General features: G+C 33.8%; 1 protein-coding gene across 2 annotated transcripts; it reads left to right on the top strand.

Moving 5' to 3' along the window:
* Positions 1-58,668: 58,668 nt before the first annotated feature.
* Positions 58,669-227,522, top strand: LOC149420011 (D-beta-hydroxybutyrate dehydrogenase, mitochondrial). 2 transcript variants are annotated; one of them, XM_089637128.1, is made up of 6 exons: positions 58,669-58,796; positions 64,410-64,742; positions 111,877-112,080; positions 160,532-160,685; positions 223,811-224,169; positions 227,219-227,522. In XM_089637128.1, exons 2-6 carry the CDS (start codon positions 64,467-64,469, stop codon positions 227,375-227,377), a joined length of 1,152 nt encoding a protein of 383 aa, XP_089493254.1. In that variant the 5' UTR covers positions 58,669-58,796; positions 64,410-64,466; the 3' UTR covers positions 227,378-227,522. The 2 variants fall into 2 exon arrangements, with proteins under 2 accessions (XP_089493254.1, XP_089493255.1); XM_089637129.1 differs by having other exon boundaries at positions 58,790-58,928.
* The last annotated feature ends 3,503 nt before the right edge of the window (positions 227,523-231,025 follow it).

The following is a 231,025-nucleotide window of genomic DNA, read 5'->3' as shown; positions in this document are numbered from 1 at the left end:
CTATTCATTTTCAGAAATCTTTATATTTTCTAGTTTTTTTTTTAAATATGTGATGAGTGATTTATTTTGTCGAAGGCTTTTGATAGGTCGAGGAATACGCCGATGAGTTAAAATTAAATACGTCGTTATGGCAGATTTTATTCCCCTACAATGCAAACTCCGTGAATTAGAAGTGTACATGAATTTATTCCAAAAACCAACTTCATGAAATGGAGCATGAAGTATTGTTTTGTTTAATTAGGTACGAGGTAATTAATCACACTCATTAGGTCAGGGCTATTTAAATACCCTTGATAATTTTACAGGATCATACATTTTTTTCTTCGCTGTGACTATTCGGGTAGGTAATTGTATTATCCCTGAAATTTATAGTATCAAATGGAAGTTGAATTTTATAATTTTTGTAACTTTAAAATGTTTATTTTATGTAATCTTTAAATTGAGTGTATTTTGGTTTTGTTTTATTAAATAAGATAAAATTAGAAACAAATTTCTTTGGACGCCAGGTTTACCGTTCACTGAACTATCAGTATAATATTTTGGACGCCATGTTTACTGTTCACAGAACTAATAGTGTAATATTTCGTACATTTTACTTGATTTATTCTCTTTGTAAAGTTCCCTTTTCCTTCTTTGTTACTTTCAGTTACAGTCCATGTCTATTTATAAATTATAATTACTAAGGTAACAACGTGTAAATGGTAAATATTTTCCATAGTAAATTTTTAATTTAAGGCTTACGAAATCGAAATAGGCTTCTAATTAAAGCAAAAATTTGATACATAAATACATATTTAATTAAAATATTTAATTAGGAGAATTAACGAAGACGTCAACTAATTATATTTCGTTATAAACTGAAACAGATTTTTTTTCTTCGAATCAAGGAAATTGATATAATTGTGACGAAATTATGCCATATAACCGATTGCTCATCATGTTGGGAAGAATACTGACTTATACTTAGTTATTATTTATTGACTGAGTTCATAAACAATGAGTTTAATGACTCTAGCATACTTGCAAAACTAGATTTTCTATTGGAACTTTACGTGGAATTATTTTTACAGCGTTGTGAAAAGAATCTTAAAACTATACTGCGACTTGGAGAACGATGTTTTTTATTTTTAAGTATTTATTTTCCTACTCCTCGAGAAGGATTAATTCAGGTCTTTTGTGTTTAGTAATTTCATTTTTTATTTTTTGATGGTTGAATTTTCAATTCTGACTAGACCGGCGTAGAATTTTTGCAAGAGTGAGAAATCTAAATATTATTCGAACAACTTTTTTAACCGGTCTCTTCCAAACTAGTAGCCAGAGTTCCTATTCTTCTTTCGTGTGGTGGAGGGATCAAAGGGGGGCATCTAGGTCTGCGAGCCAGTCTTGGGGACCTCATCAAATCCGCCGGGGGTATGAATGGGAGCGCACATTCGTTGACCATATGTTCGGTTGTCTGCACCGCACCGCATTCACACATCGCCAACTCTTTAAGGCTCCATCTATGCATTATGTGGGAGATACAACAGATGTGAGAGCACCTTACCACATTGATGGAGGACCAGAGTTTCAGGTAGAAAAGTCGTAGTATTTTTAGGTAGTAAGAACGCAAGCGGTGGGGTCTCAAGGGGGGTCGTGTGCCAGATGGGCATATACCATGTATTTCCTTCCATCCAAGAGGGTTTTCGTGATCTCAGGAGGCACTCAGGAAAAGACACGATATCATTTATTTATTTATTTTATTTATTGGATAATTTGTATAGCGCCGCTTTTGTGAGATATCACCTCAGGGGCGCTTTACAGTTGATGCATGTATTACAAAATATAAATATCACAAAAATAAGTGAAATTAAGTTAAATAAAATGAAGTACACGAACAGATGATGAAGTACAGGAACAGGTGATACGAAGATAGAAGATGGAGACTCTGCAGCAAGAATCCTAGGTGGCGAGGAAACTGGACCAGCTGCTGCAGCGAGAGAGTGCACCACGTCGACCAACAGTGCCAGCACGTCATTGTGTAAAGGTATTGCGCCATTTTGCAGCGCCTTTTTGTATTACCTCATTGTTGCAACCTCTCACTTGATATTTGGCGGGGTTATATTTTTAAACAAGCTAAAGAAAAGGAGTAAATATTCGAGTCCTGTTGATGGTTTGCATGGTGGCATTAAGCTTAACCCTAGCCAGAATACGCCCGTCATAAAGAATTCGTATAATAAACGTCACAGGAGGTACCGTAAAAAAGGTTGCACTGTCCCCGTGGGAAAATATGGGTTCTAATTGCGGCATAATAAAGTTTGCAGTTCCCCGAGAAAGGTTGTGTTCAGACCATAATCATTGCGGCGTCATAAAAAATTCCACGGCAGCGTGTTTCAACCACATATTTTGGTGTCAAGTCGCGCACTTCTGAGGCAAAATAAAGTCTGTTATAATTATTAATGCGGTTAAATAAAGGTTGCACTTCCACGAGCAAGGTTGTGTTTGTCCTGACCGTAGCCACTTGTTGGCTGTCTGGGCTCGGGGAGGTAGGGGGGATTAAGGAGGGAGGAAATAAGGGGCGCATGCGTCTCCCCCACCCATCTTTCCATCCCTCCAACCTCCATCTGCTCCCCACCCTTATCACCCCATAGCAACCTGGAACGACAGGCAGGTGAGTCCATACAAGCCAGATATTGATCCTGTGCACTAGCAACAATGGAGACAGTATTTATGTATTATTTCTGACACAAAAACATGCTCGTAAAAAGAAAGTTTTTTATATAACCCATACAATTTTTGAGGGTTCGTGGGGTATCTTTATTACGAGACTGGAAGCTACGCGTGGATATATTTTTTTTAATGTTTAGCCAATTCATTATCTCTATCTATTATATAGTTATTGATTCTTTAAGACGCCGTTACTACAGTCAACAGAAGTTTCGAAAAGGTCGTTACGGCAATATTGAGATATTTTGTAACATAAAAAGATTTTTTTTATTACAATAAAAGATATAAATTTGTTTTAGGCCACTTAAATTTTAATTGTACTCTACCCGTTTCGGAAGCACCCTTCCTTCGTCAGGAGAATATTAAAACTTTTTAATATTCTCCTGACGAAGGAAGGGTTCTTCCGAAACAGGTAGAGGGCAATTAAAATTAAAGAGGTCTAAAACAAATTTATATCTTTTATTGCAAATTATAATGAGCCACAAAGTAAATGCTTATTACGAATATGATTTTTTATTAATTTAGTAAGTGATCGAAAATCCAAATTTTATTACTGATCAGAAGAGACTTAGTAGATTGTGAAACACTTTTTTAGTAAGCCTGATGTTAAATTTTTATACATGTTCACGTAGCTAGCTAGATGTTATTTTGTCCTGCAGAAATCATGTTTGTGTTCCAGATAGTACCAACCTATCATTTTTTTGACATTTTCAAATTACATACGTAAATGTTAATTTTTTGCGTTAATTTGTAGTTAAAAAAAACTTTGAAATAAATAAACATTTCCAAATTATATTCACTTCATTGATATATTATATTTAGATGAGATTATCATGAAGCGAAAAAACAGGTTCCGCTTTTTGACCTTCAACTGACCTCCAACTGACCTACAATTCTCCCAACGCTCTAACTGGCTCCAACTAACACTACCAATGCCGGTATATGCGCACCGCTTATCGCGTTCTAATAGTGGATCAAGTTTCGTCCAGATATTATAGCTCCATAATAAGTACGCAGTAGCGCCTCTAATTATAGCTCCATAATTCACCCATATGTTTTCAATTATTTATATACCTTTCTATGTTATTTCCAAATAGAACTGTGATGTTATGTGTAAAAAATATTTAATGTTGTTACTTCCATAATAATGTGTTTTTTTTAAGTAACATTACAGAGATACAATAATATATCACCATTACTATGTGTTTAGTATTGAAACAGTTTTGTGATTATTATCATATACAAATTTTCATTTCTTTTGTTTCTTTAATGACTGGTTTAACGCCAGTGTTACTCATTTTTTACCAACACACACATGTCATTTGTTTTTTATTCGAATTAATTAAGATTGCATGTAATTTCGCTGCTCGTATGGTTAATCTCGTTAAACTACATTAAATAGTGCAAATTTTATCTTCACGTTCATTATCGTCGTGTGGTAAATGTAAACCGAGTTGTGTTGTGAAAATAGATTAATGTTGATTGTATAAGGTGTACACCAATAAACTATACAACAACAAACCAACAAGTCTCCAAAAGAAACCAACGTGATCAACAGGCAAAGGCTTCCTTTCCTCTCTTATCATATTTCTTGTGATAATAAATAACACGATCGATTGATCTTTTGTTTTCAATGACACACAGTCCATTTTAAATGTCAATCAAGTATCAAACACCATGTTTGTTTTTCAATATTTTTTTTCTTACGACACGTGCCGAACCACTTTTTAAAGTTAAGTTACTTAAGTTTCTTAGAACTTTTTTCTCTTTAAAATCATATCTAAAATATGTTCAACTTCTAAGTAAGTTCATAGAGTAATAATACAACTTTTTTTTTACAAAATACGTGTTTTTTTAATAATAAGGTTTCATTTGCAATTTGCAGCTTAGTTCCATTAAAAAAAGTTACATTTGCAATGGGTTCGATCTTATTTGCCTGGGACAATAAGGTTCTACCTGCTAATTGCGTGAAACTGAGTAAATAAGTGAAAATTACATTTGTGGAAAAGTTAATCTTATGCAGAACGTATTGTTATTCTACTGTCTCGTGTTTAAGAACATCATACTCTGCAAAAAAAAACACGGCATTTAGATGAAAACAAACTAATAAAAATAATCCGGTAGAACCCAGTTCAGCTGATTTTCAAAGCAACAAGGTTTTTTTCTTAGTTATTTTGTTTAACGCCTCGTTTTTTTTTACTTTAAATGTAAAACATAAAGATAATTCAAATACAATAAGTTCCGTATGTTTACTTTTTCATTCATTTCAAATGTTATGACGGGTTGTTTCATAGAATTGTGTGAAGGTTCTATCCGAATTCTGTTATTATTTTAGTTTAGTGAAGCAACTGGCCAGTAATATAACATGAATAGAACCTTCACAGAATTCGAAAATCAACTTTAACATTTGATAAATGGTTCAAATGCTGTGAAACAACCAGTTCATATGATGGATTGTTTCAGAGAATTCGAATGATTTTTCAATTTTTTTAAGTTAATTATCAAGTTCTGTGAAAGTTCTTTTCAAGTTCTGTTATCATTTTAATTCTTTCAATTAACTGGCTAAAATGATATGATAATAACACTTGAATAGGACTTACACGAAACCCAAAAATGAACGTTGAAATTTGATGAATTTTTCAAATTCTGTGAAACAGTATTTTATTGAGGATTCAAACTTTGAACCGAGAAAGAAAAGAATGAAAGAATTTCAGTCGCTAAATACGAAAAAGGGTAAAAAAGGATGTTTTTCGTACGTTTCTGACCTTTTTCTTTTTAACTTATATATAGTGATAAGAAGGAAAGTGTATGTTGGACTCTATTTTATTTTGACTTTATTTGACTTGACATTAAGCATGTTTGTTCTCTCTAAGACCCAATTCTGAGAAATTAAGTAACTTCTACTTACTTGCGATCAAAAAGGTGACATTTGAATTTGACCTAATAATCTTGTAGTGGTTCTCAGGTTTCTTGTAAAATATGTGTTTTAATAAATTACGAGTGGTTTGAATACAGGGACTAAATAAATATGATTAGGTGTAGAACTTAGATAAGGCATGCTTATAAGTACGGGAGTTAAATTAAAATAACTTAACTATCGTGATTAATTTTTCAGTTGCTATGCCTTGTTGCGCTTCCTCTTTATTTAGCTAAAGTTTCAAACAGTAGAGGGCACCCACCACTTTCCCGAAGATAGATCCTTCTATTGGTTATCACGTAAATACTTTTGTTTAAATTAAGTTACTATTAAGTGACTTGAAAAGCCCCTGACTGTCCCTATAAGTCACAACATACATTTATGCATACCAAAAACGTTTAAGTGTTCTCACCCAAGGCAGTTTGTTCCTGTTCTTGAAGCTAGTGGAGATACAACATTTATAAAGAAGAACATACAGAAGAAAAGCAAATTTAAACACATTTCCATGGCAGCAAACAAAACAAGAACAGCCTTAGCTTCTGGCGCATCATATGCAGTCCCGACGAAAGACATTGAGCAGTGGGATGGGAAGGTGGCCGTAGGAACCAGTGGCCAGACGTGACGCCTATTAAGACGGTGGAATAGTGGAAAAGAGACTTCTGAAGAATTCTGGGGACTAAGTAACTCATTCCAGCCGACAGGACCACAAGAGAACTGGAGATCAAGGTCGAAAGGAACCTTCCTTTTCACTGCTACCGCTACTTAAGGGGTGCTCTGTTTCGATTGACTTAAAAGCTGTTTTATTTTATTTATTTATGTACTTATTGCCCTGATAATATAAACTAAGTTATAACATTATGAACTTATTTGCTTTCGTTTATTTTTGTCTAATATTTTATTTTATCTTACTATTAGCTAAAATTATACTGCTTCTTTGTATGTATTGTTACTCCCTATAAAGGGGTGGAATAGCTTATCGTCCCTGCCTAGCACAGGTGAGGTCTTTATTTTCAGTCTCGTGTCGCTTAGTTTCATGCACTGTTAACGTTTGGGGCAGCGTTACATTGTCCATCATCAGGGCAGATGAGTAACTTTTTGCGGAGTGTGTGTTCATTTATATAGAAGTGATACCGTGTGGCAAGCGTTAATCCTCGTAATGTGAAATTCTGCTTTTAGTGTTGGTGTAATCGTCTAATAACGCAGGTCAAGAACTATTATGTTTTATCCGTCGTCCCTTCAGAAACAGGAAGTTTTACAATAAGAAAAAATTGCATTTATACGTCATTAAAACAGGTATTCATACTATCGCATCTTTATCTATACATATAATATGAGTAATAATATATGCATATAAGTACATGTCAGATTAGAGATTTATTGGTTAATTTTACAATCAACGAAGCGTTACGAACTTCCGATTGTGTTTCGTGTTTTTATTGGTCTGTGAAAATGGTGCGAAATTATTATTTACGTAAATAATATTATTTGTAAAAAAAATCGTTATTTATTGAAATAAGTGTATTAAGGCAAGTTTTTAAAAATATTTTTGTATGTAAAAAAAACCCAACTTAACCTTTCATAACCCATCCTAACTTAACCCAACCACATCTTTCCTAACCTAACCTTTCCTAATCTAACCTATAATAACCCAACCTAACCTATAATAACCTAACCAACCTATCCTTGAATAACCAAACCTAACCTAACCTATCCTAACCTAACCTATCCTAACCTAACCTTTAATAACCCAACCTAACCTAACCTAACCTATCATAACCCAACCTAACCTAACCTATCCTAACCTAACCTAAGCCAACCTAACCTATAATAAACTATCACAACCCAACCGAACCTATAATAACCCAACCTTACCTAACTTTACCTTTCCTAATCTAACCTTTAATAACCCAACCTAACCTAACCTATCCTAACCCAACCTAACCTATAACAACCCAACATAACTTAACCTATCCTAACCTAACCTATCCTAGCCTAACCTATCATAACCTAACCTATCCTAACCTATCCTAACCTATCCTAACCTATCCTAACCTATCCTAACCTATCCTAACCTAACCTATAATAACCCACTCTAAACTAACCTAAAATCAAAACGCTTTATTTAAAAGCGTGGCCAGATCCCAAATAATTTCCTAAGTGGGTAGAGATAAATTAATATATATTATATAAATATATATACCTGGCAAAATGATTTTTTTATTATGCATATAAGTACATGTCAGATTACAGATTTGTTGGCTAATTTTACAATCAACGAAGCGTTTTCTAGCTTCCGGTTTTGTTTCATGTTTTTTTATTGGGTTGGCAGTTCCTTCACTTTCTACAAAGATATGCGTATTAAGCGCGAACTTCATATCCGTGTCATGTAAAATGGCGCGATATTATTTACGTAAATAATATTAAATATCAATATTTTTTTAATTTGAAAATGCAAATAGTAGTTGTTTATTGTCATCAAGTTGAATCAAATGTATGTTTTCTTTTTAAAAATTCTACGTATTTGTTATGGATTATTTCAAATGAAATTATTCGCTATTATGCCTCCAGAGGTGTGCTCTGTCGGCCAATAAGGAAACTACTCCAGCGACCGGTAAAGCAGATATTGACTTTTTCAAGAAACCCTAGAATGCGTAATATTTTCCTATGCGGAATTTAACCGAAACACACGATTTGAATTAGACCAATCAGAGGGCCTAAACCGTTCAGACGATGGCATAATAATATTATTAGATGCTACTAGAACAGATCCGTGAATAATCACGGGTTATTATAATTTTAGGTTTTATGTAACTGAAAGTTTTTACGATAGATCAGAAACGTGCCTTTCGAATGAACACCGATAGAATACTTAAAAAATTACGACGTCTATCAAAAAAAAAAAATGCACGTTAATTACAAATTATTTAAATTCAATGATATTGGTACCAATTATATACAAAAAAATGAATACACTCCTCATTAATAAACGATTTAAATAATAAATCCTTATAATATACAACTAATTATTTTTTGCTGGTGCGTAAGTTTTACCGGCAACAAATTTCAATGTTAGTAGTTTATTCGCAAAAAATGTCATTATTTAAACGCATTTTCCACAGTTATTACATAACATTGGGGGTGTACCAAGTATTTTACTAGTGGAAAAGTGTTATAACTAATGATAATGAACCAACAAAAGGTTATTTTTGGCCGTGACAGTTCGTGCGCTGGTCAAAGTTTAGATAACAAGGTGGTCCGTCACCTGTTTGCGGGATAAATTAAACCTAATTTTATTCCTCCTACATGATAGCTAAACGTACGTTAACGTGTTTTAACCAGTTTTATGTTAGTCTGCAGTAATTTATGAGAATGTCTAAAAACCACCCTTTCAGTTTAGATTTATAGAACAGGCGTTTCCACCATATAACGTAGCAAAACAAGCACGTATAGAGGTACATATTATGAATCATAAAACCCAGCCAACAAAATCATTTAACTGACTTTATACATAATTTTGGTACCATTTTTATGAAATAACACCTCAACAGGTGATATCACCACAAAAGAGGAGAAAAACAAAGCATTACAAAAAAACGTATTTTTGTTTTCTAAAATTCATTTCTTACAAAGTTTTAATATTCAAATTTAATTCATCATATTTTTATTTAGTATTCGACACAAACAGGTTTCACTCCAAACATACTTCAAGTATTCTGTTCCCATTTTCATTAGATTTTTTAACCCCAAACATACCTAAGACCGAATCAAATCCGTCAATCTATTTATTGTTATTAAGTTTAATTTGTAGAACTCCCTTTTAATTTTTAATTTTTTATATATTCAATAATATTGTTATTGGGTTTATAAAAACAGTTTATTTTTAAACAAGTTCTGCTGTGTAATTATTATTACGCGTGGCAACTGTTTCGCCCTCTGAAGGTATTATCAAACTGTGGGTAGCCCACTTACAGACGATACATTTATATTATTTGTAGATAGGTATTTTAATTTCAATTACTGATTTCCTAATTGAATTCTGAGTAAAAATGTTAGAAATTATTAATGGTTATTACCCCAGCAAAGTTTTCCCAATTACTGTAATGTTTAAATTTGACTGAATGTCTTTATGTTAGTTATCGCTAAACGATGACTCAAAGGGTTATTTTAATAGCATAATCATCGTAATAATAATTACACCGTCAGATCTAATTCCTATTCACCCAATTTAATCGCCCGCCTTTAAAATCCTTTTATTCATATTTTTGAGACTCATAAGGGTACGTGTACATTTGCGAACCGAAACGCGAACCGTACCTCGAATTACGGGAAATAAACGAATCCACTGTCGCGGCGTTTCGCGCCATTTGCAGTTGCTTCGTTTTTTTTCCCATAAGTTGAGGTTCAGCTCGGCAGTTCGGCTCGCGGATGTTTACGTAGCATTACATTGTTCACACCAGTCCAAAAATCATTTTTCACATTCGGAATTAACAGGGGCATAGCAAATAACAAATTTTCAAACCGATTTCAAATCGAATCCACATTATTCTCGGACTTACACATTCACACTGCGATACACATTCAACAATTCTGAGAGTCATTAGCAAACCCTCTCTATATCTGCTTTCGAAGATCAGATGAAGAGCCTATCATTATGCTGCATTATATCGCTCCCTTTTTTATACTCTTATATACAAAGTGAGTCCAAACATTTGATTACAATTATATCATTCTTTCCATTCCTCTTCTGATACGACATTATTCACGTTCCGTCTTCTTCTTTGCTCCACAAAGGTTTAGCATTATGATGGATAGAAAACCTCATCGACACCTTTGGTGGCAATTGTCTTCCACGGACTACTTTTCTAGCATAACATCAGTAGCGGTCCGTGACTTAAGTGAGTAAAAAATAATACACCATTGACGATGTTGTAGCTTAAAATGAATTTATTTGAGACCAATTAAATTTCGCCCACTTAACCTTCAAAACCAGAGAATGGTCACTATCTTCATTATATTTTGTAAACTTCAAAAAAATCACGAGATAACTGTTTTGAATTCCGTTATATACACTTTAATAAATAATAAAAAAAAACGAGTTACAACTTTTAATTAACGAATTCACTTATCGTGGCGATTCAAACCGAATTTATTCACCGGTATGAATGAATCTGCTCATATCTAGTGTTAGGTGTTCTCGACACCGTCGTTGTATTATTTATGCTAACTTTATTCCACAGTAAACGACATTATTTCGAGACGTAGGAGTATCTAATGCGGATCATCTTGCCGCAGTGAATATTGAATTGAAATTCCTAAGAACTCGTAAATTACATTAAAAGAATTCGATTGGGCTCTTTGTTCCAGGAAAATCTTTGTGAAATTCTTCCCGAAATCCCCTTTTTCGCGGATTACATTTTGTCGAATTCATTAATGATTATACCGCTGTAGCTAGCGGCAGACAGTATACAGTTATAATTTACATTGCAATATAATTATGCAGCAGAAGTAGTAAGAAAATAGAAGGCTTTTAAGCTCCGGGGGTTGCTTCGTGTCATGTTACTTAAAGAATTAATGAAAGAATTTAATAACAGTCATGTGCTTGAATATTTTGACTGTGGCAGTTTTTTTAAAAAGTTTTATCGTGGTTCCACGATTTGGCTTGCTTTAAATGGTTTTTACCGTGATTAGTTATCAATATTGGCTTGATTCTAATACCAATAGAACGTAACTTCGACTACCAACTCACAGTATAAACAGATTGGATAGAAACAAGAAAACCAGTTATAAATCAACAAGTGGTGATGTTGTATTAGAAATCTCAAAGAAATTAGTCTCAAGGAAGAACACAAACAAACAAAATCATAATCATATTGTGTCTACATTCTTCCTTTGCCTGATCTAATTATCTACGAAAACAATATTGATGAGATTTAACCATTATGAACCCTGAAACTATGTATGTATAATCTACCTAACGTTAATTGGTTTCTTATCCTAATAATTATTTGGATTCACTTTTATGTTCCTACCATTAAGTCAAGGTTCCCTAGTGTGTATTATTGTATCAATCATACTATGGTTTCAGGCTACAATTCTGTTATAGATTATTTTTTCTTTAAACTTATATAATCTTATAATTTTTAATTTCTTTCCATAACTATGAAAAGATAATTATAATTTTAAAACTAAAATCAGAGATCAAGAACTCTGTTTACAAAATAATTACTATTCCGAGTTTGCTAAACAAAGAAAAAACTAAATTTAAACACTTAACCGTTAATACATATTTCAATTTGTGCGCTTTAGGAACTTTTAATTCAACAAATTAATTTAAAAATTAATGTAAGTTACCTTTATTGACAATGTTTCCCTATTATGTTGACTCCTCCCACCTTCCCCACACCCTCAAATCACCGCACCCACTACCCCCCATCTAATAAAATGTAATCTTTCTGTACTTGTATATTTTTAAAGTTAGTTTTAAGATTGCTAGTCAATAACACAATTCTGTCGAAACCGGTAGCAAAGAAAACAAAATTTAAGTAACAAATGTACATTGGAAAATAAAACTCAAAAAACAAAAATGTTTAGAAGTTTTTACATAGTTAATGCCTGAGAAATACATAAAAATGTTTTTTTAATAGGCTACGTCGAGTCAGTATACCAGAAATATATGTGTGAGAAGATGTATGACTTTGGATGAAACAAGATGCGTGTGTTAAGACCGAGTTGGCTGGCAATCCACCTTCTCAAATCTGAATAGCCAGGTACTTCCTATCCATCATCTTTCCATTGTTATTCCTCTCTCCTATTTCTAACTCGGGTAATTTCTATGTTGCGAGTAACATGAGCCCACTTACTCCTGGTTGTAACTCTCCTGTGGTATCTATATGCTTAAATGGACATATTATGGAAGAGACATCTCAGACTATGCATGTAGCATTAGGTATATATTATTTGAAATAGCATGCGATATACCTAATAGAAATATCCGCTTACCCATCCACGTGAAAGCAAACAGGCTGTGTTGTTATTACATCTATTTCCCCGGGGTCATTTAATAAGCAGCAATATTGTGAACAAGGTTTAGAATCATATATAGCAATAAATTCATGAGAGTAAAATGAGAACTGTGTTCTGAAAACATCGGGACCCGATTACGTTTGCTGAAGAGAGCAAAATTTCATTGAAAACATTTTGACGAAAAATCGTATTTGCAGTATCCGTGGAAATAATATAGGTTAGATAAGTCCTTACGATAAAGATTTGACCCCCGCAATGCATAGTGTGTTTATATGTCCATTATTAAAAAATATATATATATATATATATAAATATTGTGAGTGGCGGGTTATCTACGTCACATTACAAGTATGAGGTTTGATCGTTGACCGCACCGCATTCACACATCGCCGAAAGCCGAACAGGCCCCATCTGTGCATCGTGAGGGCACAGCGAATATGGGAGCACCTTATCATATTGCTGGTGGGCCAGAGTTTACGAGGCATCGAGAATCCAGGGTGTCTCTCAGTGGAGTCAGGCACGAGATGGGCTTTTCTTACGTCGGCCGATTGCCACTTGAGTTTCCACCTATCTTAAACCTCTCTTTTCTCTAAACCTCTCTTTTTTCTAAACCTCAGAAAGGTTTTCGGGACTTCAATCGGCTTTCAGGCTGAAAGATGACACCATCGTGCAAATTTATTGCGCCATCTTGTATTCCCTCAGTGTTGCGATCTCTCGCCTGATATTTGGCGGGAATATATTTGCAGGTACGGGGAGCCAAACGAAGGGTTTTGATAGTTCGCATTGTGGAATTTAGTTGAACATCGACCATGAAAGTGTGGGCGCTTCTAGCCCATATTAGAAAACCAGGGCAATGGATGCCGTTCTAAGAGTTTTGGTATCGCATCCCCAGCTAGTCCCAGCCAGCTTTTTGACTAATTTATAGTTATACTAAGCTTACTGTATACAGTGTATACTGTCCACAATCTCCTCAATCGCACGGTCTTGTTTTCAATGAAGTCATGAATTCAGTCTGGGAATACCTAACTGAGTGAGTGTACACACTGAATACTGTCCATGTTCTCCCCAATTGCACCGTGTTGTTTTAAATTACGTCATGAATTTGGTCTAGGAATACCTAAATTAGTGAGTGTACAGTGAACGCACTGAATACTATCCACGATTTCCTTAATAGCACAGTATTTTTAAAGTAAATTAACTATTTATTGTTTTTGTGTTTAATTCGTAGAACTCCATTTAATTTTTTATAAATTTAATTTAGATTAAATTTGATAATATTATTATTAAGTTCTGCAAGTGTTTTAGTTTTTTTATTATTGTGACAGCTGTTTCGGCTTACAAGGCCATTTTCAAACTGTGGTTAGTCCACATTGAGACGACGTTTTTATACTATTTCAAATGTAAATTTTGAAGGTGCATACATTGATTTATTACTGGTTACACCGATGACATGATCTATTGTTGGTTAAACCAATTTATGTTTTTCCCTCAGTAAATGGTAATGGGTTCTTAATTATTTACTAATGACTTTATTGCTATGAATTATTTGGGTGCATTATACTGCTTGGGTTTTGCTTGGGTTTTGGTTTTGTTTTGCTCTGTATGGCCAACCTAAGCTCCATAAAGCGAATAATCCAATAAGGCCCGTAGTATCTTTTATAAACGCCCCTACATCAAACATGGCTAAAAGACTTAACTTCATCTTCAAAAAATTAACAAATTTTTCACCACGTTACAGTGTCAAAAACTCGATAGAACTAGTTAATAAAATAAAAAATTTTAATCTCCCGCATAACTGTAAATTCATTTCTCTAGACGTAAAATCCCTATTTACCAACATCCCCATTAAAGAATGCCTAATAATAATTGAAAATATCTTGGAAAAATGTAATATCAATCCGGTAATAAGAAAAGAGTTATTCCAGCTCATAAAAATCTGCGTAGATACAAATTATTTCCTTTTCAATGATATATATTACCAACAACATGATGGTCTCCCCATGGGGTCACCATTAAGTCCACTTCTAGCGGAGATATTTATGGATTATATTGAAAATATAATTCTTAAATCCCCCTTAGCTAAACATATAGTATATTATGTCCGATACGTAGACGACATCCTTATATGTTGGAATGGTACCAACCGACAGTTAGATATCTTTACTAATTGGGCCAACACCGTTAATAATAAAATCTGCTTCACAGTTGAACATGAGATTGAAGGTAAAATAAACTTTTTAGATCTGACAATTGGTAAAAGTAATAATAAACATACCTTTGAAATATTTAGAAAACCAACTTTTACAGATACAACAATAAATTCAAATTCAAATCATCCTTGGTCTCATAAATTATCAGCGTACCATTCAATGGTACATAGACTCATTAACATTCCCTTAGACAATAAAGCTTATGTAAAAGAAAAGGAAACGATAAAAACGATCGCGATTAATAACGGCTATGAGGCAAATAACATTGAAAAAATAATAAAAAATAAGAAATATAAAAATAAAATCAATTTAATATATCCGGTAAATAACAAAAATATAGAAAAATTTGCATGTCTCGAATTCCTCGGCCCAATATCTGAAAAAATTGCAAACGAAATTAAAAAATGTGAATAAAATAAAATACTTTTTTGTTTTAAAACAAAAAAGTATTTTATTTTATTAAATATGTCAAACCACAAAGTGATTGCTTTCTACAATAATATTAAAAAATGTGGTTTAAATATAGCTTTTCGAACTAACAATAATTTAGGAACAAGCCTTAAAAACTCTAAAAGTAAAATCCCTATACTCAATAACAGTGGCATATATGAATTAAAATGTGACCACGCCGATTGTAACGCCACTTACATCGGACAAACGGGGAGGGCATTCTCAACTAGATTCAAAGAGCATATACGATGTTATAATAATAAAAACACATCCTCAAAATTCGCAGAACATCTCTTGGTGAATAATCATACCCCACTTAACAACAAGGGTCCTAAGCCATTGCATGTAGAAAAAAAGGGCATTAGATTAAATTTACTTGAACAATTAGAAATCAATAAACGAACGAATGACCCAAATTTAACACTAATTAATAAAGTACGGAAAATAATTTACTCACCACTTCTCAATATTTTCACAAAACCCAAGCAGTATAATGCACCCAAATAATTCATAGCAATAAAGTCATTAGTAAATAATTAAGAACCCATTACCATTTACTGAGGGAAAAACATAAATTGGTTTAACCAACAATAGATCATGTCATCGGTGTAACCAGTAATAAATCAATGTATGCACCTTCAAAATTTACATTTGAAATAGTATAAAAACGTCGTCTCAATGTGGACTAACCACAGTTTGAAAATGGCCTTGTAAGCCGAAACAGCTGTCACAATAATAAAAAACTAAAACACTTGCAGAACTTAATAATAATATTATCAAATTTAATCTAAATTAAATTTATAATAAATTAACTATTCCTATATAATGTATTATTAGAATGGAAAGAAAAAACATTCTCAAACTTCTATTTCCAGTATTTGATTATACTAAATTAAGAATGTAATGATGTTACCACCTCGTGTATTTTGTATCTATGGCTGCATCCCACTTCCGTTCTCTCTCATCATAATAATTTCGTTCTGTGAACTTTATTTCCAACTGGGTTCATAATGAAAATATCGTATTATTTTCATAGAAGTTGTTAAGTCTTTGCTCTCGTGTATGTTTGCTGTACGCACTACATATTGATAAAGAATTGTTTTAATGTGTAAGAAATCGAATTAGTTGTCTCTAAGGCGTCGCTGGTTGTAAAACCGCGTGGTGAAAAATCCGTATTCTGAAAATGTTTAATATTATTTTTATCAATTTAGTGTATACATAATCTCATTTCCAAATGGTTCTATAAATTAATTCAGGAGATCCCAGAAAACATCATTATGATTAATTTCGCACTCAACATTTAATGGCAATTCATGATAATTACTTTTTTATGAGTACGTCACCTGTGCTAAATATATTTGTTAATGTATTTATGCCTTAGTATTTTAGATACTTATTCTTCTATCTATATTTTCTATGTTGTGTTTTCTCGTTATAATTTATTTTTTAGTGTTATAATATTGTAACATTGACCTGCTCACAAACGGCTTTGACAGTTTAGCTGGTATTTGTAATGACGAATAAAAAAAATAAAAAAAATCGATTTGTCGATTAAATTGTCGGCTTATCGTAAGAATCAGAAGAGAAATTGATAAAAAATGCGAAAAAATAGCGCACAAATTAATCACAACTTACTAAAAATTGACCGGTAAAATAAAACATTTTTTTCACAGAAATAGAAATATTCATCGAAATTCAAAGTAAAAATTCAAGTTCTGTGTAAGTTCTATTCAAGTTCTGATATTATATCATCGGTTATTTCACATTACTTGGAATTATCCGTAACTTGAATAGGACTTTGACAGAATTTGAATGTTAACTTTGAAACTTGAAAAATTGTTGCAATTCTGTGAAAAAATCCGTACTTGGAAAGTAAATTATGCATGCATCTACTAAAAAAAACTACTTTTCTTTGTGTTATTTCTATTTTTATTATCTTTGTTTGCTAAAATATAGTTTAAAAACTATCTTAAAAATACAGTAGTAATAATATGATCGTGAATACTCTATATTAACAAGAATGGTAGACTCTCTCGATAGAGTCCTGGTGAAAGACCACTATTCAGAATCGAAACGTTGCTTGAAATATCTTTAACCATGTTTGGTGATCAGATCTGAATAGTCAAGAACCCATTCAAGGTAGATTGTTCTTGAAGGTAGTGGAGAGACAACATTTACAAAGAGGAAATAGAAATAAAAAACAGTATAAAACACGTTCCTAATAAAACTAAGACCAGTAGCTTCTGGCACCACAGGCAGTCCTGACGAGAGACAGTGAGCAAAGGGACGGGAAGGTATGCCTTCAAACCCAGCACACCATTCCCAGTGGCACAGTGGCCAGACATGAGACTTGACCCTTATATTAGGAAAGTGGATAAGACACTTCTGTACAACTCTGGGGACTGAGTAACCCAAGCCAGTTGACCACAAAAGTTCGAGAAATCAGAGTCGAAGGGAACATTCACTTACACCGCTACCGCTACATCGGGTGTGGCACAGTGGACAGTGCAAGAATCTAAGGGCTTACAAAATATGGACAATAAAGCCACCACATTTCAAGCAGATACAGGTGCTTATATGGAGAATATATCATATCAGAAAAAGAAGCAGTATAATTGTAGCCAGTAAGAGAAATCAGGGAAATCTTCTTAGTACCTATTTAAAAATTCAGCCTCCATACGCATGTGCTCGCAAAACTCAAAAAGTAGTCGAACAACAGTCTAAAATTTCAAAGATGGTTTTTATTAGTACCAGGAGTATGTTATAATAATTCTAAATAAATCACGGTGGGCGTCAAAATTTTATACTAAGTATAAGCATAGCACATTAGGAGCTAAAATATTATACATAGTATGGAATGCTGGGTAAATTAGAGCATGAGAATCAAGGACACAGATTAAATCTCAGGTTGTAGACCTTAGGCAGGCGGCTGTATACTTATGTGAGTAGGGTGAATGAAATTAAACAAGGTGTCTTTTACACTAGAAGTAAAATCTATTTAAGTAACAAAATACAAAAATTATAAATTAAGACGCTACAGAAGAACTTGGTGTGGTGGAACGAAGCATCCCTCTATGCTGCTGACGAAGTTGAAACGGCGGGATGTAGCAGTTAACAAGGCTCCAGCCTCACGGTTCCAGCCAACGACTGACCGGTGTTTGCCAAAGGCATCAGGTCCCGTGCAGCGTCCTCTGCAGACCAATGTCGGGAGATGAAATATCACGCGAATAAATAGGCGTGCGACTCCAACTTCTTCAAAAGATGTCATCGATTGTCTTCCATTTCTTCATCGTAGACATCTTGATCGATGACGTCCAGTGTTCATGCTGTGATAACTCGGATGAACGTGGATTATAATCTCCAACGGTCGAATAGTAGAATATAATTATAATGACGATAATAATGATGTTACTGGCTTCGACCAGCCATGGGTAGGTTGGCCTTGGTCACCTGTGGCTGGTTAAGGAATGAATTCTAGGCTTATCTTGCTTTCCAGAGTCCTCTACAACTGCGCAGGGACAAATATCAATGATATCACTATAATAATTGAGATGACTGGTACCTAAAGGTAATTCACATGTAACTTGATAGTGTCCTTTACAAAAAAGAAACGTACACCGAACAACCATGTTACTGTTTTTATGTATGTACCAACTACACAAGTGTTTAGAGAGTGGTTTCAATGGTATAAGAAGTTGGGGACGACCGAGGAATACTTAAGGCAATATCTATGCACTGGAATTAGATACGGAGTCGAATTAAATCCGATGTAATGAAGTTTTTCAACAGTAACAGTGTGGTATACACTAGTGAATGGTGGAAGAAGTCGGAGACGCCCTAAAAGATATTAGTAATAGCAAAGCATTGCGGGGTCTACTAGAATAATGTTTTTTTTCTTCATATTTTATGTTTATCATTTTTCCCGACCAGGGTTTGTGCCCTAGTTGGCGCACCCTTACTCCTTAATCCAATATTTTATGATATGGTGTTATTTTATAGAAGCCTTAATCAACCTTGCTCATTATTTATTACCGGTACAAAAATGGACATAAACACAAAACCAACATTAAGCCCGTATAGTGTTTTATCCTCCTTCCAAAACTCAGTATAATACAATTTGGAAAATAATTGTAATTTATGCTTTCAAGATAGCAAGATATAATTAAACAAAGGTGGGAGGATTGAAAGAGTTATTGTTATTATTATTGATGGGCTTAAAAAACCATCGTTTAAGTTTACCAAGGCTACTTTGAAAAAGAGTTATTTGTGTAAAAATGGTTTCGGTTACGGAAAAGCTGAAAAAACGATTTGATTTTCAGATCCAGATATTAAATTGTATATTATGTTTAATCTATTTTCCCTTTGCTTTATCCAGATTACTGAATGATTCCGGTCTTCACATGTCGGTCGTTGCGACCTTATTTTGGTTTAAATTGGTTCGATGCAAAGAGAATTAATGCAAATCGTATGTTTTTATTTGGAAAATTTGATCGCTTAGGAATATTATAATTGCTTTTATCAAATACTGCAAGTAGGCATCTTGTCTTTTTATAAACTTTATAAGACCAAACACAAATAAAGCATAAGACCTTTAAAAATACAAATAATAATAAATAATAAAAGTTCAAAATCTCCTTACAAATCTCTTTTTGAATGTAATTGTATAATGTATATTGTGGCAAATTATTTTTTTTATAAAAGAATCGGATAATCTTATAATATAAGTGCCTGAATTTCATAAAATAAAATAAAACGAGCATTTAAGCGATGTTTTTTTTAACTGGCGGCACAGGAGTTTATAAAAGATAATTTTAACCTTATGCCATCTACCGAAGAACTTAGATCGTATCGGTTTAACAATATTAACACTAGGCTATCGATAACACGTCTCAATCATTCTTCCATGGTCTCAACATTGCGACCATGCAATTTTAAATATTGCACACTTTCGAACAACAACATCGATGCACAGTGGTCAAATTTATAAAAATCGTAATCTTTTGCAATATTTATTAATTTTCTATATAAATTTAATTTAAAAAAAACTTATTTAGCATTTCTGTTAGAACTACCACATCCATTGAATAATAATAATAATAATTTGGTTAGGTAAGTTTTTAGATTTTCACGGCCTTGATTGTCACATCTTCGGATCTCTCACATCTTCGGATCTACCGGATCTGCCCTGATGATGGACACTGCAACGCTGTCCGAAACGTCGGCTAAAGAAGGAGTGAGCGCAACACGGCATAACACCCCAAAAACAAACAACAAAAATAATTTGGTTATTTGTATAGCGCCGTTTTAGCGAAAACTAACCTCAAGGGCGCTGTACAATTTATCACCAATTCCTAGGCTTGTTACGAAAATAATTTACAATGAATTATTTTCCTAATTAAAATATATTATAATTTAACATTTATTTACAAGTAGCCCCATTATTTGTATTTGGAAGTATAATGTACCCGGTAGGTAAACTATATTTTTGAATCACTCAAAGTGTAGTGGACAATACTGTACGTAGTTTCGTAAAGCCATTTTTACTGGGTCATCGGGTATCCAGTCAAAGAGTTACAATTTTAGTACGTGTAATTAAACACAACATATAGTAAAATCATAATGGAAATTAATCCCAACTAATCATCCGTCATGCATTTACCGTTACAGTTTATAGGATTTAAAAATTATCAAAATTATAATGGCAGCTCAGCCCAATTATTAAGTGATCGGTTATCATCCGGAATCCAATTACTGATAATGGTGATAGAATTTATGAAGTGTATTGAATCTACTGACATCAGACATCGGGACTGGTTTGAATGTTTTTATCACATTAACATATTACTGCCTGGCATGTGGCTACGCGCGTAACTACCCACCAGGCCGTGGCAAAAGTATTTGACATTATAACCCAGATCGACACCAGGGTGGAGTTGGAGTAAAAAACAGAGTTCTTGTGGACGACGGCGTCCTGATCGCCTTCTTGTTCGTCGCCCTGGGTATCGATTCTCCAATCCAGGCCGCTCGCAATCGACATTAATTACATTAATCGACGTACGTTCTTATTCTTGAGTCTCGTCGAAGGTACATACCAATCGTCAAAAGTCATTCCACTCCTACAGAGTGGGTCAAACCCCTCGTTATTAAAATGGAATGACTTCGTCGAGAATCGAAGTTGTAACCTTAGTACCTAAATATGTAAATAGTAGCTAGGGCATAATTACGGTCCATGGGTGAGTCGCATTAAATTTATTGTGTAATAATCACTCATGAGGTTTCTTTCGAAACTCCCAAATCAAAACTAAAATATCATGGAAGCAGTGCCCATCTCTGATGACGAGCTCTCAGTCTGCCAAGAGCTATATCTTACTATATTTCACGCTCTATTTAATTTATGTACTTACATAGTGTTAACAGGTTTGGCGCTCGCTACTTTTTTATTGGTTGTTAAGTCTCGTCACATATTTTTAAATCCCTCTTAAATGCCAGGCCTCTCCCGATTTCGAAATAATTTTTAACTAGTGAATCGCCTTTAGCCGCAATCATTTTTCTTACCCGGATTTCGGATTTGTAATAGTTAAGTATTTTTTCCCACCTGATAAAAACAATATGTTTGTTCAGTAGAACAAAGAAATGCACGAATATGATAAGAAATATAGTAAATTATTGCCGAATAGATTTTCTTGCTATGACGGGAAGCGGTATGAAAAAAATGTATTTACATTAAAACTATGGTGTCCTCCGTGGCCTTAAGTAAATTTTATTTAATTGATTTGTTTTGGTTCAAAATATATTTTTTTAATTATTTATGGTGTAATAATGACTTATTTATTATTTACGACACGTTCCACAGTGTAAAATACTATCAGAAACGCTTTCATAAAAGACTACCGTTTAGAGTTGTAATGTTGCTTTAGCCGTCAATGTCTTTAGCCGTCTTTGGTGACCAGATCTGACTATCCAAGTACTTGTTCACCATCCTCTTCCTTGCTTTCTTCCCTCCCCACTACCTTCAGTCTTAAAACCTACCCCAATTGGAGATGCCGTAGTCTAACTGGCTTCAGACGGTTCGGAGAAAAAAAGACAATAAACATTTATTGCCACCGACGATATTAAATGCTACGCGTACTTGGAATATTTCGCAGCACTTAAGCTATTTTTACCACTTTTAAAAACGTTTACTTTTAAAACTGTCTGGTATAAGCCTGAATTTGGTGGTAGGTTCTTTTTAATCCGACCAAATCCACCTTCATCCTAAAGTTCCCTTTTCCCTCCCCGTCACCATCCCCTGTCCATCATTATTAGATTATCCGGCGCTTTTAAAATAAGATAACGTAATTATAAATCTCATTAAACTTCTCGGTGAAGGTATTTGCCGCTCCTTTATTCATTTACCAGGACTTTTCCGTGGGTATGAAAACGTGACGAAAAGGCGCAAAACGCTGGCAATAAAAAATAAATGGATAAATAAACGTTTTCTTTTATTATGCTAAAGAAAAAACTATTTACTCTTCAAGAGAGCCCTTTTTACGAATACTTTTACTTATTTTCTTCTTCTTTCGTAAGGTGGAGGGTTCAGAAGGTGTCATCTAGATCTGAGAGCCAGTGTAGGGCCTCCGGCGTCACCCTCTAGACCTCGTAATTCCCGCCGGGGAATGAATGGAGCGGGCAGTTAACCACATATTCGCTGACCTGCACCGCACCATATTTACATATCGCCTACTCTTTAAGCCCCCATATATGTATTATGTGGGCGCAACGGCTGAGGGAGCACCTTATCCTATTGATGGTGGACCAGAGTTTATGAGGCTGTGAGAACCCAGGCTATCTCTCAGTCGGGTCATGTACGAGATGGGCATTTTCTACGTCAGCCTATTGCCACTTAAGTTTCAACCAATCTTTTGGAGTGAGGGGTAATCGGAGAAATCTCTCGACGACATTATCTCATTAACTGCTACTTGGTTGATTGAAAAGATTAACATTTAAATATTTTTGCTGGATTTATTAAAATGATATATTATGTTCGGCTAGTTACCAAATCGCGCCGGTTGTACGATGGCAGTTAGAATTTCTAAAGCAATAATGCTTTGGTAAAAAAAAATTCATGTTACATTATTTGTCGGGTAAAACATATGGTGAAGTATGCATGAAATTCAACACTTTTTTCAAAAAAATTATAAATCTGCTTTTATAATAACGCGGTACTTCAAAAAATACTGCACAAAATTTCTTCACATATGTTGGGAGTAAACGTATATAATAATTGTTATGTATCTGTTTATCGTAAAGCTCTAATTTGATTTGTAATTAATATATCAAACCACCATGACTAAACCAAAATAATTGCCACATAAAAATAAATGAGGTTGAACAATAATTTTAAAGAGGGTATTTTAAGATTACTTACTCACAAACTAATCCTATCCAAAGATTTAAGTAATTCTTATATTAGTTATCTACTTCTAATATATCCTCACACGTCTCAAACAAAGAAATTATTTTCATCTAGCAGGTTCTACGTCATAATATATTATCCTGTCCTGAAAAGATTTCAAAACAGCGACACGTAGAAAAATTTCTTATTTTGCCAATTTCAATTAACAAGGTTGGTTGTTATTTAAGCAACTTGTGTGTGTTTTCAATTAATAACGAATGTGTCAACTATTATTTACGGTTGTTTTCATGACGTGTGTACTAGTTTTTTTTGACATCTGAAGTAAATAAGATAATTTATTTATTTAAAATGTTAACTCTATTTAAAATGTTTATTTATTTTAAATTAAGTGGGAATTATGTCGAAGTACTGCTTGATGTGTTTATTATTTCGTGCGACAGCTGTTTAGCTTTTAAAAGCTTTATTGTGACTGCCTGAAAATTAAAACAGTTTTGTTAATGGTTTCTGAACCGAACTTTAGTTCTTTCAACCTTTCAAAAACTGATAGCGTCGCTGATCAAAGAGTTGATCTTCGTTAGCCCTAATTGTCAGGGATGCGCAAGTAAGTGCGGCAAAGACATTCCGTTTATTATATTTAATTTTATTCCCTTCGGCTAAGCTTTGATCGCATTTTTACAAAAGCAGATGAATTAAATCAATTATTAAGAAACGCTTAGTATAAAAAAATTCTTAGTTTAAGTGAACAAAAAACTTAATTTTAATTATAAAAAAAAGAGTTCCCTGCGGCGACTGTGTGATAAAAAAACACATACTCACGACTGAAATGCGTATAAAGAGTTTCAAAATGCAAGGCTGTAAAAATGAGTTTTTCTCTTTTACGTGTTTTTCGTCGACATATTTTCTCACTACAAAATGTGTAGAAAGTCCTACATTTGTTGACATAAAAACAAGGTGTTCAAAATTGCGATTTGTGATATTTAAACAGCCTTTTCTCTGCATTAATTATACGAATACAAATCCTTTAGGAGAAAGGGAGAATAAAAAAATTGGAAATTAAATTAAATTTTGCACTTTTCTTTAAAACAACCATCCAACTTCAGAGTAAATCCAGGAAGTCTTACAGATATTATAATATTTAACATTAGTTTACCAAAATAGATGTAATAAAATTATGTAATATACAAAATAATTTTATGTCTACTTTATTCTAAGTGTAATAAGTTTTTTTGACAAACTACGAAAAAATAGATAGTGGAAGTTTTCTCTTTTGAAACCTTATTTTTTTTATTGATAAATATATTTTTTAAATTAAATAAATAAAAAAAATATCACATCACCAAAAGACGGGAAAATCTGTCTTTATTTCCACAGTTTTATTTACTATTTATTTGACACTATTTTATTATATGTATTGCTGGTTTAAATAGAAAAATCGAATATAAAAATGTAATTTACAAAGGACTGACTTAAATACTAGGCTTCCTAATTAAATAAGCGAGGTGCTACGCCGCTTGTTAAAATAAAAATCCGGTTTCCTTCGGGTCGCGTAACTGCTACCTACGCTCTCTGTGGGATGCCCGTATTGCAAATTAAATTGTGGATCTTACGTACAAATAGTGCAACGTAATAAACACTAGAACCACGTACGAATTATGAATTAAATTTTTAGAAAAGAACTGATTTAATTCTACTCATTAATATCACTGGTCAACACATTTTTTGTCCCTTTAACGAAAGTAGCCAAATCTGACAGGAAATTTTACGCTGATTTCAGATATGTGATTATTTTTTTTCTATCACGTCAGGTTTATGTGGGTTTTAAGTTTTACTAAAATGTGTATTAATTCATTTTTATTCGTGAGTTATCATTGATTTTTTGATTTTTGACCATCCATTCCATTTGGTCATGCTGCAAACATGAAAGAGAACTATGACAACATGAAGCTGCTGTTAACAAAAAATAAATTTGTAAAATACGAATGGAAAATATGTGGTGATCTAAAAGTAATAGGGCTCCTACTAGGACTGCAAGCGAATACACAAAGTATTGTTGTTTTCTGTGTAAGTGGGACAGCAGAGACAGGAAAAACCATTATGCCAAGAAGGACTGGCCTACTAGAAAGCACCTTAAACCTGGCACGAAGAATGTTCAACATGCTCCCTTAGTAAAATCTAATGATATCTTACTTACACCCTTACACTTTAAATTGGGTTTGATGAAATTTTTTCAAAAGGCTTCTCTAAGGATGGAAATGGCATGATTTAATCAAAGCAAAAGTTTCCTAAGGTCAGCGACGCAAAAATTAAAGAAGGAATATTTGTGGGACCACAAATAAGGGAGGTCTTGACTGATCCGAATTTTATAACAGTGTTGAGAACAGTCGAGCTAGCCGCTTGGTCAGCCTTCAAGAATGTTGTCGAGAACTTTCTTGGAAGTCATAAAAGTGAAGACTATATCAGCATTGTGTCTGAAATGCTCATAGTCTATAAAAATATGGGATGTAACATGTCACTAAAAATACACTTCCTTCACTCTCACTTGAACTTTTTCCCCGAAAATATGGGAGATGTCAGTAACGAGCACGGTGAACGATTTCACCAGGACATTGCGAATATGGAAAAGTGATACCAAGGAAAGTGGAGTCCATCTATGCTAGCAGACTATTGCTGGACCCTGCAGAGAGACTCTCAAAATAATCACAAGCGCAAATCAGGAGCAAAAAAAATTAAATTGAATTAGTTTTGAAATTTTGTTAAGTAAGTACCCGTCATACTATGGAAGAATTATGTAAAAAAACTTTGTTAAATAATAAAAAAACCTGACCTATTATATATTTTTTTGTTTCATTTCGTGTTAATGGATACTAAATACATATAAAAAAATTAGCTATGCTTAAGGGACAGCACTTAAAAAATAAATGTCGACCAGTGTATTTAAAATCAATTCCAAGCTAATCACGAGAAAATGTTAAAGCGATTGGCAAAAAAATACTATCGTATTTATATTAAGCAGTTGTATAATAGATAACTCTTCAAACATTTGTAACGATTTCCATGTCTTATTTGCTTCCACTAGTCGAGCTTAGTTAAATAAAGCTTAGCATAAAAATTTTTATGAACACAAATAGATATCCAGTTTCTTCGAACCTTTGACACATTCAATGGATTCTCTTTGAATATGTCAAAGTATACATACTTAATTTCATTGGTTCTTCTGTATATTACATTACATATTTCGCGATAAAATTTAAAAATGGAGCAATATATAAATAACTTTTTTTAAATGTTAAAATAATTTCACTAAAATATCATTATTTGCCGTGTCCAGAAACTCTCAATCTACATCACATTTGAAGTCGACTTTGTGGAATAACTTTTATATTTGAGCTTCCGTTTTTGGGTAAATCAAATTTGATGTTGGAATTTTTAAAGCCCGGGGGTTTGTGTGTGTCTCGATGTCTTAAAATGCGTCGAAGCGTGGACTCAATTGTAGTATATGTGACTGAGTTTGGTGAAGTGTGACAGACGCACGTATGCACGAATAAAAGTGCAAATATATGGGTGCCGCTTTTAATATACATACGTGCATTGCGAATTTGGGGTGACGAATGACAAGTCGTGAATTTGATGGATGTGATGATGAATCGTGATCTGATTAATATATTCTAATGTGAAGCTTGACTTATTTTTAATTCACCCTGATAAATCAAGGATATTTAGGAATTCACTGTGTGATGTAGATTCAGCGGATTGCAGCTTGTACCAAGAGTTTCCGGACACCGTGTATAATATGAGCGGTTATGTTTCTAGATCTGTCTCGTCACAAAATGCTTTAGATGGGCTATTTATAAAAATGCAAAAAAAATTTCCTTGACTATTCCGATCACTAGTTCTTACGAACATATTTGTTTCTGCGTTCTCGAGATTTGTTCACTTAGGATAAACCGCTTGCTCTCGGATTTCTGTCAGGAATAGACAATATGTCTGGATACAAATTAGCTGGTAGTACTGCTTGTCGGAAGCAAAAGACACATAAAGAAGATTGTGACATGGAATACGGTGCACGGAGTGCAGCTTCAAAGGAAGATTGCAACGAGTTGAGTACAAGTGGAATGCAAATTGAGTTGTAGGAAAGAGAATGTAAATGTACGAAGAAGTAAGATTCTGGGTGACATTGCCAGAATGAAGTGGTGTAGAATTGGAAGGTACGTAATTAAGGAAATGTTATGGTTGATGCTTGTTTTTCTACGAGATTTACATCTCACGTAAATTATCATTCGCAACAAGTTGCTTATTTCACATAGGAAATAACTATTTACAAGATTCAATAGCTTAATATAAGTTGTAAACTATTGCATGAATTTCTAATAAATGATTTTTTTTTTTAATTTTGGTTCCATAGTGATTTATTTTTGTGGTATTATTTCGTGTTGCGCTACCTCCTTCTTTAGCCAACGTTTTGAACAGCATTACAGAGTCCATCATCAGCGCAGATAAGTAAAGATTGTGGTGAAGTATGTGCTTATGTATTACAGTATAATTTAAAATCGTTTTCTGCGTTTAGTTTTGGTGTAGCCGTCATTTTCCGCATACCTAGCTATTGAGCTTGATAGCTGTAAGCTCAATAACTCTTGTTATCCGGTAATTGACGTTACTTTAGTAACTATTGAGCTTAAAGCTATTACGTTCCATAGTTCTTGCTATCCGGTAATTGACGCAACTATAGTAACTATTGAGCATAGAGCTATTAAGTTCCATAGTTCTTGGTATAAGTTGATTAACGTAACTATAGTAACTATTGAGCTTAAAGCTATTAAGTTCCATAGTTCTTGGTATATGGTAACCAACAAAACTATAGTAACTATTGAGCTAAAAGTTATTAAGTTCCATAGTTCTTGGTATCCGGTAATTGGCGGCGACTTAATATCTGTACGCTCAATAGTTACGTAATGCTGTCCGAAACGTTTGTTAAAGAAGAAGGTAGCGGAACACGGCATAATACCCAAAAAATAAATCACTATAATACTTTTGGCCATGAAAATCTCAAATCATATCCAAATTTGAGTTCACTGAACTAGATTTCACGCAATACAAACTAATGCCCAGCCTGTGCTGATACAATCAAAATTAGAATGTTTAGAAGATTATTGCAGGTTTTAACGTGCTTTTGGTTGACACGCTATATCGGTACTTATTATATTACATCTACTTATACATATGAGTAAATCCTACACATAGAATTAAGAATAACCAAGTGCAATCCATAATAAATTTTAATAACAAATGTATCATTTAACCCAATAATCCATTTATACTCGCCTGACATCATCGATCTCAATTCCGTTTAAATTAGTAAAAACCAATTTATATTGGAAATTTAAGCCTCGTTTAGGCAAATATTATATCACGAAACAAGCCCACCACAAGGCACTTTTTGCGTTGTTTTTTTATTCTATGTATGGTTCTACTTAATTAAGATTAGGAGTGAAATATTTTCCATTCTTTGAGATTTATATAATGGGGTACGTTTTAACGTGATTAACGTAATTTATTTCATTTATTTTCTTAGAGTTAGAGAGACAACGTGGTGAAAATATAAATTAATGAAAAATAAATAAATACAGGTTGAAAATGTTATGTTTTTGGTAACGCGTTTTACTAAATAGGGGCACCTTTACTCTGACTTGCTCTTGCTTGACTTGCAAAAACACAACTGTATCAAACATAAAGAATTATTTTATTGCATTTAATTTTGATTGCGGCTAAAGTTGAACACCTGCAAGTTTGATGACCCCTTTTTCCAAATCATAATATTTACAAGTTGAAAAATATATCAATCTGTTACCAGGCGGCAAAAAGACTGAATCTAACATGAAACAGTTCTAACTAACTAACTAACTAACCATCACGCCGTTTCCTCGCAGGGGTAAGCAGAGAGGACGGACCGCCAAACAACTCGATAGACAGTTCGATAACCCTATTTTCTAAAACGAAATTAAAATATTGACAAAGCCAGTCGCTGGGCGAAATATTATTGGCACTAAAAATACCTGCTTTTTGAAAACGAAAACATATTTTTGCAAGCTGACGTCACACAAACGCTTGAAGAGGACATTATAAATAGGCCATTTAAATAAAATATTGGGCATTCAAGTTTCAAAAATTTCCACGAGTGGACGGAACACCTCCAGTTAAAACGCGATATGTTGATTATAATTTAAAATTATAAATTCCTGTGTGTCAACTGAAATCTGTAGTCGCTTCTGTTCCTCCATCACGGCACAATCATTTTAAAGATTACAACTATGTGCAACGAACTGTTTACGGCCGAACTGCCCACTGCCACTGATCACCTAGAGGCTAGCCAATCTCTGCTGCATTGATGCTGACAACCTAGAGGCTGATGAATTCCTGCTGGCTACCGACTGAACTGCCCACTGCCTCTGATCACCTAAAGGCTGGCCGATCCCTGCTGCGTTGATAATGACAACCTAGAGGCCGGCTAATTCTTCCTGGCTACCAACTGAATTAGCCATTGATGCTGAAAACCTAGAGGATGGCAAATTCGTCCTGGCTACCAACTGAATTAGCCATTGATGCTGAAAACCTAGAGGCTGGCCAATTCTTCCTGGCTACCGACTGAATTAGCCATTGATTCTGACAAGCTAGAGGCCGGCCAATTCTTCCTGGCTACCGACTGAATTAGCCATTGATTCTGACAAGCTACAGGCCGGCCAATTCTTCCTGGCTACCGACTTAATTAGCCATTGATGCTGACAACCTAGAGGCTGGCCGATTCCTGCTGGCTACCAATTGAACTGACCACTGCTGCAGCAGTCGCCTACGCCATTTGCTGTATCATATGGCGCGATGATGCACAATATGCTCCAATCTGAAATTATCGCTGAAAGGATTCCGATTGTTTCAGTTTTCTATCTGTGTATTAAAACCCAGTTGTATTGAAATACATATATAACTATTTCTTGTGAATTGGGTTGGCTGTAAAAAATAGGAAGTACCTATAAGCTACATCCCTTTGTACGTTCTGTATACCAGTACAATACTTGTAATTAAAATGTGAATTTTGATTTAAATCGTCTATTTTTTATGATGGTTTGGATAGAACACCTCACGGTGTTTTACTTAAATCATTACCCAGGTTGAAGGCTGATGTGTGCCGGTGCTTATTATTTAGAGTATTTTCTTGTGCAGGTAAACACGTCACGTACAACAACGTTTTCACGCACAAACGTAATATTACATACATAATTCAATTACGCTTATCTTTTAAGCAATGTTTGTACACTAAAAAGGAGATTGAAAACATGAATATGTTTACTTACCTATAAAATTACTCCGAAAAGTTAAATGAAAACATTATGTGGATATGTTTACATGATATGTTGAAATATAAAAATTAAAAACGTAATAGGTTCAATGATAATTTTAAGTTCAAAGAAGTTGTTATAAAATAATATGCTAGTACTCTCTGGCGCTGAAAATTTATCAAACATAATACTAACCTAGGTGTAGGTATATAGTACAATTTCATAGGAGTAAAATAATATATGTGTGTTGTGTGTGTGTGTTGTTTTTAGTTATTTTTATTGTAGAATTTTTTAAACTTATTTTCAAGTTATGATTTGAGAGTTTCACCGACAAAAAAATTATATTATTTAAGATTTTCACGGCCAAAAGTATTTTTGTTATTTGTTTTTGGGGTATTATGCCGTGTTGCGCTAACTCCTTCTTTAGCCAACGTTTCGGACAGCATTGCAGTGTCCATCATCAGGGCAGATGTGTTATATAATCTATAAAACAAATAACGAGAAAATTATAGTTTATTTTTGGGGTACTATGCCGTGTTGTGCTACCTCCTTCTTTAGCCAACGTCTCGCACTGAATTACTAGAAAATCAAGATGACACATCTGCCTTGATGATAGATACTGTAAAGCTTTCCGAAACGTTGACTAGAGAAGAAGGCAGTTCAACACAATATAATGCCCGACAAATAAATCCCTAAAATCTTTTAAAAGGTTTTTTTTTAATAATGGTGTTTAATATTGAACCAGTTTTATGATTAACCTACATTCCAGTTCCTACCTAAATTGCCTTTTCCCTTGTTTTCGTTCCATTTCTAAGGGTCTCTTACCTTGGAAGAAAGCAAAAAAGAAATTTGAAAAAAAAACGATCAACGCAAATGTTATTTTATTTTATGTTCGTATATTCGTTGTCGTTGAAAGTTACTTATTATTACGCACTTTGTGAGAATTAGGACAGGTTATTTCGGAGAATTTGAACAATTCTTCAAATTTCAGACAATTCTCAAATTGCATTTGAGAATTCTCTAGTAGCTTTTGTTTTTGTAAATTTTTCAGAATGTTGGGCAATTTTATTATTTTGTGTGTGATGGAATTTTGTTTTTTGTAATAATAAAATAACATAATGTAATAACATAAAAGTATGCATCACTTATCTCAGCTGTTTAATCTCAGGGTATAATCATTTTATCACCCGCAATTTAAAATGCGACGCTGAAAAATTCAGCGATAATTCGCCCTCCCTGCGCCTCTCAGTGCTCCTTTTAAAGCTCTCTCCGCCGCGCGAGGTGGGAATACTAAGCAGCCTCCATTCAAGCCGCGAAGACTTCCGATTTAATATTCCACACAAAATCCTGTAAATGGCAATGCCTGATATTTCCCAATGTCGATGCATTCTTTAACGAGGGCGGCAGATACTCAAGCGTAATGATAGCGAGGATTCACCGTCGAATTCCAATATAACCAATTTTGCAAATATGTATGTTTTCATTATTGTTCCTTTTTTTAAATTAACAATATACCTAATTTTTATTATTCCCAGATTTACATAACACAGTTGATCTTTAACATGAGACATAGTAAGTTAATTACGAGAAAAGAACAAATAACAAAATAGCATTACAATAGATATAGTTTATTAAAAAAAGTAATAATAAAAAACTTTTTTACAATATTAAGGGTCGTATGTTTCAACGGAAAGCTAAATCGTGTGTGAAATTTAAATTTTCACTGTGACTTAGAGAAACAAGGATGCTAAATATGACCACGCGCTGTATCAAATATTTTTGCTAGAGTAATTGTTATTAGTGTAGCAAGTGTTAAGAGCAAAGTATTCCTCAAAAATGTAAAAAAAAACACGCCGTATTATTTTTTGGTACTGCCACACCGACGATTTCATATCTGATCTATGGTGACAGACAACAACTTTACCGTCAAAAATTCGTGCAATATTTACATTCATATCGTATCAAAATACAGGGATCTAAAAATATCCTCAAATATATCAAAAAGCAGAAATATGTGGCTCTGCTTGTTTATTGACATAGCCATATTAAACTTTATGATAATATTATTACATTTTATTATTACGGGAACAAAACTAGTAAATTTTCTTCGAATGAAATTACGATCTCGAACGTACTGGTGGCAAAGTAGGTACTCGATAGGTAGTGCTCAGTGATATTCATTCCATTCAACAAGAAGTCGGATTCAATGGATTCGGGTACCAACAAGCAAAAGCTTGAGGTTTGGGACTTCATCGAACCTGAGTTCAACTGCAACATGCTCGAACCCATTTTTTGATTGCTTCGTGAGTATTATAAAGATTATCGTAAAAATATGGCTCATAGTTTAAAAAAAACATATTTCTACCTCGCCACCGTCACCAATTGACGAGAGATCTTTCGACATGTGAAATCGCGCCTGGGTTCCAAATCATCCAAAATAGCATATTATTTAAGCGTTAACAGTCAAAATGTTTTCATTTTTTGCTTTAACGGTATTGGATAAAGAATTCATCGTCACAAACATCATTTTCTGTAATATTAATCATGATTAATAATCGTAAGCAATATTAAAGCGTTCTTTTCCGCCAAAAGAATTGTCAAATGTGTCAAAATGGCGGAGCAACTGTCGGTTTTCAGAAAATATAAGCTAAAGTTAATAGTGACGTAAAACAAGCAGTTAAATTAGTTAAAGAACGCGTTTTGGTGAGATTTAACAATAGATGATTATTTGACTTTTATTTTCACTCTAGCAAGCTTTGAAATAGACGGCCCTTAATGTAGTAGATACCAACCTGCTCAAGAAAAAGTATATAACAAATAATAGTCAAATGTAAAAAAAAACGAAGATAAAGCAGTTAAATTACGAATAAGTTATAGTGTAAGAAGAGTAAGGCTCTCGACTAGTAATCTAGAGTGCGCAGGTTCAAATCCGGAGCGCTCAAGTAAATTTTATTTTATTGGTTTGAGTTTTTCACAAATCAATCACAATAATATAAGGTACATTTGCAGCAAGTTTCAGAGTGGAAGATACTATCAGTATAGCCCTAGTACAGGGTTTTCCAATAATAGGTGTTATTTTTATATTCAAAGAGCTATCGAGAGATGATTAATGATTGTTTATGGCCGGATTTGGATGGTATTGATCTGGACAATGTTTACTTTCAACAAGACGGCGCTACGTTCCACACAAGCAACGAAACCATTGATCTTTTACGGGAAAAGTTTCCGGACCGTGTTATCTCTCTAAGAGGTGATCACAATTGGCCACCAAGATCTTGTGATTTTACACCTTGCGACTTCTTTCTTTGGGGCCACGTGAAAGAGAAGGTCTACGCCAATAGCCCAGCGTCGATTCAAGACCTCAAAGATGGAATTCATGAGGCTATCGAGGACATAAGGCAGCCACTTTGCGATTTGGTTATGGAAAATTTCATGAAAAGGATATGGTCCTGTAGGCGTGGTCGTGGTGGTCATTTGACTGATGTTATTTTTCACTATTAACGGCATACCTTCTTCTTTATAATGAAATTAACATTCGATCAAATCAAAAATGGCATTTTTTAATATCAAAATAATACCTCTTATTGGAAAACCCTGTATTAGATCGCAAAGGAGTAGTGAAACTGTATTTGATGACAAGATCTCGATAGCATTGTACTTCAACACTTTTCTTTCTCCCATCTCACTTCCCCCCTACTACCTTCATCCTCACAACATACCCCAATTGGGAATGCCATAGTCTCAATGGCTCCAAGCATTTGGAAGCAGTTGGGAGTTGGGACTCTTGTGCGGTATTCACATTTAATAAGTTTAAATATTGGCAAGATATCAGAATAACATTAACATTGCAAAATACTCATTTATACATTATTGTTCAAAATACTATCTTTCTAAAAATATTTATTATCATGATGGAGCGTAGAAACCTTGAAAGCTGAGGTCGGTGGTTCAAAACACGGCCCGCCGACGTACGGGAGGAGCAAATAAAAAACTGTAGATAATTTGCATTCTGAAGCAAAACTATTGAAACGGTGAGATTTAATATTTGTCATGAAATTTGATTTGCTTTTCATGTCTGATTTCTTCGACAGTGATTTTTCCACGAGCAACAACGGAATTTTGGAATATCCATTCAAACGAAAAAAAGGAGCCGAAACGTCATACTGTCGGTATTTATTATTTTCAATATTGAAACCTTTAATTCATGATAAAATTCCAGTAATAACTTAAAATTTTATTTAAAAAAAAAAATTCAAATTTTTTAATTTGCATTCTACAAATTTGTGTTCCTGCGTAAAACTGTCATTTTTAACCTAAATTTAAGCCCATAAAACTGCTTTTTTATTTTTTTATTTTTCATTATACATTTACAAATAATTTTGATTATATTTAAATTTATTTTCAATAATATTATTATTTAATTTACAAAAAAAAGTTTATTTATAAAGAGCTCTACTGTGTAATAAATATTACGCGTTACAGATGTTTCGCTCTCTGAAGGCATTATCAACTGCCACTATCAGACAATTTGATAATGCCTCCAGAGCGAAATGGCTAGTGATAGGCCTAATAATAATTACGCAGGAGAGTTTGTTTATAAACTGTTATTTGTAAATTTAATAATATATAATATTTCATTATACCTAGCTCTCTTATTAAAAATTTAGGCGTATTAGAACTATCAAAAAATTTAAATATAAAAATGCAAAAATCAGTCATTTTAAATATATGTTGAGGGATCAGTAGGATTTATAGGCCATGTTAGGAGTTCTACCGAGCCGAACCCTCTGATATGAAAATATCTGGAGTCGGTGAATTATTTTCCCATTTGATCTCTGGTGAGTTGACGTGTTGTTCTTGTATTGTTTAAATGTGTGTGGAAGGGTTTAGTTTTTTCTATGGGGAAGATTTAACCCGGACATAAAATCGGAAGAAAAAAAAATGGTATCGAAATATAAAAGAAAAATCTTCATAATTGACAACAGTAAATATTTTCATATTTTAGCATATTAAAGGGATTTTTCTGCTTTTTGTATTATGAGATGTATTGATTCAATAAAAGATATTATAATGTTTGGATTCAATGCATACGTTACTCAAGGCGTGCCGAACGTATTCTTGTATCAAAACACTATGAATCACACTTACAATAATAATTTTATTTTAAGCATCGATTAAATCATCCCAGAACAGTTTTACGCAATTCTATCCATTCATTAAGATTGAACTTTTGATAGGAAAGAACGAACACGATAATTCAATGGAGATTCTTTGAATTCTTGCCAAGTCGAATTACGTAAAGATGATGAAAAGATTTTATTTCTAAAGTACATTATCAGATCCGAGGTAGCTATGTAACGTGAAAATAACATTTTCTAAAACACGTACTTATGTGTTTTTAAGATTTTTATATGATTGCATATATTTTCATTGGTTCCTAAACCATTTTTTTGTGAAATGTTAATATTCCCGTTACAATTTTTTTTATATATTACCATGAACGCAGCCCTGACAAAACATGCTTTCATATTTTTTTGTAGGATTTGTGAAGCTAAAATAATATATTAAAAAATAAATTTACCTCAGACTCAATGATTTTCAAAAGACGATCAGACCTTTCGAATAAACATCGTTAGTAAACATGAAAAATACGGACGTGTGTCAAAAGTTTTGACCCAAAATTCAATAATTTAATAATTTTGGTATCTATTTTAAAGCTTGTCTGAATCGTTCTTACAATCAATACCTTTTTTTCTTAAATCAATGCAAATTTCAGTTCTAAACATCATTTAACCCAAGTTACACATAGACAGAGACACAGATCCTAAATATATTATTTACTGCTAAATATATTTAAAAAGCAAAGTTAAGTTTTTGTAAAGTTGTTTGCCTACATTATGATATTTTATCTTTTTCTATCTAATATGTAAAACAGAATTCCTGTTTGTGGTGGCGGGTAGAAGGGCGGGTAGACGGGCAGGCGGCACGTATTTGATATATGTACAAATCTACAGTTTTATTTCGAGGTTGATGAAATTTTGCACACTTGACCTTCAAAATGAGAGGAAGGTCACTGTCTACATGAGACTTCGAAAAACTTACTCCTTTCTACTATTCCCACCCATAAAGGCAGTATTTTAAGACTTTTGAAATTCTAAAAAACAATTAAAAAACGTTGAGTTACTTTTTATTCGAGAAAATTTGTAACGGAAACTTTAAATAATATTTTTGTAGCTATGAGAGTGGTTTTTATGTTTTAAACAAGGGCACGCCGAGCATCTTTGAAATGTGTGAATTACATCTGTCAAATTTTATTAGTACCGAATATTTTATATATATACCGAATTCATTTTCATTTATATGTATAAAAAATAGAATAGTATAATTACACAGATAGAAATAAAGGTACTGAGTAAAAGTAAAAAACTTTACACTAACAAATTTAGACAAAATTAGTCATGTTTTTAACCATTATTTTCATAGTTTTCCTCTTCTAGTGTACTATTTTGTCGAATATTGATTATCATTAACCCTAAAGACGATTAATCATCGAACTACGGTAGTGGATAGTCGTGCTCTGTGTTTGACGAATTGCCTACCTGCTGTCGCGGACTTCGTACAGATAAGAAATTATTGTTACATTTTTGTTTTCTATTATTTGTTTGTTATATTTAGGTTTTGAAATTCGTGTGTACAGTCAATCAAATAGACTGTATTATTGTTTTTTTTTGTTAATTAATTTATAAATATGGAGGAAGATGAAGATCGACCTCCTGACCCCGAGTCCATATTTAATATTGGAGATGAGTATGAATCGGATGTTTCTATAATACTCCCTTCCAGAAAACGAAGACCATCGCTCTGTCTTAATGTACCTCCCAAAATTAAACCTTCGCAATCCGATGAAACCTCAAACCCTAAGGAAATTCGTAAGGAAGAACATATTATCAGAATCTAAAAATACTGACCTAAGTTATTCCCCATCCTCCTCGGCTCCATTCATTGTCAATGTCCAAAGTACTGAACAAGGAAAAATTATTCATCCTCTGGATTTCGGGAAATTCATTTTTAGTTCAAAAAACAATAACCTTGGCATAGTTAACGGATCTATTAAGCCGGAAGGCCGCTATAAGTTATCCCTAGAATTTAAATCCGCAAACTTTGCAAATGAATTTGTCCAAAAAATTGATACGCTTTCACACCACAAATTTAAAGCTTATATTCCAACTTACAACCTTACTAGAATGGGCCGAGTGAGAGGTATACCAACCGATCTCTCAGAATCTGAAATTGTTGATGCACTTAATGATTTTCAAGTGACCCCTAAGGTTTTAAAAGCACGTAGATTAAATTACAAAGATACATCTAATGGAACCACTACATGGAAACCCTCACAATCGGTTGTTATTACTTTTGAAGGCCAAACTTTGCCATCTCGGGTATTTATTTATTACAACGCACTCCCTGTGGAAGTATATAAATTCCCGACGATACAGTGTTTTAACTGCTGCCGTTTCGGACACTCTAAACCCATATGTCGTTCCCCTCCACGTTGTTTTCATTGCGGAGAGGACCACCCCTTTGATCTTTGCCAAAAATCATCGAATGATCCACGTTGCATTAACTGCAAGGGAAATCATACAGCGGTTAGTGTGGCCTGTCCAGAATTGACCAGACAAAGGAATATTAAACAATCAATGGCTTCAGACAACATTTCCTATTTCCAGGCATCAAAATTATTCCCACCTGCAATAAAATCGTTTGCAGAGGTAACATCTACCTCAATTCCTTGCAATCTATCTTACTCTAAATCTCCTCCATCATCTTCTCACAGGGAAACAATTTTTATACCACTAAAACCAAAACCAAAATTTATTGCTTCTATTGATAAAAATCAACATAATGATATTTTGTTTAACCCAAATGGGAATTATAAATCTCAGACACTCAATGGGAGTGCTTTAAATAGTTCCCAATCTTCCCCTAATTTAGGGAAAGTGGTGAATGAAAATTCTGCTTTCATTCAGACTTTAATTACCCTCTTAATTTCTATTCTTTCGAACAACAATAATATACCGTCCAACGCTGCCGATTGCATTAAATCTTTACTACCCTGTCTTCCTAATGTCTCCGAAGCTGAACAGAATTCTTCAGTGGAATATCAGAAGTCTAATCTGTAATAAATTTGAACTTGTAAAATTACTCGATGAACATGAAATTTCAGTTGCCGCTATTTCTGAAACGTGGTTTAAACCCTCGTATCTATTTACGATTTCGGGATATAATTGTCTTAGACATGATAGACTGGATGGTAAAGGTGGCGCTGCCTTAATCATCCATGACTCTATCCCTTTCAAACCAATCATGTTTCATACTCTCTCTAACAATTTTCAGATAGTAGCAGCTGTTGTATGTGATATTACAATACTATCAATATATGTCCCTCCCTCCACTATTTTTGATGAAAACGAATGGTCATCATTTATGTCTCAGATCCGTCCCCCGTATATGTTACTGGGCGACTTTAACGCTCATTCTACCTCTTGGGGTAGTGAATTAACGAATCGTTCTGGCCGTAATCTTTTAGATTTTATTGATTCCCATAATTTATGTATTTTAAACGACGGATCTCCAACCCGATTCACCCCCCCTCAACAAAGGAAAAGTGTTGTTGATTTATCTCTCTGTTCATCTTCGGTGATACGTAAATGTTCTTGGAACATACTTAAAGACCCCCTTTCCAGTGATCATTTCCCTATTATAATCCTCTTTCACTATCTAACCACCTCGCATTCCTTTACAATTAACAATAATTTTAAATTTAAAACGAAAGATGCAAACTGGAGATTTTTTTCTTCTGTATTAGACTCTCTTGTTCACTCTGTAAAATCTTCTCTTGGGAACATCAGAACTCAATGTGAATTATTTCCTAGTATAGTTATAAAAGCAGCAGTAAAATCCATTCCAAAGCGTAAAGTTAACATTAAAACTAAACATTCGACTCCGTGGTGGGACGAAGAATGCACTCGTGCTGTTAACTCTAGAAAAGAAGCAGTTTCCATTTACCGCAAATGCATGTCTTTTGAAAATTTCTTATCAGTAAAACGCGTCCAATCAGAAACTAAACGTATTTTGAAAAATAAAAAGCGGTCTGGATGGCGAAAATTTTGTGAAAACTTGTCTCCTGAAACTCCCCAGTCATCTGTTTGGACTAATTTAAAAAAATTCGGTTCGTCATATGCTCCGGAGCGTACCAAACATATTCCGGAGGAAATTATTATAGGTTTTGCTGATAAGATTGCCCCTCCTTCAGTTGCCAGATGTGAAGAAATGCCCTCTTTTATTTCATATCCATCTCACTCTAACTGGCTAGACTCTCCTTTCTTAGTTAGTGAACTAAAACGAGTAATTAAATCTCTTTCTGACTCTTCTCCGGGTCCTGATGGAATATTATATAGCTTCTTTAAAGCATTCTCCGACATGTCGGTTGAATATTTCTTATCCTTAATTAATAACATGTTTGAAACAGGATTTATTCCGGATGTCTGGAAAGTTCAAAAAATCCTCCCGGTTTTAAAACCAGGGAAAAATCCGTCCGAAGTCTCATCCTATCGTCCTATTGCTCTTTCGTCGTGTTTAATTAAAGTAGTGGAACATTTGATAAAGAACAGATTAGAATGGTTTGTTGAAAATCACAGTATTATCCCTCCTAATCAATACGGCTTTCGGAAAAAGAAATATCCGTATTTCTCAATCCCTTAACTCTTGTACATTGGCCACATTTCTAGATCTTTCTTCAGCTTACGACGATGTATTAATTGATGTTTTGAAGGAAAAATTAATTAAAATAAAAATCCCTATAAAATTAGTTCAATTTATTATCAACTTGCTAACAGACAGATCCATTATTATCCACTCTTCCTCAAACATATTGAAGCGCAAACTTTGGAAAGGGCTACCCCAGGGGTCTGTAATCAGTCCTTTATTATTTAATATTTATATTAGTGATTTAGACATTGTAATCCCTTCGTCTATTAAGCGACTTTATTTTGCGGACGATTTTCTCATATATTTATCTCACAAAAATTTATCACATGCTGCGAAGGAATTAAATTTGGCCTTACATAATATTAAAGTTTGGATGTTGACAAATGGAATGAATTTAGCTACCTCTAAAACCAAGGTAGTGGCTTTTACTCGCAAAAGAAAACTGCCTCACTTTACAGTCTCTTTTGATAATTTCCCCCTTCAAATCGTTAAGCAAATAAAATTTCTTGGCCTGCTTTTGGACCATAAGCTTTCCTGGCTCCCCCATATTCAGAACGTTTCTGCTAAGTGTGAAAAGGGGCTTAATATGATGCGAGCTGTTTCCAGAGTATGGTGGGGATCCCATCCTACTACTCTTAAACTAATGTATAATTCCCTCGTTCGAAGTCACTTGGATTATGGCACATTTCTTTTCGACCCACTTCCTAAATATCTGGATAAGAAACTTGAAAGAATCCAATCAAAAGGGCTCAGAATGATTATTGGGGCAATGCAATCTTCTCCAATTAATGCTCTTCAGATAGAATGTGTAGATCCTCCCTTATTTTTGAGAAGACAATACCTCGCGGATAGATATATCTTCAAAGCGTTATCTTTATCGCGTCACTCATTGGATCAGAGTCTCGATCGTTTGTTCAGTATTTTGAATAACAGAAGGAGGGTAATAGATAGAGATCGGTTCCCTCTCTTATTAAAAAGTTTTCTATCATTTAGATATCTGTCTTCTAACCTTAAAAATCTACAAGATGATCCAATCCTTCCTATTTACAGTACCCCGTTTAATGCTATTAATTTTATCCCAAACGTAATAATTTCTGACTTCCGGACGAACATTTTATCATCAGCTAATAACTTTCAAAATGTTGAAGAACATTTTAAAAACTTTATATTGTCAAAGTTTCCTGGATTTTCCCTCATATACACAGATGGTTCCAAATCCGACCACAAAGAATGTGGCGCATCGGTATATATTCCTGAATTCAATGTTAATCTGTCTTATAAATTGCCTAAAGAAATTTCCATATTCACTGCAGAATGCTTCGCAATTGAACAAGCTTTAATTCAAATCCGACTCCTCAATATTCGTCGAGCCTTACTGTGTACTGACTCTCTAAGTGCAGTATTAAAAATTTCCTCTAATATCGTTCGAAGTCCAGAAGACTATGTTATTTGTAATATTAAAAACATCCTCGATTCTTTAAACGAATCTATGTTTGAGACAATACTGGTTTGGGTGCCTGGCCATCTAGGAATTGAGGGTAACGAGCAAGCTGATTCTCTCGCTAAACTTGGAACTGTATCTGGTTCTATTCCTTTAGATTTTAAAATTCCTGTCTCTGACGTCTTCTCTATTCTTAAATCCAACATGTCTCGTTCCTGGGAAGAAAATTGGACAATCACGAAAACTCAAACTGGATCTTTCTATGCTGGAATACAAAATCATATTCCAAGTAAACCCTGGTTCCACGGAATAAAAAAGTCCAAAAGATTTATTTCCTGTATCTCGAGAATGAGAATTGGCCACTGCTCTATAGCAACTCATTTGTTTAAAATTCGGGTACTCGAAAGTTCATTATGCCAGTGTGGTGTGGAGGATGAGACTCTTGACCATGTCTTCTTCAATTGTAAAAACCATTCTTCTTTCAAGGGCATGTATCGATTGCTTATTAAAATCACCCACCAGTCTCCCCTTAGTATTCCATATTTGCTGTCTCTCAACAACTCTCGCGTATATTCTATTCTTTATAAGTTTATAGATTTGAATGACTTTAATATATGATATGTCCAGTCCCCTTATAGATAATTCACATCAGTTTAACCATATATCTTAACCCAATCGGCACAAAGCACTCTCTTTAGGGTGAATTGCCTAATACAAAAAAAAAAAAAAAACCCTAAAGACCAGTCAAATATGTTTTATAACCTCTGCTATCTAAATCTGTCTCATCTTCAATCAATCTTCTACGGGATTATTCCATGAGTTAGTTGAGTATGAACTCGATTTTCTTACCATATGTCACTCCAATCCAAGGTTGGAAAACAACATGCTCACCTAAACCATTGGCACTGAAGCCCATCGAAATTATTAATAATTAAGTGTGCTTTTTAGAAAACCGATTACAAATCTTTTGAGACAGGTGACTTTAATTTTGCTTGAATTTCGAAAACAAACATATTTACTAGTTTTTATTTTTGGTATCACCCACACCTAAAGCTATCTTTATCTTGTTATTTTTATATATAAATATATGATATATCAAGAATGTGTATAATTTTAGACCAAATAAACGAAATTTTTTACATTTTCGTGAATGTGACTCAATATTTTTAGAAGTTGGCAGTGTCTGAAATCGAGACAATAAACAACATTCCCAGATTCTTGTGTGTTATCAAACACAATTCATTTACACGTTAATACGTTCTCTGTAATAAAAGTTGACTTTGAAGCAATTTGATACAAATTCAATATTTTACTACGGACACATCCGCTAAACTACACAGTGCAAATCCCTTACAATAGTACTATTAAATGTATTTCTTAATGTAAATTAAAACAATGTTGTAGCAATTTCTAATGAACTAGACTGTAGAAAATTGATTATCGATAGTGAATCTCTATAATATTTCTACATAATATACATTTTTTTATTTTATTTTAAAAAAGAAAGACAAACATTCCCGGGTTACGAATAACCTGACAATATTTGAAAATCTCTTACTACCACCACAGAAAGCCGAAAATGTTGCTTGTGTTGTGATGGAGGACTTAGCCAGCCGATGAATTGAACACACTACGCCTGGGTGGGACCCAAACGCGATGTCAACTCGGCCACCGACCGGTATATAAATCTAAAAGATTAAAAGTTGAAGTTGGACGGAAGCAAACAGAATTATATAATAAGTCGTCTCAACGTGGCAAAACCACAATTTGAAAATGGCCTTGAACGCCGAAACAGCTGTCACAGTTATAAAATACTTGCAGAACTTAATAAAAACATCATTGAATTTGATTCACATGAAATTTAAAATAAAATAAATGGAGTTGTACGAATTAAACACAAAACCAATTAGTAAAATAATTACAGCATTTCCATTTGGATCTTAGGAGATTTTGGTAGTCAGCGAACCACGGTTTGATCTTCAATCAGCAGTGGAGAATGGGTATAATTTTTAAAAGATATTTATTTAATAAAAAGTTAATTTTTTTTTTTTTACTTTATTTATTTTCATTTCTTTACATATATTATACATATTAATAGACAGTAAATAATAACATAATATATATTACAAGTAGGTATGCAGTATAATATTAAATGATGAGTTATTATGAAAATACATAAGCACACTGCAATTTACAGGTCAATGCCTTCAATAAATCAATCTTTTGTCAATCCGAAAATATTATTTAAATATATGCACCCCAAACATAAATTTTTCAGGATACCTTGGAGATGAGTGTGGCGAGGTGCTGTTTTCCTTCGAACTTTTTGCAGTCCGTCTGTCTGTAACATTGTTTATACGTTCCACTTCCGGTTCAAGATGGTGGCGGTTTTAGTGACCCAGTAAAGATTATTTTGAAATCGTGGTGTTTATTTGGACTTTTTCAATATTAGTCACTTACCTGCCTGAAGAAAGTTTGAAAAAGAATTGTTATTGAAATTTTGACTATTTGGACAAATTGTATAATTGATTTATTTGAAATCAACAAAAAATGTTTTGTAAAATCATGGTTCATAAATGAGTAAGTATGTGTTCTATGTAATTCTACTTATAGAGCTGATGCACTCATAACGTACTGTACGAACAATACCAAGCTTTTCAGATCACAGTTACCCGACAAGTCTAAAATCAGAACAAAGGATGATAGTACCAAAAAAGAAAACCTTGTTTGAACAACGTTTCCATGTATTCCTGGCTCTTAAGTTGTTTAATAGGTTCAAGCAGCAATGCAGTAAGGTTAAAACAGACCCTTTTCAAAAGCAAATTACCATATGACTGATAGAAAGTGGCAAAATGAAATCGGAAAGCTTCCCGAATGAAATTATTATCCGACCGAAGAAAGACCCTTACGTGAAATCATTCCAAGTTTATCCCTATTATCGTATATAGATTAATTATTTTTGTTTTTGTATAACCATTTTTTTTACGATGTATGTACAACATTGTATTATTGTTTTTATATTTTTTTATTTATGTCACCGCCATAATACGGGTATTAAATATCATGTTAATATTAACAATAAATTGATATTATTGTTTACCAGTATTGTTTACCTGAAATGATCTCAGAGGAAGATTTATTAAATAAGAGAAAATTAGAAATTCCCATTTTTGGACAAATTTGTTTCACACTTTTAAAACATTAAAAGTTTCCCAGCAGAAAAATATTTTAACCAATCAATTTCAGCAAATCCAACGAATCACAAGAGGAGTAGCTATATGATTCTTTTATTTGCGTTGGCAGAAAACCTTTGAAAAACATAACACCGTCAAATATTGAATAATACTATAGAATAAAGAATAATACAATAAAGGCTTTGTGAGCGTGTTTAGTTATCCAAATATCAACCCAATTTAGGCATTTATTTATTTATTTTATTTTAATATTACATAAAGTGACGTATTGCCCATCTCACTAGGTGTGTAACGCCTGTGTTGAGATGGCAATTTACATAGTGGTTGTTAACTAGGTTTTAGCTAATACAATATTGTGAAAATGCCAGATAAAATAAAATCAGTAATTTTTTTTTCAATTATACAATTCAAGAATGAATGTAGAAGGTGAAGGCGAAGCGATAATAATTTTAACTAATTAATTAATAAAGTTTCAGTTTGACCAAAAGGCATATTATACATATATATACACAGTAGGCACAATTTTTAGTATGTTATGAAATAGTTCTAATGTATATTTTTATTGGAGGTAATCAATGATTTTATTTTTAAATAATGTTTTGTTTTGTGTGTTTTTAATGTCAATAGGTAGAGAATTGAATAGCTTAATAGCATTGTATATAAAGCTTTTTAATTTTTTTTATTTTTACATTGCATACAAAAATGAGCTTCACCGTATTAAGAAATTCAAATGGGCTGGCGATATACAGTTTCAGACAAGTATGAGAGAGACAAACCAAGTGGTCTAGAACCAAAGGTGCTAAGTGGCTTAGTACCTTTGGTTCTAGGCCAATTAGCAAGGGGTCTGTCTCTCTCGTACTTGTCTGAAACTGTATATCGCCAGCCAAATATCAACCCAATTTGGGCACTGTATACAAAACTGTGCTTCACCGTATTACGAAATTCAAATTGGCTAAGTGGCCTAGAACCAAAGATAGTCAGTGGTAAATTTGTTTCCTTTCGATTTTATGTGTAAGGCACATCTAGTTTTCTTCTTTATTCAATGAAGAACATCATTTATATCTGCAACAAAATACGGAAAATTCAGGGTACGAAACCAAGCAAATATTAATGTTGGATATAGCAGGGGCAGAATTTATTCCGTAAGAAAGTCTTAGATATTTATACCTACCAAAAGGTGTTTGGAAAGTACACAAAACCGAACTTTTGTCATCTAAAGGTATCATCCAAAATCCTGAGAATGCATCTAAATTTGAAAAATACTTTGCCCCTGTAATTTAAAATCTAACATCGTCCATTGAAGGCGTTGGATAATGTGTTCTACAAATAGCTCGATTCAAATTTCGGGGGTCTAGACAAATTCGTAACTGGGAAATTTTTTTCGAGCTCATTCACGGTGTTGGTTTTGTAACCTTGGCAATAACTTTCATTTCATCCATTACATCTAATTCCTCTTTATGTTTATCGTGAAGCTTGAATGGATTTTTTCTTGGTGCATCGACTTTGGACTGAACATCAGCTCGAACTGTAAGATGACATTCATGAGGCAAGTATCCGAGACCCTGAAAATATCATTAAATTCTTTCACTATGTTGTTCATATTATAAATTGACATTCCATTAATGAAAACACTTTCAGTATTTTCACAATTATTAGTATTAATGTACACACTTTTATAATTCACATCTCATGACAAGTAGTTAACCCTAATATGGTTTGACATGATATTAATTCAGTTATGACTAACGAAATAGGCATATTTTTATCATTATTATAAAAACAATTTAACTTATACATTCCTTTTATGGGAATATTCGTATAACCGATAGAATTTATCTTGAATGCCGTTTCTGTAATATTTTTTCGTACAAACCACGTTTTAAAAAATTTGCATAAAACTTAACATTTATATTTGCACCAGTACCCAAAAGACATGAAATTATAACATTATTTATTCTAAGATTAATATGCATGAATTCGATGTTGTTTTTATAATGTTGCAATTTAATATTTCAATTGTTTAGTGGTCAGGTATATTATTTTGTGACATATTTTGTAATATTAGTAAATGATAATGGACAACCATTTCAATCGACCATTTTTTGAATTTTTTGTTTTGAGTGGGATAAAAAACATATACCAGTAAAAATTGTCAAGAATATTTTAAGAAAATGTCTTGAATCCAAAACGGATCCATATCACGCAATGTTACATTACAGAAATAGTCCGAAAAATGATTTTCCATCTCCTGCAAGTCTTTTAATGTCACGTCAACTGAAATGTAATTTTCCAGTAATAGCCAGTCAACTCAGACCTAAAGTAGTACAATTTAAAGATTATGAGATTAAATTTCAAGATCGTCAGAACAAAATGAAAATTACAAAAAGGTTCGGAACATGGCTGAATTAAAAGTAGGAGGTAGTATTTTTTTAAAAATGCGTCATGTTCGTGGTTACCTGCCACTGTAGTAGAGGTTGTAAAAAGTTGCCCTAGGTCATACTTTATAAAAACTCCTGGTGGTTCTAGGTACCGCAGGAATATAAAGCACTTAAATTTAGACAGATCACTTCAGGAATCATCATCGCTGCATTCTGAAAATAGTTCATCCAAGGAAGGTGAATTTTTTGGCAATGATTTCCATTCTGTCCCATTCTATCCAGGTCCTACTATTCCTTAAGAAACAACAAGCAATGAGACAAGCATTATAATCCATCGGATTATAATTAAGTATTCACTGTATTTCATTGTTATATTTGTTATTATGTTACTTGAATGTTGTTTTGACTTTTTCGTTTCGAGGGATGTTAGATATAGTAACAATATGCCCATATATTATCTATGTCTATTATCCATGCCAAAGATTGTCTTTGCTTCGATATCTCTTCCTGTCAAGCACTTGTAAACGATTGTCCACAAGAATGGTTTATTAAACTCAACATCATTATAATCGTGTTCTTATTTCACCACAATACAACAATTAAATAGTTTCGAAAAATCAAAATAACCTAAAAATGACTTCAAAGCTACCACAAATCGTGAATATTATTATTTGATATTATACTCTACTGACACTGGGAATGTGGATGACTGTTTAATGATGACAACTTACATTACGAAATAGATCTGTTTTAACTGAACACTGTCACTCCAGTCATTTCAGTGACCTAATTTCCTGAAATTTTAATATTGTGTTTCAGAAAATCAGATGTTAAGTTACTGAAAATATATACTTCTTGTACAATATTGTCAATCTAAACGACACATTTTATTATTTTAAACCTTTGATTTCTGACTCGGTTCATTAAACATTTCTATTTTGAAATAAGAAAAATTCTTTCAGTCTGGCAAAAGTAAGTTTTTTTAAATAATCACTAACCACAGTTTTCAAATGCTAAAACATATCTTGTTTATTTTAAATTGTTCATACTTGCATATATTTTTATTGAGAGCTTAAAGTCAAACAACGTTATCTACAAATAGATATAGGTACCAATAACAAATTAGTATCGATTTGTTTAACGTTATTTGACTTTATGACTTTAAATGATTTGTATTTTTTTTTTTTTAGTTAACGTTGTTTGACTTTTGTCCTCAAGGTCATATTATCCATTTAAGTTTTCTGTAAAATTAATTAACTTACCCTGTAAAATGTCCTCCACAACTCGTAACGTGGATGACATTATACAATCTCTTGTAGTTTACAAACACGTTTAGTTCAAATAAAATGAAAAGTTAGATAGTTACGAAATAGCTAAAGGGTAGAAATAATTATAGTTTTAGTTATCTATGGTAGTGGTGTAATGTACGCGGTGGCAAAATGCTTTTATTGTGTAAGTTGTGAGTAATGACATAATGTACGCAATGACAAAATTAATATTGTAATCAGTGACATTATGCGGAGAGTGTTATAATGTGTGCATTTACGTTATATAAACAATGACATAATGTGCGCAGTGGTATAGTGTTAACAGTGACAGTATGTAGTAGTCATGACTAACGTAGATACATAATAAAGTTCGCAGTGACATAATGTCAGTATTGGCATATTTGTACGTAGGTATGTCGTTGCGTACGTGTGACTCAAGCAAACTTACTTTAGGCTATCGCTATCTTCAGAATATTTTTCTTAATCCACCTGTCTATCAAAATGTTTCGAAAACTAAATTACTTTTCAAAATTGTTTTTCATGAAGTATTTAGCAAGATTATTTGGCACAAGATGTATCGGGGTAAAAAAAATCATGGACCAGCCACTATTTTGGTTGCGAACAAGTTGCTTGCGACATTCGTGCATTTTTTTATTGAATTCTCACCTCATCCTTCAGTCCCGTATTTTTAATCAAATATATTCGGTGCAATCCAAAAGCAAGCGGCATACGTCTAATACTGTTATTTATTTTCACGTTAATATTTGCAAGTTTTGTAAACAGAAAATCGGCTGGTTTATTTCTGAAGTAGTAAAACTATTGGTAGTGTGAGCTCTAGAGTCATGAAAATTATAATAAAAGTGTTTTTTAATGTATTGCAGATTTACTTAATCCTATTACAATACACATGGCATAATTTAAATAACTTTAAATATTTTTCATGAATACATTTTAGAGACCTTGTCTAAAATGGCTCTTGAAACCTTTGAGGCCAATGTTGAAAAAGTCAAGAGATCTAGAGATTTCATTTAGCAGCACCATATTTCTTTTTTGCTTGGCCAGTATACCCGTTCTGCCATTCGGAATATAAAGCAAGTCATCATGTCGACCCTGGCGGTATTTGTTCGTTACGAACAATTTATAGCGTTTTAATGAGAAAATACATGTGATGCATGAAGTTAACGCACCTTTTACCTTCAGAAATACATAAATTCCAATGTTGTTTTATATTAATACAATTTTTTTTAAATGAAGGTTTGTTTTTACCATTATGAGAGCAAGAAATAATTATATACTCACTTCGGGAAGAAATCAAATTCTACATACGGAGTTTTAAAAGACACAAAATAACCCCTTACAAAGTTATCACTTGTTCAGCGGTATAATTTTACAAATTCTCAGCGGCAAAGGCACAATCGCGCCTTCATATAAATATTGTTTTTTTACAAAAAATCTCAGCGTTATTATGTTTTCCAAGACAAGATCAACTTGGGACTAGTAAAATCTGTGCAGTGCGTACTATAATAAAAAAAAATATATGTAGGTATATATTTAGAGATCACAAAAATAAGCCTTCTCTTCAAGCAGCAAGAAAAAAACATAATACAAAAAGAGAAAAAAAAAATTTTGTGTAGGAACATATAAATATGTACACAATTACATTTGTCTACATTCGTTACATTTTTTGCATAATTTCTCTACACAATGTAAGAATGTGCTATTGTACCTATGCTACCTGTCAAAACAACTCGCCACACATTTTTTACATTTGCTTACATAATTTAACTTAAAAATATAAATATAACGCGCCATTTCAGGTCACTACGACTTCTACAAAAAAGTTATGACAGTCTAAAAACGCTAAAGTTACAATTGTGCTTATTCCTCTGGACAAGTGTTAAAAATGTTAGTATTAAAAAACTTGTGTCAATAGTGAGTAGGTACCTATAGATATATCTTGTAAATGTATCCAACTTTGTGTGTGTATAAGTGCGAGGCCTTGTTGTGAGGATGTAGATAGATGTTAATATGACGTGAATGTGGATGGCCTGTCTGGTGCAGTGGGATTAAATCTGGACCCACAGCGAGTTGAGTGGAGGAGAGGTGCGAGCGGTCGCGGAAGTGGATCGCCCGCTTCTCTCCACTCTTGGCGGCGCGCCGACTCCACGGAACCGAAACAACAAGGTTGCCACTAATACGTTTGAAAAGGATGCGTTTTTCAATAATTATCAAAAAAAAAAACAAAATTTAAAGCCAGTTACACACGAAGAATATAACATGTATAAATATAAGTGGGCGTGGCTCACGATATCGCATGACATACAATCCCATAGAGTAGTCACAGGCGAGTGATATAATAATAAATAATATGCATGGGAGTGGACTAGATTATGTTCATTGATCTGTAAGCCGAGCGACTGATATAATTTATATTTCCCCCTTTTATGCCGAATCGAGCCCACCATTAACTGACTAAACAAAGTAAATTAATGAATATGCTTGTTAAAAATATAAAACGTACCAATTTTTATATAATTGATTTATTTCATATTATAGAAACAAACAGTACATTGGTTACAGTGATAAAATAATTACAAGTATAAAATATTTCAATGTGGGTACCTATGATATGTTTCCTTGTAATTTCTCATATGTGGTATGTATATTCAGTAATACCGGGTAACGTGTGTCGTGTACAGGTGTGTATATGTATGTGTGAGTGTGTGTGTGCATAATACTATGTATGCGCATTGAACAGTTTATAATATTATTGACATGATGCCACACATAAATTTCGATAGTGAATCCAAAAAAATTTCGATATTAGAATTTATATAAATATTATTGAATATTTGAAGAGCGCCGTTGATTGGTGAATTAGATGAAGCATTAGTTTTACAATTAAACGTATATGTCACATAACCAGTCTTAAGTAAGTCACATCACTACTGTGGTTAGTGAAATTATTACTGTCCGGTATTCTGATGAAACGATATGTCGAATGTCATCCTTGTCAATAAAGTCAATGATGTCAGATATATGATAATAAAAAGTGGAATATAATTAAAGTGAAAATATTATTCATAAAACAAGATGTCGAAGGATAATACAAAGGAATCGTCAAAGTCGCCAATACAGCATGATTTCAATGCTATGAAAAAACTTAAAGTGGCAGTGAATAATTTAAACAATGAAACAGAATGGAAGAAAATGGTATCAGTCTATCGAAATATATTGATTGCGTCAGGTCTGGAAAAAGCTCCAGAAAAAAATAGCGATATTAGTTCATTCGATTTGTTCCAAAGATATGCAAATTTTCGTTCAACATTAACATACAAAACGACACAATACAACAAGTCAGTGAAAAATTCGATAATTATTTTGAACCAAGCAAAAATTTAAACATGATAATATATATTTTTTTACAAAGAAACAAAATTATGCTGAAAATATTAATAATTTTCTACCGGATCATGAAAATATAAGTATGCAATGTGAATTTGAAAATTTGAGAGAATCTCTTGTGAGAGCTAATATGTGCTCAAATTTACATCGTGTACGTCAACGCCTTTTGCAACACTCCACGTTATCTCTGGAAAAAAACTACCAACAATAAATTACCAACAGCATTATTACGTCGCAACAGAATCCAAAAAAAATTACAAAACAAGCAAATCAAAATAATATTCTTCAAATTAGCCAACGCCATCGTCAAGGATCACCGTCCATGTCACCGTTAACGTCATCGTCATCGTCATCGTCAAAATCAAGTTAGCACATATCTTCGAATCGTCAACACTATCGTTATGGGTAACCGTCAATGTCACGGTAAACATCATCATCGTCATCATTACAGTCAACATCAAAGGGTCATGATATACCTTGTGGAAGATATGGCCAACGTCATCGCTTCAAATGTCCAGCTGTCAATGTCAAATGCGGGTCATATTATTATTTTGATCATTTCGCTAAGTTCTATTTCACAAAGTATTGTCGCATTAATAAATATTTAAACTTAGAGGCACCAACCCTATGGTGAAAATATTTATTGCCCTGAGGGCTATCATAATATTGGAACAGTAAGAAGTATAAATAGTAAAAACGATTTAAGTCAAACATGGTACTTAGATAATATAGTTAATGATTAAATATTAGACTGTGTATTGGACATCGGAGCTGACATAAACGCCATTTCACTGTCAAACATTAGAGTTTAAAATTATTATTATTATTTTTATTTTATATATTAACTCCACACAGGAGGCCCTGAAGAAAATAATTTCCCTCAGGGCCTATGTCATCTTTGAGGATGCTGTGTGGAGGGTCTTTTTGTTGGGTCTTTGAAACATAAATTCGACGAGATTATTTTTACCCCAGGAGAAAACACTCTCGAGATAACCGTCCATTCTCTGCTTCAAAGCCCTCCGAGCCGTTGGAGTTTGTGTGCCTTTTGGGGGCTTGTCAAACAAAAAACTATCAAGAACTGTACTGTCATCCGCGTAACAATGAATCGGTGCACATGTCAAAAGGTCATTGATGTGCAACAAAAACAAAGTCGGAGACAGAACCGATCCCTGTGGGACGCCAGCATTTATAGAGTGTGAGGAAGAGGTGAAACCATCAGCAACCGCCTGAATCGAGCTATCCCTTAAAAAGTCAGCAATCCACGTACACAGGGATGCGGGAAGTCCGTAAGAAGGCAATTTGTTGACAAGTCCTCGGTGCCAGACCCGGTCAAAGGCCTTGGATATGTCTAGTGCGACCGTTTGGGTCTCACATATGCGTCACATACGCGAGAAGATCGCCGCACGAGCGGTTCGGCCGGAATCCGTATTGACGGTCGTTGATAATTTTGTTCTTCTCGAGTTATGTGAGCAGTTTGTCGTTGATCACATGTTCCATCACTTTGGACAGAACTGATGTGATCGCTATGGGGTGGTAGTTGGCCTGGTTGGAGCGGTCACCTTTCTTGGGAATAGGGTGAATGACCGCTTTTTTCCAACCAGAGGGCACAGTGCCACACTTCAGGGACATTTTGAAGAGCTTTGTCAAAACTGGAACTATTTCCGCAGCACACCTCTGCAATACCAGGGCAGGTATTCCATCAGGTCCACTGGCTTTGTTAACATCGAGCCCCCGTATAACGTGGAGTACATCCCGATGCCGAATCTTCAGCTTTTTTATATAGAAGCCGCAGTGAGGAACTGACGGCGGAACAGCACCTCCGTCGTCGAGGGTCGAGTTTTCCGCAAACATATTCCCTAATAGGTTAGCCTTTTCGGTGGCGGTGTTTGCTAGTGAACCGTCAGGTCTGGTAAGAGGTGGCAAACTGGGTTTGCAAAAATTCCGACCTATTGAGCCCGCAAGCGACCAGAATGCTCTGCTGCCATGCTAGCAGGCAGCCAGCTTTTTGCCGACCTGCATGTCGTGTTTAAATTTTGACCTATTAATGATTCTTTTGCATTCCTTTGCCGATTTGTAGTATGCTGATCTGCTTTCGGGCGTTTGAGATGTGTTGGAGGCTCAGTAAGCCGCGTTTTTTCGTCGAACTGCTTCGGAGCATTGTCGACTGAACCACGGCTTTGAAACTACACCAGTTTCTTTAGTAGTCGATTGTATGAAGCCATCCATCGCTGATTTGATTACTTCACCAATCTCCTGGGCACATCTTGAAGGGTCCGAAGTCCGAAAACAAACAGCTGACCACGGAAAAGCGTTGAAATGGGCCCGCATACCAAACCAATCTGCTGACCTATAGTGCCACACTTTTCTCCTCAGCCTCTCATTGGTTGGTATGAGGTTAACGGGGATTGATGTCGTCACTAGGCAGTGGTCGGATAATCCCAGAGGCGCTGTGACGTCAATCTTATAACCGTGTGGAACAGTAGTTAAGAATAGGTCTAACAGATTGGAGCGGTGAGTCTGGACATCAGGAACCCTTGTAGGCTCCTGAACCAGTTTCTCTAATCCGTAGCAAATGGCAAAGGATTCCGCCTGTCAGCCAGCCGAGTCTGTTGGGCCTGAGAACTTCAACCATGGTTCGTTATGAACATTGAAGTCCCCCAGAACAATAAAATCGGCCGAAGGGTAGCGGGGCAAGAGATCATCAATAGTATCGCTCAAATGTTTGAAGAGTTCAGAAGTGTCTGATTCGCTATGGTTCGGTGAGCGGTATAGACATGCGTAGAATCTTGCCGTACTGGCAAGATTGACGCGCACATTACGTCGAATCTGGAGTTTTCCAGACTCAATAGTCGTACACAGTTGACGTCAGCTCGACTATAGAGGCAGACTCCTCCTTTTAGTCGGAACTTGCTTGCAAGGGTAAAGCCCACGCAGTCCAGATAGGAGGAGTCTGGCGGCTCGGCTATCTGAGTTTCGGATAGGAAAAGAAGAATTGGACGTTTGGACAAAAGATTAAATAGAGTTTTAAAAAAATAGTTTTGTTAAAGTTTCAGATTTTGGGGGTAATAATACACCGATTATTGGTCACTGTGATATTATATGTCAAATCAATGGAAACGTCATAAATAACATAAAATTCTATTTCACTTAAATAGAATGTCAAACTTTGTTAGGTTTGACAACTATTAACTTATATCAACGTCAACATTAAAAAATCAATTGAACAGTATCAAACATGTTATAAATTTTAAGTTTCTAATCAGAAAGAGCCATTAATAATAATTTTCCATGGCAACAAGTGGGTACCCATTGATTTTGAAGTACTGTGAGAATGAAATTTATCTCATTGTAACAGATATTCAAAGTTTATAGAAATTGCTTTTTTGGTGTAAAAATTCCACATCTAAAAATGTAATAAAAATTCAATTAATTTTTACACGTCGTGGTATACCAATGACCATTCTTTAGAATTTAAATCATTTTATGTATGATTGGGATATAGAATATGTAGTTGCATGTCCATATCATTAACAATCTAAAAATTAATCTAATAGGCAGAGGACTCTGTAAAAATACAAATCCTTATATAGCTTTATTACATTATAGGAACACACCTAAAGTCAATTCACCGTCACTTGCTTAATTTTTAATATCTAGAGATTTGAGAATGAATATTCTTCTATCGCAAATAAAATTAAAACCAAAGGTTGCATTTTACCTTAAACCTTAGAAAGGGGGTGTCACATCACTAGTCTTGAGTATGTCACATCACTACTGTGGGTAGTGAGATTATTATTGTCTGGTGATCTGTTGAAGGAATATCGTCCTTGTCAATAAAGTCATTTATAATATTCAATCTAGTATTCTCCATTATCATTCTTAAAATACCAAACGAAACAGTACGGAACAGCTTTTGTCGTGTACAAAAAGTTCGGCAAAGTCAATGTTATTGTCTAAAATTCTATGTATAAACGTTAAATCAGCTACAATTCGCATTTGCCTGTGTAACATAACTATGAAAAAATAATCAAAATCGTAAGACACGACATAAACGCAATTTACAAACTTTTGTGAAAATACCTTACCCTAAATAGCTTACGTATATAGCGTGCATAAATTATAATCAATATAGTTCACGCCTATAATATATATGTACATATTATCCTCACCGTGTGTAACTAGATTAATACGCGTCCCTTAAAGTTTTCAATCCTTTCTCACCTGCTGGCAATAGTCGAATTGGTAGAGTGCCACTCACGTACGACTAGGGGTTTGGGTTCAAGCCCCAGTTGTGACCTTTGCCTTTATATTTTATGTGTCGTTATCTTTTCATTTTTCATTGAGAGCTATAGATGCATTCTTCTTTAATTTTTGTTTTTTTTTTAATTATTTAATGAATGTTTATATGTTACATTTTTAGACATATTTTAACTACCATACTAGGCTAATGCCCGTGTTATGGTATTTATACATGAAATAATAATAACAATGATATAAAAGAACTAAAAAATACTATTTTATAGAAACATAAGAAAGAAGTAAAGAAAAAAAAACAAATTAAATGATAAATAGAACTGAAAACAAATATATTAAAATTAAAAGTAAACTGAAGAATAAAGAAAAAGTATATGTATATTTAAAAAGATAAAAATATAAATTAAAAATATTAAACATTAAGATTAAAATATAAACATAATTAATATAGATTGTTTAAATTATTTTAATGGTTTTTTTTAATGATGTAATATTACAATGAGGTTCATAAGCTTCAATAAGTTGTCCCTCATAAAATAATTTATTTTATTTTACTGATAATATGTTACAAAATAATAATAATAATTAATTAATTTATTTATTTAATTTATCTATCAAAAAATTTATATATAAATCTATCAAAAAATTTATATATAAAGATGCAAAAGTCGGTCATTTTGAATACATGTAGGATAACGAAAGATTTTTTAAATATTTATGTTGAGGGATCAGTAGGATTTATAGGCCCTTTTAGAATTTCTACCGAGTCGAACCCTCTGATATGAAAATATCTGGAGTCGGTGAATTTTTTTTTCCCATTATCTCTGGTGAGTTGACGTGTTGTTGTTATTGTATTGTTTTGTATTTATTTTACTTATATAATGCACTTGCATAGTGTTGATTGACTAGCTGATCATTTGTGGAAAAGTGAGTGGAAGGGTTTAGTTTTTCCTATGGGGAAGATTTAACCCGGACAACAAAATCGGAAGCATAAAATAAATAATACATTATTCTCAGTGACCTTAGAAAAACTCATTTCGTGAAAGACAACATTGTATAATTAAAAGTAAATAATTTTTCAAAAGAATACAAATTTAACAGGGGATTCAATGAAGATTGAAAAATGATTTTCAAAACTAACTAGACAGACTTATCTCAGTTAATTGAAATATATTTAATAATCACATTAAGAAAGATATATCCACAGAAGTTAGAGAGTTCTAAAAAAATATTGTGTAACGGGTTAATACACTTTAAAAGCTTTTGCCTATGTTTTTTGTTTTTTTTTATTACTGGAAGTTTTAGGTTACTAGGTAATGCGTTGTATTGCAATTAATTCCAAATTTATTCATGTGAGTAGATGACGAAAAGTGAATTTGATTTTGTGATCGTTTTTTGTGCTGGTGTATGTCGGAAATAAATTAATGAATATAAATATAAATCAGTTACAGAACATATTAATCTTACTTTACACTACATAATAAATTATTTTTGTTAATTTAACGTTTTCTTTTTATAATGAATTCTATTATATTTCAATGAATTTTAATTAAAATGGAGTTCTAAAAATTAAGTTTGATGGCAATACTTAAATTGAAACATATTGTTATTAACATTATCATATTTATTTAAAATATATTTTTTTCATGTTGAAATGATAATGCAAATTTTTCATTTTATTATCATTATTTTTTCAATCTATGGTCTTTTAATAGGCCTCTGGGGAATTGGGACCGATGTAACCGCTATGTATGTTTAATGCGTCAGTAATAAGAAATAGTGAAAGGCTTCAAAGTTACTCAGTGGAAGGTCTTTAAATCATAACACATTTCAAAGAAAGTAATACAAATTCTTGAAATAACATATGGCAATTTTGACTAAAAAGTTGTTAGTGGCAACCCTATTCCTGGTGGCATTTAGTCACCTTTTCGCGGCCCTGCCCGGCCGGCGAGGAGTCCAGAATTAATACTCGCTGAACCGGCGGCGCAACGCAGCTGCCAACTCTCAGGAATACCTCCAACCGACCAACCTACCGGCCAATACCCGGCATTATCTGCGAAAGGTAGTGATTTTACAATGTTTTAACTGGCAACGGGGTCAACTGGACAGTGAGGTCAACCGGACAGTGATAACAACCGTATAGTGCAAACTTTACCCCTCGACCGGCCCTAATTTATCTACCAAAAGGGCACAAGTGCGTAAAAAAAGTTTCAGTTCTAACGCTTTAAGGTTGTTTGAGTTCGATTTAAAAAAACAATTTTTTTATGAAGAGAGCACTAATGTACGATATTAAATTCTAACGTGAAAAACCACTACGATTGCGTTATTATTTATTTTTGGTGATACGAAAAGTAATGTGATTTGTCGATTTATTAAACTCCAACCAATATTTCGTTACACTATTTAAATTACAACGAAAATATTAATAATTTCAAAGAAAACTTTTCGGAAAAAATATGATGTTCTATAACCATCTAGAAGCTTATGGGCTAGAGGAATTTCGTGTGCTAATTTTAAAGTGAAAAGCTTCAACGATTTTAATACTCTGAATAAATCAATCAACTGGTGAAATAAAAGCTTCCTAATTTTAAAAAAAAACTTGTTTAAATACACTTCTCAGAGGCGCAAGTGTTTTTAACTTCGTCATTTATAAATTGTTTCGTTCCCAAGAAAACAGGGATATTTATGCAATAAAATATACTGTGGCATTTTGCGTTTCTTGTGTTTTATAACCCGATAACCTGTTGATTGAATGAACTCGAAAAGCTCGGCATGTCGTAATATCTCTCTAAAACATCAACAGTAGTTGTTATTGTGATGGCGTGTTTATTATTAATTTGTTCTCGGTTTATTTTCTCAAGTGCTGTTTGCTGAATTTGTTGAAGTGATAAGTTAATTTATATTTCAAAAGCCACTGATCGAAAGCTTCGGGAACTTCGTGAGACAAGTATTACGAGAGAGAAGGAGCTATTTTTGGGCCAATGAAAGTAAAATGTTTTGTATTTCATTCAAATTTTGTATGATGCTTCGAGATCCGCTGCTGCCAAAAACCTAATAATATTCTACCAATCAATTATAAACTGATTAAAATTAATTCCTCGGGAAAAAATATTTTCATCGGATTAATTTTAGGTTTCCTTGATCTTGCAATTATTCTCAAATACTTTGAAGTTTACGTAATAGTTTTCTTGGCACAATTCGCCAAGTAAAAGCTCAATATTTTACATGTTAGGTTACGGACAACAACAATATAAAAAACTGCTGATTTTTGTGAACTGTGAAATTGCTCAAACAAGTCTAATTTATTTACGGAAAATCACTCTGACTGTTTTGGCTAGTTCGAGCGAGATTACATTACATAAATATGAAGACAAAAATAACTTTAAAATTGAAAGCCGGGTTGATTAAAGCCGCAGTTACTACCCGGCTTTGCCCTAGTTTCAGTACGAAAGTTTGTTTGTTTTAATGAAATTTTTAATCCTATTCAACAAGCGAAAAAAATAGTGTTGTGATGAATGTTCTATATTTTTGAAAGATAAACGTATATTTAGGTAAATTAAAAAAATGTATGTAGCTCATGATATAAATTACGTTGCGATCTGAAAACAGTTGTATTGAAATGCATCTTCCAGACAGAAGAATCTGTGCAAATTTCATAACGCATTTTTTTCGAAATAGTTTTTTCTTCATCAAAAATTCTGCCTTATCATTAAATATTTCCTTTCTCAATGACTAAAAAAATATTTTTAAAATACATAAATTATTTTAACATATCGCTGCCGGTTTCAGAAGTGCCCTTCCTTCACCAGGAGAACGTAAATATATATTAAAGTGAATTAAACCAATACTTGTTTCCCTTTCTATTTCGGATGCAGCATATCAAAGTGCTTGCGAATGTCAACTTAAATCTCGCTTTTTTATTCCAGAAGGAACGATTTTCTAAGACTTCCGTGGGAGAGAAATAAAGTGCTCATCTCTTTCCTTTGACGAGGAATGGCTAGAATCCACATTCTGACTTACACATACAGTGATGCTTGTTTAGTGTACAGACTATACAGTGTATAGTGTATTCGTAATATAATTAGACTGTAATATTGTTGCTTCAGAACTTCATCTCAAGCGTAATAGATCTAACTCATCCGTAAAGAATTTTACACGCGGATTCTCTAATAATTAACAACATACCTGGTAGACGTCATAACATCATATTATTACGCATTGTTACAAATAAGCGCGGGTTTAAACTGTGCGATATGAGAAATGATTTTCTGCTTTTTAGTTAGCTTGTTTTTTTTTAATACAATAATCGTTTCACATATATTCCATGCTATTACGTAGGTATGTAGATACCTAGTTTCAAATTATGACTGCAAATTTCTACTTTCCTTACAATTTCGCAGAGTTACATTTGTTACGTTGCGGAAATCGTTATAAGTTTAGAATTCTTCAAAATATTACAAACTTTACTGATCGATATGAGATTTGAACTTTTTTTCCAACGCGTAAAAATCTGTTTGCTGAAACTCAAAATAGTACAAAAATACTTCGCGAAGGAGTGTCACAATACGGTGACTTATGAGAGAGCGATTCATTTTAAGCATTACGTTCATCACGTAGTCCATGTAAAATGGCTTTTTAAATACAACATTACACCGGCCACAAAATTATTCAATCGATTTTTATTGTGAAATTCACTGCCGACCTCTTTAAACACTACGCCAATGGGTAAGCAATGTTTACTTAAATGAATTACTTATCTCCTAAATGCTATTTCAATCATTGTTTAGTATAGAATGAGATGTTTAAGAAAACATTATTAAGGGTGTCTTTTTTTTATTGTTATTAAGTTTAATTTGTAGAACTCCATTTTATTTTTTTATTTTTTATATATTCAATAATATTGTTATTGGGTTTATAAAAACAGTTTATTTTTAAACAAGTTCTGCTGTGTAATTATTATTACGCGTGACAGCTGTTTCGCCCTCTGAAGGCATTATCAAACTGTGATCAATTAAGAAATCAGTAATTGAAATTAAAATACCTACCTAGAAATAATATAAATGTATCGTCTGTAAGTGGGCTACCCACAGTTTGATAATGCCTTCAGAGGGCGAAACAGCTGTCACGCGTAATAATAACTACACAGCAGAACTTGTTTAAAAATAAACTGTTTTAATAAACCCAATAACAATATTATTGAATATATAAAAAAAAAAAAAAAATTAAAAAAAATTAAGAGTGTCGATTATCATTAAATGAAGTGCCTACCTAATAACTGTCTACAATCGCAAACTAAATCAATTTATCATTCTTGTTGCATTAAAGTAATAAAATAAATATGTATTTCTGATTCAAATGTCGTAAACGTCTTGTTCATTTTCCGTTTGTTTTAAAATTCTAACGAAACTGTAAACAGTGCATTATTTTATGCATCGTGTTTTAATGATCAAAATAAATTTTCAAACCATGAAGCAATAACATGTTTTTAAGACTAGCTGACGCGTACCTGTCGTTGCTGAGGGTTATCCTTAGGATATAGAAGTATTTTGTAAGCTTTTTTAAGATATGAATTTCCTTAGTGCATTATTTTGATGTATTTCATAAGGTTTATCCAGCGTTAGCAATGTAAGCGCCCGAAAAAAAATTACGGCTTGATTATAAAACATTGACTCTTCTCTACTTTCTATAAATAAATTTATAGAAAAGAATGAATTTTCTAAATAATATTGAAAACATTATCAAAATACGTTGTGTAGTTTAGAAGAACTAAGCGCACAAGCAGACAGACGCCGATATGAACTTTATTTTAAACTATTTATAAATTTATTATTTTCATAAAAAATAATTGTAATAATAATAAAAAATAAACTTTTACCATATTGGTTTTGACATTTCTGGCAGGATGATGTGCAAGTCGCATTGTTGTACAATATGAAATAAATAAATTTGTCAACTGATATAAACTTAAGTTTTTTGTAACTTTTACAGCAAACCAATCTACATTATTTAACCACATTACCATATTTATTACATAAGATTTGTTTGTTAAATTAGATGGAAATGTTCTCTCAAATCAGTTCTGAGATATCGGTGAAAAATTTACATTATTCCCTCGTTTCTTATTGGCAGTTTTTCAACATTATTAATGTAACTACTTGAAATATTTTAAGAACTCAACTAAGTATCCGGAGATAAATTTACTGAGCAATAATTTGTGCATGAAAGATCTTTTCAGGTGCCCTGTGCTCCGGGTATTCCTGAAGATTGAAAATTAAATAAAAATTCAGAAACAACACTCAACCATAATAAATAAAAGAACTGTTGCCAATGCAATACTGTACCTCTGTCGTTCTACATCATTATCTCAATCTGAAGGAATTTTTCTTATGGTAGCTATTCGTAGCGACATTTTCGCGCTCTACTCTCGAGAAAATTACAATATTTACATTACATACTGATGTGTTATGTGAAAGACGTATTTATTCAGTATATTATAATAAATCTGCGCTTAAATTAGATGAATAAGTGTTGAGAGTGGTATGAAATAAAGAATGATGTAGATGTAGGTACCTACTATTTAATACGAGATAATAAAATTCTACTCAAAATAAAACTGTTTTAGCTATCATTACATCATTATGAAAATATATTCTCGTCATTGATTATATTCTTATTTCTGTGGAAACTGACCGGTTGAACATGTTTCACCGCATTCGTGTATCTTTCATCACTCAAAATAAAGCAAACGGATAATATTTTATTGTGGAAAGAAAAAATTAGCACAAGTGGATAAATTGGGGAAGGATTAGATACGTGAATCAATTTCATAAATATGTAACGGGGCATTGGCCTATAGATTATTAAATTTTTGACAAATGTATGAATATTTTGTTTATATTTCAATCGTACATTTTGTTGAACAAATGTATTGCTCCAAAAACGACTAATGGCAACAAAGAGGGATTGAAATACTTTTTAATTTCACTATTTATTACAGTTATTTGATGTCAGAATAGTTATTAAATTGAACTAGCTAAAGGCAAAACCATAGTAGGTACATCTCGTGATATTGGAACGCTTGTCATTAAAAAAAAATCTTTGGTACTTTTTTTTAAAGAAAGATAAATATTTTCGAATTACGAATAACCTATTTGAAAATCTTCTACTACCACCACAGTAAGCGGAAAATATTGCTTATATTATGATGAAAGACTTAGCCAGCCGAGGAACTGAACGTGCGACGCCTGGGTGGGACCCAAATGTGGGCCAACTCACTACTGACCGGTTAGGTTAGGTTAGGTTGGGTTTAGGTCCAGATTTAAAGATTAATTAGGTTAGGTCGTAGAATAATGAATAACACAAAAAATGCCTTTTTGTGGGCGTGTTTCATGATCCAAATATTTGCTTAACCTAAATTTCCTATACCAAGCTAACGAAATTCAAAAGGGATGGAGATCTACGATATCATGCGAGTGTAAGTGAAACGGAGCGCTGAGCTATTGAGCTAAATCGAACATTTATTTCTATTCAAATTTTGATTGAAGGCACTTCTAGCGTTATTCTTCATTTTATGGGTTAGGTACATTAAGGTATTGTTAGGTAACACATTTCGTGGAAATGCCGTGTTGTTTATGAAGCCATTGATGGATCGTTTTAATTTAATTGTTTTTTTCAGGTCAATCCTGAGGGAAGCATTACATTCCTTAAAGAATCGAAGTAAATAGTTGACAAAATGCCTCCGCCAGATGTGACCCGTCGCACCTCCCTGAAGAACAGGCGAGCGTCCCGGCGCGGCTCCATCATGTTGAGGAACCCTAACACGCCCCGAGAGATTCCGTGGGACATCGTGGACCGCTGCCTCACGCCTATCCTCTTCTGCCACGCACTCGCGGTCATCATCTCCACCTTCCTCAACACGCTCAGGATCTCGCAGGTGTCAGCCTTTACGCTGTTCCTCTGGTTCTCGGTATCGACAGTTGGCGCCATGTGGTTCTACCACAATCTTAAGGTAAGACTTTACATTTTTCTTTGACTTACCAAGGTGATAAATTTAAGTAATTTCTACTGGTTCCACGACATGAACATTCAGGAAACGTTATGAAAAAAAACACACACGTATTCGGTTTCCGATTATTATCCACGGGATTTCATATCGTATATATATTCGAATTACTCTTACCTATCTACCAGGTCAATCTGTAAATATAAAATTGTGTTTATCTGAATTGTGTGCCAGGTCAATCCGTAAAAAATAAAGGTGTGTTTATCTAAATTGACCAGCCAGGTCACTCCGTAAAAAAATAAAAGTGTGTTTATCTAAGTTGACCTGCCAGGTCAATCAGTAAAAAATAAAAGGAATCAAATACATACTTCAACCAAACAATTATTAATTAATTAAATTTTGTTCGTACATACTTTAGGGCTTGATAAATGATTTATATTTATCAATTGCAATTTTGAAAATGAAAAGATCATTGAACTTAATAATGTCACGCATTACGCACACAATTTAAAAATACGCATGCACCCATTTACCGACAGTCGAAATTAGAATATTCAATTTCTTAGAGACACAAACAAGATATTTAAGAAGCATTCTTGTGTTACAAAAATAGTTGATAATGAATATTAATGTCTCTTGATTAATGACTCTGCAGCCTTCATATTAAATTACACACAAAAAACGTGCAAGTATGAAATTAATTAAACTACGTGTAAACTAAATTTCCATCATTATTACGACCAACATTTTTTTTTATTATTATTATTTTTTTTTTAACGTGTATAAACCACACTTTGAAAATGGCCTTAAAAGCCGAAACAGCTGTAACAATAACAAAAACCAAAAAATACTTGCAGAACTTAATAATTATATCATTAAATTTGATTTTAATTAAATTTAAAAAAATTAAATGGAGTTCTACGAATTAAACACAAAAACAATAAATAAAATACCTCCAACATTGTCTGAAATAACAACTTTCAGTGAGTGACAATGAGTAAATACATCACAAACACAAACAACGTACATATTTATTTTTGGAATAACTTGAAGTAAAACCTCAAATTGTTATATTTAATCATCGAAGACAATATTAGCGCATCTCAAACCAATTTAAACAAACAAAAAAACAGAAAATCGATCGGCAATAGAAATTTAACCCAGGACCTGAGCCTTGCCGGGACTTTCCTCGGAAACTAAACTAATTCGACTCTTAATATGTATACATATTTAACTGTATCATTTATCGACTAAAAACTAGCAGCATTGTCTTAACGCGTATTTTTATTCATCACTGTGTACGATTGCAACATGCTTCCCGAACTGCGTTAAAATCCTTTCACATCCGCATTATTGTTTCCACAAATATAAAAATATGTAATGCTTGATAATAACTCTAATTTTTGGATTTTTTTTTTTTTTTTTTTTTTTTTTTTTATTCTGCGTTAATTTTGTATAACATTGGACAAGGTAAAATAAACATTACACAAAAGTAATACAAATAACTGTTTCATGTCAAACATGCACATTTACAATGTTGTGATAATATCTTAGGTTTGAAACAAATAACATTTTAAGTAAAATTAATTCAGAAATAAAGAAATAATCTAAGATAATGTATTTGAATGTACTTATTTTTATACATAAAATTAACTTAGGGATGATGTCTAAGGAACTGAAAAGAAAAATAAATTACAATAACGAGATACACGGACACGGGACGAGAAATTCTAAGCAAATTAGATTGCCAACAAGAAAAAAAACAAGCACCCAAAAATCTCTGATGTACCAGGCCGTTCAACTCTATAACAAAATCCCGAAGGAAATTGCTGTAATAGAAAATATTAATAAGTTCAAAAATTAATTAAGAAAATATGTCTATCTCAATTATTAATGTTTCTTTTTTTTGTGACTTTAGTGAAATATTTAAAGAAAGATTATGTTTGCCAAACAATGTACATGTTTATATGTTTATAAAACTATTAGCACACACGAAGATGTGAGCTAACTTAAGATTAATAAATAAATAATAATCTTTAAAAATTCGCCATACTAGTAGAAAATATGTCCGTCACTACCAGTGTTAATTTTAATGAACATTGAAATTCATTTACGATATTCTGACAAATGACTGTGAATAGTGAATTGAACTGATGTTATTATTATAGAACACAACTTTATGCGTTAAATATATGTGGAATTCGAGTAGAAAATATTGATATCTCACCTTAAATGAAGTAATCAATGACGGCAGAAATTCGATGAAACTCACAATCAGCAGATGTCAAAATATTTATCATTTTTCTGGCGGTAATAAGGATTTCATCCGAGCGAAAAAAATAGATGCCACAGAACTGATTACAAGCTATAAGAAAACCGAAACATGGCTTTTCTAAATCGCTTTCGTTACGGTAAAAAAATCACAAAGTTCGTGTTAATTTGAATTATCACTGTGGCTGAAAGGGTTAGGAAAATGAAGATATTGTTGGTTTAAATAATGTAGTTTAAGGCTGAGGTCCTGGGTTCAATTCCTAGATTCTACCGATTTTTTCCTGATTTGCCTGTTTCAAATTTTTGTTTGAAAGTCGCTAATATTGTCTTCAATGATGAATTATATATTCTATAAATGTTTTTAACTACGACGTCGTACGAAATCAATATCGCATACAACAAAATTGTATAGGAAGAAAATTTTTCATTGACATTTCAATTGAATATTCGTAAAATTACTAAAAAAAGTAAAATCATCACAGAAGTTAATTTGTTTTGGTTTACCAGTAAAAAATCAAATAACATTAGATTTCCACCAAAAATTTACATTTTCTGAAATAGGTATGATAATATACCTCCTTGTAATGATAATGCTGCTATATTTATTGTTATTGCATTTCGTGGAACTCTGTAATTTTGTTTTAATTAAAAAGTAATCTCATTTAACAACGTTATTTAAGCAAGTATTTTAGTATTCATTATTTTTATTATTGCGTCCGTTTATTGTTTTAAGTCTATGTCGTTCCTCAGTATTTTTTTATGAATAACAACCTCCTTAAGTTTTGCAGAATGAGGTGTGTATAAATAATTAAAATGCAGCCTTAACTGCAAAACAGAGATGTTCACTCCTTCCTCTCCACAAAAAGACCCTCCGCACAGCATCTCCAAAGATGACATAGGCCCTGAGGGAAATCATTTTCTTCAGGGCCTCCTGTGTGAAGTTTATAAAAAAAATTTAAAAAAGTTATCTGTGAAGCTGAAAAATAAGTTCAGTTCTTATTATTGACAGTATTTAATGGCGGAGATAAGATCATGATATAAAATTAATGTCCTTTCTTTAAAATAGTAATAATCGAAGCTTTTTAAAATCAAATAATTATTAATTATTAATAAAATATTAATTATTCCAAGTTATAGCAAAAATCATTCAACTAGAGTTGTGAGACACGAGTAGGTTATCTAAGAATGACGTTTAAATGTTAAGCGCACTTGAAGTGAAATTACACTAAACTACGCTATATAAATGCCATGTTATTTGTATTATTATTATTAAATGGAAACATATGTCGACAAATTCATTTTATCGGCCTTCAAATCGGCGTCCGATAACTTCGGAAAATTAATTGTGAATTCGATAATCCAATCTTAATGGTATGCCAGTACGCCAGTATGCCGGCACTAAAATACCTACTCGTAGTCACATCATTTTAACAGTTCATAAAATTAGTGATATTGACTGTGAATATTCAAACATCTCAAAATACATGGAGAGTATGGAATAGAAATAACTAATATCGAGTAAACCGCACATTCGTAAATAGAAATCCATCACGATTTAGCCCACGTGATGTTATAATATTTGCACATATCGCCTACGTAAGTAAATAAATCACAGCAGACCAATAAGATGAAACAGAAAGATTCCTGGAAGCTCTAGTACATATTCCTCTCGTCATAGACCATATCCGCCCATTGACTCTTTACGGATCAGTATTCAGTCGTTTTGGAGGACCTCCCAACCATAATAATAATCATAACGATTATTATTATTACCACTTATTAGGGCGCCGGGTCCAAACTGTGTCTTCAGCTGATAAGGATGCTCCTTTACGGTCGGTAGTGATGATATGATGATATTCTGCCTCCCGTACCCGGTGCTTGGTGAATGGTAAGCCCGGGTAACAGGGTCGGCTGGTCTTGAAGAGGTAAACACCAGAAGATTTGAAGCGAAGACTAGGCGAGGTGAGGCAGGTGGTGGTCAGGAGTCACTTGTTGAAGGTAGTTAAAAACACTTGTTTAGTTTGTAAAGATGAACCGTTTTTTGTGAAAAATCATTTTTAGGGCGCTGTATAAATATACATTGATGTTTATATATTTCTACAATGATCTATCTTATTAATAATTATATACTAGACAAACTATTATAAATTTTTTAGTAACAGATTGCATCAACCGGTTCATCGATCACTATTACAAAACTATCGGCCGTTGTTCCCAATCCTAATGATCAACTGTTGAACTGAAATTTTGGCTTGACATTCCTCAAATACACAATTAAGCTATTCCCAATGCCCTATCAAGCTAGAGGAACCAAACACTTGGCTCAGTAAAAGGGTTAGTTATAAAAAGTGTCAACAGAGTGAAAATGACAGCGAAATTTTGAACGTCATTTGGTTCACGCATTCTTTTTCGTATTGCGTATTGCCAATTTTATTATTATTTTTAGTATCAAATTCATGGAGAGTGAAGGTTAAGATATTAATTATGCATTTGATCAACGAACATGATCCTGCTAATGGACGTATATTACAACTTATTTACACTCTGTACAGGCAGATCATATAGATACTGGACCATACTTACCTGGGAGGTCACTTGAGATTATCACTGTTCATCGTCTATTAGAGAAATTGATTTATAGTTCGCACGCAGAGTATAATTGGAACACGTGTAATTGGAAATGCTATTATTAATTCTCGTATTTATATTATTAAGGTATATTTTTCTAATTAGCGTGTTTAGGAGAGAAAAGGCAACTCTTATGTTGGGCGGTATAAAAGTACAAGGATTTAATTAGAATTTATCTTCCCACATGTGATTCGTCCCTTGGTATGAGATACATTGATAAGTATACATAGGCTTCTAGTAATGTAAATTCAAAAAGGAAAGTGTGATTAGGATATATTGTATGCAGTAGAAGAATGCTACTCTCAGGCAGGTATAATTAGTTTCAGGGTATGAGAGCATAAAAAGATCAGTTTTTATTTTGAAGCTGAATATTGTTGGGCTTGTTATGCATCTTAGTTCCGGGGAAAGTTTATTCCAGGCCTCAGGCTCAGATACTCCGAAACATCATCACAACATCATGTTTCCTTGTTTTCTTTTTAAATCTCAACGAGATCTGGCATGAATTTTTTCTTCCCATCCTGCGTCATTTTCTGTTTTATATCCCTTCTTCGAACACGTCTCCAAAGATCCATTACTAATTTAAACGTTTAGGATGTAAAATGAAGTTACATAGAGTAATAACTCCGCATTAGTTGTGAAGAGAAAATAGTTTTTTTGCTATAATGAGTCGGTGGGATAGTGGCTTCTTCAATTGCGTAAGTCCTTACGCTTATGCGAGTGAGAAAGGCAAGGAAATGAATGAGATGACTGTTAGGAATATTAAAAACTGGTCAAAAAACAAGGCTAAAAACATTTAAACACCGTTTCGTTCATAAATTCTGGTCTTTCACCAAAACTACTCTGAGAGTGTTGTCCGCCGATCAATACAAAATTTAAAAAACAATAACTTTTTTTTCTAGTACATACTCGTTAAAGGTTTTTGTTTTTTTCTTTGTGTCGCATAAGCAGCCGGGTATACAGTAAAAATGTATGAATATTCAACAGAGTTTATCTGGAAAAATGTCCCAAAAAATTAAGGACCCAACTTTTAACATCTAAAGTCTAAAGCATTGCTTAAGTTTGAGAAGCGGCGGTTAACTTGAGAAGAAAATGCGTGCGATGCCTTGACGCACTCACACTTTGAAAGAATAAACCTTTTACGACAATCATAAAATATTCCTTAACATTCGGTGTGGGCGGAATGAGAACGAGATATAAAAATAGATATTTTTCTTTTAGTTTGGTTTAATGCCATCACCATTTTATTCCTTTTTCCTATTCGGTCGGGAGTTACTTCAAAAAAGCGCCACTAGGCGTCCTTATCTTTCTCTACTTCAGTGTCCTCGGTTCATTTCAGGTTCAATCTTTTAAGATGAGGTCGTTGCAAATTCTCGTCACATTTAATGACCATCAAATCGACGGTCACCGCCAATTTTAATATTAAACATTTGAACGATCTCATTCAAACACTGATTTTCGGTCCGTTTTAGCTTTTGATCAAATTGTAAACAGCTGACAAGCGAAACATATAAAATTATGGTGATGCTGAACATCTGATCACAATTCAAAAAGAAGCTGAAACAGACTGAGAATCGCGTTTCAACTATTTTATATTCATCAAGAAAGTTTGCAATAACCAAATCTATGTTTCCGTTTGTTCCTGTTTTTTTTTCCAGTTTTGTATTTGGAGTTCAACCAGACTGGGTACTTAAATCTTAACTTAGTCTGCATAAAAATTGATTTGCAATAGTGGTAATAATATTTCTCTGGTGTTAACATATGTTATTGAAGCAAGATAACTGCAGATGATGAACAATGAATGTGACATAACATAATATTGGTCGCTTGCGCTCATTAAATTAAGCAAAAGCTATTATGGCTGTTGAAATACAGGGTGCGGCAAAACGGACAGTGCAGTTTTGATGGGCTATAAAAAAAATGGTACAACTTACAGAAATTTTATTTTATTCGGTAGATCATACCGTTTCATTAATCAAGTCCTGAAGATATTTGAAAGATGATGGCCCCCCAGCAGGGATACACTCATGAAGGCAATTTTTCCACTGCATTTTGGCTCATCTGCAATTTCCTTCCGAATTCGATCCTTGAGTTCTTCCTAGCGGAAACAAGTTCAAAAACAATTTCCTTCAAGTAGCCCCACAAGAAGGCCCGCTGGGTGGCGACGAAAGAACAGCCATTTTCAAGAAACGTGAGGACGGCGATGCCTCGGTGTTGTCCGAACCAAACCATGGTAACGACTGAAAACAGAACAACTCTCCTGACACAATGAGACACCTCCTACCCCCACCACACGGGATGTACCGGCCCTTCAAAACTCCATTGTCTGTTTTGCTTCACCAGTTATGTTACAATTTAATAATCTAAGTGCCATCAATGCAACTAAGTAAAATAATTATAAACACCTAAAGTTACAACAATTTTTCAAGGATGAACCATCATCCTCGTTCGTTCAGCAAACCGACAAATACATTGTAGATTGAATGAAGCAAATATAATTCACTTGAAAGTTATTATTTGAAGGAGCGCCATGCTTTTGTAGTTTGAAATAATATGTCTGCACTATTATTTCAAACTATATTACGTTACCTAGTTTGCAACTAGTTGTAATAATGTTATTTTAATACATGTTATGTAGTTGAGACGTGGATTGTTCGCTATTATTATATTATGTCATGCCTACCATTACAATGGTTGTTTTCATTATAAATTTACACACTTTGTCGTCTTTGCGGATGCTGTGGTGTTTAGAAAGTATGTATATGTATTATATGTTCTGATATGTATTATATGTACTGATATGTATTATATGTACTGATATGTATTATATGTACTTATATTTGTATTATGTGTACTGATATGTATTATATGTGTTATATTTCTGCATTTTTTAAAATTTCTACCTGTATTAGGTTTATAAAAGCCCGTACCGTTTAAAACTCACGTTCAATAAGTAAATATGATTACCTAGATCTAGTTTTCTGTTAGGCTTGTACGTGTACATACGTTATTCAGTAAGAAAAATAGCTGTGAACCTTCGAGCATAATATATTTATCAAAGAGTTACTAAGGCGGACTCTCTATCACTTTGGGCTGTGCATTTGACATTAAGTAGGGATTTTAATAATAATATGATAATTAGATAACTTGAATGGCGCCCTTTTTGTGATAAAACACTTCAAGAGCCCTAGGATATTAAAATATCGTTTTATGGTTACAATTCAGGAAGGAGTGGGTGTAGAAAAAGGCATCATATTTGTTTGTCATTTCGTAGCACTTCTCATTTGATGTATAGACACCGTTGGATCAGGGTGTCGTGATAAATTACTATTTTGGAATCATATATATATAACTTAAATTTATTTATATTTACCCAAGGGTTTCCACTTTTCGAATGATAATTGATTGCGTATAAAAAAAATTGCACGGCATTATGATTACTACAAATAAAATGCTTCTAATAAAACATGATGTATTTCAAAGTATTAAGAACATCTTGAATTTTTATTTAGAATTACCTAGAAGGTTTTAGTTAAATGAAAAACTAAATTAATTATGTAGCAAGATACTTCCATACGAACCTTTCTTTTCCCATGCTCTTTTCACTCCCCCTAAGATTAACACAGTCACACTGGATTACGCAATTGAAAAAACATTAAAAATCGTATAAAAATGTAAATAACAAGAGTACAAGAGTAAAATGTTATTAACATACAAATAAAAGCTTTGAAAATAAACTGATAATACGCCGATAAACCGCAATAAACTTGTATTTGCCAAGGTAAAAACAGCGGATTTATGGCCACCCTAACAATGCACTTTTAAACACAAAACGAGCGGAGCTTAGCGAACATGGTTGCGCAATAATTGATCTTTAATGACCACCACATAAATTGAAACTGCCACGGTGGGACTTTTAAATAACCATTACGTTTATGGCTTCGAGTTGTGTTGGTGATATCTTAATAAACTCTATGAGATTTACAATCACGTTTTCAAACTGAAGGAAAATCTAACGAGAATGAGGTCTACACATTCTGATATAGATGCTGTTTAGGATTCATTTTCTAGAAAATATTTTAATGAGTTCTAAAAGTTTGAATGTTTTCAAAATGTGATTATTAGCACGAAAATATCGTTTTATGGTTACAAGTCAGGAAGGAGTGGATGTAGATAAAGGCATCATATTTGTCTGAAGAGTATCTAATAAGGGTACTCGTCCAATAACAGAATAGATAAAGAAATCACACAATGTTAAATTTGTCTTGTAAAAGGTCATGGCTGTTTCTTCTTTTTTAATTAATTCGATTTCGACATTAAACTCCGCGAAATCACAATACTCTGCTAAGATGAACCTTCCGCTTAAAACTCTGCTGTTGCTTCTTTTTTTCATATATTTGTAGATTATTAGAAATACTCGTAGTAAGGTAACAATGGATCTATCAGCTGATTCAGCATTTTTTCGTCAAAAATTCTGTTTTAGCTCCGAAAACCCTTATAAACAACTAACAGGGGTAGGTAGAGAAGACGGACCGCCAAACAACTCGGTCTTGGCACACACTTCTTGCCTCATTCACATTCATATATAGTCTTATACATACTCTTCTAGTTTTCTGACTCTTGACATGGCCGACTCGAGTATCTGATTCACTTGATCGTGCCATGTCTGCCTCGGGCGACCCCGACTTCTGCTACCATTCATTTTAAACACATCTGGTCAAACGACTCCTTTAATTTCATTGCAAATTAATCTATTGATATTAGATTTGGTACTTTTTGTGGATTTCGATTTGAAATTTCTAGTTTGAAAAACTTTTGACGACATCACTCCTTGTTGTACTTACGAGAAATACATTATTTTTAAATTTGAAAAGGAGTTTAGTTTTTCCGTTTCACCGTATTGCTACTTCTCCCTAATTTTCTTTACTCTATGAAGATTTATAATCTTGCTGTGTTGTCTATGCTTTAATGTGTACTGACTCGGTAGTAGCCGATTTGTGAGTAAACTAAAAGTGCCAGGAGGAATTGTTTGTTTTGATTCATCTCGGAACTTTCTTTAGCCTCCGTTTGCCGGCGAAGCTATTGATTACAAATAAAACTTTTTAAGCTTTAAGCGTAGTTAATAGGATAGCACATACCATGCAGTATACTTGATGGAAAACTGTTTGAAACTTTATATTATTTGATATTTTTGACAGAAAAACAAAAACCTGTCTTTGTTTTTGAACATTTAACGCAAAACATAATAGAATCTACAAAGCTTTTGTTTAATCTAAATGTCAAATATGAACGTATAAAAACATTATATATAACGCAAATAAAAGAATTATATCAAAAAATTAAACATAACTTTTACCTAAGACTTTTTTTTGTCAATCGTGAATCAACGATTATTTTCCAACGAACTATTTTCATACTTCCGAGATTTTTAATAAGTTTTTAAATATTCGTTTTTATCGTCTCTTGTGAACTTTTCATTCTGTGGCTTTAGGGGTTTTTACCAAACCACAGTTGATATTAAGTACTCCTCTACAGCATTTGTAGCAGTTTTTAGGACCACCTTTTTTTTTGTTTTTTGTAAATCATTTATTATCTTAGTCTTAAATATGTATATGTAAACGAAAAAAATATATATATATATATTAAATATTGGATTCTTGACATGACCTAGTTCAGGTATTAATTTGATTCACTTCGCCGCGCAACAAGTTTTATGTCTAACTCTCTTAAAGGCAAGATAAAAAACTTTTTGTATTCACATGTACATTATTTAAGTAAAATGTCAATCACCTCATGAAATACGATACAAACAAAGTACAACGTCTTAAGACGAGCCAAGTAATAAACATGAAATCTACATCTGACAAATTATGCAAGATTACGATCTTATTAACCCACCCCGTAAATTAGGCTTTCTTTCTTTGGTTAAAAAAAACTTGTAAATTTACCGTAATTAAGTTTTTAATTAAATTGTTTTATTGCTACAGTTATGTAAGACAATTCAGAAAAAAATACATCTAGGGGAGTCTTATGAGTTTAACAACTGTTTGAAGTACAATCCAATAAGAATATAACTACTGTAGATTTTCTTAAATGATAAAATGGTTCTTAGTTTTTTTTGTGGTGAACACAATAAGTACATAATGCTTATCGTCCTCTCAAGCTTTAATAAATTTAAAAAAATATCCTAGTTGAGATTTTTTTCCTTTTGCGAATACTTCATTAATTATGGGGACGTACCTCATTTAATTCAACCAGTGATAATTGCTGAGATTATTTATAACTAAATCTGTCAGTGGACAGATTGGGTAGGTGTGGAGTATTGGACAATTTCTCGTGTAAGAAAATAACAACAAAAATGTCACCAGAGATAAAATATCTTTTGCATTTTCAACCCCAAATAATGTCAGGAATCACAAGCTAAAGCTAGTCAGATACAAAAGGTTAGGTATCATAACACCTTGTATAAACTGATTGTTTAGTAGTCTTTTCTTTCATATCAAGATCCTTGCCGGATTTTATTTTGAAAGAAACTTTATTTATTTATTATTATTAATTGGAACAACCAACATATTTTTTTAAATAATATTTAAAACCATATTTTCTGAGATGCACACTTTTCGCAACACATTTAAGTTAGAATCTGAGTGGACAAATGCGTTGGAGTTAATTCCACTGATTGGTAATATCAATCATAGCACAAGCAACATTTCTTGAGTTTTTCAAATACTGTCAGGTTATTCATAATGCAGCAAAGTATGTATTTCTTCTTTATAAAAATTTTTTTTTTTTTTTTCGAAATTTGTTTTACAATACGGTCATGATAAGTAAAAACACCGTGACTTCCTTGGGACTCTCAAAGAAGACACTGTGTTTTTAGTTACGGCGATAGAATAACGCAACAGAGTTGAGTAAGTCTAGCACGAACGATCGATAAAACTCTGTATTAATAAGATATTAACTAAATTCGTCATCTATAGTCAGTTTTCATATTCCGACCAACGATTGACAAATTTTAGGGCGGCCTCCATAGTATCTGACGAGCTTCGTTTATCTGTCAATATTCATTCCCTTTGTTACGTAAAATTACTGGCTTATTAACGAACGGAGTTGAACCGACGTATTGAAAAAAAATTGTATATGCGGTGAGATGAATTCGTCCTGGCCAATGACGCTAAATCGGTACACGAATTTTTTTACATAAGAAATTCTGAATAAAGATCACATTAACTAAATAACACCCTTTTAGGGTCAAAAAGTCAATGCGGATTGTCATTACATATTTAAGTCAGAATTTCAATTTATTTTGTATTTTACGTAACAGTATTACGTTTGACGTTTAAGAATGTTAATTCATAGATAATACCTCCAGTGTTGGTAGAGTATGTCGATTTATGAATTATTGCTTTATCAATATCGATCTGGCTATAAAGAGCGCACCCATGCTCTAAATTAATATAAAATCATCGGTAGTTACGCATTTCGAACTTCCAGAAAACTAAGCAATACTATAATGGTTGATTTTTTTTTTTAGACAAAGATTGTCGATCTGAAACATTAGCCCAAGAAAGGAGAATTTACTCAACACCAAAAAATCTTGTAAACCCGCAATAATACCCGCTGTAAAAATACTTTACGAGTGTTGTAAACTGTCACATAAGAGATTTCTTAAAAACAAAAATAAAAAAAGTCCACAGCGCCACTTATCATTCGTGCTCCAAATTCTTTGGCTGACCTATCCGCAATCTATTTCGACATCAAACAATAAAATTTATTTGTGAGAATTTTACGAGTTGAAATCGTCGAGTGAGTTGCTTTGGGGAGATTTGATTTGCCTTTTGCTCTGTGTACCGTATCCGAATATAAAAATACAGCGCGATATGATGTGCATAATATGATATTGCCACATTTCACGTCCAGTAATAAACGGGAGTGGGCGAAGTAATCTCGCTGTTGCGGACCAATCGTTGATTCGCTTCCGTGCACCGCACCGTGTTTGCATTACCGTGACGCGTCAAATTCTATTTCGCCGAAAATAAAAATATCGATGAAAAAAGCATGAAAATACTTGTTTGCAATATTAATACTTTGTTTTTTTATAATGTCTTTAAAACCAGAACAGCTACATGTTAACTATCCACGTGGCAGAGTTGAATAGTGGACCCATAAGTCGCAGGTTCATAACCCAAACCGCAAAGTGGGAAAACGAGAACATTGACATAAAATTTTGCTAGAGTCTCTCAAGTAAAGAATCCCTTTTTTACATACTTTATAAAGGAGCCCTTGAGGAAAATAATTTTCCTCTTGGCCCATGTCATCTTTAGGGATTCTGTGTTAGTGATATTTTCAAGTAAAGAAAGGAGAAGAATGAGTATTGCTAATTTATTAAGAATCTCTTCAAATTATTCGTAATCCGTTAATTAACGGGAGTCCCCTAACGAAATAGGTTTAAGAGTATTACTAATTTATTGAGAATTTCTTCAAATTATTGTTGACCCGGCTAATAACGGGATTGCAGGTCGTTTCCTGATGAACTTTTAATAAATTCCTAATATCTCCGACTTGATGATATATAATGACAAATTTGAAAATATTAGGATTTTTACAAACACCGTTTTCCAACGTCGTATTTTAGTCAAAGCTTATCAGGAAATCGATTCATTCATTCGTTAGGGTGCTGCAATCCCGTTCGGACTACAAATGAGGAGATTCTAAATAAATGAGAAATACTCATTTTTCTCCGCGTGGAAAGGAAAAGTGATGTATGAATCCATCCCTCCCACTGCGGTGATAGGCGTTGATTCGGAAGAGCCAGGCTGTAGAGGTCAAAAATCTCCTTCTACCAGCCTCTCCCAATCCGGCCTGCCACGCAGCAGGTGAGCAGACGCGTCCGCCACTAATACCTTGACAATCCTCGCCTCATCATCGGCATATTACGTGTCAAGAGAACGATGAAGGACGATCACCATTCAAAACCTAAACCTTAAAAAGGTTTTTGTGAAGTCCATCAAACCTACTACACACGTCCATAAAACGACGAATCCATATATTTCCGATTAGTAATCAAATGCATAGAACATTATGTAATGCAGGTTGTTGTGTATTAAGTACTAAAAAAAAATGATGAAAAAATTATATTTTATTTTAGCGCATGCAAAATATAACAACTTGTGACAAAAAATATCAACGTGATGTTTGACATAATACTCGTAGTTTAGATTCGGGCAGGTGCAGAGTCAAAGAAGGTGGGAAGATGATATACCTACAAGTTTTATAAGAGAGATGAGAGATCTCCCAGATTAGATGCTGCAATTATGTAACACTTATACGTTTATTTTCGACTTCTGCTCGTGGCTTCAATTTCGAAAGATTGTTAGAAGATTTTCTTTCCTGAGCAGGGACTGCACCCCGCGAAGAGGAAATGAATATATTTATGTTTAAGTCCCGGCGTAAAATTATATAAATCATTTTTAATTTCCATTACGATTAAAAATCCAAGCTCTTAAAAAATTTTGTTTTTTTTTTCTCCGCTCCTTGGTATTCTCGAAAATCTGAAACAATGTCATTCCTTAAAATAATTCAGGGATTCACCAAACACTTTTAACTCATTTTAATAACCGTATAATAACGAATCGTTAATGATTAAATAGTACGTTTATCTCATTTTTAACTTTATTAAGTCAAACCTGCCATCACTAAAAGGAGGGATTCTAAGGTTTTTACCACCAGTGATTGACACAATTGATTTTCTAAGCAAATTGGTTTTACCGAATGTTTTAATAAATCACTTTAAATATCGTACAAATAAAAATGGGGATAGCGGTAAATAAAATCATTTATATGGCATAAATGTTTTAATGGCCTTCAACGTGGAAATAATTGAATTTTGTTTATACGTACGTGGATAGTAACATAAAATATTGAAAACTGTATAAAAAAATATTGTAATAAATGTACGTAATTAAAAAAAAATCCCATTAAGGAGAAGCCTGAGTGTGGGTAATATAAGTATTTTTATCTTATTTCCATGGTTTAAGTGGAGATACAATATCAAATATAAATTTAAGTTATTTTAAAAGAGTTACTGTACAGATGCAAATGCAAGAAACTAAAGCATGAAATATGTAAGAGTTTTAAAATAACACAAAAAATAAGGTAAACACTAGTTTTTAAAGAAGACATCTTAAAAAGTGAATTAGCAGACAAAGCATTACAAACAATAAAATATATCCGCTGTTTTGTATGTATGTGAAATAATAAAAAATAATCTGTCTATGGATATAAATGTTACAGATAGCTTTGCTAAAACTTATAAGAAAAAAATATCTAGATTTGATGTAGTTTTTAAAAGATTGAAGGTTTACACACGTGGCCCTTTTAAAGGTTGTACATAGAGAATTATACATTTTTGGAGCAATAAAACTAATATGCCTTTGGGCCAACCTGGTTTAGCAGTGAGGCACAGCATATTCACAAGCGCCATGTCGTTGGCTGGCATTTTGAATTTTTCATTTGAATTTTTAATAAAAACGCGTGTAAATTTATTTAAGACATTGAACACTATAGGTCTGCTTAAGGTCCAAAATGTCAGTTTCTTGGAACAATTGTTTAGATGGATAGGATTTAGTTTTTTGGTACATTATCTTAATAATTGATTTTTGGGCAATTTCTAGTGGTTTAGAATGCCAACATTTTTGTGAACCAAGTTGCGCATCGTAGACTCGGAATTGTTGATTTCATACTGACCCGACTGGGTTTGACCTTACTGTTAACAAAACCGAGGTACGTATGACGTCACGCGTTCCTATAAATATATCCCGCCCAATTTTTATTGTTCTTTGATTCAATGAAAAATGCAAACTTTGAAAATTATTTTTTACTATGAAATCGACATTCGTAAAAAAGGCATATAAGTTAAAAGGTAAACTTTCTTAAAACAATTACTGGAATTCCTTATTCAAGTAAATGACGAATAACTTTAGCAATTCATTCTTAAGCCTTGACCATTTCTTTAACCCTCGGTATTCGCTGGCCTGTTTGACAAACCATCGGTCTCTTTCTGTCCTTCTGAGACTAGAGACATGGCTGTATTATTCATGAATCACATTGAAAATTCGCCTTTTTGTCTTATTTCCCCACATAAGTTATTTTGTTCACTTCTATTTATCCACCCTCCTTCTATTTGAATTTAAAAGATGATTTAGAAAACAGTTTCGGGAAATGGATTCCGGGTATTATCTCTCCACGTCTCGATAATAAATGTTTTGCCCCAGTTTTAAGACAAAAACGGTAAATTTATGGTTTTATACCATTTATTGACTGCCAATTTATGTGCAATTCGTGTTTTTCATTGATATCATACCAAACCTTATGAAACAAACATTTTTACTAAAACATTAGCCCCATAAGTATTTAGGTTCTTACAATGAACCACTTTTTTTCAAATTCTTTGTTCAAGTTTTTTTGCATTAATTTTTTTTAAAACGGACACAGCTTCAAAACCCAACTAGGACTACATACAACATCTCTTACCCTTAAGGGCGCCTTGCATAATTTGCATGGTTATTGAAAAATGGTGTGTTCTCTTTCGGTACCGATTTTCGTACAATTTAAGGTGGCGGACATTATATGACATCCGTCGTCTTTATAATAAAGATTATGAACGAATATTCCTATTTGGTGTTGTGATTATGAATGTATATTCCTCTTTGGTATTGTGATTTTGAAAGTATATTCTTGTTTGGTGTTGTGAATTTCGCGTGTATTTTTGATTGTTGACAGCTACGGCAGAGACAAATAACAAAAGACGGTGTCATGTAATCTATGGTAATGTTCAAGGTGTTACCGTTTTTTTATGATTTAGTACCGTCCCAAAATATTATTTTTTCTCTAATGGCTTCTGTATGTAGTTTTAAGTACGGAGACATATTAATCGTGTAACGCACAGATATGGGGATTGTAGTTGTCATCATGACTTGTTCAAGATTCCACACGACAGAACAGATGTTCTAGCACAGTATAGTATGACAAGAGAAATGGTGCTATTAAATGAAATTTCTAAAAAAGTAGATACATTAACCTTAATGCGATGCACTACGTCGTGTAATATTTTAAATTGAGCCGCTATCAATAACAACCCTTACGTAGATGGCGATAAGGTTTAAATTCCCGCTTAACACCATCCGCCTGTTTTGATTTATGCAAGAAAAAAACAAAGTCAAAAGGTGCCTTTTATTTTATTTTGTGGATGTTCAGGCATAAATATTTTGTTTTTCGATCATTTTGTAAATAACTTAATTTTCCACATTATACAATAAAATCATAACCGAAAATGGGTTCGTAAGTAGGAGATTTTGAACTTTAAAGCAGTTTTCATAGGCCTTTACACTATTTTTTCTGGGCTTATAAAAAGACCTATCTAAAAAATACTCGATTATTTCAAAGGCCAAGATGTATTCTACTCGCAGTATTTAATTAAAGCATCTGAAACATTTCTAGGCGACCAAATTTTTAAACCAAAAACACATGATTTTGCATTACTACGTATGGCATCGCCTTAAAACTTTTGGTATTTGTTTTTTTTTTACATTAACCCCACATAAAAAGCCCTGAAGAAAATAATTTCCTTCAGGACTTATGTCAACATTTGGTATGCTGTGTGGAGCGTCTTTTGTAAGGAAAAGAGGGAGAGGAAGTTCTGGGAAGATAAGAAATATGAGGTTAGGGTAGGAATAATGGGTCCAGAAGTGGCGCAAGGCGATGAGTTGGAGAGGTTAAAACAGCCCCAAACCATTCCCAAACCAGCCTCTTTCGATCTGGCACGCCACGCTGATAGTGGGCAGGCGCAACCTGAACACACCTCATCCGATGAACCCGAGCGCCCCTGCTAAATAACAAAACGTAGCGAACCACTCCCGGGCAGCGGTACCCAAACCTAAACCCGCCTCCCGGATTGTATATCTATCTACCCAAATGTTAAGAATGTTAACATATGAAATCTTTTACTGTAAATTGATTTTAATAATCTGTCGTACAATAATTTAAACAAAAAAATAAAATTCTTTTCCTAAAATAATTTTACCAATAAATATTAAAACTCATAAAAAATATCATTAGTTTATCCTGAATTGGTAACGACGCTGATAAATAATCCGTGTTTCCTATTTAACTTCGCGTGTTTCCTGAACAATTCCTTATCTTTAAGCACATTCCAGGCTTTGTGCAAGTTGCGTTTAAGTTTCTGCTGTAAATCAACGTCATGCTCGGAGTTTGTTCTGCAAATGAAAGCCTCTTTTTAAATTTCAAATAATTTATGAAATGGAAGTTGCAGCTAACAGCCCCCGCACCTGTTGCAAGATTCATAGTTTTACTTTTAAATAACTTGCTTTTGTACCAGCAAATAGATTTATAGTGTCTTAACAGTGCAAAATTAAATTAATCAAAATGTTCGCTTAAAAATTTATAAATAACTGGTAATAGCGTGTCAATAATCCACAAGATGATATTATTGCGTGATCTTCGAACCCGCAAAAATCATGTTCTCGAAGGGTAAGCTCTAGTATAATGGTAAATGGACATTTGTCCTGGAAAATAATTTTAAGTATCTTCTTATTTGATGTGTGTTTTTGACCTGGCACCTGTTTTATGAATATTATTGGCATAAATACCTTTCAACTTTTACAGTCAACGTTGATACTCATTAATCTAACAATTTTTCTCGTTTATTAATTTAATACACAATGTAATCACAACCAAATATAACCGTTTTATTTCTTCGCTGATTTTTCTACTCTTAAGCATATAATTTCCATACGCGTTCACTTTATTCGAAATAAATGAGCTAGAACACACGAATATGAAAGATAATAATTTGAGCAATATCTTTCAATAAAAACGCTGGTACTAGGGTTTCTAATCCCGTAACCCGCGATTTTCATGTGCATGATTTGCGGGATTGCTGTATTGAAAAAAATTCTTAAATAATATACAGCAAAAACATGCTGTTTTGATTTACATGTGCTTGCGAATTGCAAATCACGTGATACACAATTACCAGAATACCTAGAAGTCATTACCTACGAAGTTTTCACGATCGTATATTTAATGAATCTTCTCTAAATTCTTAAGGCGATGCCATACGTAGTAACGCAAAATCGTGTGTTTTTGGTTTGAAAATTTGGTCGCCTAGAAATGTTTCAGATGCTTTAATTAAATACTGCAAGTAGAATACATTTTGGCCTTTAAAATAATTAAGTATTTTTTAGATAAGTCTTCAGAAAAAAATAATGTATAAGGCCCATGAAAACTTCTTTAAAGTTCAACATCTCCTACTTACGAACCTATTTTCGGTTATGATTTTATTGTATAATGTGGCAAATTAAGTTATTTATAAAATGATCGAAAAAAAAATATTTATGCCTGAACATCCACAAAATAAAATAAAAGGCACTTTTTGGCCATGTTTTATTCTTGCATAAATCAAAACAGGCGGATGGTGTTAAGCGGGAATTTAAACCTTATCGCCATCTACGTATTTTTTTTTTTTTTTTTTTTTATAGTCGGAGGCGGTTTACTTACGTTCCCCGCGAGCACTTAGGCCATAGGCCCATTGTACTATCTCCCATTTTACCTCATTCCCTTGCCAGTAACCCGGTCCCTTTTATGAAGTTCACCAGGGCTGTCATTGGATATGTGGCGATGTCTTCTGGTTCCACACTGTGTCTTCCCAGGTATCTGAGCCTTATTCCCAGCAGAGCGGGGCATTGGCACCATAGGTGAATTGGAGTCTCTTCCTCCTCTTCACATTTCCTACAGATGTTGGTGTTTTCCACTCCCAACAGTTGCATGTGTCTCCTGAGATGGCAGTGTCCCGTTAATAGTCCTACCAGTTCCCTCAGTGAGTTTCTGTCCATATCGAGTAGTTGCCTGGTTCGGTTAGGGTCCGGTCCGTTTATGAGTACTTTAGATTGCCTCATTCCGGGTGCCTTCTTCCATTCCTTCCAGTGTTGGGATTTGACCCACCTCTTGATATGTAGTTTGGTGTGGCAAGCTGCTACTCCTACGGCCGGCTCAGATCCCACAAGTGGTGCTTTCGCCCCTTTCCTTGCTAGTTCGTCAGCCCGCTCGTTGCCCTCAATACCTTTATGTCCTGGTACCCAGAGCAGGGTTACTTTATTGAGCCATCTACGTAAGGGTTGTTATTGTTAGCGGCTGAATTTAAAATATTACACGACGTAGTGCATCACCTTAAATGATTCCATTACCTTTTCAACGTCTTTTCATAATATTACTTACCAAAGATGATTGATCTCCCAACACCGTGGAGAGTCCTGTCAGTGACAGTGATATTTTTATATATTTTAACGATTTTTTTCAAATCAAGAGTCTTCTTAAAAAAACTTACTATGTCATATTTTCAATGTCTGATGAAAAATGACTTACTTCGTTACTTTTTCAATGTCTTTTTTATAATATTCTAGTATCAAAGGTAATTGATACCAAACAATATAAAAAATGTTGCCATTATTTCAATTTAATCTCCCTTAGTAAATTTCTCTCAATCCCGCGGAATTTGCAAACCCTAGCTGGTACCTACCAACCTCATTAAACGTTTTCATAAATTACTCTTCTTTTGTGATTTGTTTAGTGATTACCGGTGAAAAATCTCAAATATAATAGTAAATTTGCTAAAATATTTATTTTGTAACTTCAAATAATCCCAGCTATTTGCATTTTTCTTTGATATCTATTATTTATAAACATGCAATTTATAATATTATGTCAGCTCTTCCTTCTGAGAATTTCCGATTTCAAAGATTTGTGAAGTAAAAATAGAAAAGAATGCAGCCACCGTCCCGAGCCGAGCCGGATACTGGGAATGTTCCCAGACCGGGATTTAAATAAAATATTGCTCATTTTTACAACAGGAATAAGAAACAGTCATATGGGACAGGGTGTTTTCTAGGCTTGAGTAAGATATAGCTAAATCTACCGCAGAAAAATGATTCAACATCAAAAAGCAGATTTAAATCGATGATTTATAATTGTATATCCGTGAACAGTTATGTTTATCTTGTGTCCAAAAAAGAGTGTTTCTAATTTTTTCTCACATAATAAATCAAAACCTAAAATTCCTCTGAAATCGTTAGATTTTTAATCTTATGTAATGTTTTTTTTCATATAATTAATAGTAAAAAAAAATAACCAAAAATTCTTCTGAAATTGTTACATTTGTACATTTATTTATTGCATCTCACTGTAGGTTAAAATACCAATATATACGAGTATATATGTATATGTATATACATATTTTTTTTCAAACAAGGAATTATACAATTTTTCCAAGAAAACGTCACTATCTCAATGGCAATTATTTTTTAAAGTTTTCTTCATTAAGTTACACTTAAAAAATATATCTTTACTGAACCATCAAAACGGACACCACCTTGACCGGTAACAGAACTCGAAAAGGTCGAGTTAAAACAGGACTTCACAAAGCTTCGTCATATACATTACATAAGCCCGAAAAGATATTCTTTTTTAGATAAATATTTTTTTTGATTTTATATTTATTTATTGAACTTTTTCTTACATTTTACAACAGATGAGAAATCTCTTAACTACCATTCATATTAGGCTCTTGCGCGTATCATGATAGTTGTACATACAGTGTGTAATGTAATTACTATAATATCTAAGATAATAACATTAAATTTTAATTTTTAAACGATGTACAAATGAAAGGAAAGGCGTTTTAAGGGGCCAAGCACTAACGACGTATATACGAGGATTTATTTATAACTTCCGTGAAAAGTAACCACTTATTTTGAAAAAATAGCGTTTTTTGTGTATTCCGTAAAAAAAATATGCAATAATGCCCAGTGATGACGTGTGATCGTAATATATGTTTTTAGTTCAAATTGAGAAAAAAATGTCATCGGATATCATTTTACTCCAAATAAGTACGCTAGGGGGTCGCTGGTTAAAGATTTATGGGTACGTGGTGATATTACACCCTGAATAAAACTTGAGAACATTTTTTCATTTCCTTTTTTTTAATCATAACCACATGACATGTTTGTGTGACATCACGCAGTAGCACGCCTCTCTGTACTGCGTGCATACAAGAAAAACCATATTACCACCGCTCGGGTTGTGCGAAGGCTTACTATACAGGACATTGTAGTACACTTTCCGTGTACACAACCGGTAAATGCGACTACCGGTAACATAAATAAAATGCCCGCTCCGAGAGCTTAGTTACGCCCCTGATAACCCGTGCCGCCCGGGTTTGGCCGCGCCGTGTTGCCCAGTGGCGTACCTCTATTGGTTTTCCCCGCCGCTCGCACGGAGTCGCCGTATCATTCATATTTATCCGCCGAACTAAAAATAAAACAAAGACGTGCTTAGAAAGCTCCGATATAACTTGTCAAGCCTACGGCCGCACGGGCGACGGGTATTAATAAAATTAGAAGCATAATGTATGAGTGAAAGTTGTTAAGATTCCCGCTGCTATCATAATACTAAGCGATATTTTGAATGAACATTTATCTTAATTAAATGCAATCAATAAAAACTAGCAGTTAAAAACCCGCTCCACAGGTTTTTTTCTGCTAGGCCCTGCGTGCGGCTCTTAGTTGGGCTTCGCCCATTTTAAGTGATATTAACAACAGTTACATTTAATAGATAGATATTAGAACATTCACAGAGAGAGGGTGAGTATATATATTGTTAAAACACGGAACAGGAAGGAGTTAATTAATAATAACATGCTAAATTTACGCATAATAAGAATGACAGTTGTTTGAATAAATGAAATTTTACGTATTTGTGATGGATTATTTCAAATGAAACACTGTTATTGACTACATGTCTACAACTGATATTAACTGTTATCGTACCTAATATAATTAGCTCATAGGAGACTTACAGTGCTTAAATATGTGTTACAACCGTCAATGTCTATAAGTTGAATCAATATCGTTTAGTTTGTCACAATTAAAGATAGTTATAACAAAGTTGAATTAAATAATAGATTATTACATATTGATTAATTTTACCCGTGTTTATGAATAAAAGGAGAGTAATTGTGCGATGAGATTAGCAGTCGGTTTAATTAAAAGGTGTTAATTTTACTCCAACTTGTGGTAATTCTTTACCTACAACTGTTACTGTATCTAATAAAGTTTAAAGTTAGATTATATATACACCTTCATCAGGAGAGTAAAAATCTATATATAAAAGTAGATTATTACAATATAGCGCCCCTGAGGTGATATCTCACAAAAGCTGCGCTATGCAAATTGTCCAATAAATAAATAAATATAATGTTTACATTTTATTGTCAAAAATTAAATATAGATTGCAATTGGGAAAGAAGAAGTGGAAGGAGGGGGGAGGGGTAAGAGTAGGCTGGGTTTATAATAATTAGGAAATACAATATCGTTAGACGGGAAAGACCAGTTAATAAAGAAAATATTTAAATGAGAGTTTATAAAAAAATTCTTGTTAATTATATCTGCTTTTATATCAACATGTTTCTTCATTTCTAAAATTTCAAAATTATTTATAGTGAAGTATTTTAAGACCTGAAAAAAACAAATAGCATATAACCATAAAACAATATATTCATAAGACAAATAGCATTTAATAACGGTTATTCTAATAAATTGATAGTTGAAATACTAAATAAAAAAATTAAACATATTCTCTTCAAACAGTCTTTCTAAAGATAGAAATAAACAATGGCGTAGAATTCTGTTTGTGGATAACGATACTTCTAAAATTATATGTAAAAATAATCCTGGTACTATTCAAATGGCGTTTTACACTAATAACAAAATGAAGTAATATATTCTTAATAATAAAGATAGCAAAATTCAAACGAAAAAATCAGGAGTTTAAAAACTCAATTGGGATGATTGTAATTTATTTTACAAAGGTAGAACCAATAGAAACTTTGAAGTCAGAACTAAAGAATATCGCAGAGCTCTAAATGGACATAGTGAATCTGAGTTTGCAAATCATCTTTTGAATAATGATCACACTTTCGATAAAAATTCAGGTCTTAAAATACTTTACTCGGGATATAAAGCATCGCAAAAAAATAATTTTGAAATTTTAGAAATTAGAAAACATGCCAATATAAAATCAGATATAATTAATAAGCAAAAAAAATATAAATAATAATGAAAAATGCCATTACCAAGTGATAAGCTTCCAGAAGAAATGTTTTTATTAAACGCTTGTTAATCGTAAGTAGTCAAATATTGTGAGCTGCATATTTAAATATTCGCGCCATTCATTTGGTTCGTTTTTATACCGCCAGAAGTGCGCTCTGTCGGCCATCTAATCTATAGCCGTGCGTATCGGCCATTGAAGGAACGCGTGATTTTTTTATAAACGTCAAACATAGTCACGTAACTGTGGATAATTTTCATTGTAATGTAATTAATCCAATGGATTATGAACTTTCTAAAACATATTTTCTTCGATATTATCCAAAAATTATATAAGCAGAAACTATGATTTTGAAGAAATCTCGTATTATTATGAGGCGATCCTATTTTAGTATGAAAGCGTGTCTTAATTTTCAAGTTAACTGAATTTACCCGAAACAGACAATTTTAATTTGACCAATCAGAGGGCCTACATCGTCCAGAAGCTAGGACAATAATACTATCAGATAGGCACTAAGTGCCGAAAAACTGAATTTGGATATTGGGTATTAAGTGACAAAATCGAAAATATTTCATGATAACACCTGTTTATTATCTTTTTCTTTATTTTATCTTCTTCTACCTACGTTGTCACCCATTTACGTGCAAATAAAAGTACAAATTAATGTTATTTGGTGCCTATTTTAACAAAAAACATGCTGGCTCTTGCGCACAGAGCCATCAATGGATGTGCGTAGATGTTGCAATATATTTTGTGGCTCCTGGTCATTTATTTAGGAGAGTTATTGGCGATGGCATAAAGAATATTTCTGTATAATATTTTGTCTTATTTTTGGCTTTTAGTGCCTTTTTTTATTTCTTGTATTCAACTCCCTGCCCCAACCGTCTTGAGCCAATAAGAATATGGCATCCTCCATCGGGGTATGTTGCGAGGCTGAAGGTAGTGGGAATGGAAATGAGATAGGAAAGGGAAAAGTGGGGAAAGTACTTGGCTACACAGAGCTGGTCAACAAACACGGATAGAGCCATTTCAAGCAAAGTTTCGTTTCTGAATGGTGTTCTTTCACCTGAGAGATACTGAAAGTATCTGTCACTTACCGCAAATAAAATCTGTGTTATTTGTTGATGTCTTGTCGAGAGCGAGAGTGTTCGAGTTGTACCACTATACTCTTAAGCTGCGTATAAAAGGGACAAAATTACCGCGAGCTGAGCAGCGATTATGGAAAAGGAACGTATCAACCTCTGTTCCTTTCCAATAATTCGTCGCTCAGCTCGCAGAAATTTTGCCCCGTTTATCGTGCAGTTGCTGTTTGGTTTTTGATTGGTGGAAAAACATGTTAACGTTTAAGCTGACGGTTTCATCGATTCATTTCACGATTCATCATTATTAGTCATTCCGCTGGTAGATGGTATAGTAAAAAAAAATTCATACATTTTTTTATATTTCTTGGGCATTAACTATGTAACGATTTCTAGACATTTTTGTTTTATTTTTCAATGTACATTTGTTACTTAAATTTCGTTTAGTTTAATTTAGTTAGTTTTAAGCTTGCTAGTTAATGACACGGTTGTGTCGAAACCGGTAGCAAAGTAAACGAAATTTATGTAACAAATGTACATTGAAAAATAAAACTAAATAGCACAAAAAGAATTAATACATCATTGTCGATTTATGTCATCATTTTTTTTTTATATGAGTGTTCGTCTTCGAGTAAATCGAGGCCGAAATTATAATTTATTAAGTCAATTTGAAAAATAAAATCGGGCGCTAGGGGGTTAATGTCAGCTGTTTAATGTATTTTTAAATGCTTCGGAGCATTGACCCGGCCTCTAGGTGTTTTTTTTTTAACACGAAGTTGCCGAAAAAAAATGGAAGTGAAAAGTTTCGAAAAATAATTTGTACTTACATAAATATTTCAAAATAATCAGAAAGAAAAAATGGATTCTATGTGATGTAGACTGTAGTTCTGTGAACAGTAGACCTCGAGTCCAAAAAATATTCTCTGACATCACTAGATCAGTAAATAGGTCCTTACCCACTTTATAATAATAACATTTGGCTGAACACAGCGGTGTGAGTAATATTCTGTCATACATGTAAATAAAATATAATATGGGATAAATCAAATAAAATTAAATTGTTATCATAACACTTGTACTCCGGTGGCTTGAGGAAAATTCTCCATCTGTGGTGTAGGAGCGCCACCTGCCACTGGGTTGCTATCGCTGACTCTTCCCTGCTACTCTATGGTCCATTCCCTCTTCGAAGGTCTGCGAAGCGCTGCATCGCCAAGGGAGGCCAAACAGCGTTCTATTTGCGTAGCTATACTGTACTCATTATAAACCAAAAATATATTACGTTACATTTTATTTCAAATAAGGAATAATCAATGTATCCAAAGAAATCTCACCACGTCTATGACAATTCATCTTTTACACTTTCTTCAGGTACTAAAAATTGAATATTCTGATCTGATACCTTGTATTACGGAACCACAAACCAGGATTAAAGGGTAGTATCCACCACAAACATCAAATCAAACCGGAAGATAACAAAAAAATTTACTGACAGATTAAATCTCTAATGGTTAATAGTTAAAACGGGACTACGATTACTTCGGTTAATTAACCAGCTTTCAGTTTGTACTTCGAGTTTCCAGACACCGTCTAACAAATCCAACAATGTACATAATATATATCATATTTTATTTTATCTGAAAGTTCCACTTTTTTATTGCCTCAGTCTCTCGATTCCGGAAAAAATAATGTGTTGCTAAATAATGTGGGAAAGATGAGCGCGATTTTACGCAGCTAAAAATAGGTTTTTCTCGGTTTGTATTTTTTGTCGATTTCGTTATCTCGGCGACAAAAATGATGCCGTTGCTAACTGGCAGATAGATAGGTACTCGTATTTGGGTCGCTGGAAAAAAAACTCATCTTTTCGGGTGTGTTATAGCGTGAAAAAGTGATTACATTTGTCCCCATTATTAGAACACGTAACGATGTATTGTCAACGTAAGACCTGACATGGGAACAAAGACAAAATAGCTCGCATTTCTCAGCATTATTTTAGAGACTATCATACATTTTGATAATATATAAGATCTTCATTTAAATATCAAATATACTGTGTGTTACGTTATGTCTTTAAAACTAGATTTTCTTAAAATTCGTCCTGTCTTCATTTATTACATCCAGGGGGTGCAGTCTATACAGGCTTTTATAAGGTTTCACTTTATTATAAGATATCAAACGCAGGAACCTAAAATGCAAACGACTACACGCCATATTAAAAAATTGTCTTCATTCGAAACAAAAAATGTGCATGTGAATGTGATGCTCATTCAGGAGACGGTTCTTTTTTGTACAAATCACAAATCTGTGCCATCTGTTGGTATCTCTATTAATTAGTGCAACTTTTGTGACGAAATAATTATCATATTATGTTGGTTTACTTTCATAGAATTTTGCGGTCGGAAAAATGTGGAATTTTATAATTGTAATTGGCTTCCGACATCGGCTAAAGCCAGCAGCTAAGCCATTCTTAGCGAAAACTTACCACGTTTGTGGATTTTTTTTAAAAACGATTTTTTCTCTATTTTCATACTGCCTGCCCTAATTAAAAACTCTGCACGCCACTGATTACTCCCATAATATTTTCAAAATTATTCTCAATATGCTATATTTCTATTTTTATACGTGTTTATTCGTGGTAGAAATTAACTGTTACATATACTGTGGTTAAAACAACTTTTAACTTCACCTGTAAAAAATAGTATGAAATTTTATGTGCTTAATATTTTCGCTTCGTTTTTAAGGTGTCAGTTCTTGTCTCAAGGTTTTGAATGACTTCCAGTGAATCTTTCTCTGTCTATGTAATTTTTAACTTTCATTACTAACTTGTCACATTAAATATTTCTGTTTCTATTACAACTTTCACAGCAAAGAAGCCATGATTCTAATACGCAATCAATATAATTCTTCACCAAAAGAAGATTAATAATAATACTTTACCGTGGAAGAGATAGTACGCAGGGCATTGACAAAGCAAGAGTTATGCCGAAGCAAGCGAAACCGGTCGGTTTCTTAATAAAATTTACAATAATTCGTGGCTTTTAAACAAAGTCTTTTATTTTTATTTAATAATATGTGAAACATAAACACAAAGTGACTGCTTTTAACCAAAATATGATATTATCGTTATAAAGTTCATATTAATTCCTATCCGAGGCGACTTATTTCTAGATTTGCACCACTTTGAATTCAAATGGCAATGTTTTCACACGAATGATGAAATGGTAACGTGACGACAAAATTTTGAAACTGGAATTTTAAGATCACTTGAAAAAATATGTATCTGTTTTACTTTTTATGAAAATGTATTTTAATCATTTAATCAAGGTTAAATAATATTTACCTTATTTATTTGTAGAACTTAATTAATTAAATTTTGTGCTGGTATAATAACAGTACTCGTCGAATGACTCAGGGTAGCTAGCACGGTCTATTGATAAAGGTTTTATCGATAATGTCGGTAACTTGTCATCGTTCCCGAGCTTGATTGCAGTTCGCCAAATGAACAAACAACACTTCACAACAACTAGGTGATCTAAATTCATTCGACGAGTACTGTTGTTAGCGATCTGCAGTCGTATGTCGAACGATGACAAGTTTTTGACATTATCGATAAATCCTTTGTCGATCGATTGTGCTAGATAACATGTTTGCAGTAGAAATCATCCAAAATCTCTTGAACAAATAAATTCTATAGTTGGTGTTGCCATCTGCCACCATTGACAAGATGTTAATTATACTTATATCTCTGAAAGATGATAATATTTTTTATTAAATATAGAATAAAGAATAACAAGAAATACCGTTTCTTTAGGCGCGTTTCGTGATCCAATCCAATCGAGGTTTAATTTCCAATACAAAACTGTGTTTATTTAATTCAGATGGGATGGGGATATACCATGTCAGGCAACTGTTAGTGAGATAGATCGCTGGTCTATTGGACTAAATTGAACATTTATTTTCATTTAAACTTGTATGGAAAGCACTTCTATTTTTTTATTATGTATTACAAAACTAATTTGGTTGTGATTTTGTCTGTAACCCTAGAACTTCTACATAACATTTTGTAATCAATATATGTTATCAAAGTAAATTTACAATATGCGTACCGCTAAAACATAGAAACGATTCCCGGTACGATCAATGGAGTTATATGGTGGAGTAGCCCTCTATCCTATAAGAAGGTTTCCATTTTTACCTGAATAGTGTTTTTTTGAAGATAGAAGGGCTGGAAGTTCCGCCCTCTAGAAATTTCTAGAAGAGTCTAGAACATTCGAGAGTATTCGAGAGCATTCCACAACATAACACAACATCCCGGAACATTCTGGAATGTTGTGGAATGTTATGGGATGGTCTAGACTCTAGAACGTTCGAGAACATCCTGGAATATCCCAGATCATAATGAACTATAAACGGGATTATAGGCCGTTTCCTGATAAACTTTTAGTAAATTCGTAATCGTGATCTACTGAGTACATTGGTATCTCTAAATGAATTAATACCTAATCATTAGCAAAAAATCGAGGGGTACCTCTAGAAACATTAGATTCTTTAGTAATACGGTAATAAAAAATAATTAAAATAAACCCTACCGAAAAACCTAATTTTCTAGGCTCGTTAGGGCGAAATCGACCGTAGGTCTGTCCATTATTATTTTAACACGACTTCATTACTTATGTCGTTAAGATTTTCACTTTGTTTTAGAGATTTGATAGAGTAAACTCAGCCGCAGGTCCGTCCAATACACAGGGCAGCGCGTCGCATATTTTTTGTGCGCGGCTTCTTCACTTACGTCGTTAAAATTCTTAAGTTTTAAAAGACATTTTAAAATAGATGTATTATAGTAAAAAACCTTGGTTTTTTGATGATTTTTTTAAAGCATCTACATTCAGGTTCCGCCTTCTTGAGGCAATCGTCTAAGTTGCGCCCGCTTTACCTATCGTAACAGGTTGCCTTTCCACGATAGGTCAATTTACTTACGAAAACACTCTACATATTTATTTACTACCAGTGGTTCCCAAAGTGTGCGCCGTGGCTTCGTCTCAGCGGTACTGCGTTATAATTTAATTGTCATATCATTAGTTGAATCCGCTCAATTTCTTGTGTAACACTTGTTAGTGAAATTATTTTTTTTTCTTATCTAAAATACGTTTTTTTTCTATTTCATCTAACGATCCCTGCAAAAAAATGTTGACTGCTTTTACACTGGGAGCCTTTGGCTAATATTAATTTTTGGGGACCACTGTGCTAAACCATTTAAGTTCACTTACTCTTTTCAAATACCAAAGGTAGGAAGACCTTCGCCTCCTGAAACGGATTAGATATAATAAAATTCTTTTATTTTTATTTTTTAAGAGTATTGAAAATTTATTTAACGTAAACATCATCTCAGACAGTCTGTATACCTACTTAAGCTTCGAGCATTACTCCTACATCTAAAAAGATATTTGATATTATCACGTTAGAGTTTATTTTTCTTCTAAAAATGGTCTATGTTTGGAATAAATATTCGTCAGAATCCACCGGGATGACGCAACAAACAAGCTGCCTTAGGAATGATGTTAGATCAAGTTTCGACAGTAAGGATAAATTAAATGTACGTTAATACGTCGAGTATTAGATCATAGACTTCAGTGGCGTGGAGTTGAATTAAATGCTGATCATAATATGAGATATTTAGTCTAAGGAAAAAATCTACTCGTGTAAAACATTAATGTTTAAATATATCATACATCTATTTTTAAATGTCTTTTAAAACTTAAAAAAATGGTTTGACTGAGAATTGAACCTTCCCACCCAGGAACTGGAGTCAACAGCTTTACCAACCTTACTAAATGCCAATCGGGTAGGACTGACACGTATTTGCTTTGATTTCACCCAATTTCAGGCAGATGCTGGAATGTTCGTATGAGTATGGGGTTCAGCTCGAAGTGGGTCAATTTCCATTTCCAAAATTTGCATTCAACCATTGATTATACCCGAAAACAAAAGTGAAATTAAATTACAGATAGAAGTTAAATTCAAAGTAAAAATACAAAATCCAACAAAATATCACGCACGAGGCTATTCAGCACCTAATATGATTATTTTGACGTATAGCATATTATACGTAAGCATAGATCTATATAATTAGTGGCGCTATTGCATAATAATATCTTCTAGAAACGTGTTCCATTAAGGGATTCGCACTGCGCGTAGACTGGATTTTGTAGTTTCCTGTCGGTCGGCTGGGCATTGAGAGCGTTAAAAGCCAAATCGGACTGGTAGGACGGACAAAAATGGAACCTATTTTCTCACTTAATGTCTCATCTAAATGTAGTAGATCAATGTATAAAAGAGTCATTGGGCACAAACTTATTGCACCGCAATACTGGCGAGAGATTATGAAATCCCGTAATTTAGAGCCAGAATTAACATCAGTTCCGCTGTGGATCTACCACTCTTTCAACCTCCTTCTTATCATAAAGAGCCTCCAAAAAGCATCCCCACAGATGACATAAACCCTCGGGGAAACATTTTTCTCAAGGCCTCCTTTGCGGAGTTAATGTAAAAAAAATTCCATCGAAATTACTAAGATTGTAGCAAATAATGATTTACTGAAATATTGATGTTATTCAGTTAGAGAAGGGTATTATTTATAATTCAAATTTGAAACCACTCGTGTTGGATATATAAGTAAAGTTTCCTTGAAAAATAATTCTATGTATCGCCACTAAAGCATCCAATGAATGCTCTAGAATATTTCCAATTAGAAAATAACGTCAAGTTTCTACTCAAAGTTATAAATAATCATGTACAATCTTCCCTCTTGGCCACTATCAAAATCAATATCACCATCTACTACGAAACCTCGAAACTTCCCATATTCCCTTTCAAAGAACCAACCTTCTGGACGAATGTGTCGACTGTAGTAATATTCATCTGTGGTGATAAGATTCCGGACATATTTAAACAGAAATGGGATTTGATGTAAATATAACACCAAGTTGAGATTTTTGGAGTGACATCAAGAAGGTCATAATATTAATTTTTTAATTTGGTTTGTTGAACTACAGTAGTTATTGACTTATTATCCATCCATTTATTATAAGACTCAGTTGTTCAGTGCTGCTAATGGAAGGGACAACATTTAAAAGATGACAGCTTACCTCTGATAAGGGAGGAAATCAGACGAAGTAGATAAAAAAGGAGTAGGAGCAGCAAAAGAAGAGAACTGTTAAGTAGAATACGAAATAAAACATCTTTTTTTCTAACAAATGGAGTAACTTTGAAAACTTTGTTTGAGTGAGAACTTTTCTAAATGTAAAAAAATCAACCCGTAAACATCAAATTCTTTCTATAATACATCTGTTTATATCACAGCATATTTTTAAAAGTACATCCCAAAAAATGGATTGACTGAGGATTGAACCTTCTTCCCCCGGGGACTATAGTCAAAAACTAGAAGGACCGAAATTTATTTCGTATATTAACTGCTGTAATGTCATTTCAGAAAAATGTGTATGCGTCCGCTGTGTGATCAACATCAACTGCATCATAGAATGTATTGTTTATTATTATTTCAGCGCTATCGGATGTTTGGAAGTGGGTTATTTTCCACTTCCGAGATTCCATTCATTCAAGAATTGCATTCATTCAAGAATGAAAAAATCTAAATTCATTCTTGAATGAATGCATGAATGAATTTAGATTTTTTTTAAATTCATGCATTCATTCAAGAAAAAAATCTAAATTCAAATAAATGTATTTAAAAAAGAAAATAATTTTATAACTTTCGTGTTTCGCTCTTGCTCTGTCTTTGTGTTTTGTATTTGTATAGGAGGAAAGCACCTGCCCTCGTTTCCTCTCCCACGCTGTGTTCCCGTATTCTAGCAACAACTTCTTGAGATTATCTGCTAACTATTATTCTGTTTTACGTTTTGTAACTAGAATTCTAGAATCAAGAACAATCTCCAGCTAATCCGGGACTTAAACTCTATTAGGGATTTGAGAAAAACATGCCTAATCCGTGCTCTGGCAAAACCGTGTTATGTGAGTTCATTTAATAAAACATGTTTTGTATTCTGAGATTTTGAGACATTCATCGTCATTAGATAGTTTATTTATTAATAATCCTTTACAATACATGATATTTACCAGTATTTTAAATTGATAGAACATTGAAATTTTTTCCTAAGAAAATGCTTTAACCGTTTTGCCGTCGTTAGTAAATATTTTAGAAACGGTACCAAAATTATTTGTAAATTTTATCTATCACTGATTTAAAATGCCGTTTTAACATTAATTTGAGAAATGGTAAACATTTGCAATATCCATTATAGCTTTCTGTAATATCGGAATCTTGAGCTCGTAGCATTGCGTTTTACGTGGGCGAAATCCATCCGAACGCGATTTCTATTCGTTTGAAATTCAAATTCGAAAGAATTTAAATCCCATTGTTATGGAATTCACCTACGTAAAAAGCAGCGTTATTCATAACCACAAAAACAACAACTGGGGATACACCTAGCAAATACTGGAAATTGAGCCCATTTATGATAACGTACCTATTAGAATTCAAAAAATACTATTATTAATTGTAGTTTATGTAGCTCATCTGCTATAAACATATTTTTTCATGCGATATAAATGCAGAAAACACCGATAAAAATAGCAGTTTGGTAAACAAAGACAATAATTATTGGAGTAGTCACGTGGTCTAACCGTACGCGGTGGGAAAGTGTACGCGGCGATGTTTGCGGCAAAGTTGTACATGATTAATTTGCGTTTATGCTTCAATTCTAAAATGTATAAATACCATGTAAAATAACTTTTATATTTATAATTCAGAATCAGCGTTTATTGATCCAAATGATATCTATACTAAGAGAACAGAACGTTGATGTTCTAAATATCACAAAGTTGTTAAAAAACTAAAAGCCAAAACTTCTTTTGTATTAAAAAGCTGTTTTGAGCCCTTAATAACACCACGTTTGTATATTTATCATCTTTCACTTAACTTCGGAATATTTTTAGATTTGTGGAAGATCTATAAAGTTACATAAACCTTTACATAAAACTGGTCGTAAAATTTCGGTCTCTAATTACAGGACAGTGGCGATCCTATCCTCTCCAGCCAAATTGTTTGAACTAATAATTCATAAATATATTTATGCCCAGGTTGAACCTTTTTTAATTGACCAGTAACACGGTTTTAGGTCTGGCAGATCTACCGTGTCTAATCTAATGGTTTTTACAGAGTACGTATCTCACTGTTACAATCGAGATTAGATTTCGACTACCATAATACGGGCGTGTGTCTAGTGTGGTAGTCGAAAAGCATGTAAAAACTGTACACATTAATATTTCATGAATAAAGAAAAAAAAAAAAAAAAAAAAAAAAAAAATCAAGTAGACGAATCATCAAATTGGTTTTTGACTTGTCAACTATATTTTTCGTTGCATGAAATATGCTTAATTTCTTTTATCTGCGAATGACATTAAACTACTCATTTTCATAAAATAAATTGGAAAATTGCTTGCTGATACAAAGCGATGTAAATTCTTACGTCGAATGGAGTCACGCCAATAAATTGGGTTTTAATTTTAATAAATACTACACCAAAGTAAACAAATACGTTGTACTGTAACTACAAAATGTCTTTCATCTCTTAAACACATTGTTATTTCGAAAGATTTGGGAATCATATTTGATACGCACCTTACATTTCATGTCCACATTGAAACGATGTGCAGCAAAAGGTTTGAGAGTTTTGGGATTTGTGCTGGTTTTTTGCAGCTCCGTCGCGATTCGTGAGCTATAATATAGTTTAGTATGCGGCATTCTAGAAAGCGGATCAATAATAAGGGGACAGGTGGATTTTCCTTACTCTCTAGTGGTAGAGAAAGCTCAAAAGAAGTTTTTGAGATATTTTAATTTTATCATATAGACTTCGGGTATTATACCGGGTTATATCCATCAGCCATTTCTCTCCGGTATGCTGGGTATAAATAGCTGCACCAATAGAAAAATAACTGATTTACTGATAACAGCACATAATCTTCTGAACGGTCATATCTGTGTTCCTGATATTATACAAAAATTTAATTATTATATTCCTGGCAACTTCACAAAAGCTCGCAGGCACAGGACTTTTGTTGTTTCGAAATGCAGAACTAACATACAATTAGTAATGCCGCTCGAAAAAATGATTCTGTCCCTTTTAGTAACTTGTCCCCTGACCTCGATATTGTACAACTGAACACAGAAATATTATATGTATTTATTATTGGTTATGTTAACCGTTAACGTACATTTAAAATAAAAATAAAAATATTTTTTAAAAGATACAGGTAATATTTTTCAATGGAGTTTCTTATCGGGTTATCTTGTGAGGCTAAAGATAGAGGCGAAGGTAAGGAGATGCGGAAGACGAAGGTGGGAAAGTTTCTGATCACGGCCAAAGCCATTTCAATCAACGTTTTGATTCTGAATGGTGATCTTTCATCAGGACGATACTGAGAGTATGTAAACGTGTGACAAATATAAACGAAAAAACACAATTAAAAAAAAACATTGAACTGGTGTGTTTCCAATTATTTTATTATTACGTACATTTACAAATGACAGAAATTCGATTGTTATCAAAACCTCGTTTTATTTAATTGAATATTCGCCAGTCACCATCCTTGATACGTGCCTTGCCACCCAACATAGGTTTAACTAATAATTTGGGGGCTAACTGTCAAAACTTCTGGCACGTGTTAGCTGCGAAGGGGGTGGAATTAACCCATGGATTATGAATACAAGTCAGCTATCTAATCTACAAAATGCTGTCTATGATACATCATTCATCATAGGAATCGAAAAATACCAAATTCAATTTCCCCCCTATCCCATCAGTAGCCCTACACATCAGCAGAAAATGTCGTCTAATTTGTTTTCAATACTTATTTATCAAGCCCCAGCATACCCAATTTCTACCGATTTATAACAAGTTTCTTATTGACCCTTTAAGTTTTTAAGTTGCAAAAAATATATATTTCATTTATGAGGATTCTATCTATACATTTGTAATGCCGAAACGTTCATTATATGAAATTCCCTCGATTGAAAAACATCGCAAAGTTAGCTCCTAAAATTATTAAAAACACATTTTGTTCTGTTATTTAATACATTATATGTATGAAAAAAACACAGTGTATCTTTCAATGCAACTAAAGCGTTTGTCGAGAGATTTTTGGTCTATTTCAAATAAGTAGTGTTGTATTAAATGTTTTCACCATTTTCGCTTAATTATTATAGTTTTTAATATTGGCGCGCTCCCTCTAACATTTGAATTTACATATCTCCCTTTCAAACCATCTTGGGACGCTTACTACGGGGCCTTAAACGAAAAATGCTTTCAAATGGTAAGACAATTTATGTTTTCTTTTCTTTGTTGTTTTTTTTTTTATTTAAGTATGTAAATCTAATCATAAAACTGATATTATGATTAGTGGTTTAACATATTTGTTGGTATCTTTACGGTAAGTTTTTTTTTTTTTTTTTATAGTGAAGTTTACTTTTGAATATCGATAAAAGTATTATTGATTGTACAAAAAACGATTTATTTATAGCACAGTATTATAATTATAAAATAGTTATGAAAAGTTTGTTATTTTGACGGCTTCAATGGTCGAGGGGTGAGGCTCTCGACTAACAAACTGGAGGTCACGGGTTCAAATCCCGCCGTGCGCAAGTAAATTTTATTTCATTAGTCTGCGTTATTTCAAAAATTACTATAAAAAATTTATACTATATTTGCGGCACGTTCCAAAGTGGAAGATAATCTCAGCATCAGACCACCATTCAGAATTGAATCGTTGCTTGAAATGGCTTTAGCCGTGTTTTTTTTTTTTTTTTTTTTATTTTTTTTTATTTAACAATTTTTTATATAAGATAATGTGTCCTTACTGGGGTACCCTGTTCTAAGGTCACATTGTACATGGTTATATGTTTGAAATAGTATAAGTACATATGTTAAAATACTACATAGAAAATTAAAAAACAATATTTAGAGAAAAAATAAAACATAATACGAGCTATATTTTTTTTTTGGATTGCAAAATTATAACTATATTCTTCCTTCCCTTATCCATAATCTATTTCTTAATGTTTCTTTTGAAGTGAGTTATTTTTTTAATGTTTTTTTATTTCAAAAGGGAGGACATTAAATAATTTTATAGAATAATACTGCATATTTCTTTGTCCAAATGTTGTTTTAGTTGTAGGTTGGTGTAACATGTGTTGTAATGTGGATCTTGTGAGTCTGTCTGAGTTTGTCTGTGTAAAGTTGTCCTGGTTTTTGAATGCGTAAATTAGTATATCTTTTGCGTATAATTGTTTTGGTGTCATTACATTCAGGGTATTAAAAACATAGTCGGTAGGAGTTCTGATGGGGATCCTAAGTATAATTTTGAGAATTGCCTTTTGTGTTATGAGGACTGGTTTTATAGTGGAATCGCATGAGCTTCCCCATCCGATAAGACCATATTGTAGTTGAGATTGGGCTAATGCGTAGTAGATTTGAATTAATTGTTCTTTATCTAAAATGTTTCTTATTGTTTTGAAGAAATAGGTTGGTTTTTTTAATTTGTTGCTCATATTTTCTATTTGGGAGTTCCAATTTAAGTTTTGATCAATAATTATCCCAAGGTATTTTATTGTTTGAATTTCAATCAATTTTGGGCAGTTGCAAGGAATTCCATGGTTCGCGGTTAAACAATTTTTATGAATTTTTATGTTTAGATTTGAATTGACTTTATCTGTCTGTTTATTTTAAATTTAGAATTTAATATATTTAGTTTTTGTATCATTTAATGTTAGTGAATTTGTATCAAGCCATTGTTTTACCTGATTCATCCCTTCTTCAGCTTTTACGAATACTGTCTCCCACGACTTTCCATGGAAGAGAAGAACTGTGTCGTCTGCAAAACTAATTACTGAGCCGTGACAGTTTAGATTACATAGATCATTTATATATATCAGGAATAAAATCGGCCCTAAGACACTGCCTTGTGGAACTCCGTATTGAATTGGTATTGGTTGACTTTGTTTTGTAAACAGTATATCCTCCATCCTATTACCTTTAGCCTCACACCATACCCCGATTGGGGATGCTATAGTCTCACTGGCTCCAAACGGTTGGGAGCAGTTGGGACTCTTGTTCGGTTTCAATTAAATAAATAAATCTTTTTTGCTTGTACTTTGTACTACCATGTACAACCACCTCCTGAAGTTAGTGCACTTTACGGACATCTCGTATACGGAAAATGTATTATATTACGTCTAAACTCGTAAGTAATACTATTATCGTATTATATTTATACAAGTAGTTACAATAGTTTGCATAGTTTTAATCATAAGTTGCAAGTCAGTAGATAGGTTGTAGGAAATGTTAGATTTCAATAATGTTAACTTAATTACATCATAAAGGTAAATTAATCATCACCCACATCAGCTTTTAACCCTATTTAGGAGGCCAGTGCAATTCAAACATTCAAATCAGACGTCATCAAATCACGTTTGACGTCAATGTCAAAGTATTATCACGTTGCAAACCATGGTCAAATCCCTTCTATTTATGTAGGTTGAGGTACAATTAAATTACCCGTAATTGTGAAAATAAAAAACCTATTTTATTTTTTAATTAAAATTTTATACTAATTAATTACTCTTATATTATTATGAAGTAAACCTGAAAGCATTTTTATTAAGAAAGGAATAATTCAAAATTGTGCTGTAACCTCTGACAGCTTAACCTCGGGCATGAGTAGCAGACAATACAAATTCGCCATGAAAAGTAAAAATATTATGAAAATAAAAAGAGAAAAGAACGATTGTTGGTGGAGGAATTTAAATTTTTAATGAAACCTACATCGCCTGCCTAAGCCGATGATGTTCATTGCTAATTCAAAGCTGGATCAGACTGATGAAAAGATATTTACTTTATCATCCGCAATTATTCTCTTTGATGTCGGGAGTGAATTTCAATTTCATCATGTAGCTTCTTCTACTTCGCGTGAAAACAATGGTAAGCAAGATTAGTGTGATTAGGGATGGCCAACTGATTTCTCGAAAACTCAGCAATATAAGTGTAATTAGGGTTGGCCAACTATTTCTCAATACACTGCAATGCTTCGAGGGCTTAAAGTAAAACAACCTTATCTACAAAATAGTAAGTAGGTATTTTATGAATAAAGACTTTAAGCCCTCAAATTATCTATAAGGTTTTTGTTTACAATATTATTGACTTTAAGCCCTCCCTCCACTTTCGACTAAGTATATTTTTCTAATAATATTTGTTTGGTTCTAAAAATAAAATGACAAATCATCTTTTATAATACAACAAAACGATATCGTCATCTTGTCATCGTTTTTAACCTCTCAATCGAATGTGATCGGTTTTCTAAGTGTTAATTGAAAAATGACTTTATTTTATATATGTTTTTGATTCCATTGATTTGCACTTCACTATAAGATTAGTGTCGATATTTTTCAAGTCATGACATGGCATTAGTTAAGTCATGGCATGTGACAAGATCATTACAACCTTCTTCAATACACCTCATGTGATGGCATCCATACATGACCATTATTAGAGTGAACCATTATTAGAGTGACTATTATTAGAATGAACCATTATTAGAGTGACTATTATTAGAATGAACTATTATTAGAGTGACCATTATTAGAGTGAAAAGTATTAGAGTGACCATTATTATAGCGACCATTATTAGAGTGATATTGTATGCCTTTTACAATTAACCATACGTCTATTTACTTTCATTATGTTAAAATGAATATTTAAATTATGTTTTAACATAATATCATTTAATATGGAAAGGTTTCGTAGTTCCTATGTAGATTTTACAAAATCCCTTGAAAGAACGAATGTTAATCTAGTGAATACACTTTGACTACATCGACTTATTAAAGCATAATTCTGAGAATATAATTTCGGTTTAACTTCACTTTTAGGTGTGCTTATTCTGATAAAACACAAAGATAATAGGCACTCTTTGAAGCAAGAATAGGGTTCAAAAAATGTTATTTTTCTGATTATAATAAAACTACTTTTATTTTAATCTTATATTATAACAATTGTCAGACAGAGAAAAGGTCACCAAAGGTGATATTACGTAGTCTGCGTTTTGGTGAGGCAATCGCAAAGCATTAACTAAAAATGTCGCTAAAACTAATGTAATTGGGTGCGCTGACTTTTTCATACGAAAATTAAATTTGCATTTGTTGCCAAAATATTAACATTAAATCATTTTAGAGCTATTTAACATTTTTTTGTGGTTTAAGAGTAATTATTAAAAATAATCTTGCCCAGTCTATTATGTAAATATAAAATAGCGTATATCAGTAGTTTGTAAAATAAATTTAAGCCCATGAGAAGACTTTTTAACTAAATAATACATTATTATGTTATACTTGATTATATGTACATAGAAGGGGTGACCGGATAAATCATCACAATGATAATTCATCACATCTTTAAAAAGTTATATAAAGTCATGGAAAGTGATGAAACAAAAACTTTATTAAATGGGTTAAGTAGGTGAGGTTAGGTTAGGTTAAGAAAAAAATTTCATCGTTTCTAATGACTTTATATCACTTTTTAAAAGTGTGTTGAATTGTCACTGTGTTGAGTTATCATGAAACCGTTCATTTATTTTTAGCTCTACGATTTAAACTTAAATCAAATTAAGCTTAATATATTATTATACTAGAACCTAGTTGAATAAATCAAAATTTGTCATAAAATCTAAACTAATCAATCTAACCTAACCTAACCTAACCTAAACTAACCTAACCTCACTTAACCCGGCTCACCTCTGACCTAATTGTTAATAATACAGTTCTCCGTGTTTGTTTCGTACAATTTTAATTTTGTGATTTCTGCTTCGAGGTTTCGGTTTTTGAGAAATTTACTCTCGTCAGGTCAGAATTTTGTGAATTATGTGATAGAACGAACAATATTTTTTTAGTTTTGAGAATGTGACCAAACAACACTAAAACAGTGATAACAAAAATACCAATAACGTTTTTATATATTATAAATATACGAAATATCATTATCATATTAATCGCCGTTAAAAACTCACTAAAGTGTGAGCTATAAATAAAATATAGCTCAAAGACAGTGTTATTTTGGTTCTAATCATGTCACATTTATAATAAATTAGTTCCTAGGTCTTGTATTACACGCTGCTCGGTTTTTCTTGAACTGGGAATTATTCTGTATAATAATGTAGTATTTTTGTACGAAAGTTAGTGGTGTCGTTAGAATCATAGCAAATTTAGCGTATTTTACTGTAATTTTTTGAGTTACGAACGAATGACTAAGAGGGTTAAATAAGATATTGGTATAATTGAATGCCTTTCCGTAGAAAAGGAATGAAACATGATTTGTAACGAGATTTATTTATTTATTTAATTCAAGATTCAGATTTTTTCAATTCAGATTTTTTATATAAGATATATAGGTTTAATGTAAATGAGAATATTAATAAAATTGGGGAAATAAAAGATAAAATTATTATATATTTTAATATTACACATATTCGCCTCCGTCGAAGCCCCCAATATATTTTAATATGTGTTTAGAGGTTAGGTGCTGCGTAGAATGTTTTAGAAGCTACAAAGCTTCCAAAACATTCATGAGAAAGCTGAACACGAATTCTTGAGGTCGACTTGACTTTAAAAAGGAACTGTGATATTATTTTAAGGATTTCTTAATTATATTTACCAACATAGCTTCGGCTTATATTGGTTTGAACTAAATAATTTTTTTAAATCGTGATTATTTTATAGAGAATTACGTTTTTTAAAGATTCCAGGTAGATCCCTTTTTAATTAAACATTTTTAAACTTAAATAGCCAGCCGTGACCATAAAATCAACAAATCTTGTTGTCAAAATCAATAAATCGTTTAATGAATCAGTATTTTAAATATTTTAAATCACGAAAGATTCACCACAAAAATTTCTTGGAAAAATAATGAAAATTTACTGCTATTTATACGCACATTTTTTTATTAATAATATTGATTACTTACGATGGACGAAATAAGAAGGTAGTAAAAATGAGATCTCTGGCAAAACCACGATCGTGTAAAGAAGCGAGCTGAAAAGAAAGGATTTCCTATATAAGTATACCGAATGAATAAGATTCAGACATTGGCGACTAAATGGCTTTCCTATGTAAGTACACCTAATGAATAAGATTCAGACATTGGCGACTAAATGGCTTTCCTATGTAAGTATACCTAATGAATAAGATTCAGACATTGGCGACTAAATGGCTTTCCTATGTAAGTATACCTAATGAATAAGATTCAGACATTGGCGACTAAATGGCTTTCCTATGTAAGTATACCTAATGAATAAGATTCAGACATTGGCGACTAAATGGCTTGGAATTGTAAATAGTTGAGTGGGGGGACGTACAAAAGAGTGTCAGGAGAATATGTGACGCGAATACGGTTGGAAAGAGATGTTAAATACACATCATTTTTATAAGTTAGAGTTACATAGAGAATCCGAATAACAAAAGAGATTATTTTAGTGCTGGCCGCTACCGTATGCCGAAAAAAATTGTCTTATTTCAATACGTGGTAGTGATGAAAAATGTTCGGTGTTTAATGTTAATAAAAAATATTAAATAATTTTATTATTTTTAGGTTCTCCCAATCAATTGAAAATTAGTTAATAATTAATTTTTGTGAATTATTTTCAATATTTGGGAGAAGAGTTATAATTACAATATTTACAACAAAGATATCTATTATAGATTAGATATTCTATTAGCTTTGATTTACAATAACAATTTATTAACAATCAAAAGCAGTTACAACATTGAATTGACACGATTTAGTGTTATACAACTACAAAAATAATAAATGGTAGTTATATCTACCAAAGCAATAGATTTTATTAAATAAGATCTCATACATAAACATCATTAACTTTTTCCAGAATATTTTATAAATAGGCCGAAAACATGGAATATTTATCATATTTTTTTAAACTTCAAAGGACCTCCACAACCGAGGATAATATTTGATTTTTTAAAACCATATAATTTTTATGTTTTAGATTCAAACACAACTTTCCATTGTAAGCACCAAATGTAATTAAGAAGAAAAAAATCGTCCCACACTAGTATGTATACTGTGTCAGAAGATCGATTTCGGTTCTGCGGTTACGAATGAGGAATTGTCATTAAACCCCGCATTCCCAATGTGTACCCATTTATAACCAGTTTATCTTTAACTCAAGTTTTTAAGTTCTAAAAAATTATATGTTATTTTTTGAGATAATATCTATACATTTTTTATGCCGAAACGTTAATTATTTGAAATTCCCTCGATAAAAAAACATCACAAAGTAAGCACCGACAATTATTAAAAATATGTTTTATTTTTTTATTTACATAATATGTTATAGGAATGATATAATTCACAGTTTATCTTTAAATTCAACTAAGTTGAGAGATTTTTGATCTATTTCAAACGAGTTGCTTTTTATTAAATATTTTCACCACTTTCGCTTTATTGTTATCGTTTTTTAATATTAGCGCGCTCTCGAAAATTCGTTTTTGCATATCTCTCTTTCAAACCAACTTTGAAAGCTTACTACGGGGCCTTAACCTTAAAATTAACGTTTTTGATTTGAGAAGATGACACTGAAAAGTCTTTAATTTTTAGGTTAAGGCCAATTCCTTTCCTTACATGGAACTGGAATTGCCCCTCAGGTTCAATGTCATTGTTTATAAAAGTGCTTCAACAAAAACCCATCAACATTGATGTTAGCAAACAAATCATTCTAAAATACGAATTTACCCTGGAAATAAGAAGGTTCTTACTTCTATTAAATTTACGACATTCAGTTCAATTTTGTACATAATATAAGGTTAACATTTAATAAATTGTGTTGAATGAACGCGCAGTCAAAAAGTGCTGTTGAAAAAAATGGAAAAATCCTAAACCAAGTCTTCCGCTAAGAACACTCGCTAAGTTTGTTAAAATGGTCGTGAGTGAGCTATTTCTGAAGGATTGACGGTAATACATTAAATTGGTATGAAATTTAATACATGAGGTATTTTAAGGCCATACTTTTGTAAAGCTTTTAGAGTGAAATATTGTATCATTGCTTCAATCTTTGATCTGTCAGCCACTTGACACTCTGTGTAAATGTAATTTAGAAACAAGAAAAAGCTTTCACAATACGGAATCTCAGTAGCTATATGATTTGATATATTTCGATCTTTTTTTACCACAAAAAGTTCTCATTTCCCAAGAAATTTTGTGAGTTGCATGAAACAAGGGAATAGGAAGGAACAAAAATAAATATTAATATTGAAAATTACCGGACTACCTGGAAATTGATAACTAAACCAAAGCTAATTGGGATTTGTGACCGTTTACCTTGAACTGTGAAATTACCACCGTATAATTACCATTGTGTTAACTCACCTCTTCAAATTAACCCACTGTGTCACAAATGTCAACCTTCACAGATTTGATTAAATATAGTAAGCTTTTTTTATAAATTCATCAATCGGAACTTCAAGGCTGTTTTGGTGTTTTGGTATTTCTATACATAAAGAACTTTATGATTTGAGATTTTCTCGACCAAAAGTATTAAAGTGATTTATTTTTGGGGTTTTATGCCGTGTTGCACCACCTCCTTCTTTAACCAACGTTTCGGACAGAATTACAATGTCCATCATCTTCATTGAAACGTTGGCTAAAGAAGGAGGTGGCGCAACACGGCATAATACCCCCAAAAATAAATCACTATAATTCCAGAACTTGGTTTAATACCACGCATTCCATATACTTTCAGTATTGCCCAGGTGTAAGACCACAATTCAGAATTGATCAAATGGCTTTAGCCGTGTTTGGTAACCAGATCTGAATAGCCAGGTTCAAGCTCACCATCCTATTCCCCGTCTGCTTCCCCCTCCCCACTATCTTCAGCCTCACGAAATACAACAATGTCATAGTCTCATTAGCTCCGGATTTTTGGGACTCCTGTGCGGTATTCACATTAAAAAATTGTTTCTTTATCAGGATATAATATAAGAATAGACAAATGAGCATTCACAGACAAAAAATATTATACTGAACGGCGATTAATTAGTTATTACTATAAAATATAATTATATAAAATTAATAAAAAATGTTTCTACTCAATTTTTTATACACTAAAATAACACGTAAATCATGGTATTCCTTGTACCAAGATGTGAATATAGAGTGAAAACAATGTGAATATAGAGATTAATGAGAAAATGAATTTTAAATATTGATATTAAAAAATGTATATTCGGTTATCAATAATGGTTATTTGACTATTAACACTTTAGGAAACAAACATTAAAATTTCCCATTTGAAATACATAGAGGGTCAAAAGTTTTACTTATGAATACAATGGAATTACAATTTGATATCTGTGAAATTGTAAAAATTGATAATAGTCAATTAAATATGTTTGATATTGGTACATAACTCGGAACGCCACAAACTATGAAAAACTGCAGAATTGCGTGGGTACTCTATACTCTATACTCTGCAGAATAAATAACGAAGCTGGACGATAGTGTCGACATCTTTTGAAAGCTTTTCGCAAACAACCCATTGTCTGATTAGCCGTTGTTGTGTTATTCTACTTTTTCAACCCGTTCCCAATTTTATTTGCGAGATGCGTGGGAGTCCTATAAACTTCAAAGTCGCAACTTCCACGCTATTTTCTACATGTTCCATTATTATTTACATCCCAAGTTGTAGTTCTGATTCCCCCATGCTTCATTCATCACTGAGGCGGTACGTGATTTCATTACAATAAATACAAAGAGACACCATGGCTCACGGAATTAGACTAAGTAAAGCCTCGACTCGGTACATTTTATGGCAGGCGTCGTACTAAAATATGAATAAGCCGATTTGTATGGAGGGAAAAATAATATACATGGTGGCTGGCAATTGAAGAGAAATATTTAAAATCGGAATTTGGAAGACATAATAATTGACACAGTATTTGGTCGTGCTGCGCTTCCTTCTTATTTAGCCAATGTTTCGGACAGCATCACTGTGTTCATCATTAGCTCAGATGTGTAGAAGTGTGTGTATACGTACGTTGAAGCGATGCAGTGATTCGCCCTCCAGACCTCTTATGGCTGGTTTTTCAGTATAATTATTAGTTAAATTAGTATGAAATTCTACGTTTTTTTGCTCCGTCGAATCAATTAATTATTAATGGGGGTTTTGTGAATCCAATTGCCTCCGAAATCATTATCATACCATATCCTCTATCCTATATTACCTCCGCCAATATTTCGCATCAACTACCAGCAACGCTCTTTGTAGGTTTACGAGCTTAATAATATGACGTATAAAGAGAGCATCTATGGGTTGATGGAATGACACCCCATGAGAGATCTACTATCTTTTGTGTTTCTGTGGGCTTCATCGGATATGTGTAGATTGAACTATGGTCTGCTCCCATGCCACAACCCGACAAATTGCTCTGACATTAGTCGCCATACATCTTACGTTTGTTTACTGCTTCTGCATAAAATAAACAAAAACCAAAGCTAGTAAATAAATGTAGAAGGAAGATAAGTGGATTGCGGATTTTTTCTCTTATAGGTGTAGTTTTGTGTTAACGTTTGCACAAGTTCTTGGCATTTATCAACAAAAAAATGTAAATACATTATGCAAGTTGTTTTCTTCCATTCATTTGGAATATTTTCAACTGAATCTTACAAAAATGCCTAATTAAATATTTGCAAATTATTTCGACTCTTACACACAAAAAGAAAACATATCCGGCAAATTGTGTAGTAAGCGACGGTTTCTGTTCTGATCTATTCGATATATAACATCTTAATTCGAGTCCTATTTTAGGGTTTGAGCGTGAAGGATTAAACTAATAAGAGTGTTTGTTTTATTCACAGGTGGTCGCAGCCGGGAAGGCAGTGCTCATCACAGGCTGTGACAATGTGATAGGAAACGCCATCGCGCGCCGCCTGGACGACCTCGGCTTTGTGGTGTTCGCTGGTTTCTCCACCAAAGTGGATAATCTAGATGCCGAAATGCTCAAGAGTGACTGCTCTGGAAGACTGAAGACACTACAACTGGATGTCACCTCAGAGACACAGGTAAAACTAATATTTCGTAATTCTTTATTATTGACTAAGGTAATACCAACAACTCTCAATGAAAATATGAAACAGAAATACATAGTCAATCTGGGTTCGAGTCCCAGTTGCGAACGCTAGTATTGATAGTTGTTGATATTAACTTTGCAATGATTCAATATTGTAATGAGGTTTATAGGCTTCAATAAGTTATCTAATAAAATTGAATTTTGTAAAGTTTGTACGTTATCTAGATATTTCTCAGGGTCGCTACAGAGTACCAACTTTACTTTGACTAGGAGTTAGTCTATTCTACGGAGTTATTAGAAATAAAATCACAGAAATCCGCTAACATACGAAAGATTATATAGTACGATTTGAGTTATGTTTACCTATCGAATATTCTTTGCACAATGATTTGTACTCAAGTACTAGTAATACACACATTTTTTGACAAATCACGGTGTCCCAAAATGCCCGAACAAACTAGAGGATGTCATTAAAACTAGAATTTCAAAGATCTTCACGCTTTAGTAATAAAATGATTATACCCTATGAGTTACTTTTAAATTGACATAGTTAATATACATAATAGTTTTACATAAAAAAAGTAACATTCATTTCGTACGTGGGTATGTAAAGTCTGTGCTATGCAATGACTCCGTAAGCAATAACACTTTAAAATCACGGAGAAAGAAACTGATCCTTATAACAATTTGTTGAACGTGATAGAACTCTTTAAAGTCAGTCTAATTTCAAAAAAGTCACAATCTTAAATTTTTACATTATATTTTAATATTTTATAATCAGTGGTTGTGCGGAACTCTTTCGTACGCAATTGTGCGGGGGGTTGCGGTATTGCGGATGCGATATAGACTAAGACAAATAAAAACGAATTGAATTGCCTTAGTGTTTGCAAGAGGAAAATGAGTGGGAAAGGCCAAAGACTTACCCTGGTCTCGTTCTTCTTAAGCCGCTGGTTCTGTTCTCTTATCAGTTTGCATACAATTAACATTAACACTTAACACAAAACAAAACAAGACAGTGAAATTCACTGCGGCGGGTAAAAACGTTTCACTGGACGATGTGTGCTCCAAAATAGTCACGGCCGAGTTCAACATATGCGGGTTTCAATATGACACGAAATGTTCGCGGGTAAGATGCAACGATAACAACTGATAACAATACTCCTTGTCTCTGGGCCCGGATCAAGGAAAGGGGACAAGGGGCAAAGGGGGGGTGAAGAGTACACATTTAAGGCTATTCAATTTTAAACCTCACGCGCAACTATCCCCCCCGCCTTGAAAGGGTGCGAAATCACCCCTTTTAAAACCGCATTGTCATGGCATTTATCATATAAACAAATTAACATAACCTACAGTTATCCTAAATTTCCTAACCTACATTGACTAAACCTAATGCTACTAGACTACTATTGAGTTGGCAAAGGGTATAGCCGTATTACTGGGCGAATATAAGATCCCAGCACTGTTCTGACACGAGCAACACGAATTACTCCATCTTTTGCGGGGAAAACTTCATCAATAATAGCTAACGGCCAATGTAATGGTGGGGCGTTTTCAGTTCCCACTATTACTACTAAGCCGACCTTTACTGGATTAGTAGGAGTATTCCATTTTGGACGTACTTGCAAAGTATGCAAGTAATCTAATCTCCATCGCTTCCAGAATGATTGAATTAATTTATCGAGTAAATCATGACGCGATAGAAGGTTCAAATTATCCTTCTCGATTTCCATGGCGGGCAGGTGTTTTAAGGGAGTTGTCGTCAAGAAGTGAGCTGGCGTTAACGCAAGGGGCTCGGAGGGGTCTGAAGAGAGCGTTCTACACAATGGCCTCGTATTCAGAATGGTTTCTACTTGTGCAAGTACTGTAGTTGCCTCTTCAAACGATAGAATCTGATCTCCTATTACCCGAAAAAGATGAGTCTTCATACTTTTAATATTGGATTCCCAATTTCCTCCAAAGTGGGGTGCTATTGGCGCATTCAAATGCCAGCTTATTCTATTATTGGCCAAAATACTTGCGAATTCTTCACCCAAATGTGAAGATGACGAAAATGCGTGCAATTCATTCAATTTTCTCTTGGCTCCTACAAAGTTAGTTCCGTTGTCTGAGTATAAATTTGACACAGGACCACGCCTAGAAAGAAATCGTTTGAATGCGTTCAGAAAACATTCGGTGCTCAAACTTGACGACAATTCAAGGTGTATAGCTCTTGTTGTCAAACACACAAATAAGCAAATATACGCCTTTTGAGAACGAATTCCACGTCCACGTGATATGGTTACCCTTATAGGCCCGGCAAAGTCTATACCCACATGCGTAAATGGTTTTATAGACTGAATGACACGACAATCTCTATGATCCGCCATTAAAGGTGCAATTGTTTTAGGGCGTAGCCGAAAACACGAATTGCATTTATGTACTCGATTTCGAATTAAACTACGGGCTGACAGTATCCAATATTTTTGCCTCAAAATAGACATTAATAATGCGGGACCCGAGTGACAATGAATTTTATGATAATGATCAACCAACAAATTTAAAACGTGATCCTTTCGCGGGAGAACTATGGGGTGCTTTTGATCATAATTTAAATCCGAATTAACTAAACGACCTCCCAACCTTATGATTCCGTCATTCAAGAACGGTCTCAAACGTTGAAATACGGGTTTACACGTCTTTCCTTGTTGTAGATTTATCAATTCCCCGGGAAAGTACGCTCGTTGTATTTCGCGCAATATTTTAAGCTCAACGAACTCTAAATCTGACCCACGTATATATTTTCGATATGGCAACACCTTAAGAAAACGAAATACGTAAACCAAACATCGTAATAATTTATTCCACGAGGAAAAGCGCTTTGACAGGGTTAGAATATCATATTCTTCTAAACCAGAAGTCATTACTAACGAAATAGACTTCTGTTCGGGTGGTTCTGTGACCATGTTGACATCAAATGTGGTAATGGGCCACCGTTCAGGCCTAAATTTCATCCACGGTGGGCCATGAAACCATAGCGGGTGATCTAAAATCTGATTGGGGGTAAGCCCTCGTGACAAACAATCAGCGGGATTATCTGTGCCTGCGATATGATTAAAACAGGTAGCTGATAATTCAGATTGAATTTTAGCAACTCTATTAGCCACGAATGTCCCCCAACGGTGCGGAGAAGACTGAATCCAACAAAGTGCTACAGTGGAATCAGTAAATGCGTATATATTTTCAATTTTCAAGCGTTTTTCTAAGGTTTCTATTACGTTATGCATTAATTTTGCAAGTATTAATGCAGCGCAAAGTTCTAATCGTGCGAGAGAAACAATTTTTACAGGAGAAACCTTCGATTTTGCACAAGCAACATGTACTGAAATTGCTTCATGATTTTGGACATGGAAATACACTATACCTCCATATGCCTTTTCGCTGGCATCTGCGAAACCAACAATGGTTACGATGCTACTGGACGTGATGCCAGTATGACGCGGAATTTGTATTCTATTCAGTGAGGAAAGTTCCTCACAGAATTGCGTCCATATCCTTACAATATCGTCGGGAGGCTCATCATCCCAATCGCATTTGTGTAGCCACAATTGTTTAATTAAAAGCTTGGCATATAAAACGACAGGCGCGATGAAGCCCATAATTTCCCATATTTTTGCGACACAAGACAATATATTTCGTTTTGTACAACCTGTTTTAGGTGTAGAAGTGACGAACGAGAATAAATCGGAATTTGGTGACCAGTATAAGCCCAATATTTTATGCATGCTTACTTCATCAAATTCCTTTATCGCTGATAAGCGATGCGAATCTGGAATAGATTCCAGAACATTTTGTGAATTGCTGGTCCACTTGACAAGGTCAAATTGGCCAGTCTTCAATAATGCGATTAACTGAGAGGACGTTTCCTTTGCACCCTCTTCAGTTTCCATACTATATACAAAATCATCCATATATAAAAATTCTTCAATAATTTTCTTAGCCTCAGGAAAAGCTTCTCCTTCATCGGAGGCCAATTGCCTGATAGTGCGTAAAGCTTGAAATGGGCTGGATGTAAGACCAAAACAAACGCGGTTAAACTCATAAGTTTTAATATCTTCGCTGGGCGAGAAGCGATACAAGATTCGTTGATATCTCCGATCACTATCTTTCACTCCTATACACAAAAAATTTTTGCGTATATCAGCTGAAAGAGCTATTGGGAATACACGAAAATTCATAATTATATTAAATAAATTTCCCTGTAAATTTTCCCCACTACATAAAATATTATTCAATGACACGGAAGTGCTTGTTTTTGCGCTAGCGTCCAGGACTATTCTCAAACTGGTCGTGATTTTATCCTCTCGTACAACTCCATGGTGCGGAATTATGTATGAAGGCATCTCATTTCCTTCATTTGAAGTGCTGAGAGTCAAATAATCCTTCTCTAAATATTCATTGATAATATTATTATAAGCTTCTCTTAATTTTGGAGAGGCTTCCAATTTACGTTCAAGGCATAAAAAACATTTCTTTGCCATTGCAAATGAATCCCCAAGGGTTGAAACATCCCCTTTAAATGGCAAAGTTACTATATATCTTCCATTTTCAGGATCTCTTGTGGTTGTTCTTTGATATATTTCCTCACATTCACGATCTTCAGGACTTTTAATAGACGGTACGTTTACCTCTTCTAATTCCCAAAATCTTTTGAGACAAATATCATCTGGTTCTTCTAGCATGGCACAACAAGATACGCTAACATTATCCTCAACCCGAGTTGGTGCTGATCCCAAAATAACGTATCCTAGAACTGTTTCTAAAGCATGCAGATTATACCTCTGAAAAGGGTCTTGAACCCTTTTTGACAACAGGAGATGCGGGAAGAGCTGGGCTCCTAGCAACATGTCAATTTCTCCTGGTTCTCCATATGACTCATCCGCCAACGGTAAGTCATTCAAATATGACAATGAAGGTACATCAACTTTGGCGGTAGGTAAGCGCTCTGTAACTTTATTCACAATCAATGAAGTAATGTTATAATTTATTGATCGATTGAAACGAGAGTAAATTTCGGTCTGTATGGAGCCTGTAATAGGCTTAGACGATCCTCCAATACCCTTAACGGTGGAACAAGACGGGCGTTGATATTCAAAAAATCCTAATTTTCTACAACAATCCCGAGTAATAAAATTGCTCTGAGATGCGCTGTCCAATAAACACCTAACGAGATGTTCATTTCCCTGTGCGTCTATTATTCCCACTCGTGCGGTAGCCAGCAATACAGTACAATGAGTCTTTAGACTATGAGATCGAACAGTTGAAAAAGTACACAAAGCTACATCAGAATTGGAGCAGCCCGGTTTTGGATCATTCGATTGATCAGCTTTCTGGTTTTCAATTCTTTGGGCATTTTGAGAGTCTGACTGCCCCTTGTGTGATGCACCCTGTTCTTCAAAATGTAACATTGTATGATGAAACTTGTCATTACACTTATGACAATTTTGATTTGAATTGCAAGCCCTAGCCTTATGTCTATCACTAAGGCATCTAAAACAGAATCCCTTTCTTTTGATAAAATTGAACCGTTCCCTTACAGTCAATTTTTTAAATTCTGAACATTTAAACAAATTTCCATGCGATAAATTATTGCAAAGTAAACATTTAATAGGCTGACGATTTTCCTCACTACCAGCGCTCATATAGGCATGCGTCGATTTTTGTGACCGTTTTGACGTTTCACTTTTATTTTCCACCGATTTTCTTGAAGAACCGGTTCTTTGCAAGATCTTAACTTGTTCCCGAACAAATTTCACCAAGTCTTCAAACGAGGGGAATTCATTTTCCCTATTGTATGTTTCGAATCCTTTCACCGAGTCCATATCAAGTTTTTTCAATGCAATGTGTAAGAAAATAAAGTCACACAAATTATCTAAATTTACATTTTTAACGGCTGCCACAGCTGACGCAAAATGATCAATGAAGGATTCCAGATTATTAATATTTGCAACAGCAAAGGATTTAAAATCCAAAATTTGATCGATGTATGCAGAAGATATTACTCTTTTGTCGTTATATTTATCGATCAACGAGTTAAAAATAATTTCGTAATTTTCCGGCGACAAAATGATCCCGGCGAACGTTGATTTAACACGGTTACTAATTTTTCCCAACAAATAATATAACTTTTCTGAATTCGAAAGTGTATCGTTATTGTGTACGGTGTTAATAAAACTTGAATAAAATATGGGCCAATTTTTTATTTCCCCATCGAAATATGCCAATTCAATCGGTGGGAGTTTTACACTACATTTTTTCTGTTTACTAACCACCCGCGAAGTGTTTTCCCGATTTAACGATATTTTTCTTTTGATATGTCCGTACATATCGTCGAACTTGAACCATCTTTCAAAATCAGGTTCAAAGTTTGAATCGATTTCCAAATTTAATATATTTATTTGTTGAGATATGTCCTCATACTTACTTCTAGTCAAGTCTAGAGTTTCAACTAACGAAAGAAACTCCTCTAGAATACTCAAGTCGGAAATTTTATTTGATAGTTCAAATAACTTAGTAAGACGTGCATCTAACGCATCTCGCTGAGCCGTCAGTAGTTTCAACTTTTTTTCTTTAGTAGCCATTATGTATTTAGCAATAAATAATTAACCCAAATAATTAATTATATTTTAAATAACGCTATAATTTAATTAACGCTAGCGTAATTGATCAAAGTAAACAATTCTTCTGATAAGTGTTTCCAAATTAAACTCAATAACAACTGAATTATTATTATTCTTGTTTACCAACTATTATTAGCGGTCGTTAATACATACCTACGTACTTAACGCTAGCGAAGTATGTACTCGTATTATTAGAATTCAGTATTGAATACAAGTACCTACTTACACAATACGATTCCTTGCGTTAAACCAGGTACCTACATACACGATTAAATTATTGTCAACCTATAATTTGCCACGAGGAATTAAATGTAATTCGTTTTTAATATAACTATTTGACGGACTAAATTTTAACCCATTTATAATGCAAATGCCATGATTTTGGTACAAATAATGATTATAGATTGCAATTGCGAACGAAAGTAATACAATATAACCCGGTTCGAAATTGGACCAATTTGATGGTTGTGCGGAACTCTTTCGTACGCAATTGTGCGGGGGGTTGCGGTATTACGGATGCGATATAGACTAAGACAAATAAAAACGAATTGAATTGCCTTAGTGTTTGCAAGAGGAAAATGAGTGGGAAAGGCCAAAGACTTACCCTGGTCTCGTTCTCCTTAAGCCGCTGGTTCTGTTCTCTTATCAGTTTGCATACAATTAACATTAACACTTAACACAAAACAAAACAAGACAGTGAAATTCACTGCGGCGGGTAAAAACGTTTCACTGGACGATGTGTGCTCCAAAATAGTCACGGCCGAGTTCAACATATGCGGGTTTCAATATGACACGAAATGTTCGCGGGTAAGATGCAACGATAACAACTGATAACAATACTCCTTGTCTCTGGGCCCGGATCAAGGAAAGGGGACAAGGGGCAAAGGGGGGGTGAAGAGTACACATTTAAGGCTATTCAATTTTAAACCTCACGCGCAACTAATCAGTAACTATTAATTCGTATTGAACAATATTGGAACTTAAAAGACTGGACCAGGTTTACCCTAACGGTAGAATAAATTGTTTGTTAAATAAATTATTTTTTATTTAAATAAAGTATATTTGAATTTGTAACTTATTAGTGAAGATCCTTTCAGCATCTTTGACACTCGGAAGATCAGAAGATTTTGCTGAGACGATTGAACTACCTAGATTCTAGATCAACATGTAAGAGTATCCCACGAAACCATCAATCGACCCCTTCAATTTAGTAATTTATTAATTTTTCGAAGAAAATTTCTCCTGAATGTTTATCATTTCATGATGACATTATTTATTATATTAAAACACAAATAAGTTTGTTTTTATCACCTATATCAAGTATATACTTACTCCTGATGAGGTGAACATTGTTCATGAAACATGTAGAGGTTATATATATTAAAGAGATGTTAACAAAGTTTTATGTGTTTTAATATATGATGAATAATTTATTATCGAGTACTTATATATTATTATCAATATATTTAGAAATTCACCACAGTTTGGATTAAAGCGTAATTTTTTAAAAAAGGAACACTACGTTCTTGGGTTAGAAATAATCTAACATTTCTTAAATTCCTCCTACTGCGATGAAAGAGGTATTGAATTTTATTACATTTAACCTTTTTAATTCCTAACAAAGCGATTCATTTATTTCGTTGCATCATGGTTAAAATTCTATTATTTGAATCAAACACTTTGTTTTCAACCACTAATCACTCAGAGAGTTATTTATTTCTTGTTTCTGACAGTTATTTACAAACTCATAAATATTCGAGCATTTTTAAACATAACAATACAAACTTTCAGGGTTCTTAGGTTTCGATTGATTATTGTTTAGATTAGTTCTAATGCACCCAATAAATATTGCATCGTAACTCTCGCAACGGATGCCGTTAAAAACAAAATTATTCATCAGTTATATCACCTCGTCCGATTAATCCTTCGTTCTGAACTTTCGCATTCAAACTTTTGCATATTCATTCAGTTTTTTATCTCATGTCCAGGGGGGATGCAGCGGTATTGGATTAATCTCTACCCAGGACGCGCGGGACGGCAGTTAACTCCGTACTTGTGCAAAAGTACGGCTAACTATGTGAGCTTTGAAACGGCATTAAAGAAAATATAAATATTTATTATGTTGTTTTGAATTTTTCAAGTCAAACGAACTTGTGTTTTCACTTTTCTCATGAAAACATGATTTCCAAATTATAGGTTCAATGTCTAAAATTGAGCACATTATTTATAAAAAAATACACATTTCATTTAATGAAAACTCTGAGCGGCCATTCTTCAATTTTAATTATTTATTTTCATTTTATTGCTTCCGGCTCTCATACGTATTATAAGACCAGCAGTCGAGCACACACTAACTGTTTTTTTTTTCATTTTCACATTTTTTGGTGAAAATATTACAGAATTACTGAAAATATTACTTATTCAGTTTGTTTGAAAGTTATTATGGAATCATTTTTCATTGGGTTTCGGATGTAACCACCTAGCATAGTCTAAAAAGAATTAATTTTATATCAATGTGAGAAATAAATTTAAACTTTCATAATATCTGGTCAACAGTATTAGTTAGACCAGGATAGTCAAAAGTTTTATCATGTGTGAAAGTTATTATAAGTATTTATGGTTGGTCATAGACAAGCCAATCTCGGGATATGGTCTCTGAAAGACCATTAAATATTTCGAATTATAAAGCCGTAATATTTTTATTGTCAATAAAATAGGTTTGATGCAGAGTAAAAATATGTTACAAAAGCGTATCGTAATAGATTGGTTTGGATAAAATAACCAACATTACAACTTAATTATTTTCGTTTCTAATAATAATTGAACATTAACAATAAATCGTCTATAGATTTTTACACAAATTGCGTTTAAATAATATGATTGATAGTAAATTATTATAAGCAAGAATTAGTCACCTGTAATATCAATACAAATTGAAAATTATTGCTTATAATAATTTATTACCCTTTGTGCTATGTATAAAACCCTTGACTTATAAACATTAGTTTATCATTATAAATAATAATATGATTGATGACCGGAGCGATTTAAAACAGCGCCTATCGTCAGTAATCTTATTTTGTTATATAAAAATAAAATTATTTTGGATCTCAACCTATTTTCAAAATTAATTTAATTCATACTGGAATGTGAATAAATATTTTCTTCTTTTATAAACATTATAACATGATAACAATAAATTCATCGAAATAAGTTATATGCATTTGAAGGCCCTTTGAAAGCAGCAAATACTCTCTAACGGTGAGTTTTGGCGCTAAGAAATTTACACATATTTTCAATTGTGGATGCCGTAGTCTCACTGGCTCAAGACGGTTGGGAGCAGTTGAGACTCTTGTGCGGTGTTCAAATTAAAATAAAATAAAAACTATCGCCGCTTCACGACGTTATTTGCATTATGAACTATGAAATAACAATTTAGTTGAGAATTGAAGTGGAATTTTGTTATTTTATAATCTGATATTATGATATCTCACAAAAGCGGCGCTATACAAATCATCCAATAAATAAATAAATAAAATTAATAGTTTAAATAAGTTTGGTTTTCAAACGTTTCTTTTGGAGATTTATTCTGGCCTTCTTCTGAGTTAAAACAACCAATACAGTCTAATAGACCAACATTTTGTTCCGATTCTAGTACTGCAAGCGTAGGTGGCATACGTTTTCCTTTCATTGAATTGGTTGTAAATAATATCCCAGAGGATTCTCTCGGACATTTGCCGGGTGCCGGTGTGCTGCGATCTTTGGAACAAGGAACCCACGCGGTTAGAAGTTGCTACCTGTCCTCTGAATCCGAAGGAAGGAAAAGAGTAAAAGACTGCAATATTAAGAGGAACGGCTAGGCGGCCATTTTCACATAAAACTTAATTTCGGATTTGAGGACAAAATACCCAACCAACCTGAATAAATTAATTTATAAATTTAAATCATAATTTTTTAAATAATATGAATATGCTCAAAATATCAGACGAAAGAATTTTCACTGACCTGGTATTTCTAAATAAAATTCTAAATGATTTAATTGATAGTCCGGTATTGCTAGAATTGATTACTACCATATGTATTCTTCTTTGCCCAGAATACTAATGGAGGGAAACAATTAAACCAAGTCAGTGGTCATCTTCAATTTATCTTTAAACAAATATAAAATGTTGTTAATGAAGCAATTTAGTTAAGTACAGTAAATAATGTATATTTCTTAATATTTATAAATAAAAGTATCGAAAAAGAGCGTTAATTAGTAAATAAATAAATAAGGTATACCTAATATCTAGTATAATTTTGAGCTATTTGTGTTTGAAATTATAAAATACTAGCTGAAGTCTCCATCGTTGCCCGGTTTTTAGACAAACATTTAAATCAGATGTAGACGGTGACCTTCCGTTTTAGATTTGTGGCTTTGATTTTTATAAAAATTTGCCTAAAATTTCACCCGCTCGTTTGTAAATTCGCATTATTTGATGTCCCATATTATATAATTTAAAACAAAAATAAATAAAATAGCGCACATCCGTACTAGATATTTCCTGGCCATTTTGATTTTTTTTTAAATATACAGTTTTGTTTGGTATTTTGTTCTCAAATTCAAAATTAAGTTTTATGTGAAAAGGCTATGCAGCCGCTCCCCTTAAGAAAGAAGTTTGGATTGCTAGTACGTAAGTTGTCCAAATCACAAAACTCTACCAAAAAAATGACCAACCATTTGCATAGATAACCAGATAAAACTGTGTCCATGTGGTTAAATTAAGTTCAATTATTTTCCTTACATCTGCTAAAGTTGATCAAACATTGTTCACTACACTGAACAATGCCAAATGTAGGAGGCCAAATTAGATATAAATAAAAATTGTAAATAATACGTAGTTATTACTAATAATTACAAAAAATTTGTTGATCAAACATTGTTCACTACAGTGAACAATGCCAAATTTAGGAGGCCAAATTAGATATAAATAAAAATTGTGAATAATACGTAGTTATTACTAATAATTACAAAAATGCCAATTAATCATCTTTTATTTTGAATAAAAGAAGAAATAAGTATTTCTCGTTTTTTTTTAATATTATTTTTTTATTTTTATAAATAAAGACGAACATTCCCGGGTTACGAATAACCTGAAAATATTTTCAAATCTCCTACAACCACCACGATAAGCGGAAAATGTTGCTTGTGTTGTTGTGGAGGACTTAGTCAGCCTAGAAAATGAACACACTATGTCTGGGCGGGAGTCAAACGCGATGTCAACTCAGCCACCGACCGGTCGTATATCATAGATCATATCAGAAATCGAGGCTAATATTCAGTTTCAGTTTCAGTGCCGGCAACCCGGGCGTTTATTTAATTTCATGGTTGTTTACATTGTTTTCTTTTCTTTTACCCGCCTCACTAGACAAAGTCTGTTCCGAGGCGGGTAAAAATATCTATTAAGATTATCTATAAAGATTATCTATAAAGATAATCTATAAAGATTATCTATTAAGATAATCTATAAAGATTATCTATTAAGTAAATTAATTTAATAATAATATATAAGTAAAGTAACATAATGGTGAGTACATACGGATAACATTAGTTATAGATTTTCCCCACTGGTTTATGACATAAGCGACAAAACGGGTAATCCAAAATCACACCTAGCAGTAAGTATTTGAGTTAGAAGAGTTCTTAGAGTTTTTGTCCATTTTTTGAATAAATTTAACGTACCTATAGTTTCTACTATTATTTACTTCCCAAGTTCAACGTTTACACGCCTTGGTAATAAGAATAATTTAACAATGGAAATATTTGAAAATAATTTGATCTTTGCAAACTATTTCTACCTGGTTAATAAATTATTGTTAACAACAATTTTTATTAATTTTATCGTTGATTTAGAGGTTAATGGCAGATTATCTATTTTTATGTGACTTATTTATCTTTTACGTTTCCTATATTGTCATAACTCTTTGTTTCCACTGTAATGTTTCATTTGCGTTTGCATTTTATGTAAAAACCCTCTGGGCGTTAAATAATACAAAATAAATCAAATGAAGTAATTGTTCATCTGTAAAATAAGTTTATCACAAAGTTAGCAAGGTTATAATTTTCTATTCTTGGGTCTTTTTTGCTCTATGTCTTATACTCTTTGTACGGGACGGCACTGTAGTCGCCGGCCGCACAGACGATATAGCGGGAGTGGCCGGCTGGCCGCTTCGACGCCTTGGAAGAGAAGGTCCGGAAAAAGTAGGGAGAATGTTGAAAAATGGGGAAAAATATGGGGAAAAGGAAAAATGGGGAAAAAATTGGTAAAAAATGGGGAAAAATGAGGAAAGGGAAAAATGGGGAAAATGTGGGAAAAAATGGGGAAAAATATAGGGAAAAGGGAGAAATGGGGAAAATGTGGGAGAAAGGTGTAAGGCAGGGGGGAGGAAGGTAGGGGGGAACCTGCGACCTGACTAGGGACGCTTCGACTATTGTGAATGTTTTCTTCTTGATGAACACCAGGGAGCCGGAAGAAAGAAGAAGGCCAGGTTGAGGTGAAGGTCCAGGGCAGAAGAGGCTTGAAGTGAAGGCAGTCAGGGGCAGTCCAGGAGAGATGTTGATGGTCCGATCGTTGCTGGCTCTCTGCCGAATTGCACAAGTTGTCCGCCTTTTAAAGGACCAACGGGCCTAGCTCTCCCTTTGTTAGCGACAAATTCCGAGAATTATTTTTGGGTTCCCGGAATTTGTCACAGGAATGAGCGTCGTTGTTGCGTAACTTGGAAGGGGACGAATTTGACTTGGCCCCTGACTGTTCTTCAAACCACTTTGCCCGGTCATTTTTATTTAAATACATTTTTGTGAGTTTGCACAAATTACATATTAAAAAGGGGAATTGAGTTTTGCACAATATTCAATTTTGTGCAAACGGCGAGTTTTGTAAAGGAAACTGCGTTTGCACAATTTCAAACCTTGTGCAAATTTACATATTAGAGAGAAAACATTTATTTAAAGGGGAAGATTTGCACAATATTCAATTTTGTGCAAACGGCGAGTTTTGTAAAGGAAACCGCGTTTGCACAATTTCAAATCTTCATGCAAATCTTCCATGTTTTGTACAGATGATAGGTATTTAATTTATAAGACGGTGTCGGGGGGTCAAGCCTTTGTTTTTTGTCTATAATGATGACTGCTTGACCCCGTGGTTTTATTTATTAATCAGCAGATAAGATTTATAGCTCTACAAGTTTTACACAGATAAGATTAGGTACAGATTTTGTATAGAGAAATTTGTTGCATAAATTCGAATATGCGCAGAGGTGAGTTTGTAAATGAACTGCCTCTGCGTAAATTCAGATTTATGCAAATTAATTCAAGTCAGTGGAGGTACGTCCGGTACAATTCTCCCCCCGGTGCAGTCACGGCTGCGCCTAGCGGTCCGGACGTGTAGGTCGGCGGCGTCCTCGACGTCCGGTTCCCCTGGGCCGCTGGGGGTTGTGGCTCCCATGCGGCATCCGTGGTCCGGGTGCTGTAGAGGGCGGCGCTGGTGCTGGTGCCGGTGCGGCCCCTGGTGCGCATCCTGCCGCCTACCCTGGTGCGGCCCCTGGTGCGCACCCTGCCGCCTACCCTGGTGCGGCCCCTGGTGCGCACCCTGCCGCCTACCCTGGTGCGGCCCCTGGTGCGCACCCTGCCGCCTACCCTGGTGCAGCCCCTGGTGCGCACCCTGCCGCGGCCAAACTGACGAGACGACTGGCGGAAGGTAGCGCCTGGCTGAGACGAATGGTGTGCAGGTCAGTGGAGAAGGCGTCTTCTTGGGACCTTCTCACCCATCTGCGCTCAGCCTCCGTTAGCTCGTCTGCTCGTAAAGAGTTTTCGGGGGGACGGTTTGGGCCCGTCCGACAGCGCCTGATGAAGCGTAGCATCCACGCTGTAGCCCGGATCAGCCGGTGCCATGACGAGAACCTCTCGACCAGAGGTAGGGCCTCTCCGGCTGTGGCGATGTGCCCGACGTAGTGTCGGGGCCGGGTCTCGAGGGTCTGGTCGTCTGGCTTCGTGAGGGTGCGCTCCTTTGGCCAGTCGCTCTCCGGTGTGGTGAGGAAGGCGGGGCCGTTGAACCATCTTCCTTGGAGAGACAGGTCGGGCAGCTCCAAGTCCCGGGTGCCGATGTCGGCCGGGTTCTGCTTGGTGGGGACCCACCTCCAATTGGCTATGGAGGTGAGTTCATCTATCTCGCCCAACCTGTTGGACACGAACGCAGAGTATGTGCGTGGATCGGTGCGTAACCAGCACAGCACTGTGGTCGAGTCCGTCCAGAAGATGGTTGACGCTATCTTCGCTTGGCTCTCCAACCGGATGGTTCTGGCCAATCTAGCCGCCATGAGTGCGGACTGCAGCTCAAGGCGGGGTATGGATAGCGGCTTGAGAGGTGCCACCTTACATTTGCTGGCGATGAAGGTGGCTTTTAGGGTGCCCTGCACTTCCTCCACGAAGTAGGCGACGGCACAGCAAGCTTGCTCCGAGGCGTCGCAGAAGAGGTGCAGGGTCACGCTGCTTGACCTCTGTCGGAGCGACCGTCGTGGGATGGAGACGCTGCTTTCCTGGAGCAGGCTCATCCAGTCCCTCCAGCGTTCAGCGTGCTCCGAGGTGATGTGGTCGTCCCATCCAACGCTCGAACGCCACACGGCTTGCAGTAGGATCTTCGACCGTATGGTGAGGCAGGAGACGAAGCCCACCGGGTCGAAGATCTTCATGACGATGGAGAGGAGCTGCCGCTTTGTAGGCCGTGTGGCTTCCTCTAGACTGGCCGCTTCCAGGAAAGTGTAGATGAAGCGGTCGGTAGATGGGTCCCACACCAGTCCCAGGACCCTCTCGGTCTCGCTGCTCCCGCTGCTGATAGCTACCGTGGAGGTGGCGCGGTCTTCAGGGGGCACATCGGCGATGGCGTCCAGGCTGTTTGAGGCCCAGTTCGTAAGGTGGAACCCTCCCTTTGCAAGGAGGGCTCTTACGTCTCGGACTAGGGCAGCAGCTTCGTCAGGGTTGTCCACTGCGTCCAGGTAATCGTCCATGTAAAACCGTGAACGAATGGCTGCTGCGGCGGCCGGGTACTGGTGCTCGTACTGACCGGCCACCCTGTCCCGCACGTACTGGGCACTGCTGGGCGAGCAGGTAGCCCCAAACATCATGGACGCCAGCTGGTAGGTGTCCTGCTGTTGCCGGTCCGGCGACCTCCACAGGTAAAGTTGCGAAGACTGGTCCTCTTTCCTGATTTGGATCCTCAGGAACATCTCCTGGATGTCGGCGGCAATGGCTATACCGCCTTCCCGGAATCGGAGGATGTTCCCCAGGAGAGAGGACAGCAGGTCAGGGCCAGTGAGCAGTTGGTCGTTAAGTGACGTCCCTCGGCATCGGCTGGCGGCGTCGAACACAACCCTTATCTTCCCTGGCTTGTTCGGGTTGGTGACGGCGAAGTGGGGAAGATACCACTTCCGTGGGGCAGGGAGCGACGCCTCATTGGGGGAGAGGCGTCTGGCGTAGCCTTTGGTGACAAGCTGCGTCATTTTGTCATTGTACGCCGCTGCCAGGGTTGCGTCCGCTGCGAGCTTTTTCTCGAGGGACTGGAGCCGCTTCAGCGCACACTGCCGGTTGTCGGGTAGTGTGGCGTCAGGGTGTCTCCACAGGAGGCCAGTTTCCCACCGCCCAGAAGGTAGGGGGCGGGTGGTTTCTGCCATTAATGCCATGGCCTTTGTGTCCATGGCATTGACTCTCGCCGCAGACGTGACGCCGAGGGAGTCGACGGCAAAGTTGGATGTTACCAACTCCCTCAGGCGGGCATCTGCAGCGGTCTCCGACTGGAGGGCCAGTGTGGTAGCTGGCCCGTCATTGCTGAGGCTCGAGCCTCCGTGGGCGATCCACCCCAAAGCGGTCCGTGACACTATTCGAGTAGTGCTATTCTCACGGACCTCTCTTGACACGATAAGGTGGGCATTATCCTGCCCGATCAAGAGTTTTGGGGTGACGCGTCTTCCAGGAACGCGCTGCTCCGGCAGGCTCAGGTCAGCTACTGTGTGGGCGGTGATGTTGAAGGTGGGCTCCAATCCAGCGCCCCGGATCGTCAGCTTCACGCGTTGGGAGCGGGCGTCGGAGGTACACATCCCCTTCGCTCCGTGCAGCCGCAGACTGTGGACTGGGCCGCGTGCGCCGATCTGCGTTGCGGTGTCAGCGTCGATGAGGGTGACGGTGGATCCCTCATCCAGAAGAGCGAACGTTGACAATTCCCCGTCCGTGGGGCCCCGCAACACAACCGGCACTATTTTTAGCAGCACGCGGCTGTCCACTGTCTGGCGTCACAGGTTCACCTCCGCGACCGTCTCCCGGTGGAGCAGCCGATGATGCGGGTAGCGGCACTCACCCACACCACACCACACTGTCTCCTTGCAGTCCCTGGAGTGGTGCGCCTCCAGGCACTTGCGGCACAGATTGTTAGTGCGGACTGTCTCCCACCGGAGGGAGAGCGGTTTGGCAATAAACTCGCGGCACTCCCGAGTTCTGTGTGGCTCACCGCACTGAGCGCACGCACTTTTCACTTTGTTTTTGTTTATTGTTCTCACTACGGGTGGTGGTGGGCGGTTGGCCTTCCCCTCTGGCGGTGTGGCCACAGCGTTGGCCAGCACGTGCTCCCGGCGCCCTTTGCCGGATCTCAAGGGATCCACCATCCCGCTGACCGGGATCACGCCGGCGACGCCCCTCAAAAATGCTGCCAACTGGAGGATGGTGGACTGGGTTGTTTGCCCCAGCATCCGCAGCTCCAGCAGCCAGGCCATCCTTAATGTGCATGGCATCTTGGCAGTGATGTCGGCCAGCAGGGCGGGGTTGGTGAGGTAGCCTCCCGTCCTCAAGTCCCGCAGGGAAGCCACCAGTTTCTGAATTGTCCCGGAGAAGTCCGCAATCTCCTCCAAGGTGGCTTCGGCAGACAGGAAGGGCAGCTTCCTCACCTTATCCAGCATAAGGTTGGCTATTGAGCCCGATCCGCCGTACCGCTCCTCCAGGGTCGAAATAATTTCGGGCACTCGGTCCGGGTTCAGTAGGAGCGAGTACACGTTTTCCCTCGCCTTCCCCTTAAGCGCACGCTGCAACCTTATAAGGTTCTCGCTCAGCGTGAGCTTGCAGGTCGAGGTGGACTGCTCGTATTGCGCAATCCAGGCCGGCCATTCGAGGGGGTCGCCTGAGAATATGGGGAGGTCTTTGGCGGTGGACTGCCGGGCAATGAGGGCGGTCATCCGGAGGTCCTCCTCTACTGAGGGACGAGGGCTGTCCTGGGCGCGCGTGGAGCGGATGGCGTCAGCCAGCAGGGTGCCCAGCTGTGCCAGGAACGGGTCGGCGCCTTGTCGGACCCACTCGCTGGTGTGATGGGCAGTCTCATCGGCGGTCGGCTGCGGGGGGAACAGCGGCGAGAAGCTCTGAGATGAGGCACCCGGGTAACCGGCAGGAGGTGCGCCAGGGTGCTCGCCAGGGTAGGCACCAGGATGCGCTGCAGCGGGCGCAGCAGGGGACCCGCCCCCAGGGTAGGCGCCAGGATGCGCAGCAGCGGGCGCAGCAGGGGGCCCGCCAGGGTGCTCAGCAGGGTAGGCGGCGGGATGCGCACCGGGGGGCGCGCCAGGGTGCTCGCCAGGGCAGGCGCCAGGATGCGCAGCAGCGGGCGCAGCAGGGGGCGCAGCAGGGGGCTCGCCAGGGCAGGCGCCAGGATGCGCAGCAGCGGGCCCGCCAGGGTAGGCGGCAGGGTGCGCACCAGGGGCCGCACCAGGGTAGGCGGCAGGGTGCGCACCAGGGGCCGCACCAGGGTAGGCGGCAGGGTGCGCACCAGGGGCCGCACCAGGGTAGGCGGCAGGGTGCGCACCAGGGGCCGCACCAGGGTAGGCGGCAGGGTGCGCACCAGGGGCCGCACCAGGGTAGGCGGCAGGGTGCGCACCAGGGGCCGCACCAGGGTACGCGGCTGGGTGCGCACCAGGGGCCGCACCAGGGTAGGCGGCAGGGTGCGCACCAGGGGCCGCACCAGGGTAGGCGGCAGGATGCGCACCAGGGGCCGCACCAGGGTAGGCGGCAGGGTGCGCACCAGGGGCCGCACCAGGGTAGGCGGCAGGGTGCGCACCAGGGGCTGCACCAGGGTACGCGGCTGGGTGCGCACCAGGGGCCGCACCAGGGTAGGCGGTAGGGTGCGCACCAGGGGCCGCACCAGGGTAGGCGGCAGGATGCGCACCAGGGGCCGCACCAGGGTAGGCGGCAGGGTGCGCACCAGGGGCCGCACCAGGGTAGGCGGCAGGGTGCGCACCAGGGGCTGCACCAGGGTAGGCGGCAGGGTGCGCACCAGGGGCCGCACCAGGGTAGGCGGCCAGGTGGGTGCCAGGGGGGTCCGCCCCTGGCAGGTACTGCGTCGCGGTGGGGAGGGCTGCGAGCAGCTGAGCGAGCTGCCTGCTCATTGTCCGGTTCGCCTTCCGGAGCTGCCTGACCGTGTCTTCTGTTGTGGTTGAATCCTCCTCTGCATCGGAGGATGGTGCGCTGTCAGGGCCGGCAAAGTGAGTGTCGGCAGGGCTGGCAGCGCGTGGGGCGGCAGGTCCGGCAGGGTCAGGGCCGGCAGGGGGGGCAGGGTGAGGGCCGGCAGGGCCGGCGGGGTGAGGGCCTGTCACCAGCTCCACGTCGGGTTGTGAATCTGGGGTGGAGGCCTCGCGGCCGCTCCGCAGGGACGGCATCTCGGGACGTCACTGGAAGGCGCGAAGTAGTGAAGGCGTGAAGAGGCGATCGCGGCTCGAAGGACCATGTACGGGACGGCACTGTAGTCGCCGGCCGCACAGACGATATAGCGGGAGTGGCCGGCTGGCCGCTTCGACGCCTTGGAAGAGAAGGTCCGGAAAAAGTAGGGAGAATGTTGAAAAATGGGGAAAAATATGGGGAAAAGGAAAAATGGGGAAAAAATTGGTAAAAAATGGGGAAAAATGAGGAAAGGGAAAATGGGGAAAATGTGGGAAAAAATGGGGGAAAATATAGGGAAAAGGGAGAAATGGGGAAAATGTGGGAGAAAGGTGTAAGGCAGGGGGGAGGAAGGTAGGGGGGAACCTGCGACCTGACTAGGGACGCTTCGACTATTGTGAATGTTTTCTTCTTGATGAACACCAGGGAGCCGGAAGAAAGAAGAAGGCCAGGTTGAGGTGAAGGTCCAGGGCAGAAGAGGCTTGAAGTGAAGGCAGTCAGGGGCAGTCCAGGAGAGATGTTGATGGTCCGATCGTTGCTGGCTCTCTGCCGAATTGCACAAGTTGTCCGCCTTTTAAAGGACCAACGGGCCTAGCTCTCCCTTTGTTAGCGACAAATTCCGAGAATTATTTTTGGGTTCCCGGAATTTGTCACAGGAATGAGCGTCGTTGTTGCGTAACTTGGAAGGGGACGAATTTGACTTGGCCCCTGACTGTTCTTCAAACCACTTTGCCCGGTCATTTTTATTTAAATACATTTTTGTGAGTTTGCACAAATTACATATTAAAAAGGGGAATTGAGTTTTGCACAATATTCAATTTTGTGCAAACGGCGAGTTTTGTAAAGGAAACTGCGTTTGCACAATTTCAAACCTTGTGCAAATTTACATATTAGAGAGAAAACATTTATTTAAAGGGGAAGATTTGCACAATATTCAATTTTGTGCAAACGGCGAGTTTTGTAAAGGAAACCGCGTTTGCACAATTTCAAATCTTCATGCAAATCTTCCATGTTTTGTACAGATGATAGGTATTTAATTTATAAGACGGTGTCGGGGGGTCAAGCCTTTGTTTTTTGTCTATAATGATGACTGCTTGACCCCGTGGTTTTATTTATTAATCAGCAGATAAGATTTATAGCTCTACAAGTTTTACACAGATAAGATTAGGTACAGATTTTGTATAGAGAAATTTGTTGCATAAATTCGAATATGCGCAGAGGTGAGTTTGTAAATGAACTGCCTCTGCGTAAATTCAGATTTATGCAAATTAATTCAAGTCAGTGGAGGTACGTCCGGTACACTCTTATTATTATTTCCCTTAAATGCATACTGTTGCAAAACGGCAACATACCGCTCAAACCACCTTTAACTCTTTGGTGTATACTTAATGCATGCCGTTTTAGAATTATCAACTTCACAGTAATATATTTTATCGAGTGGCATCACTTTTTTTTTCTTTCGCGAATGTCAAATGTCACTTTTTCTTTAACAAAGTGAAGATTCTCGAAAATCGGTTGGAGGTTAGAATTACAGTTTTGTTTTGCTGTTATTATTTTGATTTTCTTAGGTAAGTAGATACAATAATATAATACTTATATCTAATAACTCGTATTTTTCCGGTACACTTATTAGTTTTGAGAAATTTTTTTAGTTTTTTTTTTTTTTTTTCATACGTAAATTGTTCATATTGATTTCTATTAAATATATGGTGTTATAAATCTGCAACAATTGTTTTTTTAATCGAATATCATTAAAAAATTACAAAAAAAAATTTCCTTGCATATGCATGTAAATATCTACAAAATATTTTTTTTTCCAGAAAAATAAATAAATCATGCATTTAAGGGTTAAAAATATCTCACATGCTTTAGGCCACATGGCTAGTCTATCACAATGTTACTTCAGTTTTGACCAGTAATAATATTCTAAATCCGGACATATATGTTTGGATTCTTTCATATATTTGAGAAAGAAAATTATTTGTTTTTCTCAGATCTTTCTTTAACAGAAAGAAAATTCGTTGAACCCGTTATGTACTTTTTCCAAAAAAAACCTTAGTTCAAGTTACCTCAGTTTACCCTACCTATTTTCAGATACTCGTTTATTACCTATTTCAAATAGTTGAATTCCGAGAAAGAAATTTTGCTCTCAACTTAAAATACTTCTGGGAAGAGCCGTAACCGATTCATATTTTCCCCGGGTAAATAGATTAAAAAGATGTTTCGGTTTTAACATAAATTATTTTCACGTAAACGTTAGTAAAACAAATATTAAAACCTAATTTAAATCTATTTATCCTTTCACTCGTGGAGGAAACGTCACCGTTTTAGCTTTTTCAGTGATATCTTTTTTCAAATTTTTTTTTAATTTAATAAATAAATCTGTGTGTTATTATTAACAAGAAATTTTTTATGTGTTTTTAAATAACAGAGATTTTTTTTATAATATCCACGTATAAATCATGCAAGGTAGGTGCTGCATCTTAAACAGCTTCCGAATTACAGCTTAAAATGAACATGAATTGTCCGTAAATGAATTTAAAAACGAGACGAAATGAAATGGTTTTTATTGGACAATTTCAATGATTTGGAAAGAAAAAAAGGAATTCCAATCGCTTACCATTGCATCTATTATAAACTAATATTTTTCAATTACTATGTGCACAGAAAAACAACAAAAACTTGCTTCCAGTAATCCTTCTGTTTTTTTCCAAACAAATGCCCTCGAATTGGCACTGTGTTCTTGCGATGGTTCCAAATTTAAAATAATTTTCCAGCAAGGTGATTTTTAAGGATAGGTAGTTACGGGACAAATGACATTCTGGTAGAAACTAATCAAATTCTCAATTTCAAAACCAAAGAGTATGCATATAAACGGTGAACGGATAAATCATAAAAAAATTCATCACATCTTTAAAAAGTTATATAAAGTCATGGAAAGTGATGAAACAAAAACTTTATTAACTGGGTTAAGTAGGTTAGGTTAAGTTGAAATTTTTTTTAATCGTTTCTAATGACTTATATCGCTTTTTAAAGGTGTGTTGAATTGTCGACGTGTTGATTTATCATGGAACCTCCATGAATATTTTATTACGCCATTGAACTGTTAACGGTGTTTGAAATGCAAAGCCTTGCTACAATATTACTGATCCTTTTGACCAGCTTTCTTACTAAAGTCATTATCAACATTTGTATCCCTTTGAGGCTTAGTATAAACTACAGGTTGTTCGTAAACAATGCTTACGGTTTGCCAATCAATAACAGAAAAATCTTTATTGTAGGTTTCTATTCACGTGGCTGAATTCTTCGCACAATCAGTTCCAATGTTAAAAATAACACTCAAATTCAAATCAAATTTAAGTTTATAGAACCAGAGTTACGCAGGATGCACAGACAACCTGTACTTCTTATATTCTATCTAACTCTATACTCCGTGCTTTCTTTTATATTGTAAACGTTCTATATTTCATACTTGATATACTCTTTTAATGTACTTTATATGTAATCAACCACCATAACACGGGGCATGTGCCTAGCTTGGTGGTCTAAACATTCTTAATGATAGAAATAATAAAAAAACGAAATGAGATATTTTGCTAAGTGCAATTAAGGTATAAAGGTTTAACGAATAAAAACGTCAAAACTTTACTAAGTGTACCCTGTCCCTACGACATATACGATAGCTTCGCACATTTCTGTAAGGTTCATATTAATCCACGAGAATATGTAAATCAGGGAAGTCAACCCTTAAGGAATGTAAATTCCGGGGCTTTATTAAGACCACTGTGTTCACGCGTCACGAAACAAACGGTTCTCATTGTGTAAGCAGGAATATTCAGTCCCAAAATAGCCTCTGAAATTGTAGACAACCCATGAGGTTGGCCATAGAAAATAAAGTATATTTTTTGTTTACATTTGAAAGACAACATTACTTACTTACGGATCATATCGAATCTTATACCCAAAATAATGTTTGCGATCTTTGCAAAACAGACCCAAAAAGCCCCTATCAAACCTTGATAAATATATTATGAAAATCTTTGTTTATTTTCTATTTATTCCAACAATGTAATCTGTTCTTTTTCGGAGTTGACATTTTTAAGCGCATGTCATTTTTCATAAATATTTGACTATTAAAATAAGTCGTTTTTTACTGAGAAAAAATTTATAAAATATTTGTTTTATGCAATATGTAATAAATGAGATTTATTTTAATGTATTCTCAGTAAGAATTAAATAATCCTTTTTGGAAAACCTTTCTAGAAAAGCAAAATTATGAAACCATTTCGAAAAATCTTAATCGGAATATTCACCGGGAACGAAGCTAAGCTAGTATTAACTGAGTTTAGCATAGCTCGCACGGTAACTTTTTCTAAGTAAGTCTTTTTCATACTTCCATACACGCTCGAGGTGGAAACGAAAGTATGAAAAAGATTCGTCTAAGTTAGTACTAGCTTAGCTTCGTTCGCGGTGGATATTGCGCTTAATACTTAAAAGAGCTAATCAGAATATTCGGTGTGAAGGACAGGGGAACTATATCGTCACCCGGGTGAGCAGCGTTGTGATACAAAGGTATTTATAAATGCAGGTCTTGAAGACGCCAGGATTATATGATGGAGGAAAAACAAATGCCTGTAGCTAGAAAAACGACCGTTTTCACAAGCCGACATTAACCGTGAACGGGTGTTACGGCCGTATCCATCGAGTTTCGTGTACATGCACAGGTGCGCAGTGAATCAATGATGCTAGCTCCGTCAAAATACCTGTAGAACAGTCTTAGCATACCGATACTGCGTCTATGCATTAGAGATGGCAATCAGCGACGGTCACCTGTTTGAATTAACCGCCAAATTTCAAAGTCATCAAATATTCAACCAGTCAAATATCCCCGAAACTGTGAATAAAGAATTTTAACAAGGGTTATTTTTAATGTATCCTTATTATTTTTTACCAATGCAATGATTGTATTCTACTTATGGTACTTTCTTTAAAAAAAAAAAAAAAAAAACATGTTACAAATATTTTTTAAGGTCCCGATGAAGGTCTTATACAAGTCAAACTTAATCGGTGTTTAAAATATTAGTAAATAGTTGTAATAAAAAAGTTATTTAATTGTTGTAATATCACACTGGAAATTGTTTCCTTTTTATGATAAACCAAATTATAAAAATAGAGAAAATTTAACATTTCCAGGTATCCCAAATAATCACAATTTTGAGATATATTTTCCCTAATTTCCTGAGGCTAATAGGTATGCGAAGTCTAATAATGAAGGAAGGTTTTGTAAGGCTTTAAAAAGGGCATGTAACGACGTGGAAATCGTACATCTTCCACCCTCCCCACCCATTCTGTGAATGTATTGCTATTTCAACAACCCCTGTTAGAAGGAAAAAAGCAATTCATCTTCATTGGGGTAGGATTTTCGAATCAATTTTAGTGTGCGCATTAATGAAAATCCACTCTTATACGAGTTAATACACCCTCGCACGGTTTTATACAGGGTGTCTGGGAGTAAAGTGTGAAACTTCGAGAGGTGATTCTACATGATGGTAGAAGTAAAATAGAAAAATAACTTTTTAGAAATTCAAACTTTTTCCCATACAAACAATTCACCTCTTTTGCCTAAAAAACTACCTTAAAAGAATGGAATTTCGAAAAAAGTAACTTTTCGTTTTTACTTATATTAGTTAGCGCACTTTATCCCCGGACACCCTGAATAGATATAATAAATAACAAATAAAAATTTTGAAACGGAACAACACCCAGAAAAGAAAAGAAAAAGAAACCGTATCAACTGGGAATCGAACCCAGTATGTTTGCCTTACGGGACAACCCCTTTAACCGCTAGGCCATTGTGACCTAACTATTTTACATAATATTTGTTGAGCTCATGTTTCAAATTCAGAATTAACAATATTACGAGTATCATCAATATTAGAGATCCTGGGTTCGATTCCCAGTTGAGATCGTTATCTTTTTAATTTTTTGTGTCTTTTCTGTTTTGTTTAGCTTTATTATTATTATCTTCTTTTTAAATGATACATTAAATTGATTGTTATAACATTCAAAAGTTATTGAAATAAAATTTTAATTTATGTAACTAAGTTTTTATTTCCGTACTAGTTTAATTGAATACCTATGTCTTATCAAGTGAAATATTTATAGATAATTATAAAGTAATATAAACTCATTGATGATCGATGGATTATTTCTTACGTTATACTCGTATAAAGATATTACTTTGTTCAAAATGAAATCAGGTTGCTAAAAACTTATTTTTCCACAATTTTTTGAGTTGGTATAAATACATTTTTTTTGCATCAGTCTTCTAATACAACGGATTTGGAAGCGGGTATTTATATCAGACTTCCGAATTCAACGGATTCGGAACGAGGTATTTATATATTTTATATTATATTTACTTATTTTTCCACAATTTTTTGAGTTGGTATAAGTACGTTTTTTTATATCAGTCTTCTAATACAACGGATTCGGAAGCGGGTATTTATATCAGACTTCTAATTCAACGGATTCGGAACGAGGTATTTATATGAGTCTTCTAATTCAACGGATTCTGAAGTAGATATTCAACGGATGTTCATCTTTTCAGATTTTTCCAGGATTCTCCGAGGAATCTCGAAAATAAAGATACTGCTAATCAAAATTGCCTTGACGACTTACTTACCCTCCAATGCCCGGATTTCTTCAGAATTCTTTTGAAATCTGTCAGAATGTTAGGAGTGAATAGACAACGCAAAATAAGACATATTTTATTGGTATGAGTTAAGAGTATATTGTTTATTTCTCTTACATATTACACATCTGACGGCCGGCATAGTCCAGTGGTAACGCATTGGACTGCCATTCCGAAGGTCGCGGGTTCGAACCCGGCGTGCGCAAATAAATTTTATTTGATTAATTTGTGTTATTTCACAATTAATTAATTAAAATAATATATAGTATATTTGCGGCACGTTCCAGAGTGGAAGGTACTACCAGTATCGCCCTGGTGTAAGACCACCATTCAGAATTGAAACGTTGCTCCAAATGGCTTTAGCCGTGTTTAATGACTAGATCTGAATAGCCAGGTACTTCCCCACCTTCCTCTTTCCCTTCCCCACTTACCTTCAGCCTCACAACATCCCCCAATTGGGGATGCCATAGTCTCACTGGCTCCAGACGGGAGCAGTTGGGACTCTTGTGAGGTATTCACTATAAAAAAAAAAAATAATAATTTCAATACAATCTCCACGCATATTATGCATTGATTGATGATACCCAATTCATGAATTTTTAATATCCACCAATGAATTTGGCATGGCTAAATTAAATCAATTTAATTAATGGATCATCAGCACATTACTGTGATAAATTCGTAATACCCCTTACTCGACCCTAGAATTATTATGATTCGAAAACATAAATTCCATCACGTAGTCCGATTACTATTTTTTGTTGTTGCAAGTTTTCATTTAACCCTAGTATAAACCTTTGGAATTACTTGCACGTCCAACTAATTTCTTAACTAAAAACTAAACTAAATAGGCACACTTTACACTACATCTAAAACTTATTATTTATAGCATTTAGGCATAGCCCACAAAAAGCTGGAAGGCTTTTAGCTTCTTTAACATCCGTCGGTAGTTCTTTGAATATCTCGAATCCTTTAAAATAGAGATTATTTTAAGTTCCCGAAAAAAATTTTTTTTTGAAGCTTAAAATCACCAAAGTTTCTCGTGGGGTAGCCATGTATTTGAAAATGAACATTCCTTAAAACGTTTTTTTTTTCGGGAGCATCGTATTTTTAGGCTTAAATATAAATTTTAAGGTATTTTAAATGATACGCTGTCTCACACTTAACATACCTAGTTGTTTCTGCACATTAATTATCTTAGAATACCTACATTACAATTCAATACTGCTCGCATGCCTCTAGTTTTTATCTGTGTTTGACTCGTTTATATCATATTTTGTGTATCTTGTTCTGTTTCTTCTTTTGTTTAGATTTATTAGTATCGTCTTCTTCTTCAATGATACTTGTTTTTATATTTAATTTATTTCTATTTCTTCTTTAAAAAATGCGGTTTTGCCAATTTCTTAGCTAATTTAAAGTTAGTTAAATTTGAATTAATTGTCTATTTTAATGCCGAAGTGGTTAATTTGAATTGTATTTGAATAAATCACCCGTCCATTGTGCATTACTTTCCATATGACAAAATGAATTTTTTTAAATTTAAGTCCTCGAATTTAATGTTTGCAAAGGCTAATTTTCGTGTGAAATGAGAGCAGTTAATAATAGTGCAATTTCAATATTCCAATAATAATAAAAGACATTTCACAGTTTTGTGACTATTTCATTTTCATTTTTCCGATTCAGTGTCAGTTTTGGATTAAGTATCAGTGTAAGTTTAGACAATCAGATCTTCAGATTTCATGATGATGATCGAACACCAGGATGAAACTTTAGTAAAGAATCTTTCACCTTTGAACGAGGTTCAATGGTATAAAACTCATTTTGTAGAAGTTCTGAGTATTAAAAAGACATAAATTGAAACACGATTTAATTTTCCCTTTTCGGAATTTCTATTCTGGAACTCTGAGTCTATTGCAAAGAAGTTTATAACAATTCTATAGAATACTTAGGACGGGTTGTTTCGGAGAATTTGAACAATTCATCAAATTTCAACGTTAAATTTCAAGTTCTGTGAAAGATTTTTTCAAGTTCCGTTTTTATTTCAGTTTTGTCAAGCAACTAGCCTACAATGATATAAAAACAGAACTTGAATAAGTCTTTCACAGAACTTGAAATTTAACGTTGAAATTTGATGAATTGTTCAAATTCTCCGAAACAACCCGTCCTTTTAGATATGACTGTTTAAAATAGGAAAACAATTTCGTTTCAAAATTAGAACCAGCTAAGAAAACAGAATCAAAGTATCATTTTAGTTTCGAGTTTTTTTGCGTGTTAACGTAAAATAAACTGTGATTAAATAAAACGTAACTTAGATAGAACGAAGAATGAATTTCCTGACCACAACAAAGTGACCCAAATAGGGAAACGTAGAGAGGTATATTTTGTGTTGAGGTTCCTATTTTTTTTACGTAAACATGAATATTTGTGTCTGCCCAATATTGTTAGGGGACGATTAAGTTAGGGGGAGGGGTGGTTTCATTGTGTTTTCCTCACAACCATCAATTTATCGCAAAATTGAACGATCATTCTAGTAAAGTGTGATAAAATTAAATGTTTTTTCCATGATGGATTTCAGACAAATTTCCCAATATTGACTCTGAAAGTCTGAAAACTAACGTTTTCTCTTATTTGTTTAACCAATTTTCCCTACACATAAAGTGTTTTTGTGGATTATGGGACCAACTCCTAGGACGGGTTGTTTCACAATTTCAACAATTCATCAAATTTCAAAGTCAAAGTTCCACTTCAGTGAAAGTTCTTTTCAAGTTTTGTTATTGTTTCATCGTAGGTAGTTTGCTTCACTGTACTTGGCTTATAAGAGAACTCCAATAGAACTTTCACAGAACTTGAACGTTATCTTTGAGATTTGACGATTTGTTAAAATTCTGCTAAGCAACCTTAGCAACGAACTGCCGGCCTCTGTGTTTCCTCCCTCCTACAACATGGAACTCTTCAAGACCCATGTTCACTCCTTCCTCTCCACAAAAAGACCCCTCCACACAGCATCCCCAAAGATGACATAGGCCCTGAAGGAAATTATTTTCTTCAGGGCCTCCTGTGTGGAGTTAATATAAAAAATAAATAAAAAGTTGAGTGCAGGTGAAAGACCACCAAGCAGAATCAACGGTGCTTGAATGATATTAGCCAATTTTGGTCAGCTGATCTAAAAGTCTTCATCTCAACCTTCCTCTACTCATCTCCTCCCTCTTCCACTCCCTTCAACCAAAAAAATATCTCTTTTTTAAAATTTGAAACCGCACAAGAGTCCCAACTGCTCCCAACCATCTGGAGCCACTTAGACTATAGCATCCTCAATTGAGATGCGTTGGAAAGCTGAAGGTACTGGAAATGGGAAGGAGATGGGGAAGAGAAAGGTCGGGAAATACCTGGCAATTTGGGGATATCGTTGTCCCTTTGACTTCAGGCAGTTGAGAGTCTTGTGCGGTGTTTACATAAAAAAAGGTTTCATAAAAAGTAGGGCTTAATATAGCATCAGTTTTACAAACCGGATTTGTCTGATGTTCAGCTCTTTCTCATGCATTTTACTATGAGTAGAAAAACGTGGAAAAAATAAAAAGTTTAAGATTTTCAAAGCAAAATGATTACAAAATATAAAATCTCATTGCTTGGTTGTTTTTTTCGCTGACTCATGTTTTCTCTAATTGGATATCATAATAATAAAGAAAATAAAGATAATATGCATATTATCTTTAAAAAAACTTCTTAATTTTAAATTTTTCAAAATCCATACTAGTCAAGCATTATAATTAAAAACTACTCGTATCATTTCATGGAAAAATTGTAATTTTACAAAAACTTTTTTTTTCAATTACCGGAAAACCAAATATGATGGAGCTCAAATTATTTATTTTGGCGAACACATTTTCCCATCGTATAGAAACACGTATTGCGCACAAGGAGTCGCTCCACCAATTTAACGTGGGCTTAACTGGTTGATATTCTGACAGTCGACAGAATAAATTAGATATATCAAAGTCAATTTTCGTAAAAAGTGCCGTAGTTATTGTAACGCAAATTAACTTCGGTGTATGTATTGCGTTTTAAACGTAGAAAGTAGTCTTTTAAAGGGTGTTTGTATAATGTGTAATACAGAGAGGTTTGCTGGATCTTAAATTATATTTAATTAAAATTTTAATAATACAATCACTTTGCATTAATTTTTAATTAATTATTTAGCCTCGTAACTTTTACCTTAGCTTTATCAGAACAATATGAAACGAGCACATAAAAGAAAAGAGGGGGAGCGAGAAAACAATGTTAACGGATTTACATTTATCACATAATTGGAATGAGGACTGTATTGCGTTGCACTCCACTGTATACCTACTGAAATATTATTATTAGTAGCGCCGACCGGTGAAAAATTGCGAATAGAGGCGCTATTGCGTGCTAATATCTATTCCATACGTGTTTCAATGTTGTCACGCGAGTAGCAGTGCCCGGGAACAGGAATTGGTAGTGTTAGGTCGTGTTGGAGGTCAAATAGGGCCAATAAAAGGTTTTTAAAAATTTATAAAAAAATCACCGTTTAAAAACATTTTTTTAAAACTTTTATTTGTTTCTAAATTTTTATTGAAGTGAATCTTCTTTACGCGCGTTATGCATTTTCGAGGACCGGAGTAAAACCGACTCATGACCGTCACGAAAAACCGTGATCATTTCGCTATAGGAGCCTAGCTAATATTATATACCTAGTTTAGGTCACTTTCCAAACTCAGCTTCGCGGTCTTGAGGCAGAGCGCCCGACTATCGTCGTAAAGAACCGAGGTTCGATCCCACTTTAATTATTTTTTTTTTCTTTTTGTGATTTTTTTAATACGAGGAAAAATGATAAAATGCTCTCGTGCTGCGACTTATGATATATATATATTGACTATATGATATTTTGGTCGAAATATAGCTTACAAATCGAACCGGTAGAGTCGCTCGGTATTTTGATTAATTATTTTTATTTTCAATCATTAAAATTACTAATCGAGGCCGATAACGCGACTAATTACCCTCGCAGACGTGCGTGACAAGTTTTTTTAGTAAAAAACACAGCCGTAAGTGAGTTTTTCAAAATTTAGAAATGTTTTTCAAATTCAGACTCCATACGGGTATGAGACTGTTAAAACACGATAGATCTTTTCCAAAACGGACAAATATACGGAAATATTTTGAAAAACGACAGATATGACTTCACACTGCCGATATATCTTCGATTCGACCCTATATAAAGCGTTAACGAGACGTTATGTGATATTATTCATTTTCCGTGTTTGAAAACGAAAATTTGTCAAGTCAATTGAGGATTACACTTTGTATACGCGGTTCTCGTCGCGCGAGATACCGCTCCTCGCGGTCTAGAGGCAGAGCGTTCGACACTCGTTATGCAGGACCCGGGTTTGAATCCCATATTTTTATAACTTTTAATTTTTTTATCACATGCTACTTATAAATATGTCAATAGACAGAAAAAAAGAGAGAATGAAATGAAAAGAGAGAGAGAAGAATACTAAAAGTTTCACTTCCGTCGTGCATAGGCTTGCCACACACTGTTTTTTTTTGTTTGACTGAGGACTGAATCTTCCTCTTCAGGGACTGGCTCTTAACTGATGTAAACTTTTAAAACCTAAAACAAAAAAGATTCATTTGATTGAGGATTGAACCTTCCTCCCCCATGGACTGGAGTCAACCACGGTAATAACTGCGCCAAATTCAGATTGGGTAGGAAGAACATTTTTTTCGTATATTAACTGCTGTATGTCAACCATCTTCAGAGAAATACGTACATGTCCACGATTGTATGCATGATAGAATGCATTGTCATCCATATGGAGTCTGTCTGCCGAGTTTCAGCTCGATCAAACGTTTTAAATGAATTTTCGCTTCCAGGATTTGCATTCATTCACTACCGAAAACACAAGTGAAATTCAAATAGATGCATGTAAAGAGTGGAATCAATTCACTTCTTGTGTCATCTGTGGAGATCTGAAATCTAGACGAAAAAATCCAATTTTTGAAATGGCGGTTAAAATAATTTTCTGTTAAAAATCTTATATTACTGGTAGGTACCTACTTGATTGCTTTCTGAATTCTACACACAAACTGTTTAACTTTTGAAAATGGCAATTAAATTGAGTTCATTGAACCATACTTACTTTTTAAATTATATCTTATTTTTTGTTTTTTAAATAGATATAGTGACTACCTTTAATACAATATTTTTATAGAAAATTATTGTGTCAAGTGTACCCTGTAATTTATTACTGTTCTGTACAAGTTATTTAAAACTTTCAAGCCGTGTGTATATTTGAAAATATGTGTATATAGCGAATAAAAATTGGCGGTTTTCATTTGTCAATTGCTGGAATAATTTAGCTAGTTTTATTGTAACTACTATTTAAGCGGTAGCCATTTTTTTTGTGATCTTTGTGTTCAATCTCGACCAATTTTATTTTCAAGTGTTTTTTGATTAATTTTCATGTATTTTTTTAGTTGAATAAAATGTCATATTTTGCGCACGCAATGATATGTCATTTTATATGAAAGACGCACTCTGAGACCTAATTTTCTTTCAAATGAAATAAGCAATAACTCCGATAATATCAAAAAAGAAAAAAATCTAAAACTTTCCAATAAGTTGTTATTAACCGTCAAATATATTCTACCACTGTTAGTTTTAATTCAGGTCTGAAAGGGTTAGTAGAAATACTGTCACAAAGAGCTTTTAATTTTAATTCTGTTTATGTAACAGCAATGTTTTATCATGTACCCAATGCAATGTTTATCAGTACTTTATATTATGTTTTATCTTAACATTACGAAATTCTAACATAGAATCGTTAAAATAATAATATTGTATCTAACGACGTGTACGAGTAATTTCGTGGCTTAATCAAGAATAACGAGGTTAAACAATAAAATACCTCCTTCTTGTTTTATTATGACTGCTCCAAAAGACGTCTTAATCATTGTTTACCCTTTAAATAAGACGATTCCAGAAGATGTCACGCTGAGATTGTAAAGCATGTTTTCAGTTTAGGGCTTTGCCATTACAAGCAGTTTACACTCAAGAGAATGGGAAGTTATTGCTTTATTACAAAAGGCTTAGAGCCGACGTATTTTATAGAGCAAGGTAAAATAACACCACCATTAAAGCTCCTTGTTATTATTCAGAAATGTTGCTTATAAATCGAGCTTTGCATTATCTAACATATTTGATAAAGGTTCAAAGGTTGAACATCACTATTACTGGCAGGTATTATAACATAGAGAGGTATTTTTGCAAAACTGACTTATTCTACCTGAAAGTTTTGTTGGGAAATAGCAAAAACTTGATACGAGTATCAAACTTGTGATTTTAAATGACTTTTTTATTGATAGTTTTTATATGTATACAAATATTGCAAAATAATATTTTCAACGTAATAATTTTTTATACTCGTATATAAATATTAAAGCCCAGCTACACTACTCGCGAAGTTGATCGAAGTTGACCGAATACGATAGTGTGGGCACAAACTTCACTTCGCTTCGGGCAACTTCGCTTCGCTTCGCCCGACTTCCGATTGTTGTCGGTAAATTCGCCCGAGTTAAAGGACTCGAAGTGTCACGGCATAAATAAACCAATCACTGACTGGTTGGACTGAGTTACTCGCGAAGTTGCACGAGTGTGTGGGCACGCACTTCGAACTTCGGCTAACTTCGTCGAGGACTTCGTCGAAGCGTCGAAGCGAGTAGTGTAGCGGCCGCTTAAGTCTGTTTTGCAAAACAATTTTGGAATAAGAATGTTGTGCAACAAACAGTCTTAGAATAAGCTAATTTGAAACGCCATACAACACAACTCCGTTTTTATTGGCTGAAAAGGAATAAACCTATTTTGGTTCTAAAATTCGGAGGTTTAGGATAACAGGGGCCTATCTACAAAAAAAAATGAGATAAACGCAAATAAAGATTAGCATGTTCATTTGCCCAATTGTATACCCAACTGACATGCCCAACTGTATATTTTAAATGGCTGTATGTACGAGATGGAGCTTGATGTTATTAATACATATGATTATGACATTATCGAAACCAAGATTAACTTATTTTTTGCAACATGTGTTGCATTTTTGCAACATGTATTGCATTTTTGCAACATGACAACCTATGAATGCAACATTTAGAAAAATATTGCATTCATAGGTCCAATTTGATCTAAATTGGAAAAAGTCAGTCAAACACTCCTCAATTTTTTTTTCTCTTTTATTATTTCTCTTCCCAGGGTAAAAGTTACAATATTTCAGGTTAACAGGGCTCCAAAACGACAAGGACGGGTTGTTTCGGAGAACTTGAACAATTCTTCAAATTTCAAAGTTAATTTTCAAGTTCTGTGAAAGATATTTTTAAGTTCTATTTTTATTTCAGTTCTATCAAGCAACTAGCCTATAATGATATAATAACAGAATTTGAACAGGACTTTCACAGAACCCGTAAATGAACGTTGAAATTTGATGAATTGTTCAAATTCTCCGAAACAACCCGTCCTTGTCGTTTTGGAGCCCTGTTAACCTGAAATATTGTAACTTTTACCCTGGGAAGAGAAATAATAAAAGAGAAAAAAAAATTGAGGAGTGTTTGACTGACTTTTTCCAATTTAGATCAAATTGGACCTATGAATGCAATATTTTTCTAAATGTTGCATTCATAGGTTGTCCATATTGGAATTAGGTTAAACAATTTAGAAGCCCTCGAAATTAAAAAAGCCGTCAATAATAAATCAAATATAATCAACAATCAAATCAATTTAACTGATTCCAGTCCAATATTTTATTTATTCCGTTAACCTCTATTAAAACTGTTTCCTCCCTTCCCCCTCCCTTCCTACCCATCCGGTAATCAGTCTACATCCTTTCTCGTTCTAGCACTAATAAGGTGTATGCTCTTTTATTTCTATCTCTTTCACTCGTGTATTTTATTTCTATCTCTTTCACTCATTGTTTTATTTTTTTCTATATATATGTGTCTGTATGAAAATAACTTTAGTTAATATAATAAGCCCTGACGAAGCTTGAGCTAAGCGAAACCTGGTTGGCTGTTAATATTAATTCAAAATAAAAGTGGTGTTTAAGTGTATTTTTTCATTTAATATATAATGTCACATCACAAAGTGTTTGCTTCCTTCGATAATATTACTAATTAGTAGAGACACCCATTCATAGCTTTAATTTCTAAGCAATGTAGCACTAATTATTGAAAAATAGCTTTAATTTTGCGTTTTCACACCGTTTATAGCTTATGTCAAGGAATGGGAGCCGGCAAGAGGGGAAAAATAATTAAATTAGCAAAATCACTTGAAAAATGTTTATTGTTTTATTGATTGAAACTCAACATGGCACATATTTCTACAGTAGAGTGTGTCATGTTCGTTCTACGATCTGTCAATACAAGATTATAGAAAAAGATTACTAAAAAATCTTTTTTTAATATCGCTAAAAACACCATTTATTGCTTTAATTCGCGAAAATATCGTGCTATGAATGGGTGTCTCTACTAATCAGGCAATGATATTTACGAGACTAAAAAACGGGTGAGTTTGCCTAGTGCGGAATGAAAACGTATTTTAAAAAGGGGAAGTGAATGTATGTTTGGGAAACTGTGATTTAAATCTTCCGGTGTGGTCGTGGGTGATATTTTATCACAGTGGAATTGGTTTTGTTGCCATATTATTTAAGCTGAAGCCGCCTCGTGTGACCATTACTAGCCGTCTTGCTTAATGTTCCTTGCGGGACACTAATAATATTTTAGTGCGGTCCTTCGAGATGATTGAACACGCCCGTGTTATGAGAATGTTATTAAAACGGTCGACTAAATTGTTGACGGCTCCTTATTGCATTTTTTATATGGATCAAAAAGACAAACATAATACTTACATTTATAAATTTGAGAGCCTTTAGCAAGCTCGAGGTCGTGGGTTCAAATCCTGACGTGCGCAAGTAAATTGTATTTGGTCAATTTGTTTTATTTCACAAATTAATCATTAAAAATAATATATAGTATGTTTGCAGCACGTTTGAAAGCGGAAGATACTTTCAGTATCGTCCTAGTGTAAGACCACCATTCAGAATTGAAACGTTTCTTGAAATGAATATTTAAACCAGATCTGAATTGCCAGATACTCTCCCACTTTCCTCTTTCGCATCTCTTTCCTTTCCTCACTACCTTTAGCCTCACAACATACCCCAATTGGGGATGCTATAGTTTCACTGGCTCCAGATGGTTGTAAGGAGTTGGGTCTCTTGTATGGTATTCACATAAGAAGATAATTTTTATTTTTAAAAAGAAAAACTAACATTTCCGGGTTACGAATAACCTGAAAATATTTGAAAATCTTCTACTACCACCACAGTAAGCGGAAAATGTTGCTTGTGTTGTGATGGAGGACTTAGCCAGCCGAGGAATTGAACACACTACAGGGTGGGACCCAAAAGCGATGTCAACTTTGCAACCGACCCAATAAAACACCCAACACTGTTATATAGTTTCACGACATCCGTTGAGGGTGATAAACTCCTTGTTTCTGGATCCAGAGATGATGGGTTCGATATCTAACTTTTATATTTAAATGCGTTATCTCGAATATATAAATTATTAAAAATAATTTCTTGTTTATTTGCACATGGTTTCTTAATGAAAATTTGAAAAAATTCTAACAATGGTTTAAGCATGTGAATATAATATTACATTATCTATAAACCACAACACTCTACCCGGTGTAGAGAAGCACAAATGTTTATTTCTTATTAATAAATCACAGATTGTACACGAAGATAGAAAAAAGAGGAATAAAATTCATGGAATGGTTAACGCATTACCTGAAGTCATAAAAAAGAGAGACATCTAATTCGAAAATAAAAACGATAGTCATGTCATTCTACCTTTGTATAACATGAAAACAAGTACCATTGTATCGATGTATGTACGGTAAGTAAGAACATAAAAATTATTTCCTATAGAATTTTTTAAGAAACTTTTGTCATCGTTAAATTGGAAACTCACCCTAAAATAAGGGCTTTCTTTAAATAATATGTATCTATACAAGTGACAATCTAATGACAGGAGACTCGCGGAAATCTTTAATGAGATGATTATATTTTTTTAAAGCGAGATAGTAAAAAAATTGAGGGTTCAAAAAAATTCTTATGGAAAATACTAAACTTACTCCTCACAATCTGTGGATCTCTCCTATCATAATATGCGATCTAGATTAGGTAAATTGGTACTTTTTTTAAGTTATTCAATCCATTTAATATGGCAATAATTGGTTATTAATATTTTATTTATCTCTACATCGCCCACCGTCAACATATTGTATCTTGATAAATCAAGCTAAATGTAAGTTTCCTTATTATTTTCGCCTTTATAGACGTCATTGACGCTTTTCATTAATTTTTCATTGACGTCCATAAAGGCGAAAATATTTTTTACCACCTTTATGGACGTCATTGACGCTTGGCATTAATTTGTTAAATTCAATCAGTTGAAAAATAATTATAAGCAATAATTAGTTATCCGAAATACTAATACAAATTGAAAATATCTCCCGAGTAAAAATAAATGCCGCCAAAGGGAATTGAACCCGTGCCTTCTGATGTCCTGTCAGGTGCTCTGTATCCACTGAGCTATGTCGGCTTATTTCCAACCCGCCAAATGATTCAATATGTGCCAGTACCTCAATCAACAATTACTGCTTTTTATATTTTTTCACCTGTAAACAATCAACTTTATTTTTGTAGGAAAGGCTTTGTTAGTGCTAAATTTCTCACTAGATGGCGTCGAGACAATTGGTGAAATATTTTTGGCTTGTCAAATATTATTATTTTTAAATGATAAACTAACATTTATAAAACTTTTAATAACAACTTCAACTGGTATTAGTATTTCGGATGACTAATTATTGCATATAATTATTTGTTATCCTTTATGCTATGCATAAAACCTTTTCTTATAAACGTTAGTTTATCATTTAAAAATAATCAATCAGTTGAGGTGTTCATAATTTATTTATTTTTAGTGCCATATTCATATTTGACAGTCATAAGTAATGAAGAAGAAAAACAAAAACATAATGTTTTAAAACCTGTTATGCAATGACCTCGTTAAAATATGCGCTGCAAAAGTGTTAAGTTCAGCTTTGTAATATTTTCCAACAAGTAATATTAACATCTGTCCCAGTTCTGATTTTTCTGTTTCAGATTTTCGTTTAGAAATCACTAATATTGTCTTCAATATATAAGTAATATTTGGTGTGTAATCTATTTATAACTGAATTGTAGCCCGAAACCGTAGTATATTTGTCACAATAATACACACTAGGGAACTTGATCTGAGAAATATGAGAGTGGATCAACATTAATGTATTAGCGCTATCCAACTGAGGTTAATTATTATTTATTATCATTAAGCGAAGATAGTATACAAATGAGGATATTGCATCTTTATTTATCATTCTTTGCAGATAAATGTTTTAATGCTAGGAAACGATAACTGCATTTCATGATTTATTTCTTAGATTAGATCTTCAGTTGAGTCATAAAGAGTATCGCAATGAATGAAGAAGAAAAATGATTACTGGACACTCGTTCTTTATACAAACTGCTTACAAAAGAACGGTTAGAAAAATAATTAATTCAAAACAATATTAATTTAAAACAGCAAAAAAAAACAAAAAGCCTTTATTTGTTTCATCCATCTTTTTTTGCTTGGTATAAAGAAATTTCTGGTATCCAGTAGATTATATTGCCTTAGTACTATGCACCCAAGTCCCGTATCCTTATGCATTCCCTTAAGAAAAACAAAAGAAGAAGGATACCTACGTGGGTACTGTTTTTAATCATAACATAAAAATAATTCAAAACTGTTTACCGTTATAATTTATAATAACTGTCTCGCTCTGTAACAAATAAGGTCACCATGCCAGAGTAAAGATTCGCAAGATTATAGTATAATGTTATTAGTAATCTCTTTAATCGGTGTGAAATATAATACTAAATATAACAAGAATTCCGCAATTCTTTCCACACAGGAGGCCCCGAGGAAAATAATTACAGTCAGGAATTTTTTCATCTTAAAGGAGTCGGTGTGGACGGTCGTTTTAAGGAAAGGAAGGAGAGGAGTTTAAAGCTATGATGGGTTGGTAGGAAACTGGGGGTCAGTCTATCCAGGAGTGACGGACGTATGAATCTCTCCCTTCAACTGTGGTGCAAGGCGATGAGAGTCCGACCAATGAGGTCAAAAGGCCTCACTCAACCAGTCTATCTCGAGAGATGGACAGACGCATTCGCCGCCCAGACCTATACAAACCTCACTCCATGAACAGGGGCACCCCTGCTAAGTCATCAAACGTTGCGAACCATGTGGTGTTGGTTACCCAATAAATACTTCCCGGAACGGCGGTACCCATACCCGCCTTCCAAATTGTTTTTTACATGATATGGTTTTCTTTGAGTTTTTATAAGAGGCCATGCTCACTATTCCAAACGTTATACTCAACGTAAAAAAATGAACGTACTGACGAATGAATCAAAACTGTTAGTTTTAATATTACAGAAAAATTAATCGAAATTCTTAAATATACTAAGTTTTTTCCACCAATTATTAGGATTACATACATGATATTAAAGAAAACGTGATCTCAGAAGGTAAACAGAATGGTAAAAAAATATATATTTTAAAGAAAAGGCCCGCCTTACGACTAGGTTTCATTATAACTAGTGACTAAAAACCAAGACTTATATTTAGTAATATACGACTATGGCTCATAACTACTGACATAAAACTAGTGACTTACATTAAGGACGTGTTGTTTCGAAGAATTTGAATAATTCATCAAATTTCAACGTTCATTTCCGGGTTCTGTGAAAGTCCTATTCAAGTTCTGTTACTATATCATTGTAGGCTAGTTTCTTGACAAAACTGAAATAAAAACAAAACTTAAAAAATCTTTCACAGAACTTGAAAATGAACGTTGAAATTTGATGAATTGTTCAAATTCTCCGAAACAACCCGTCCTAAGACTCCCCTTACTAATATCGATTCGAAGATCCAGGCAATCGTATCGATACGTACCAACACAACTACGTGGACAGCTACTTATTTTTTTTTTTTTTTTTTTTTTTTCTTTATTCATGAAATATTAATGTGTACAGTTTTTACATGCTTTTCGACTACCACACTAGACACACGCCCGTATTATGGCAGTCGAAAGGTCGGTAGTTATGACTCGCTGATCAGTTCACATCCAGTAAAGCGGCAGGGAACACGTATGGACACGAAGAGACCAGGGCGAATCATGGTGACGCAACGTATTTCGTTCACCCTTCAGACTTAAATTAAATAAAATAATTAAAGAGTCCTTTTTCTAACTTCAAACTTTAAATACCAAAAAAATATTTCGTTAACTAGAACTTGGTTTTTCATTTACATAATAATTCTTGCCTTATATGTTTTCTACCTTAATAATTAACCATTATAATTTTAACTATTACATTTGGCTATAACTACTATATTATCATTATAAATATTTCATGTTGCATAGTGACTTATGACTAAGGCTCATTACTACTTACTTATAACTAGTGGCTTACATCTAACATACTAACATTTAATAATATATGATTTGGGTTTTGCCCGTATTGTCAGTGATGTATGAAGTCAAAAAAAAAAATTTAGAAAAACGGCACTCTGTAGGGGCAAACAGGTAATATAGAAGTAAGTTATTTCTGTGAGTCGAATAAGTTTGAGGATTTTATACTTACATTTCACATTGAACATATCAACATACTTATTTTGGATGTTTGTGATTTTGTGCGTGCTGTGTGTGATGTCTCACTAAATGAACTCAAGTCTGCTTTGAATTCAATTTTCGTTTTCAAAATTAAAACTTATTGTAAAAAAAAGGTACCTACCATATTATCAGAAGTAAGAATTCTATATGTATTTCTTTTGTTGATATTTTAAAGAGATTTACCTGGCAGGCCAATTCAGAAAAACGCATTTGTATTAGAATGTATAAGCTTGTAGAAGGTGCGTCTTTGAGGACACTATAAAAATCACTGCAAATTTGAAGATATACGGTTGCTAATTTAACCTTCATTACTATTGATATTATTTTTTTTTAGATTTCAACAATTTGTCAATATAAAATAAATAAATAACATATTTTATCATTTAAAGAAAATTGAGAATATATTTTTTTGTAATGCAATGTTATTCACAAATACTATAAATATAATATCCTGTGATTTTTCCCGTATTCACTAAAATTACAATACTATTCCAAAATATTGGTTCACAAAATCTTTTTTATGTTTCATAATCATTTCCCATGCGATATAAAATCCGTTCAATGCGGCAGCACGATATAAAATAATTTGAAAATGGGCTTTTATAAGGCTTCGTCTACAATAGGAGGCCTTACCCAATACCCAGGCGGCCTCCTGGCCACAAAGCCTCAAAGAGCTTACCATCCCCCGCATTGCAATTTTCCAATTAACTCACCTGCGCTGACCGAGCCTTATTACTGCTGGCCATGAAGCTGCCTTCAAAAGCCTATTTATACCTAATTCAGTGAAGTACTAATAAGTCGGCTTTACAACGTATTGAATAGATTGGAGTTAATGTTTAATTTTAGCCTTCTTCTGTACTCTTACTAAATTGTACACCTCGAAAAATAACGAATTTCGCTGAAATTTTTTTAAGTTGAAATATCACGGGGCCTTTGAAAATTGCAGTTTTTAGTGCCAGATTCTTTTATTTTAATTGCCATGGCCGAGTATCGAACCCCGGTCAATTCATTCAGCCTTAATGTTGTGAAAATTATGTTCAATTGATAAATGGCCGAATATGTTAAAACATTACTAATGTAGAAACTGACGTTAAACTATACATCTGGCTTCCATGAAACTGAACTTTCATTTATACACAACGAGGTATTTTAATTATGTACTTAAATAAATTAATAATAATAACACGACCGCAGAGTTTCCTAAATAAATTCGAACATATCAGCTGGTCTTAACAAAACTCCTGTCTATGTTTGTTTTTATTGTTCTTTAAAGATTTTCCCGTTGAGGCGATGCACTACGTCGTGAAATATTTTAAATTGAGCCGCATCAATAACAACCCTTACGTAGATGTCGATAAGGTTTAAATTCCCGCTTAAAACCATCCGTCTGTTTTGATTTATGCAAGAAAAAAACATGGCCAAAAAGTGCATTTTATTTTTTTTTGTGGATGTTCAGGCATAAATATTAAATTTCTTTGATCATTTTATATATAACTTAATTTGCCACATTATAAAATAAAATCATAACCGAAAATGGGCTCGTAAGTAGGAGATTTTGAACTCTTAAGCCGTTTTTATAGTCCCATACATTATTTTTTTCTGCGCTTATAAAAATACTTATCTAAAAAAATACTCGATTTTTTCAAAGCCCAGGATGTTTTCTACCTGCAGTATTTAATTAAAGCATCTGAACCATTTCTAGGCGACCAAATTTTCAAACCAAAAACACACGATTTTGCATTACTACGTATGGCATCGCCTTAAACTACAACTAAGCAGTTTGTCAACAGGATGTTTATTTATATTTACAATTTAAATATGTATACATAATATTATTACTAATTATAAATAGACATAATATTGTTGCTTCTTATAAGATATTCAAATTATTATTTTTGGGACAAGTTTAAAATAACACTAAATCTACATGCTAATAAAAACCAACTATTAATTGATAGTGATGATTGGTATAAAGTATTTCTACTTATGGGCCGTGTTCAACATATATCTGAATCTATTTCTGAATTTACAATTTTTTGTGTTATCTGGCAACATGTTCAACATTTTGGGTACGTTATATATTCTAGGGTTCGCTGTCCGTATTTATTGTTATATGTTGGAACAAGCATGCCTTCATTCTTCGTGAACCAAGTGTTCTGTTCATGTTCCAATTTAGGTTTATATTCGGAGTCAGATATATGCTGAATCAATATACTTTTCCCGTAGTAAGGCATGCATGGCAAGATATTTAAGTTTCGATACAACAATGAAATGTTATGTCTCTGTAAAAAAATATAATTCTGAAACTACTAATTTTACCATAGAGTTTTACAAGAATGTCTCCAAGTTGTTATTCTATGTCGTAGAGTTGATTTTGCGAGTGATAGATAAATGATTTTTAAAATATTCACACGAACGAAACACTTCAGTTTATATAATCTACCCACAATCGCTCTCAATCTTTTACAAATATTATTTATTTATTTCAAGGAACATAAACAGTCTTAATATTAATTTAATATACAAAGGAGAATGGGAAAGAAACAGACCAATTATAAATGTTCACAGATGGTTGAATTTGTAATATTCAATTAAGTACTAAGGACGGGATGTTTCGGAGAATTTGAACAATTCTTCAAATTTCAAAGTTAATTTTCAGGTTTTGTGAAAGATTTTTTCAAGTTTTGTTTTTATTTCAATTCTGTCAAGCAACTACCCTATGCTGATATAATAACAGAACTTGAATAAGACTTTCACAGAACCTGGAAATCAACATTGAAATTTGATGAATTGTTCAAATCCTACGAAACAACCCGTCCTAAGTGAATGTAGACTAAAATAAAAAAGTAGGACTAAGTAACAAATTTAAAAGCCGAACTAAGTAACAAGTATAAAAATGGAAGTTGAACAAATTTAATAAACCTATTTAATGCATTATACAAGAATATATGTATTTATAATAAGTATACAGGACGGATAGAGTGGGAGACAAGTTTTAGTGTAGAGGGATGGGGGAGGAAAGGGATGAGAAAATGTTGCCGCGCAACTGAAATTAAAAATATAATAAATTAGCAATTTAAAGTTAAAATAAGGTACAACTAATTTAATCATCATCATTTGGTGCTATTCGTACCTAAAATGTGATACAATGAACTTTTTTAACGATAGTAACTAGCAGTGAATATGTCAGCATGTATGTCTATATTTGCAAGTTTTTGCTGTACCAATTACAGGATCCGTTCATAAATTCGATTTGATTGGATTTGGTTTTGCATTTGTCAATAAATGTTTATTTGAATGTCCCATTCAAAATGGCAATCAACAGTCACTCCTAAATAAACGTATTCATTTATTATTTCAATTTTACCGCATTTTCAGGGCTGCAAAATATTTTGATGAATACATGTATAGCTGTGAGATATTATTTCAGGTGTAATCGAAACTGAAGCATGTGAGATTTTTGGTTTTGTAATTAGGCCCGCGTCATGTGACTATATATATTTTGTTGCATATATTTAACAGGGTTAGCATAGTAAGGTTAGCCACCATCAGGGAAATTATCATAACAATGATTGTCAAAAACCATATTAATGATTGTCAAAAGAAATATTAATGATTTCGCTCCATTTTGTAGAAATAATATGGTTAAGTGTGAGTTAAGCATTTCTCGCTTATGGCATTACTACTAGATATTTCAAAATATCTAGTAAAAATTCAAGGCGCTTAGATGATTTTTATATGTACCTATAGTGGAAGAACGAGAAAAGAAATGACAATTATTTGAGACGAGACATTTCAAAAGTCGGAAAGCAGAAGAATATAAAAAAACGTGGATAAAGCAAAAATTGATTAACCCACGAAGAAAAATTAATGATTTTGAAAATCGATCATGTATTTATAATCTCTTCAAGAAATTCGTAATCCGATTAAAAACGGGATCGCAGGCCCTCAACGAATGAATTGATAGATTTCCTAGTAAAATTTTAGTAAAATTCGAACGTATTATCACGATGTCGGAACACGTGTTCATAAAAATCCTAATATTTCCGCAATTCGTCGTGGTACATTATCAAGGCAAAGGCAGTTGAATTTACACAAACACATGTTCCGATGTATTAAGAATTTACTAAAAATTTATGAGAAAACGTTCTGCAATCCCGTTTTTAACCGGAATACCAATAATTTGAAGAGATTTGTAATAATTTTAGCAATTTTCATTTTTCTCCGTGATGGAGAGTTTTGTGGAGTTCGTTTCTCTCTGACTTCCCTGAAATAACACGGTTTATTCGTTAAAACACTTAAATTTCTAGACTGTCTATAATTTATACGTAGCGTTTGCATTTCAAAAAACTTGAAAGTGATCATTTTGAAATGCGAACCACGAGATCTATACTGAAATATAAGTAAAATGTATTGATTTAAACGTCAAGACAACGTATTTTGCCAGTCGATTGATACGCCTACGATGTTTACAAAACGATTTCGGGGTTAGATAAAATAACAGATATCGTTGTAAGAAATCCAAAGATCTCCGATGATATTAAAAATACCAACAGCGGAATCAGAAAATAACATCTTTGCACTTTTTATTTACATTTTCGATAAATATTTGTGCACAAACTCCAGATAGATTGATATTTCAAGAATTTATAGAGTCTGCCATCATATTTCAGCACGGAGAAACACATCAAAAATAGATCTACCGCCCAACCTTCGTGTAATTTTAGCTATAATTCGAATCGGTGAATATTATTGTGCAAGTCAGTTCTGATAAAATATCTTAAACAAGGGAGAATCTGACTTTTATTTTAGAAAAACTATATTTTTAACAATATTTGGCCGTGAACAGAATCATTGCTTGAACCATTGAATTATTGTTGATCCAGGTAAAAACGGGATTTGCAAGCCATTTCCTGATAAATTTTTGATTCGTAAAAATATCGGAACACGTTTTTTTGCACTTTCATTTGTCCTGATAATATATATGACAAAATACAAAAAGGTTAGGATTTTTATGAGAATATGTTATGACATCGTGACAATACATTGGTATTTCATAAAAAAAATCAGACATCCTATCAATTCATTCGTTAAGGGTGTGCAATCCTGTTTTTAACCGGATTATGAATGATTTGTGTAGATTGTTAATAAATTAGCAATAGTTTTTATCAGTTATTTTTCTCCGTTCTGTTTTTCAACGATTGTAATTATTTTTTTATTTTGATTAATGTAAACGCTCACCCCTTTCTAACAACCGTGTTTTAAATTTAAAATAAGTTATTATTAAGTTTTCTACTGATGTGTTTGGCGAAGAGCTTTGTACCTGAAAAAGAAGTCGATTCTACGCAAAAACGTACAATCCAACGGATAGTTTTATAAGGAACAAACGTCTTTGAGAAAGTTGCAAAAGGATATTCGAGCAAGAAAAGAGCTTCGTTTCAAAGCTTACAGTTTGTCGAAAAGCCAAGCGCCGTTTGGCTCAGAGCCGGAAGCGTAACCTTTGTTTTATAAGGTAGTAAGTGTAGGTAAGATTTTACCACTAGTGAATTGTAAAATTAAAAAGTTTATATCTGGCAACATTGGACGACGTACTATAATGTGAAAAAAATTATGATTTGTGTACTAAGATGCTTACATAGATTATTATTTATTTATTAACGGACATCGTCCAAATTACAAAATAATAACACGAATACAGTAAAATTAAAAATACAGGAGTAGACAAAGGTACATGAAGGCAAAGACATAAGGCAGATATAATATAAGAAAATAAAGTGACAAGTCGAATCAAGTCAAGACTACGCCGTGGGTCAGGACCACAGGACACTTATAATATTATAACATTATAATACTATAACACTTATAATATAATATTATAACTACTTTGATACCAATTTATCTGTATTTTTCTACTTGATTAGTAAAAAAATTCTTTATTGTTTTGTGTTGAATTCATAGAACTAAATTAAATAAAAATTAAAAATTGCACATCTAAATAAACATTCAAAAACAAAACAAAGAACAACTCACGTTTACCGTTTTTTATTGAATAATAATGACATTATTTAAACATGAAAAATAGAAATTATAATGGAATTTTACAAATTAAACTCAACGATAATAAATTCATAGGTTTGTTGAAACGGTTATTTTTTGATGAAATCTTCGGTTTGAAATATTTAAATGTCAAATCTTTTCCTTTTTCGATCCAAAAGTTTTGTTTGAACAAATACAACAGATAAAGAATAAACAACTACAAAGTCCTTATTCTTAAAATGAATAAAAGGTTACCCAATAGAATGTCGTATTTTAGTGGGAGCTTTGTGATGGTAGGTACAGTTCCCAGAGAGCGGCGTAATTCGAATAATTCAGTTCAACCCCTATCGATCAGGTTCACTGATCAAACAGAAAGTTCCCGCTACTTCAAAGTTCGCCCTATCTAAATAACTCCCTCTAAATCGTTCTATTTTTATCCATGTCAAATGGCGAAGCCTCCTTCCTTAGCCGGGTAAAATGTCAAAATATATTATTCTTTCCGCAGATAATATTATTATTATTTGTGGAAATATAACATTATTGCCAAAGAATAACACCATAATGTATGCGGATCCAAACTTGCTTCCATAAACTTTTTTTGTGGAACTCGAGGGTTTACGAAGATATTTTTTATTATTATTTTCTACAAATTTTAATCGTGCGTTGCTAGGTTTTTGACGATATTTTTTTTCTCAAACCTTTCCTGCCAAACAGAAAAACCACATCATCGAGTAGTAGAGAAGACATGTCTTCAGAATATTTTCAGTTATAGTAATGAAATTCAATTATTTCTATTTTTTTTCAAATGGAAAACTAAAAAAGAAGGTGAACACGATTTTATGTAGCTTCTGGTAATTCAATTCACATCTCTCTTTCTGTTTCGAGTTACAATGGATATGTCAATGCTATTTATTTACTTGGTTTGTCCTAGATTTGTATTGAAAAAATATGAAATAAAGAATATGGTGCCTTGTTTTTTTCTTTACGTGGAATAGATCATTCGCAGCTAGAAAAGACGTTGTGAGATTAAAACAGTTTTATTTACCTATACGTTACAGACGGACAAATCTGTGAAAAATTTAAAACACCAAATCTCACTGTTCAACATTTATATTATTTATAGGTAATATTACACGTAATTTGATAACGTATGAAATTTATTAAGTTGGCTCGCGGTATTAAAATGCAAGTACAAAATAAATTGTGTACTAAGCATGAAAACAATAAATTATGTTTGTTCAGGCTGATGCCACCCCCACACACATCTAATATGCCCAATTACCCATCGTTTTTAAGAAAACATGTTGAAAGGGATCGAATGATGGACTGAATTTAAAGAAAGGACGGCCGGACGACCGAGCCTTTCGACGCGAAGGCTTCACGAATGAAAACGGTAGTCCGTAGGCAATATTAGAAACTTCCCTTGGTGTACAAAAAATATTCACCGATATTTAATTTTCATTCACAAAATCTTCCTAAATAAATGCGTTATTTTTTTTCTTTCAGATTCTTTCAGCATCCCTGTTCATTGCTGAAAATCTCCCAGATGGCGCTGACGGTCTGTGGGCGCTGATCAACGCCGCCGCCTGGTGCGCGCTGGGCGAACTAGAATGGGTGCCGTTCCCCGTTATCAAGAAGGCCACAGACATCAACCTGCTAGGTTTGAATCTTTGGTTACTACATTTTCCCTCTTGATATTTAATTTTCCTAGCAAACTTCAAGGAAAGCTCGTCGGTTTAAAACTACGCTGATCTGGAAAACGAAACTGCTCACTGCGATTTGAATCTTTGCTAAAATGATTAATATTTTTAGAAAACTGTAGGGTGTGAACTTTGCTAAATCTTAATGAATAAAACTACCCGATATGACAAGAAAGATAGGTTAAAGACTCTACTATTTTTTTTTTGTGGAGAACTGCATTTTCGAAATTTGATTTTTTCCTTAAAATAAAAATATGTCGTCCGTTTCCATACAATCGTGTGTCGTGGAAATAAATATATTGACATTCGTTTGTTTTTTTTTTGATGTTGGTTAATAAATCATTGGGTTAATTCATGTTTGTTAAAGGGCTAACGTAGTATGCTACAAAGCGATTTTACAAACATCATAAAATCCCCGAGGACATTATTATGTTTAAAAAAAAACACTTGCTCTGGAGAAGAATTAATCTTACCACCCCATGATAACATGTCATAACCTAGCCAGGATAATTCGTTAGAACATACCGTCTTTCTTTCTTTACGACGTAAATAAATTAACTATTTTTATTAATGGTTTTGTGCTTTACGACCACGACTATCAAAAAATGTTTTTTTCTAAATAATGAACATAATATATTCTTAAGCTTTGATTGGTTATTAAACTATTTCTCCGCAGAAGTGATCAGAGATGATAGAACGCCACAAAATGGAGTAATTTCACAAACTATGAATGCCGTTAAAGAGGTGTGGAAGATTTAAAGTTTACTTCTAAAAATAAGACTTTGCATACGGTGTAATTATAAACTATACATGCACAATGTAAAAAATAAGCTAATACATTTTTAAACATTATTTAACAAATTATACGGAAAATAAAATAATTGATTTATACCTGTCCTCCATTTACATTATTACTAAATCTTGGATCGAGAGTGCTTCAAATTTACTTCTTCGTTGATTTCATTCTTCAAAAAATTATCCATCTAAGCCATTGTGAGTGATTCTGTTGGTTGCAGATATGGGTGGAATGGTTAGAATATGAAATAAAATATGTAATTTTTTATGCCTACTTACTTTAATGATTAAATAAAACAGTCTTAATAACAAACATCGTTTCTACGGCTACGCATCTTCAATAATGTGATAAAGTATTATTTTATAACTAGCAGATAAAAACCCGCTGCCATTTAAAGATTTTTTTAATAACAAACTAAGATTAAGAAACTTACGCTCAAATGGTTTGGGCATGTAGGACGAATGAGCGAATGAAGTAGTGTAAGGAGAACATATGACGAAAATGTGAATGGTAGCAGAAGTCTGGGACGCCCGAGGAAGACATGGCATGATCAAGTGAATCAGATATTTTAGTCGGGCTTTGTCATGAGTCAAAATAATATAAGAGTATGTATGAGATGATGTATAAATGGTTAGTTAATATATTACAGGAAAAAAATGGTTACTTTTCAACAATGACAGCAGTTATAGTTAATAACCATAGAAATGGTACATTCAAGTAAATTGGCAGTATTACAGAATATGGAAGGCGTTTAAATCAAGTAGATAGGTATATGCATATATTTATTCAATCTCTCTCTTTTTATTTTATATAATACGTAAACCAATTTGACACGAATCGCATTATTCCTCTGTTCCTATACATACTTTGAATCTTTGAATACTCATTTTTGACGAGTTGTATCTCTTGACCTAACATTCTTTAGACCTTTTAAAGTATAACTGCGTACATAATTAATTATCTGAAATTTTGTGAAATATACCTTTTTACTTTAATGCCACAAATTTCTTTCCATTCAATTTTGTATGGAAGGCATTTATTGCGTTTTTTTTTATTCTGTGCCTGAGACATTATATTACATGTATTACTCACAGACGTTTTGATGAATCGTTGATTTATATCTTGTTGTAGGTCGCTAATATTTGGTACAGTGATATGACTAAATTTAACTAATATTAATAATAACATAACATGTATACAGGCAGTTTTGTTATATTTCGTCAGAAGGACGCATTACATTAGTCGCCAGTGTTACAAAAAAATTACTTAAATGTGATATAAATGTTTGTAATGTGTGCTATATAGAAATGTATCTACAACGTTTTCCGAAATTATGCCGAGAAACAATTCAAAACGAAATAACACCCATAAATAACGTTCCTTTTCATCCGTTTTTCACTTCCCGGTGACGTGGATAGGTTCACAGCTATCACAAAACAATCTTATAGGCCTACGGTTTATTCTTTCGCAACAACAAAAAAATTAATAATAACGTCGCAGATGGAGTATTAAAGTTCTAGCAAGTAATAAAGCGCGCGCTTGTTGTATTACAAAAAGAAAAGTTAGATCTAAAAACTTACGTACGCTTATAAAAGCAAAAAAAAATTTTTTTTTCGGTTGTTTGATATCCCAACTAGACTTTTATGAAATTAAATACAGGAGACTCTCAGATTTCCAGGAAATGTGTATTTTAAAAACGGATTTCACGGTTATTCCAAATATATTTTAAAATGCTCAAATAAATATAATGATGAGAGAGGAGAAAGACCCGATACAACCATTTTACATACCTACTCCTTGCTTCATTCTTATTAATCTATATTATCTTACATACTCTTCTGTTATACCGACTTTTCACAAGTTTCAAGTATTCAATTCTGTTAATTAAATCAAAGTTTTGATGAACATCCTTGACTTTTTCTTCCATTTATCTACCTCCTAATATTTTATACTGGAACTCAGCTCTAACAGTTCACGTGTCCAACAATCAAAACATCCCTTCTTATTCTTGTTCATAAGATTTATATTTACACCAGTCTTGCATTATTTCCGAAATTTAATTTGGTAATACCACTGTATCACGTGTAATTACGTTTATTATATCTTACTTATAAGCACATTATAAATGTTAAAATGATACACAGTTTCAGCATTATTTATTTAATTTATTTATCATTAAAAACATAACAGGATTATAAACTTACGTACGATTCAAGTACACATTTGATATATTACAAGAAGAGTAATTTAAAATGTGTATGATGGCACAGTAATAATGATACAATAATTTTAGGAATATTTAAGTTATATTTAAGATAAATGAAAATAAGTTCTTAAATTTTAGTAAATTACACTATATTAATACATATTATGTGAAACCGCACAAGGGTCCCAACTGCTCCCAACCGTCAGCAGCCAGTGTGACTATGGCATCCCCGATCGGTGTACGTTGTGTGGCTGAAGGGGGTGGGAGGGGAAAGAGATGGGGAAGAGGAAGGTGGGGGAAGTACCTAGCTATTCAGATCTGGTCACCAAACACAGCAAAGCCATTTCAAGCTACGTTTCAATTCTGAATGGTAGTCTTACGCCAGGGCGATACTGAGAGTATCTTCCACCCTGAAACGTGCAGCAAATAAACTAAATATTATTTAAATTAGTAATTTGTGAAATAACACAAATAAATCAAAAAAAAATTACTTGCGCACGCCGGGATTTCAATTTGATTGCAAGTCGAGAGCGTTACCCATCGACCACGGAGGCCAAAGCAGGGAAATGCTCTTATTATTTTATGATTTTTTAAAACTTTTGATTTTTCACGGTTACGCTGTGCCCGGTGAATCGAGCACCTGCTGTTATAATTAAATTATTACTTAACTTAATTATTTTAGTATTACTAAAAAGCTTTTTTATTCTAGATAAGCTTTGAATTCTTAATACTGTGAGCAGCGCCAGTGGCCGCAGGTGGAGTTAATTGGAATTAATTATTATCATTGGTCCCAACTCCCAAAGCGACTATATTATAGTTGGAAAGTTTTGACACAAATAATTTTGTGGGGAGAATTGCAATTACCATCAAAGTATGGCTTTGACTAGCACGTCAGAATTTGTTGAGAGATAATTACAGTCTCTATTACTAAATAATTTATGTAGAATTTGAAGCAATTTTTTACCGGCTAACATGAAAAGGCTCTTTTGCAAATGGTTAGTGAGATTACTCATTTAAATAATATTTTGTATATTTTTGGAAAGTTCCAGACTGGAAGATACTTTCATTATCGCCCTGGTGTAAGACCACCATTCAAAATTGAAACGTTGCTTGAAATGGCTTTGCTGTGTTTGGTGACTAGATTTGAATAGCTAAGTACTCCCCCACCTTCCTCTTTCCCATTTCCTTCCCCTCCCCACTGACCTTCAGTCTCTCAACAGTCTCCACGATTGGGGATGCCATAATCTCACTGGCTTCAGACGGTTGAGAGCAGATGCGATTTATTTTAAACCCAATTTTAACATTAAATTAAATTTTTAAACATTGTCAGATTATTTTGATCCCGGGAATAATTGTCTTAATTTGAAAAAATAATAATATTTGTATGTAGTAAAATAAAAAGAAATAGATTAATGAAAATCAATTTATCCGAGATCTTACCAGTTTATCCTGATACAGACATCTTCAGATTGGTGCATTTAAACATTTACTTTTATGGAAGAATAACTGTTGTTCATTTAGGGGTGAACCGTTATTCTTCCATAAGGATTGCAAATTAGAAAACCAAAACTTGATATTATTGCCAGCAGCGTGAAACTGATTTGTTGCGTTTTGAGAAACGAGTTAAATAATTATTAAGTAAACTTATTTGATATTCAAGAATATCAGAATAATTTATATTTCTGGTTTAAAATAATTTTCATTTGAAATTATTTATATTTCTGGTTTAAAATAATTTTCATTTGAAATTATCACGTAAAATTTCACGGGTCTTTTATAGTTGTATTAATAGTTTTAACGTGATGCAGTTTGGTGAAAAATCATTTTAATCAGTTTTATGCAAAGAGTTGCAAGGAAACTCGACATTAACATATTATTTTCATAAGTAGGTATAAAATTAGTTATTATGATTATAATTATTGAAAACCTACCGTACATTCTAAGGTGATTTTTTCACGAAAACGGGGATATAAAAATAATCAAATCATTATTATTATTATTATCTCTTGCCACAAATGTTTCGATTTAGTTATGAAAAATTCACAAGATGCCATTCGTTTCATTTTCAAACACATCTATTTGAATTTCCCTTTTTTTCTTGAATGAATGCAAATTTCGAACGTGGAAATTAACCCAGTCCCCGACATTCGATCGAGCTGAAACTTGGCAGGTAGGCTCGTTGTCGATAACAATGTAATTTATCAACTGGTGGCAATCGCGTACACACACGTAAATATATACGCATTTCTCTTAAATTTTACGACATTACAGAGGCCTTTAATTATTATCCAATCGGAATTTGGCTGGGTTGGTAGAGTCCTCGACTCCAGTTCATGGGTAGGACGGTTCAATCCTCAGTCAAACCAATTTTTTTTTTTAGTTTTAAAAGACATTTGAAATTTGAAGATGTACTAAATTTTACCTTTTCCTTGTTTTTTTACTGTTCAATAAGAATTAATATTTCTAAGATCAAGACACGAAGTCGGAGAGTAACGACAGGTCCACATCATTAGTGGAGTTTATATAAGAACATCAATTAACATACAAAGTATTTCAATTTATCTCTAATAAATATAACCGCTTCTGCTAAAATGTCAGAGCGGTAGAGGTACAATGCATTTCAAATTAACTTTTTAGCTAATGTTGGCGGAAATACCACAATGCTATTAATCTTACTAATTTGCTGGTCTGCAAGTTCTAACGAGGTCACAGGTTACCTAACAGGTCAGGTCACAGGTCACAGAATGCAGCCGTGACCTAATGGGATGCATAACACTCCACACTGTGAACTACTCGGTGTTTCTCCCTCTTAACTAATGCACATCGAGAGGAAATAGCTTTTGCATCGGAATAAGGTTTTAATTTTAAGCTCGCCCGCAAAACGGTAATGGCTTTGGAGATTTCGTGGTAAATTTGATATTATGTTTTATGATTTGGCTGTACTTTACGTTAACTAAATGACCATAAAACCCGAAAAATGTGGAGTAAATTAACTTTTAACGTACATCCATAATTAGAATTCTATGATTTAACTATGGACGAAATATTTTTTCTGCATTTTAATTAGTTACTGCTAACCTAAAAAAAGTTACTATTCTACAAATATATGCGTTTGAATGTCATATTGATTAATTAAGTCCCTCAAATTGGATAATGATATATTGTACCCCTAATTTTCTTACACTTACTCAATCTGTAAAAAATATATATATTAATTTGATTGTCTTTAAAAAAAACTATTTTTCTAAATTATTGGTAATCTGGTTAAAAATGGGTTGCAGACCTTGGACGAATGAATTAATTGATTTTCTGAAAAACCTTTTTATAAATTTTAAATATATTAGCACGATGTCAATAATTAATTAGCAATACACGGAACGAGTATTGCTAATTAATACGACTTAAATTAGAATAAACAATGACTTTAACAACCAAAATTATATTTAGAAAACTCGCATATTATACTTAAATCCTATTGAGGATCTCTTAAATAACCTGTGTTTTTGATAAAGTCAAACTTTAGATAGCAAATTGATTTCCCAGTAGCTCTCTAAAATGCTAATTACACCAAAATACTTTCAACATAGTGACTTCATGCGAAATTTCGTACAAACGTAAAATTTAATAGTTAATTTTACGGGAGGTATGTGTGTTTTCACTTTAAAATTATCGTACATACGAGTACTTAAAACGGAAAACAGATGTCGCTCGGTGCGTAATACTGGATTAGCTCCGTCAATGTGACATTGAAACAATGTCCTTCGAATTTTCCCTAATGAAATTTTGTGGAATTAGTGACTGACAAAATAATAAATTAATTTCTCTCTTAATTGACGTGCAAATTGAATTTATTCCAGAAGCTTTTGTTCTCATATTTTGCGTGAAGGTTGTATTATTAGTAAATAAACTTTATTTTGATCATTTCAAGTTTGGAAGATGAAATCAATTAACATTTTTGTTATTATTAATTATATTTGTGGAAAGGTACAGTACAATCACGATAGTCTGGTCACCAGAGATATACGGTTAACCGAACTCGCAATTTGTCGTGGTTCCGATAACACGAGCCATATAAGGGGTCCTGTGTGTATTGAAACGTATAATATGCAGTCAAAGTAATATGAAAATCTTTTTATTGCAGGTACATGACTGTACATAAATGTATGTAATTAAAAATACTGTATGTAAATGTGCCCTGTATCCTTGTGGCATAAATTTATAGAGGAGAGCATTTGCAGGTTAAATATAATATTACATAGTTTACGCAATACAAAGCATAACGAATGCTATACGTAACCTGGAGTAGCATTCTTCGAGACTTACATAAAACAAAAAATACTCATTTTCACTATCATTGGTCGATTTCAATTGGTTATCGCTGCTTTGGAACCATTATGCACAAGATTTTTGGCCTTTGGCCTCTAGCACACTTTAATTTTCTATGAAATCTTGTTTTAGAATTTTATTAAAATTTATCTTGCATATTTTTCATAAATATTATTTGTTCGCGTGAAAATTGAACATTAAGGACGGGTTCTTTCAAGTCCAATTCAAGTTCTGTTGTTATATCATTTACTTGACGGAACTGAAATAATAACAAACTTTTCCCAGAACATATCTTTGAAATTTGAAGAATTGTTCTAATTCTCTGAAACTTGTCCTTAATGATTTTATTTTATATTGCTGGTTGAATTTAAATGCAAAATCTCATATTGTTGTTTACGTAAATGCATTAGGGTTAATTAAATAAGTGCTCTTTTTCAAGTTTGCTCGACCATGAAAGAAATAATCTACCACTTAATAATAATGGGAGTATTCCACTAAAATGGTAGGTAATAAATTCTAAGCCTCGTTTTTTAATATGAATTCGCTTATGGGGAATATGAACTTTACGAAACTGAATATCTGAATATATCTTTCCACTTATTCAAAATTAATTCTATCTAGGTACCACGAATAAATGTTATTAGTTACGAAATTAATAATGAAATGTTAACAAAGTCGTGGGCAATTCTGTTAAAAACAAAAATATATATCTGATGAGTTATGAACAATTATTTTATTTCGGAAAAATTTGAATTTTGTTGGAATAATTAAAAATGTTTCTATAATTCAAGGACCAGATAAATTTTAAGGGTTAGTTAAGGGTCAAAAAACGCTGTATTTTTTGACTCACAAATTTATAAAATCTATCGAGTTCCCACATTTCAATAATTCAATCTGAATAACTGAAAACATCATACGAAATAATACTTCCGATTTGATATCGAAACAACCACGTACCGAACTGAAAAACGTGATTTTTATTTCTCACGGAACAAAAAACATGACGGGTTTTTCGTGCGCCAATATGTTTTCCATACAAAACAAACGAAATATATCTACATTGTAACAAAGAATAAAGAAGAACACAAGAAATGCGATGTGGGCGTGCACGGAGAAAAATGGTCCTGTTAAAAAAGTGATAGCTTGCCAATTTCCTGATAAAATATTAGTCATTCAGAATATTTCGAGAACATGTGTTCTTTTCCTAATATCAGAATGTCTACATCAATATCAGTATTTTTATGAACACTTGTTCCGCCGTCATCATAAAATACTCGATTTTAATTGATCCTTTGTTAGGAACTATGTCTATTTTATCAGGAAAACGAATAATTTGACCAGATTTTCTTTGTAAATTAACACTATTTTAATCAGTTCATAAATTCGATTACAGCGCAAGAAAGACAAAGTATGCAATTTCGATTGGCTGTCTTGATCCAATAGTCAAAAGATACGTCAGTGGCGACATTAGTTTCCATTCAAATCTGCATGGAAGGCGTTTCTATTCGAAGGAGTATACGAATATCTTTTAGGCATGACACGTTTCTGGAAGGTTTCGGGAACTTGCCAATGATTATACTGGTAGAATAAATTCATAACTTTTTTGGTTGAGTTTTAAGTTACCCTTCTTTGAAGGTATCTACCCCTCGTTTACGTCAGAACGGAAAGGTTATTGACTTCTTTTATTTGTAAAATGTATATCGTTGCCAGGGCCATATGCTAAAATTTTCAAAATCAGATGTAAACAGGAAAAATTGATAAAAATTTTAAAATTGATCAAGAGAGCTGCTTTAAGAGAGGGGGAAGGAGGTGGAGGTGCTTTTTTCTAAATCTCTTAACGACAGCAACCTTCCTCTTGTTTTGAAGGTCAAGTGTGAAAATTTTCATCAATTTCGAAATAAAACTGTAATTTTTTATTTAGAAACATCCACCTACCGAGGCTCTTATTACATATGTAGAGGATTAGCTTGTTTTTGACGTTTCTCTATATTTATAATAAATTTTAATAAAAGAAAAACAAATCCCGGGTTATAAATAACCTGACAATATTTGAATATCTCCTAATACCACCACAGTAAACGGAAAATGTTGCTTGTGTTGTGATGTAGGACTTTAGCCAGCCGAGGAATTGAACAGTCTACGCCTGTCTAACCTAACCCAACCGCGATGCCAACCCAGCCACTGACGGGTCGAATTTTTTATTCTGTCTTTCCTATTCTATCTTTTTTTGTTGGTTCATTGGTTATTCAACGTAAGTCTGTCTGTCTGTTCACACCTTGCCACCATGTTGCATTATTTGGTGAATAGATAATCAAAGGGAATGAACGCAATAGTTTGCTTTTTGTACGCCGTCAAACACGATCGTCGTCAAGTCGTCACATACGAGTTTTTTTAGTATAAATTTCACGAGAGCAGCAACTAAACAAACGATCGTTTTATTTCTTAGTTAAAAGTGATAAATACTCTCGGTTTCGCCCTGGTATAAAACCGTCTTTCTTAGTTAAAAGTGATAAATACTCTCGGTTTCGCTCTGGTATAAAACCGTCTTTCTTAGTTAAAAGTGATAAATACTCTCGGTTTCGCCCTGGTATAAAACCGTCTTTCTTAGTTAAAAGTGATAAATACTCTCGGTTTCGCCCTGATGAAAAACCGTCTTTCAGAATCAAAACGATTCTTGAAATAGAATTAACTGTATTGGTACCAGATCTGAATACCGAGGTACTTAACAACCTTCCTCTACCCATCTCCTTCCTCTCTTCACTCACCACCACCTTCAGCCTTACTACGTACCCTAACTGCGGATGACTGACTGGTTCTGTTTAGAAGAAAGGAGTAGGGACAGTTTGTAAATCTTTTATTAGGTTTTTTAACTCCACCCAGAAGGCCGTAAAGAAAATATTTTCTCTCGAGACCTATGTTATCTTTGGGGATGCTGTGTGTAAGGTCTTTTTGGGGAGAGGAAGGAATGAACATGGGTCTTGAAGAGACCCATGTCTTAAAAGGAGGAAACACCGACGACAGCAAATCGTTTCACAACTTAGATGTTAAACTCAGAGAAATAGAAACAACACGTTCTCGTGTGACAAATATTAAACATTTACAAATGTTGAGCGCGCATTTAGTTTGTTCCTCCACCAGGCACCAGTGCCATGAGGAAGGGATCAATGAGCATATTTGAATGAAATACCGCTGGAACAGGAACATCATTCCAATCTGACGGCAGTGCTTTAAATATTGTAATCCGTTTGGTAAGACAGGGAAATCTATCAAACGGACCGCCCGTTTATGTACAGTTAATGGGTTTTTTTCAAGTATTTTGGAGCTTCAGACCAGAGGTGGCTGCCAAATGCAACATGTGTGCACTTGAGATTTTTACAGGGTCAGCAGTTGTGTACGAGTACTATCTACAGTATGTGCGGGCCCCGTAGACTTGGCCTAATTTCTGAAAGGGTAATTTGACTCTATAGAGTCTCCATGCGTGAGCTGATCACTTAGGATGGGTTTATTCAGAGAATTTAAGCTATTCATCAAATTTAGAATTTGATTTTCAACTTCTGTTATTATACCATTATTGGCCAGATGTTTAAAAAAAACTGAAATTCTCCGAAACAACTCATCCTTAAAGTAACACCAACCATATTAATGGAAGACATATTATTAAGTTTGAAGTGTGATTATTCATTTCGTAAATAAACAACCATGAAATAAATAAACTGAGAGTTTATTGCGTTGCGGAGATTGGTATGGGCTGATCGATATTATACTAAAATGCTTAATTGTAAGGATGATAATACTATCAACATTATCACAAGAACAGACCTGCTCATGGTTTTCAAGTTTCATATGCCATTCACCTGTCTCAAAAGCTCCCATGCATGATCTACGCCTTACATACATATTACATAACGTTACGAAAACACACGAATTAGATTGTAACGAGTTTGAGTGCTTATTTCCTTGAAAGGCTTTTCAATTTTTTTTAATCTGTTCCATTTTTAATGTGAACGAAACAAAAACAAAGGAATTGCATTTGACAGGTGGATTAATTTGGGGGAAACAAGGTTTAGGGAGGAATGACAAGAAGAAACAAGAGTGGGGTTGGAAAATGGTCGGAGAGTTAAAAGTAAGAATCTTATTTTATGAATATGATGATGTCAGGTGTTAAATTTAATTTATAGATCATAAACACGAGATTAGAATAATGCGAGAAATTGTTATTTTAATCACAAACCCGTGTAATTTATTACCTTTATGTCTGTTATTATCAAGGGAAAACATTAATCTCTTCACGTAATAGAATCACTAAATCAGGGACACATCCAACAAATGAAAAAGAACACTACATTTCAATTCAACAAAAAAAAAACTGCGCCACAAACCTTTGTGAAATTATTCTACTGTCCGTTAAAAAACTAATATTAAAAGATAAAATAAACAAAGATATTATTATTATAGACCCCTTCATCGGTTTTTTCAGCAGGCTTTTCCTATTATCAAAAGAACGAAAACCATAAATATAAAAGGTGTTAATATAACTTACTTTAACCTATGATTCCTGACATTTTAGAGTAAAAATCGAAATTTTGGTCTCTAAAGGTTTAATTGTAATAAACAACATGTTGTCATTTCTGTGCGCCTCGGAAAGTCTCACATAATTCTTCAGCAAAATACGGAGCCACGACCAGAGTCTGAATCCGACAGTAAATAATACTAGGCACAAAATTGTTTTCTTACTAGAGAAAAAGAATACCAACTTATGCAGTGAATTAGAGGGTATTCGAATTCTACTTATAATCTAGCTACATAACCCGACTTCTTACCTTCTATCTATGCAACGGAGATAATAAATTAGTAATTAGTATAAGCATTGGGGTAATAAATTATTATATCGTAGTCCCTTCTAGGCCAAACGGTGTCCTCTATGATGTTCTTAAATTCGTTTCTTGCCCGCTGGACAGGAAATAAAATATATGCTCAACATTTCGTCGGCAAAATAATTACCTCGGATGTAAAACTAAAGGCTTTGTTTTACCTTCGAAGAAAAAGGGTTGTCAAAAAATTCAAATCAGATTACTGTTCACCCAGGTTTATGGCTGGCTTCTGGATTCCTCTAGACCTTTGTTTATTTATTTTTTTAAATTTCTTTATTGGATTAAATAAGTACAGTTATAATGTATACATATTACAAAGTTGTTTTATTTTAAATATCAGAAAGAGTAAAGTAACACACCTTTTCTTTGAGCAAACGCTCTTTTTGAATAGGTGGAGAAACGTAATTAATTACTATTTTAACAATGTTATTATTTTAAATATAGAAAAATAAAATACAATTACAGACAATTGTTGTAAAACATTAATAGAAAAAAGGAAGAGATAAAAAAAGAAGAAAGCAGAAAAAAGGATATCTCATATTATTTTAGAGAATTATGATATTATTTTAAAAGTGTAATAATTAAAAAAATACTGCTGAATTATATTTTTAATTGTGTTTTAGGATTTCAATAATTTTTTTTGTAATCTTACATCTAGAGGTAATTCGTTAAACCATTTCATTCTACTATATTTATAAAATATTTGGGCTGTGTGGTGGTTTTGCAACACGGGGAGGTTATAGAACCTTGCACATTTGGTATGTTGCTGTTTGAAAAAAGTATTTGGTTTTCGTTGTTGAAAGAATCTTTATGAAATTGTAAAAGTGATGTTTTTTTTTAATGATTAGCAGAGAAGAGACTTTAAATTCTATAAATAATCTGTAATCATACGTCTTATTTAAAATTATTTTTATTAATATTCTCTGGATGATTCCTACAGGCAAGAGAGAGGTTTTGAATATACCACCTCAGCCAACAATTCCATATTGCAATAATATAGTGAGATGTCATCGTCATTCTTATTTGTTGAAAATTCAATTTTTGAAATTCAAAAATAAAATAAACTTCATTTTTAAGTAGTAAAGGGTTTTAAATAGTACATTGTATAAAATAATATATTTTTATATGCTAAAGCCGCCTTTTGTGCAGCGGAAAGAATTTAGATACCTAGAAGGGTAAAAAAACTAGAAGAGATATGTTTTATATGAATACGGTTAATATAGTATGTATAAGTGTTTGGGGAGTCAAAAAAAGATGGCGATAAAGTCACCATTCGGATTTTTATTAGCGTATTTCAATGATACGCCAATTTTCAAGAAGTTAGTTATGTATAATGATAAACACTGATTCAACATACAATATAAATGTCACAAAACTATCATAATCTTTGTGAAATTTATAAAATGTATTTACATTTCTCCCCGTCTGATAACATCTAAAAAAAAACAGCTTCAAAATTTACACTACATGTTTGAATATAACTTGGAACCAAGTAATTTGACGGTTTTTTTCATTGAAAAGTAGCAAGTTATTTCTGAGTGATATCGACAATTATGCAGATGTCCGCGAATTTTAAAGTCACTCACCCGATTCAACAGTAGCCCCATATTACCTGCAAAAAAGTCTTGCTCCAGATTGTCTGGTGCCAGTGGGACTATAGCACACCCAAGTGGGGTATGTTGTGAAATTGAATGGAGTAAGGAAAGGAATGAGATAGGGAAGAGGAAAGTTGTAAAGTACCTGGCTATTCAGATCCGGTCACTAAACATTGCAAAAGTCTTTTCTACCTATGTTTCGAGTCTGAATGATAATATTTCAACCGGATGAATTTGAGAGCGTCTACCAATCTGGTTACACATATTTTGTTAATAAATATAGATGCTGGTTGTTTCAAAGTTGTGCAAAGTTTATACCAAGAGAAGAAAAACTTAAGCAAGTTACTTAACAAGATTTTGTTAGACCCAGGAATTTCATTTTTTTAAATTGTTTGATTTCACATTGTTCGCCTTCAACTATGTAATTTTTTTCTTCTTTTATAAAAAAAACCTACATTAACTCAATGTAAAAATATCACAAAGGAAGGGTGGTATATTAAATATAAACTAGATATCCGTTTGTTTGCTTGATGCAGGAAAAATCTCGCATAAGGAGATCAATTTGCACACTTTTGTGTCTTAGAACTTCTCTCTAGAACTTTTCGGTTTTTATTTTATTTTCTTTCTTTGTGTTATAAACAGTAATTATACATTTAAAGTGAAAGTGACAATACATGGGAATTAGTAAAACTAAAATCAACAGAAGACATAAACACTCTTAAATACTGGTTTGACATAAACTTAATATCTATAAATAGCGAAAAAAACTCACGTTATACCATTTGAAATAAAATCAAATGACGTTCCACAAAATGTTGACATAATTATACATGACAATTTAAAAAAACATAATAAAAAAAACTGTACAATAAACTGTTCCACTTTGAAAATTTCAAATAAAATTAATTGCTTAGGAATAATAATAGACAAAAATCTAAGCTGGAAAGATCAAATTATAAAAATAATATTGAAAAAATCAAGAGATTATCTAACACACCTACTATTGAAGAATTTAAAGTATTAAAATTTAATGATCTGGTCCAAAAAAAACATTATAACTCAAATAATAAAAGAAAAACAAAATCACAGCTTTTTAACTGAAAGTCATATTCGTCAAAAACATATATTTCCAACAGAAAAATGTAACACCACTTTTGCTCAACATCATTACACATGACATCTAGGGAAGAAATACTTCAACAGCCTACCCGAAAATATCATAACAATAGAAAATGATAAATACCTACTAGAAGCAATTAAATAGTTCAATGTAAAAATACCAAAATGATGAAACTATCTTTTTAATTAATCATAAATTTTAATATTCATAATTACAAACACTAAGGACGGGTTGTTTCGGAGAATTCGAACAATTCATCAAATTTCAACGTTTATTTTCAGGTTCTGTGAAACTCCTATTCAAGTTCTGTTATTATATCATTGTAGGCTAGTTGCTTGACAAAACTGAAATAAAAACAGAACTTGAAAAAATCTTTCACAGAACTTGAAAATGAACGTTGAAATTTGATGAATTATTCAAATTCTCCGAAACAACCCGTCTTAAATATTCTTCATTTTGATGCTCACCACTTTTCTAGACTCTTTAATGTTCCTCTTCTATAGAAGAGGAACATTAAAAAATCAAAAGCAGTGAAAACTGATTGTATGAATTTTTTTAGTTAACATTATTGACTCTGTAATTTGATGAATTATTTAATAAATATTTAATAAAATAAAAATAAAAATTTTACAAAATTAGGAATTGGTTGTATCATTGACCAATGAAAATTAAAATGAAATAAAAAAATAAACTAAATTATTTAAGCAGTTCTGATATAGTGTCAATACTTTTATTTTATGATAATTTAGATACTTTTTTAAAATGTTAAAGCTTTTTACATGCTAACTTTACGTGTTTCTGATCGCATCAACATTTCCGTCGTAAGGTTTTCATATATTTGTAAAAACTTGAACCAAGACGCTATAATATCGACGATAGTTTTTTTTTAATAAGATTTCTGACAAAGTTTACTGAAACATCGGATAGCGTAAAGCCGAAAAATAAACCTCCATCTTTAGTTAAATATTATGTTGTTTTTAGTTTGAAAATAAAAGATTTAAATAAATTGGGGCACACATAAAATTTCCGGTCGAAGCCGGGCGGTAACAATAGTTTCATATAAAACAATTTAAGGAAAACGTTTGAGTCGGAAAACTTTTACATGAAAAAACTTCAAAGGCTCGAAACATGTTCAAATACTTGTTCATTTCGAATGCCTCGGGCAAATAGCTTCCAATAAACGGCAATTCTGCTTTCAAAGAAGCATCAAAACAAAGAGAAGATCAAACTAATTGAGATTTATTTTTTACATCAAATCAATATAACGTTTCCTTTTGTACGCAAACATAATAGAGCCTGAATGGATGCCTTTTTTGTTCCGGAACAAAAACAAATAGTATTTGGTCGGCTTCCACCGCATCGCCCGACTTCTGAAAATAACAAGTGTCCACCTGTCAAAACTTTTCCAATCTTCTACGTTTCTATTATTATCAAATAAGAAAAATGCTGGAATTTTTTATCTGAACAAATGTACGATAGGATAAAATTCTGTGAGCACAAGAAGCAATGTTTCATGATTTCATTTCACAAATTTTAAAATCTGTAATCATTGATAATGACGACGTCAACATCTCTCGATGAAAATATGAAACTTTCAAATGAGAAATGAGTTTAGTTTTTTTCTCTGTACATTTTATTACAAAATAATAATATTGATTTATTTATTTATTTATTTATTTAATATCAACGGTATAAATATACCATAAACAATGATAACATGTCACAGTTAAAATCGTAAAAATATTTTTAAAAAAGAATTACAAATATATGTGGCATTTGATTGTAAAATGACATTAGAGAGTAAGTAAGTAAGTAAACAAGAGATACAAGTACATAAGTTTCTATAGTGCAAATAAGGTAGAATTAGAAAATTATAAAATGTTAATTATAAAATGTTACATACATTCTCCTGATAAAGCAGATGATTGTGCTTAGGCTCTCCTAACTTATATATTAAAACCACTTGTGAATATTATTGTATAAAAGAAAGATTTTATTAAATCAAGTGATAATTTTCAATTCAAAGCTGTTTTTAATGTTTAATGTGTAAAGTTACACAGTGAAAGGTTACAGAGTGAAGTTAAGTGAAAAGTTACCCACTAAAAGATTACAGAGTAAAGTTAAGTGAAAAGTCGGATATTCAGATTCATCAACATAAAATAAATATAAATTTCTAATCTAAAGAATATTAGAAAATATCATTATTTAACCATTTTAGATGACAACAGAGAAGACTTCTTCTAAAATTAAATATGTATATAATTTAAGAAGAGATGGGATAGTTTCATAAGACATGTATATGATACATTAGAAATAGAATATATGTCTTATAGGATGTACGAACAGAAAAAAACTGTCGTGGTTTTTTTCTGTTCGTACATCCAAGAGTAATTGATCAAATAATTTTATTCCCCTATGTATAGTGATGCTGTGCTGTTGTAGTTCGTACGAGTGGTACAGTGGAATATTATTTTTACCAAAGAGTTATATTTTATTAACATTACTAGGCTGAAGGCAGGGGAAGGAGATGGAAAAGACTTAGGTGGGGGGGGAGTACCGCGCTTTTCATATCGGGTCACCAAACACGACTAAAGCTATTTCAAGCAACGTTTAAATTCTGAATAGTGATCTTACACAAGGGCGATACTAAGAGTATCGCCCTTACTCTGGAAAGTACCGCAAGTATGCTTTATATTATTTTAACTTAATTAATTATGAACAATACAAATTAATCAAACAAAATTTACTTGCGCACGCTGCGATTTGAACCCGCAACCTTCGGCTTGGATTGACAGAGGCCGTCGAAGTTACGACCGTTTCCTTTTTATAAGCTATGCCTTTGTCTGTTTCACATACCATAATATTAATTGAGAGTAGTTGAAGTGAAATGACACTTGAAGTGAAATACACTTGAACTCAACTGCGCTATATAAATGCTATGTTATCATTGAAATTATTTATAATTATAAAATTATGATTTAATATTACCATGACATCTCATGACATCGCCCTAAATAAGACAAAATGCTGTTTCTCGGCGACGTTTGGCAAGGTCATCATTTCGGAAGTGTAAGTGAAGATATGCACAAATTCACCCAATCTTAAGACCTCGTAAAAAGCGTTCTAAAAGAGTAAATTGATTTGAAAGGTAGATAAGGAAATACGAATGTTAGAGGGAAAAAACTAATATTAAAAAAAACGATTATAATTAATAGGAGTAAGCAAAAATATTTGATAAAACATGTCTTATTTAAAATAGAGCAAAAAACTCTCGATAAATGTCTTAAGTAACATTTAAAGAAACACCGGGAATTTTTCATGCATAAGACAGGTGTGTTTTTTATGATTTTCGTCCAATACTTTGTGATTTTTTCTATCAACGGAATTTTATAAAATAACGTTTTCAGCTCCGTCAATGTAAAGAGATCATCTTCAAAAATAATAGTTTTTCATTTAGTAGAAATTATCTTCACTATGTACGTCATCATATTGAAACCTCAATTAACTATTATTTCGACTTAGTAATATCAAACATCCATTTTACTAATAGATTGATTGTGAACTATATTTATTTATAGTATCACGCCTTTGAAGGACCTGCTCTTTGATTTACGGAGTGCTTACCCAAAACGCCTCCCCGGGCTAAATTAAATAGGCACTCTCTGTTTCACCCAGATTGATATAACGCTTCCAACCACATCAATTCATTTCCTTTCCATGTCCCACCCACACCATTATAAACTTGAAGACGATTTATTTAGAAAACATCCACAATTCGGGGAAAAAAATAACTAGATTTCAACTGTAAATCTGGGTTGATGGAAGAAAAGTCTACGAAGCTCGAATTGAAACATTTACGAATTCGTACATTATGGTTGGGTTATTTCAAACTCTTGTCACATTTTCTTTATTCCTAAATATCACTCCAATTTGAATTGTTAAAATACTATTTTTTTGTGACGGGCTTAATAAAATAGAGAGATACTCGTCAAGTATTAACTGGTAATTCTGTAAACGGTAGATCTGCGTTCAAAAAAATATGTTTCTAATTTTATATAATAAATCAAAACCAAAATTTCCTCTGAAATCGTCGTATTTGTAAAAAGGTTTGTACTATAATTTATCCAAAGAAACATCACTCTCTTAATGACAATTATTTTTACAAACTTTCTTCCGGCAGATACGAACCATAATACTGATTATTCCGATTTGACAGTTCGTAATAGAATCTATGCTCATGCTAAATCTGACGGGATAAAAATATAGTATCTAACACGGCCACCTTCTTGAACCGGAAACGGAACACGCAAACAAATTTACAGACGGATGAAATTCCAAGTAGTCGAGTTAAAATGGGACTTCCGCTATGCTCAGTCACCAATGCAATTTATTATTGAAACACGCAAATATGAAGAAACGAATATTGCCCATTACTTCTTATCTGGCTGGTATTCTTTTGCAAAGAGAGACTGAGTGAGAACGCGCCATACTATAAATAGGATCGTTTATCCCTACCTCACTCTTAAGTACACAAGTCAAAGAGTAAATTCTGAATTTTCTTTTTCTGAAATCAAATATTTAATCATCATCAAATCAATGATAAGCCCCATTTTGAATTTTTGATATTTGGATGGTCCCCTTTAAACCCCGATTGTTCGTCTGTTCCAGCATTTCATATATTTGTGGTCACCTGACAAATATACCAACGGTCTTGTTATGCTTTGCAGCTTATCACAATTTGATCAAAAGCTAAAACTTAACAAGAATCAGCGTTTGACGGGACCGTTACAATGTCAAGAAATTTAAAAAGCGCTGGATCATTGCCTTTCAATAGTAAATATTGTCACTTTCCTTTAGAAAGAATTAAAGACATGGTCCGAAATTTACCTTTCTAATAAACACTTCAAAAATTAACCAATTCAATTTCGAACCACTTTCATTCTCTTAACTCAGAAGCCAACCTTTATCTCCAAAATGCTAGAAATGGGACGGAATTTTAAAAATAAGTCTCAGTTTACTACGAATAAAGGGGAGGTTTTAATGATTTTTTTCATTTCGTACCACTTTCACCTCCTGATCTCAGAAACCAACCAATTTTTATCTTGAAAACTGCTGGAAACGGAGCGGTATTTTGAAAATAAAGCGATTCAACCAACGACAAAACATGGAGAATTTTTATGGTTTATTTCATTTCGAACCAGCCCCTTATCCAGAAAGCAAATTAAAAACACCATCCTCTTCTCCAAAAATCACAAAAAACGTAAAAAAAATAACAAGAGAAATACTCTTTTCATATAAAGAACAATTATTAATCATTCAATAAAAATAAAATAACTGTCTGATTATTTATGGGTGCCAACATTATCGCTTGTCTGAATTGTTCTTCACAGAATAAGTTAGAATTTTGAAAATTGACACTTATATTCAAAATAAATTTCAGCTTATTGAACTTAATTCAATCATTTCAAGCAGAAATATTTACACTGACAACCTCAATCGATTCACTTTCACACCACATATAAGAAGCACTACATACTAAACTGTTCACAAAAAACTACCAAGTTTGTGATACTTTGTATGCAGAGAAGAGAAAGACTAAACATCTGAGAAGAAGTCTCTTCTCCGTCAACACATTTCCAAGGGAAATATTTGGCGGATTTCATGGCTGTGAAGTTTTTAGTTGGTCGACAATAATGGCTGTCCTTCTCCCCTTTGTGACGCAGAAGACCGCAATTCTTTTAAAATGGCTGGCATCGACTTTTGTTCGGAATGAGGAGTGCAAAACACAGTTCAAACAATTACAAATACTATTTTTCGTTTTTTTTTTTTTTTTTTTTTTTTATATATTCAATAATATTGTTATTGGGTTTATAAAAACAGTTCATTTTTAAACAAGTTCTGCTGTGTAATTATCATTACGCGTGACAGCTGTTTCGCCTTCTGAAGGCATCATCAAACTGTGGGTAGCCCACTTACAGACGATACATTTATATTATTTGTAGATATGTATTTTAATTTCAATTACTGATTTCTTAATTGATTTCTGAGTAAAATGTTAGAAATTATTAATGGTTATTACCCCAATTACTGTAATGTTTAAATTTGACTGAATGTCTTTATGTTAGTTATTCCCAAACGATGACTCATAGGGTTATTTTAATAGTATAATTAAGTACTTCATATTGCACTCATATTTGCACTAGGTTTGAAGATATCTAGTAGGGGTGAACGAATTATATTTGTTTGTTCATTAATTAGAATAGCTTTCGGATTATTAGAGTTTTTGTTAATTTCTAACTTTTTTTTAATGTTTCTTTATTCAATGAAATTAATAGTTACACACATTGAGGAATTTTTCGACCACCATGCTAGGCACATGCCCGTGTTATGGTGGACCGGTCCTTTAATACTAGGTTCAAAGAACATATAAGATCTTTTAAAAATAATAATAAAATACAATCTCAATTTGCCAAACATCTCCTAGATGAAAATCACTCACTTAGTGATAATAATAAACCAACTCCGTTACACGTGCAAAATAAAGGCCGTAAACTGAATCTTTTAGAACAGAGAGTATTTCCTCCTGGGGTAAAAATAATCTCGTCGAATTTAATGTTTCAAAGACCCAATCCTGTCTGATTACGTCTAAAAGGGATCCAAATGATAATCTAGTCTCCTTCAACGGAAGCAATCTTCCGAACAGGCCTTCCATTGATATGCTTGGTATAACTGTAAGTGACCAGCTCAGGTACGGGGGCTTCATCGAGGCCAGAGTAAAGTTGGCCTCTCAGAAGCTGGGCGTACTGTACAGAGCCCGCAGATACTTTAATAATACACAACTGCTGACCCTGTACAAATCGCAAGTGCGCCCTACTGTCGAATTTGACAGCCATCTCTGGTCCGGAGCCCCTAAATACCTGAAAAAAACCCTTGACTCTGTGCAAAAACGGGCGGTCCGTTTGATAGATTCCCCAATCTTAGCAGACGGACTGCAATCTTTAGAGCACAGGCGTCAGGTAGGTATGCTGTACTTGTTCTATCGGTATTACAATGGAAGATGCTCTGAGGAACTAGCGTCATTGATCCTTTCGGCACCGGTGCGTAGTCGGGATACACGCCAAACGCGCTAAACATTTGTACACAGTTGACACTTGTCACATGAGAACGGGTCGCTTCTACGATTCGTTCTTAAGTTCAACAGCTCGGCTGTGGAACGAACTGCCGGCCTCTGTGTTTCCTCCCTCCTACAACATGGGACTCTTCAAGACCCATGTTCACTCCTTCCTCTCCGCAAAAAGACTCTCCACACAGCATCCCCAAAGATGACATAGGCCCTGAGGGAAATTATTTTCTTCAGGGCCTCCTGTGTGGAGTAAATATAAAAAAATAAATAAAAAAATAATAATTCGTGCTAAAAAAAATAAGACGATAATTACGTTCGTGCGTGCGTGATTTTTTAAATATTATATTCAATCTACCTTCCTACTCAAGAGTGTCAGATCGCAAAAAAAATTAGAAACAAGTCTTGTTATATATTACGTCACAGTTTTCCTTTTTGTATATTTATACATAACAATTTATGCTTTCATAAATACTTTTTTACAGAAAAAATAAAATAATGATAAAACCATTTCTCATTCACAAACAAAAACACATTGAAATTCGAAAAAAGAATTGTGAAATTTTGTTTTATTTGGCTAGCTTCAATATTTAAAAAAATACTTTATTCCTTCGTTTGATAATGCTTTCAATAAATACAAGGTTTCGAATGTCTAACAAAAAAATAACGTACGTCATTAAACAATGTAATAATTTCAGATGTGGTGAAAGTAACATTCAAAAGTTCAATAATATATAATAATATTTTCAGTACATATAATGATTCTATCGCTCTGTTCATACAGTAGTTGGTGGAATAATGGTCAGCATAGTTGTCTTCCGAGCAGTTGATCGGGGTTCCATTCTTGGTCGTGACTTTTATTCCTGTGGTTTTCTGCACTAGAATAATAATAATAAATATACTAAGAAATATCATATTTAGCGCCCTTAACGTTGAAGGGGTAGTGTTCAATCTTTCTAGAAATAAAACACAAGCAAAAAAAATGAATATGAAGAGCAGAGGTAATCTAAAAGCAATCTTCAGAGAAGTGTTTGTAGCTGGACAAAGGAATCTTAACTTTTAAAACCTGCACGGAACAGAGTTTTGTTGAAAGATATATAGGGTGACTGCAATGATGCCTTCTTCAGAAGTTAAAACCCGTCATAATTTTGCAAAGTGGTATCACTTCTCGTTTACTGTACAAAGAATATCAATTACGGTTACACCATAGGTTAAAAGACATACCCATGAAAAAACACTGGATTGTTTTTTCACCTAACTAGGCTTTTACGCAGAAAACGCGCTTCTCTTACTTTTTTTATAATACAACAGTTTTAGAGGCGGGTACGGGTACCGTCAGGGAACCATTTATTGGATAATCAACACCTCTGCCCTAGTTCACTCCAAGTGGTTCGCTACGTTTGGTAACTTGGCAGGAGTACCCGTGTTTATGCGTTTGCCCACCAACTGCGTAGCAGGCTCAGGAGAGACTGGTTGAGGGAGACGTTATGACCTCTCTAGCAGGCCTCTCAGAATATACGTTATATATAATATAAAATGTAAACTATGACTGACTAATTAAAAATCTAAAATTATAAAAGCTTTCTAGTAGAAGATCGGGATTTGATGACACTTTTTCTTTTTCAAATCATTTAATTTCCTTGTTGACAGTTCTACATTATTAAAACTGATTTAATTTCATGTTCCTAATAGTCAGGCGAACCCAAACTATATTTCACTGCAACAATAATGTCAGTACCAAACTCTCTTTTACCGCGTACACACAACATAGGTAACTAATATGCTATGCAGAATAGCAGATGTTTTTAATAACACAAAATTTCACGTATTATTTTAAAACAGTTCTTAGTTTTTTTTTCAATAACCTCACTGTAAATGTAAGTTGATTTTAATTATATTAGTATTTTTGCACTATGTAATAAGGAATTCCAGTTTTTTTTTACGATTGGCGATTTCACGGTTAGCATAATTTTTAAAGTTTGCATTTATCAAGCCAACCAAAACGATCGACATCTAACGGGGTACGCATGACAAAAATTAAATATATAATAAATTTAATAACCGGGTTTCCAAAAAACCCTGTAAATATTTAAAAATGTTGGTTTTGAAAAATTTTTGTCAGGTGTGATATAAAAATAAAATAAAATCATTGCTATATACTACGAACATCCAAATGGCTCCTGACGGAAAAAAAGTTCTTCTCCACTGATCTTTATGATTTTTTTATGAGACACTAACAAAAGCGCCCCTGTCTGTACAGAGTAAATGTTGTCACCCGGTTGGGCAGCGTCGCAAGGCGGGTAAAGGTATGGGCTGTAGGACGGGATTTGTTAATGCGGATCTTGAAGAGGCCCGGATTATATGAAGGAGGAAAAACAGGTGCTTTATGTTTTTTACTCGAAGTCCTCATTTGTTTTTTTTATTATTATTTTAATAATAATTTAAAGGTGTACTTGAACATGAATACTATTTTTATGTTATACCCGCGAAAATATAGTCGAATTTTTACCCCATGCTTTTTTAAAAATATTTACCCTAAGGCTTGCAATACTTGATCAACAGCCTGTTATTATACTGTTTGTTGGGCTGAACATTATTGTTTCGGGGAAAAGTAAAATGAAAATACGGTTATTATCTTTCAAAAACCTTATCACCTTCATGGAAAACGTTAAGATAGGAAATGTTTTCAGGAAAATAATCAAAGTATTCGAAATCCTCAAAGGATTAAATAGAGTAATAGGTAAAAGTGAAGTGGTTTTGTAAATAGAAATTTCAAGTCAACCTTTGAAAAGAGGGAAATTTAACTTTTTGACAAATGATTCAAAGTCGTCGCTTGAAAAATCATTTTTTTAATCTTTAATAAATTGGTGCATTCTCTTAGGGCCTGTTAATTTGAAAAAAAAATCAAATCAAATTAATTTTCTAGTTCTGTGAAAGTTCTATTCAAGTTCTGTTTCTATACCATTACGTTTTTTTGTTGATTTACAAATGTTTCAGATTTGTAAATCAACTGACCCATAATGCTATAGTAACGGAACTTGAAACAGAGCTTGAATTTTAACTTTGAAATTTGATAAACTGTTCAAATTATGGGAAACAATCCGTTCTTAGAATTCGCCTTAAATCTGATGCAATTATTGTCATAAATCAAAATGATATTTTAAATTATTTCTTTAAAGGAGTAGCAATATAACACAATAACAATATAACACCCGCCATAACACAGGGGCATCCCTAGCATAGTGGTTGAAATAACATAACACAAATAAAATGTATCATCCAATTTTCTATTATATAAAAAAATAAATAAAAATATTTTATTATGTCCCTGGTGAGGCATCTCCATTTAGGGTTGATACCATAGACCACTGTTAAGTGTTTTTCAGCACTTTTTTGTTCGTTCACATTTTTATGACCCCAATGAAAAAGCTATAAGCTACAATTAAAATTCTCAAACTAAGTGAGTGTTGATATGATTTGAGATTTTCACGGCCACAGGAATTATCGTGATTTATTTTTGTATTGTTCCGAATTGCGCTTATTCCTTCTTAAGCCAAAAGTTCGGTTAGCGTAACGATGTCCATCATCAGGGCAGATATGTGTAGATTGTGGCGAATTCAATGTTTATGTATTAAGAAGTGATACCGTGTTCTGCGCTCCAATCTTATTAGCATTTCTGATGTGATGTAGTAACTTACAGTTATTTATTCGAAATAGTCAGACATGAAAAAGAGAAATAAAAAGAAGAGTTATTACAATATCCTCTTCTTCACCTCCTTCACTTGCATTCGCCTTATTTCGTCATGTCCTTCCCTCTCATGAGTCATAAATCCGCTGGCTACCGACAAAGTAAATCTCAAATGGCATTAAGATAAAAAATCATTATCATTTTTACACAGAATTGTTTGTTTTGGCGAATTTCAACAAATCCGTTTATAATATAAAACAAATCCGAATACATGAGCCTTTGGTTGAGTCGTCACCCCAGCGACATGTCAAGATTTCAAGCCTAAGGCTCCCGGCCAAAGCATTTCCAGGGGTGTTCCTAGTTAAAGCTCGTCGTTGTTTGTCAACAGGATCTAGACGTGGAAATGACAAGCTTTTGGCGGGTGACAAAACACGATCAAACAACCCATCGAGTGATGAGTACTCATTCATCAAATACGAGTATTATGTGTGTATCAATACGTATTGAATAGGTCTTGTGTATGAACAAGTACCTAATATGTTGGCTGTCTTGAGACAAAACTCCACTACGCAATAACCCATGGGATTGATAAATACCCTCGTCTCCACAGAGCAAAGAAAGGATAGACAATATTAACATAAACTCAAGAAAACCCTTCCCTTCGTCCCGTTTCTCATGGTTGATATCAGAGAGGGTCCGAACTAACTTGTTAAATATTAGATTGGCGGTTTTTATTGCTTTAACCGGTGAAGCGTCGAAACACACGACTGATGCCATAAATTATAAATTATCGAATCACTTAGGAATAAATTATAATATAGAAAAATAGCATTGCCCAGCGCAGTAAAATGAGTTATTTCGTTGAATTTCCATTATTGTATAATATTCACATATTTCGTATAACTGATGTGACTCACAGAATTTGAACAATTCATCAAATTTCATTTAAAATTCAAGAACGTCAAAGTTCAATTCACGTTCTGTTATTATGTATTTGCTATCAAACAACCAGCCCGTGAAGGGAACTTGAATTTTAGCTTCGAAATTTTATGAATTGTTCAATTTTTTTAAAACAACCCGTCTACATATTAAAAACTTACCAATGAATGACTCAAAGAAAGATAAAGTACCCTGTAACATCATTGAAATATTTTATTTCCAAAATGAAACGTATGAGAATTGTGCGGAGGCTTCAGGCCAAGCCATACATTTTCCTATTCCTCTGATTACATCAACGGGAGACGCAAAGGAGCTTTCACTCCGGGGGGATATTTGTATTTCTCAGAATATAAGCTTTGTAAGAAACTTACGATGATGTACGCATATTTTTATTACATATTCAGGTCACATTGGTAAAAGATTGCAAGATTTAATTTATTTTAATATAAATTCTGGTATAAATGCGGGCACGGTTTTATAGCTCATAACGTGTGGAAAAGTTATAATTTATGTAAATTTATCTCCCTTTATGAGCTGGTACCTAAGTTCGTAGTGATTTTGGCTAGCAAATAACTGAAGCATTGGAAGGTGTTTTTTGTACATAAATATATGTCATTTAAAATTGAAAGTATTTTAGTGTATAGGATAGGAATCAGAAATTTTAAAATAATTACACACAATAAAACACGTTATTCTTATGCTTCTAAAACGTTTGATATTTCAAAATTGAGAAGGGAAATAAAGCATAAAGTAATATAATAAGATTTATTTTTCGGAATAACTTTATTGAGTAAAACCTCAAATTGTAATATTTAAATATTGAAGACAATATTAGTGATTTCTAAACGAAAATCTGAAACAGAAAAATCAGAAAAGGAAACGGTCACATCTGGGACTCGAACCCAGGACCCTTGTCTTTCCGGGACAGTGCTCTACCAACTGAGCTAATGGGACCCTATTCCCCTCGGTCACTGTTAACTGTATCATACTTCAAATAAGAACTACTAACATTGTCTTCATTTTTTCACCGCACATTTTTATTGGCAACTATCTTTATGTATGATCGCAAGATTCAACCCGAACTAAATGCAATCCAGACAGCGTCTTTTTAGATAAACCTATCTTATTTTTTATTTTTAATGTGCGACATCTGTTGACTTTTCTGCAAGTCTAGAATGAATATTATTCAATATTTTAATATAATAAGAGTTGGACATAACCTGACTCACTTCGCGAACTTTGATTAGGCACAATTTTCAGCTGATTGTTGAATGCATTTTATCTATGGTTTATCTATAAATACAGCCTATAATTTCCTGAATAAAAATTTTAAAAATATAGATTATATACAGTACAATACAATGCTAATATTAATAACGTTCCGAGTGCCAAATCGTAGCACGAGTCTTCCAGAGTTGTTCTTTGTTAATTTTTCAAAAACAAAAACTATTTTATTTATTTATTCCATACTAAAATTAAAATCCAAAATATCTTTCCTACGTTAATATTATATCTGCAAGTCACTATTTTTGTTTATTTTTATCACAAACCTTACTTTTTATTTTAATATTTGTTTTTGTTATAAATGTGAGCCAGTGTTAATACATTTGTTTACTTCTATTTTCTTCGAACTTTTTATTAATGTTTTATTGTTTGCTATACTGCCAATATGAATAAATTGAATTGAACATCCTACTGTTGTAATTGGGAATTAAAGTATTATTGTTTTTAATATTAATTGTGGTTAATGCACTGGTTATTTTTTTAGATAAAAGCCCCAAGGGGGTATATAAATTAATAAATAACATTTTTTTATAGAATACTAATATACTTCAATGATATATCTTACAAAGATATTGTTTTTAGTAAAGTGGATAATTATGTATTATTAATATCGCCCTTTTAAAAATACCCCTTGGTTGTGTCGTAACTGGTGTGACTTTAAAAAGGCAACAAATAGATAGTTGATCACAGTAAGTTTTGACTCCTTAAACACTTTACCCTTAAAACGACAAATAACCCCCCAAAAAAGAAAAGTGTACCAAAAAGCGAATGTATAAAATAGTAAATCCGCATCGCAAATAAAGAAGTATTTATAAATAATAAATTGATGTGATGAGTAAATGTTTACTATATTTAGTGCACCTAATTTAATTTAACCAATTAAAGAATAAAAAGCTATTCAAAATGTGGGCACACACACTTTTTTGAGGAAATCAATTTTTTTTAGAAGCAGATGTTTTATAAAAAAAGGGTAACAAAAGGTCATATTTAGAAAAAAATTCATAATTAGTTTTAGAAACATTTACTACTTGTGTGAAAACGATATTATTTTTGTCGTCAGGTACTTTATTTGACAAACGTACACTTACATATATAGGTTACATTTTAGTATAAAATAGGGTATCAAATTTTGGTATTTACTCATTTTGGGTAGAAAATTTATATTTTGGATGTACCATTTTACTCCATTTGGTAAAAATTATACGAAAAAAAAACAGTTTAATAAAATACAGTACGTACATTGTTTACACTTAGTGCCTTTTTTAAATTTATTTAATATTTGAAAAAAAATTTTTTTACACAGATAAGTATAAGATATAAAACAATAGAAATTAAAGTAGCCATTCCTCACCATAAAGGGACAATGCTCTTGTGTTTGGTGAGGGAATTCTAGTTCAATTATGTACATGTTAGTATTAAGGTAAATAAATTATTAAGAAACAACACAAGATTTAAACAATATTACTTCTAGATGTAAGTAGTGAACGTATTTTGGACTTATAATAGTTTAAGGTAATTTTTTAATTTAAGGTGAAATTCCTGAATATTTTAGATATTTTTTAAATTTAATGGAAGGTTATTAAAATACATTTTACCTTGATAAAGATAGGTATTTTGAATGAGCTTAGTGTTAAATTTTGGGATTTTAATAGTTTTCTGTTATCTTGCTGATGTATTTTTTTTATTTTTTTTTTATTGATACATTATTTTGCAGTATTTCATATCTTAATTCAGTAATGTTGGCCTCACTGGGTTATTTACCCGTGCTGACGCCCCCATTTTAAAATATACGAATTTATACATTTAAACAAAAAACAACATTAAAATAAAGATAAATTTAAACTAAAAATAAAGATTAGAAATAAAAATTTAATTTTCACACTAAAATAAAAATATTAAAAGAGAATGGAAATCGGCATTTATAATGATTTATGTGTTTGTGCGTGTTGCGTGTTTTATATATTTTTTTTGTGTTGCGTGTATGTTTTATTCTTTTATGTTATAGAATTTTGGAAATATTGTCTTTTTTGTTCTTTAATCCATTTTTTTATTTTGTGTTTGAATTTATTTTTATTTTCCTCAATTTTCGTTTCAAGTGGAAGACTGTTGAATGCTTTAATAGCGTGGTATTTATGGTGTCTTTGTCCAAAGGTAGTGTTTACCGTCGGAATTTTCATGTTTTTTTATACGCTTTTCTGACCGGTCTATTAGTGATATTTTGTGTTGGTTGGGGTTTGTTTTTTTGGTCGAAAATGTAGTTTAGTAGAGTTTTAACATATAATTGGCGTATATCAAGTATGTCACAGCTTTTAAATATTTGGTCTGTGTCGGTTAGTTTATGTTTTTTGAGTATTACCTTTAATATCGTTTTCTGTACGATTTTTATTTGAGCGGTAGCTGCGTTTGTTGCTCCTCCCCAAGCAATTATTCCGTATTGAATTGCAAATTATGAGTATTTGACTGTATTTCTTTGTAAATTTGAAGTATTGAATATTTTTGATACATTTTGTCTACTGTAGGTACTTTGAAAATTGTAAAAAAATTTCGCTAGAAAATTTTGACGGTTTTTTCAAAATTACTTTGATTACCAATCTTTGAACTACTTTAAGTGGGTTCAAAATTTTATTATATGTTCCTCCTCAACCAATAATACCTTGTATAAAATAAATGTCTTACTCTGTTGGTAATCGAATATTTCTTAAATACACTTTAAACATGTTCAAATATGAATTAACACTTACGTAAACTTACTAAAAGCAATATTTCATCCATATATTAGCTTCATAATTCGATAACTTATTCTTGGAAACTCGCATTAGTTTCACGATATACCTTTGAATTTTCTAGCAGAAACTTTAACACGAAATCGACATTGAGTTCTAGATGAAAAGGTCCGGTTTGAATATAAAATTATGTTTTGAAATTCAAAGCTATTAAAACTACACAGCATTTACAAAATTCAAAATGTTTGTGGGTTCTGAACCGTATAATTTAATATTGCTTCGCATAATAATAATAACGCTGTTAACTGGAGGAGATAATTAGATTTCCGTAGCAAAATTTCGGTTTTGTTTCTAATATACGAAATTACATAAACCGCCAACTATTTCATGGTTAGGTTTGATTGTTGAATACATTCCAATAAGATAATAACTTGTTTGTTATTTGATGTAGAAAATTAATACGTTATCTATTGAATATCTATAAGATAATATACACGAGCCGTCACACACAAATGAATCGAATAAACGGCCAGTTCTCATGAAGCCAACATCAACTGAGAACGGGTGCCCCGCTCGTAGTGCACGTCGAGTTCACACACGTGCACCTGTGCACCGGGTATCAATACTCCTTATAACAGGCTCCTTTAAAATACCTGTAGAACAGACTCAGCATGCCCACATCATGTCTGTTCATTAGATATGGCAATCGGTATGTTAACAATGGATTTTCAATCAGACGGACTGCCCTACTTTGGTTAGTTTATAAGATGTAAAGCTAAAAAATTATTGGAAGTATCTCATTTTTATCCATTCTGCATAAAATAAGTAATGAAAATTTTCTACAAAGTAAGTGAACTAAATAAAGGCTTTTCAAAACACGTAATAGTTTTTACTCAAAACTACACTGAACACATGCGTACGCTAGGCCATCGACATTTAGATGAAAATTCCAAAGTATGTTTTAGCGGTAGCTACTAAAAGGTTCTGGAACGTTGATACATGCAACCCGCAACGTATTAGAACCTACTAGTAAAACAATGAATGAACGCTGCATCTACCTACTCGCGATTTGCTGATTTGTTCTCGAACGAGTGTAATCTATATAAAGTGGCTACGTTGAGGTACCTAAGTCAGCCAGTTTTAATCAGCAGCAGAGAATTCAGTTCAGAATTCAGAGTCTCGGGCAAGCGCGAGCCGCGTACTGATCGGCCGGTCCTACGCGTAGACCCTCGCGCAACTTCCCGCTCTTATCTCACCTCGTCGCCATGGGCCACAGTACAACAGTGCCTTGGTCTTGTGACATCTTCCCTGACCTGCGCCTCCCATGCGTCTAGGCCCTGTGACACATTTGCTGGTCTGCGCCTTGGCCCTGCGACGTCTTTGCTAGCCTCCATCTCCCGCGCAGCAAGCCCATCCGCACTCGCATCATCCTCCGACTAGGTCAATCATTCCTTAGGCTCACATACACATTGGAGCACCAAGAAGACTCAACCTCTTCACCAGTGATAAACATCACTGCAACCAACGTACCAACTGACGACATCATCGTTAGTCCGGTCTCCACCAACACGGTGTCAAGCCACCTACTTCATCGCCTCGACCACTCCACTCCGTTCATCTCCGCTTCATCTGGTGTTGACAACTGACCTGGAAGATTCGCTGCTGGCTACATCCACCGAAGTGCGGTCGATCTTTGGCCTGGGAAATTCGCCATCGATCAAGTCTACTTCAGTGTTGAGCATCGGTCCAAAGTCATCTCCCTACTTCACTGACTCAATAAACGCTGTGACTTCAGAACCTCCTTCATTCATATCCTTACCACATCCCCAATTCTCATATGTGCCAGGAGTGTTTAGACTGTGGTTGGAATGATAGAAAAAGTCGGGGATGATCGAGGAAGACTAAATGCATTATATCTGCACTGGAATGAGTTAAAAAGTAGTATTTAAGTAATTTTGCAACAGCAACAATGTGAATTATACAATACCACATGAACGGCCATTGTTCCCAACATTTCGAACGATCAATCTCAGGGTCCGATCAGCCAAGTGATTTATTCACTAACGTTCGATTCGCCTGTTTCCAAACATCTTTACTGTTGATTATCTTAAGTGGCCATGCCCACCTTCATAGACAATAAAATGACATCAAAGTTAAAACTTTCAATGCTAAATTAACATTGGCGAATAATTTATTGTATTTATTATTAATGCATATATTTTTAAGTACTGTAATACGTAAACCGATATTTAATATTTAAGCGTATGAAATATGTTAAAAATAAAGTGTTAGCTTGACTTTAATGCCACCGTGCCTTGGCCTCGCAAATATGTTTCACTCTGTTGACACTTTTTATAAGTAGTTATTTACTGAGGCAAGCTTAATCCAGTAGTTTGGCTTCCTTAAATTGGTTGATCACTCAGTTGTCACTTTTCCGTTGGAAAGAGCATAGTTGTGCGTTTGAGCAGTGTTGAGCCAAAATTTCGGCTCAGCAGTTGATCAGTAGGATTGGGAAAAACGGCCGGAAGTGCAGGGTAGAACAGTCGAGGACGCCTGAGCAAGACATGGTATGATGAAATGAATCAAATACTTATTTGTGGTGAAATGTGGCGTAAAGGGGTGTAAGGATTATGTTTGACGTGGAAGTGAATGATAGAAGAAGTCAAAGACGCCCGTAAACTAGAGGTGGGCAAAATTGATTGAATTAATTCCATGAATTAATTCAATCTTGTAACACAATCGATCTTATTCTCATTTTCAAAAGGAATTGAATCTTAATTCCGTATCGTTGGCATATTTTTCTAAACATTTTACAATTAAATTATTTCATGATAATAAGGTAATAATTAATAATTATGTGATGTGTTTCATAGAAATCTAATTAAATATTATTACGGTACTATGGCGGCGCGCCGCGAAGTTTATATGTACCATACATAAACCAATCACATATGTACTGTGCCCTGTCGCACTAAATCGCGTATCTAGTATCCCGCGTCCCGCGCCGTAATCCAAAAGACTCTTTTCATCGAGTCCCCAGTCAAGGAATTAATGAATTTATTCCGTATTCAGTTGTGACGTCACGCGTCGTGACACAAATCCTATGTCCCATGTACCGAGTCTGTCCGGACAAGCGCTCAATCTCAGGGAATAAGTGAAACAGGACAGAGACATAGACACTCGAGACAGAGTTCCCAATTCTCTATTCGTTATCGAGTCCCTTTCCTTACTAGTTACAGGTCCGTCCGCACCGTCTGCAAGAACGCAAGTCATTAATGTCGCAGATAGACACAACACACTTACTAGTCAGAAGTTCCTAATTCATTTCACTATGTCAGCTGTCAATCGGTTCGTCGTTAGTTCCCGCGTGGCTAAACCTTCGATTTAGTACCTAGTCAGGTGAAAACTTTCTACTTTGGAATCTGAATCCTAATAAAAAAGCGAAAGTATCTCCTGTATTCTTCTCCTTTCCTAATGCGAAAATAATGCAATACGCTTAGAAACAAAACGATGTTTACGTTATTGTTCTTATAAGTATGTTTTTTATGTACCTGCCTACTTGTAGACGTAAAAAGAGATCAGTTGACTGTCAAATTGTTGGTGATGATAACATGTAATTTGTTTTGATTTCTGTATTTTTGTACTGAATTGTATGCCACTCAATTTCAAACTTTCAATCAGTTTTTATTTGGCGCATGGATTTAAAATTACCATTGAGGTAAGTACCTGCAAACATTAAAATAAATAAATATAATATATATGTGGTTGAAGCTTATTCCAGGTGAACGGGTCGGATATACAAAAGTGGGATAATAATAATATAGTTCTTATAATTGCTTTAAGAACGTATCTCATTGCCCCTAAAATAATATATTTTTTATGTAAAGGTTATCTTAACGTACCTACATTTTGTAGTAAATATATAGATAGTTTTACGAAGAAAGATAATAATAATTTTTATTTTGGGATTCAGTTTGCCAGCAAAAATTTTCTATGCACAAAAGAAAAATCGAGTGGGACTTTTTATTTTTGGTATCGTTTAATGATGTTTTACCTTCGTTTTTTATAGGAAAAAGCAACATATTGAATAGCCAAGATGTCTTCCAGAAAAAGGATAGAACTTTAGTGTTACTTTTCTGAAGTAGATGGAGGGATGCATTGCTCCACAATTTAGAAATGGCAGTTAAAAAATAAACATCCGACTATTCCTCTCCAGGTCCAGCGCCCTGCGCCTTCCGTGTCCTTTGCGGCACCCATTTCAACGATTTTATTAGTGACTTGTAAAATTACTTTTTATTTTTGTTCGTAAAATAACATATTTATTAAAAAGTTTGTAACATGTTTATTTTGTGGAACGACATATCTTTTTTTACTAAAGTTACTCCAAAGCTCTCCTCACTTTAAGAACTCTGTGCTATAAAGTGTAAAGCTTACAAATACAGGTTTTCTAAGTAAAGTTATAAATATACTTCTGCAATGTACAAAATAAATCCCTATATTTGATATTTTTTGTGTGTTTATATAAAATGTTTTTTTCAAAACGAACACATTTATGTGAATGCGAAAAAATGGTTCATTATTGCTTTCTTTAAGTTTCCTAAATGTGAGCAATCTAGGTACAAAACCAAAATGAAGTGTCGAATCAAGGAATTAAATGAATGAATTTAATGAATTAGTTCACTTGACAAGGTGAATAAGACTGAATTGATTCATTATTGTGAATGAATCTGCCCATGTCTACCGTAAACTGTTTTTTTATTCTTTACAATAATATTATATCCTCTTTAAAAATGCACCCAGTTTTCCGGTACACTAGAACTCACTATCATAAAACCTTACTCCAAACCATTGACAACTTGAGCAATGCTGGATACACTTCACCTAGTTACAAATAATTCATCAATATTTATTTGAATACTGCACGAGAGTCACAACTTTTTTTCCAGATTGAGTAATCGTTTGGAATATTTGGTGAGGATGGGAGGAAAAGTAGGTGGGGAATAAAAAGGCTGGGTAGGTCCTGATTACTCAGATCTGGTTACTGAATACGGCTTAGGTCATTTAAAGCATCTTTGTATTCACTATTGCGATATTGAAAGCATATCTGTATGTAAAAATATGTGAGTTGGATCATCAAAAAAGTATGTATGTAGATATACATTGTGTGAATGTAGAAAAATCGAATAGTGTGTACCAGAACATAGTTGTTTGGCGTACCACCCTCTGCGCCTACCCCTTCGAAAAATGTCTGTGGTGATTTATTTATTAGATTTATTAGGTGATTAGCTAATTAGTATATTTTACCCTTGCTCGAGAACTCAATAAAATTAACGCTCATAGCCCAAGGCACACAGTGTAACAGATTGTCAGAAATACGTAATATATCAAGTTATTAATCAAGAAAAGGTTCATTCCATAAATGTTTCCAAAGAGGTTTCCCGACTGGTGGAATGTTTATAACAAGCGTTGGCTTGGCTTAAATCTTCCATCTCGTAAGTCCAAATTTTTCTGATGTGCGTGCGTGAATTTTCACAGGAAAAAAACCATTGGAACTTGCATTTGCAAATGTGTAAAATAATACACCTATTTCTAGCACGTAAAATTATAATAAATGATCCAATGTGGTGTGTAAGAAGTTATGAAGTTGTTTTTATGATAGTGTAAGAAATGATTGTCGAAGGACCTTGGATGATTGAGCAATGACCACTGCACATAAGACAATATTTGTTGTACGGATAAAGGGAGGACTCACTATTAGGGAAGGGCACTCGTTTCTTCTCGTCTTTTCTCCTCACAACAATGTCACTTAACACGGAGCGGGTTGCACGATATCGGCGCGAATGCTAATGTCTTAGAGGTAATGGAGATGAGATCTCGCGCGGATGCGGTTATTGTGAGCGGTTCGGGTTATTGCAACATACTGACTCCAAAGGGCACATAAAAATTAGCAGGAATGGAAAGGGAGGTAGGACAAAGGACAATAATACTATCGCAGTACAGTGGTCGCAGGTATGTGTGTATGTGTGCATGAGATGTGTGTATAAATTAATGTCTATTGCGCATTGGCGCAACCACAATGTGTTCATTAGATTTTTTTTTAATATATAGAATATTTTCTGGTAGATGTAAATAAAATATTTAAAGCTTTTTATTTTACTGCACTTTCATTTTAACGGCTTTGGCAAATAATAGCGTGAAAAATAAATGGCATAATCTTGTGTAAAATTCCAATATTCGATCAGTTAGACATAACTAACTAACTAACTAACCATCCCACCGTTTCTTGATCTTGAAACAACTCGGTCTTGGCACACACTCCTTGCCACATTCACATTCATACATACTATTCTATTATTTTCCTGACATGGCCCGACTCAGTTATCTGATTCACTTGATCGTGCCAAGTCTTCCTCGGGCATCCCCAACTTTATCTACCATTCACATTTGCATATCCTTACACTCCCTTTTTCGTCCATTCGCTCTGCATGTCCAAACCACCTGAGCGTTTCCATCTTAATCTTACTCATTACGCTTACATCTGTTTTTATATTTATGGATGTTTTGTTCATTAGTACCAAAGCGATTAGAAAAATCTAAGGAAATAACCGTTAATTTTTCTGACAAACTCGTAACTACACTAAATTAATTCGTTTTGAAGAAACTTTTCAGCGACACTGTAGTAGAATATTTTTTTGAGCAGACAAAGTGCTTAAACTGAAAATCCAAAAAGCCCACGTTAAAATAAAATTGATATTGAATTATGTACGTCCTCGAAACGGGCGCGTGCTAAATTTTATATTTTTCCCAATTCAACTTGAAGATATTAATAATAAATCCTCCTCTACTGGTGATGTAAATATGATTTTATTTTTCAAATTCGTTTCGCAAACTTTAATTTAATATGATAAAAGCAAGATAAACATAGAATTTCACTTGTTTGACATTATAATATTAATCAAAAATTCTGAAATACAGGATGATTTTATACTACATATTATTAATAAGAAAGGGCCATTTTAATAGATTTCTTAACATCACACGCATAACACGGCGTGATAAACTAAATAATTATATAATAGTATCTAACTAACTATCACGCCGTTTTCCTGCAGAGTTAGGCAGGGAGGAAGGACCGCCAAATAACTTGGTCTTGACACACACTCGTTGCTTCATTTACATTCGTACATCGTCTCTTTATGCTGACTTTCGACATGGCCCGACTCAAGTATCTGATTGACTTCTCTTAAATAACTTTATTTCTTATGTAGATGATATAATATTTGATTTGGAAAGACAAAATAGTTGTTAAAAAAAATATAGTTTTAATAAATTTGTAAAACTAATTTGTAATCTAAAAATACAGGTGAAATTGCTGGAAGCTTAGAAATATTCTGGGAAATAAATATAATAAGTTTAAAAAAATAATAACAAAGAAATAAAATTAAGCACCCAGTGAGGCTAAATTACCAAATAATATTTTATAAATAAAACACTTCTCTAGTGTAATGTTCAATGTACTAATAAAAATTATTATTATTTTAATCCATTTATTTTATATTTTTAATTTTCTATTATAATCTGTTTAATTTTTTTTAAAGTTTTTTTGAGGCATTGATGTTAAAAATACCTAAATAAAAATCGATCATTAAAGGTAAAATTTAAAAGTTTGTACATTTATGAAGAGTTTTCATGGCTGTCCAGTCTCCATTCGGTATTGTCTTTTCATTTGAGATTCGTTGTGTCAATCACAGTTTATTGACTGTATTGAGATATATAATAATATTGAGAATCCCTATTACAATATCGTTGTATTGTACGTTTTGTGGGTATAGAAAGGTTCGCAAAGATCTCCAATGGAAAATTGAATAACATATTAAGAAGTCATCATCGTTATAACATGACTTCTCTTACGAAATTCGCCAATGACACAAAAAGCTCTTTCCAAATTAACGTGACTAAATCCCTAAGACTTTTGTGATATTTTCAGGGTGGCGAAAAATCACCAAGGGTCGTTTATGGGAGCTGCAAAAAGGTTAATGTCCCGGCATTGGCTTAAAAGCCTCTTTTTGCTTATCGGTGGTAATGTGTAAGGAAACCCCGGCCCTGGGGATATTATTTCTCCTCAACGGACCAATCAAAATTCCCCACAAGAATGATGTGTTCCCTTATAGCCGAAATTCATCCAGAGAATGGTTTCGCTTTGGGCGAATTTCTCAAAAGATAAATATTTGGGCGAGTAGTGCCACAGATTTGAGAGAGTTTTCAAAAGTATGGGTACATTTTTTGACTAACAAAATACTATATAAGAAATTTAAAATACACTGTCTGTTTTCAAGCACACATGTGAGACGCTGAATTATAACCGGATACGACGAAAATTTAAATGTTCATATAATTTCTTACAGAAACGCTATATATAACGCTATATAACAAGAAATCGATTTTCTCAACAGAAAAGATGGTACAGATCTATGCCCCCTCTTGTGTAGGTAACTGAGTACATTTATCTACATGTACACTAGTTTTGTTACCCGCTTGATGAGTATCAAATCGTTTTCAAAAATTACTTTTCCTACATAAAGAATTAAAAAATTGCTCGATAAATTTGGCGACATGTCTGTATTTGTTGATCGCTGAATGGATATTTCAAACTTCATGGTAGAGGTAATCTTCTAAGCAAGTGTATCGATGAAGACTGTTTAACAGGTTTTTTAACAGAAGATGCTAGTTAGAATTAGGGTAAATAATCCCTTCAGCACCGATTAATAGATAGGATCATGCCAAATCCGGGTCCAACTTCAAATCGTCATCTCTCCTCAAAAATATCCTATATACAGCATCGCCAAATATGACGTAGGCTTCGTGGCAAATTATTTTCTTCGGGGCCTCCTGTGCAGAGTTAATGTAAAAAAAACCGAAAATAGTAAGTTGACCTGGAATATTCGGTGAAAAAAGAGGTGCAATTTTCATGTTCACCACTCGAGTTTTTTTTGCTGTTTTAGAAAATCAAACCATGTCAAGTTATACAACCACTGATTTTTTTTTGACGTCTAAAAAATTTTTGCTTTAAAAAATCAAGGATTTTTGAAGTTTATACCTAGATTCTAGATACAATATTGTAACGTTCGGTTCCCAAGGAAAGTTAACCCATTTCAATTCCCATTAGGTACTCTGCATATTGTATCCTGTTGATTTGTTGTTTAATTTCGCTAATGACATTCTGGATAAGGTAATCATCTATTTTCCGCTATCAGTTGGCTTCCCACCGGTACCCGATATCCCATTCCCAATAACGTCCCCCACACTCCTTGTCTCATGTTCTCCTAGTATCCTTACCTCCCTTCTCTCTGTCATTCCGATCTTCTCTATGTCACTCTTAATGATCTCAATCTTGGAAACTCCTACTTCCATTTCACCCCTATCTCTATGGCGACAAGAAGGGGTGCTACGACAAAGGTGTTGTCAAACATCGGTATATAGACTATAAAACATAAAATCTCTTTTTTTAAGCAGTTTGTAATAACCTAAAGTGATATGTTTATTTTCTGAAATCCGAAACAGAAAATTTGCTGTCTTCCATATACTTTTTACTGACTATTGATTGACTATTTTAAGCTCACCATATCCAGCACGAGGTGTTGTTTTTAACAACTGCTAAACTATAAACTGTAATACAGCGTGTTAGGAAAAGTACAACCAAATATCGTTTGTAAAAAACATTTTCAAAACGCACGCATATTTCGCTTAAAGAATAGTTGCGGACCACCATTTAACTAGACTTCTATGAAAGGCGTTATGACGTGAACTGTTAAGGGAATCATTTGGCATTACATATCATCGAAAATCCTCGACAACTTATGGATGTGCAATAATTTCTGCAATATATTTACGTCCTTCCTTCATTAGTTTCAAAAATCAATAAGCGTAAGAAAAAACAGTTTTAAAAAATAAAAACAAAAAAATATGGCAATAGAGACGTCAGAATTATAAATAAAATTAATAGAAGCTATGTATGACACAAGTACGAACAAAATATATAAGTAGACAAAGATTAAATCAATACTGATTAAAAAGATATTTATTTTGTAAGAAACAAACAGCTTTTATATAATATACAATGATAGATATAAATATACAAGTTAACTGAAGTCAAGCCACAGAAGTTTCTTATGTTAAAGTTTATTGGAAATGAAGTTTTAATTTCTTAAAATTAATTTGGTGTCAAAGGAAGGGGAGAGGAAGAGGAAAATGGGAACAGGATAGGAGATGCTCCCGATACATTCCATACTCTCATATTAATAATCGATCGTACGCATTACTTCATATCGATATTTCTTTAGGTTATTACCAAAAATGTCAATGCTATAAATTTTGTATTATATTGTGCACATATACGAGGAATTGGGGAATTTTTTCGAATGTTTGTTCTACACGAGGGTAGATAAAATAAGATTGTCGGGTTGATCTAGACGGAATATGAAGATTTATTAAATTGGTAAGTTCTGGTGAGTCCAGACCATTATTTAGGATTTTAAACAATAAGATTTGATCAAAAATTAGACGTCGTGTTTGGAGGGTATTAAAATTATGAAATTTAATGGATTCGGTATAATTTGAGCAGTGTAAGTTTAGTTTATAATTTATGTGTTTAAATTTTTTTTAATTCTTTCTATTCTTTCGATATGGGCTTGGCATAAAGGAGTCCAGATCGGTGTACAGTGTTCCAGGTGCGGGCGAATATATGAGGTGTAAAGGGAATATAGAGTGTTTATGTTGTGGAAGGGTTTTGCTATGCGAATTATAAATCCCAGCATTTTATTGGCTTTGTTAATGATGTCATCAGTGTGTTTATCAAGGTTCCTGATATATTTGACTACATTGATGTGTGTGCCGTTCAGTGTGTATACAAAGGATTTTATTTTTATTACGTGTAAATGTTAATTTATTGCATTTTGCGATGTTAATAACAAGTTTGTTTAATTTGCAATAGACAAAGAGACGATTGAGGTCCTCTTGAAGTTTAATGAAGTCGTTGATTGATTTAATAACTAAGTATATTTTTTATCATCTGTATATGCTAGGTAATTAGCATGTAAAAAATATTTGTGAAAATCGTATATATACACATTAAATAATAAATAAAGGGCCTAAATGAGAACCTTGAAGTATACCGGAGGGCACAGAGAAGAAGCTAGACTTTGTTCCCTCAACTAAGACACTTTGAAGTCTACTGCACAGAAGGTAAGTACAAGAAGGCTATATTTGAAAGTATAGCCTTCTTGTACCTACCTTCCCGGCAGTTGAATATTACTAACCGTAAAGAAACAAAATGGGCTTCTAAATTGTCTTCCAAGCTTTTAATACACGGTTATTATTTGTGGGTCAGAAAAGGTAAATAGCGTTGGATAGAAAAATGACAGCCCTTTAAACAAACTTTAAAAGGAAAAGTTTTCCTGTGGAAGCGCAATACATTAAAAATGGTTTAGTGCAGAGGTCCCCAAACTTTTTTTGTCCGTTTGACAACGTGCCGATTTTTTCTGTTTCGGATAGACCCCCTGCTTTCTAATATTGATTTTTAACAAATTCAGCATTTGGTTCAAGTCTACGCTATCCTCGCAAAGCTCTGGCAAAAGTTTGTACAAGCGCTGCTATTGAACATATATGGACGCAACGCGTTGCTACTGGTATCAAATGTTCAAGTTTTTACAAGTTACACGTACTGCGTTCATAAAGCGAAGAGCCTGAACAATTTTATTAAATATACATATAAAGAATCGTAAACTTGTAAATCCATTTTAAGAAAGTATTACCGAAGTACCTTGAAAGGTACTATCTGTGTTCATACATTTACGGGAAGCCAAAATTTTAGTGACGGCCTGCCTCAATGGGTCCAATCCACTCTCTTGGAACCCCATTTATATCTCATGTACCCCTTTTTTTCATTGACATGGACCCCCTGCAGGCCGAAGTAGATCTTTGGGGGGTCGATATATACCACTGTAGAAATGACTGGTTTAGTGGGATTAAAAGCATAATCGCTTGAAATAATTTAAAAGCTGTCCAACTGCTCTTACTCAGATAATGAATATTAAGGTTTTTGTTGTGGTTACTTTATTTTATTTTATTCTTATTTATAAATATTACATTATTACAATTTGTCACTATTTGAATCCCTGTATACAACAATGTTACATGTATTCTATATGTGTGGGATTGCACTTACCTCTCCACGTTCTGGAATAAAGACCATTATTTTTACTATGCGTCACCTCAAAGGTGATCATCTGTACTGTATATATCAGAGATGATTCCTGTGCCACAATCGCCAGCCGGTAAAGTTGTGTGACAAATTAAGAAAGATGCTGTAGTAACGGATTTATTCACATTGGTCTTGAAAAACAATTACTATCATTGGTAGCTCTTTCCTCATGTGTGACGACTTACTCAAAAACTCGTACAACTGATTCAATTGTGAAACAGATCAATGCTATGAGTTTCTGCAACTTGCTATATTTAAATACATATAATATATAAAACAGACTCAATATATATTAGAGATTGCAATCTTTTCGTTAACAATGGATTTTTATCAGACGAATCGCCCTCCTTTGCACAGAGCCAAACAGGTTAATCAATATGTTGGCTACAGTCCAAAAGAAGCATTTTAAATGGAATTATTTTTAAATTTAGGTTCAGATTCATTCGGTCGTCATTAAATCATACAGGAAATTAAATCAGTTGATCATTATGAAAAAGGTTACGTAAATTGCTATATTCTTACGATTTACAAAACTTAGCAGATTAATTCGTTAATAAATGGGAACTTTTATTAAATAATCTGGTTCATTCTCATATAATTTATCGATGTTTTGTTACCAATTTCATCCCTGTGACCCTCCCCAGATTAGCAAACCTCTTAACGTTATCCACCTTAGCGTGTTTGGATATCATTCGATGCCTACTTTCTGTACCTTTGTTCCGGGAATTGGTTCGTATTTCACCTTTATTTAATGCGAAAAATCCCTCTTTACGTCATTATTGTTTTTCGATTTCGAGTTGGAAGCACTCCACACCTACGCCCTAAATCTAAATCTACGTATTACCGTAGATTAATCTTGTGTTTCTTTAACACTTAATACTTTGAATTCAACTGTTCTTGTTTAACATTCTTGTACATAATCCTTACTATAAAGCATAAATTCTGTGTGCCGAACCACTATTTTCACTTCACGATATTATTTCATAAAGCAAACAGTAAATTTGAATAAAATAACATTTTGTACCAGAATATCATGCTCAAGGTACCAGGTAAGTATTGTTCTGTATATTATCTCCAAAAATAGTTAGTAATAAAATGTAGAAATTAATTACAAAAAATTGTACAGTGCCCTTGAAGTGATTCTGCACAAAAACGGCACTATACAAGTCATCGAATTATTATTATTATTAAGGGCATCTTCATAACCTCCTATATACCTGTATTATACAAATTTCTACTTAATTTAATGGAAAAATTGATATTTGTGTTAAATTAAATTACCTTCCATATACCTACAAGAACAAGTCAATCCAAAATTATTTTTAATTGCAACAACAATATCAGGACTGAGTCATTTAGATACTCCCTTATACCCTTTGATTATATAAATGTCTAGATTGAGCGTTCGAGCGACGAAACGCCAAAAAAAAATATCAGCCAAGTGTTGGCTAATAAGCTCGTTCAGTCCGCTCAGATGCGAAACTATCGCTGTGCGGTAAACACGTGTTGTGTGATATTTGAAAATGACGATTTGCGCTATAACAGTGTGCAGAAATTACAAAGGACGATTGAAAATAACTAAAAATGTTACCTATCATAGGTAAGTTACCTTTTCAAAGCCATATAATAACCATTTAGTTAAAGAAACAATTCAGTTTTAATAGTGTAATTTAGTCTTGACAATGCCATATTTTGACGCATTGTTTACAAGGTTGCCTGTTCTTCAAATTAAAATACCCACATAAGGTAAAAATCGCAAATGACGCCGTTCTATTTATAAAGAACATTAACTTTAAATTCAGTAAATTTAAATGATTCATCTCTTTAAGAAATATAAGAATCTAGTAAATAAAAAAATTTCCCACGAGTGTGTTGTTAATTTTAAAATAGGTTTTAATAATTACCCAAAGTACACTATATACAGGGTGTCCGGAAACTCGTAGTACAAGCGGGAAACTGTTGAATCTACATCACATTTGGAGTCGATTTTGTAGTATATTATATTTTTTTTATTTGAGCTTTCGTTATCGAGTAAATCGAGTTTGAAGTTGATTTTTTTTTTTTTAATCAAATTCTTATAAATTATTACTGAAGATCAAAGTACCCAACTAATTAAAACTATTTGAAAGTAAAACAAATGAAGAAACTCGGATTTGAAGCATTATTTTGAAATCACCCTTCATTTAATCCGGTGTAATCATAAAATATTTCTGCTCTGCAGGGTTAAAACATCTGTTGTTCAACCCTAAACACCAGAAAAAACTTTAACCCTAAAATAGCCGAAAAATATATTTTTTTGCGTTTTTTTTTTTTTTGTAAAATGTTCAAATCAAAAAACTTTATGTTTATTTGGGTTCCCCATGCGGTGTAGATTCTCCAGTTTCCCGCTTGTACTACGAGTTTCCGGACACCGTGTATAATAATATTATAAATGTGAAAGTTTGTCTTAGTGTTTAAGTGTTTGTAAATTCTTCGCGTTGACACTATATTTAAAAAAGTTATGAATTCGAAATTTGTTTATCTATTAAAATTACAAAAAAATGTGACAGGTTGAAAAAGGAAGCGTATTTCTTGTTTATTTATTAAAAATAATCAAATAAAAATAAATCTCTTTTAACAGTGATTTTCTTTTCATTTATATCATTATATTTATGTAGAAAACTATCTTACTTAAATGAATTCAAAATTAAACGAATTATAGGTCCCGCAAAATCGAAACATATTTTTTCCCAACTTTTTTGGGAAAAAATACTAGGGAGCTGGTATCACTCAATACGCCTACAGTGACGTTAAGCTTTACGTCAACGATATAAGTTGCGTATACTTGTGTGCGTGACACGCACATAAGTATTTCAAATCTGGCCTGTTCTTTCTGTCGGAATAACAGTGCGACACTCTATCTAGACTTTTATATAATCAAAGCTTATACCTAAACTGCATGCAGTTGGCAATGTTTTCTCAAAAGTAGTAGATATATTCAACTGCACAGAATATAGTTATAAGAAGGCTATAATAACATACCTCAATGACAATAATCAATGTTAGGCATGATAATATTCTTCTGTGTGGGTCCTATATCATATTCTACTACATCTAAACAATTTACTCCAGATATCTTATAGTGTCGGCTATCATAAGTATTATTTTAATCAAAATTATTATTTCTTATCCAAAAGTATCAATGAATCGCTGACAGCCCTGAATTATTAAAACCAAATTGCGATACTTGCCCAGCTATTCCAAGTGGAATTAATTTTGAAGGTAACAATAAACTCACTACTAATTACTCTGTTATAATATTTTGCTATATTATACATGTTAACAAGTCACTTTATTATACATATTGATATTCTGTTCAAATAAAATTTTCTCATTATTATAACATTCCATATCTTGATAGGATTTTTTTATATTAATTACTATCTATTATCATAAACACCACATACACATAAATAATATATAAAGAAAAAAAATTCTTTCAAAAAAATTCTCGAGCCAGTAAGTAAGATAAGGTAAGTTTTTGCGTCGTGTTTTAAATATATATTTCTTATATGACGCCTTACAAGATCGCCCCAGATAGTAAGAAAGACAGAGAAGCTTTATTACCACCCTGTTGGGCAGCATCGTGAGACGGATTTGGGTAGGGTATGTAGGAAGGGATTTATTTATTATGAAGGAGGAAAAGCATGTATTCCGGTAGCACGTTCCACGTGCGAGCCGACTTACACAAAAACTAGTCGAAGAAACGACCCATTCTCATGAAGCCAAAATCAACTGTAAACGGGTGATCCGTCATGAAATTTTTACAGGTTTTTTAATTAAATATTTGTAAGTGAACGGTACTGTTTATAGCTCGAAAGATGATTTTGAACCCGTAGTTATGGACCTTTGAAATCTTATTAAAGTATCTTAAAATCTGACAAGACTCTAATCATTTTTCGTCCATTACTATACAAATTAAATTAATAATGATTATATTCATTTGACGAAATTCATGGGGACTTTCAGTCGGCAGGTTGCGAGTATGATTCTCTCAGCGCATATGCTTTACTTCTTGACGTCATTCTTGATTTATGTCAGGTCTCATACAAACCTACTATTCATTCAACTATTATTACACTAGTAGATATTTCTTTTAATTAATTATTGTCTCATTGCACTTTTATTAAAATCTGTATCACTTGCAATAGTATTTTTGTGTACACATTACTTGTTCTGTAATTTATTACTAATATTCTCATGTGTACCACTGTATGCTTATAATCCAATGTGTCATTCTATTTTAAAGCCATTTTATGACGTTTAAATAAATAAATAAATTTGCACTATATTCAAGATTTTTAGCAATACATACTCTTTGAAACAAAGTGACTTTTGGGATGTTATTGATCTGAAAAATCTGTTACGCTGTTAATATCACGGACATAAAGTTAGGGGGTCTTTTAAATATTATTTTTTTCAGTTGTTCATTACGTTGTTCTGCGAAATTACCATTAAATTTCTATTATTATTTCATCGCGGGCTGGTTATCTCACAGTACTTTGTAATAACAAAACTCGAATAGTAGAACTTGAATATTAACTTTGAAATGTGAAGAATCGTTCACATTATATGAAACGATCCTTCCTTGGTCTGTGAAAATACAAAATATCACAAATTAATTTTAATTTTCGTACTACTTATCATTTCTCCATGTATTATCCTGTTTTTCTGCGCTATGTTCCGTAATGACTTCCTGTTAACTATTTACTTATAAAATTTCAGAAACGATGATTATTAATCTAAGCGTCGGCGTCTTTATTACTGAGTTTAAGGCCTTACTGATATTCGAAAGAGAGTAAAATGTTCCACAAAGATTTAGATTTCGCAAAATGAACACATTTTCAGTCTCAAAATACGCGTTTGCCTGCTGTAGCTTATGATGTAATCATATTTCACAGAACTTTAGTGTAGAAGTCTACAAAGGCTTTTCATGTCAAGCTTTCACACGTAAATTACCTCATTCTGGTTTTTAAAACTGAATTTTTTTCTATTTCTTTTTACGTAGACATTTTTCAACATTTTATTTTTTATTAAATGAGCGTTTTGGGTGTGTTTTTTTTTCTTTCGCATTTTGAAGAGCTTAAAAGGAAACTTTAACGTAATCTGTGGGTCTCTTAATCATCAACTCCTTGTTTGATGGCGATATAAGTGATACCATATAAAGACACCACCAAGTGGTAATGAAGCAGATGGGAAAGAGGAAGGTTTGGTATCTTCTGGTATTAGAGATCTGACTGATGTAGATATCCTTCATCGGATGACAAAAAAATGTTTCAATAGTTGATTTGAATTGCAATTTTACTATGCATAAAAAGGAAAATTCTCAAATCCTTGGTCACATCACGGAATACATTTTTTTTAATTGAAATTATAAAGCAATGTTACTTATTATTGTGTTACATTTTTTTACATTAACCCCCACAGGAGCCCCTTGGGAAAATAATTTCTCTCAGGGCCTATGTCTTCTTTTGGGATGCAGTGCGAGGTCTTTTTTAAGGAAAGGTATGTTGGGTTGGGTTGGGTTGTGTGTCCGGGAGTGAAAGACATGAATATTTCCCTCCCACTACAGCGCAAGACGATGGGTCGAGGAGACCAGTTGGAGAGGTCAAAGGGTCTCCCCAAACCAGCCTCTCCAGATCTGGCACACCACGCAGCTGGTGGGCAGGCGCATCCTGAACACATCTCACTAAAAAATGCAACATAAGTTGTTTTTTTTAATTTGGAATAACTTTTGTATATTTTTTATTAGTACTATCAGATAAATAGTTAAATAGCTTTGGGCCTAGAGATTCGTAATGGTGCTATGCAGCTGTCATAGTGCATCAGATACAAATATATTATTCACAGATGTTCTAGGTTTTACACTTCGCGGACAGTTCGGATTCTTTAATAACTTTAAGGTTAAACGGGACATTCGTTAAAATCTACGTGTTCATAGATGGGGTTCATTTAATTATTTTATTAAAACACGCTTTTTGCAAGTTATGCTTTACAATATTAAGACGATATTTTTGTTTGTGTCCGTACTTACGCAATATTTATATGAATAAATACTTTTGTCCGTATAAAAATTAACATTCATATTGCGTATGTACGGCCGCAGACAAATAATTCGTCGTAATTAATATTGTGTAGCATAACTTTAATAAAATAATTAAATCACCGCCATCTAACGAACGTTGCGTTTAACCTTGATAATCATTTTTTGTGTTATTACTATCGAATGCAGGTTTTATTTATTTATTGCATCTCACTATACATAAAACACTTTTTTTCACATAAAAATCAACCTCACTAGGACTACGCCTGTACCGAGGTTAACAATTTACATTTGAGTGAAGCAAACATAAGAGTAATCAAAAACATAAAGTAATTCTACATACAAACACAAAATATTTCAAAATTAAAGAAAAAATAAGTAATAGATGTGTTATCAGATTGGTAATTTGACAGTATATTGTAAGAATATTTGTACTATAACTAATCATTTTTCAAAAGAAGAAGCAAAGTAGATTACTCTTTTAAATGATTCCACGTACAATTAATTGCACCTTACTGCAACACCGACTGTACAAGAGCAAAGTTAACCATAAACAAAGAGAGGTAACTGATGGAATACATGGCAGAAGAAGATTTAGCACCTTCCGAGATTAACATGACCATTAACGATTGTAATAACGTTCAATAGAAGAGTGACGTTAACTATTGCTGTACCCTTGCAATTATTAAATTATCTATACCATTCATACCCATCATTACGGAGACAATGCTTGATAATATTGACTTCATTACAAGCAGTTTTAAGTCATTAGCACAGCCATTAGCCTTTTCCGCGGCGCTTTCGTAATTTTATCAATTCCACTTCGCTCGGCACTACTTTATCACATCATTCTCTAATAAACCCGCAGCCAATTAAGTCAACCGCTATTCGCATGAAATTATGCATGAAATCTGTCTTTATGCGGCCTCCGTGAGTTCTTGGCGACGATAATGCATATATAAGCGAGTTTCGCTACTCAGAGAACAGCTTACGCTATTTTAATCGTTCGAAAAGGGGAGCTGAAGTAAGGAAAACTATTTTCATACAAAGTTCCAGTCAAAATTCATCACTGTCTGGAGACAAAGGACTGACTTTAATCAGAAATTTGTCGTTGAACAGAAAGAATTTACTATACTTTGAACTTTAAAATTAGCGTGGAATATAATAATATTTACTGTACACGTAATATTCATATTTATTTATTCGTAACAAACAAACAGATTACATAATATAAAGATATCTGTGTATAAAAGTACAAACACATAACGTTAAATAAGGTTTAGCAAAAAAAGATTCATAGACAGGCATAAAACTAATTAAAATGAAAAGGGTGAGTAAGTGGAATATGGGATATGGATAGGAGATATTACCGATGCATTATATACTAATGCGATAATTTATGACCGTATAATTATAAAGTTTATTGCTAAAAATATCTGCATTATGAAATATTTTCTTATATTGCGCACATGTACAGGGAATATATATAAGGTATGTTTATAAATATCATAACTTGGTTATTTCATTTTTAATAACGGACACCTCTTTCGATGATCCTGTATAATAACGCGCAATTGAATGGAAGTAGAGTCTTTGACGCCCAAGGATGACTTGGTATGATCAAGTCAATCAAACATTTCAATTGTGTCTTGTCAAGACACACTACAAAGTATAGCAGAAAGCTATAAATGAATAGTGTGTAAGGCATTGACTAAATTAGACTAGACACGGCATATTCATTTAAAAATAACCCCAACACAATTTTGGTTTGGTTCACGTGCACATTTATGAAAAGGCCCACGCATTGTTTCGCAATGCAAAATGGGCACTGTGCATTGCGTTTTACCTTTTGTTGGTCTAGAGTTTACTTATTTTGCTTCTCAGCTATGCTGGGCAGGTTAATTTTTTCAATCACAAAAATAACCCAGTTCCAATATTTAAATTTGAATTATGTCCATATTACAACACCTCTGACAACAAATTCTCCATGGTTTCGCTTACGAGTTTGAACGCTTGTACAAGGAGTTTAAACAGAGTTGGGTTGTTAAGTTCATCTCCATATTTGTGACGTACGCTACGTGGTGTTATTTTTAAAATGAATTTAACTAGACAGGGCTAGTCTAGTATAATACATCAATGGTGTAAGGTCTATCCACTGTGCTTATCTCTGCGGAAAATGACATTATGACTAGTTAATATTGTAACTTATAACATTAACAGAGATATACTGAAAATATTGTGCGGAGTGTAAGGTTAGCTTGGGGATTAATTACTTTAAATGTGTATTTAGGGAGTTGTGCAATGTGATCTCCTTACTAGGAGAACTTTTGCCTCGAATTCGTTCGTTTATATTAAAACTACTAATTAAATTTTATTAGAACAGTTTTTAATAACGTTTGAAGGTTGTATCCATTAGTATAATGTTAATCATTGGAGAAAGGGATAATACTAACAAAAAGTCACCAAAAGTAAAAACGGTAACGGTCGCAACGGGGAATCGAATTCAGGATCTCTGTCTTACCGGGACAACGTCTCAATCCACCCAGTCGGTAGTATTAAAAGTGATTATCAACCTAATTGCATAGTTTGGTCTATGATCCGAAAATTTCGATCCTCCTTCAGTTCACCATCTCCTCGAGCGTCCCATTCTAAATGGATAGATGAATTCTTGGACAAAATTGCCCCCCTTTCTGTTCCTAACTTAGATGAAATAACGCCCATCTATAATACTCCCATGTCTAATCATTGGCTAGACTCTCCATTCACCTTAATTGAGCTAAAAAATGGTTTATCAACAGTCAAGGACTCATCTCCAGGCAGAGATGGTATACCTTACAGCATAATCAAAAATAGTAATGATAATGTTCTAAACCACTTCTTAAGCATCTTAAATAAAATCTTCCAGACTGGTATAATGCCTGATGACTGGAGTTCTCAAATAATCATCCCTATTTTAAAAACAAACAAATCTCCAAATTTTGGATCCAACTACAGGCCAATCGCTCTTTCATCCACCCTAAGTAAACTTTATGAAAAATTAATTAAAAACCGATTAGAATTTTTTGTCGAGAGTAAACAGCTTCTCTCTCCATCTCAATTTGGATTTAGGAAAAAAAATCCACTCAGGATAACCTTGCCATCATCAGCACTGATATTAATTTATCAATTTCTAAACAGGAAGTTTGTCTTGCCGTCTTTATAGATATAGAAGGCGCCTTTGACAATGTTTCCATCCCAATCCTGAAAAAAAAACTTCTAGGCCTTGGCCTTCCCCCCATGTTTGTCCAATCAATTATTAATCTATTTCTAGATAGAAAAATTTTCATTGAACTTCCAGATATTTCTCCTCAAAGTAGGTCTATTTGGAAGGGTTTACCACAAGGCGATGTATTGTCCCCCTTACTGTATAATATATACACATATGATATGCATGTCACTATTCCCCCACAAATAAAAATTATCGAGTTCGCAGATGACATAGCTTTCTTCTTATCATCCAAAATCATCCCTCTTGCCGTCAAATATCTTAACGAAGCCATGAATGCCCTTTGCACATGGCTCACGTTACATGGTCTTGAACTTTCAATCCAAAAGACTCAGTGTGTCACCTTCTCAAACCGCCATAAAAACCCCCCCGTTCAAATTTTATTTAAAAATTCTCCAATCTCCAACGCTTCTGAAGTAAAATTTTTGGGAGTAACATTTGATAGGAAACTTAAATGGTCTTCCCATATTAATAATTTAGTTACTAAATGCGAAAAAAATTTAAATATCATCAGATCATTATCTGGCGTTTGGTGGGGAGCTCACCCTACTTGCATTAAGTTGCTTTACAATGCACTTATTCGAAGCCATCTCGACTATGCCTGCCCACTTTTTAGTACTGCCTCAAAAAATGTACTTAACAAAGTAGACAAAATTCAATCTAAATCTTTGCGAATAATAACTGGAGCGATGCAATCGTCACCCATCAATTCCCTTCAAGTAGAATGTTCTGATCCTCCTCTTTATTTAAGGCGTCAACTATTTGCTGACAAATTTGTTCTTAAATGTTTAAATTCTAAATGTCATCAGGTTATCCCCAGCGTCTCGTTGTTCATTGACTCAAACCATTCATCTACAATCAGAGCTTCAACTAAACCTATTCCTGACATCTGTTAAAATTTTAAGTCTCTCTCAGAGCTCCACATCATCCAAAATGATCTACTTCCCTTATACAAACTAAAATATAGTCACGTCACCCTATCCCCAACAATATTAGAAGGGATCGGAATCTTTAAAAGTCATTCCAATCTCCCGGCCCGAACTGTCAATAATATGTTCAATGACATTATTTTATCTAAATGGCCCAACTTTTCTCTTTTATTTACTGATGGATCCAAATCTCCCGACTCTCCTAACTGTGGTATAGGTATTAACGTTTACCACAATAATTCTAACTAGCAGTTAAAAACCCGCTCCGCGGGTTTTTTTCTGCTAGGCCCTGCGGGCGGCTCTTGCTTGGGCTTCGCCCATTTTAAGTGATATTAACAACAGTTACATTTAATAGATAGATATTAGAACATTCACAGAGAGAGGGTGAGTATATATATTGTTAAAACACGGAACAGGAAGGAGTTAATTAATAATAACATTCTAAATTTACGCATAATAAGAATGACAGTTGTTTGAATAAATGAAATTTTACGTATTTGTGATGGATTATTTCAAATGAAACACTATTATTGACTACATGTCTACAACTGATATTAACTGTTATCGTACCTAATATAATTAGCTCATAGGAGACTTGCAGTGCTTAAATATGTGTTACAACCGTCAATGTCTATAAGTTGAATCAATATCGTTTAGTTTGTCACAATTAAAGACAGTTTTAACAAAGTTGACTTAAATAATAGATTATTACATATTGATTAATTGTACCCGTGTTTATGAATAAAAGGAGGGTAATTGTGCGATGACATTAGCAGTCGGTTTAATTAAAAGGTGTTAATTTTACTCCAACTGGTGGTAATTCTTTACCTACAACTGTTACTGTATCTAATAAAGTTTAAAGCTAGATTATATATACACCTTCATCAGGAGAGTAAAAATCTATATATAAAGGTAGATTATTACAATATAGCGCCCCTGAGGTGATATCTCACAAAAGCGGCGCTATGCAAATTGTCCAATAAATAAATAAATATAATGTTTACATTTTATTGTGTATACACCGAAGTCAAAAATTAAATATAGATTGCAATTGGGAAAGAAGAAGTGGAAGGAGGGGGGAGGAGTAAGAGTAGGCTGGGTTTATAATAATTAGGAATTACAATATCGTTAGACGGGAAAGACCAGTTGAGTGGGAAAATATTTAAAAGAGAGTTTATAAAAAAATTCTTGTTAATTATATCTGCTTTTATATTAATATGTTTCCTCATTTCTAAAATTTAAAAATTATTTATAGTGAAGTATTTTAAGACCTGAAAAAAACAAATAGCATATAACCATAAAACAATATATTCATAAGACAAATAGCATTTAATAACGGTTATTCTAATAAATTGATAGTTGAAATACTAAATAAAAAAATTAAACACATTCTCTTCAAACGGTCTTTCTAAAGATAGAAATAAACAATGGCGTAGAATTCTGTTTGTGGATAACGATACTTCTAAAATTATATATATATATAAACAATCCTGGTACCATTCAACTGGCGTTTTACACTAATAACAATGAAGAAATATATTCTTAATAATAATAATAATGACAAAAAAAACAGGAGTTTAAAAACTCAATTGAGATGATTGTAATTTCTTTTACAAAGGTAGAACCAATAGAAACTTTGAAGTCAGAACTAAAGAATATCGCAGGGCTATAAATGGAAATAGTGAATCTGAGTTAATCTTTTAAATAATGATCACACTTTCGATAAAAATTCAGGTCTTAAAATACTTCACTCAGGATATAAAGCATCGCAAATAAATAATTTTGCAATTTTAGAAATTAGAAAACATGCCAATATAAAATCAGATATAATTAATAAGAACAAAAAATATAAAAAATAATGATAAATGCCATTACAAAGTGATAAGCTTCCAGAAGAAATCTTCTTATAAAACGCTTGTTAATGGTAAGTAGTCAAGTATTGTTAGCTGCATATTTAAATATTCGCGCCAGGCATTTGGTTCGTTTTTAAACCGCCAGAGGTGCGCTCTGTCGGCCATCTTGAAGAAACGCGTGAATTTTTATAAACGTCAAACATAATCACGTAACTGTGGAGAATTTTCATTGTAATGTAATTAATCCAATGGATTATGAACTTTCTAAAACATATTTTCTTCGATATTATCCAAAAATTATATGAGCAGAAACGATGCTTATGAAGAAATCTCGTATTATTATGAGGCGATCCTATTTTAGTATGGAATTGTGTCTTAATATTCAAGTTACCCGAAACAGACAATTTAAATTTGACCAATCAGAGGGCCTACACCGTCCAGACGCTGGGACAATAATACTATCAGATGATAGAATATTTCATTCAATTTCAAATCAATTTTCAATATTTTCAGCTGAGTGCATTGCAATAATAGAATCTCTCAAATATATAATCAAAAATAATTTTGAACATTCCCTCGTTCTCTCTGACTCTCTCAGTTCCCTCCAAAAACTTAAATCCAGTCCTCTTCTTCATCCTGATGATCATTTTGTATGCCTTATTCGAGTGATGATAGCATCCATTCACAGATTTGGTAAATCTGTAACTCTGATTTGGATTCCTGGACATGTTGGTATCATGGGTAATGATATTGCGGATGCCTTGGCAAAACAAGGAGCGTCCAACCCTGTTGTTACCCTCGTAAACCACATTCCCTTATCTGACATTTTTTTCATCATCAAAGAAAGATCCCGCAATGTTTGGTCAGAGTATTGGCACATTGCTAGTCAATCCAAGGGAGCCTGCTATGCCTCAATACAAAGGACTATACCATCAAAACCGTGGTTTCAGCAATTCCCTCATTTTTCCAAAAAAGAAATTTCTTCACTCATTCGAATGAGGATCGGTCATTGTTCCGTTCCTTCCCATCTTTTTAAAATTCACGTCCTTGACTCCCCAGATTGTACATTCTGTGGTCTAGAAGTGGGAACTTTAGATCACATATTTTTTGGCTGTCCCTCTCTAAACAAATATCCTCTCTTCTATCAAGCCTTAACTAAAATTGCCTCCCCTCCATTCAACATTTCATCTCTTTTAAGTCTGAACTCGACTCCAATTTTCATTATAATTTTGAAATTTGCCTATTTAAATAAAATTAATATTTAAATTCACCTTTCAATACACCTTTCTCAATAATTTTAAATGATGGCCAAGAACACCCTTGAAGGGTGAAAGCCAGAAATAATGGAAAAAAAAAAAAAAAAAACCTAATTGCATCTAATTACGCTGTCTGGCATAAGAATTATTTCAGAACTGGTTGTATTACATATTCATTAACTACCTAATTGCATATAATTACGCTGTCTGGCATAAGAATTATTTCAGACCTGGTTGTATTACATAGTCATTAACCACCTAATTGCATCTAATTACGCTGTCTGGCATAAGAATTATTTCAGACCTGGTTGTATTACATAGTCATTAACCAACTAATTGCATCTAATTACGCTGTCTGGCATAAGAATTATTTCAGACCTGGTTTTATTACATAGTCATTAACCACCTAATTGCATCTAATTACGCTGTCTGGCATAAGAATTATTTCAGACCTGGTTGTATTACATAGTCATTAATTACCTAATTGCATCTAATTACGCTGTCTGGCGTGAGAAAAATTTCAGATTCCATAGACATTAAGAAAAACTTGAGAGCCATTCGATAGACGACATAATTATGCTGCAATACAAATACAACCAATCAGACATACTTACTAACCACTAGAAAACATGAAGTTTGGCGGTATCATTGATGTATGTACTGCCTCCATTTATAGAAGCGTAATGCATAACAGTACTTTTCCGAATCCTATACACTAGTAACGTAGGTAATATAGCTTTAGTGATTTGTGTTATTCCTCTTTCGCGTGGTGGGGGAGTCAGAGGGGGACATCTTGTTCTGCGACCCAGTCTCGGGCGTCACCCTTTAGACCTCATCGATTCCTCTGGGGAATGAATGGAGCATTCGTTCGCATGTTCGGCGGTCTGCACGGTACCGCATTCACACATCACACTGTTTAGTAATATTTTGTTATTTTATGTTACACGTTTTAAAAAGAATGTTAATAATATTTATTTTTTCAGCTTTATAAGAACCCAGCTGGGCGTAAAATGAAACAAATAAATTAATTTCTTGGTATTTTTGTCTGGGATGTGAAGACTTGCCAATGTAAGTGAAAGTAATAATAATAAAAAGAAAGTATGTATGATTATGAGAGATGATGCGGAGAAGTGTAGATAAAGAATGTGTGTAGAGAGATAATGCTGAGAATTGTAGAAATAAGAATGTGTGTAGAGAGATGGTGCAGAGAAGTTTAGATAAAGAATGTGGGAAGAGAGATTATGCGGAGAAGCGTAGATAAAGAATAAGTGTAGAGAGATGGTTCAAAGAAATTTAGCTAAAGAGTCTGTGTAGAGAAATGATGCGGAGAAGTGTAGATAAAGAATTTGTATGGAGAGTTGATGCAGATAAGTGTAGATAAAGAATGTGTGTAGAGAGATAATGCAAAAAATGTAGATAAAGAATATGTGTAGAGAGATGATGCGGAGAACTGTAGATAAATAATTTATGTACAGAGATGATGCGGAGAAGTGTAGATAAAATATTAAATAATATTATATTTTATGTTTACAAACAAATTAAAATAAAAGACTTAATTAAAATAAAATAAAAATGAAGACTTGATTCCGGAGAGTCAAAACCCGAATAAATATTTCCGGAATATTTTACTTCCTGAAAAGGAAGTTCCCAGTAGTCTCAATCCGGATTGTGATTTAAATTAAGGTCATTAATAACCTACCCACTCTTGAAACAATCGTTGTTTTTTTTTCTGATTATGAATTTTTTCCCCATTTTGTGATCGTGGTTCATACCAAAAGAAATTGAAAAAAATATTTTATCGGTGTACTGATTTCTCTGGACTGTGGTTTTCAAAGGGTCGTCATTTGGGATTTCAATATAAGGATTTCAGTTATTGGGATTTCGGCCTCCAATACATTTTCCAGTACCCCAAAAAGTTTTCCGTTGGATAATTTTTTTTTTGTATTTCAATTTCAACCAACAGTAAACTCAGTTTAAACGACTGTGTACTTTATCAAAAGTATTATTTATTATAATTATAATAATCGAGTATTTTGTCAGAAACTCCAGTAGATGTATAACATATCGGAAAATAAAACTTGACAAATCATCCAAAGAACTTTTAAGAAAGTGGCAACTTAATGGTGTCAATTTTCATTTAATGAGTACTTCGATGCTCCATAACTAACTAGACCCTGCGCAGAAATGATAAGTTCGCTAAATTAAATCAAAGGTTTGAAACGCAGTACATTGTGAGACTTTTCTACGAAGGATCTGAATATTGTGAGATCTAAGTAAAAATGAGTGAGGTGGGTAAATTATAAAAGATTTTTTAACGTGTCTAACTAAATAGTGAAGTTAACAACTTTTGGAAACAAGCCCGAACTTTTGTTTACCCGATTTGGGTTTTGTAGTTTTTACGCAGGCAGCAATTTGCGCACCATTATAAAAAAATAATAGTATTTCGTAAGCAGTTTTTATTTCGAGAACTGAATACTGATATTACAATGCGATCAGTGACGGCTCGTGACTGTTGGTTGTTTGGGTGTACTAGAGTGCTAATATGACATAAAATGGCATTATTAGTGTTTTTGTAGCTGAAAACTTCTTCTTTTTTTCTTGGCCAAACTGAAATTTCCTGAAAATCGTAAAAAAAAAATTTTATTTTCGAAAAAAAAATTGTTTTGGACAACATAAAAACTAAGTGAATTTTTCAAACTTAGCACTATATCACACTGAAAAGTCACCAGCCGCCACTAAATGCGAGTTGCTTGTATACTTTCAGATTAGTTTATTAAAAAATCACAAAAAGGAGAGGAGGGTTTTGAAACTTGGTTTTTTACCTTTTGCTGATTGGCTGGTATATTGAATGTCTATGGTTTCATTATCCTATATTGCAGATAAGACTGAAAGATATGCTCGATATCGCCCTGGTGAAAGACCACAATTAAGAATCGAAACTTTGCTTAAAATGACTTTATCCATGCTTGGTGACCAGATCTAAATACCATACCATCTCCCTTCAGCCCCTCAACACACCCCAATTAGAGATGCCATAGTCCCATAGGCTCTGGGCCGGTGGTACTTTTAAGACTTTCATGAATCTGTTCCAGATAAAAACTTATTTTAATATTTAGTTAAGATCAACGAACTTTATAGTTAAAGTGAATGTAGGTATATACCAGCATCATGTCGTATTTTTCAATCTTACCACTAGCTCCCTGAAAAGTTACGGACCGCCACTGGTATGTATGTGTACCTTAATGTTGAAAGCCTAATATAATTGGTAAGTAAGTAAATAAAAATATGCCTAAGCGATTGTTGGTCCAAATTTCGATTACGTTAATAAAACACCACGGGGATAAAATTGGTACTCTACTCGCCGATAGATTGGAAAAGGCCTCGGGAAATTATTGAGCCAGGCATTCTGTATGGGCTTGGTTTAATTATTTTCAAGATGAAAATTCACGAAACCTTTTCATCACGACCATGCCCGTATATTATACGGGTAGGTTCTACAGGTAGGGGTACCTGTAGTACCTACCCCTGGTTTATTTAGCCTGAAAAATAAATATTGATCGTGACCCACGCAGCCTTCGAGTGCCTTCCAAACTGCCTTTTTCAATCTCTCGCTGTATTCTAGAAGCGATTTCATTTCCCAATAAACTGAAAAATACAAAGCGACGAATCTTTAAGTGTTTTTTATAGGACCTTTTGTAAGAAATACGTCATAATGTGTTAACAAATCGGAATTATTTTACAACCAGCCGTTGGATTGAAGCTTGACTCTTACACAAATAACAATTATTGTTGTCTTAGCAATGAAGCAGAAATATTTTTGTCAGAATTAACATCAAATTGTGAGCTCTGGCGTTTGTAGTATTCACATAGAAAAATTATTCACATATTTCAGTTCCTAACATAATTTCCAATACGCGCTATGAAGCTATGTATAAAATTAATAAGGACATATTTGTATCCACTTAAAAAAATAACATGAAATTGTATTGAAACTCGGGAGGCAGAGTAGTTTTTTAAGCAATGTTTTCTCTAATGCTTCGTATACATCTGCGAGCCGAACTGCTGAACTGAACCTCAACTTAGAACTTACTCTAGTACTTTAGTACTAGAAAATAGGTTTTTGTAATGTAATTTACCATTTTGTGGTACATCAACTCCATTACTTAAATTGATGTACACATGAATGTACGTATTTGCATACTGGCCTCTTTCTTCCTTCCATATCTTGCAAATGCTAGTTGATAAGCCTCACACACAATGAAAAAAATATATATGAAACTTGATAGTAACTAATAGTTACTCATAATACCGCGGTCTCCATGCTTCTACTCTAAGGATGGGTTTTTTCATAGAATTTGAACAATTCATCAAATTTCAACGTTCATTTATATGAAAGTCCTATTCAAGTTCTGTTAATATGTCATTATATAACTCGACAGAACTGAAATAATAAATGAACTTCAAAAGGACTTTCACAGAACTTGACAATTAAGTTTGAAATTTGAAGAATTGTTCTCCGACACAACTCGCTTCTAGGACGATCAAGAGTAAAGGGCGATTTTGGGTCGATAGGCGTACTATGTGCATTTACTTTATTATGATGGTTTATGATTCCGAACTTTATTGTTGAGATCGATAAAGTGGACGTTTGATGAAATTTATAGGTCTCCGTTTCATAAAATTTCAGAAAAAAAATTCTGATCTGACTTTCAAGACGATAAAAATCAAATGGTTTGTCGGTTTATCTTTAGGCCTAGTGAAGTGTTCTCCTGCAACACTTATTTGTGCGCGATATAATTGATGTGAGAGGTTGAAAATCTCTCGACTAACATATAAGCAAGTACGAAGTCATTAGATATCGCTCAATTTGCTCATAGACCGTTAATTCAAAACTTTCCTCGGCATATGTCGCCAGCGATTCGTTTTCAATTTGTCGAAAAAATAACCCTCCTGCTGATTCACTATTACTTCGTACAAAAAGGTTAGCGAGTTCTGAAAAGATGGCGAGACCAAGAGGTTACGATCCGTTTTATTCGTATTTCAAAGAAACTTGACACGTCGTTTACAAAATGTCTAATTTCCGTACACTTCAAGAAGTTGATTTCATCAAATCCCATGTTAATTTCACAAAAAATATTCGCAATCAAATTCATCTTGAACAATTGTTGTATTTCTAACTTCGACCTCCATGGCAGAGCGGAAATCTATAAGCCTTGTAGAGACAAAAAGTAATTAGTTTTTGGGATTTCTTATTAAGAAGAAAAAACACAAGTGTTCACCTTATTCTATAGTGAAGGTATATTTTTCAGAAAAGATAAACAAGCGAAATTGTGCTCTTTTTTTATTTTCTTCACTTCTGCTGAAACTGATTTTTTCTTAAATGGAGTACATTACTCTGAGGCGTATAAAGCCGCGTACTCACCTGCTGGCTATATGGTGACCGTTATCGTTGCAAACACGGTAACCAGGCTTCTAGTACGGATGCGATGTCTACACCATCATAACTGTAACGGCGAGCCGGCTTATCCGCTGTGTTCGTTTTAAGCTTCAGTATGTCGGACGAGGTGTCAATCGCTTGTGTAATGTACAAAAAATAAAAATAATAAAAAATAAATATTTTTTTACGGACTCTGCACGAAAATGACAAACATTTGTGACGACAGTGGAGTTATAGAATGTCCGCGGAAAGAATTGATTTATTTTTTTTTTAAATTATAAGATCAGTTTATATAAATAAAAGCCAAAAAACTACTTCATTAATTTATTGTCCCATACTTAAATTTTAAGTACCACTTAAATTATTATTATTACATACTTAAATTATTTAAGTTAAGAGAGTGAAATGTTAATTTCTTTTAACTTAATAAATATTTTTTTTAAATACACGTGGTTGTCCAAAAAACGTTACAACTTACACGGAATTGACTTTTATTTAAATAACATAACAGACACTATGTACACAAGTCCAAATAACCATTATGGTAAATATTTCATTAACATTGTTGTACCATAAGTGTAATATTATAAAATTATAGTAAGATTATTATTTGCATTTTTTTAAATATGTTGTACCATATGAAACGTCTTTGTAGGCAACCCTGTATTGTGATTCTGTCATCTGACTCTTGAAAATGACATAGTTAAATTGTCTCAGTTGGACACGACGAACAATACGCGGCAGGTCTGTATGCTACGGCCTTAACGATTGATTCGCGACCTAATACGACCGCCGTCGGCTCATGTGACACGTACACACACACTTACACCATGATTTTCCATAACGGTAACGTTTACGGTTACGGTTACGGTTACAGCTCGCAGGTGGTACGCGCCTCTAGTCGAAAGGTCTCATACAATTTGGCGACATGGATTTTCTTTCAAATCGTTAGGTATGGAGCAGAATGGAATTTTCTTTGTTTCTTACTGAAAGATCCTCAGTATACACTATTTCACATAATTATCTTGAAAACGGTTTTATTTTAGTAAAGTACTGAAAAATCAATCATCTTCTTCTTTCGTAAGGTGGGGGGGTCAGATATTCCTATCGGAGTTTAGGCCCTCATGCGTAACCCTGTGGACCTCGTCAATCCCACCAGGGAATGAAAGGAGCGGGCATTCATTGACCATGTGTTCGGTGCACCGCATTCACACATCGCCGTCTTTTTAAGCCCCACCATTTCCTTCAAGGACCCACCTATGCATCAAGTGTCACTACTGCTGTGCGAGCACCTCATCCAATTGATGGTACAAATCAATGAAATTTTCGTTTGCAGGCCCCACCCGAGTGATCCAAGTAATGCTTCCTCTGATCCGCCGCGCCAAGGGCCGCATCATCAACGTGTCCTCCGGCCTTGCGAGGGTATCCTCGCCCGTCCGAGGCGTGCATTGCGCATTGCTTGCCGGCATCGAGGGCATGTCCAACTGCCTGCGCCAAGAGCTACGTCCGCGCGGAGTGGATGTGGTGGTCGTGGCTCCCGGAGAGTACACCACCGGCAACGCTTGGCTGTCTGAGGACTCACTGCTGACCCAGGCTAAGGAGATGTGGAACCTGCTCAGCGAGGAGCAGAAGGGAGCCTACGGAGAGGACTACTTTGAGACCACAATCAGATCGTTGGAGAAATACACTAAAGACGTGAGTATAATTTGTTCCACTATGGGACGGTATTTTAGTTGCCTTTTAATAGCGTTTTTTTTAGAAACACAACCAAAATATTTACAACATTTGCGTCAAAATAAAATATGTTGTAATTAACAAGCATGCAAATATCTCCAACATGTTAGCAAAAATCACGAAAGATTAATGTTTCTACTAAAACTCGGTACGTGCAATAAAAGGAAAGTAAAAACGGGTTGTTTTATTACTACACTTCATTCAATTTTACATTTAAAATTCAAGTTCTGTTATTATTTTATCGTGGGCCGGTTGATTATGTACATACAATAAAATCACTTGAATACAACTTTCACACAACTTAACTTTGAACAAGCGGAGAAGTTACAATTTGAAGGCAAAACAAAGTCACAACAAAACAGTTCGATGATTTTATTTGCTTAATTTTTTATATGAAAAGAGTAATTTATTTGAATATTTTTTTCATTGTGAAAAATACAAAAAAATCAACAGCTTTGGCTTTTTGTAACGAGTTTTTAAATTAATTAATGGATTTTGAGAATATGTCAGTGTTGCGATGTTGACTTATTTGAACAATTTCAATCTTGACGTGCTTGGTATAAAAAAATATAGAACATGAAATATAATTTGATTTAAAATTCTAAAAACATTTATTGCAAAAAATAACCAAAAAATACAAAAGGGTAAAGGTATAGGCATTCCATTACGAATATACTGTTTTAAAATAGATACCGTGTGTGATAATCGTAACTATCAACTGATAAGGGCATGTCGAAATGTCCAAAGTGTTTTATCTTAATGACGGATCTCTGACCCTCCTAGGGATGGATGTAGAAAAGAAGATACCGATAACAGTTTCAGTGAGATTTTGAAGCAAATATATGTTTAATCACTAACTTAATCCTTAGAGCTGTAATTAAAACCTGAAACGGGATCTTTCCTTTGTTCTAAGTTACTAAGAAGATAATGTTGTAAGTTAAGAAAACTTCTTACCCAAATTCCGGTGAATCACAGACTTAAATAATAAGCGAACGGAACAATACAATTTAGACAAAGGCCTAAATATTCCGATATCGGCAGTTTTAATTTCGTCTTCGGTACAATAGCCCGATGTTAATAACGTTTGCCCTCACACCATCGAATTCGCCATCCGTTTAAAGGGCATTGAAACAGAAATGATGATTTATATTGTTGTCTAGGTCTAATTAACTGCAGGATATCAATACTGTATTTCTGAATGAACGCTTCCTCTGGTTCCGAAATCGAGATCAAATATCTCGAGAAGTGAATTCAAACTCCTCGAGAATTTCTCAGGTGTAATTGCTCGACAAAAGCTTTCCGGGAAAATTCTCGAAGACAGGTTAGAATATCTAGAAGACGACTGGCTGCACTGTACAACTAAATACCCTAAGTAAATTTCAAGCATTTCTTTAGTTAGATTACCATACAGTAAATATTAAAAATGTAGATAAACTTCCACTTTCTATTTAAGTCTTCCAATTTTTATCATATTTATATATTTAATTCATATATTTTCACAAAACTTTATACCAAATAACTAATGATTAACTAATGTTTATAAGACGAGGTTTTTATGCATAGAACAAAGGATAACAAATTATTATAAGCATTAATTACTCGCCTGAAATATCCATACAAATTCTGCTTATTATATTTTTTTCACCTGTAAACAACAAAATTTATTTTTGTAGGAAAAGCTTCGAAAATTTCCCACTAGATAATGTCGAGATATATTATTACTACATTATTTGTTGGTGAAATATTTTGACTTTTCAAATATGATTATTTTTTCATGATAAAGTAATGTGTATAAGACAAGGTTTTTATGCATATCACAAAGGATAACAAATTATTATAAGCATTAATTACTCGCCTGAAATATATCTACAAATTGAAAATATCTCCCGAGTAAAAATAAATGCCTTGGTTTAATTCCCGTCAAAAAGGAAAAGAAAATTATACGGTGCTACCGATGTTTTCCGTCGGAGTTTTTGTATTTAAATTTTATGAAACAAAATAAATGATTGATTTTGACAGGTTCATTAAAAGCTCAAACGACAGTAAATTAGGAGAGAATATTTATGTAAGAGAACGATTAGGAATAGTTTAGTGATTTGAGTAATGTGTTGGGGAAATGATTTATTAAAGGGTGTTATTTGAGGAGAATAAATAGGGATTTACCATAGAAGAAAGAAGAAAGCTAAAAGTATTTTCCCGCGAAATTCAAATGGAAACAAATGTATCAATGACTTAGTAGTTTTTGGTTCTAGACCATTTAGTACACGATCTGCCTATACACTTACCTGAAACTGTATATCGCCATTCCATTTGAATTTCGTAATCATGATGAAACACAGTTTTGTATGGAAATATAAATGTGTTGAGGCTGTGGTCGAGGATAAGGCTCTCTACTAGCAAGTCGAAGGTCACGGGTTCGAATCCTGAGAATAACCGTGTACCATTGATGTATTCCGTGTACCTATTGCAAATTCAATGTTGCTTGCTGTTTTCGTGTATTTCTGTGATTTTTATTTCTTCTAGTTTGATATTACAACATTCAATGTTAATTCCATATATATGCATGGCTAAGCTGTAGAACTAGGGAGAGAATTTTTATTTTTATTTTAACTTAAGGATGGTTATATTTTTGCTGTTTGGAAAAAAAAATTAAATATTTAAAAATATATATGACCTTAACTCCCATTATTTTGGTCTGGTTGGGTTAGGTTAGGTTAGATTAGGTGAGATAGGGTTTAATCCATCCTTTTTATTAGTTACTACAATATCATAAAAGATTTAGAGTTTTTACTTTTTTTTCAAATCTACATAACATAAAAGAAAATAAGCATATTTTCGTTTCGCATTTCTCAAATGCATTTGATGCTACGATCTTGAATATTAAATAATTGATGCTTGAAATGAACACCTTCTGCTACGTAGATTAAAAAATTACAGAGAAAAAGCTGCCAAACATCAGAGCTTCCCAGATAAGAACGGTGAACATTGTAGACGTTTTTTATGTTTCCAGGAAGCCGACCTCGCACCGGTGACCAAGGCTCTGGCGGATGCTGTGACGCGCTCCTTCCCTCTCCCCCGCTACACTCCCGTCACCCGCAAGGAGAAACTGCAGTCTTTCATCGCCAACCACTTCCCGCAGTCTTGCTACGACATGCTGTTCGCTGAATAAGATGACGCCACCCTGAACAGAGCGGGAGAACAACAAACATCTTCAAAAATACTTGTATATATTTACTATTTAGACACACTCCGATACTTCGTTTAAACTGACCGAAATTGACCGGTCAGTGGCTGAGTTGGCATCGCGTTTTTTTATCCATTTTCCGCTTAATATGGTTTCCAAATATTGTCAGGTTATTCGTAACCCGGGAAATTTTCTCATAAAAAAATTTAAAAACTAATTTACTGAAAGAAAAAATATTGAAATTACCTGGAACGGAAAATAATACAGTTAAATAGCAATTTCATTCAAAATTTTTCCCTGATAATTTTCCGACTAGTTTGTGGCCATATATTCCTAGTATCAAGGTGAAATTTAACGGTAGGTACTCACAAATATAACGAAATTGGAACAAAAAGCTAAAAATATAATTAAAAGAGAATCGTTTGCTGTAGAAATGCATTATTCAATTTTCGAAATTTTTTGTTAAGCTTATTTGAAACGAAGTATCTATTGTTTTTCGTAACTGTGCACCCTATTAAGAGTGAGTTCAAAAAGTAAATATTTACGAAAATACTAAAAGTTTTACACAATCGCAATCATTTGATAAAATCTCTACATCACCTCATCTTATGGTATGAGACAAATCTGCAATGTCCCATTAATGTCTTTATAAAATAATAAAACATTATGTTCTATGAATTGCGGTGGTGTAATAATAGTCAAAATACTTTAAATAATACTATATATTTTCTCGAGTAGCAGGAGATGAAGAAGAGATATTGGACAAACGTTTACCCTCTTTTATAGTCCTTGATCCACTTTCTCATGCTGTCTATATTATACTAAACGACAGTCGCACAGTGTACTACTCATGTATTTCTATGAATATCTTTAAAATGTTTATATTGTGTTTATTGTTGGTGAACACCGTTATTTCACGGATTTGTAAACATTTTTATTTTATTGAACATATCCTAAGCTTTTCAAGATTATTCTGTGTAACATTTAGATAAATATCAAAGGAACAGAAACCATTAAATATTGTCACTATATGGATACAAATAGGCACGAATCTTGTAAATTCTATAAAGTTTTGAAGTATTTTATTGTTCGCTTCATCGTATCTTCCTCATAGCAAATGATATCATCAATATATATCATACATCATCTTCATTCTAAGAGTTACAATTCTTTGCTTGTGATTTAAACCACAAGGTCAGTAATTCTTTAAAATTTACTTCTTCAAAGTTTGCAAAATTACTTTGTAGCGTCATTTTAATTTTATGAAAATGAAATACTTTGTATAAACCACTTTTAATTAATAATAATCTACATGTTTCAAAGCCAGTGGATTCACCGTCGGTATTATGAAAATTAACTTGTTAATTTAAAATAATTAATTTAGTTAGTTTTCAAAATTCTGACGAAGAAGCCATTGACTTTGAAACATGCAGATAAGTAGTATTAACTAATTAAAATTGTTGTATCCAAAGTATTTAATTTTCATAAAATCTTTAAAATTTTTATTTAATTTATTAAATTCCATGTCGAACCTTGATTGCGCAACACTAAGGACGGGTTGTTTCGGAGAATCTGAACAATTCATCAAATTTCAACGTTCATTTTCAAGTTCTGTGAAAGGTTTTTTCAAGTTCTGTTTTTATTTCAATTTTTTCAAGCAACTAACCTACAATGATATAAAAACAGAACTTGAATAAATCTTTCACAAAACCCGAAAATGAACGTTGAAATTTGATGAATTGTTCAAATTCTCCGAAACAACCCGTCTTAAGTCTGGCATAAACAATCCTAGATTAATCCAGTGCTTTTTAAATGGCATAAATTTGTCAAAAACACAACATAATTATGTGTTATTTTCAGCGTGTGAATAAAAAGTCGCTCTCCTAGCTAACTCTATGTAAATTTATTTATAAGCCTCTGTATTATAATGTTATTTCAGGGCTCAAAACGTTATTAATGACATTCTGACCTTTTGGTCGAAGCGGTTACCCACGTAAAATCCCATATTCTGGATCGGTTTATATTCTCGTTGAAATTTTCGAGGGTGCGCATGAATAATGGATGTGTGTGTTTATCTCGCGCGATGTTATCATTTATGTTAATCTTATACCCAAACAACATAATATATCTCAAAGTCGACAAACTTCTGGCCGCCCTTATCGCTACCAACTAAAAGCGTTCGCTAAATACAAAACTTTTCACCGAACTAGATATAGTTTAAATCACATCCGGAAAAAAAAATCTTTTTTTTTATTCACAGAATGTTTACAATTGATTTTTCTTCAAGACGAAATAAAGGAAGAAGAAAACAACACATCGTATCCGGAAACTAGTGGTACAGGCAGGAAACTGGTAAATCTACATCACAGAGAATCAAAAAAACTTTTTTTTTGATCTGAGCATTTTTTTATTTTTTACTTTTGTTTTCGGCAACTATTAGAGTTGATTTTACTTCATGTTGACGTATTTTAAAATACAATAAACATCTGATAGCAACCGAGAGGTGATCGACTTTTTTCAAATTTGACTTAAAAAATTCCACCTTCGGACTGGATAATTTACTCTCGAAAACGAAAGCTTAAACTAAAAAACACGTTAAACCAAAAAGTTGAGTCGAAATGTCATGTAGATTCAGCAGTTCCCCACTTGCACCATTAGTTTCCGGACGCCATATATTAGTGATTTGATAATAAGTGTAAAGTATTGTAATTTTTTTCGTTTTTAGCTTTAACCCGCATTTTATACCTTTGTATAGCTCTTCGAAAACACCATTCTGTCACTATTTCAAATAGATTAAGTAACATTATTAATTAATGCTAGTCTTTTGTTTACTGTTATTATACCTACAGAATCATTTTGCTCAAAAATATATACGTAAAGCATACCTTCATCTACACAGGTATGTTTTTTTATTGTTACCAGATTGGCATTAAATTGACTGGCTCAAGCTGTAATATTTGCTGGAGTACTAAAATAAATTTTGTGAAAATCCTTATATCATAGTTCGCTTTTTCATGCTTTCATTTTCGTAGGTGTCTAAGTATGAGTGTTAGATAAAAAAAAATAATAGGAACAAACGAATTATCATCATTTGAAGTTCTGTGAGTTTCAAATAAATTTTATTTTGTCTTAGGTTATCTACAAACTTAACTTGTTCTCAGTCTAGATATTTATTAACGAAATGTTTCTTAATTTAGTTATTTTATATTCAAAGAAAAGCATTTTCGGAAATTTTAATATTTTTTAATTACCATATTTGTTATTTGACACCCTCATAATAGTAAAATTTATCTCGCTATTGCCTGTCATATTTTCAAAAAAATATATATTTTCATTTTCCAATAAAATAATACGAATAGACTTTCGATCATTTCGATCATTTTGATTATTTTTTACTGCATAAAACCAACAGAAAAAAATATTGTAGTCTGTATTAATTGTACGTACTGCATTTCTTTTAATATTTTTGTTAATTATTGTCCTTTAAGATGAAATAAAAATATTAAAAAACAAACATTTTTAATTTTAACTACAAATGTCCTTTTTAAATGTATTTATTATAGCGTTTAAAAAGAATATTCTCCCAAAAATGAGACCTACGATCACTATCTTACATACTGTTTATTTATAATA

Source organism: Hesperophylax consimilis, chromosome 11, assembly GCF_061612785.1.
Source record: "Hesperophylax consimilis isolate HC1 chromosome 11, BYU_Hcon_1.0, whole genome shotgun sequence".
In the NCBI taxonomy this organism is placed as follows: domain Eukaryota; kingdom Metazoa; phylum Arthropoda; class Insecta; order Trichoptera; family Limnephilidae; genus Hesperophylax; species Hesperophylax consimilis.
Note: the sequence above shows the minus strand (reverse complement) of the source record. Positions and strands in the feature narration are given on the sequence as shown.

Bases quoted from the DNA above. Each gene is read 5' to 3' on its own strand.
- LOC149420011 (XM_089637128.1), top strand. From the start codon at position 64,467: ATGCCTCCGCCAGATGTGACCCGTCGCACCTCCCTGAAGAACAGGCGA. The intron at 64,743-111,876 runs GTAAGACTTTAC...TTTTATTCACAG, and splicing joins GGTTCTACCACAATCTTAAG to GTGGTCGCAGCCGGGAAGGC. The intron at 112,081-160,531 runs GTAAAACTAATA...TTTTTCTTTCAG, and splicing joins ATGTCACCTCAGAGACACAG to ATTCTTTCAGCATCCCTGTT.